Source organism: Triturus cristatus, chromosome 7 (genome assembly GCF_964204655.1).
Source record: "Triturus cristatus chromosome 7, aTriCri1.1, whole genome shotgun sequence".
NCBI lineage: Eukaryota > Metazoa > Chordata > Amphibia > Caudata > Salamandridae > Triturus > Triturus cristatus.
This window is the reverse complement of record NC_140590.1, coordinates 1419237616-1419525973: the sequence shown is the minus strand read 5'-3', so window position 1 is coordinate 1419525973 and position 288358 is coordinate 1419237616. Positions and strand designations below refer to the sequence as shown.

General features: G+C 46.1%; 1 long non-coding RNA gene across 1 annotated transcript; it reads left to right on the top strand.

Annotated features, from left to right (window-relative positions):
- The first annotated feature begins 55218 nt into the window (after positions 1-55218).
- On the top strand, positions 55219-185971 carry LOC146812135 (uncharacterized). The gene is made up of 3 exons (XR_014965871.1): positions 55219-55338; positions 64339-64438; positions 185032-185971. It is a non-coding gene; the product is annotated as an uncharacterized LOC146812135 (long non-coding RNA).
- The last annotated feature ends 102387 nt before the right edge of the window (positions 185972-288358 follow it).

The following is a 288358-nucleotide window of genomic DNA, read 5'->3' as shown; positions in this document are numbered from 1 at the left end:
ATATATTAATATATTCTTAGCAGGAATCTGGGCTAGTCCTATCTATCCTCACTTTATATTGTTGGACAGTTACGGAGGATTTATATGACTCAGACAGTCTAACTTGGTTTAGTTTCTAAATTATAGTTTCCCAGTCCTCCCTACTATTTAATCCATTCTTTATGGTATCAAATTTGATCATATACCATTGTTCTTGATGTTTTCTGCGTTGTACACAGTTACCTATTCTTCTTTGTGCTATAATTCTCTCTAGTATCACCCACCTCATGTCATTCGCATTATGGCCTTTCTCTGTCCAGTGACTTACCAAGGGTGCGTTCTCTTTGTATTTATCGCTGATCTATGTTCACATATTCTTAGTCGCAGCTCCCTCCCGTTTCCCCTATGTATCCCTGCCCACATGGGCAGAGAATAAGGTAAATAATATTCCTACTTCTACAGTTGTTTAACGTCTTGATTTCAAATTTAACTGAATTTAGGGTAATGTTTTTCGTAAGCAGACATAGGTCGCAGATACTACAACTACCACATTTGTGGTTACCAGTAGCTCTACTTCCTGAGATAGTTTTTTGTGTCTCCCCCTATCCTCTCTATATGTGTGCACTAAGGTGTTACGTAAGTTTTTATTTTTTCTGTAGGCAAACATGGGTTTCGGCAGCTTTACTTCCTCACCATCATTGAGAATCTTCCAGTTGTGGTTAATGATGTTCTTCACTTTATTGCTAATGTTGAAGAACTGGCTCACCATTACCATTTTTTCTTCTTTCTTTTTATTTGCTAGGAGACTCTCTCTGTCATAGAATCTCGCCCTCTTTAAGGAATGGGTGATCAGTTTTTTAGGGTATCCTCTCTCCCTGAACTTGCTCTTGGTCTTTTCTGCATGCTTATAAAAGTCTTCAACTGATGTACAGTTTCTTCGAAGTCGAAGAAATTGCCCAAATGGTATGCTAAATGCTGATATTTCTGAGACCAGAGCACTGCGTCAACCAAGAATTAGAATGTCTTTTTGTGTATACTTAGGTTCGGGGTCCACCATTAATCCCAGAGATCATGGACATGTAATCATTTAGCTTTGGTAGAAGGGGAGGGGGTAGGCTACTCTGCCTTATAACAGGACAAGGCTTTTTATGGTATACGGTTTATTGCCCATGCTTACTGTACTTTTAGTATTTATTTGTTTAATAATTGTGGCACGAATACTGCATTTTAGAGCACAATATTTAAAAAACGATATTCTAAACTTTCTTCGTGTCTCTTGTTTAACTTATTGTGGACAAGTCTGAGTTAGAGAACGAAACGGTGTGTCCTATTACCGTGAACCCCACGGGGGTCAAGAGCGTTGTGTTCTGGGGTGCAAAGTTACATGTCTCTCTGGTAAAGATAGGAGGGCAAGTGAAGCACTATAGCTAGTCTGACTCTGGCTCAAATTCTGCAGTGGTATGGTGACTCAGTCCCTATATGCCAAGGTTCTATATTCACAAGCATAGTTCTGTCCCCGAGCAGAATCCCTGCAACACTGTCACAGACTGTGACCTCGTAGCACAAAAAATATACAAGTCAACACTGCACCAACCAAGATGTCATTCGGTCTCTTTCTGGTTACACACAGACCTCTGCAGTGCATTAACTACTGGAAGGTTTCATAATGCACTATAGTGAATTTTCCACCTACAAATTTTAATATTTATTTTTCATTTAAGCTGACAGTTATTTTATATGCAGATACCTGACAGTGAAAGACCTAAAACATTGAAAGAATATTCTGTTTTTACCCACATCTTTGACCCCGCTCCATGTTCAGCCTCAAGGTCATCTAGCCCACAGGCCGAAACAAAAGTCAACAGCAGCTGCAAGATAATATAACAAGGAGTCAGTTTTTGCTAAAATATAAGCATCAGTTTTCATATAAAAAATAAAAACCTTTTTAGAAAAATTGTATGAAAGAAGATTAAGGGACCACTTCCTCAACTTGGAATTAAAGAAAGCATCCTACTTGTACCTTACAGTTCATCATTGATGACTGTAAATGGTATGTTTTAATTACGATGAACAATGTACAGCAACCTCCAGTTCTATGCAGATGTAAAAGCCAAGCCATCAGCATCTCATGAAATATTGTATGATTCTCCTTGGATACCTTGCAGTAAAGTTGCAGCACATGCCCACTTGAAAGATGCAATTGCGTGGTGGTTTTGGCATAAATAAAGATTTGCCGCATTTGCCACATAATCCATCATCTAATGCATAATCTGCAGACTTTTTTTTTTGTGTGTGAAATTTTTTAATGAAACAGAAAAAATAAAGCACAATACAAAATATTTCAATCATAATAAAACATGGACCAATACGAAAATCAACATATACATCTGTTCGTTCTAACAAAAAAGAAATCAATCAAAGATATATAACAAACAAATATTGTGAGACAGAAGGGGGGGTCACATATCTCAGATACATTAAGAGGTTAGGTTGGTTATATTGGTGATAATTCACTATAAGGGTATAGTTAGGGTATGTACCGTGGAGTTAGATCAGAATACAGAGGTGGTGATTCTATAGCAGGTGTTCAAACATCTTCAGGGGTTGGTCTAAGCCCTTCGTTCTCGGGGGCTGCCCGCGGGCTGGGTGAGGGAGCTAGAGAGGCACTGAGGGTCTGTTGTAGGTGCCTACGATAGATGCACCATATCTCTTTTGGTCTTGATGTGGGAGGATGAAGCGTGGTATATATTTCAGATTGTAAACTACAATATGTCCATGCCACTTTTTTGGGCCTTAGTTTTGCTCCCCAGCGCACTTCCACCTCTCTTTTCGCCAGCAGCAGAGCAATGGCTACGAATCTGCGGAAACAGGATTTAACCAGGCCCAGCAATCTTTTACGTGGAGAGGGGAAGAGGGGAGCGTCAATTATTCTCGCTATCGTTTGAAAGATATCTAGCCAGAAAGGCAGCACTTATGGACAAGCTCAAGCCATGTGTGCAAAGTCGGCATCTTGCATATTGCATTTGGGGCAGTTGGAGGATTTTGAAGGGTCAAACTTGGGCAATTGCTGGGGTGTGATGTAGACCCTGTGAATAAATTTAAAAAGTAGGAGCTCCTGCCTATGGTTTGGGGAGATTTTCTGAATTTGGTCAAGGCAGTATGTCCACTCCTTATCTGTCAACGCGTGCCCCAGATCCTCCTTCCAACGTTGCCTTACCCCCTTGTCACGTATCTTTTTGAGCACCGTACAGGCTGTGTACAGTTTTGTAACCATGTGCGTTCCTTCTTTATCCGTGATAAGCAGAGTAAGTGGGGTAAATTCAGCGTGCGGGGATGGAAAAGTAGTGACTGCAGAGCGGAGCGATCCCAGCAGTCGAGTGATTACAAACTTGTCCATGTAAGTTATCCCTGGTATTACTGTGAAGTTCGACAGTGTCCGCGCCCGTCCATCGGGGAATAGAGAGCCAACTGTATCCAGTCCTAACTTGGTAAGTGTAGTCCGTACCACTTTTTCGTGGCGAGTGGGAGGAACGGGTTGTTCAATAGGGGGATGACTGGCGAATACAGTGGGCCGTCTCCTAGCATAATGTTGAGTTTACGCCAAGCAAAACCAAAGGGGATGATAGACGGAGTGTTGAACATTGCAAGCACTCAACCCCAGTCAACTGATCTGGGTTTAATCCATCATCATTCTTTAGCTCACTCCACCACCCCAGTTCAAACATGGCCATATGCAAATCAGTCTGCCCCTGTGCCTCATGGGAACAGTCCAGCCTGAACTGCCAAGCAATGTTTTCCCTGGACCGGAAACAAACATCCTGGGACCACTTTCTGCCAAGCCCAACAAGTGGTAGCAAGGGACTGAATGTCCTGCGGGTCAAGTGGTATGCCCCTAGGGAATGAGGCTTCCAATGGCTTGGGTGCTGCTAATTCCCTATTGGGTTTGGTGTATGGTATACGGACGTCCGGGTGGTACCAGTGATGTGCATATTGTGCTTGTGCCACTAAAAAGTAAAGATGGGGATCCGGAACCGCAAACCCTCCTCGGCCATATGGGAGAGTCAGAGTATCCCATGAGACTCCCGGTCTGCGTCCGCCCCACACTAGTTTGATAAGAAGGCCTCATAGCTGACTAAAAAACGCGTTAGTGAGCGGAATGGGTATAGTGCTGAACAGATAGAGGAATGGAGGCAGTACCTTCATCTTGATTAGTCCCACGCGGCCTGCCATAGATAGAGGAAGTTGTATCCACCTCTCAACCTGCATGGTAAGCTGCTCTACCGCAGCCCCGTAATTTAAGCGTATGACTTGGCCTTTGTCTCTGTGGAGGTAGACCCCAAGGTATTAAGTGGTGTCATCTGCTCTCGGCTGGGAAAGTTCAGTCTTATCATCCAAGGCTGCATCCGTGATGGGGAAAAGGACCGACTTTCCACAGTTTATCTTGAGACCTGACATGGCCCCAAATCGGCCAATCTTCTCTATAAGGGGTTGTAAATTATCTTTGGGATGTCGTACGAAAAGTAGGATATCGTCTGCATAGATGGACATCAGCAAGGGGTCATCAGGAAACTGTAAGCCCCGCAATAAGTGTTTGTCTTGCTATGGCAGACCAACAGGTCTAGAGCTATAATAAATAATGGTGGGGACAGTGGCAGCCCTGTCGCATTCCACATGAAATGGGGGTGACAAAGAACCATTTACTCTAAGTCGAGGTGTGGGATATGAATAGAGTAATGAAATCAAGGCTATAAAATTAAAGGGGGAACCTAGTTTACACAGTGTAGCCACGAGAAAAGGCCACTCGAGTGAATCGAAGGCCTTTTCCGCATCTAGAAGTAGCCATCGCTGCAGAAGTAGTGGGTTCTAAACGGTTTATAACAGGAAATCAGTACGTAAATTGAGAGCTGTAGAACGGTGCAGGATAAAGCCCAATTGGACAGGAGAGATTATCTGTTCTAGTAACAAGGAAAGTCTAGTAGATAGCATTTTGGCCAGGATTTTATTATCCAAATTTTTTAGGGAGATGGGGCGATAAAACGCGCAGTCTGTGGGTACCTTACTGGGTTTAAGTAAAAGAGAGATGGCCGCCTCTCTCATAGAGGGAGGGAGGGTGCCTGTTTCCAGGGCCTATGCGTAGACTTCCAGGAGTTGCGGAGCTAAACTATCCTTGTAGGCCTTATGAACAACGCCCGACAGTCCATCAAGTCCCGGTGCCTTAGAGCCTTGGAGGGCATCTATAGCAATCGTAATTTCTTCCACTGTAAAGGGGTCTGCCAGGAAGTCTGCATGCCCCCTGGTGAGCCAGACCATGCCAACATCCTCTAGATATACAAGATGTTGAGAAAAACCTGAGGGGAGCGGGTAGACCAGAGGGAGCGGTAGTATGCCACCAGCTCCGCTATTATGTCAGTGTCATCTTTCGCTACCGTATCATCTGCACGTATAATTGCCGCTATGTGTCCATTTCCCCTGGGAGGGCGCACAAGCTGTGCCTACGTCCTTTCGGGGCGTTCCCCTTTGCCGCATCTACGGGTCATCTGATATTTCCCAAGTAAGGATGCTTCTCTGTCGGCATGTTCATTAAATTCTATAATGAGGGCACTACATTTGTTCCGAGTGTGTGGGTTTGGCGGAGTTGCATCTAGTAATGTTAATTTCGCTTCTGTTTTAGCAAGTCTCCCGCGCATTGCCCGCAGCACCCCAGCCTGTTTAGATACAACAACACTGTGGATATCATAATCTGCTGATTTTAACAAAAGACAATTTTTTATTACTGAAAAGGATGAACAGTTATTAAAAAGCAGCGGCATGTGTTGCTGCACAGTAGAAGGCCCTTTGCAAAGCTGGACTGGTCACCTTTTTGTAGCTTATTGCTATGTTTGGGTGTTAAACTGGTTCAGTACCAGTTTAACACCCAAGATGCACCACAGATTGACTGTTTATCTGGAGAAAAACAGGCACTCACATAACATTAGTTTAGAAATATGTTATCTGATTAGGTTTTATCAAATTATGTTTTGTTTGTGAAAAAGAAAGTAATATTGTGCATTTTTAGGTAATTCTTTTTCGAGACTATTTATAAGTGTGTGGTAAGCCTCTGACTCCAAACCACAGTCACCCACAAACCTTTGATTTTCTAAACACTATTTAGTATTATTTCCCCACCGTCAAAATTATTTGTCATGGGAATTGGGAGTGATTATGGCTGTCGAGGAGTTCTAGGTTCTAGACATTTTTGTCAGGGGGGGGAGTCGTTAAGCCTAATAAAAATGAGGGTCTCACAATCAAAACGTTTGAAGACCTCTGCTCTATGCCCTTGTGACTAAAATATGTTTTAAAAAAATTATTTTCTTTAATATTTGAAACACATAACAAACTAATGTGTTCAAGATCATAAGCGCCGGCAGGTTTAACTCAGAGACAGGATAGCAGTGAGCTACCAAAAAATAAGCTGCCCAATACCGAGCCACCCAATACTGAGTCTACAAACACTGAGCTAACAAAAACAGCCACCAACAACAAAGCCCCCAAAAATAGAGTTTGCGGCAAAAAGTTAAGGGAGAACCACACCAAAGAGGTAAGGTCTAACAGGAAAATAATGAACCCCCATCATCCCCCTAAAAAACAAGCCATCTCAGCTGGTACTACTAAAGGGGCAACATATCTGACTACCTTGGAATATAAGAATTCAAGAACTATAACAAACCAAAATAAAGAGTAGGTGGAGGCAGGGTCTACTCTTCCCAAGGGCAAACCCCAGCCTCCTTGCAGTTGCTTCTCGTTTAGGTTTTGAGTTTACAATACCAATTCTGACATTGCTGAAGCTTCAAGTACACTAGAGGTATTAAGTCGCGGACAGTTGCTCAAGGCGTCCTACCATTTCTTAACCTCTCTTCCCAGGATACATCTACCTCTCACTGTTGCTCTATCCACTGTCATCATATCAATTTGTTTGGAACCCTTGGCAACAGAGCTTATTATCCATAAGATGATACAAGTACACATGAATCATACCCAAGTCCTTACCCAGGATCCTTATGAATATATGAATTAGAGTGGCCTAAAGATGCCCAACACCTTGTCAGGTGGGATCACAATTCTTTAAGACGATTTGACTGAACAATGTTTTTTAAATAAATATTTTTACAACATTTGTTCAGCACACAAACCAATGTGAACAAGACCATATGCCCTGGCAGGCTTAACTCAGATATGACAGCAGTATTCTGTAAACAAAATGGAGGTATGGTTAGTAGCAATAACTGCATCAACACTCCTATCACAAGAATTGTACAAAAACAAGGCAAGCCGAAAACCTACCTACCAATAGCAAGGCAAGCCAAAAACCGAGCCGCCAAAAGCAAGGCAAGCCAAAAACTGAGCCGCCAAAAATAAGGCAAGCCAAAAACTGAGCCGCAAAAAACAAGGCAAGCCAAAAACTGAGCTGCCAAAAACAAGGCAAGCCAAAAACTGAGCTCTCAAAAACAAGGTAAGCCAAAAACTGGGTCGCCAAGCACTCCAATCCTGACATTGTTAAAGTGTCAAGTACACCAGAAGTAATATGGCATGGGCAGTTGCTCAAGGTGTCCTATCTTCCAGGCTGCCCCCCAGGGAAAGTGATCTTTCAGAAATGTCTTTACCTCTCTTTTCAGGCTACCTGTATCTCTCACTGTCGCGTTACCCGCTGTCTTATAAAATTTTATAGGGCCCTGGGCAAGACTCACACTGATTTTTCAGTGACATTTGCTAAAAATGTAATGTACAATTCAATATGTAGTCTGAATTAGCAGATATGGAGTAATAAAATTCGGATTTCAAAGGGGAAAAAATACCACAGGATGTCACAAGTACACTTGAATCATTGAAAAGTCTTTATTCAAGTTCCTTACGAATATGAGTATTGAAGTGTTTTGAGGACACCCAACACCCTATTAGACGAGATCACCATTTTCTAAGCCCATGTGACTAAACAAAGTTGTTTAAAAATTATTGTTTTATTATATTTTTTCACCACATAAACCACTGAGTACAAGACCATTAGCTCTGTAAGGCTTAACTCTGAGACAGGAAATCAGTAATCTTTTAACATAATAGTGATTCAGCTAGTGGCTATAATAACATTAGATGTACATCAAAAGAAGTGCACCAGAATAGAAAAAATTAGCGGGCCACATATGGAACATGCCACATATGGAGCCAGCCACATACGGAGCCGGCCACATACGGTGCCGGACAATAAACAGAGCCGGCCACATACGGAGCTGGCCAATAAATGGAGCCACCAATAAACGGAGCAGCCAATAAACGGAGCCACCAATAAATGGAGCCGCCAATGCACAGCGCCGCCAATGCACAGCGCCGCTAATGCACAGATCCGCTAATGCACACATCCGCCAATACACAGATCTGCCAATACACAGATCCGCCAATACACAGAGCCACAGCAGTGGTTTGCTGTGTAGCTTTTACATTTTCAGTGCCAATTATGACATTGCTGAAGCTTCAAGTGCGCCAGAGGTATTAAGGCATGGGCAGTTGCTGAAGGCGTCCTATCCATTCTTAACCTCTCTTTTCAGGATACCTCCACCTCTCACTGTCGCTCTCTCTCTACTGTCATCTTATCAATTTTTTGGGAACCCTGGGAAAGAGAGTTTATTATCCCTAAGATGACACAAGTACACAGGAATCATACCCTAGTCTTAATCGAGGATCCTTATGAATATATTTATTAGAGTGGCGTAAAGATGCACAACACCTTGTCAGATGGGATCGCCATTATCTAAGCCGATTTAACTGAACGTTTTTTAAAATCATATTTTCACAACATTTGTTCAGCACATAAACCAATGTGAACAAGGCCATACGCGCTGGTAGGCTTAACTCCGATATGACAGCAGTATTCTGTAAACAAAACAGAAGTACGGGTAGTGGCAATAACAGCATCAACATTCCCATCAAAAGAAATGTACAAAAACAAGGCAAGCCAAAAAACGAGCCGCCAAAAGCAAGGCAAGCCAAAAACTGAGAAACCAAAAGCAAGGCAAGCCAAAAACTGAACAGCCAAAAGCAAGGCAAGCCTAAAAACTGAGCCGCCAAAAGCAAGACAAGCCAAAAACCGAGCCGCCAAAAATAAGGCAAGCCAAAAACTGAGCTGCCAAAAATAAAGCAAGCCAAAAACTGAGCTGCCAAAAGCAAGGTAGGCCAAAAGCTGGGCCGCCAAGCACTGGGCCGCCAATAAAAGGAGCCGCAAATACACAGAGCAGTCGCAGTGGCTTTCTGAGTAGCTTTTAAATTTTCAGTTCCAATTCTGATATTGCTGAAGCTTCAAGTGCGCCAGAGGTATTAGGCATGGGCTGTTGGTCAAGGAGTACTCCCTATCCACTGTCACCTTATCAATTTTTGGAACCCTGGGCAAGACATTACAGTGAATTTTGAGTGGTATTATCTAATAGTCTAATATACAGTTCAATATGTGGGCTTTAATTTATAGACTGAGTCATAAAATTCAGATTTTGAATGTAGACAAAATTGTCTAAGATAACACAAGTAACCATAAATGTTAGCAAAGACTTTACCCAGGATCCTTATGAACATAGGTCCTAAAATGGCTTAAGAAGCCCATCGTATTGTCAGACAGGATCACCAGACGAGGCCTGTTTGACTAAAACAAATATTTAAAATAATATTTTTCTTTCATTTCTAAGCACATAAAGTAAAGGGTGGAACAACATAACCGCTGGCAGGCTTAACTCAGACAGGACGGCAGTATTCTGTAAACAAAATAGAGGTAGAGTTAGAGGCAATAACATGCCGATAAAAAGAAATGCACAATCAAAAGCAGACAAAAACTGAGCCTACAGAAGCAAGGCAAGCCAAAAACAGAGCCGCCAACAGCAAGGCAAGCCAAAAACAGATCCACCAAAAGCAAGGCAAGCCAAAAACTGAGCTGCCAAAAGCAAGGTAGGCCAAAAGCTGGGGCGCCAAGCACTGGGCCGCCAATAAAATGAGCCGCAAATACACAGAGTAGTCGCAGTGGCTTGCTGTGTAGCTTTTACATTTTCAGTTCCAATTCTGATATTGCTGAAGCTTCAAGTGCGCCAGAGGTATTAGCCATGGGCTGTTGGTCAAGGAGTACTCCCTATCCACTGTCACCTTATCAATTTTTGGAACCCTGGGCAAGACATTACAGTGAATTTTGAGTGGTATTATCTAATAGTTTAATATACAGTTCAATATGTGGGATTTCATTTACAGATTGAGTCAGAAAATTCAGATTTCGAATGCAGACAAAATTCTCTAAGGTAACACAAGTAACCATAAATGATAGCAAAGACTTTACCCAGGATCCTTATGAACATAGGTCCTAAAATGGCTTAAGAAGCCCATCGTATTGTCAGACAGGATCACCAGACGAGGCCTGTTTGACTAAAACAAATATTTAAAATAATATTTTTCTTTCATTTCTAAGCACATAAAGTAAAGGGTGGAACAACATAACCGCTGGCAGGCTTAACTCAGACAAGACAGCAGTATTCTGTTAACAAAATAGAGGTACAGTTAGTGGCAATAATATGCCGATAAAAAGAAATGCACAATAAAAAGAAGACAAAAACTGAGCTGCCAAAAGCAAGGCAAGCCAAAAACTGAGAAACCAAAAGCAAGGCAAGCCAAAAACTGAACAGCCAAAAGCAAGGCAAGCCAAAAACTGAGCCGCCAAAAGCAAGGCAAGCCAAAAACCTAGCCGCCAAAAGCAAGTCAAGCCAAAAACTGTGCCGCCAAAAGCAAGATAAGCAAAAAACTGAGCCGCCAAAAGCAAGACAAGACAAAAACTGGGCCACCAAGCACTGGGCCACCAAAAGCAGAGCCACCTACAAAGGGATTGTCGAGGGCCAAAAGTTAGGGGAGAACCATGCCAAAGATGGCAGGTCTAACAAGCCAAGAACCAACTCCTCCCACAACCAACAAAAAAACAAAAAAATCACATCTGGTAGAAGTAATGAAGAGGAAACACATCTGACTACCTTGCAATATAAGAACCCAAGAACCATTATAATATCCCAAAATTAAAAGCCGGTGGCAGCTAGTGTCTATACCTCCCAAAATCTAACACCATCTTCCTTGCAGTAGGTTCTTGTGTAGCTTTTGAATGTACAGTTCCAATCCTTGCATTGCTGAAGCGTCATGTACACCAGAAGTAATTGTCAGGTACAGGGTCAGTGACCAGAATAATATACAGTCACTAACCTTCGTTGCGGAACTCAGCAGGAACGATGGTAGTCGTGTGCTCCCCTTCTCCCAAAGGCGCCCCCCCCTCACAGTGAAAATACACTTGACTGCGTGAGGAGACCCGAGGGGAAAAAGGGAAAAATAAAGGGGAAAAACAACAAGGGTAGTGATGGCAGGTGAGGTGTCCCCCTGGGCTGTTTGTGAGGACCGGACTTCCCGTGAGTGGAGTACTCTGGAGTGGGAACAAAACAACCAGGATTACGAGTTCTCCTAACTGTTCGCTCACTAATGACCCCTTGTGCTCTCTCCCTAAGAGGCTCATCCCACTCACCGGGATTCCCCTGCAACCAGGACACAATTCCTTGTTTCTTATGTCAAGCGCCTAGGAGGCAGAGGTCTGATTTCACCTGTAAGTGTCTCGTAAAAGAAAAATAACGATGTCTGCAATAACCTTACCAAGGGTCAGAAAGCGCCTGCAGAAAGTCTCGTACTTCAACACAAAAAAGGAAGGCTTCCTAATATACAGGTAATGGTCCCTTTAAGGCTCGCAGTGGATGGGAAGGAACCATGCGCCGGGGATCTACGAAGCGGTTTCTGTCACCGCTTCTCTGTTTTCCTTGGAATTGGCCCCGGTAACGGCAAGGGTACCGGAAAGTGTATGTCAGCTTAAAGCTGGTCACAAGAACTGAACTCGGCGTGAGAACGCTGCTCGTAGCGTTCTGAGTTGAGATGGCAGGCACGGCTATCGTGGAGATTAGAAGGGAGACAGAGCAAAGCAGCGCGCGCTCAGCCCGTCCCACGAATACCTATGTCTTGACTTCGCTAGGGCAGCTCCGCGGTTCCTCCGACTCGGCTGGGCTTCGACGACAGGAAAGATGCAGTAAATGCTTCTCGCTGGAATCCGGCGGGGAGCACCTTCCGCCATATCCTCTCGGTCATGGATTGTCAAGCACCTTCCTCTGGAGGAGAAGGTGCTTATATACAGGGTGTTCCCTACTTCCTTTGGAGGCGGCCCATGGCATGCTGGGACATGTAGTATCCCGGGCCTTTTCTCCACCGGCTTCCTGGAGGAGGGTTTTGTGGGTATCTACCTAGTGCCTTTCTAACTGTGGCCCTCCGAGTGATCGCTACAGTACCCCCTCTCAAGGACCGCCGACTCGGCGGGCGTCCTGGTTTGCCCGGATGAGCAGCATGAAACTGTTCCAGCAATTCGGGACAATGGAGGTTGCTTACGGGTTCCCATGTTCTGTCCTCCACCCCGAACCCCTTCCAATCTACCAAGTATTGCACCCTCCCTCTGACCAATCTGGAGTCCAGGAGCTCTCTCACTTCGTACTCCTCCTGCCCATCTATCTCTATGGGGAGTGGCTTTTCGGGGAGTCTCATCGTTAAAGGGCATGGTCGAAGCAGGGACACATGAAATACAGGGTGAATGTGCCATGAAGTGGGCAAAGTCAGTCTCATGGCAACAGGATTGATGATTTCTTCAATGGAATACGGCCCCACGTACTTGGGTTTTAACCTGGTTATTCCTTTCAGATGCAAGTTTTTTGTGGATAACCACACTTTATCCCCCACTTGATACTGGGGTTCAGGCGTTCGTCTTTTGTCTGCGTTACGTTTTTGAGTGGCTTGAGCCGCTTTCAGTTGTACTTTGGCTTCAATCAACACCGCCCGTAGATGGGCATGATGTTCCTGGATACTGGGCAGTCTCGAGGTGGTGGGCCATTCAAAAGGGAGCATGTTCGGATGGTAGCCATAACTACAGAAGAAAGGAGAACATCCCAGTGTTGTATGCGTAGCGTTGTTGTAGGCAAATTCGGCCATCCATAACAAGGTGGACCAGTTCAGGGTGTTCTGTAAGGTAAAACAGCGCAGATACTGCTCCAGGGTCTGATTTAGGCGCTCCGTCTTCCCATCCGTCTGAGGGTGGTAACTGGAGGAAAGCCGGGCCTCGATGGTCAGCGTCTTGCATAGGGCCTTTCAAAAACGGGACGTGAATTGCGTTCCTCTGTCTGTGATTAATGCGCTGGGAATTCCATGAGCCCTCACGACATGTTGGAGGAACACTCTGGCTAAATCAGCTGATGTAGGTAGATGAGCCAGTGCTATAAAATGCCCCATCTTCGTCAGGTGATCTACGATGACTAGCACTACGGTGTTCCCCTCACAGGGGGGCATGTCCACTATGAAATCCATTGAGATGGTATGCCAGGGTCGTGGAGGGATAGGGAGGTTTTGTAGCAGACCTGGGGGTTTGGTGTGACTGGCCTTTCCCTGTGCACACGTTGCACATGTACCTACATAGGTTTTAAAGTCTTTTCTCAGTGAAGGCCACCAAAAGGATCTTTCCACACCGGCTATGGTCTTATAGATTCCTGCATGTCCACCCAGCGTGGAGTCATGCTCCCAGGCTAGTACTCGTTGCTGTAGCTGTGTGTCCGGGATGTACAGGGCATGGTAATGGTACGCCAAATCTCCGACGAGCGATCGGTGTTCGGGTTCCTCATTCACCCAGGCTTGGACGTCTTCCTCGGCTACTGACACGCGCAAGTCTTCAAGAAAATCCTGAGAGGCTATTAGTGCGATGGTTTGTTCCCGGAATATTGCTTCCGACAAGATGAAAGGCGGCTCAGCCCCTTCTTCTGTTGGTTGGTTCTCTGGTTCTTCTCTGCGGGACAAGGCATCAGCCTTTCCGTTTTGTGGTCCTGGTCTGTATTTTACAACGAAATCATAATCGGAGAAGAACAATGTCCAACGTAGTTGCCGGGGCGTCAAGGCCTTGGCCGTCTTTAGAAACAACAAATTCCGATGGTCGGTGTAAATTTCCACTGTATGAAGAGCACCCAATAGGTAATGTCGCCACTCTTCGCATGCTCTCTTTATGGATAACAATTCCTTGTCGGTTATGGTGTAGTTGACTTCACAGGGAGTGAGTTTCTTTGAGTAGTAGGCGATCGGGTGTACTTGCCCTGTCTCTGGGTGTCGTTGAGACAGCACTCCTCCCACTGCATACGACGACGCGTCGGCTTCCAAAATATATGGGAGCTGTGGGTCTGGATGACGCAGAATCGGAGCCTGAGTGAATTTGTTTTTCAAAAGCTGGAAGGCTTGAGACGCCTCTGGACCCCATAAAAAAGGGGTGTTTTTTCGGTGTGGGCTGGAAATGGGATGAATGATCTTCGAGAAGGAGGGAATGAACCGCCGATAGTAATTGACGAAGCCAAGAAAGCTCTCAAATGTGAAACTGTTCCAGCAATTCGAAACACATTTCGCGGGGTTTCCCAATTGGTAATGGCTTCGACTTTACTGGCGTCCATTTGAAACCCCTGGGCGTTGATGACATATCCCAGAAAGGTCACTTCTTGAGCATGAAAGAGACATTCTCCAGCTTGGCGTACAACGAATGATGTGTCAGGCGGTCTAAGATGGCCTTCACATGCCCCACATGTTCCTGGAACGTTGGTGAATAAATTAAAATATCGTCGATGTAGACAATACAAAAGCAGTCCAGGTAGCCCCGCAACACCTCATCCATAAAATATTGGAAGGCAGCAGGGGCGTTGCATAGTCCAAAGGGCATCACCCTGTACTCAAAAGGACCGAACTTAGTCCGGAACGCGGTCTTCCACTTGTCTCCCTTTTTTACCCGTACCAGGTGGTAAGCCCCTCTGAGATCAAGTTTGGTGAAGTACCGAGCCCCTTTCAACTGGTCCAGGAGCACCGGAATGAGGGGCAACGGATACCGATTTTTCACGGTAATTCTGTTCAGAGCACGGTAATCGATGCATGTACGTAGATCGTCACAGTCTTTCTTCGGAATGAAGAAAAGAGGAGACGAGGCAGGGGACGAGGAATGAGTAATGAACCCTGAAGCAAGATTTTCTTCGAGGTAGTTCTTCAGATAACGTGTTTCTGGCTCCGTCAATGCATATACCCTACTACAGGGAACGTTGGCTCCTGGTACTAGTTCAATTCAGCAATCATACACCCTATGGGGTGGTAACTGGGTTGCCTTCTGCTTATTGAACAAGGCGTGATATTCAGTATAAAGCTCCAGTAAGGTGGTGGCTTCGCCTTGCAGAGGTTGGCTGCAAGCTGACGCCAGGAGTACAGCAGCCGTTGGTTCTTGGTTCTTCCGCGGACCCTCCTTCTGCGTACAATACGACCTGCAATAAGACGAACTCAAGGCGACTGTGCGTGCTGCCCAACAAACCACCGGATCATGTAGTGTCAGCCACGGCATGCCTAAAATGAGCCGGAGTTGGGGTGCGTCGATGATATCGAATTGAATATACTCACGGTGATCCTGACCGCACGTCATCAAGAGAGGTATGGTGCGGTACTGCACGGGGCCTGAAGACAGGGCGGTGCCATCAACCGCCATCACGTGTTCGGATGCTGCTTTCTTTTCCCTGTCCACTCCTATCTGGAAAGCAAATTTCTGATCGATGTAGTTGCCTGTCGCCCCGGAGTCTAGTAAAGCGTCTACCTCCACCGCGTCTCTGGTGGAAATCATGAGGGACACCCTTACATTCATGTGAGCCACAGCTGTTTGTAGGGTGTCAGCCAATACTGGTGAGATCGCTAGTTTCTGTTTGCCCAAACCACGGACCTCTTTCTGATTTGGGCTAGTTAGTTTTCCGTCGCTTCTTCTTGCTGCAGTAGGGTATGTATCTGCGGGACGGGGTTGGGGTTTCGTCCTGCGAGCGGCGTCCGGGCTCGACATTCCCGAATGAAATGCCCTCCTTTGCCACAGTATAAGCAGAGCTTCATTCTCCTTCTTTTCTCCTTTTCTTCCATGGTAAGGGGCCCCCGTAGTCCCCCTATCTGCATAGGTTCAGGTTCGTTGGTAGTCTTTGGCCGCTCCTCGGGCGTGCTCCGTGGACGAGCGGGGATGAACCGGGAGTCCCCTTTGCTCCTATCCCCTCTGCGTTCCTGGAGGCGGTGGTCCAGCTGGACCGTTAAATCGATCAGTTCCTCACAGGTTTGGGGAAGCTGAACTACTTGGGCTAGGACATCTTTTAACTCCCCACGAAGTCCTTGGTAGAATAACGTAGTCCTCTTCTCTGGTGGCCACTCCGTCTCCACTACCAGTCGGTTAAAGGCCGTGATGTAGGATAACAAATCAAGGGATCCTTGTCGCAGCGTGAGCAGCTCCCGGTCTAAGGACATCATGTGTGACTTACGGTCGAAGAGCTTCCTCATCTCCGTGCAGAGGTCCACGAACCGATGCAAAACGGGATCATTTCGTTCCATGAGTGGGATGGTCCAGCTGGCTGCGTTACCCCCCATGTAGGACATCATGAAGGCCGTTTTGGCCGTGTCCTCGTGAAACACAGCTGGTTTACAAAGAAAATGGAGCCGGCACTGGTTCAGGAAGGTTTCAAATTTCTTCGGTTCCCCATAAAATCGTTCTGGGGTGCTAGGGGGATGCCGCTGTTCTGTATTACATGGACCGTAGGGATGGTGTCCGTTGGTTGTGAAGGGGGTGTGGTAGTGGCAAAGAACCCTCCCCCTTGCACGCCAAGAGACGGGGAAGGAATGGTACGAACCGGAGGAGGCAGGGTCGCTTCTCTAATACACCCCCCGGTCCCTTACGGGTGAGGCCTGCAACCTCTCTACGCAATGTACCCATTTCCTTTTGTAGATTCTGGTTCTCTAAGCGAGATGTGTGAACCTCCTGCTGCAGAGCGGTAATGCTCTCCAACAGCGAGGTCAGCACCACATTGGTGTCCATCGTCCGGGCTGAGTGACCAACGTGGGCTTGACAATCTGTCAGGTACAGGGTCAGTGACCAGAATGATATACAGTCACTAACCTTCGTTGCGGAACTCAGCAGGAACGATGGTAGTCGTGTGCTCCCCTTCTCCCAAAGGCACCCCCCCCTCACAGTGAAAATACACTCGACTGCGTGAGGAGACCCCCCAGGGGAAAAAGGGAAAAATAAAGGGGAAAAACAACAAGGGTAGTGATGGCAGGTGAGGTGTCCCCCTGGGCTGTTCGTGAGGACCGGACTTCCCGTGAGTGGAGTACTCTGGAGTGGGAACAAAACAACAAGGATTACGAGTTCTCCTAACTGTTCGCTCGCTAATGACCCCTTGTGCTCTCTCCCTAAGAGGCTCGTCCCACTCACCGGGATTCCCCTGCAACCAGGACACAATTCCTTGTTTCTTATGTCAAGCGCCTAGGAGGCAGAGGTCTGATTTCACCTGTAAGTGTCTCGTAAAAGAAAAATAACGATGTCTGCAGTAACCTTACCAAGGGTCAGAAAGCGCCTGCAGAAAGTCTCGTACTTCAACACAAAAAAGGAAGGCTTCCTAATATACGGGTAATGGTCCCTTTAAGGCTCGCAGTGCATGGGAAGGAACCATGCGCCGGGGATCTACGAAGCGGTTTCTGTCACCGCTTCTCTGTTTTCCTTGGAATTGGCCCCGGTAGCGGCAAGGGTACCGGAAAGTGTATGTCAGCTTAAAGCGGGTCACAAGACCTGAACTCGGCGTGAGAACGCTGCTCGTAGCGTTCTGAGTTGAGACGGCAGGCACGGCTATCGTGGAGATTAGAAGGGAGACAGAGCAAAGCAGCGCGCGCTCAGCCCGTCCCACGAATACCTATGTGTTGACTTCGCTAGGGCAGCTCCGCGGTTCCTCCGACTCGGCTGGGCTTCGACGACAGGAAAGACGCAGTAAATGCTTCTCGCTGGAATCCGGCGGGGAGCACCTTCCGCCATATCCTCTCGGTCATGGATTGTCAAGCACCTTCCTCTGGAGGAGGAGGTGCTTATATACAGGGTGTTCCCTACTTCCTTTGGAGGCGGCCCATGGCATGCTGGGACATGTAGTATCCCGGGCCTTTTCTCCACCGGCTTCCTGGAGGAGGGTTTTGTGGGTATCTACCTAGTGCCTTTCTAACTGTGGCCCTCCGAGTGATCGCTACAGTAATAAGGCATGAGCATTTGCTCAAGGTGTCCTATCTTCCAGGCTGCCCCCAAGGGAAAGTGATCTTTCAGAAATGTCTCTACCTCTCTTTTCAGGCTACCTGTATCTCTCATTGTCACCAATAAACGGAGCAACCAATACACGGAACCACCAATACACTGAACCGCCAATACACGGAACCGCCAATACACAGACCCTCCAATACACATAGCCGCCGCAGTGGCTTCCTGTGTAGCTTTCACATTTTCAGTTCCAATTCTGATATTGCTGAAGCTTCAAGTGAGCCAGAGGTATTAAGGCATGGGCTGTTGCTCAAGGTTTTCTACCATTTCTTAACCTTTATTTTCAGGATACCTCTACCTCTCACTGTCGCTCTATCCACTGTCATCTTATCAATTTCTTTGGAACTCTGGGCAAGAGAGTTTATTATGCATAAGATGACACAAGTATTCATGAACCATACCCAAGTCCTTACCCAGGATCCTTATGAATATATGTATTAGGGTGGCTTAAAGATGCCCAACACCTTGTCAGATGGGATCTCCATTCTCTAAGCCGATTTGACTAAACAATGTTTTTTAAATAAATATTTTTACAACATTTGTTCAGTACATAAACCAATGTGAACAAGACCATATGCGCTGGTGGGCTTAACTCAGATATTACAGCAGTATTCTGTAAACAAAATAGAGGTACGTTTAGTGGCAATAACAGCATCAACATTCCCATCAAAAGAAATGTACAAAAACAAGGCGAGCCCCTATTGGTGTAAAGTACTTTGTTTCTGTATGTTTTCTTATCTGAATTAGTTTCCTTCACTCTTGAAACATAAATCAACACATATGGTTGTTTTGTTAAACTACCTCCCTATAACTTAATAATCAGGGATGGACCCCAGTAATTATCAAATGTGTACAGATATGACTTTGGTATTATCCAATGATCATTTTAGGATGTTATGCATATATGTTTTTGTGTTATTAGTGATGATTTGTGTTAAATCTATGATATGTTCTTTTTACCCCATTTTATTTCCCTCTCCTCTGCTTTCGCTCATCCCCCCATACTCACTTCCTATTCACAATTTATATTATTGCTCCTACACTTGTCCTGGTGAATGGCACTCTCAACCCTCACTATACTCCAACTCCCTACACCTTACACACTACCTATATACCCTATTGATAAAAAGCTTTTTAATGCCTAAATGATGGATTTTAGCTGTTTGGACCTGGCTTCTATATACTTTCACCTACTTTCACTTCACAGGCATCCTCACTCTTTTTCTATATACATCCATGTCTCTCCTCATGTGTGTTCCTTATTCCTATCAACCTTGAAGAAGCCCTGGCCAGCAGGCCACTGGGTGAAACACGTGTTGGCTGTCTCTGTTCTTACCCTCACGTTAAGAAAAATATAAATAAAAAGGAATACAATTACAACAACCTTTTGCTTCCTTCCTGCATAACACAACGACATACCATGGCAAATCACTTTAATATCAACTCAATTGTTGGATCACACCAACCTTAAGTTTGAAGTAAATCCAGAAGACACAAAACCCTACCCTTCTGTATACACTTGTTTCACACTAGGTGGTCCTTGGGTGTTACCACCATCTAGGGTTGTGTCACAAGCTACAATTTGCGTCCTATTTGAGCGTGAACCTTGTTGGCACCCATCTGTCTTTTTCATGAACACATGAATCATACCCAAGTCCTTACCCAGGATCCTTATGAATATATGTATTAGAGTGGCTTAAAGATGCCCAACACCTTGTCAAATGGGATCACCATTCTCTAAGCCGATTTGACTGAACAATGTTTTTTAAATAAATATTTTTCCAACATTTGTTCAGCACATAAACCAATGTGAACAAGACCATATGCGCTGGTAGGCTTAACTCCGATATGACATCACTATTCTGTAAAGAAAATAGAGGTACGGTTAGTGGCAGTAACAGCATCAATATTCCCATCAAAAGAAATGTACAAAAAAGTCGCCAAAAACAAGGCAAGGCAAAAACTGAGCTGCCAAAAACAAGCCAAGCCAAAACTGAGCCGCCAAAAGCAGGCAAGCCAAAAACTGAGCCAACAAAAATAAGGCAAGCCAAAAACTGAGCCACCAAAAACAAGGCAAGCCATGAACTGAGCTGCGAAAAACAAGTCAAGCCTAAAACTGAGCTGTCAAAAACAAAGCAAGCCAAAAACTGGGCTGTCAAGCACTGGGCCGCCAATAAAAGGAGCCGCCAATACAGAGAGCTGCCAATACACAGAGCTGCCGCAGTGGCTTGACGCGTAGCTTTTAAATTTTCATTTCCAATTCTGACATTGCTGAAGCTTCAAGTGCGCCAGAGGCATTAAGGCATGGGCACTTGCACAAGGCGTCCTATCTATCCACTGTCACCTTATCAATTTTTGGGAATCCTGGGAAAAACATTGCAGTGAATTTTGAGTGGCATTTTCTGATAGTTTAATATACAGTTCAACATGTGGGCTTTAATTTACAGACTGAGTCATAAAATTCAGATTTCGTATGCAGGCAAAATACTCTCAGATAACACAAGTAACCATAAATGTTACCAAAGTCTTTACCCAGGATCCTTATGAATATAGGTCTTAAAATGGCTTAAGAAGCCACCGTATTGTCAGACAGGATCACCAGACTAAGCGTGTTTGACTAAACAAAGATTTTAAATAAATATTTGTCTTTCATTTTTAAGCACATAAAGTAAAGGGTGGAACAACATAACCGCTGGCAGGCTTAACTCAGACAAGACAGCAGTATTCTGTTAACAAAATAGAGGTACAGTTAGAAGCAATAACAGCAGCAATATGCAGATAAAAAGAAATGCGCAATAAAAAGCAGACAAAAACTAAGCCGCCAAACGCAAGGCAGGCCAAAACTGAGCCATCAAAAGCAAGGCAAGCCAAAAACTGAGCTGCCAAAAACAAGGCAGGCCAAAAACTGAGCTGCCAAAAACAATGCAAGCGAAAAACTGGGCCGTCAATAAAAAGAGCCGCCAATACACAGAGCCGCCGCATGGCTTGTTGTGTAGCTTTTACATTTTCAGTTGCAATTCTGACATTGCTAAAGCTTCAAGTGCGCCTGAGGTATTAAGGCATGGGCAGTTGCTCAAGGCGTCCTAACTATCCACTGTCACCATATCAATTTTTTGGAACCCTGGGCAAGACATTGCAGTGAATTCTGAGTGGCATTTTCTGGTAGTTTAATATACAGTTCAATATGTGGGCTTTAATTTACAGATTGAGTCAGAAAATTCAGATTTTGAATGCAGACAAAATTCTCTAAGATAACACAAGTAACCATAAATGTTAGCAAAGACTTTACCCAGGATCCTTATGAACATAGGTCTTAAAATGGCTTAAGAAGCCCATCGTATTGTCAGACAGGATCACCAGACAACGCCTGTTTGACTAAAACAAAGATTTAAAAAAATATTTTTCTTTCATTTTTAAGCACATAAAGTAAAGGGTGGAACAACATAACCGCTAGCAGGCTTAACTCAGACAAGACAGTGGTATTCTGTTAACAAAATAGAGGTACATTTAGAGGCAATAATATGTAGATAAAAAGAAATGCACAATAAAAAGAAGACAAAAACTGAGCATACAAAAGCAAGGCAAGCCACAAACGGAGCCATCAAAAGCAAGGCAAGTCAAAACTTGATCCGCCAATAGCAAGGCAAGCTACAAACGGAGTCATCAAAAGCAAGGCAAGCCAAAAATTGACCTCCAAAAGCAAGGTAAGCCAAAAACTGAGCCGCCAAAAGCAAGGCAAGCCAAAAACTGAGCTGCCAAAAGCAAAATAGGCAAAAAACTGAGCCGCAAAAATAAGGCAAGCCAAAAACTGAGCCGCCAAAAAAAAAGCAAGCCAAAAACTGAGCCGCAAAAAACAAGGCAAGCCAAAAACTGAGCTGCCAAAACCAAGGCAAGCCAAAAACTGAGCCGCCAAGCACTGGGCCACCAATAAAAGGAGCCGCCAATACCCAGAGCCGCCAATACACAGAGCCGCCGCATGGCTTGTTGTGTAATTTTTAAATTTTCAGTTCCAATTCGGACATTGCTAAAGCTTCAAGTGCGCCTAAAATAAGGCCTGGGCAGTTGCTCAAGGCGCCCTACCTATTCACTGTCACTTTATCAATTTTTTGGAACCTTGGGCAAGACATTGCAGGCAATTTTGAGTGGTATTTTCTGATAGTTTAATATACAGTTCAATATGTGGGCTTTAATTTACAGATTGAGTCATAAAATTCAGATTTCAAATGCAGACAAAATTCTCTAAGATAACACAAGTAGCAGTAAATGTTAGCAAAGACTTTACCCAGGATCCTTATGATGGCTTAAGAAGTCCACCGTATTGTCAGACAGGATCACCAGACAAAGCCTGTTTGACTAAAACAAAGATTTTAAATAATATTTTTCTTTAATTTTTTAAGCACATAACAAAGTAAATGGTGGAACAACATAACCGCTGGCAGGTTTAACTCAGACAGGACAGCAGTATTCTGGTAACAAAATAGAGGTACAGTTAGTGGCAATAACATGCCGATAAAAAGAAATTCAAAATAAAAAGAAGACAACAACTGAGCCTACAAAAGCAAGATAGGCAAAAAACTGAGCCGCCAAAAATAAGGCAAACCAAAAACTAGGCCGCCAAGCACTGGGCCACCAAAAGCAGAGCGCCTAAAGAATGATTGTCGAGGGCCAAAGGTTAGTGGAGAAACATGCCAAAGATGGCAGGTCTAACAGGCCAAGAACTAACTGCCAATGATCATTTTAAGATGTTATGCATATTTTTTGTTGTGTTATCAGTGATTATTTGTGTTAAATCTATGATATGTTCATTTTACCCCTTTTGATTTCCATCTCCTCTGCTTTCGCTCATCCCCCCCATACTCACTTGCTATTCACAATTTATATTATTGCTCCTACACTTGTCCTGGTGAATGGCACTCTCACCCCGCACTATAATCCAACTCCCTACACCTTACACACTACCTATATATCCTATGGATAAAAAATGTTTTAATGCCTATATGATAGATTTTTCACTGTTTAGACATGGCTTCTATACAGTTTCACCTACTTTCGCTTTATGGGCAACCTCACACTTTTTCTATATACTTCCATGACTCTCTTCATGTGGGTTCACTTATTCCTATCATCCTTGAAGAAGCCCTGGCCAGCAGGCCACCGGGTGAAACACATGTCGGCTGTTTCTGTTCTTACCCTCACCTTAAGAAAAATATAAATAAAAAGGAATAAAATTACAACAACATTTTGCTTCCTTCCTGCATACCACAACGACTGACCATGGCAAATCACTTTGATATCAACTCAATAGTTGGATCACGCCAACCTTAAGTTTGAAGTAAATCCAGAAGACACTAAAACCTACCCTTCTGCATACACTTGTTTCACACCAGGTGGTCCTTGGGTGTTACCATCATCTAGGGTTGTTTCACAAGATACAATTAGGGTCCTGTCTGTTTGAGCGCGAACCTTGGTGGCACCCATCTGTCTTTTTCATGAACACATGAATCATACCCAAGTCCTAACCCAGAATCCTTATGAATATATGTATTAGAGTGTCTTAAAGATGCCCAACACCTTATCAAATGGGATCACCATTCTCTAAGCCGATTGACTGAACAATGTTTTTTAAATAAATATTTTTACAACATTTGTTCAGCACATAAACCAATGTGAATAAGACCATATGCACTGGTAGGCTTAACTCCGACATGACAGCAGTATTCTGTAAAGCAAATAGAGGTACGGTTAGTGGCAGTAACAGCATCAATGTTCCCATCAAAAGAAATTTACCAAAGAGTCGCCAAAACAAGGCAAGGCAAAAACTGAGCCGCCAAAAGCAAGGCAAGCCAAAAACTGAACCGCCAATAGCAAGGCAAGCGAAAAACTGAGCCGCCAATAGCAAGGCCATCAAAAAACTAAGTCGCCAAAAGTTAGGCAAGCCAAGAACTGAGCTAACAAAAATTAGGCAAGCCAAAAGCTAAGCTGCCAAAAACAAGGCAAGCCATAAACTGAGCTGCCAAAAACAAGGCAAGCCAATAACTAAGGTGCCAAAAAAAACAAAAAACAAAACCTGAGTTGCCAAAAACAAGGCAAGCCAAAAACTGAGCCGCCAAAAACAAGGCAAGCCAAAAATGAGCCACAAAAAACAAGGCAAGCCAAAAACAAGGCAAGCCAAAACTGAGCCACCAAAAGCAGGCAAGCCAAAAACTGAGCCGCCAAAAGCAAGGCAAGCCAAAAACTGAACTGCCAATAGCAAGGCAAGCCAAAAACTGAGCCAAGATAAATAAGTCAAGCCAAAAACTGAGCCACCAAAACAAGGCAAGCCATAAACTGAGCTGCCAAAAACAAGGTAAGCCAAGATAACACCAGTAACCATAAATGTTAGCAAAGTCTTTACCCAGGATCCTTATGAATTGAGGTCTTAAAATGGCTTAAGAAGCCACCATATTGTTAGACAGGATCACCATACTAAGCCTGTTTGACTAACCAAAGATTTTAAATAAATATTTGTCTTTCATTTTTAAGCACATAAAGTGAAGGGTGGAACAACCTAACCGCTGGCAGGCTGAACTCAGACAAGACAGCAGTATTCTGTTAACAAAATAGAGGTACAGATAGAAGCAATAACAGCATCAATATGCCGATAAAAAGAAATGCACAATAAAAAGCAGACAAAAAGTGAGCCGCCAAAAGCAAGGCAGGCAAAAAGCTGAGCCGCCAAAATCAAGGCAAGCCAAAAACTGAGCCGCCAAAAATAAGGCAAGCCAAAGACTGAGCCGCCAAAAACAAGGCAAGCCAAAAAGTGAGTCGCAAAAAACAAGGCAAGCCAAAAACTGAGCTGCCAAAAACAAGGCAAGCCAAAAACTGGGCCGCCAAGCACTGGCCACCAATAAAAGGAGCCGCCAATACACAGAGCCGCCGCATGGCTTGTTGTGTAGCTTTTAAATTTTTAGTTCCAATTCTGACATTGCTAAAGCTTCAAGTGCGCCTCAGGTATTAAGGCCTGGGCAGTTGCTCAAGGTGTCCTACCTATCCACTGTCACCTTATCAATTTTCTGGAACCCTGGGCAAGACATGCAGGCAATTTTGAGTGGTATTCACTGATAGTTTAATATACAGTTCAATATGTGGGATTTAATTTACAGATTGAGTCATAAAATTCACATTTCAAATGCAGACAAAATTCTCTAAGATAACACAAGTAACCATAAATGTTAGCAAAGAATTTACCCAGGATCCTTATGAATATAGGTCTTAAAATGGCTTAAGAAGCCCACCGTATTGTCAGACAGGATCACCGGACGAAGCCTGTTTGACTAAAACAACGGTTTAAATAATATTTTTCTTTCATTTTTTAAGCACATAAAGTAAATGGTGGAACAATATAACCGCTGGCAGGCTTAACTCAGACAGGACAGAAGTATTCTGTTAACAAAATAGAGGTACAGTTAGTGGCAATAACATGCTGATAAGAAGAAATGCACAATAAAAAGAAGACAAAAACTGAGCCTACAAAAGCAAGGTAAGCCACAAACGGAGCCGTCAAAAGCAAGGCAAGCCAAAAATTGAGCCGCCAAAAGCAAGGCAAGCCAAAAACTGAGCCGCCAAAAGCAAGGCAAGCCAAAACGGAGCCGCCAAAAATAAGTCAAGCCAAAAACTGGGCCGCTAAGCACTGGGCCACCAAAAGCAGAGCCACCTAAAGAAGGATTGTCAAGGGCCAAAAGTTAGGGGAGAACCATGCCAAAGATGGCAGGTCTAACAAGCCAAGAACCAACTCCTCCCACAACCAACAAAAAAACAAAAAAATCACATCTGGTAGAATTAATGAAGGGGGAACACATCTGACTACCTTGCGATATAAGAACCCAAGAACCATTATAATATCCCAAAATTAAAAGCCGGTGGCAGCTACCCTCTGTCTTATCAAATTTGTAGGGCCCTGGGAAAGACATTACACTGATTTTTCAGTGACATTTGCTAAACTTTTAATGTACAATTCAATATGTGGGCTGAATTAGCAGATATGGAGTAATACAATTCAGTTTCAAAGGGGGAAAAAATTCCATAGGATGACACAAGTACACTTCAATCATTGAAAAGTCTTTATTTAAGTTCCCTACCAATATGGGCCTTGAAGTGGTTTGTAGACACCCAACACCCTATTAGACGAGATCACCATTTTTAAGCCCTTGTGACTAAACAAAGTTGTTTAAAAATAATTGTTTTATTATATTTTTTCACCACATAAACCAATGTGTACAAGCCCATAAGCTCTGGCAGGCTTAACTCTGAGACAGAAAAACAGTAATCTTTTAACATAATAGTGATTCAGTTAGTGGCTATAACAGCATTAAGATGTACATCAAAAGAAATGCACCACAATAGAAAAACTTAGCGTGCCACATACAGAGCGTGCCACATATGGACCGTGCCACATAAGGAGCGGGCCACATACCGATCAGGCCAAATACCGAGCCAGCATCACACCGAGCCGGCCACATACCGAGCCGGCCAAATACCGAGCCAGCAACACACTGAGCCGGCCACATACCGAGCCGCCAATAAATGAAGCGGCCAATAAAAAGAGCCGCCAATAAACTGAGCCGCCAATAAACGGAGCCGCCAATACACAGAGCCGCCAATACACAGAGCCGCCAAAACACAGAGCCGCCAAAACACAGAGCCGCCAATACACAGAGCCGCCAATACACAGAGCCGCCAATACACAGAGCCGCCAATACACAGAGCCGCCAATACACAGAGCCGCCAATACACAGAGCCGCCAATACACAGAGCCGCCAATACACAGAGCCGCCAATACACAGAGCTGCCGCGGTGGCTTGCTGTGTAGCTTTTACATTTTCAGTTCCAAATCTGATATTGCTGAAGCTTCAAGTGAGCCGGAGGTATTAAGGCATGGGCTGTTGCTCGAGGTGTTCTACCATTTCTTAACCTTTCTTTTCAGGATACCTCTGCTCTCACTGTCGCTCTATCCACTGTCATCTTATCAATTTCTTTAGAACCCTAGGCAAGAGAGTTTATTATCCATAAGATGACACAAGTACTCATGAATCATACCCAAGTCCTTACCCAGTATACTTATGAACATATACATATTAAAGTGGCTTAAGGATGCCCAACACCTTGCCAGATGGGATCGCCATTCTCTAAGCTGATTTGACTGAACAATGTTTTTTTAATAAACATTTTTACAACATTTGTTCAGCACATCAACCAATGTGAAAAAGACTATATGCACTGGTTGGCTTAACTCCGATATGACAGCAGTATTCTGTAAAGAAAATAGAGGTATGGTTAGTGGCAGTAACAGCATTAATATTACCATCAAAAGAAATGTACAAAAAAGTTGCCAAACACAAGGCAAGCCAAAAATAAGCCGCCAAAAACAAGGCAAGCCAAAAACTGACCCGCCAAAAGCAAGTCCATCCAAAAACTGAGCGGCCAAAAGCTAGGCAAGCCAAAAACTGAGCCCAAAAAAATAAGGCAAGCCAAATACTGAGCTACCAAAAACGGAGTTGCTAAAAACAAGGCAAGCCAAAAACTGAGCCGCCAAAAACAAGACAAGCCAAAAATGAGCCGCCAAAAACAAGGCATGCCAAAAACAAGGCAAGCCAAAAATTGAGCCGCCATTAACAAGGGAAGCCAAAAATGAGCTGCCAAAAGCAAGGCAAGCCAAAAACTGAACTGTCAATAGCAAGGCAAGCCAAAAACGGAGCCGCCAAATGCAAGGCCATCCAAAAACTGAGCCGTCAAAACGTATGCAAGCCAACAACTGAGCCAACAAAAATAAGGCAAGCCAAAAACTGAGCCACCAAAAACAAGGCAAGCCAAAAACTGAGCCGCCAATAGCAAGGCAAGCCAAAAACTGAGCTGCCAAAAGCAAGTCCATCCAAAAACTGAGCGGCCAAAAGCTAGGCAAGCCAAAAACTGAGCCCAAAAAAATAAGGCAAGCCAAATACTGAGCTACCAAAAACGGAGTTGCTAAAAACAAGGCAAGCCAAAAACTGAGCCGCCAAAAACAAGACAAGCCAAAAATGAGCCGCCAAAAACAAGGCATGCCAAAAACTGACCTGCCAAAAACAAGGCAAGCCAAAAATTGAGCCGCCATTAACAAGGGAAGCCAAAAATGAGCTGCCAAAAGCAAGGCAAGCCAAAAACTGAACTGTCAATAGCAAGGCAAGCCAAAAACGGAGCCGCCAAAAGCAAGGCCATCCAAAAACTGAGCCGTCAAAACGTATGCAAGCCAAAAACTGAGCCAACAAAAATAAGGCAAGCCTAAAACTGAGCCACCAAAAACAAAGCAAGCCAAAAACTGAGCTGCCAAAAACAAGGCAAGCCAAAAACTGGGCTGCCAAGCACTGGGTCACCAATAAAAGGAGCCATCGATACAGAGAGCCGCCAATACACAGAGCCGCTGCAGTGGCTTGTTGTGTAGCTTTTAAATTTTCATTTCCAATTGTGAAGCTTCAAATGCGCCAGAGGTATTAAGGCATGGGCAGTTGCTCAAGGTGTCCTACCTATCCACTGTCACCTTATCAATTTTTAGGAATCCTGGGCAAGACATTGCAGTGAATTTTGAGTGGCATTTCCTGGTAGTTTAATATACAGTTCAGAATGTGGGCTTTAATTTACAGATTGAGTCATAAAATTCACATTTCGAATGCAGGCAACATTCTCTAAGATAACACATGTAACCATAAAAGTTACCAAAGTCTTTACCCAGGATCCGTATGAATATAGGTCTTAAAATGGCTTAAGAAGCCACCGTATTGTCAGACAGGATCACCAGACTAAGCCTGTTTGACTAAACAAAGATTTTAAATAATATTTGTCTTTCATTTTTTAGCACATAAAGTAAAGGGTGGAACACCATAACCGCTGCCAGGCTTAACTCAGAAAGGACAGCAGTATTCTGTTAACAAAATAGAGGTACAGTTAGTGGCAATAACATGCCGATAAAAAGAAATGCACAATAAAAAGAAGACAAAAACTGAGCCTACAAAAGCAAGGCAAGCTACAAACGGAGCCATCAAAAGCAAGGCAAGCCAAAAATTGAGCCGTCAAAAACAAGGCAAGCCAAAACTTGATCCGCCAATAGCAAGGCAAGCCAAAAATTGAGCCGCCAAAAGCAAGGCAAGCTGCCTAAAGAAGGATTGTCGAGGGCCAAAAGTTAGGGGAGAACAATGCCAAAGATGGCAGGTCTAACAGGCCAAGAACCAACTCCACCCCCCCCCCCCACCAACCAAAAAAAAATCACAGCTGGTAGAAGTAATGAAGGGGAAACACTTCTGACTACCTTGCAATATAAGAACCCAAGAACCATTATAATATCCCAAAATGAATAGCCGGTGGCAGCTAGTGTCTATACCTCCCAAAATCTAACACCATCTTCCTTGCAGTAGGCTGTTGTGTAGCTTTTGAATGTACAGTTCCAATCCGGACATTGCTGAAGCATCAAGTACATCAGAAGTAATAAGGCATGGGCAGTTGCTCAAGGTGTCTTATCTTCCAGGCTGCCCCCCAGGGAAAGTGACCTTTCAGAAATTTCTTTACCTCTCTTTTCAGGCTACCTGTATCTCTCACTGTTGCTCTACCCTCTGTCTTATCAAATTTGTAGGGCCCTGGGAAAGACATTACACTGATTTTTCAGTGACATTTGCTAAACGTTTAATGTACAATTCAATATGTGGGCTGAATTAGCAGAGATGGAGTGATAAAATTCAGTTTCAAAGGGGAAAAAATTCCATAGGATGACACAAGTACACTTGAATCATTGAAAAGCCTTTATTCAAGTTCCCTACCAATATGGGCCTTGAAGTGGTTTGTAGACACCCAACACCCTATTAGACGAGATCACCATTTTCTAAGCCCTTGTGAGTAAACAAAGTTGTTTAAAAATAATTGTTTTATTATATTTTTCACCATATAAACCAGTGTGTACAAGCCCATAAGCTCTGGCAGGCTTTACTCTGAGACAGAAAAACAGTAATCTTTTAACAAAATAGTGATTCAGTTAGTGGCTATAATAGCATTAAGATGTAAATCAAAAGAGATGCACCACAATAGAAAACCTTAGCAGGCCACATACGGAGCGTGCCACATACGGAGCGTGCCACATACGGAGCGTGCCACATACAGAGCCGCCAATAAATGAAGCCACCAATAAACTGAGCCGCCAATAAACTGAGCTGCCAATAAACTGAGCCGCCAATACAAAGAGCCATCAATACACAGAGCCGCCAATACACAGAGCTGCCACAGTGGCTTGCTGTGTAGCTTTTAAATTTTCAGTTCCAATTCTGATAATCCTGAAGCTTCAAGTGTGCCAGAGGTATTAAGGCATGGGCAGTTGCAAAAGGCGTTCTACCATTTCTTAACCTTTCTTTTCAGGATACCTCTACCTCTCACTGTCGCTCTATCCACTGTCATCTTATCAATTTCTTTTGAACCCTGGGCAAGAGAGTTTATTATCCATAAGATGACCCAAGTACACATGAATCATACCCAAGTCCTTAACCAGGATCCTTATGAATATATGTATTAGAGTGGTGGAAAGATGCCCAACACCTTGTCAGATGGGATCACCATTCTCTAAGCCGATTTGACTGAACAATGTTTTTTGAATAAATATTTGTACAACTTTTGTTCAGCACATAAACCAATGTCAACAGAACCATTTGCGCTGGTAGGCTTAACCAAGGTATTACAGCAGTATTCTGTAAACAAAATAGAGGTACGGTTAGTGGCAATTACAGGATCAACATTCCCAACAAAAAGAAATGTACAGAAACAAGGCAAGCCACTATTGATGTAAAGTACTTTGTTTCTGTATGTTTTCTTTTCTGATTTAGTTTCCTTCCCTCTTGAACAAGAAATTTACACATATGGTTGTTTTGTTAAACTACCTCATTATAACTTAATAATCAGGGATGGACCCCAGTAATTATCAAATGTGTACAGATATGACTTTGGTATTATCCAATGATCATTTTAAAATGTTATGCATATTTTTTGTTGTGGTATTAGTGAGGATTTGTGTTAAATCCCTGATATGTTCTTTATACCCCTTTTGACTTCCCTCTCCTCTGCTTTCGCTAATCCCCCCATACTCACTTGATATTCACAATTTATATTATTGCTCTTACTCTTGTCCTGGTGAATAGCACTCTCACCCCGCACTATACTCCAACTCCCTACACCTTACACGCTACCTATATACCCTATTGATAAAAAACGTTTTTATGCCTACATGATAGATTTTACACTGTTTAGACCTGGCTTCTATACACGTTCACCTACTTTCGCTTTACAGGCATCCTCACTCTTTTTCTATATACTTCCATGACTCTCTTCATGTGTGTTCACTTATTCCTATCATCCTTCAAGAAGCCCTGGCCAGCAGGCCACCGGTTGAAACACGTGTCGGCTGTTTCTGTTCTTACCCTCACCTTAAGAAAAATATAAATAAAAAGGAATAAAATTACAACAACCTTTTGCTTCCTTCCTGCATACCACAACGACAGACCATGGCAAATCACTTTGAGATCAACTCAATCGTTGGATCACACCAACCTTAAGTTTGAAGTAAATCCAGAAGACACTAAACCCTACCCTATGCATACACTGGTGGTCCTTGGGTGTTACCACCATCTAGGGCTGTGTCACAAGCTACAATTTGGGTCCTGTGTATTTGAGCGCGAACCTTGGTGGCACCCATCTGTCTTTTCATGAACACTTGAATCATACCCAAGTCCTTACCCAGGATCTTTATGAACATATGTATTAGAGTGGCTTAAAGATGGCCCACACCTTATCAAATGGGATCACCATTCTCTAAGCCGATTTGACTGAACAATGTTTTTTAAATAAATATTTTTCCAACATTTGTTCAGCACATAAACCAATGAGAACAAGACCATAAGCACTGGTAGGCTTAACTCAGATATGACAGCATTATTCTGTAAAGAAAATAGAGGTATGGTTAGTGGCAGTTACAGCATCAATATTCCCATTAACAAAAAAGTACAAAAAAGTCAACAAAAACAAGGCAAGGCAAAAACTGAGCTGTCAAAAAAAAAGTCAAGCCAAAAGCTGAGCCACCAAAAGCAAGTCAAGCCAAAAACAGAGCCGCCAAAAACAAGGCAAGCCAAAACTGAGACGCCAAACACTGAGCAACCAAAAGCAAGGCAAGACAAAAACTGAGCCAACAAAAACAAGGCAAGCCATAAACTGAGCTGCCAAAAACTAGGCAAGCCAAAAACTGAGTTGACAAAAACAAGGCAAGCCAAAAACTGAGTTGACAAAAACAAGGCAAGCCAAAAACTGAGCCGCCACAAACAAGGCAAGCCAAAAAAGAGCCGCCAAAAACAAGGAAAGCCAAAAACTGAGCCGCCAAAAGCAAGGCAAGCCAAAACTGAGCCGCCAAAAGCTAGCAAGCCAAAAACAGAGCCGCCAAAATTAAGGCAAGCCAAAAACTGAGACGCCAAAAGCAAGGCCATCCAAAAACTGAGCTGCCAAAAGCTTGGCAAGCCAAAAACTGAGAAAACAAAAATAAGGCAAGCCATAAACTTAGCTGCCAAAAACAAGGCAACCCAACAACTGAGCTGCCAAAAACAAGGCAAGCCAAAAACTGGGCTGCAAAGCACTGGGCTGCCAATAAAAGGAGCCGCCAATAAAAGGAGCCGTCAATACAGAGAGCCGCTACAGTGGCTTGCTGTGTAGCTTTTAAATTTTCAGTTCCAATTCTGACATTACTGAAGCTTCAAGTGCGCCAGAGGTATTAAGGTATGGGCAGTTGCTCAAGGCGTCCTACCTATCCACCTTCACAGTATCAATTTTTTGGAATCCTGGGCAAAACATTGCAGTGAATTTTGAGTGGGATTTTCTGATAGTTTAATATACAGTTCAATATGTGGGCTTTAATTTACAGATTGAGTCATAAAATTCAGATTTCTAATGCAGGCAAAATTCTCTAAGATAACACAAGTAACCATAAATGTTACCAAAGTCTTTACCCAGGTTCTTATGAATATAGGTCCTAAAATGGCTTTAGAAGTCACCATATTGTCAGACAGGATCACCAGACTTGGTCTGTTTGACTAAAGAAAGATTTTAATTAAATATTTGTCTTTCATTTTTAAGCACACAAAGTAAAAGGTGGAACAACATAACCACTGGCAGGCTTTACTCAGACAAGACAGCAGTATTCTGTTAACAAAATTGAGGTACAGTTAGAAGCAAAAACAGCATCAACACGCAAATTAAAAGAAATGCACAATAAAAAGCAGACAAACACTGAGCCGTCAAAAGCAAGGGAGGCCAAAAACGGAGCCACCAAAAGCAAGGCAAGCCAAAAACTGAGCCGCCCAAAAAAAGCAAGCCAAAAACTGAGCCGCCAAAAACAAGGCAAGCCAAAAACTGAGCCGCAAAAAACAAGGTAAGCCAAAAACTGAGCTGCCAAAAACAAGGCAATCCAAAAACTGGGCCACCAAGCACTGGGCCGCCAATAAAAGGAGCCACCAATATACAGAGCCGCCAATACACAGAGCCGCTGCATGGCTTGTTGTGTAGCTTTTAAATTTTCTGTTCCAATTCTGACATTGCTAAAGCTTGAAGTGCGTCTGAGGTATTAAGGCATGGGCAGTAGCTTAAGGCATCCCACCTATCCACTGTCACCTTATCAATTTTTTAGAACCGTGGGCAAGACATTGCAGGCAACTTTGAGTGGTATTTTCTGATAGTTTAATACGCAGCTCAGTATGTGGGCATTAATTTACAGATTAAGTCATAAAATTCAGATTTCGAATGCAGACAAAATTCTCCAAGATAACACAAGTAACCATAAATGTTAGCAAATACTTTACCCAGGATCCTTATGAATATAGGTCTTAAAATGGCTTAAGAAGCCCACTTTATTGTCAGACAGGATCACCAGATGAAGCCAGTTTGACTAAAACAAACATTTTAAATAATATTTTTCTTTCATTTTTTAAGCACATAAAGTAAAGGGTGGAACAACATAACCGCTGGCAGTTTTAACTCAGACAGGACAGCAGTATTTTGTTAACAAAATAGAGGTACAGTTAGTGGCAATAACATGCAGATAAAAAGAAATGCACAATAAAAAGAAGACAAAAACTGAGCCTACAAAAGCAAGGCAAGCCAACAACTGAGCCGCCAAAAGCAAGATAGGCAAAAAACTGAGCCGCCAAAAATAAGGCAAGCCGAAAACTGGGCCGCCAAGCAATGGGCCGCCAAGCACTGGGCCACCAAAAGCGGAGCCACCTAAAGAAGGATTGTCGTGGGCCAAAAGTTAGGGGAGAACCATGCCAAAGATGGCAGGTCTAACAGGCCAAGAACTAACCTCCCCCCCCCACCCCACCCACCAAAAAAAAATCACATCTGGCAGAAGTAATGAAGGGGCAACACTTCTGACTACCTTGCAATATAAGAACCCAAGAACCATTATAATATCCCAAAATTAAAAGCCGGTGGCAGCTAGTGTCTATACCTCCCAAAGTCCAACACCATCTTCCTTGCAGTAGGTTGTTGTGTAGCTTTTGAATGTACAGTTCCAATCCTGACATTGCTGAAGCATCAAGTACACCAGAAGTAATAAGGCATGGCCAGTTGCTCTAGGTGGCCTATCTTCCAGGTTGCCCCCCGGGGAAAGTGATCTTTCAGAAATGTCTTTACCTCTCTTTTCAGGCTACCTGTATCTCTCACTGTTGTTCTACCCTCTATCTTATCAAATTTTTAGGGCCCTGGAAAAAACATTACACTGATTTTTCAGTGACATTTGCTAAAAGTTTAATGTACAATTCTATATGTGGGATGAATTAGCAGATATGGAGTAATACAATTCAGATTTCAAAGAGGGGAAAAATTCCATAAGATGACACAAGTACACTTAAATCATTGAAACGTCTTTACTCTAGTTCCTTACCAGTATGGGTTTTGAAGTGGTTTGAAGACACCCAACACCCTATTAGGTGAGATATCCATTTTCTAATCCCATTTGACTAAACAAAGTTGTTTAAAAATAATTTTTTTGTTATATTTTTTCACCACTTAAACTGGTGAGTACAAGACGATAAGCTCTGGCAGGCTTAAATCCGAGACAGGAAAACAGTGTTCAACATAATAGTGATTCCGTTAGTGGCTATAATAGCATTAAGATGTACATCAAATGAAATGAACCACAATAGAAAAACTTAGCTGGCCATATACGGAGTGTGCCACATACAGAGCCTGCCACATACAGAGCCAGCCACAAACGGAGCTGGACACATACGGAGCCGGACACATACGGAGCTGGACACATACGGAGCCGGACACATACGGAGCCGGACACATACAGAGCCGGACACATACAGAGCCGGACACATACGGAGCCGGACACATACGAGGCCGGACACATACGAGGCCGGACACATATGAGCCGCTAATAAACGGAGCCACCAATAAATGGAGCCACCAATAAACTGAGCCACCAATAAACTGAGCCACCAATAAACTGAGCCACCAATACACAGAGCCACCAATACACAGAGCTGCCAATACACAGAGCCGCCAATACACAGAGCCGCCAATACACAGAGCCGCCAATACACAGAGCCGCCAGTACACAGAGCCGCCAATACACAGAGCCGCCAATACACAGAGCCGCCTATACATAGAGCCACTGCAGTGGCTTGCTGTGTGGCTTTTACTTTTCCTGTTCCAATTCTGACATTGCTAAAGCATCAAGTGCACCAGAGGTATTAAGGCATGGGCAGTTGCTCAAGATATTTTACTATTTCTTAACCTCTCTTTTCAGGATACCGCTACCTCTCACTGTTGCTCTATCCACTGTCATCTTATCAATTTCTTTCGAACCCTGGCCAAGAGAGTTTATTATCCATAAGATGACACAAGTACACATGAATCATTCCCAAGTCCTTACCCAGGATCCTTATGAATATATGTATCAGAGTGGCCTAAAGATGCCCAAAACCTTGTCAAATGGGATCACCATTCTCTAAGCAGATTTGCTTGAACAATGTTTTTTAAATAAATATTTTTACAACATTTGTTCAGGACATAAACCAATGTGAACAAGACCATATGCGCTGGTAGGCTTAGCTCAGATATGACAGCAGTATTCTGTAAACAAAATAGAGGTACGGTTAGTGGCAATAACAGCAACTAGATTCCCATCAAAAGAAATGTACAAAAAAGCTGCCAAAATCAAGGCAAGCCAAAAACTGAGCCGCCAAAAGCAAGGCAAGCCAAAAAGTGTGCCGCAAAAAGCAAGGCAAGCCAAAAACTGAGCCATCAAAAGCAAGGCAAGTCAAATACTGAGCCGCCAAAAACAAGGCAAGCCAAAAATTGACCAGCCAAACACAAGGCAAGCCAAAAACTGGTCCGCCAATAAACGGAGCCGCTAATAAACAGAGTCGCCAATAAACGCAGCCGCCAATAAACGCAGCCGCCAATACACAGAGCCGCCAATACACAGAGCCGCCAATACACAGAGCCGCCAATACACAGAGCCACCAATACACAGAGCCACCAATACACAGAGCCACCAATACACAGAGCCACCAATACACAGAGCCACCAATACACAGAGCCGCCAATACACAGAGCCGCCAATACACAGAGCCGCCAATACACAGAGCTGCCAATACACAGTGCTGCCAATACACAGAGCCGCTGATACACAGAGCCGCCAATACACAGTGCTGCCAATACACAGAGCCGCTGATACACAGAGCCGCCAATACATAGAGCCGCCAATACATAGAGCCGCCAATACACAGAGCCGCAGTGGCTTGCTGTGTAGCTTTTACATTTTCAGTTCCAATTCTGATATTTCTGAAGATTCAAGTGCGCCAGAGGTGTTAAGGGATAGGCAGTTGCACAAGGCGTCCTACATATCCACTGTCATCTTATCAATTTTTTGGAACCCTGGGCAAGACATTGCAGTGAATTTTGAGTGGCATTTTGTGATAGTTTAATATACAGTTCAATATGTGGGCTTTAATTTTCATATTGAGTCATAAAATTCAGATTTCAAATGGAGGCAACATTCTCTAAGATAACACAAGTAACCATAATTGTTAGCAAAGTCTTTATCCAGGATCCTTATGAATATAAGTGTTAAAATGGCTTAAGAAACCCACGGTATTTTCAGACAGGATTACCAGACTAAGCCTGTTTGACTAAACAATGATTTTAAATAAATATTTTTCTTTCATTTTTTAAGCACATAACAAAGTAAAGGGTGGAACAACATAACCGCTGGCAGGCTTAGCTCAGACAGGACAGCAGTATTCTGTTAAAAAACAATAGAAGTACAGTTAGTGGCAATAACAGGATCAACATGCCGATTTTATGAAATGAACAACAAAAAGCAGACAAAAACAGGGGAAGCCAAAAACTGAGCCACCAAAATCCGAGATGTCAAAAACCGAGTTGCCAAATATTTAGCTGCCAAATACTTGGCCGACAAATACTGAGTTGCAAAATACTGAGCTCCCAAAAACAGAGCTACCAAAAACAGGAGCATTAAAGGCAAAAAAGTTAAGGGAGAACCTAGCCTATGATGCCAGGACCAACAGGACAAGAACAAGCCCATCAACAAAAAAAACAAGCCATTACTGCTGGTAGTAGTAATTAATGGGCAACATATCTGAATTGCGTGGAATAGAATTGGTTAAGAACAATCATAATATACCCAAATAAAGAGTAGGTGAAGGGAGGTGTCTATGCCTCCCCAAAAAATAACTACAACCACCTTGCAATGGCTTTTTATATAACTTTTGAATTTACAGTTCCAATTCTGACATTGCTGAATCTTCAATGTCCCTCTGGGAATGTAGGGCACCTCTGCAAACCTTTAAGCTTCAAGTACTCCAGAGGTATTAAGGCATAAGCAGCTGGTCAACGTGTCCTACCTTTTCGTCTGAACCCCAGTGAAAGTAATCTTCAATCAGTTTCTGAACCTCTTTTCAGGCTACCTATAGCTCTAACTGTTCCTCTACCCACTTCATCTTAACAATTGTTTGGTACTCTGGGGAAGACATTACATTGATTTTTGTGCAACATTTTGGGACTTTAATGTACAATTCATTATGTGGACTTGAATTTGAAGATATTGAGTAATAAAATTCAGATTTCTATGGGGGGTAAAATTCCATAAGATTACCTGCAAATGAATCATACAATAGTTCTTAATCAGGATCCTTATGAATATATGTCTTAAAGTGGCATAAAAACAGCCACCACCTTCTCAGACGGGATCACCATTCTCTAAGCTTATTTGACTAAACAAAGCTTTTTAAATAAATATCTTTATTACATTTTTTCAACACATAACAAACCAATGTGTACGAGACCATAAGCGCCAGCAGGCTTACCTCAGAAACAGGACAGCAGTATTCAGTTAATATAATAGAGGTACAGTTACTGGGAATGACAGCATTAAGATGTCCATCAAAAGAAAAGCCCTGCCGGCAATGTTTGACTCTCTCCGCCTTTGGCGTAAGGAAGCCAAACAGAAAGAAATTAAACAAGCACAACAAGCTAGGAAAACACAGGGTATGACGATTATACAGCCTGCTCAACAGTTCAAAAATGATGAAATTGACAATGCGACTGAAATCTCAGAAAGACAACATCGTATGGCGATAGATAAATGCTATACGGTGTTGCCTGTTTCTCCTTCTGATAATAAGAAAGATATAGAAGAAGATCCCCTAATGTCTCATTTATTAAGATTGCCTCCGCCTTATGCGCAAAATACTAATGTGCCTCAGCCGTTACAGCCTGCTCAGATGCTGGTAGTACCTCCGCCGGTCCCGGCTCTTCAGCATTTGCCTACTTCAGTACTACCGCCCTTGCCGGTTTCACCATTAGTCTCAGCTTCTCAACCTTCATCTCCTGATCCTAGCTCTGCTTTGCCTTCTGCTTCTCCTGTCATTTCTAGTTCTTCTCTTGATAATTCTCCTAATATTCTGTCTCCAGTTCTAATGTCTCATTCACCATCTATGCGTAAGCGTCTCACAGATTCCGTTACTAGTATTTTATCTCCTTTCTTTGGAGCTCTTAATGCGTCTCCGGCTTTTGCTCGAAGACAATCACGTAGTCAGTTCCCAGATTTCGAGGAACGAGAGAAGCTAGACTCTCTTGCACGAAGATGGATCAAGAAGGGTCCACAATACAGTGTGTCAGATATTATGCCTACCTTTTTGCAGTGGAATGCAAAGGTATGTTTTTAATGTAATGTGCGATATTCTCATTAAAGAATGGGAAGATGTGAGTTCGAGTCCGATCTCACAAGATTTATTAGATGTCCAAGCCGATTTTGAAAAAGGATTTATTGTAGGTTCCAAAGTTGAGGAAGCTGAAAGGACACTCATCTCTTATAGAACCTTATTGTTCTCTCAGATTTTTCTTGACTCTGATCCGTCGGTTAAACTGACATCCAAAAATTACCCTATGAGAGAAGTTCCTCCAGTTTGGAAAGAGGAAGTTGCAGCCGCTGGTGCTAATCCAGCTATTCCAGCCCATTTCTAGCGTATATGGGTACATGTACCATGGAAAAGATCTGAAGTTGTGGCACTTAAACAGACTCTACCAGATCCTCGTAAGAACCCTGCAGGTTATTACAAAGAATTATCGCAGACAATCGATGCTTGTATAATGAATCTGGCAGATATTGATATGCTAATGTAGTTCCACAGAAAATATGGGCTAAGATTCGTAGAGAGGACCATGCACAGGAACTGGGTGCTACTTGGGATGTCATAGCTGATTCAGATAGAGATCAAGTGGGTGGTGCAAAGCCTGATGCCTTGATCTCGGAACTTCCTGGTAGAATCATTACGTTAATGAAAACTATGATGCCTGCTTTGAGAGTGAATTGGGATAAGCGAGCAGCATGTAAACAAAAGAAAGATGAAAGTGTCTCTGATTTCTTTACTCGCTTCGAGGAGACATTTATTGATCATAGTGGTCAAGACATGGCTACCGAAGGTGCACAGCGATTATTCGTGGACAAATTTGTATTCAATTTGCTTCCCGAACTGTCACACAAATTAAAGGATTCAGAAAGTTCTTGGGCTGTTTCTTCTTCTGCCCAAATATTGGCTACTGCACAATATTACGAGAATAGAGACAAAGAAGAAAAAGAAAAGCAAGAAAAGAAAACAAAAGATTTAAAAACGAAGGTTCTCTTGCAGCAAGCTTATCCCCCACGTTATGTTCAGCCTCAAACTCAACAGCCACAGCAGTTTCAGAGATTATATCAGAAACCCGAGCCATACATTCCGCGACCTTTGTTAGGTCCTAATCAATGTGCTTATTGTAGAGAAGAAGGTCATTTTAAGAGCAGTTGTCCGATTTTATTGCAGCGCAATGGAGCATCATTTGTTCCACGAGGTCGTGCTGGCCTCCAGTCAGCAAACAGAGGTAGAGGTCGAGGCATGTTGACTCAAGAACAGCGTGCCCTTCCTTCTCCTAATTCCATGATCTACTTTGATCAGCAGAATGTGAGATCCACTCAATATTATAATGAGGACCATTATGTTGAAGGCGAGAATGAGAGTCTTCATGCCAACTAGGACAGCCATGGACAAAGTCGAGGAGTTGTGCCAATCCCAGTAGATCAAAATGGCCCTTATGTCAACGTCACTACAATGGGTGTATCAGAGCCATTCCTTCTAGATACTGGAGCAATGAGAAGTTCTATCATTCAATCTAAACTCCCTGGCGCACCTTTGTCTGGCATAACGAATGTTTCTGTAGGATTTTCTGGCGCCCCTGTTCGCAATCCGGTTTCTTGTCCTTTGCCTATTTCAGTTGGTCCTTACGATTTGGAAGCTTCACTTTTGTTAACGAATGGTTGTGGTGAGAATCTGTTGGGTCTAGACCTATTGAAAAGAATGCATGCTACAATATATTGTTCTCCTTCAGGCGTACATCTCACCCTAGGACAGAAGTTGATCTCCCCAATGTATCTGTCTAAAGATCAGTTTCCTCCTGAGTTGCTTTCTCTTCCGACAGCACTTTGGGCCACGGGTCCGAACGATGTGGGTTGTCTTGAGATACCGCCTTATGTTGTTACTCTTAAGCCCAATGTTGAATTACCACGCATCCCACAGTATAGAATTTCTGCTGAAGGTGAGAAAGCGCTTTTGGAAATCATTCATGATCTTATTCAGAAGGATGTGGTCGAAGAAACGAGAGGTAACACATGCAATAGTCCTATTCTCCCTGTTCTTAAACGTACTGATCCTTCTCAACCTCCTGTGTACCGATTTGTGATTGATCTGCGAAAAGTAAACAAAATTGTGATTCCACAATTTCCTGTTGTTCCAGATATCACTGCCTTGTTGACTATGATACCTTCCACGGTGACTTGGTTTTCTGTTATTGATCTAAAGAATGCCTTCTTTAGTATTCCAATTGCAGAAGAGAGTAGGGACATTTTTGTTTTTTCTCTTGGAGGCCGAAGCTTCCGATTTAAGCGCGCACCCCAAGGGTACTGTGAAAGTCCCTCCATTTACAGCCAAGCTTTGAAATGTCATCTTGATACTTTTCATTTGCCGACTGGTGCTGCCCTTATCCAATACATGGATGACTTGTTAGTCGCCGCCGATTCAGAAGATATCTGCAAGGATGTCACTGTAGCACTGTTGCATCACTTGTTCAAGCTGAATCACAAGGCTTCACCTTCCAAACTACAGTATGTTTGTCGAGAGGTTACTTACTTGGGTCATCTATCAAAGGAGGGACGACAATTGACACCAGAACGAACTCAGGCAATTGCTCAAATGTCTGTGCCATCCACACAAAGGGAAGTACGTGCTTTTCTGGGAATCACTTCTTATTGTAGACAGTGGATCCCTAACTTCTCTTTGATCGCCAAACCCCTGTTGGCACTCACTTTAAAAGATACACCTCAGCCCCTTCCTTGGACTGATGAGTGCCAAAAGAGTTTCACTGATTTACGCACTGCTCTGTGTTCTGCTCCTGTACTAGGTACCCCAGAATACACTAAGCCTTTTACGCTCTATGTTCACGAGAAAGAAGGTTGTGCATTATCAGTCTTAACACAGCAATTTGGAGATAGACAGCGACCATGTGCTTATTTTTCGGCTACGCTAGATCCCGTAGCTAAAGCATTGCCTAGTTGTCTCAAAGCCACAGCAGCCGCAGCGATTTCTATTCGACAGTCCGCTGGGATAGTGTTAGATAACACTCTCATTGTCATGGTGCCACATGCAGTGGAAACCTTACTGAATAGGACAAAGACACAACATCTCACTAGTGCACGTTTAACTGGTTACGAGCTGACGCTATTGGCTAGTCACGTACACATCAAACGATGCAATACTCTGAATCCAGCTACCTTGTTGCCCCTTCCAAATGAGGAGAGTGTTGAGGATCAACATGACTGTTTCTTCCGTACTGAGGAAGAGACAAAAGGAAGGATTGATTTGAGGGACACACCGTTAGAGAATCCAGATGGGACTCTATGGGTAGATGGTTCTTGTTTTAAGATGCCTAATGGGGATACAGTTTCAGCCAATGCTGTAACTACCTTACATACGATTGTGGAAACTGCGCGTGTTAGACACAACTCAGCGCAAGCAGCAGAGTTGATAGCACTGACGAGAGCTTGTGTACTATCAAAAGGGAAAAAAGTGAACGTGTACACTGACAGTCAGTATGCCTTTGGTGTCGCGTTCAATTTTGGGCGTCTCTGGAAAGAGAGGGGTTACCTAACTTCACATGGCACTAAGATACAGCATGGTCATTTAGTGACTGATCTCCTTGAGTCACTTACTATACCTGTACAAATTGCGATAGTGAAGTGTAGTGCTCACAAGAAGATTACGGATGATGTTGGACGAGGAAATGCATTTGCTGATGAAACAGCAAAGAAAACAGCGAAAGATTCAATGAGTCGAATGTATATGGCAGGTCCTGCGAATTGGGTCAGAGAGAGAGGAATGTGTGAAAATACAGTGGAAAGCGTGAAAACGATTCAGAAAGAGGCTACAGAAAAAGAGATAAGCAAGTGGAGAGAAAGTACGGGAATGTTAGATGAGATGGGTTGTTGGGTAGAATTGTCCGAACATCAACGATGGTTGTTACCAGATGCTTATGTACTTCCAGTGGTTACTATGGCTCATGGTCCAGCTCACCTTAGTGCAAAAGGCATTTGTAAACTTTTAGCTCCAGTTTGGCAAAATGAGAACGTCCCTAAATGTGCAGACAACGTAGTAAAGCATTGTATTGTTTGTCTGATGTATAATCCAGGAAAGGGAACCCCCACTCCAGCAGGACACTTTGCTCCTCCGACATACCCATTTGAAGTGTTGCAAACCGATTACATTCACATGGATCGATGCAACAACCTCAAATATGTTCTGGTGGTAGTATGTGCCTTTTAGAGATGGATAGAAGCATACCCTTTGAAAGACAACACAGCTTTGTCCACAGCCAAAATCCTTCTAAAAGAATTCTTTCCCAGATTTGGATTACCGCGCATTGTCTGGAGTGACAATGGGAGCGAATTTGTTGGCCAAGTCATGCAGAAAGTTTGTGCAGGTCTTGGAATCAAGCAAAAGTTCCATGCGGCACATCATCCCCAATCAGCAGGTTTAGTAGAATGCTACAATGGGACCTTGAAATTAAAGTTAGCGAAAATTCAAGCAAGTACGGGACTTAATTGACCTGATGCTTTGCCGTTAGCTTTGCTATCCACCAGAACTGCAATACACTCTCGTCTGGGACTTAGCCCCTACGAAGTGGTGTTTGGCCGTCCGGCCAACATATGGGGAATACCTCGTCCTAAAAAGTTCTCAGATTTGCCCTACCCAGTGTTGATTGACTATTTGCATGACCTTACAACTAAATTGCATGTCCTTCATCGACAGGTTCGGAGTGCTTTGCCGGAGGCTTCCACAGATCCAGGTCACTCCATCCGTCCAGGTGACTGGGTCTGCATCCGCAATTTTCAGAGGAAGAAGAATTTGGAGCCCAGATGGCGGAAGCCCCAAATGGTTCTTCTCACAACAAGGACAGCAGTTAAAGTTGAAGGAAAGAAAAATTGGATTCACGGTGTGCACTGCAAGAAAGTACCTTTGCCCTTGCCTTTCGATCAGTGGGTTCGTAGAGGGATTCATGCCCTTTAGCGATGCACACCTGAATGAGTCATTGTCTGAGAAAGACGACGATGACATTTTACAGAAAGCGATTCCATTGCACCGTCGCTTGAACACGACTGAACCAAAAACATTGTTTCAAGATCAGAGTGTTCCTGGGAAGGATCACTACAATCTTAGGCCCCGACAAAAGAACATATGAAGACTTTTTTCCCACTTCTCCCTTGTGTAGTGTTAGGTTGCAGGGTCACGGTAGGAGTCTAGGTCACGACCTGAGTAGTGACAATAGGTCTGCAGGATCTTTCAGTGTCATAGGACGGTTGAGTATCGTGACTTTAGTGATTGAGGAAGATTGCCGTGAGCATCCACTAGTGAAAATGGAAACTACACCAAGTATTGAAGAGAGAAGAAATTAAATAAAAACAGCATCTTGTAAAATAATGTACAGTCGTTACAGTATAACCCTATGTATTTTGATATCATTATGTATTGCTCTGGCGATTATTGGTTGGGTTATTTATGTTTTGCAGCCAAGAAACACCTCCCCTTCCTCCTCTTTGCCTTCTTCTACTATCTCTCCACACCTCTTTCATACTTTTCCTTCACATGAACTTGTCAGAAGAACCGAATATTACAACAATTCTTTTGTCCAGCTATTACACCAGCATCAATTAGTGGTTAACACAACTGATTGTTGGATATGTGGTCTTATGCCGCATACTACTGAGAAAGGAATACCATATTTAGTTCTCCCTTTCTCCTATGAGGGTTCTGCTTGGGCATTCTTTGTTATTTTCTCCAATGCGTATCAAAGTAAATTCAGACGGTCTGTCGCTTCACAAATTAATTATCCGGATTTTAGTCATAGTTCTTTAATTAAAGGTATGGTAGCTATGGCTAAAATCATGGAGAATAGCAAGATTTCTATCGATGAGAGAAAGGCTTACACCAATTGGAACGTCACCCAATACATGTTGAGTCTTAATAATAAAATGGGAAAGGAGAAATCCTCACCAATCTGGACTATACCACACCAAGGTAATTTCTGTTTAAAAATAATCGATCGTTCTTCTGACACTGCACCAAAGAGTAACTGCTCCTATACATACATTTATTCCTCTCTGAACTCGCCTCCTCTAGTACCGTCCCAAGGCACCTATTTCATTTGCTATGATAGAGCTTATACCTGGTTGCCAACGGGTTTCTCTGGTACCTGCTACATAGCTTTCCTTCTTCCTCCTACTTACACTGCTTCTGCCAATTATCACCGAACCCGTCTCAGCGGAGGAATTATTGACTCCAAAGACACCACGGGACAAGAAGGAGGTGATTTCCTTAAAGGTTTTCTTCCTTTCTAGGGTCCAATGGCCAACAGCAGAAATATAAGGCAACTGGTCAGTGTTGTAGAGACTACAACAGACATCACTGTAGGAGCCTTGAGTAATATCACGGCAGAACTAAAGGCGGATCGTCTTATGACCTTACAAAATCGAGTTGCCTTAGACTTTATTCTTGCCGATCGTGGTGGAGTGTGTAAATTGATCGGGTCAAGTTGTTGTATTTTCATTCCTAATGACGCTCCGACAGTATACCAAGCGATTTCCAAGTTGCATATAATCTCCGAGTCTATTCATCAGGACGAAGGAGATTGGTCCTTAACGGAATGGTTTTGGGGACTACTGTCCAAGTGGGGTTGGAAAGTATTGACATTCCTTGGAGTAATCTTGACAATCATATTTTCCTGTTGTCTTTGTATGCACTGTGGTCCCGCTATCTGTGATCTTTGTGCCACTATGTGCATTTCAAGACCCAAACCTCAAGTAGCAGAAAACATAAGGATGATGCTACAACAACAGCTTGATGATCTCATGGCCATCGATGTGGACTCAGATTAACGTGAGTCTATCTTGCCTGAGTTCTGGCAAAAGGAGGGTCTGAGCAACTTCGATTTTCGATCACGATCGAATCGATCCGCCATTTTGTAACCCGCCGCCATTTTGTGTTGCCATCACTCAGGCAGCACGGCGAACGAAGTCTATTCTGCCTTTCCCGTAGCTTGGTGTCAAAATACGTCCTCGGCCTTGTTTGCGAGGCTGGTGTTTGGACTAGCCGAGTACACTAATCCGTGTCTGGCTCTACTAATCCCTGTTTCAACTATCTGTAGGCTCACACCATTCTTTCCTGATCATATCTTATCGACTGGCCTTCACTGTCTCCTGCCAGCATTCTCTTGTGTCATGCCCGTCCTCCAATACACACAAACGTATCTCACCACCTGCAAGTCAGTTGTATTCTGTTAATGAATCAGTTCAGGGGTGGGATGACAAACATAGTTGGAGGAGCTGACTCTTCGAGACATCTGAGCTTCTTGTTTTCGAAACTTTCTTACTGGTTCTGCTTTATTTTCCACTTACCCTACTGGCTCTTTTATTCTTTGCTTGGGGTGTGTGTTTCGTTAATAATTCTGTATTGTATAGTATTTATTCTGATGCGCCACAGAGTGAAGTGGCAGTCTCCTGAGAACCTACTTTGTGTACTTCTAGGATAACTGTACTAGCTGCAGCTAATAAATCCAATCTTCTAACGCCGACAGAGTGTCCCGTGTCTCTGTGTAACGAAGCAGGTGAACCCAGAAGACGGAGGGCGTACCCTGCGCCGCCAGGTCCAAAAGGTTCTGGTTCTTCAATGGTCAGGCCTGGGAAGCTTTAATTGGTCAAAGGTAAACTAGGAGTGCCTTCAGGTGTGCTTACCCAAAAGCTGGTCAATCCTACAAAACCAACCTCACGCAGCCTTCCTCAAACACTTTCTCCAAATGCTGACAAGAGGAGTCCTGAAGGAATGGAGGTCCTCCCTCTTGTACCCTGAACAAAGAAGTGAACACCAAGGGTCAGCTGGGTGACCTCCTGTGTGGCTACAGGGAAACAAGCAGAAAGAGTTTTCCCCTGGAAGGGCCCAACTGACTAATGGCACTTGGACTAGATCTTGCCGTCCGCTATCAACACCCTTTGAGTCATACCACCTCCCCAGAAGGGCTTTAGAAGTGTACTCCTGTAGTTAGGGCCGGCTTTAGGGCGGTGTGGCAGCACAGGGGGCTGACCTGGAAGGGGGGGCACTGACCTTAGGTGGGAGAGGACGCAGTGTTTGGCAGTAACTTACGATTGAAGAGCATTTGATACAATGTTCCTTGTGCGTCCAGATTTCAGGCAGCAATAAAAATGTCACAATGACTTTTGTGATTAATGTTCGTGCTAGAAAGACATCGGAGTTTTGTCTAGAGGCAGTTTTGACTCGCCATAAAGTAGCGCAGAAGGTTAATATGCCTGCGGGAAAGTTCAGTTCTGAATTTTATATGCGAGGGAGGGGCTATGGAGAGATGAGGGGCCCTTTCCCAGGTGGTAGTGAGGAGGTCAAGGAAGGGGGGGGCTAAAAAAAACAATAAAAAAATAACAAAAAACAATTGTTGCACCGGTTGTCACCAGCGCTAAAGCCAGCCCTGAACTACAGAGCTGTGTAGCTGTGTATCCCTGGTCACATTAAACGCAAACATGGTCAGAGCAATGACAACAAGGCACATTATCCAGATGTTTGAACAAACTTTGAAACTTGTCAGACATAAAACTCACCCACGGGTCTAGGAGATGAAGGTGAGGACAGTGTCCTCGATGCTGGCTCTGCAGAATGGGCACTGGTTTAATCTGGGGCACACCCCGAACACACTACAAGATACCCACAGGGAACAAAAACGATGGAAACCTCGCTGTCCTGGCATATTTTGCACACTCTCCCTTTCTTTAGCTGACACAACTGCTCCTGTACTGTTGCCGGTGTTCCTAAAATATACAACAAAAACGGTTTACTTCAAACCCCAAATCCCCTGGCTGATTTTTGCTGCTAATGGTTCCTGGGCTAACCAAGTGGTGCACAGTATGAACAAGCATTTTAAGGCTATTAACTCGATTTTTGGTCTCCCCAACCAAAAAGGACAGGGGTAATTTTAGCAATGATGAACATTTTTACATCTCAGTGCATTCTAACTGCAACATATTGTGCAGAGGTCTGGGGTTTAACTAAGAGCAACAGCATTCAGTGTGAAGAAAAGAGATTTTGGCAAAAACTCTTGGGAGCACCGATTTCTGCTTTATAATATGTCTGTCACTGTGAACTGAAATTGCACTATATTGAAGATTATATAAAGGCTCGCCCTGTTCTATTTCGGGTAACAATTTGGAAAAACCCAGCAGCGTCTCTCACTAGTGAGATAATAGGAGACTGCCTCAAGTGTGAGAAGGGAAGGGAAACACCGTGGCTTGCCACAGTGAGTGAGAGTTTAAGTAGTGCCAACTATGAACAGCTATTTTCAAAACCAACTGAACCAGATAGTTTGAATAAAAAAGACCTTCGACCCTATATGCATATTATAGTTAAGTAAGACACGAAAGGGAGGTCAAGAAAACAGCTGTTGTAACCTACATGTCTATTGAGGATGTTTCATATATGCCATCTAGTTATCTTTTAAATCCCATAGGCCGCTGGAAAAGGGAACTCTTCTTTCGTTTAAGGGCAGGCACAGTCAAATTCTTACTCTGATTACCCCTTGGGTATAATGCTAATTTAGTTCAGCTGCCATGCCCATGTGACGGCCAGAGTGGGCAAATGATACTCCATTTTTTATCCTTCTGTAAGTATTTTATAAAATATGCAAAATGGCTTTTGATACCATTTTAATTTAAAAAAATCGCCTGTCCATCCTGAAGCTGCTTATATGAAAATTCTCAAATTGGAAGATGATGAACTAGTTCTGCGTGTAGGCTCCTTTTTTAAAGTGGCAGTACGTGCCCGTTATACAATGTGTCGTCTATGAAGGATGTTCTTATTGAATTAATATTTATACTGTCACTATGATTAACATGAAAGCCTGTAGACTTGCTTTTATTATTTCACAATAATGAATGGTACAAATTAAGAGGGCATTAATTGGAAAACTGCTCTATCCGTTCATAACATGATGCATTTTTATGAAATGTTTTATTGTATTTATTTTTATTTTTTTCATGACCAACAAGATATGTGTATTTTCATGCTGATATGTGATCTCGGCTTTTATGGATACTCTTTAATCCGAATAAAGATTATTGAAGTGAAGTACTTTAAAGTTGGATTGTACATTGGTCCAAAGGTGTGCAGTGTTGAAGGATTAGCTTAGACAACTCTCATGTTTAAATTAAATAGTGTTTAAGATAAAAGCATCAAGCATGTTGCAGTACCCAGCTCCCAGGGTTTTCCATCTGAAGCTGGTAGCTCACTGTTGCGTAGTGGCCATTAGGAACAAGCATTTGAAAATGCAATAGGTCTCGCATTTGCAATAGTTTAAGCTATTGATATTGTAAATTACAATGCCTTTCATGTATCTGTTTTGATAATGAACACATAAATAAAATGCATTGTCATTTACAATGCCAATAGCTCAAACTCTTGCTAATGTGAGACCCATTTAATTTCCAAGAAGCGTCCGCCATTGTCCCGGGCTGCTTGGAAAGTGAAAGCGTGCATAGCGCGCTGAATGTTGCAGGAAAGCATGTTCTGCCTAAGTAGGAGAAACTCATTAAAGAATAGTGCTTACAGACTAAATAAGACATAATGTGTAACAGAAGTAAAAGGGCAAGTCCTCATGGGAAGTTACAAATGAAGACAAGGCGGTACTAAGGAGGGACTAATAAGCCTATTAACAAATCAGAAGCCAGTATTTACAAAGGACAATGACACAAGCCAATGAAATATATGGGTGGAGAGTGGGCGGAGCGTCAAGTCCCTACTCTAATACAGCATGGCTCGCAGAACAGCGCATGCGCTGACCAGGCGTGACCTAAAAAGTACTGCATCCAAGGAAACAATGTTCTACTACACGATTTAGAGGGGTTGGCGAGTGTAGCTACAAAAGCACCCTGTATTTGCGGGGCGGGTAATGTGAGAACCCCATAATGTCCAAGATACCAATTTGAATGCTTCAAGCGTGTTTTGGACTTAGAATAAGTGCTGTATTTGAGAGACATTCTTTGCCATGGTACAAAGGAATATCGCCAATACACATCATACATGTTTTAGAGGTCCAAAGTGAACACCCCGTTAAAAGAATGAATTTCAGATTGTGATGGAGCCACTGCTGACAGATCTAAAAAAAATGCACGTGGCACCTTTGTCACCAGCCAGTTCACGGTATTCCTTTGGAATTAATTGGGTTGTCAAGGAGCATTTTCGTTTGTTTCCAGTTAAGGAACGGTGGTTGTTGTGTTGAGTGGTTTCCATTCGAAATGGGTGCGGGTAGTAGTTAAGAATCTTGGGACCGTCACTATGGTAACATAGGTGTTTTTATCAAGGAAGAAAATAGGAAAGGTATGCCTAATGCCATTAGCACCGATGGATTGCAATTGTTTTTTTGAAATTAGTAAAACATTGGGGAGCATGGGTATACTCCGCAGGGTACTGGTCTGGGGACAGGATGAATCTCATGATCACAGGTAGTAGGCAAAAGAAGGAAAGGAAAGTGAAGCCCGCTTTACAAATTCAGGTGGACTCACCATACAGCTCCTAATGCGGCTGCCGGCAAGTTTGCTTTTTAAGATTGGCTGGGAAGGATGCCTGGTTCAAGATTCTCCAGTGGAGAGAGGGCAGTGAGTGCAGAAGAAAAATAAATATCCCTCGACTCTTTAGAGGTCCAGAGGACGTTGGTGCTGTTGCGTGCAAATAACGTGAGAAATAAAAACGTAGAGTAAGAATGTATCACTTCCCATTCTTGTATTTTTTCTAAAAGTGGTCATCCTGCTATTTTGTAGGAGTGCGTAATTTCATACTCTATATTGCTATGTAGAATATGGTATTTTGTTAGTATAAAGGGTTTTGATCTTTTGTACACGGAGTATTTCTGACTGAAATTTACTTTATCACCAAGTGTTGTGCGTTATCTCCTCCACACCAGTTGGGGGGGGGGGCTGCTGCAGTGCCCAGTGAGTTATCCAAGGAGGCCGATTTATTCTCTATGTCGGTTTCCGACAGTGAGAATATACAAAGGTCCTAAAATAAAAATAAAAAATAAAATAACCCATATATATATATATATATATATATATGGGTTATGTTAAATTCTAGAAGGAGGTTGACAAGTGTTAATAGAGCAATAGGCCCGAAAATCATCAGGACCGCAAAGAACAAGAGGTGGGGTCGGGAGAGAGATACCAAAGTAATTTAATAAAACATCCGACTCCAAATATCAGGACTACACCTCCCAGAATGCATTACCTTAATCGTGCACCCTGTGGAGGAGAAACACCCATGTTACAGTAAGAGAGAGGCGCACAGTAATGCAGGAGGTGCAGGCACATGTCCTCTGCAGCCCAGTAAGAGTTGATGGATTTTACTACCTAGATTTTGGTGTGGGACGAAAGAGGAGGCCGGCACATTTCCTGGTTTGCCTTGGGACCCATGACAGTCCTGCAGCGGTACTGCGTTAGACTAGGCCAGGTAATCGAGTAATGTAGAGCAGATGGAGCATGGGTAGTGGTGTGTTTGGCATCCCTCAGAAACAGAAGCCAAACCCCACAAAACAACGACAAACCAACAAATGCATTTACCTGTTCAGGGGCGACCCCATCTATGGTGCAGCAGATCCCAGAGGTACCCAGCCCACTGAACCCAATGTATGGCTATATTTCACTACAGCCGAGTGGTCGGCGGATGGTTGGGAAGTATTTATATGTATCTGCTTACACAAGGGCCCTAACCACCTCGCTATAACAAAGTCATCTTTAGTACTATTAACATGGGACGTTAATAAAACTGATTTTACCAGGCATTGGAAATTAATCACCAACGTAACGAGTGACCAGCAAACTAAACCAGAAGCTACGTGCCATGCCACAAAAGAGAGAACAGAGTTAAGCAAACATTAGGCACAAAAGAGTGGAAAAACAACTCCACAAAATCAAGCAGGCAGATAAAACGCACGAATGACCTTACTACGTTAAAGAAAGAAAAAAAATCCTCCGCAGCACGGAAACAAAACTAGTTATTTTATCCGCAAACAAAACTCGCCAAAGGAATGATCTCACAAGCCCACATCCACTTCCTTTTACACGAATAGCCAGTTCCAACTGATAACTAACAGTTCCACAGAACCCCCATTAATCCCAGGTGAGGCCTATTCATTGTTCCTTAAAGGACCCAGACGTCTAATATCGAGCTTTAAAGAGATAGCGTCATATCCACGGCACCCAGGCGCTGCGGGTAAAATATGGGGCGGAGCAGGTGGTCACAGCAGGGACAGCCTAGACTAGGTGATAGCGTGAGCTACGTGTTGGTGTTTCTGTGTGGTTTGGTGGACTGCATAGAAGACTTTCTAAGCGCCCACAGCTGAGAAACTGTCAGTCTCGGGAGAACGCATCCCACCTTGTCCCAAGTACGCGGTGTTTACCGTACTGAGAGTTCTTTAAACTTAATGACGCATTGTGGGAGTTGTAGTTTCGGGTCGCTTCGGTTGAGCCATTTGTGCTAGTCCTTCATTTCACAACAGTTTTGCAAAAGCAAATGTCAGGGCAGGATTCACGGTGGATTGGAATTGTCCCCTCTCCAGTCCCGTGTCTTTTAAATCATATATAGGGGCATATTTATAATAACTGACGCATCCCTGCATATCAGCAGGGATGCGCCAGTTATTTTGCGCCCCAGCTCCGCCATCATGGATGCGCCGCATTTATAATGCGCCGCACCATGGGGCAAAAACGGCACAGATGCGTCACGCATCTATGCCGTAAAAGTGGCGCATTGCTGGAGTTGCGTCGCAAGCGTGACGCAGCTCCAGCAATGCTTTTGGGGGCCCTATCTGCACAATGCTGCGTCAATCCTTACGCCTGCTTCAAGCAGGCGCAGGGTTTTGACGCAGCATGGGCTCAAAAGTGACTGAGTGAAATCTTGTAGATTTCACTCACCACTTTTAGGAGGCGTTCCTGCGCCGGAACGCCCCCACCTGCCCTGGAACGCCTACATGTGGCGCAGGGCTTTACAACGTGACGCATCTCCAAGATGCGTCACGTTGTAAATACCCCGCACCATGGCGCAGGATTTGCGCCGCTGCTGCGTCACAAAAGTGATGCAACGGCAGCGTAAATGAGGCGCAAGTCAAACATAAATCTGCCCCTTAGTCTTTACTGCTTTCTAGAGAAGACTAAATCGGCCTCCTTGGATAATTTACATATCACTTCAGCAACCTCGCCATTGGTGGGAAGGAATCCTGTCTGGCACCCTACAACTTGAGGCGCTCCTACTTTCTCGTAGAGTGGATAAGCGGCATGAGTAACCACGTCCACTGTCCACCAGATGCCCCTCGAGGTGCCAGGCGTCACTCCTGCCGCTCAATTGACCTGATGGGGTTGTCTCTCGAATCTGATGGTTTCCTCTCTGTGCTCGAGCAGCTTGGGACAGTGTTGCCAGATTGGGTCCTATTCCCCTTACAAATGGGAGATATTTTTTCCCATTTTTGCGGGAAGTAACCCTCCCCGCGCGAGGCAGAAACTTGGGGCCTCATTTATGAAACGTGACGCATCGCTGCGTGAAAACAGTGATGCGTCACTTTTCATTGCGCCCTCCTTGCGACACCATTGATGCGTCATATTTACAATATGACGCATCATGTCGCAAGGAGTGGCAGATGCGTCAGTATTTCTGACGTATCCGTTGGCCCAAAAGTGACGCATTGCTGGGGTGTGTCATAAAAGTGACGCAACTCCAGCAATGTGTACTTTCACATGGGGCAAGCCCCATGTGAAAGGGCCTGCGTCAGTCTTATGCCTGCAGTAAGGCAGGCTTAAGATATTGACGCATTTGCATCCTAGAAGTGGCGCAGTGAAATCTCGTAGATTTCACTGCGTCACTTCTACGAGGCTTACTGGCGTCGGAACGCCCCCCCAAACATTGGAGCAGATTTACAAGAAAGTGACGCATCTGTATAGATGCGTCACTTTCCCTGCGCCACCCTCAGAAACCCTTGCGCCACCATAGATGCGGCGTATTTACAATACGGCGCACTATGGCGCAAGGATTGACAGATGCGTCAGAAATTCTGACGCATCTGTTGTTGGAAAAGTCACGCATTGCTGGAGTCGTGTCGCAAGCACGATGCAACTCCAGCAATGTGTGTTGAGGCCTATTTCCACTACACTGCGTCACTAGCAGGCGTAAGGTTTGACGCAGTGGCGTCCTAAAAGTGGCGCAGTGAAATCTTGTAGATTTCACTGCGTCACTTTTACGAGGCCTTCCTGAGTGGGAACGCCCACCCTGCATACATTATACCTGACGCAGGTTTAATGTGAATCAGGGCTTCACAAAGTGACGCATCTCCCTAGATGCGTCACGTTGTAAATAGGCCGCATTTTTTGCGCCGCTGTTGCGTCAAACAAAGTGACGCAATTGCAGCGCAGGAAGGAGCAAGGGGCTTGTAAATCTGCTCCATTATACCTGGCGCAGGTATAATGTGGGGCAGGGGTTTAAAAAGTGACGCATCTACCTAGATGCGTCACTTTGTAAATATGATGCAACATTGTGCATCTTTTACGCTGCTGGTGCGTCACAAAAAGTGATGCACCGGCGGCGCAAAAGTGACGCAAGGGCTCATAAATAAGCCCCTTGGGCTTTACTTGGCCGAGTGCACAAAATCTCGGAGGGGGGCAGCGCAGCCAATCAAAATCCTGCAGAGGTCACGGAGCAGCGCAGGGCCGTCATCTTTCGTAGCGCGAAAGCGCTGCCTATGACGTCCCTGCAAAATGCTTCTGGCCTGCCCCCCGAGTGACTGGACCAATGTGCTCTCTAGGGGCAGGCCTTGTTTGTATGGATTTCCGCGTTAGTGGACGCGGCACCAGGCAGGTCTTAACCGTCACTGTGCACATCAAATTTACCCAGGATTAAAGTCAGGTAAAATAACTTGTGATTACATAAAATCTGGTCTTTCAGTGGCGCGGCCGCTTTTTATGCAGGTGCTGAGACGGGTCGCTATCGGGCTCTCTGTTTTTGCTCTCTCCCTCAAGAGCAGAAAAAAAATCTTAACTGCAGCAGTGCCACCCGTCACTGGCGTTGATGTAACTTTAAAGACACTCGTTATAGTTCGTTCACACTTTACAGAACTGAAACATTTTCAATAGTATATACAACGAAGCCATAGTTGTTCCTTCTTTAGCTTATGGAACTAACACCCATATTGCTTGTATTATACATCTGGATGCAGTGACAGAAGCAGCAAATTACCATTTAGGCAGCACACTACGCTAAGCACGGATGTTCAGCTTGCGTGTTTTAAGCCATTCCCCAATTACATCAGCCACGCCATTTTGAGAGACACCCCCCACCCTCCCCCAGTTTTTTTATCCTACTTAAAGCCCTGCATAAATTCCAATGCATTTATTTTTTGGCATGGGGAAAATGTCTGGCTTTTGGCGATTTTGCAATTTTTTCTACCAACTGGGACCAAGGCTGCCAAATTTTCATCCTGCTTTTGTGTAAAATTTACATGTTTGCAGAATACCTATGTGTGACATTTGTATGTGTAATGTGTGACAGCGCGAGTGACACTTCACTGAAAGTTTAATTATTAACTCAAATCAGGTAAACTACCAAAGCAGTGCAACATAGTGCCCTCGGCATTTAATTACTCTATGCAGTACTAGCAGCATGCCCATGAGTGAATAACATGGACATGGTAGATTGCTCAAAAGCTGTCCTTTACTGTTTCTATTTGTGAAAATCTCATCCAGGAAAGAACTTTTCTTTGCTCTCTCGTACCTCGCGTCTTGCATTAATAATAAAATAAAAAAACACTACTGACAAAAAAATAAAATTTAAAATCCTGGACAGGTCTTAGCACTCACATAAAATTTGCGGCTGCCCGTGGCCCAAGCAGGGGGCCACTCAAGAGGGCGGCCCTCTAGTGCCATCTGGGTACCAACCCACCCCCTTCTCTATTGCTGGGACTCAGGGAGGAGTCGCCCCATCCTGGCCTGTGGTGCGCTAGGAGCGTCACTTCCGGCGCACCGAAGATTGGGGGAAGGTATGTAGACCTTCCCCCGCCATCCGGGCATCCTCTTTTGCGCCGGACACGCCTTCTGGCGTGTCTGGAAGCAAATGGGTACAGAAGGTTACCTCTGCGCGGCACAATAGGGGTGCCAGAGCCAAATCCCAGGAGCCTCATGGAAGGTTCCTGGAAAACCGTGTTTGAACCCCGTTATTCCTTCGGGCGGTTGTGGGCCTGAACAACCGGGGACTTACCTTGCTACGCTCCGTCCTGGAAGGGGCGTGAGTTATAAGGGACCAAATGTGTCACATGATTCAGGAAGAGGATCACCAGAAGGGGCAGCACAGATGGTGTTTGCCCCAGTGCTGCTTGGCTCATCAGGCGGCCCAGATGGCTGCCTGCCCTTTGATGGCCCGTTAAGATAACCCACCATATTGCATACCGTTGTATGTAATAAACCTGCAGCAATATTTACCCAAACAAAAGTTGTGTTGTGCATTTATTTATGTAGCATGCATGCTATGTGTTTGTGTGGGTGGGGTGTGTTGCCAATGTTGGCACTAAGAACACTTCAGAACTCCGTCCCGCATTAATTGAGTACAATGCAGTTTGTATCGGCACCAGAAATTTGGTGCTATCATGACTGACATGCATGGCCCATCATTTGCGCACGCTTCATTGGCTCCCGGTAAGGAAGCGCGTGGAGTTCAAGGCTTTGGTGATAGCTTACCGCGCCCTATATGCTGGGGGCCCCCCATTTCTCAGGAAACGTTTTGCTTTTTATGTGCCAACTAGGCATCTAATATCATCTTCCCTGCTGCTTGCAAGAATTCCTCGGGTGCGCCTTCAGAGAATGGGGGGCAGATCCTTCGCCGTTAAGGCAGCGATGGCCTAGAACTTGCTTCCCGTCCCTCTACGGGCCATCAAAGAGATTAATCAGTTTAAAAAGCAGCTTAAAACCTTCCTATTTTAACTCTTCTCCCTTTCTGGATCCTCACAGGCTTGCGCCGGGACACTCCTAGGAGTAGCTGTGCGCGCTACAAAAACCCATTAACATAACATAACTGACCTGATGCCAACGCTGCTTTTGAACAGCTGATGTAGCAGTCTCTCACCCATCCTCCAGATCCCCGCAGCACCCTGTCTTCCCAGGCACCCAAAATCCACTATCCCTCCAGGCAACTGCAGTACTGACTGCTTTAATCTCGGTTCATTCAGTATTCACTTGTCGTACTGCAGACCTCCCTCCCTTTCTGCTCCAGCACAGGGACTCTCTCTAGTGACAATAGGACCCTGCAGGGTTATTCCCTCCAAAACATGCCACTACAGGAGTGTTCTCTCCCTTCTCCATGATCTTGTAGCAGTACCTCCTTTCAGGCTCTTACAACCTGAACTCACTGCCCCCATGTTCCTCTGTGCTTCTGCAGTACCCCCACTCTTATCAGTCTACGCCACACTTCTTTTTTCTCAGGATGCAGCAACACACCCGGCTGGCTTCCTCTAGTATTCCCTCCACCAATAGTCAGCTAACGACTGTGGGGAGCTCTTTGAGCACAGCCATCCTTCTGGCTCTCATGTGTTCTGAATGAGTGCATTTTTTCCCTCCAGGCTATTGCTGAACGTAACTGCCACCCTTGAAATGTGGGTGAGATGCCTTTGTAGCTCTTGGTGCTTTAGTAACTCAGTGAATCAAACAGCACTGTAACTGAACACGATGACAGGATGAACTTAAGTTGCACTTACTTCCCGTACTGCCACGCTTTCTCTTAGTCTGAGACACTCATTCTTTCTACACACACGTAGCATGACACATTTGTAAGCTGTTGTATCTAACTTATGATGACCACCTCGGCTCTCTTCTCCAGGGTTCACTAGTTTATGCCATTTCTAAGAGCTAATCTAGCTGAAGGCAGAGATTATTCGGTTAGTCCGGTGCAGCCTGACAAGATTCCCAAGACACAGTACCTCAGCCCAACACAATTGGGGTGAAGTGGGCACCTCGCAGCCCTGGGCTCTGGTGCCACTGCACCTACTGCATCATTTGTAGCTACACTCCTGGGCAAACCGCATGCTGTGACAAAGTCTGTTCACCCGTGTCTGACCTGCTTGAACATGTAATGCAGCAGCTGCCACTTATCCTGGTAAAATAAGCTGCAAAGTGCACTATTATCTGTCAGACCAGAGTTGGGACTGCAAATAACACATGCTAGTCCTAAGGTGTGGTTCCATCCGTGTGGATGAGGCACTTCAAATACCCACTGCAGATATAGGATCACAACTGGGTGGTTAATACTCACGTTCAACTAATCTAACTGTGTCCTAGGACAGAACAAAGTCCTCTTGGCTCCAGAAGCAGGAAAGGCAGACTGTTAATGAATGTGCTATCATCTCAGATCGATTAATACGCGTGACAAATTGGTGACCCTGTGGTAATACAGGGTGACACTATACTGAGTTGCATTAACCTGTTGTGTGTGGCACTAGGCAGTACTGTGGGACCCTAAAACACTGGTCATGCCGGTACAAATTCTACCAGGCAACAGCCTTACTTTCAACATGCAAATTACGGATTTGTATTGTATATGGAGCACTCAGTGGGTTACTTCGTTTGTTACGAAGATCCTTTAGTTACTGGTAGTTAAAAAGTTAATATTCTTCTAATATAGCCCAGTGAGCAATGAACGGGCATCAAGGAGTTGTATGTAAACTGTAAGGCATAGCTTGTCCCTTTTTTCCCCTCAAGCTATGATTATTCCAAGGTTGCTAAAAAGAGTTTATTTGGGTGGTAATAAAGTCTTTTTACATGCAATCACTGCATTATGTTTTAAAACCAGACTTTGGTTTTCTCCTGAGCACGTACGCAACATATAATTCCTAACAGTGTTGATGATATGTGACTCCTACACCTTGTAACACTGATTACTTTATGTAGAAACCTCATGTACATTGATTTACACACTTGTACGATTCATTGTCTATGTACAGTATGTTTGTCTGTGGTAAAGTAATTTGACACCGTACATTAGATAACAGTTTCACTCAGTCAATTGTGCATGCTTAGTTTCTACAGAGTTACACAGAAATAGCTAGACGGACGTTTCAATAAAAAGGGTTTATTTTACAGTCTTATTTCTCGTGCAAGAGATATGAACTGCAACAATCGTAAGACAGAATGCGAAGTATAATACGCACAGCATTAGCAGTAAGATAAAATAACACTGCAATAGCATGGTTCTTAGCTATGACAGCTATTCATAAAAATACATACATAAATAACACAGGCTAAAATGTTAATATTCATCTGATGCGTCTAGCTAGTTCTACCCCAGTGTACCTAACCTAAGTGTAGTACGAGGTAAGAAGTAGGTGCTGTCTGTCTATAGTCTAGTTTAGCTATAGTTGCCAAGATTTGCCAAAAGTCCCTCTAGGTTCTAGTCTGCTCCATACCTTAGAATGAGTGAGGTTGGAATCTTTTTCCGAGTCTCGATCTCTAACAACCCGCAAGGGGGGTCAGAAACACTGGAGGTGGATTCTCTGCGAGGTGGATGACAGCGTCTGGTCAGTGCATCAGGCGGGGACTTGACTTCCTTCCGAACTAGCCGTGGTGAGCCGCGTCGTGCAAGTAGGCAGCCAAACCGTGGTTTGCCATGGTAAGTGAAGGTATATTTATACCTTGAAGGTGTTTAGGAATGCCAGTATTGACGTAAAAGTCGGGCAGAAGAACGTCATGAATGAACCCCTAAGGAATAGATGTTCATGCATAATAAGTGAGCTCTTGGAGAAATCAATATCCAAGCAAGGGGAAGTCCTAAAGGCTTAAGAGTCTGGTTTTCCAAGAACTCGTTGTGACGTAGATGAACGAATGTAGGTGGCCATGCCTGTATTTGGTTAGCATGGATAATGCCTATATAAGGGTAGGATTTCTATGCCTAAATATGGGCAATGCGAATTGTTCCTATTTAAGGACATAAATTCGGAAACCTATATACGGTATCTAAATCGACACACAACACCATTAGGGTCCTGTCGTGGAATGTTAATGGGCTAAATGATAGAAATAAACAGACTTTGGTACTGCAATACCTACGTAGACATTCTCCTGATCTGGTCTTATTGCAGGGGACACATGTGAAGGGCAAGTGCTACTTGGCACTCAACAGGTTTGGATAAGACCTCCTGGCACACGCAGGATTTACCTCTGGCTCTAGAGGGGTAGCAATACTAGTCAGTAAAGCTGTACCCTTTATACTGGGACATATATGGCATGATTCTCTGGGCAGCTATGTGGTACTGACAGAGACTTGGAAAGGACGCACTCTTAACCTGTGCTCCACCTATGTACCCCCGAAGCTTGACGCGGATACGCTTCCGCTGCTAAACAAACTAATACTGGACCTACCCACGGGATCCTCCTGCTGGGGAGAGATATGGATGGTACGATGTCCTGGGAACTGGATAGAGCCAAGCCATCTTCCAAGGTGGGGGGCCCCAGCCATTGCGGAAAATTCGAGTAAAAATGGGGCTTATAGATCTGTGGAGAGAGCATAACCCATCCACTAGGCAATACACACATATATCAGTAGTACATGTTAGTGGGTCAAGATTAGATCACATTTTGACACAATGTGTGCATGTCGTACAGTTCAGAGACGCGCAGCATAAAGCTAGGGGTATATTGGACCATTCCCTGGTGGAGGTGTCCTTGCGAGGCCCGGCCCGAAACAAAGTTCTTCCACCATGTATGGATCCCTGGCTCTTTCGGGATTATGAATTTCAGGACAAGTTTAGAGAACGCACAGAATAATACTTCATAGAGAACACAGATTCGGTTAATTTAGTGTGTGTTGTGAGAGGCATATAAAGTGTTTTCAAGAGGCTATGTCCAGGCAGAGATATGTTATATAATTCGGCCTCAGCCACAACAGAAGAGGAATGCACTGAATTCCTTAAAGATATATCCCTGCTGACACACGCAGCAGAAGATGTTTAACAGATTTTGCGTGGCGCGGGAGGAGGGACGTCTACCAGAGGACCTTAGGCTAGCCACAATAGTGGTCATTCCTAAACCTGGCAAGCCACCGGAGCTATGTGGCTCATATAGGCCCATCTCCATGCTCAACTTTGAAGCCAAAGTGCTGGCAAAGGTGTTGGCCAATAGATTCCGTCCCATCAGTTCCACAATAATTCACCCGGACCAATCAGGGTTTATGCCACAGAGAAGCAGTAGACTGAACCTCCGTCGCCTATACTGGGTAATGCACGAGTTGGCATCGTGCCCGACAGAGGCTGCAGCAGTGCTGTCGCTAGATACTTGTATGGCATTTGACCGCATCGAGTGGGCATTCTCATTTATAGTTCTGTCTAAGCTCGGCTTTGGACCAAAGTTTTGTGCTTGGGTCCGTCTTCTATACTCCGACCCGTTGGGGAGAGTTCGGGTCAACGGGCGATATCTAGACCATTTGCTGTCCACAGAGGCACATGCCAGGGATGTCAGCTCTCCCCGATGGACTTCGCAATTGCTTTGGAACCGATAGCGGCATGGGTGCGTAGCGATCCTTTGGTGCATGGGATAGATGTTGGGGGTGGTTGGGAGGAACGTATCTCTATATGCGGACAACATCCTGCTTTATGCACATAGGCCACGCCACACAATCCACAGACTCATCCATTTCTTTAGAACCTTCGGTAATTTTTCCGGCTATCCAATAAATTGGGATAAATCATTAGTCTTTCCCTTAGGGTGCGAAACTCTGCACCTTACGTCTGTTTGTGTGGCTCTGGCGCAACAAGAGGAATTTAAATATTTGGGGATTTGGGTCACCAGGTCGGCAGAGAGGTTTCTAGAACTGAACTTGTATCCTCAGTTGGAGCGATTGCACAGAGATGTGGTGAACTGGCGAAAGCTTAAGGGAAGGGCTGTCCTGTTCAAAATGATGGCCCTCCCAAGGTTGTTATATGTACTCCAGAATACCCTGCATCAGGTCTCGAGCGCAGTTTTTCCGTACAAATGATGGACAAATACACACCCTATTGTGGGCTGGGGGCTGCCCCCGAATTGCACTGCATAAGCTGCAATAGGGAGTTCATGAGGGCGGACTGGTGGTACCAGACGTCAGGAGCTATTACTTGGCGTCCCAGCTTGTAAACGTGAATGACTGGGTCTTTGCGCCATACACGGAACCTGCCTAAATGGTGGACCATCACGTAATGGGGCCTGGGGGCTACCCTGTGGTATTGTATAGAGGAGGACGTAAGTCGCATCTCCCGGCACACACGAGAACGGTTATTCAGGTATGGCGGGTGGGCACAAAATTACTGGGGTGGGAATCCAAACTCACGGACCATACCCCCCTAAGGGACACTCGATCAATTGGCTGAGGGGGGTGGCTTGATGGGCTTCCATAGGTGGAGCCTCATCGGGATCGACAAGCTCGGGGGCGTCTGGCGGAATGGAACAATGATTACATTCGAGGACCTCATCATTTGCCTTTCTTTAAGGCTGCTTCTAGACCTATCAGCAGTTCTGCAGACACTTGCATTGCAACATTTATATAGAACTAACTACGTGTGTGGGCAACGATAGAATACAATCTGGCAGACGAGAGAGGTTCCGTTATTTACAGCTCTTTTGGGTTCCCTTGTGGGACGCATGGGAGACGGACTTGGTACTGTTGGAAGATGGCAACTGGGCAGAGGCCATTCAGAGCCCTAGGGAAATTGCAATACGTGCAAGATTTAGACTAGTCTTTGCCCAGGTCATACATTACCCGAACTCTGAAACAAAGGTTGGGCCGCTGCGACTCCAGTCAATGTGCTAGGAGTTGTGGGGAGGTGGGCACCTTTTTCCACATCCTCTAGGCCTGTCGCAAGATTTGACAGTACTGGGAAGGGGCATCCTGGGTAATGGCAGCAGTGGTGGATAAACAGGTTCCAGTCGAGGCACGATGGCACTTACTGGGAGTGACAGGGGAATTAACCCGGCCCAAGCAATTTACACTGGCCTCTGGAGTAGCAAAGAGGAATATAGCAAGCGCATGGGGTGCAGCTGATCCACCAAGGGAGGGGGCCTGGAAATAAGACCTAGACTGGTGTCAGCAAGCCGTAAAAGTGGTCTACGCGAGTAGAGGATGCCCCCCAAAAATGGGGAAAAGTTTGGACCCAATGGGAAAAGTATAGAAGTTAATGAACATCGTACCCGGGGAATATTAAAAATCAATGTGATTAATGCTCAAGATGATTGGCTACGGAATAGTGAGATTTAATTGATTGTAATTGTATTACTCCTTAAACTAATGAAGCCCTATTCCATCCTGTATTGATGATGTATATGGATATGTATCAAGCAACTGGTTAATAAAAAATAATTCAAAAAAAGCAACAACAAATAAAATATGAGAGTTGTCAAAGCTAATCCTTCATCACCGCACACCTTTGGACAAATGTACAATCCTTCTTTAAAGTTCTTTCCACAGGTGCATTTCATTAAATGTGCACAACTTTTTTGATGCAAGTCATTTGGGAAGAGAATACAATTCCTATGAAATTCTTACTCCTGTATGCAATGATAATCAATAGCAGCCGTACGTCTGACAGCTGCTGTATCGAAGGGACCCAGAATTGGTCCTATGTACATTTGTTTCTGTTTTGCTGATTTAGTCAAAAGTATCTACTATAAAATATAGCGACTACTTCTATTTTTGGCAAATATCAAAGGCCCAATCATAAATAGGGTTTCTGGTCATTTGTCAGCCAATACTCCAAATTCTCTTAAGAACTTAGAGTGGGATTATTCTGCTTTAAGACACTGTCACTAAGGAAAACTTAAGTGGTTGGGATTTTGTGGCCTGGGACCGTGGGGTGGTTTATGGCTAAGCAGTTCCCTCTTTCACCAGCTTTGTCTTCTGCAGGTTATGATGACCGTGTAAGGTGTTTCTATTGCAGTACGGGGATTAGTAACTGGAAGAGGCACCATGACCCCTGGAAGTGACATGCCCAACATTTCCGCAGGTAAGTGAGCACAGTTCTGAGAGTGGAATGGCTGATCTTCAGCTCCTGATACTTCACCCCTAGTTCAAAGGACCGAAATATACTAACAAATTGAACTCCTGCCTGTGGTCAAGGTGCAACTTGGCTCCTCTGAGGGGAGCAAACGAGGGCAGCAGGGTCCAAGATACTTGAAATGGAGGTACATTGGGTATCTTAAGTACCTACTTCCCATGGGGAAGCACTTGTAGACTTGGATTGGTAGTAATGTACCGCTGCTGCGATGTGCTGGAGCACTACCTATCAAATGAATGTCTGGTAATCTGAGCGCGACCATATTGGGTCATTTAAAGCATCAGATGGAAGGGAGGCGTGGCAAATAGAACATTGTTCTGCAAATTGTTCAGTGTTTATACGATCATTGAGCTGCTTTATGGCCCTTGTATATCGCCAAGAAGTCATTTTAAACCAGACTTGCTATATCGCATGTTCAATAACTTAGTGGGGTAGGAGAAGGGTGGGCAGGGTGGGGATGAATGTTATCAGGTTGATGGTGACTTTGACAAGGGAGACCCTAACATTTTCAAGCAACTTCATTATACTGCTTCAGTCTTCTTCAGGCCTCTGCAGCATCTGCCCTGCTCACACCCCTTATCCACACGTACTCTCTGGCACTTCTCTGGTCATGAGGAGTTATAGCTCAAAGTCGGCAACTGTCCGGGGCCCCCTGGGAAACGTGAGCTTTCAGTCTAGTTTTCACTCTATCAAAACCTCTCTGCCTACTGCCACCTCCTTACCCTCTCTAAAACAGTGTCCTAAGAATATTTGAGGTTCCAGGCAAGGAATCTCAATTGTGTTTGTGACCTAGTTAAAAGGTACCATTGAATATCGCGAAATGACCAAACTTTAAAATGTGATCCATACAGGGACCCACAAAAATGTTTTGCCCAGTGACACCTGAAATCATTAAAATGGTACTACTCAGGACTTGCAGTTTCTAGATGTGGCAATTCAAAAAGGCAGCTTAGCAAATGAAACACGAGCTGCAGTACTAGTTCTATCTTGTATTAACTTTTTGTGGTTTTTAGAGGCTGTGTATTTGATAGTTCTGAGGCCTTTGCCTAATTGCTTTTCTCAAGCATGTGGGCTACGCAATTGCATAGTGCCCCATGAATTGTTGATATTTACACCATGCACAAAAGCAGTCTGTTGAACTAGGATGCTACTGGTTATAGGTAGGTGCATGATTAACACATTGAGAGTGGGTATGCCAGTAGAAATACTAACATGAGTCTTTAGCTAGGAAGTTGGTGGACTGTCTTGCAGCGTCCGGAAGCAAACCTGTGGTGGCTGGTGACTTTTAAAAGTGGGGGGTGTAATCCTTTGTTCATATTCCAATGAGCCTCTTGAAGGGTTCCCTCACACGTTCTTGCACTAAGGGCCTAATTTACAAAGATTTGGTGTAGTGCAGTGCCGCAAGTCTTTTGTCTCGAAGGGAGGAATGTATGTCTACGAGATACAGTGCATTCCTATCCTTTTAGCCAGCGTACAATTTGGTGCCTAGCACAAACACATTCTTTAGGTCCTTTGAGCGAGCAAATTATTTATTTTTCTTAGCTGGAACACTGACTCTTCCATGTCAAAGTCTGTATTGATGCTGTTTATAAAGAAGTCTGTAACAGCTATTAGCCTGGCCAGAGATACTGCTTTAAGTCAGCCAACGTCGCGTAATGAGGTGGTTTGTGGGAGCCACTGGGCAACAAACCACAGCCCTATTTAACTTGGAACCTACCTCATTGGATTAGAAGGTTGACACTCTTATTGAGACGCCACGTGTTGCCCCTATGAGAAGTTACTGGCATTTGGGATCAAATCCCAAAAGAGGAGAGAATTTGTGAAATGTGCTGTCTACAAGTTCAAGATTTTAATCGTGTGTCCGGAGCTACAAAAGGCTAGGCACATTTTTTTAAGACCATCATTAATCAAATGTAACGTTCATTTTACCCATGAGACCCGTTTATTTGTCTTGTCTCCACCAAATGAAATGGTCTGTCATAGGATTGATCATTTTTTTTTTACTTTCTTGGCTGTTTATTAGGTAATTTAAATTCTATTGCATTTTTGTCCTAATATTTTTCCTCTTGCTTCATAGGAATGCTTTGCCCTATTTTTTCTCTTGTATGCGGCATTTTGCACTTTGCTGTTTTATATGACTGTTTCATTGTCCCTTGCACTCCGCACAGTATGTATGATAATGGATGTTTGGGAGGCAGCCTTGTACAAAGGAAGAATTATTTATTGAATGTGAAGTATTTCTCGTTTAACCTGTAGTGTGTAATTTTGTGGACCTCCGTAGGAGTTCCATATCATAATAAACTTGACTTGACAGACACAGCACCCTGTTCTGCTTTGTTGGCAGGATTGTTTTTGTACAGGAAGGGACATCTGGCTGCACAAAAACAATCCATGGAGGCATTGTCCTTGTTCTGTATAATGCATTCTGCAGCACAGGGAAAGAAGAAACAACTAGAAGAAATAAATATTTCTCCTTGTTAAGCCTGCTCTGGGGAAGTGTAAGGTTCTGGTGCTGCCCCAGGTTTATGTGACGTTGTAAATCTGGGGCAGTGTCAAAATCCATGGGTGTTGCATGGAAACACCCACTGCAATGCTCACGGCACGCCTCCTTGACACAGTAAGGCATGCAGCACTTTGCGCTGCCTTGTCTTACCCTTTCTGAGGCCATGCAGGGTGGCTTTGTGTCTCATAGATGTGATTGAGAGGCCTGCATCACCGGAGTGTCTAAAGGGATGCTCTGGCGGTGCAGGCCTTTTGTAAATAATAACCTAAGTTTACAGACTCACTCAGTCTTTCTAATTCATGCATCTCACTCATTCTACTCTGACCCATTCTGAATTACTCTGTCTTATTGTGCCTCACACACAGTGATACTCAGTTACTTTCTCTCAGTCTCCCTCACTGACATTGATTCTCACACATACTCTTCTTACTGTCACTTATTCTCACTCACTAACTCCTTCACAGAACTTCTCACTTTAACTCACACCTAGTCACACTGACATTCTCAGTGCTGGAATGGCGCAGGCACCTTCATGCACATGTGTCAGCAATCCATGTCAGTTGCTGCCTCTGTTTGTAAATGGACCCAAAGCGGGTCTGTATTTTATTTTGATTGTGCCAGGAGTGAATTAATATTCACTCTCCAAACAATATAAATGGAGAGTGTAGCTGTGGAGCCCATAAAGGAGAGGCACCACTGGTCCAGGGACACCATCCATCAAACCAATCCTTCTACTTATCCACCCATCCTTCCTTTCGCTTATCCATTCACCCTTTTGCTCGATCTATCCATCCTTTCACTAATCTCTTATCCTCTCTCTCAACCATCGTTCCATCCACTCATACATGCCTCTATGTACCCTTTCACTCACCATCTATTCACTCTTCCATCCTGACATCCATCTACCCTGCCTTTCACTCATACATTGTTTTACTTATCCATCTTTACATCCATCCTTTCACTCATCCATATTTTCCATTCATCCAGTCATCCACTCATCCATATTTTCACCATTTACCTCTTCACCCTAGTTCATTAGGAGTCTGTCTGCCAAGCTGCAGACAGACAAGGCCCATCAAGAACCCCACTCCCTCTGTAGCTGCTAAAGCAGGAAGGTTTGTGGGGGGCAGGGTGATGATCCTGATGCAGTGGCTTAACTGCACACTTAACTCTTAGTCTGCTAGTTTAATTGTTGTCAGCAACTGGTTCCTTCCTTTTCTTGGGCCTCCATTGTCGAGATTGGAACATTGCGTGCTCAGCTGCATAATGTTTTCAAAGTGAAACCAAATACAGTGCTCACCATGCGTTGACGCCTGGAGAGCAGCTCCTGTGATAATCAACATTGTTGCCACCCACTCCCTCCTTGTCCTCAAAGGCCTGTTCCACCCCTAGCCATTGAAGTGCATGGAGTTTTGAAACTCCTCCCAGGTCCATTATTCATGCGCCCCAAGACCAAGTAGAGCAATGTCATTCTAATCCAGCACTCCCTCGTGTAATGTCACTGCTGGAGCTTGTGCCTGCAGATTGAATAAAACCTCACACGCCTGGTGCTTGTGTAGAAGGACATCTTCAGTGTTCACCCAGGAGATTCAGGACACTGCCTCAAAGCAGTAATTTATTTTCAATTGCTGTTTTTTTTCCTGTTCTTGCCTCTTCCCAGAGGGTGGCAGGGCAACGCCCCTTTTGCCCATGAACACCAGTCTCCCCTGAAGCAAACTCGTCTGGTAATTCAAATTTCTTGAAGTATCCTAGGCTTTGCATGGACTACTTACTTTTTATTTTTCCTGAACTCTAGGAAAGGCCTGAGCACTCAAGCCATGGTAACTAACAGCTATTGATCTTAGCGAATTTCAGTGAGCACCATAGGTTTCACCCAAATTGTGCCTTAAGTAGTACTAATTCGCTGACCATCCCTTCCTCCCCCCTTCAAGACGCAGGCTCCTATTTGCTTTGTAGGAGCCATCTGAACTCCTCTGAAGCACAGATGGTGACCACCATATCCAGGAGGGTGTGGGGGGGGGAGCGTCATGATATTCCTACCCTGCCCACTTTTCTTTTGTTATTACTTTTTTTGTGGGACTCTGCTTCAAGCAGAATCTCAAGATGGCTGCCAACTTAACCTGGTTAGTGTTGGCAGCCAATCAAATTTTAGTAGGATCCGAGAGTCCACTGCAAGGACTCGCGTTTCCAGATATCTATTTTTTTTTTAAAGTTAAATATCTCAAACAACTCAACGGATTTACACCAAATAACAAAAAGCACGCTTTGTAGACCAACATCTAGCTTTCTGCCAAATTTGGTGTAATTCCGTTCAGCGGTTCGGGCTGCAGTTGTGTTAAAAAAATGAAACTCCCCATAGACATAACATGGGGAAAACTAGTTTTGGGATCCCCTTTTTTTTCTCTATCCCTGCTTGACAGATCGCCCAAAACTTCCAAACACAGCAGCTGAACCAAAAAGTGGAAGTTTTGTGAATAATTCGTGAAGATTCATCAAGCGCCACAAAGTTATTGGCGAAACAAAAATAGCTTTTCCTATGGAAACTATGGTCCAAACAATAACTACCTACTGTTCTGTTTTAGTAATGAGAGCACTATTCACGGGGGGCGTGGCCAGCCAGCCAGCCAAGCATGGCGGACGTGCATCGCTAGAGCTCCGTAGTTCTGCCCCTAATTTTCCTGTCAAACTCTAGTATCCCCAGCCATCCGAGTGCACCCAGCTAGCACTCGTGCGCCTCTTCAGTGGCAGCCCAAGACCGGGAACGGGCGAAGGCGTAGAACGCAAGAAACAGTGCGAATACGATTTTGTGAGACCTGGCGCCGAGGGGCGCGCTGCCGAGCACCTCCGGGGACGCGGTCGGCAGTTGCAAGACGCCCGGCCTCCCCCGATCGGCGAGTATATCGCAGTGGTCATCGCTGGGGAGGACTGCGGATGGCCACCGTCTGCGCTGCCCCTCCAACGAAACTTACGGACCGCTGGATGCGACGATGTGCCCTGTGGAGGCCCAGCAGTGAGGCACACGTGAAGTGGTGAAGTGCCACGGCCTGCAGTAACGGCCCACGAGGCGTGGACCTGCACACGTGGGGCTGTCGACATAGCTGAGGGGAGGAGGCAAGCTGCTGGGGCCCCCCCCCTCCCTGGGGATTGCCACCCTACTGGAGTGAACTGGTGGGTGTAGGTGCGAGCCGCCGCTCAGGCGAAAGAAGACAACAGTGAGAACAGCCTGGTGATCCCTGCAGCCGACGACGAGCACGCGGTGGCTGGATCGCTGAGCTGCGGGACAGGCCTGCTGCGAGTACAGGAAGTTAAGCGGCCTGCTCCCCGGACTCGCCACCCACCCGCCAGAACACCTGCCACTAGCGATGGGCAGGGGAAGACTATAAGGATGCCCTAAACCGCACTGGGACCGCTTGCTGATGCGGTGAGACATCGGGCATATAAGCCCTGCGGAGGCCTTGCGGGGGAGCGTATAGCGCTAACGAGGAGCGACGGCCTGGGAGGCGGCAAGCTGCTGGGTCCTCCCCGCCCTGGGAACCTGACTGCCTGCCTGCTGCAGTGAAACAGCGGATGCCTGCGTGAGCCGCTGCTCAGACGAAAGAAGACAACCGCTGAAACAGCCTGGCGATCCCCCGCGTCCGACAACGAGCGCCAGGTGGCTGGGTAGCTGAGCTGCGGGACAGGCCAGCTGAGAGTCCATGGAGGTAAGCGGCCTGCTCCCCTGACTTGCCCCTACCCGCCAGAACAGCTGCCGCAAGCGAAGTGCTGGGGGAGACCACTAACATGCCCTAAGCCTCATTAAGACCACGTGTTGATGCGGTACATCATAGGACATATGAGCCCTGCAGAGGCCTCGCGGGGGCTCGCGTAGCGCTAAGAAGGAACGAAGGCCTTCAGAAGCGGCCCGCGCAGTGCGGGTGGCGCATGCGTAGCTGTGTCATTACTCCCCTCCATCTCTGACTCTGAAGTGCCCCCTGTATTGCTGCGGGGGGGGGGTGGATCCCCCCTGCGACTGTGCGTTTGGACCTCCCATGTGCCGCTATGGCGGTGTGAAGGGGAGGCGGTGCGAAGGGGAGGCGGTGCGGATGACCAAGCGACCTCTGAGGAACACAGCCACTGCTTTGGGCCTGAACTGCGGAGCCACAGGGAGAGGCTGTTCCACGAGTTCTGAAATGGACAGCTTGCCCCTGACTTACCCCCTCCCCTTGCCTGGACTGGTGCTGCGCTGGGGTACCCACCTCACCCACACACCTTGAATTGCTCCGTGACGACTACACAGGATATAGTGGGGGCAGCCAGCCACCTCCTGGACTGAGTCGTGGGGCTGACCTTGACCTCCTCTGTGTGGACAGGGCGAGGAGAGCAGCGGCGCGGAACCTGCCCAGATGCAGATTTGCCCGGAGGTCGGATCAGGCCTAGGCTGTCTTCCTAAGAATCCAAGAGGAGCATTTGCCCCACGAAGCCCGAACACGAGGAGACACTGTGCGCCTGCAATGCGCTGGTCTGCGCCGTGGGGACGGAGACACAGAAGGAACGTGCACGGTGGGGCCATCCTCTCCCTGTACTGCACCATAAGCCGTCAATCAGTGCCCAGAGACACCTAAGTCTGGAGTCCTAAACAGTGAAACCCTTGGCTCTGACTGTTTGGTCTGAAGAGTCGGCAGTGGAGAACTGGTTCGTTTGTACTACTGATATCAGGCGAGTTTGTTTTGGTTCTTTGTGAATATGGTACCGTTTGGGTTTGAGTTTGGTACGGTCTGAGGACTGTCTTGATAGAAATTATTTGCAAATAGTTTGCCAGGTAAAAATATCGACTGTGTTTTTCTTTTGAAAATGCCTGGCTTTAGCAAGTTTTGGAATTTGTGCTGTAGTTGATGTTCTGCAGATGCTCGGTTGGAAGAAGCTCAACCTGCGCCTCCTAAGGGCAGCCCTAATAGTGTACTTGAAGCTTCAGCAATGTCAGAACTTGTACTGTAAATTAAAAGCTACACAATAATCCACTGAATGACACCGGTGTTAACTTTTTGGAGGCATAGACACTTGCCCCACCTACTCTTTATTTGGGTTTATTATGGTATTTCTAAACTTATATTCCGAGGTAGTTAGACGTGTTGTCCCTTCATTACTACTACCAGCTGTGATGGCTTGTTTTATTGTTGGGTGTGGAAGGGTTGGTGCTTTGCCTGTTAGACCTGGCATCTTTAGTTTGGTTCTCCCCTAACTTTTGGGCTTCAACTCTCCTATTTTTGGTGGTTCTGTTTTTGGAAGATCTTTTTGTTATCTCCGTCTGTGTCGGCTCTGTGTTTGTGTCGGCTCTGTGTTTGTGTCGGCTCTGTGTTTGTGTCGGCTCTGTGTTTGTGTCGGCTCTGTGTTTGTGTCGGCTCTGTGTTTGTGTCGGCTCTGTGTTTGTGTCGGCTCTGTGTTTGTGTCGGCTCTGTGTTTGTGTCGGCTCCGTCTTTGTGTCGGCTCCGTCTTTGTGTCGGCTCCGTCTTTGTGTCGGCTCCGTCTTTGTGTCGGCTCCGTCTTTGTGTCGGCTCCGTCTTTGTGTCGGCTCCGTCTTTGTGTCGGCTCTGTCTTTGTGTCGGCTCTGTCTTTGTGTCGGCTCTGTATTTGTGTCGACTCGCGATTTGGTTCCACCCTAAAGTTTTGCCTTTCACTCTCCAATTTAAAAAAAAAAATATATATATTTTTATTTTCAAGAAAATAACAACAATCAGGAGGCACACGGTCAAAGCATATAGACATCCAGGTATTCCATCTTATATTCAGCTTGTTTTTTTAAGACATCTATCGAGTGGGTTGTGAACTACAGTCATCATTGTGTCGTCCACCCCATAAGCAAATCACAGTATTCTGTTACAAATGTCCACTTCACATCATTTCGGCAGGGTCTTGTGTTATAATCGGTAATGTACATAGCTCCCCCTGTATATGTTCCACCCTTTCCATAGCCGTATCCATTTTTTCGGGCACCCCTACGTACGTATACCGTTTTTTCAGCTACCATAGCTATTTCCATGTCTTTACACCATTCTGCGAGTGTGGGGGCGGCCGCTGTACCCCAGTGTCTTGCGATATTCTTTTTTGCCATCATCTTTCCCAAGGTTGCCGATGTTTGTCGTGTGATATTAAGGTCTGTGGGTTCCCATATATTTAAAAGGCAACGCTTGGGTTCGGGCGGGACTGGGTAACCGCTGAATCGTGTGATTTTCCCCATTACCAATCTCCAATATTTCACTATCACAGGGCATTCCCAGATAGTGTGGAAAAAAGTGCCAGATGCCCCACACCCCCTCAAGCTAAGTGGAGTGTCTGCTCTCCCCATGTGGTGAAGTGTCAGTCGTGTGTAGTACACTCTGTGGGGGATCTTAAGTTATCAGACGAAGTCGGAATGGGATTGCCGCTTCCCTGGGTGAGGCTAATGCGTCCTGCCAGTCTGAGTCGTCCAGCTGTCCCAGGTCAGCGACCCATTTATCACGGAGCTTTTGCATGGGGTCAGGTGCGTTATTAATGATTTTCCGGTACGTCATGGAAATTGCCCTTTTGCCCATATGCTCTGTGAGTAGCCTGTCTTCTAGTGGGGATGCCTCGGGTAAGTTGGTGGTGGGCGGGATTGCGGCCTCTAATGTGTGCTTTATTTGATAATATCGGAAAAGCTCCGTTGGTGCCATCCCATATTTGGATTGGAGTTGCTCGAATGTAATCATCTTCCCCCGTATCCAGAGGTCCCCGACCCTGGAGATGCCGATAGCATCCCATTTGTGGAATCCCTTGCCCAGTCTGTTCGTGACCCAAAATGGAGTGGCCTGTGTGATTTTGTTCTGCCATCCCAGTTTTCTATGTACTGTTTGCCATATTTGGAGGGTGTGCTTCGTCGGATCTAGCAGGGCCTGCGGTTTACCGTAGATTGCGCGATACAGACCTTCGTCTCCCATTCCTACCCTGTCAAGCCCATAAGCCGGGTCCGTGTGAGGGACATGGAGCCAATTATTTATTACGGTTAGTTGGGAAGCCCACTAATAGGTCTGGATATGAGGGAGTGCAATTTCACCATGGTACCATGTTCGACACAGCTTAACCATTGCTATTCGAGCCGGCTTGTTGTCCCAGAGGAGCTTAGTGACCTCTGCTTCCATAGCCCGGAAGTATGATTGGGGAAGCAGGAAAGGGGTATTTTGGAGGGCGTACAGAAAACGTGTCAGAGCCATCATTTTAAAGAGCACTGCCCTACCTAGGAGTGTTAACGGTAGCGATTTCCAGTACTTAGTGTCTCGCTGCAACCTCTGCAGTGGGGCGTGGAGATTGAGGGCTGTGAATATCTCAGGGCTGTGCGTTATATGTATCCCTAGGTATTCGAAGTGGTCTGTCACTATTTTAACGTTACAGCCAACTGGTAGTCGAGGTGGGGGGCCGTGTAAAACATAGAGCACTGACTTCGCCCAATTGATAGTGTATCCTGAGAATCTCCCATAGGACTCACAGAGGCAGGACAAGGATCTGCTCGGAGAGGCCAGGTATAGGAGGATATCGTCTGAGTACAGCGATATACGCTCTTCATAGTCGGCAGTCCATCGGAGCCCACGTATGAGCGGGTCCTGCCGTACCCATCCCGCCAGGGGCTCCAGTATGAGGGCAAAGAGCAGTGGCGATAGTGGGCAACCCTGTCGTGTGCCGCGATGCAGTGCAAATTCCCTGGAGATGTGGCCATTCGCCACCACGTGCGCCAGGGGATTAGTGTAGAGGAGTTGTATCCACGAGCAGAACCTGGGGCCAAATCCTAGCTTTTTGAGGACAGCAAATAGGAAAGGCCACTCGACCGTGTCGAAGGCCATTCTTACATCTAATGAGAGTATAATGGCGTCCTCTTGAATCGTGTGCCTGCGTCCCATAACACCATGTAAGCGCCGTAGGTTTAGAGCAGTATTTCTCCCTGGCATGAAGCCCGATTGGTCGGGGTGTAATAATTTGGGTAGATACGGCGTGAGTCGGTTGGCCAAGGTTTTGGCCAAAATGTTTGCTTCCGCATTTATCAGGGATATAGGCCTGTAGGAGGTGCAGTCTGTCCGGGGCTTCCCAGGTTTGCAGATGGCCACTATAGTCGCCAAGCGCTGATCTCGTGGTAATTCACCCACCTCCAGGCCCGCCTCAAACATCGTTAAGAGATGGAGTGCCAAGGTCGCAGCGTTACGCTTAAACCATTCCACGGGGATTCCGTTGGGGCCGAGGGCCTTCCCAGACTGAAGTTTATGAATTGCTAAGGCCAGTTCGTCTGCCGTCAGCTTTGCTTCTAGAAGTTGAGACTCCGCCTCCGCTAGTTTAGGGAGTCTGATGTCACGGAGGAAGTAATCTAGCTCCTCCTGCGTGTGTGAATGTGCGGAGGCATAGACTTGTTCGTAATGTTGTGCTAGGAGATCTACCACCTCCTGTGGGCTCTGCGTGGTATCTACCGTGGGCAGGCTGAGTTCTGCAACCCATCTGTCCGTGGTCTCGCGCTTATCAAGCCAGACTAGCAGTTTTCCAGCTTTGTCGCCCATTTCGTATATCGTATGTTGTGTTGCCGATAGCCGTGACTTAGTATCTTCCCACAGATGGCCTTTGTATTCTTGCTGTTTGACCAATAGCCTATGTGCGAGATCGTCAGAGGGCTCTGAGCCCAGATCCCTCTCCAGATTGGCGATCTCTCCCTCAAGTGTCTCCATTTGCTTGGATTTTTCTCCCTTATGTCGTGTTATGAGGGAGATTGCCTGCCCCCGGAATACGGTTTTGTATGCCTCCCATAGGGTAAGCGGTGAGGGGACTGAGGTTTCGTTTTCGGTAAAATAATACGTGGTAGCTTCTAATAGACCCTTCGCTATTGCTGGATTTTTCAAATATCCAGGATAGATCGGGTATGTCCTACGTGTATTTAGTGTGTGCCAAGTGTAAATAGTGCTAAGTGGGGAATGGTCGGAGATACCTCTCGCCAGGTGGGAAACCTCCGAGAAGTGTGCTATCTCACCCGCCGGTGCCAATATGTGATCTATTCGTGAGAAGCTGTTATGGGCGCCCGAGTGGTATGTGTATTGTCGCTCCTGCGGGTGACTGTGCCTCCAGACATCCGCGAGGCCCAGTGTCTCCATGAAGTCCGTGAGTGCTGAGTGTGCCCTATGCTGATGTCGTGGAGGTGTGCGGTCGATGGTGTCATCCAACGTAGCGTTGAGATCGCCATCGATAATTAAATTGCCCTGGGGGAGCTGTAGTAGGAACGCTCCCAGCGCCGGGTATGTTATAGAGTGGAGTGCTTGGGGGGAGATAGACTGAGACTATGTTAAGTAGACGGCCCTCCCATTGACATGTCAGTGCCGCGAACCGGCCCTGGTCATCTGTATATGTCTTTTTGACTACGATTGGGCACTGTTTTCTGATGAGAATCCCCATCCCGCGAGAGCCGGTCGTAAACTCAGAGTGGACCGCTAGTTTGAAACCCCATCTGTCAAGTGCTTTACATGTAGCCCTCGTCCGTCAGATGGGTCTCTTGCAACAGTGTTATCGCTGGCGCCTTACGCTTTAGATATTGGAGGACTAATCCGCGCTTTAGCTTGTCGCGGAGGCCATTCACATTCCAGGAAATTATAGGCAGGACTTGCATGCGCCTTTGGTCTTGCTGGGCTGCGTCACGAGTAGTGATCATGTGGTGTGGTGCCGGTGTGGAAGGAACGGTCTAGATGACTGTGGAATTCCAGTGAAGTTGTCTACACAAACTGATAGTGCGCCTGAAAACCAATGAACCAAAATAAAACGCCCCTTATTAACCCTGGATCCCTCCCCCCTCCCTGCTTCCCTGCAAGACGGTATAGAAACTGCCCGCCACCCCAACTTTGCAGAGGGCCTAAATCCCGTTGCCCAACACATCTGTAGGGGGAGAAGAGCGTCCACCAGATGTCCCCGTTTATTGGCCTCAGCACAGGATTGATGATCCATAATGCCTGGTATGAAGAGATCATAGGTAGCCGGAGAGTGTCATTGATTCTCCATTTTTGTCTCGCCGAGCGAGGCTCGACTTCAGGCAGTGTCAACTAGGTTCGGTCTTTGCTGACCAAGTGTTCACTTACTACATAGTTGTCCGGTTCGCCGCCTCTTGGAGTTCACCATTAAGTCCGTATTTGGCCATTGCCTTCGACTTGTGACCCCTGCTTTCTCCGTGAATGTCCAGACGTCAGGGCGGGGTCCGCTGCTCGACGGCCTGGCTGTTCACCGCCACTGCCCGCTCCAGTTAGTCGTGGGATTGCGACCCCGGTGGTGTGCGGCTATCACCGCTCTTACCTCGCCCGGTCCCACCACGGTCGGAGACTTGTCACCCTCCAATTTTTGATGGTTCTGTTTTTGGATTCTGTTTTTTCCAGCTCAGTATTTGGTGACTCCATATTTGTCGGCTGACTTTTTGTCAGCTCAATATGTAGTAGTTCAGTCTGTGGCGGCTCAGTTGTTGGCGCTTCTTTCTATTATTGTGTATTTTTTATGTACATCTTAATGCTGTTATAGCTACTAACTGAACCACTGTTATGTTAACAGAATACTGTTATGCTGTCTAAGTTAGGTCTTCCAGGGCTTATGGTCTTGTACACATTGGTTTGTTATGTTCTGAAAATATTTAAGAAATATTTATTTAAAATCTTTGTTTAGTCAAACAGGCTTAAAGAATGGTGTTACCATTTGACAAGCTGTTGGGTGTCTTTATGCAACTTTAAGACATGTAAACATAAGGATCCTGGGTAATGACTGGTATGATTCATGTGTACTTGTGGCATTTTACCCCTTATTCAAAATATTAATTTTGTTACTCAATATCTGCAAATGTAAGGCCTCATATTAATCTGGATATTAATATTTCAGAAAATGCCTCTCAAAAATCAATATAATGCCTTGCCCAGGGTTCCAAAAAATGTATAAGATGACAGTGGCTAGAGCGATATTGAGAGGTTGACGTAGCCTGATTGCGAGGTTTAGAAACTAATGAAAGATCACATTCCCTGTGGGTAGCCAAAAAGGTAGGATTACTTGAGCAACTGCCCATGCCTAAATACCTCTAGTGTACTCAAAGCTTCAGCAGTGTCAGAATTGGTACTGAACATTTAATAAAGCTACATGATGAGCCATTGCAAGGAGGCTGGTGTTAACCTTTTGGAGGCATAGACACCTGCTGCCACCTGCTCTTCATTTGAGTTTATTATGATAGTTCTAGGCTTTTTATATTCCAAGGTAGTCAGATGTGTTGTCCCTTCATTACTACCAGCTGTGATGTCTTGTTTTGTTTGGGGAAGCGGGGTGGTTATTTGCTTGTTAGACCTGGCCCTTTGGCATGGTTCCCGCCTAACTTTTGGGCTTCAACACTCCTATTTTTGGCGGCTCAGTATATTTGGCGGCTCAGTATAAGCTGTGTTTCCTGAATGGCTGTGTTTCTTGGGTGTATTTCTATTGCGTTGCCTTTCTATAGTGGGGCCTTTCTTTTGATAGACATCTTAATGCACCGCACTCGGCTAGGAGGCATTGATTTATGTGGTTCCGTCGACACTCCGCTTTCGAAAACGCGATACGTCTTATGAGATACTGCACGGCATCCTGACCCTTTTGGACACCGTTTGGCAATTTTTTGTTGATTTTTCCCCCGTGGGACGGAATTAGAACCACGAGATATAAGCATGTTACTCTAGAGACAGAGCCTTGAAAAAGTCGCGGGGTACTACCCATGTTGCGACGAAACACGTGTCGGCTGCCTTTGTTTTAAGAGATCTTTCAGCCTGGAGACATACAGGAATAAAGGACAAGAAACATCACCTGCATTGTTGATATTTGTACTTATTGTTGTACCTTGATCCATCATTTGTGAAGTTACTGTTTGGACGAGTGCTGGGGATTTGCATATAAATTTTGGAAGTTTTTGTTGACCTTGGTCACGAAGATTTAATTTTGGGGAGGTCAGTGGTTCTCCCTACACTGCGAGCACCGTCACCCAGATGTAGATATCTTTATTACTTATTAGTCAATTTCTTCTTAGTGGCGCCCATATACCTACAAATATACCACTGTAACTAGCTCAGACATCTTAATGCTGTCATTACCAGTAACTGTACCTCAATAATATTAACTGAATACTGCTGTCCTGTCTCTGAGCTAAGGCTGCCGGCGCTTATGGTCTCGTACACATTGGTTTGTATGTGTTGAAAAAATGTAATAAAGATTGTGATTTAAAAAGCTTTGTTTAGTCAAATAAGCTTAGAGAATGGCGATTCTGTCTGAAAAAGGTGTGGCTGTTTTTATGCCACTTTAAGACATATATTCATAAGGATCCTGATTAAGGACTACTGTATGATTCATTTGTACGTGTCTTCTTATGGAATTTTACCCCCATTAGAATTCTGAATTTTATTACTCAATATCTGCAAATTCAAGTCCACATATTGAATTGTACCTTAAAGTCTTAAAATGTGGCACAAAAATCAATGTAATGTCTTCCCCATAGTACCAAACAATTGTTAAGATGAAGTGGGGAGAGGAACAGTGAGAGCTCTAGGTAGCCTGAAAAGAGGTTAAGAAACTGATGGAAGATTACTTTCACTGGAGTTCAGACGAAAAGGTAGGACACTTATGCCTTTATACCTCTGGTGTACTTGAAGCTTCAAGGTTTGCAGAGGTGCCCTACTTTCCCAAAGGGACATTGAAGCTTCAGCAATGTCAGAATTGGAACTGTAAATTCAAAAGCTACATAAAAAGCCATTGCAAGAAGGTTGTCGTTTTGTTTTGTGAGGCATAGACACCTCCCGGCACCTATTCTTTATTTGGGTATATTATTATTGTTCTTGACTAATTATATTCCAAGCAATTCAGATATGTTGCCCTTTAATTACTACTACCAGCTGTAATGGCTTTTTTTTTTTATGGGTTTGTTCTAGTCCTGGCATCATTGGCAATGTTCTCCCTTAACTTTTTGCCTTCAATGCTCCTGTTTTTGGCAGCTCTGTTTTTGGGAGCTCAGTATTTTGCGGCTCAGTATTTGTCGGCCCAGTGATTGTCATGACTTGCTCTCTGCGTTCTCATGTCCACCACCAGGGGGATGAACTGTGGGACTCTCCAGTGTTCTAATAAGCTTTCAGACCCTCCCCTTCATGTATATACTGACTTCCAGCCATTTGGACACTATTTGGTAATTGACATCCATTCCCAATCCATGCCAGGTTTTGTGGAATCCAGTCTGCTCATGCTGGAAACTCTATTACCTATAATCCCCTGCTCACTGCTTTGTCTCCACCCCTGCAGGCCAAGGATGGGTGGAGGAATTCAGCTTACCTGTGGCTGGCTGCGGCTAGCCTGCTCACACCTGATGCGCATGAATACTGTGAGCTCTTTTAAGCCCCAGCTCCCTTCAGCCCAGTGTTGATCATTGTAGCTGTTTTCCGGTTAGACCAGTCCTTGTTCCTGAGCTTTTGCTATTCCTTGATTCCTGAGCTATAGTTAATCCGTGTTCCTTGATTCCTGAGCTATAACTATTCCTTGTACTTGAATTAGCACTGCCTGCAGTGCTACCTTGTTTCCTGAGTTCCTGAGCTATAGCTATTCCTTGTACCTGAATTATCACTGCTACCTTGTTTCCTGCAAAAACAACAGTTGATGGACAGAATGCAGAACAGTGTCATACATTCACCCCAGTACAGAGATCTGGGCCTAAATCCATTGTTTTTTTGCTCACCATGCCATTCCAGTTTGAACCCAGCCATATTCAAATCAGTCTTGACCCTGTGCCTCATGGGAACAGTCCAGCCCGAACTGCCAAGCCAGGTCCTCCCTGGCCTGGAAACAAGCATCCTAGGACCGGTTTCAGGGGTTTTCCCTCTTCAGCCAGGATAGCTTGATTCCAGTGGCATGGAGAGCACGGCAGCCACATCTGGGCATACCCGTCACACTCGGGGTGACAAATGCAAAAACAACAGTTGATGGACAGAATGCAGCACAATGTCATACATTCACCCCAGTACAGAGATCTGGGCCTACATCCATAGTTTTTTTGCTCACCATGCCATTCCAGTTTGAACCCAGCCATATGCAAATCAGTCTTGACCCTGTGCCTCATGGGAACAGTCCAGCCCGAACTGCCAAGCCAGGTACTTCCTGGACTGGAAACAAGTATATATTGGTGGCTCTGTGTATTGGTGGCTCTGTGTATTGGCGGCTCTGTGTATTGGCGGCTCTGTGTATTGGCGGCTCTGTGTATTGGCGGCTCTGTGTATTGGCGGCTCTGTGTATTGGCGGCTCTGTGTATTGGCGGCTCTGTGTATTGGCGGCTCTGTGTATTGGTGGCTCTGTGTATTGGTGGCTCTTTGTATTTGTAGCTCGGTGTATCGGCAGTTCGGTGTATTGGTGTTTTTGGCTTGCCTTGTTTTTTACGGCTCATTTTTTGGCTTGCCTTGCTATTACTGGCTCAGTTTTTGGCTTGCCTTGCTTTCGACGGCTCACTTTTTTGCTTGCCTTGTTTTCGGCAGCTCCGTTTTTGGCTTGGCTTGCTTTTGGCGGCTCAGTTTTTGGCTTGGCTTGCTTTTGGCTGCTCAGTTTTTGTCTTGCCTTGCTTTTGGCGGCTTTTTTGTACATGATCCCCTCAAAATTCACTGCAATGTCTTGCCCAGGTTTAAAAAAATTGATACGGTGACAGTGGATAGGTAGGATACCTTGAGCAACTGCTAATGCGTTAATACCTCTGAAGCTTCAGCAATGTCAGAATTGGAACTGAAAATGTAAAAGCTATACAGCAAGCCACTGCGGAAGCTCTGTGTATTGGCCCCTCTGTGAATTGGCGGCTCTGTGAATTGGCGGCTCTGTGAATTGGCGGCTCTGTGAATTGGCGGCGCTGTGAATTGGCGGCTCTGTGAATTGGCGGCTCTGTGTATTGGCGGCTCTGTGTATTGGTAGCTCTGTGTATTGGCAGCTCGGTGTATTGGCGGGCCAGTGCTTGGCGGGCCAGTGCTTGACGGCCCAATGTATGTCGACCCAGTGCATGGCGACCCAATGCTTGGCGGCCCAGTGTTTGGTGGCTCAGATTTTTGGCAACTCTGTTTTTAGCTTGCCTTGTTTTTGGTGCCTCAGTTTTTGGCTTGCCTTGTTTTTGGTGGCCCCGTTTTTGGCTTGCCTTGTTTTTGGCGGCTCAGTTTTTGGCTTGCCTTACAATTGGTGGCTCAATTTTTGGCTTGCCTTGCTTTTGGCGGCTAAGTTTGTGGCTTGCCTTGTTTTTGGGAGCTCTGTTTTTGGCTTGCCTTACTATTAGCGGCTCAGTTTTTGGCTTACCTTGCTATTGATGGCTCAGTTTTTGGCTTGTCTTGTTTTGGCTGCTCAGTTTTTGGCTTGCCTTCTTTTTGGCTGCTCAGTTTTTGGCTTGCCTTGCTATAAGCGGCTCAGTTTTTGGCTTGCCTTGTTTTTGGCGGCTCTGTTTTTGGCTTACCTTGCTATTACTGGCTCAGTTTTTGGCTTGCCTTGCTTTTGGCGGCACAGTTTTTGGCTTGCCTTGCTTTTGGCGGCACAGTTTTTGGCTTGCCTTGTTTTTGGCGGCTCAGTTTTTGGCTTGTCTTGCTTTTGGCGGCTCAGTTTTTGGCTTGCCTTGCTATTAGCGGCTCTGTTTTTGGCTTGCCTTCCTTTTGGCGGCACAGTTTTTGGCTTGCCTTGTTTTTGGAGGCACAGTTTTTGGCTTGCCTTGTTTTTGGACGCTCAGTTTTTGGCTTGTCTGGCTTTTGACAGCTCAGATTTTGGCTAGTCTTGCTTTTGGCTGCTCAGTTTTTGGCTTGCCTTGTTTTTGGCGGCCCAGTTTTTGGCTTGCCTTGTTTTTGACCGCTCAGTTTTTGAATTGCCTTCCTTTTGGCGGCACAGTTTTGGCTTGCCTTGTTTTTGGCCGCTCAGTTTTTGGCTTGCCTTGTTTTTGGCCGCTCAGATTTTGGTTTGCCTTGCTTTTGACGGCTCAGTTTTTGGCTTGCCTTGTTTTTGGCGGCTTCGTTTTTGGCTTGCCTTGTTTTTGGCGGCTCAGTTTTTGGCCTGCCTTGCTTTTGGCCGCTCAGTTTTTGGCCTGCCTTGCTTTTGGCCGCTCAGTTTTTGGCTAGCCTTGCTTTTGGTGGCTCAGTTTTTGGCATGCATTGTTTTTGGCGGCTGTTTTTTCTTGCCTTGTTTTTGACGGTTCGGTGTTTTTCTTCCCTTTTTTTGGGCGGCTTTTTTGTGCATTTCTTTTGATGGGAATGTTGATGCTGTTATTGCCACTAACCATACCTCCTATTTTGTTTACAGAATACTGCTTTTAAGCCTACCAGCGCATATGGTCTTTTCACATTGGTTTATGTGCTGAACAAATATTGTAAAAATATTTTTTTAAAACACATTGTTCTGTCAAATTGGCTTAGAGAATGGTGATCCCTTCTGACAAGGTGTTGGGCATCTTTAAGCCACTCTAATACATATATTCATAAGGATCCTAGGTAAGGAGTTGGGTATGATTCATGTGTACTTGTGTCATCTAATAGATAATAAACTCTCTTGCCCAGGATTCCCAAAAAATTGATAAGATGACAGTGGATAGAGCGACAGTGAGACGTAGTGTTATCCTGAATAGAGAGGTTAAGAAATGGTAGGACGCCTTGAGCAACTGCCCATGCCTTAATACCTCTGGGGCACTTGAAGCTTGAGCAATGTCAGAATTGAAACTGAAAATTTAAAAGCGACACAGCAAGCCCCTGCGGCGGCTCTGTGTATTGGTGGCTCTGTGTATTTGCGGCTCTGTTTTATTGACGGCTCTGTGTATTGGCGGCTCTGTGTATTGGTGGTTCGGTGTATTGGCAGCTCGATGTGTTGGCGGCCAGTGCTTGGCGGCCAGTGCTTGGCGGGCCAGTGCTTGGCAGCCCAGTGCTTGGCGGCTCAGTTTTTGGCTTGCCTTGGTTTTGGCGGCTCAGTTTTTGGCTTGACGTGTTTTGGGTGGCTCAGTTTTTGGCTTGGCTTGCGTTTGGCGGCTCCGTTTTGGGCTTCCCTTGTTTTGGTCGGTTCAGTTTTTGGCAGCTCAGTTTTTGGCTTGCCTTGTTTTTGGCAGCTCAGTTTTTGGCTCGCTTTGTTTTTGGCTGCTCAGTTTTTGGCTTGCCTTGTTTTTGGCGGGTCCGTTTTTGGCTTACCTCACTATTAGTGGCTCAGTTTTTGGGTTGCCTTGCATTTGGCGGCTCAGTTTTTGGCTTGCCTTGTTTTTGGCAGCTCAGTTTGAGGCTTGCCTTGGTTTTGGTGGCTCAGTTTTTGGCTTGCCTTGTTTTTGGCGGCTCAGTTTTTGGCTTGCCTTGTTTTTGGCGGCACAGTTTTTGGCTTGCTTTCTTTTTGGCCGCTCAGTTATTGGTTTGCCTTGTTTTTGGCCGCTTAGTTTTTGGCTTGCCTTGCTATTGGGGGCACAGTTTTTGGCATGCCTTGTTTTTGGCCGCTCAGTTTTTGGCTTGCCTTGTTTGTGGCCGCTTAGTTTTTGGCTTGCCTTGTTTTTGACGGCTCATTTTTTGGCTTGCCTTGCTATTACTGGCTCAGTTTTTGGCTTGGCTTGCCTTGCTTTTGGCGGCCCAGTTTTGGGCTTGCCTTGTTTTTGGTCGCTCAGTTTTTGGCTTGCCTTGTTTTTGGACGCTCAGTTTTTGGCTTGCCTTGTTTTTGGCTGCTCAGTTTTTGGCTTGCCTTGCTTTTGGCGGCTCAGTTTTTGGCTTGCCTTGTTTTTGGCGGCCCAGTTTTTGGCTTGCCTTGCTATTGGTGGCACAGTTTTTGCTTGCCTTGCTTTTAGCCGCTCAGTTTTTGGCTTGCCTTGTTTTTGGCGGCTCATTTTTTGGCTTGCCTTGCTATTACTGGCTCAGTTTTTGGCTTGCCTTGTTTTTGGCGGCTCAGTTTTTGGCTTGTCTTGCTTTTGGCGGCTCAGTTTTTGGCTTGCCTACCTTTTGGCGGCACAGTTTTGGGCTTGCCTTGTTTTTGGACGCTCAGTTTTTGGCTTGCCTTGTTTTTGGCTGCTCAGTTTTTGGCTTGCCTTGTTTTTGGGGGCCCAGTTTTTGGCTTGCCTTGCTATTGGTGGCACAGTTTTTGGCTAGCCTTGTTTTTGGCCGCTCAGTTTTTGGCTTGCCTTGTTTTCTCAGTTTTTGGCTTGCCTTGTTTTTGGCGGCTCAGTTTTTGGCCTGCCTTGCTTTTGGCCGCTCAGTTTTTGGCTAGCCTTACTTTTGGTGGCTCAGTTTTTGGCATGCATTGTTTTTGGCGGCTCAGTTTTTTCTTGCCTTGTTTTTGACGGTTCAGTGTTTTTCTTCCCTTTTTTTGGGCGGCTTTTTTGTGCATTTCTTTTGATGGGAATGTTGATGCTGTTATTGCCACTAACCATACCTCTATTTTGTTTACAGAATACTGCTGTTATATCTGAGATAAGCCTTCCAGCGCATATGGTCTTTTCACATTGGTTTATGTGCTGAACAAATATTGTAAAAATATTTATTTAAAACACATTGTTCAGTCAAATTGGCTTAGAGAATAGTGATCCCTTCTGACAAGGTGTTGGGCATCTTTAAGCCACTCTAATACATATATTCATAAGGATCCTAGGTAAGGAGTTGGGTATGATTCATGTGTACTTGTGTCATCTAATGGATAATAAACTCTCTTGCCCAGGATTCCCAAAAAATTGATAAGATGACAGCGGATAGAGCGACAGTGAGAGGTAGTGTTATCCTGAATAGAGAGGTTAAGAAATGGTAGGAGGCCTTGAGCAACTGCCCATGCCTTAATACCTCTGGGGCACTTGAAGCTTCAGCAATGTCAGAATTGGAACTGAAAACTTAAACCTACACAGCAAGCCCCTGCGGCGGCTCTGTGTATTGGCGGCTCTGTGTATTGGCGGCTCTGTGTATTGGCGGCTCTGTGTATTGGCGGCTCTGTGTATTGGCGGCTCTGTGTATTGGCGGCTCTGTGTATTGGCGGCTCTGTGTATTAGCGGCTCTGTGTATTAGCGGCTCTGTTTAATTGAGGGCTCTGTGTATTGGCGGCTCTGTGTATTGGTGGCTATGTGTATTGGCAGCTCGGTGTGTTGGCGGGTAGTGCTTGGCGGCCACTGCTTGGCGGCCCACTGCTTGGCAGCCCAGTGCTTGGCGGCTCAGTTTTTGGCTTGCCTTGTTTTTGGCTACTCCGTTTTTGGCTTGCCTTGCTTTTGACGGCTCCGTTTTTGGCTTGCCTTGCTTTTGGTGGCTCAGTTCTTGGCTTGCCTTGTTTTTGGCGGCCCAATTTTTGGCTTGCCTTGCCATTGGCGGCCCAGTTTTTGGCTTGCCTTGTTTTTGGTGGCTTCGTTTTTTGCTTGTCTTGTTTTGGGCGGCTCTGTTTTTTGCTTGCCTTGTTTTGGGCGGCTCCTTTTTTGGCTTGTCTTGCTATTCGCTGCTCAGTTTTTGGCTTGCCTGGCTATTGGCGGCCCAGTTTTTGGCTTGCCTTGTTTTTGGTGGCTCCGTTTTTGGCTTGCCTTGTTTTTGGCGGCTCATGTTTTTGGCTTGTCTTGCTTTTGGCGGCTCAGTTTTTGGCTTGCCTTTGCTATTAGTGGCTCAGTTTTTGGCTTGCCTTCCTTTTGGCGGCACAGTTTTTGGCTTGCCTTGTTTTTGGACGCTCAGTTTTTGGCTTGCCTTGTCTTTGGCTGCTCAGTTTTTGGCTTGCCTTGTTCTTGGCGGCCCAGTTTTTGGCTTGCCTTGTTTTTGGCGGCTCAGTTTTTGGCCTGCCTTGCTTTTGGCCGCTCAGTTTTTGGCTAGCCTTGCTTTTTGTGGCTCAGTTTTTGGCATGCATTGTTTTTGGCGGCTCAGTTTTTTCTTGCCTTGTTTTTGACGGTTCAGTGTTTTTCTTCCCTTTTTTTGGGCGGCTTTTTTGTGCATTTCTTTTGATGGGAATGTTGATGCTGTTATTGCCACTAACCATACCTCTATTTTGTTTACAGAATACTGCTGTTATATCTGAGTTAAGCCTACCAGCACATATGGTCTTTTCACATTGGTTTATGTGCTGAACAAATGTTGTAAAAATATTTATTTAAAACACATTGTTCAGCCACATTGGCTTAGAGAATGGTGATCCCTTCTGACAAGGTGTTGGGCATCTTTAAGCCACTCTAATACATATATTTATAAGGATCCTAGGTAATGAGTTGGGTATGATTCATGTGTACTTGTGTCATCTAATGGATAATAAACTCTCTCGCCCAGGATTCCCAAAAAATTGATAAGATGACAGTGGATAGAGCGACAGTGAGAGGTAGTGTTATCCTGAATAGAGAGGTTAAGAAATGGTAGGACGCCTTGAGCAACTGCCCATGCCTTAATACCTCTGGGGCGCTTGAAGTATCAACAATGTCAGAATTGGAACTGAAAATTGAAAAGCTACACCACAAGCCCCTGTGGAGGCTCTGTGTATTGGCGGCTCTGTGTATTGGCGGCTCTGTGTATTAGCGGCTCTGTTTTATTGACGGCTCTGTGTATCGGCGGCTCTGTGTATCGGCGGCTCTGTGTATCGGCGGCTCTGTGTATCGGCGGCTCTGTGTATCGGTGGCTCTGTGTATCGGTGGCTCTGTGTATTGGTGGCTCTGTGTATTGGCAGCTCGGTGTGTTGGCGGGTAGTGCTTGGCGGCCAGTGCTTGGCGGCCCAGTGCTTGGCAGCCCAGTGCTTGGCGGTTCAATTTTTGGCTTGCCTTGTTTTTGGCTTGCCTTGCTTATGGCTACTCCGTTCTTGGCTTGCCTTGCTTTTGACGGCTCCGTTTTTGGCTAGCCTTGCTTTTGGTGGCTCAGTTCTTGGCTTGCCTTGTTTTTGGCGGCCCAATTTTTGGCTTGCCTTGCTATTGGCGGCCCAGTTTTTGGCTTGCCTTGTTTTTGGTTGCTCCTTTTTTTGCTTGCCTTGTTTTGGGCTGCTCTGTATTTTGCTTGCCTTGTTTTGGGCGGCTCCTTTTTTGGCTTGTCTTGCTATTCGCTGCTCAGTTTTTGGCTTGCCTTGCGTTTGGCGGCTCAGTTTTTGGCTTGCCTTGCTTTTGGGCACTTAGTTTTTGGCTTGCCTTGTTTTGGGCGGTTCAGTTTTTGGCAGCTCAGTTTTTGGCTTGCCTTGTTTTTGGCAGCTCAGTTTTTTGGCTCGCTTTGTTTTTGGCTGCTCAGTTTGTGGCTTGCCTTGTTTTTGGCGGCTCCGTTTTTGGCTTGCCTTGTTTTTGGCGGCTCCGTTTTTGGCTTGCCTTGCTATTGGCGGCTCCGTTTTTGGCTTGCCTTGTTTTTGGCGGCTCAGTTTTTGGCTTGCCTTGTTTTTGGCGGCTCAGTTTTTGGCTTGCTTTGTTTTTGCCGGCTCAATTTTTGGTTTGCCTTGTTTTTGGCGGCTCAGGTTTTTGGCTTGCCTCGCTATTCCCGGCTCAGGTTTTTGGCTTGCCTTGCTTTTGGCGGCTCCGTTTTTGGCTTAGCTTGCTTTTGGCCGCTTAGTTTTTGGCTTGCCTTGTTTTGGGCGGTTCAGTTTTTGGCAGCTCAGTTTTTGGCTTGCCTTGTTTTTGGCAGCTCAGTTTTTTGGCTCGCTTTGTTTTTGGCTGCTCAGTTTGTGGCTTGCCTTGTTTTTGGCGGGTCCGTTTTTGGCTTGCCTCGCTATTAGTGGCTCAGTTTTTGGGTTGCCTTGCATTTGGTGGCTCAGTTTTTAGCTTGCCTTTTTTTTGGCGGCCCAGTTTTTGGCTTGCCTTGCTATTGGCGGCTCCGTTTTTGGCTTGCCTTGTTTTTGGCTTGCTTTGTTTTTGCCGGCTCAGTTTTTGGATTGCCTTGTTTTTGGTGGCTCAGGTTTTTGGCTTGCCTTGCTTTTGGCGGCTCCGTTTTTGGCTTAGCTTGCTTTTGGCGGCTCAGTTTTCGTCTTGCCTTTTTTTTGGCGGCTCAGTTTTTAGCTTGCCTAGTTTTTGGTGGCTCAGTTTTAGGCTTGCCTTGTTTTTGGCGGCTTTTTTGTACATTTCTTTGATGGGAATGTTGATGCTGTTATTGGCACTAACCATACCTCTATTTTGTTTACAGAATACTGCTGTCATATCTTTCTCCTCAGAACTGAGTTCTCTAGATCCGGTCATATTTGACAGCTCAATGCTGTAATTCCTCCTACTATATTTGATCTCATTATGGTTTTATATGATTGTTCACTGCATATTTCTGTTTTGTTCTTCTTACAGCCAGTGTTATGTAAAGCGCTCTGATATCCGCAAGGATCTTGTTCGCGCTCTATAAAACTTTCTAAATAAAATAAATAAAAAAATATCTGAGTTAAGCCTACCAGCGCATATGGTCTTTTTCACATTGGTTTATGTGCTGAACAAATGTAAAAATATTTACTTAAAAAACATTTTTCTGTCAAATCGGCTTAGAGAATGGTGATCCCATCTGACAAGGTGTTGGGCATCTTTAAGCCACTCTAATACATATATTCATAAGGATCCTGAAAAAAGGACTGGGGTATGATTCATGTGTACTTGTGTCATCTTATATATAATAAACTCTCTCGCCCAGGGTTCCAAAACAATTGATAACATGACAGTGGATAGAGCGACAGTGAGAAGTAGAGATTTCCTGAAAAGTGAGGTTAAGAAATGGTAGGACGCCTTGAGCAACTGCCCGTCACCTAATACCTATAGTGTACTTGAAGCTTCAGCAATGTCAGCATTGGTATTGTAAACTCAAAAGCTACACGACAAGAAACTGCAAGGAGGCTGGTGTTGACTTTTGGGAAGCGTAGGCCCTGCCTCCACCTACTCTTTATTTGGGTTTATTATAGTTCTTGAATTCTTATATTACAAGGTTGTCAGATGTGTTGCCCCTTCATCAGTACCAGCTGAGATTGCTTGTTTTTTGGGGGGATGTTGGGGATTTGTTAGAAAAGAGGTCTTCAAATTTTTTGATTGCTAGACCCCCTGTCATATTTTTTTTTAGGTGTTAAGACTCCCTCCTTTCAAAAATGTCTAGAACCTAGAACTCCTCAACAACCATAATCGTCCCCAATTTCCATGCCAAATCATATTTACGGTGGGGAAATAATACTAAATAATATTTAGCAAACCAAACGTCAGGGGGTAACTGGTGCTGTGTCAGAGGCTTACCATAAACATTTTTTAAAAAAAATTAAAGTCCCGAAAAAGAATTACCTAAAAATGCACAATGTTACTTTCTTTTTCACAAACGAAACATAATTTGATAAAACGTATTCAGATAACACCTTTCTAAACTAATTTGATGTGTGTGCCTGTTTTTCTCCAGAGAAACAGTCAACCTGTGGTTGCATCTTGGTTGTTAAACTGGTACTGAACCACTTTAACATCCAAAAATAGCAATAAGCAACAAAAAGGTGACCAGTCCAGGTTTGCAAAGGGCCTTCTACTGTGCAGCAACACATGTCGCTGCCTTTTAATAACTGTTCAACCTTTTCAGTAATAAACAATTGTTTTGTGTTAAAATCATCAGATTTTGCATTAGATGATGGATTATGTCAGTGGTTCCCAAACTGTGCACCGTGGCTCCCTGGGGAGCCGTCAACCCTAGCCAGGGGAGCCGCACACCAAGCACTTTAATGCATTTAATATTGAAGGGTCTGTTGGCTTCAGTTAAACTAATTAGACTTAAACGCATGATGGCGATGATTTGTAAGTGACATGCCTAAAGCTGTAAATGTAGTGCTTAATTGATGGCATGTCGAGTAAGATGACCTCCATATTTCACTGGATCCCCATGTTCCAACACTCTCAAAGTAAACGGAAGATGCCTGATTTATTTTGTTAGATTCGTTCATAGTTTAGTTTTTTTCCAAATGCATTTTACACCAATGCAAGTTATCAGGAAAGTACAGTTGTCCCATTTATTAAACACACTAAATATTTTTAAGTATTGACATTTATACTTGAATCATAGGTACTTCCAGTATACATTCCTTTAAGTACACACACATTTCCAGACAGGCCTGCTCCCTCCTTGCGCACAGGGAAGTAAAACACCATATAAGGCATAATGTCAACATTTGGAAGCAAGAAAGAGGGACGTTTAAAAAAAAAAAAAAAGAATTCGGGGAATTGTTTTCACTTGCATTAATTTGGAGGCAATTTTAGTGAGGACACAGCAAAAATAAAACTTTGTGATTTAAATAATCGTGAGTCACCCTGCTGAGACAGGTGTGTTGGCACGTTGGACATGGGTAGAAATGGACATGTATGTAAATATTCTTCAAGTACAGGAACACTTTGGCAATGGGGCCTACATGCATAGGGGTGCTATCTAGCACTGTAAGTAGGATATAAAAGTTGGAGAGGGTACTCTAAAAAAGGCATGGGCAAAGAAGTGTATCTAGGAATATTTTATTAGAGGCGCCACCTTAGTAATTCGAAACACCCTGTGTATATGATTATAATACCTTCATCAGCTTGAGGAAATATGAATTTTGTGATCAGTTATGTCCCCTATCGTAGACCCCAACGGCTCCATGTGCATGCTATAAGTACATGTATGTTCCCTCCAGTTCCAGTTTTGAAGACGCAAATACATGTGCGTCCACCGTCAACATGTCCTCTTTCAGATCCGCCATGAATGGGTCAGATATTCCATTCCTAAGTATGAAAGGCCACCGACTTTATGTGGTTCACTTTCCACATTTTACAGATTCAGGCGAGTAGGCCCTGAATTCTGCCATCAAGCCTTTTCCTGCCTTCTGCCTCTGAAAGCTCCAGTCCGAGCCTGCATCTGTATCCATGAACTTTGTCCTACTCCCTGCGCGGCTAACGGTGCCTGATCCAGCCTGTTGCCTGCCAAAAACTGTATTTCACCTTCAAGATTATCTGCTCCGCTCCTCATCCGATGCATTCCTGTCTAGTAGTTTAGGTAAACATTCTTCCAGCTACCGTGCTAAGGGCCAGGCCTCGCTGTCCTCGTGCAAGTAATTCATAGCCCCTGTTACCATGGAAGATTCCTGCCCCCTCGCATCTCATGTAGACACTTAGACGCTTGTACACGCACTAACAGTCAGTATAGAATAGATTCTGTCCGAGAGACCTTTCCTTTTGGATAATACAGTTCTTTAAACATAAGATATTAGATATGATTTGGGATTAGGTTGACATGACCCCCCAGACTTCTGTCTCCACATGTAGAGCTAAATGTCAAGTCCCCTTCACCCTCTAGTTGCACGTCAATCACACGTCATGCGGCTGCGCGCGCATCTCTGCCAAATATTTCTGCTGACATTGCAGGATTCTCTTATGGATCCACCCACTTGTGACATCATGTATAATGACGTTTTCTAAGTTACGCCTATATGTCCGCCTTTTTTAGTTACGTATGCATATTTTATCTATCTTATCAACTGTTACGCCTCCTGCATCTGTTTCACTGTAATGCATTTCTTATAAAACTGATTATCTGTCAATAATGTATCGCCTTCCTTCCTGAACCCCCATGGTGATGGAATTGGAAGCCTGCAGTTCGAATTGTAATTCCTTTGTAGAGGAATAAAGCCTTTTAGAACCTCTAATACCACGGATTCTGCCTCTTATATTTACTGAGTTATTCTTACTAGACTTTACCGCATAAAAAAATAGTACCGGTAATGAAATATTTACCACAAGCTTCATCCCAATTATTTTCAGGGAGAGAAATGTAAGTATTCCCGAGGCCAGGCTTACATCCACCCCACCCTCCAAACAAACTAACAGTGGGGAGCCACAGGCAATGGCCAATGGGTCAAGGGAGCCGTGGGTTGAAAAAGTTTGGGAACCACTGGATTATGTGGTAAATGCTGCAAATCTATAATGGTGCCAAAATCACCACGCAATCGCATATTTCAAGTGGCCATGGGCTGCAACTTTACTGCAAAGTATCCAAAGAGAATCATACAATATTTCATGAGATACTGATTGTTTGGCTTTTACAGCTGCATAGAACTGGAGGTTGCTGAACATCGTTCATCGTAAACATACCATTTACAATCATCAATGATGAACTGTAAGGTCCAAGTAGGATGCTTTCTTTAACTCCAGGGGAGCAAGTGGTCCCTTAATCTTCTTTCATACTGGTTTTCTAATTTTTTTATTTTTTTTATATGAAAACTGATGCTTATATTCTAGCAAAAACGGACTCCTGTTTATATTATCTTGCATCTGCTGTTGACTTTAGTCATGTTTCGGCCGGTGGGGTAGTTGGCCTTGTGTCTAAACATTATTATTATTATGGAATTTTGTAAAGCGCATGGTTACGCGCCCCGGCGTGTCCCCGCGCTGAGTGAGAAGTATGAAGTGGCCAGAACAGGGAGGTTACATCAGTACTGAGCCAAAGAGGTGAGTTTTTAGAGCTCTGCGGAACTTGGCCTCAGAAGGTTCGAGCCGCAGCTCCATCGGAAGCATATTCCAGCTCTTGGCTGCAAGAAGCCTGAAAGATCTGCCCCCCATTCGAGCTTTATGAATTTTGGGGACGACTACCAGTCCGATGCCAGAGGATCTGAGCATCCGCTCCGGTCTGTAGGGGGTGATGAGGCTGTGTAGGGGAACGGGCGCCCTGCCCCCGATAATGCGGTGACACATGCATAGTGCTTTGAAGGTAATCCTTTCTCTGATCGGAAGCTAGTGTAGGGACTTCAAAGCAGCTTTAGAGGCCGTTCTCCTAGGAAGCCTCAGCACCAGCCGGGCTGTGGCATTTTGAGGTACCTGGAGACGATTGAGGCTTCTAGCTGTTATTCCCAGATAGAGGAGGTTAGAGTAATCGAGTCTAGATGTGACCAAGGCATGCACCAGAGTCTGCCTGGCACTAACTGGATCTTCCTTAGACTCTTGAGTATACCAAAGCACATTCCGACAACCCGATTAATCTGGGGAGCAAATGACAGGTCGGAGTCAAACATCACCCCAAGATTTTTGGCCTGTTGACAAGGCACTGGCGTGGAGCCCAGGCATGCTGGCCACCATGCTGAGGACCACACATTCGGACCACCTCCCACCACGAGCACTTCAGTTTTGGACCCATTCAGCTTCAGGCAGTTGTTAGACATCCAGGATGCAAGCTCCTGCATGCAAGCACTGAAGCTGGATGCCGCAACATCAGGTGCCCGTGACAGCGAGATGACCAGCTCTGTGTCATCGGCATATGACACTAGTTGGATGCCATGACTTTCCACAAAGGTGGCTACAGGGAAAGCATATAGGTTAAACAGGGTGGGGCTCAGGGCGGAGCCCTGGGGAACCCCTTGATCAAGATTGAACACACTAGAGTAGTGTTCTCCCTGTCTGACCTGAAAACCCCTATCGGTCAGGAAAGATTGGATCCACCTCAGCGCTGACCCAGTGACTCCACCTTTGTTGAGACACTGTAGCAAGGTGAAATGTGCTACAGTGTCAAAGGCTGCACTTAGGTCAAGTAGAATGAGGGCCATAGTATGCCCCTCATCTACCCCTTGCCTGATGGTCTTAGTGGCCATGAGCAGCGCAGACTCCGTGGAGTGGCGTGCATGAAAGTCAAACTGAGTTGGATGGAGCAGGTTGGCTTTCTCCACAAATGCCATAAGTTGAAGATTTGCCACCTTTTCTGCTACTTTGGCCAGGTAGGGGAGGAGTGAGATAGGACGGAGATTGTCCAGCCTGTCCCAGCTAAGATTCGTTTTGTTTTTTAAGCGGGAGTACTACATCCTGCTTCCAACTTTTGGGTACGGTGCTGGATCTGAAGGAAAGATCCAGAACATACCTAATATAGGGTTCAAGGATCTCGATACTCTCTCCAAGAAGTTTCGGTGATGCCGGATCACGGGGGGATCCTGACTTAATGGAGCGGCATATCTGCTGGAGCCCGTCAGGGGATGGGGTGAGAAAGTTGTCCAGGCTATTAACACCCACATCCACCAATATACTCTCACTGAACTCTGTTCCCTTTTTCTTTCCCCCTGAAAAAGTGGAGTAGATGGTGGCCACTTTATCAGAAAAGAAAGCAGCGATGAGGTTACAGGATTCCTCTGAGACCAAGGACGGGTCAACAGATGAGCCACAGAGAGAGATTTCCTTATAAATTTTGAATAGTTCCTTGGTAGAGTTTTTAGCTTCTCCTATCCTACCTGAAAAGTAAGTTGTTTTGGCACGCCTGATCAAGCAATGATATTCTCTGCGTTTGTCTATATACCTCTGTTTTGCTTGATCGAGGTAAGCCACCCTCCACTGTCTTTCTAGTTGTTTGCATTCCGCTTTAGCTAGGCGAAGTTCATCGCTGTACCAGGGGGCGGATCGTTGGGGTCTACTACAGGGATTTTTATGATCGAGAGGGGATATGTCATCTAAAGCATTATTAATGCGGCCTTCTAGTCTATCCGATGCAGTATGAGCATCCTCACCTCCTTGGCTGCCGCCTTTAGTCAGAGCAGTATCGAACTTGGCTTTGGAAAAAGCAGTCCATTTACGGCTCATATATTTAGAGTTGGTACGCTTTTGGAAATTGCTAGCAGGGATATTTATTGTAAAAGGCACTAAGAAGTGGTCGGACCAAGGGACTGGGACGGGGGCCTTAACTTCAATGTCTTCCCAGTTGGCAAAGATAGGGTCCAATAAGTGGCCCTTTTGGTGGGTAGGGGCCTTAGATCTGATGTGTAATTGGAGGGAATGTAGTTGCTGACAGAAGTCAGTGGCTCCTTTGTCCTGTTGGTCATCCAAATGGATGTTAAGGTCACCTAAAAGCATAAACTTGTCCCTACGCAAAGCGGCTTCCGTTATCCCTTCGGTTAGGCTGGTAGTAAAGTGGGTAAAAGGACCAGGAGCGCGATAGACCAAGAAGCCCTTCACCGTGTTACCAGTGTTAACCTTAATGGAAAAGGCTCCTGTCTCACTGTCCGCGATAGCGAGAGGTTCAAGTTGACAACATAGTGGCTGCTTAGATATTATAGCTATCCCACCACCTCTGCCCACAGTGCTGTCCAGTCGTACCATGGTATAGCCAGCTGGGAGAGAAGCAACTATATCCGGTTCTGAGTTGGAGTCAAGCCAAGTCTCAGTAAGGAATAGGAGGACGAGTTTCATATCTGTGAGCAGATCGTATATATCAAGATTATGCTTCCGCATAGATCTGGTATTAAGTAGTCCGCATGTAAGCCTAATGTTCTCAGCCTTAAGCGTAGATCTATTGTGCCAGTTATACTGACACTCTTTACAGTTGTTAGTGTCTTCCGCATTAAGACTATGGAGACAGGCTTTAGCAAATGCAGGACAGAGGGCGCGAAGTTGTTGCGCGCTCCAGCATATTACTGACCTATTTCGGCCAGGGGTCGTGGCCCCTGTCCCCGGCCGGCTGCGGACGGGCGCAGACGGGCTTGCCTTAGGCACGCCCGCTGCGCTCGCCCGCTGCGCGGGCGAGTGGTCATTACCAAATCTAGGAGGGTAGAGGAAGTGACGCAGCAAGGGGGAGGAGTCGCGTCCCTCCGTTCAATCGGCACAAAATCGCCGTGACGGACCGGGGACCGAATCAGGTGGGTGCCAAGTGCAGACCAGAATGACAATATCAGCACACAAATTCACCCCCCATTAGAAGTATTAGTTTTGAAAAATAGAGTTGCACCGAGGCGCTACACAAAGTAAAAGAAATTGCGCTGGACGGTTTTTCAATCAACCGCACCAGTGCCAGACTTTCAGTTAAAATGCTCCATACGCTGTCAGCGCCGGCTCACACTGCTCTCACCAGCGCGGCAGAAGTTACAGGCACCTATGTAGGCAGCAAGGGGGAGGAGTCGCGTCCCTCCGTTCAATCGGCACAAAATCGCCGTGACGGACCGGGGACCGAATCAGGTGAAACATGGAGCGGGATCAAAGATGTGGCTAAAAACAGAATATTCTTTAAATGTTTTAGGTCTTTCACTGTTGGGTATCCGCATGTAAAATAACTGTCAGCTTAAATAAAAAATAAATATTAAAATTTGTAGTTGGGAAATTCACTATAGTGCATTATGAAACCTCTAGTACTTAATTCACTGCAGCGGTCTGTGTGTAACCAGAGAGAGAACTAATTACATCTTGGTTGGTGCAGTGGGAAATAGAGACTTGTAAATTTTTAGTGCTACGAGGTCACAGTCTGTGACAGAGTGTTGACGGGATTCTGCTCTGGAACAGAACTATGCTTGTGATTACAGAACCATGGCATAAAGGGACTGATTCACCATAACACTGCGTTATCTGAGCCAGAGTCAGACTAGCTATAGTGCTTAACTTGCCCTCTTATCCTTACCAGAGAGACTTTGCACTCCAGAACACAACACTCTCGACCCTCTCGGGTATCACGGTAACAGGGCACACCTTTTAGTTCTCTAACTCGCACTTGTCCACAATAAGTTAAACAAGAGTCATAAAGTTTAGAATATATTTTTGAAATATTGTGCTCTAAAAAGCAGTATTTGTGCCACAATTAGAAAACAAAAACATACTAAAAGTGCAGTAAGCATGGTCAATAAACTGTATACCATAAAAAGCCTTGTCCTGTTATAAGACATCGTAGCCCAACCCCCTCCCCTTCTTCCGAAGCTAAATGATTACATGTCTAAGCTCTCTGGGATAAATGGTGGACCCCGAACCTTAGTATACAAAAAGACATTCTAAATCTTGGTTGACGCAGTGCTCTGGTCTCAGAAATATCACTATGTGTGTGTTATTTGGACCTCTGTGTTCATGTATATGAAAAGACGTGTGCTCATAAACAGCTGCATTCTTGTGTTATGTCTAGGTGCTAGTGCCTGACAAGAGTAAATAACAAGGGACATTGTTGTTTGACCTTGTCTATGGTGTGCAGACTTAATCTCAGGAAAAGAACAGAACAAGAAAACATATGCAGGTTCTGCCTGAAAATAAAATATGGCACAAAAGCAAGCATGTTTATTATAGTAAGTTGTTCAAAGGAAAATGCAGACTAAAGCAAGCAGAATTAGGCTAAACTAGGGAAAACTACAATAGGCCATGTAGGAAACACACAGCACCCTCCCTTTGGTTACAATAAAAGCACAAATGCGAATACCAAATGGAGTGAGTGTGTTTGTGTGTGTATGTGTGTGTAGATATATATAGCGCCGATTGACGAATCCTCGCGAAATTTTCAAAATAGGTGGGGCGCTCCGCTCCTTCCCTGAAAGTCTCGGGGGGATTCGTCAAGCGGTGGCTGAGAAAAAGGGGGGGTCCCAAAACGCGTTTTCCCCATGCATTTTTCCATAGGACCTTTAGTCCAAGCTACAGCCCGAACGGCTGAAAAGAATTTCTTGAAATTTGGCAGAGAGGTAGTCCTCAGGTCAGGGATGTGCCTTTTGCAGGTCTGGTGTAAATCTGTTCGGTATTTCCTGAGAAAATAGGATTTAAAAGCATATATATATCTATAGGCGCGCTCCGTGCGCGTACGGTAAAACTTACCGTACGCTGCCGTGCGCGAGCGCGATTCTGATTGGTTGTTAGATCTTAGTAAACATTCAAATCGGTCGAAACCAGGAAGTGTCGGCCGCCATTTTGTCTCTCGCAGTCTGAGGGGGTGAAAAACAAAGGTGAAGAACGTGAAAAGGGGGCAGGGTGGACAGTTCCTGACCCCCCTATCCCTTGTCAGGGGGTCCCAGAAGGACCCCCAAGGGCCAAAATTTCCTTTAATTTTTTTGTGAAAAATCGCGGAGTACGCGTAGCGTGCGCGTACGGTAGAAACGGAAAAATTCCGCGAACTGCGTAACGTGGGCACGCGGTGCGTGTACGGTACGCGAAGCGCACCGTGCGCGTACGGTACGCGCACGGTGAAAAACCTTAAAATAAATAAATAAATACATAACTTAGCATTTAAAAAAACGTACAAATTCACTGAAAAAACCATAGGTTTCACACACGTTATAGTTAGGAATTAGCATTAAAAAACCTTGCAATTTCACCTAAAAAACCGTAGGTTTCACACATGTTATAGTTAGCTGGACATTTCACTCGTGAAAGCCATTGAAATTCCCCCGTTATAGTTAGTGCAGGCAACTATAACTCACGCGACTGCAATCCTCTGCTGATGACGTCAGATATTACATCACTGATGACATATGTGTCTTTCTGAAAAAAAAATATTTGTAATATATGTATAGCTAAAAATTAATGGAAGAAGACATGGGTAAATAAGTGTCTAAATACAGTGATGTAATATCTGACGTCATCAGCAGAGGATTGCGGTCGCGTGAGTTATAGTTGCCTGCACTAACTATAACGGGGGAATTTCAATGGTTTTTCACGAGTGAAATGTCCAGCTAACTATAACATGTGTGAAACCTATGGTTTTTTAAGTGAATATATATATATATATATATATTCATATATGCTACTGGCGGTCGCCAGTAGATAGTTATAGTTAGGACCGTGTTTCCATAGGAAATCCGCAACATTCTATTTGGAATAACTTTGGCGCCGGTTGACGAATCCTCGCGAAATTTTCAAAATAGGTGGGGCGCTCCGCTCCTACCCTGAACGTCTTGGGGGGGGGGGGGGGGGTGGATTCGTCAAGCGGGGGCTGAGAAAAAAGAGGGGTCCCAAAACGCGTTTTCCCCATGCAATTTTCCATAGGGACCTTTAGTCCAAGGTACAGCCCGAACGGCTGAACAGAATTACTTGAAATTTGGCAGAGAGGTAGTCCTCAGCTCAGGGATGTGCCTTTTGCATATATGGAGTCAATCTGTTCAGTAGTTCCTGAGAAAATTGCAGTTATAAGCACATACATATCTATAGCCGCGCACCGTGCGAGCACCGTGCGCGCACCCCAATGTGCGCGAGCGTAATTCTGATTGGTGGTTACATGTTAGTCAACGTTCGAATCGGTCGAAATCAGGAAGTGTCGGCCGCCATTTTGTTTGTTTTCAGTGCGAGTGTGAAAAAGGAAGGTGGCGAACGTGAAAAGGGGGCAGGGTAGAGAGTTCCTGACCCCCTAGCCTTTGTCAGGGGGTCCCTGAAGGACCCTGAAGGCAGAAAAAAACATTTAATTTTTTTTTTTTTAAATCGCGGGGGTGCGCGCACCGTCATTTGAGATGTCATCAGTGATGTCATGAGTGATGTCACTGACCATGTCATGAGTTATGTAATATGTGACGTCATCAGCAATGCATTGCGGGCGCGCGAGTTATAGTTAGCTGAACTAACTATAACGGGGGAATTTCAATGGTTTTGTACAAGTGAAAAGTCCAGCTAACTATAACACCCCTGAAACCTATGGTTTATTCAATGAATTTCTGAGGTTTTTTAAATGCTAATTCCTAACTATAACGTGCCTGAAACCTATGGTTTTTTCTGTGAATTTCAAAGGTTTTTTAAATGCTAATTTCTAACTATGCCTACAGAGATAGGACATGTGAAGAAAGAAGAAAAAATGCACAGAAAGAAAAAAAAGAAGTGCAGAAAGAAGCAACAGAAGTCCTCAAAGACGAAGAAAAGTGCAGGAAGGAGGTTAACGTGCAGAAAGAGCAGAAAGAAGCTTTGTTGCAAAATCATCCTGTACCCTCAACTTTTTCAGACGGATACTGGTGGTAACTGAGTCTGACTAACCAGTCCTAGAGCCAGTGCTATGTTGAAAGACACTTAGAATACAGTGAAAACACCTACATACACTAGGGAACATTATGCGTTGGGGTCACCCTGTGATTAGCATGACCTCCTCTGTAAGCCCCTAGTATATAATAGGGCAGGGGGATTAAAACTACCTCTTAAAACAGGCCACAGGGCGTTTTTGCACACGTTAACTCAGGCCCCGTCCCCTCCCTTCACCACTGTGTAAACACGCCCTGTGTCCGTTTTTAGTTGGGAGATTAAGTTCATTTGAATCCTGAGGGTCCCTAGGGTCCAACTAGCCCACTGGGTACCTCCAGTAAGTGCCACAGAGCTGCGTTGCAGAGAGGTGTAAAAAGTGGCACGGCCTGGACCACCTCTCTGCAATGCAGCTCAGTGGCGCTTACTGGAAGCACTTGGTGGGCTAGTTAGCCCCCAGGGGCCCTCAGTATTGAAGGGAAATTATATCCCCCATTTAAAACGTGCTATAGTGCGTGTTTGCACACGTCACCTCAGGCCCCGTCCCCTCCCTTCACCACTGTGTAAACGCGCCCTGTGGCTGTTCTGAGAGATTAAGTCCCCTTGAATCCTAAGGGTCCCTAGGGTCAAACTAGACCACTAGGTACCTCCAGTAAGCGCCACAGAGCTGCGTTGCAAAGAGGTGTAAAAAGGGGCTTGGCCTCAGAACACCTGTCTGCAGCGCAGCTCCCTGGCGCATACTGGAGATGCCTGTTGGGCTAGTTGGCCCTCAGGGACCCTCAGTATTGAAGAGGAATTAATTCCCCAACTTACAACTCGCCAGGGGGCGCGTTTGCAGAGTGCTGCAAGGAGGGGGCGTCGCCTCCGGCACGATACCAGTCTTTTATTTATTTAAATTTTTTAAGAAGGGGAGCTGTGTGGTTCCCCTTCTTATTCTAATTTATTGGCCCTGATGACCCCATCCCCCAGGGCCTGTCTCCTAATTATATTTTTTTGACCCCAATCCCAAGGGCCGGCCACTGTTTTTTATTATTTCAAAAAAATATATATTTATAGACACACCTAGGACATGCTGGACAAACCGTACGTACCTATCACCATGACGATTTGCGTGATATTCATTAAAAGGCGACTATGCATACAATGAATCCACGTGGAATGTATTTACACCACTAGTGAAGCTCTGACATGTCTGATGCCCTACCTTGCCTAATCCCGGTAGACACCCTTGTCGATTATTTATACAAACATGGGTAGCTATTGACGGGCACATTTAATACACATGCACACCAAGCCATTCAAAGGGGATTCGACAAAAATTCGACCAAAACTATGCAAGAAACCCCCCTCACGATTAATAAAACACACATCCACTGCCGGATGTGTAATACTTTTTATTTTACTCTCTGGAAAGGGGACGAACATCACTTGAGAGTCACAGCGCGCTCCTGGCAGAGCCCAATGCTGTGTTACACCCACCATTGCCTGCTGAGTGCCACACACCTCTGTGTTGTATTCCACTAGCTAGTGCATATGCTATGACACTCTCTAGCCCATGTGCACTGTAACACCACCCCGTGAATATGTCATGCCACACTTGTCTTCGCACGGGTTATATTGCCCCATCTAACGTGCCTTCCTCGATGCTTATGTTATAACGCACAGTGCTATGCCATACATATTACAATCTGGGATCCATATCTTTGTCACAGTGCATATGCAACGTTACACTCCCCAGCACATATTTTATATTACAACTTTAGAGACTAGTTAGGTTACACAACACTGCCCTGTGCATATTACACTCCAAGGCGCATATCGCATAGCACGCACTAGTGCCTGTGCTATCTCGCGCTCTCCAATGAATCTGTCATTGCGCACAATGTATTGCATATTATATTTCACGCCCGGTTCATCTTATATCACACTTTTTGGTGCATAGTTTATACCATACACTATATCTAGTTTTCATTTTCAATCGTGCTCTCAGGACTATGTTCTATATAACACTGTGTTCACCTACCCTTTTCACGGGCATTACATTTTGCGATAGGGGGTGGAGGGTCAGGGGTTGTTTCTGCCAAGTGAGACCGGAGTCACAGTCACAAACGTCCTCTTCTTCCTGAATAAAAGTGAGATTATGCTGCATACTTGTTCATATTTTCAGTAGTTCGCACAGACACACGTTTTAAAAACAATAAAGTTCCTAATACCCGCCTTCTCTGAACAGTTAGCTTGCTGCCCCATCCCCCTCCTCCCTATCCTCTGTTGTGTGAATCCATGGACTAGCCTGCTACCTCCTGCCATGCATGGTCTGATGTGCTGCCACTGCCCTCAATTTAGTATGATGTACCAGTCCACTCCTCCTGCCCTCCATTGCCCAATTCTATGTCCCATCATTGACCTCCTGCTTAAACTCTGTGCTTAGCTTGCTGCCCCTATTCTCCTTCCCCCTGCCCTCCGATGTCTTTGTGCATGCCCCTGCTCCATCCTTTTTGCCCACCATGTTCCATGGACCTGCCACTCCTATCTACTCTGAGTGTTCTGTTGAGCTGTCACTCCCCTCCCACCTGCCTAGCATTGTCAGATGACTGTAACCTGTCCCTGCTACCTCCACCCTGCCTGTCCACATGCCATGCCCCTATCCTCTTCCTCCTGTCCACATGGTCCATTGTACTGCCACACCCTTCTGCCCTCCCTGGTCTGTGGTGCTGCAACTGCTCCTCCTGCCTGCCCCGTGCGGTCTGTTGTGAGGCCCCTTCCCCTGAACTTTCTTGTCTGTGCACAGGTCCTGACCCTCCCTTCTATCCTCCATCGTCCTTTGTGCATGCCCCTGCACCCTCCTTCTTGCCCATCATAGCCATTGTGCTGCCACTAACCCTCCCACTTGCCATGCATGGTCTTCTGTGCTGCCATGGCCCCTCCCACCTTCCCTGTGTGGTCAGTTAGCTGCCCCTGACCCCCTCCCACCTTCCCTCCATGGTCTGTGTGTATGCCATCACAGTCTCACTGTTGCTCTTCATGGTGTGTCTTGCTTCTAGTGCCCATCCTGCTTGACCTCCATGGCTATCTTGCTGCTCCTGCCCTGCCCCCTTGCCCCCAGCCCTCTGTTTACATGTGCAGACCCCTACTCCCTCCCTCCTGGCTTGTCTGTTCCATTGTAATGCCCCTGATCCGTCCCTCCTGCCCTTTATGGTCTGTTATGCTGCAGCTTTCTCTCCTGTCTGTCCATTATGGTCAGCTAGCTACCATTGCCTCTTGCCCCTCTGTTCTCTGTTGTCCATGTGCATGGTCCTGTCCCCTCCCTCTTGCTTTCTATGGATTGTTGTGCTGCACTCCCGTCCCGCATGTCCTGTGTGGTGTATTGTGCTGCTGCAAATCCTGATGCCTGCCCTGCAGGGTCAGTTTGGTGCACCTCTCCATGTCCCTCCTGTCCTCTGTTATCCAAGTCCATGTCCCTACCCCATTTCCTTCCATGATCCAATGTACCATACTTGCGAACATTTTGAACTTGGTAAGAGGGAGATTTTGAAAAAAAGCTGGGGTATTGATTTTCCCCTTTGAGTTACATTGAAAAAGAGGAGATTGTAGACAGGAGACAGAGCAAATAAAGCCCATTTGAGCTTAAAAACATTGGACGTTTCCTGGCTGAATCGGGTCTGTTGGCATGTATGGTTGTACTACCATTGCCTCTTCCTTCTGCCCACAATGGTCTATTACATTGCCACAGCCTCTCTTGCAAGTCCTGTATTGTTGGTTTGTTGCCCCTGCCCCCCTTTCCACTGCCCTCCATAGTCTGTTGTGCTGCCAAGGCCCTTCCTGCCTGCTCAGTGTGGTTAAATTGTTGCCTTTGCACCCTCCTACCTGCCTTCAATTTTCAGAGTCCGTGGCCCTGGCCTCTGCCTCTCAACAGTATCCTAATGAACAACTAGATTGCTAACATTCTATATTTATTACAAAAGTGTGGAACGCCTGACGTCATCTTGATGTAATCAAAACTGTAATACCTAGAGCATTTCCTTTAGAAATTACATATATGAGAGGGTGTTATTGGCATCAAAATTATGGTTAGTGCTCTAAAAGACTAAAATAAGGACATATTTTCTGAGTTTTCAAATAGCGACAAAGCACTTTTAAATTATTTGTTATCTTTGTTTTTTTATCCAGTTGACCACTTGATTAAATGTTGCACTTAGGGGAGAGGATGTGGTGTTACTTCCAGAACTGCAGACTTTGCAACTTGGGACCAGGTTGGAGTTTCTGCTTCAGCTCGACATTCTGTGATTCTGGTCAAATCACTTAGTCTCCCCATGTCTACAACCAAAATGAATTTGTTCTTGTGTGATGTAACCAATGCTCATGTAAAGCACTCCAATACCTGACAAGTCTGCACTATATAACACTGCAAAAACACAAAATAACAAGTGTTTTGCACACTTCCGTCATTGGGCTATTTGGGCTACATCTGGGTGATTTTGGGCTACATTTGGGCTCTTTTGTCTCTGGTGGCCATCTTGGGAGACTTATTTGTTATGATGTTTCCTAATTTCCTCATTTACTGCAGTCTCCTCAGTAGGAAATACTTTCAGTTTTTTACTTTGATTCCATCAAGAAGGCATTCAGATGTGTCACACATTTGCCATAAATTCAGAATGTTAACACTCTTTTTGCTCATTAGATCACTGTAGTAAAGCTACTGCTCACCAGGGATAACTGCTGCTGGTATTGAAAGTCCATGTTTCAGTCTGCATGTCAGAATTGTTTAATGAAATAGAAGAGGATTTGAGAAGTCACTCAAAATGTGCCCTAATGTTTCTTTCTGCAGCACTAATCATACTTTTTATGGAAAAATGAACCCCCTCTTTTTGTTCCTTTTTAAATTAAATGTTTTAAGAGTTACCACTTTAATCCAAGCAAGATGGCTTCAGGTGTGCCATACGTTTATCATAAGTAGGACTGTTAGCGCTCTAGTTGTTCTTTGGAACACTCTGGGAAGCTGCAGTAGAACACAAAGGAATCAACTGCCAGTCCCTGCCCTTGTTGGATGTACATGTTTTACTGAGAATGTCAGACTTCATTCTCACATGACTGAGAAAGATAATGTGAATTTACAGAAAATATGCTTTCAGTTTAGCTTATAGATCACCTTCCAAACCTCTGTGGGAAAAGCATGAGAAAATATTTTTCTCTCAATCATGATATCCCAGCAGAAGGCTTTTTCACATGGTGAAATCACCTTAGAACATACCACAATTCCTAAAATGAGTACGGTACCCTCAACAAATGATTTATAATGTAACTAAAGTCTTAAAACCTTCTATTAACTGCAATGATTTTTAATGAGGTGCTATCATGTATAATGGTCCCAAGATGGCTGCCAACACTTCTTGGATGAAGTGCTGACAGCCAATCAGATCTCAGGATGAGATGTGTGGTTAGGCTCCGCCCACATATATATATGATTTTACTTTTGATTTTCTCAGGAACTACTGAACAGATTGACACCAGACCTGCAAAAGGCACTTCCCTGACCTGAGGACTACCTCTCTGCCAAATTTCAAGTAATTCTGTTCAGCCGTCCGGGCTGTACCTTGGACTAAAGGTCCCTATGGAAAAATGCATGGGGAAAACGTGTTTTGGGACCCCCCTTTTTTCTCGGCCCCCGCTTGACGAATCACCCCGAGACTTTCAGGGTAGGAGCGGAGCGGAGCGCCCCACCTATTTTGAAAATTTTGCGAGGATTCGTCAACCGGCGCCAAAGTTATTCCAAATAGAATGTTGCGGATTTCCTATGGAAACACGGTCCTAACTATAACTATCTACTGGCGACCGCCAGTAGATAATATATATATATATATATATATATATATATATATATATATATATATATATATATATATATATTGTTAGAAGGTAAACATACTCAAAGCATAGGTATAAAAATGGCATGGAATTAAAGTTATTTGAAGAAAGTGTCAATTTGGAAGAATAGCAAAATTATGGTGTTTTGAATGAATACATTGTGGTACTCGCCAATTCGAAGTCCAAGGAATCAATAAAGGAGTCTGATTCTGCATGCCAGGATTGGTCTATTGCTCAAGCCATGAGCTCCAAGGAACAGATATGATCACCGGTCTCAGCCGATGCTTATACACTTGCCAGGCAAACTGCATCTGTGTTAGTGGAGCCTAATTCCTGTTGTCCATGTGCTAATGCAAATGTTTCTCCATAGGTTGATGGCTCCAACCTTGCATTATAAAGAAGTTGCAAGCCCAGGTAACAGTTCTGAAAATGGGTCACTAAGGGACTCATCAACAGCCCAAATTCTTGGTACCCGGAATTTGCGAAGCCAGGCAAATGTCTAGTGTCCATTCAAAAGGGCACCAGATACAACATGGGTTGCACACAGGTTAACCAGGCTGGTCGAAACGTTTGGGACCAATCCATATCCAATTCTTGTAGTAGTAACATTCCAAAGATCTGTAGCATGCATTCACTGTAGTGTTGGACCGGTGCCAATTCCCAAGTGCTTGCAAAAGGAACATCCTTTGCGGGGAAACAGGATGAGGATGCCACAAATGAGGAATAACAGCAACAGGAATCCTCCGAATACACTAGATAAAATGGAGTGGATAAAAGCCAGAATTACTCCAAAAATGCTCTGAAAAAAAGTAACGAGGCCAGAGCCTAAACTTTAAAAAGGTTTGCAAATTGGTCGTACTAGACACACTAACGATTTAATGCACTAATTCGCCGACATGCAAGTGAAGGTTTGAATTTAAAAATGGCTGCATTTCACTGGAAGTTCTACCACCTGCAATTTGCAGGTCTCGTGGGCAGATGTGAGAGCTACTTCTTGTTGGAACAATAATGCTTTGAGTCTGCTCAGCATGTTGAAATCTGCCTTCGAAGATTGAATCGAAGGTCACAATGAGCTGTTTAATATTCCATGTGGAAGGGAAACAAGACGTTATTGCAAGAAGTGAATAATTGGAAAACGGACAAAATATACGGGACTCCAGCCTCCATACCACAACAGTCTTGATCGCTCAGTATGATGTAACTACCATTCAAAAGTACTGTTAAGTAAAGTAGAATTACAGGAACTGGGATTCCCTTCAAATAAGCCGAATTAGGCACCAAAGTGTTACAGATGATATTGGATTTTTACTTGTTTACAAACAAGTGAATAATGTCCTACAGTAGAGTCACAGTCTTCTCTATTTATAAAAAAGCTTAATTGTTGGAATGTTCACAATGATAAGTAAAGAGTAATGATCATAATTCATGTGAGAAGCTGCTCCCAAGGGGTTCATTTCTACCTATGGCGAAATGTTTCATGGAAGTGGTGAATTAAAATGTCCAGAAGTGTAGTGAAATACCACTGTGTAGTACCCACACCGCCGGAGGCATCTCGGATATAGTAAATTAGAGTTGTTTAAATTTTTCTAAATGCAGCATTGTGTATGTCGCGTCTTTCATGTCCATCAGTTTTTTGTGTGTTAAGTTAAAAGGTGAAAACAAATCTGTACAATCAAGTAATGCCATGGAACTCGCCCATTCTTAAGTGTTTGGAGCGTCTACCTAAACTGCATAATAGATCAAAGCTGACTTTGCACATGATATAAGGTTGACATGTCACTCTGCCAACATCAATAACGGATGACACAATGTTGTTCAAACTGTAAAAACTAGATGAAGTTTTCCAAATTATCCTGGTCAATTTGTCCTAAACATTCAGCAACTTCCATTTATGATGGTTTCCATATTTAATTATAATTAGCATAAATAAATCTTTTAGAACATGGGGATTTAGGAACTAAAAAAAGCTGAACAATTCATGTCCTCAGAAAGGAGAGAAAGATGTTTCACTGCAGACAGTGTGGAATGTTCCAACCTTTGCTGACACAATTTACCCACCGATTAGGTGGTAACAATACTACAATGTTCTGACTGGGGATATCGGGGATCAGGTCTGCTGGATTTAAACCCAGGTGTGGAATTTAGAAAACAAGCATGACACCCACTCGTATCCGTTGCCCTTTACAACCACACGTCCGTACTCGGAACTGAGGAATTAAAGGTACCATTCTGAACCATGCTATTCAATTGTTCTTCGGTATAATTTGCTAAACTCTGCCAATTATCAAAAAGGGCATTGAACGAATAGTCGGGGTGTTTCTTTAATTTCTGCCAACCTCAGACAAGTAGACTGTTGGATTGTTTCATTCAGGACAATCATTTGTGTGGGAATTAAACAGGATCAACATAAGGTTTCCATGCCCTGAACCTATCAGGATTTCATAACCCAAATAGACTTCAAATTAATTGTGTCCTTCCATTAATCATAACCTTTCAGGGCCAACTGATTAACAAATGTAGTTATATATATATATTTGTTTATTTTGAGTAGGCATATATTTCCTTCATTGTGTTGGGGTTAATTTAAAATAATATGACTTGGGGACTAAAATGTCATATCCTGTGAAATATGTATGCTTATCTTTCTGCTTTTTGCAACTCCGTTGAGGGAGAGTTGGACAATGGTCCCATTGTGTATAAATAAAATGAGAATGCTGTCCAGTATCTCTGTGCAGAAAGTGATGTCCATAATGATGGTAGCAGAACATCTCAGCTTACTTGGCAGAAATATGGTAGAAGTCTTCTGATTCAAAAACCATATAATACTCTAATTCAGAAACTATAGAATTTACATTATCAACATTCAAATCATCTGAATGCAACCGCAATACTGTTGCATCATCCATAGAAACTTTGAACACATATGGTATCTGCAGGATCACCGTAGGACCAAATATATCGCACTTTTTCCCAAACAATTCCATCAGTCACTGGAATGGCTAAATTGTTAACTAGGAAGAAGTCCCTTTTCATTTTATGCAATGATGAATGGGGGTGGCCAGCACCCGGTCGACCAGTTTTGTAGCAGAACGTTATGGGAGATAATGGCCATTATTAAATATGAAAAAAATAGTCACAAATGCAATTCACAGAAACTAGATAACCAAGGTAAGTATGTTCCTGATCTATATCCGAGTGGGGACTAGATAAGTGCGTTTTAACCAAGAAATAAAAACACAAATCTGTGCCGGTGGCATGTACAAACTGGAAGAAATGTCCGAAGAATAATACCCAGAGGTATTTAACTGGAACACAGGAGGCTGTGAATCCACATTAGGGCTAGAATAATCCAACTCAGAAGGGTTTGACAATGGTGGATCATCATAAATTACATCCATTGTAGAAGATTGGATAGAAGAAACGGGCAGCGCATTAGGAAAATGGTCAGCGGAGGACTCCGCCTCCCCTTCCAGCCGGGGAGTATCAGTATCAGAGGTGCTCACGGGCCGCAGTTGAAAGTCTTGTGTAAAAGAACGACTACTCTGTGTCATACTATGAAGAATCGGCCACAGGGTGTCATTTGACATGTTCACTAGAGACAAAGCGTTTGTTTTTGTATTGCAGAAGTGGTGGCGGTATCACCGAGTGCATGCCTTGGACACCAAGAACTGGATCAGGAGCATGGTACATTGGCCCAAATCCCTTTATGATCGTCACTGTCTCTCGAACTAGATATCTAATATTTGGAAGCCAAACGGAAACAAGAATTTGATCTGCAGCACTGGAAGAGTGAGACTCAAGCAATGTTTGCGAGATTGAGTGTCACAAAACATTTGTAGGTCCTGTAAGACAGCACAATGGTTATCCAAGTCAAATGCTGCGTTAGCCACCACAACGTCTGGACCATCAAGGTCTGAAACATACATCTTAATGCCAAAAAATACTACATACGGGGTCCGCTCACCCAGAGATCTTTTAGGGAGTTTATTTAACGCTCGTTGAACCCCATAAAGATGGTTCAGCTAACTACACCATGTACATAATACTCTAGCTATTATGGACTACTTTAAGGCACGTTTTTTTCACTCCACAATAGAATTACTCTCAGGTCTTTAGGGAGAAAAAAAGTGCACTTGTACACCCATGGACTTTATCGAATCACGGTACACTTTTTAATTTGTTTTTAAAGTATTTTTATTGTGCAGCTTGTAACAGCAAGATACAGAGCTCCATCTGGGCTTGCAAGTCAGTGATAAGAAATAGGCAATACAATCATTTTTGCATAAAAAACAATACCCAACTATAAGGCGAACCCCCCACCTCCCCCACCCCAGAACCGGGCACTAAGTAAGTTTCATGAACCTGACTTTGTATGTGTACTGTAGACCCAGCTCTACCTACAGAAAGGCCTCCCAATCCCACCCTTGTGAATAGGCAGTCCGTTGTTACGCCCGTCTATGACAGATCAGGGTTACTGAGCAGATACGCTGCTCGAGGCCTCAGGCAGTTCCTCCGCATAAATCCCCAGTCGGTCCCTGCAATACAGCAAGTCCTGAATCCATTTGCTCACTGTAGGGAGAGTTTTAGCCCCCCAACATTGTGCAATGGCCTGCTTGGCGAAGAGAGTGGAGATAGCCACCAGTCTCCTATTGCACGGCCTTAGGCCCTGTACCCACCCCAATAGGCAAACATCTGACGCACATGCCACATTTTCAAGCACCACATCTGTAAGCACACCTGTGAACCGAGTCCAAAAGCCATATATGCCAGCACAGTTTCATGCATGGTGCATAGAATCTGCATCTTCATGCCCACGCCGCACACAGCAAGCATTCTCCCTGAGTCCGAAATGACACAATTGAAAAGGGGTGTAGTAGAGCTGATGGAGGTACTTGAAATGTTTGGTGCGAAGGTTACAGGTTGCCATCAGGCGTCCTGTTGGTGTATAGCAGAACTTCCAAGCATCCCTGGACAGAGGGGCCCCCAACACTGCGGTCCATTTTATGTAGGAAGGGTCGTCAAGGGGATCTTGCTCCGTCAAGGAGGCATTATATAATTTCGTTATCAGTCCCCTACGTGAGTTGCTGACCAGCACCGTCTGCAGCGCCAGTAGCGGTTTCGTCTCGGCAGGGTAGTCTGGATATATATCACGAGTAGCCTGTCTCACTCGCACATACGTGGACCCCAGCATCAGGTCTTGATCCCGCCCTTCCTGTATGTCTGACAGCGGTTGGAACTGACCCTGCTTTTAGAGATCCTCCATCCGAGCAGTCCCCGCTTTTCCCGATGTGTGTATCACGGCCCACTCTTGTGTTGCGCAAATGTCCGGATGGGCACCGAGCGGTAGTGCCGGGGCTTAGAGGTAATCTAGATGCGCCCTTTTTGCCAGGGACTTCCCTGCCCACACAGTGCAATGGACCGGATTGATTTCAGCTCACAGTCCACCGTGCCCTCCCAATAGTGCGGCTGCCACTAATGGCACAGGTAGCACTGAATCTGTTTCCACTGCAAGGTGTGGCTGGAATCGCTGCATGTGATACCAAAAATGCGCAAACTGCGCCTGTGAATCGGGATGTTGATGAAGAGGTAGAGAAATATCGCATGATCGTCATTTTGACGACTGCTATCCTATCTGCAAGGGTGAGCGGCAGCTTGGCCCATCTTACTGCTTGCTCAGTGACTTTGGTGATGACGCGGCCATAGTTCGTAGAGATCACCACATCGGGGGCCGTGTGCAGCCACACGCCCAGGTAACGGACCAGGGCAGTGGACCACGTTAAGGGAAAGTCCAATTCCACTTCGCGTGTGTTTGTCGTTAGCAGGAACACCGTTGACTTTGCCCAGTTTATGCTGAGGCCTGAGTAGCTTTCAAATTTCACGTACTTGCGAAGCAATTCTGATAGGTACGTAGCCGGCTCGTGGACATAGAGCAACATGTCGTCCGCATATAGCGAAACCACCAGGTGCCGCTGACGAAATTGCAGTGCCGCTTTGGCATGTCACTGGCGCAGTTTACAAGCCAACGGTTCCAGGACGAGCGCCAAGTGGATTGGCAACAAGGAGCAGCCCTGCCGTGTGCCTCTGTTTACTGGGAATGCCTCTGATATCCAGCCGTTCACGCGTATCCGTGCCACTGGCGCCTCATATAATAGATGGATCCTTTTTAAGAAAAAGGGTGGCATGCCCATACGTAGCAGTACCGTAAAAATGTACTGCCACTGCAGAGAATCTAATGCCTTTGCGGCGTCAAGCAGCACCGCAACCGCTTGAAAATCCGCCTCAAAATAATGTAGGGTGGCGAAAACAGTGCGCAGGTTGTGCATGGTTGATCTAGCAGACACAAATTCCGCTGATCCAGGAGTACCAGGTTGGGGACTAAGGGCAAGAGCCTACTGGCAATCATTTTAGCTAGGATTTTGGCGTCAATATTAATCATAGATAATGGCCTGTAGGAGTCACACCGATTGGCTGCTTTGTCCGGTTTCAAAAGCATAACAATGAGTGCCTCCTTGAGTGTGGGGGGGAGCGTTCCGGTGTCATTCGCCTCTGCAAAAACATCCAGGATTCTAGGGGCTAGGGCTTCGGCATTGGCCTGATAGAACTCACTCAGGAGTCCATCGGGACTGGCCGCCTTGCAATTCGGGAAGAACGTAATGGCGAGTTTGACGTCTTCACCGTCAAATGGCTTGGTGAGATATTCTCGATGGTCTGACGATAGCAATCCGAGTGCAACGTCCTCCAGGTAGGAATCCACCTCCGCAGCTGGGGTGGAAGGCTGCTTCTCATAAAGGGCAGAGAAGAAATCTAGTACCACTTTGCTTATTTCCGGCATGGTGAATTGCACCTCCCCCGCCTCATCCAGCATTTCAGTAATGGACTCCTGGCTCCAGGGCACCACCAACTTTTGCGCAAGGGAGCAGCTGGGCCTTCCCCATAATAGTGCGCCGTAGTTCGGCGTGATCTATGGGCCAGTTCCTGATCCACAGTTGCATTGTGCTCTGAGACCAGGTCCCGGATCGTGGCCAGAGTACCTGGATTGCGGTTCTGTTCGTAGTCACGTTCCAAGGTGGGTATCTCTGCGGCTAATTTGTGAATTCTGCGTTGCAGATCTTTTAAGACCCCAGCTTGCATGCCTATACACCCCCCCTAAATTGTGACCTTGAAAGCTTCCCATAAGACGCCTGCGCTGTCCTGCATGCCCTCGTTTTCCTTAAAAAAGTTTTGAATGGCGGGCTCAGACTCAGGGGCACACATTTCAAGTAGCACCAGGGAGTGATCTGATAGCGTCTTCGCCAAATGGCAGACGTCCGCCACGCAAGTGCATGCGGCTTCAGAGAGGAGCCAGTATTCCAAACGGGACCACGTGCCATGCACTGTGCATATAAAGGTGCTCTCCCTTGCCCCAGGGTGCTACATCAACCAGATGTCATGTATGTTTCCGGCCTCTAAGAGTGCGAGTAAAGCATCTGTCGCCAACCTGTGTCTTGGGACCCCGCTTTCCGATCTGTCTGTAGTTACATCTAGACAAGTGTTGAAGTCGCCCCCCCCATAGAATTTCGAAAGGAGGAAACTTAGATATACGATGCCACACATCAGCGAAAAAGAAGTGATCATCCACATTCGGCCCATACACATTGACCAGCAGCACTCTCGCACCTCTAAGCTTTCCATGCACAAGAGCCAGTCTACCCTGGTCGTCCGTCTCTGAACTGAGAACCGTAAAGGGGACTCCTTTTTTTCTACAAGTGTTAGCACCCCACGGGAGTAGGAGGAGGCAATCCTAACACCGGCCCACCGTGTGCCCACAGTTTTCTCAGAGAGTTGGATAAGATGCGATTCCTGAAGGAATGCCACTTGTACTTGAAGCCTGTCCAGATAGGCCAGTATGGATCAAATTTTCTTGGGAGTGTTTAGGCCTCGCACGTTCAATGTAAGGAACTTTATATTACCACCGGTATCTTGTAGTCATGGAGACATGCACCACAGCGTTATGACGGCCTACAGTATTATGTTGCCTGGGATTGAAGTCAGCTTGAGGTCTAAGTGCCATCCAGTGCCCCAACTTATCCCCCCCCACCCACTTCAGCGGCCCCCAGCGTGCCAAAGCCATCCCTACCCTGAATAAACAATTCCCAACACACAAAACAAAAATACCATCACATGTGGGGAACTCCCATGCGGGGAACATCAGAGAGCTACTAGCCTCCCACAAAGTAGGAGGTGGCTGATCAGTACCAATTGCTTATGCAGAATAAAGAAACATTTAGATTAATACTTTGCATCACAATCATTTGACTCAGAAGTGCCAGTACCACTGCAATAAATCTGCTGTGAAGGGTCAGAAAGTACTGTGTGTGAGTTCGGGACTCCACCCGCGTGTGGTTTATTGGACCAGGAGACACAGTTTGTCACCACCTCGCCAGCAGGTGCCTGCCTGAGGGGTAGAATAGCACACATTGGGTTCTGGTGCATCATAAGCATCTGTTCCAGAACAATCAGCTCCATCGCAGCACCCCGCTGGATAAAGTCATATGCCTCCGAGTACGAGTCCGGTGCAGAGTGTGCAGATGGGGCGAGAGACAATGATACCATATAATGCCAAGGCATGTGCCACATTGCAGAGAATCAACAGCAACATAGTTCTTCTCCACTTGTTCAGCTACTGTTCCTCCTCATCCATCTCAGCCGGATTCTCACGGCGCCGCCTCCTTTTCTTTTTCGCGTAATGATTTCGGGGCGGTAAATATTTTGAAATTTCCCTCTTGACCAATCCGTAAGTGGGCGGGGTACAGCATGGCGTAGGGGACACCCTCGGTTTTTTTACAGCGCCGAATTCCGGACGTGCCGCCTGGACTGAAACGGTAAAGTCCGGGAAGAAGGACAGCGTGTTCCCCTGATGCGTGATAGCACCCTTTTCCCTGGCGAGTCTCAGTATGGCAATTCAATATTCTAGCTATTATAGGGCGAGATGGAGCACCCGGTACCGGCCTCGCCGCCAGGGAGCGGTGGGTCCGTTTGAAAATAAACATTGTGGACAGGTTCTTGGGTTCGAAGGTGTCCTTGATCAGAGTTTCGATGAAGGTCTCCATCCTTACAATATTGGTGGACTCCGTAATTCTGATATTATTGCGACGGGACCGAGCCTCTAAGACTGCATTTTTTTGCTTGAATAAGCACCAGGATATTTTCCATGTCATGTGCCTTGCCCGTAACCTCGCTGAGACCGTCCTCATTTGTGGAGACCCTCTGCCTCCCCAATTCAGCCGTTTTGCTTTTCCAGCTGGGAGGACATATGTTCAAGTCTATGGTTCATGGCCGACATGTTCCCCTCAATGACCTGAAGACTTTTCTGCATGGCGATCAGCGTCCTTTCCAACGTGGAGGAACCCTCGCCTTAAGTGTCCGCCTCCGAGTCAGAGGCCGCCTTTTGATGCGTTTGTTAGTTTTGCGCTCCTCAAACGTGAGGCGAGGCTGCGATCTGTCAGTTTTCCCCATGTTGCTGCCTGGCCAAGGCAGATATTTCGCAAGCAGTCAGTGATGAGGTACAGCACAGATATTGGTTTAGTTAGGCTCTACACTATCAGTGAGTCCCGGAAATCAAGCAGCGTCATGCTAGTGGGGACCAATGCGGCAGCCTCCCAGGGTTCAAGGGACTAAAGAGCGCTACACATGCCGGTCATCAGCAACATCAACTCCTTCACCGCAATACTGTCTGATGCCGACGGCAACTCTTCACAGCCAGCTGCTGTGCGCTGAAGTCCGTTGCCAAAGGGCACCCAGTGCTGGGGCTGGTCGCCGCAGTTGAAGGTCTCACACAGCCCAGCAACATCGGCGAGCGCCCGTTCAAACGCTGCATGTCACCATGTCGCCAGGTCAAGTTCCCGTGCGGACCTCACGACCCCCCAGGCCGTGGCGCAAGGGGGAATGAAACTTATGTGGGCCAACTGTACCCTCAGCCGGACGCAGACCCACCACACGCAGACATTGTGAGCTGCGGTGCGGATGTGTCCCAGGCCCAATCCATCCCCCACCATGGCACACACTGCATGCAGGCCGCAGCTCGCAGAGCATGGCCCAGCACCCAGGCCCACACCCGCAGCTGCAGGCCAAAGCAAGGCCGTGCCCCACTCACCACATCCCGCTGCAGGCACCGCAGTCTCTCGGGCAGTGAGCCGGTATCTCCGGTGGTCCAGCGGCGGCAGAGCTGTGTCCTGTCTATTCCCTGTCGTTAGGGCATCCCTGGCATGGAGTCGGGAGGCGCCAACCAGCTAGACAGTCGGTCCCCGGGGCCCGCCGATCAGGAGATGCTGCCGGCACAGTCCGTCCGGTGTTGTTCCCTACAGGCAAATTCCGCTATAGGTTCCGCCTGCTGCTCGCTAGTGCAGCAGAGGAGCAAGTTGGGCAGTGCAGTAGATGTAGGCTTCAATACCAGCAGCGGCACCGCGGGGGCCCGCAGCTAGGTCTCTGGTATCGTGGCAGCCTACCTCTGGTCTCCAAGCAGCCGCTTGCTTTCCGCCCCCAGTGCGCAGGCCAACGGGCCGCTTCAGCTTCCAATTTCGGCATTGCCATCTTGTTTCCCGCCGGTGGAATTCCACTGCTGCATAGAGCGGCCGCCTCAGAGGCCCCCAGCAATCCGCGAGGCCCCCACCAGGAGCAGTGATGTTGTATCTTGCAGGGCGATCGTTTTGTTGCAGGTGATGCATTATTTTAATGCAGATAATGGTCGGATGGAGGATCAGCCGGGCAGAGCTACACTAACGTGCAGCCATCTTGCCTGGGGTCCTCTAGTGCCCCCGAATCACGGTAAACTTTAAAAAGCGAATGCCGGACCTTGGTCCGAATGTAATGCACAAAAGGCATATGTACCGATAAAGACTTGCAAGTCTTTAATAACAGTTTGAATCTCAGCTGAGCAATGTGGCCAAACCCAAAGGAATCTATAGCGAGAATATACTGCAAGAAATGAGAATTAAAAATACAAAGATGTCTGTGGTGGACGAGACACAGTGGAACTTTTGATTTGTTGACAAATGCCACAAGTTAAAACATATTTTCTGGTCTGTTGGTATAAACCTTGCCACCAGTAATGTTGCTGTAAGAGTGAAATAGTGGCAGCCACTCCAACATGAGTGGAAGCTACACCTTTGTGTGCTGCTATTATTAAATCCTGTCTGCGGTCTGCTTTGGGAATAACACAATAGCAAACACCAGCAATAGTTTCAAAAGGAATACTTTGATCATTTAAGGGAAAGGAATATTTTGAAGGTAAGCCCTTTGGTAAAGCTGTGACATTTTTATAAGCATTTACAGCATCCATTATATCATTATCAATACGAGTTTTAGAGCGTGTTACTGCTGCTATTTTAATTTGTATTTCTTTATTTGACATTTATAATTTTCAAACACATAAAGCAATTGGTCAATTGATCGCAGATGCAGCTGCACTTCGAAAGTTTTACATTGAATGAGGATTCCATAAAGTAGGGGAGAAATAGGGCATCTAGTGCCTTTTTCAATCTTGATGGGGTTTGAAGTCATATTATTGATCCTCAATCACACTGCTGGTAAAGTGTACAGGACCGAGACCAATCTGTAGAACAAGTCTCAAACACCTACATGCCGTAGCACTTTAAACATAAAGTTCCGTTCTACTGAATCATACGCTTTCTCAGCATCTAGTAACAGGGCCGCCACATGTACCTCAGGGTTCAGCCTCTGGATTGCACCAAACAATGTGCGGGTATTTGTTGCGAAGTGATGCCCCAGGATGAAACCAGCTTGTCCAACTCCCACCAGACCCGGAAGCAATGGTGGCAGGTGATTACCTAGAATTTTGGTGTCTATTTTGGAGTCTACGTTTAGTAGGGACAATGGCCTATAGGAAGAGCAGTCAGTCTCGGACTTCCCAGGCTTCAGGATCGTCTTTAATATAGTATATAAATCCAGAAGGTCTTCCCTCTGTATTATTTCCGAAAGCGGCCGCAGCCGCAGGCCGCCTAGCCATGCCCCTAGATCTATCTAACTCTGGGTTCAGTATACAATTGAAATCCCACCCATATCCTGGGTAGATCCCCCAAGAGGAGAAGATGTTCATTGAGTGAGTTGTTGAAATGGGGGTCATCAAACTTCGTACCATTGACCCCTACCAGCAGGACAGTTATGTCATTGCACAATGTAACAAGGTAGGCCAATCTTACCGCTGCGTCAACATACAAGCCCTGTAATTTCACATTTCAACCCCTGCGTGCCCACACAGACACACCCATGGCATGGGAGGTGTAGCTCAGCACTATACATTGGCCCCGCATTCTATGCTGTATGAGAGCTTTGCTGTTCAGGGTGAGGTGTGTTTCTTGCAATATTGCCACATCCACACCATGTCTCTGCAAATGGGCTACAATTACTGCTGCTTATTTTAGATGAGGCAACGGCAGATTTGGCTGCTTCATCAGCCAGAGTGTTCCCTACGGCATGTGTTCCAACAAGTTGATGACTCAATGTATGTATCATACGTGTCTGTGGCAACCTATGCTTTATATCTGCCACTTTAAACCAAAGCAATTTGCGCTTTGTGCTACCCTTGGAATCCTTGAAATCATTTTATCTCCAAAAATGTAAGTTATCAATATCTCAACATATCAATATGAAGCTTTATTGGATTTCTTAATCAAGTAAATCATAAACGCAAAAAGAAAATTACATCATGAGTATCAGATCGTAAAACATTTTTAAAATAATAAAATATACAAAATTCAAGGATAAATTATGTATATAATTGTTAGTCTCTTCTCCTAATCGCACTCAAAGCGGGCTTACATCAACATAGTTTTCCTATATTTAAAAATGTGTTTTAAAAACAAAATTATAGAGGTAATAAAAAATTCATTTTCTAAACGTTGTAAAACCAATAGTGCAGGACGACATTGTCTAAGACCGAGAGTTTTTAAAATCGGGAGAATCCACCTCCTTCTCTGCACAGCATAAAATTTGCAAAAAAAGCATACATGTGGTGTCGACTGTTGAGATAAATCATCACAAGGACATTTGCACATCGGTCTAGACCAATCATTCAGATCAGGAAAACTAATTGTTCTGTGTATATTGCCTAATCTAAAACGAATTAACAAGAACCAATCATAACCACCTTCAATAATCCTTGAATATGGCTGAATACTGTATGTGGTCAGCATAAGTTGGTGCACTTGTACAGTTGATTTTGCCATTTCGGCTGTATTTCTATTTAATTCCAATATGTAAGTTATCATTAAAAAAAGACATTAAACAGTAATATGAATCACACAATATTGGTGTGGAATTCAAGATCCGTATTTTCAAGAGCATGAAATAAAGCTTTCATGTCAGCCAACTGTGCAGTACAGTCCACAAGGAACTGGGTGGAAGTAGTTTGTTGGTTAAAAGCGGCATCTGACATAGTGCCAATACCGCACATGCTGCAGAATACTGCTGCTGAGAGCCTATAGCAGGGTGAGCAGAACCATCAGTGTAAATGAAGTTTGTGCATTGATCAAGAGTCAAAACTGAAAAAGGCAGTGGATAAATGTATAAATATTGCAAAAATTCTTGAGGTTGCAAAGAAGGGTTGCAGACAAAGTCTACATTTATGGCTATTAAGTATGTAGCCCATTGAATCCATCGGGGATGGAGGGCCTTTGCATTAGGGACAAATGGTTTTGTGATGGCCTCAACGGCTGGCATATGAAAAACAACAATAATGCGTTTACGTTGAGCAAGTGGGTGTTCCTTCAGGATGGTCATATGTACAGCAGTTAGATTTTTTCAGGAGAAGCAAAACACCTTGCAGGAGAATATATATGTGCTTTATATATTCTATGGGTTCTGTATTACCTTTGTTAAAGGTTACATATGTAAATCCAGTTCCACCCTGCAATACCCGGATGACCAAGTTAGTGGTGCTATCATGTGTATGTAGGCTGCGTGTTTCAAGCAAATCAGATTGGAAAGACCTGAGTGTTGCAATGTGATCCCATGTTCAACAGGAAGTGGAAAAATCAGGACATATTAAGGCATAAAGCGCTTTAGTGCGTTGTGCATGATTATGTATGTATGTCCTGCCAAATCTCAAAATTTCCATAAGAGACTTAATATTTTTTTTTAAGTGTGCATGGAGGCTGCAAATGAGCACACTTTTTCAGAAAATGAGGGTTAAAACTATTCCCCTCATTTTTATTTAAATATCCTCAGAAAGGGACACTGAGAAAAGCTATGCAAGATTTTTTAAAGTTAAATTTGTAACCAAGTTCAACAAATCGTGAAATTGTGATCCACTCTTGCTAATTGGGGGTTCAATTCATCATCTGTGATATAGATATCAGCATAGGAAAGTGCATCAGGGTCAATCTCATGTAGAATCAACACCATGTGTGCCGCAAAGACTCCCGGGCCGTTCTTATAGCCCTTATAGAAGTTGGGCGTAGCGCCTGTGAAAACCAAGGGCGCCAAATGCTGACTAGTGATGGCTGTCAGGAGCCAAATTGTGATTGAAAAGAACATTGGAAATGTCCAATGTGGTTTTGTATTTCTTACGGACGATATTATTCAGAATCGCACCGCGAGTGTGCGAGTATTACTATTCAAATGTTTATAATCTAAGACTATACGATAAGAGCGATCAGGTTTCAGGACGGGAAAAAGAGGATCATTCAGTTGAGAGACACAGGGTCCTATTACTCCCTGGTTCTCAAGCTCAGAAAGGATTTCTTTAACGGGAGCTTTAGCATCCCGTTTAATAGGGTACTGTGGCGGAATTTGAGGTGTAGACTGTATAGGATTAGCATGGTAAGGGTAATCCTTATCCCCAACCTGTTCGATTACGATAAAGAGCTGGGGCTAAGGCAAGGGCCCATTCAGATACTTATGCATGTTTGACCTTGTCTGGGATGAGGTGTGAGAAAGAAGGTAGAATAACATTCTCACTTTGGGGACACGCAAGAACAAAAGGTGGGACCTAATCGGCATGCGCCAATAGAATATCATAAGAAGTAGTCAAGTTGTGCCCAAAAATTGCTTTAATGGTGCATTTAACTTCACCTTCAATTTGGATTTTCAAATGATAAAGTCTGTCTGGAGGTGCGACGCGGGTGTCTGCAATTTCAACTGTAATGAAGGCATCAGTTGCTTTTGTTACCAGAAATTGGTGGAGATTTTGGCGTACTGTGGTTACCTTTGCCGCACTGTCGAGGAGAGTCACCGCCCAACTCCTGTTCAGAAGGAGGGTTCTCACAGTCTGTGCCATATCTAGCTGTCAATGCTGTAACTTTATTTTTCTGGAAAGGTGATGTATTAGGAAGGAGCATATCCTCCTTAATCTTCACGTCAGATGAGCATTTTCTCTTCAGTTGTACGTACTCTCCTTGTCTGATATCATATCGCCCTCCTCTGTCTTACTGCTGGTCAGATAATTCCTAAAAGGAACAAGAACAGATATCAGGAATCTGATAACTAGCAGGATTCTTGATTTTAATGTGTTCACGAAAACCGTAAGGTCTCTCTGTGGACTCCATGATGTCTTGTTTTGTTGTTGCTTAGGTTTATCCCATGATTTATTAGAGAAGTCAAGGGTTGGCCTAGTGTCCTTATCAGAACTAGCCTTGCCAAGTGGTGGTACGGTACATCTGGTTCCCAAACTAGAAAACTACAATTGCAGCGCAGGCATTACAGTGTAATAATTTTGCAGCACATTTTTTACAACGCATAAGACATTACAACGCATGCCATTTCAAAGCCTGCCATTACAACGCAGATGCCATTACAATACATGCCATTACAAGGCATTTTATAGTAAGCCCAATATATACTTTTTTATATTGGAATAATGTTAAAGATTGGTGTTTTATTTGTTTTTGGTTAAGTTTTGTATTTTTTAAAATTAATTTTCAATATATTAAATGGATGCGAGAGAAATATGGGTTTTGGGTCCCTGTTAACGTTTTTAATTTTAATACCTGGGAATTCATTTATATTTTTTATTTTTGTTTAGTTTGTCCTCAATTGCCCAGCCCTTATGTGTGAAGAAAGAAAACCGCCAACCACCATTTTGTGCTATCTTGTCCCACCCACCTAGAAACCATTTGTGTGATTTTGACAATTGCACAAGGAAAAGCGGACAACAAATTGGCGGAAGAAGGAGAGAGCAACACACAAAAAAGGCGGCCTTTAGAAACTCCATCTAGGCATGTTTCAGCCTATTTGGACCAGAAAATCGGAGAAGACCCTTGTTGTAGGTCCATGGAGTAGGGAGACTGGCATAATCATAGGACCGGGGAAAAAAAAAAAAAACCCCGGTAAACCTACTTCCACTGTATCAGATAATCCCAAAAAGCAGTTTTCTTATTTTTTATACTGCAGGGTCTAGCCAGGTCTGTTTTAGAAACTTCATATAGGGACGATAACCATCCCGTATATGTTGGAGGAGCTGTATCCACCCAGAATCTGCAGATCTGTCTCCTAGCCATTAAAATTGCAAAAAACAAGAAGGATCTAGCAGGCCCTAGAATATTTTCATCAATCCCAAAGATGATCAAGGGAAGAGTGCTGCTAAGAGTGATATTTAGGATAGAGGATATTGCTTCCATCACCTCTTCCCAAAAGAGACCGATAACTGGGCACTCTTTAAACATGTGCACATCCGAGGCCTCTACTAGGTCGCATTTATTGAATTTTTTCCCATGTTGGAATTTGGCTAGCTTTTGAGGGGATAGATATGCTGGTGTAGTGTAAAAAGGTGGTTTCGCCTTAGCCAGGCTGGCTTCACAATTTTATACAGGAGACTAAATGAGTTTAGCCACAGCTGCTGGCACTGTTCGCCAACATTACTACCCCATAACACCTCAGGGAGATTGGAGTCATCGTCTATCTCTTCCAAGATCGCCCAATACCAACAAGCGACTTCCTTTCCCCCCCCCCCCCCCCCCTGGCCTTGTAACCAAAAGATTTTCTAAAATGCTGTAAATCCCCAGGGGGGCTCCCTTTTTTTATCAAAGCCTGCACCCAGCTATTCAACTGCATATACTTGAAGGCAGATAATCCTGGTCCGACTTTCTCCCGCAAAGTCTCCCAAGGTATCATTGACCCACCTACCGTCAGCTCTCCCCAGTTTATAATTCCGGCTTCTTTAATTGAACCTGCCAACCTGTCTTTAAGGCACAAGGGAGTGCCTGGCGAATCCCACATGGGTGCTAAGTTAGAATAATAGCACATCCCTATTCTATTTCTGATTGTGGACCAACTTCTAGCCAAAGATTGAAGAATTTTAAGTTTTTTTTTTTTTTAAATTTCTGGTCTCCAAACTTAAAAAGAAAGCCGTCAGATGGAAGACCGGACCCCTCCAACATAGCTTGGAACATCCTTCCTCTAAGATTATCCACTGGTGTTTTTAGGAGCATTCTCGAGTAAGATAATTGGAATGCCCAAGCATAATATTGAATATCTGGAGACGTTAAGCCTCCTTTCTCTCTCCTTCTCCTCAACTTTTTCCAAGCCAATCTTGTAGCTCCGTTCTTCCAAATAAAAGAATTAAGTCCTTGTTGACATTTAAATAGTTGTTTGGTGTCAAAAGCCATAGGGATAGAATTAAACAAAAAGGTATATTTAAGTAGGATAGACATTTTTAAAAGATTTGTCCTCCCAAAGATGGATAGCGGGAGATTATTCCATGCCTTTAGTTGTTTCTGGCATTCTTTATGTACTCGCTCGAGATTATGAGTGGTGATATTACTTATATCTTGAGTTATTCTTATACCAAGATACCGCATGGAGGACACAACCTCAACCTGAGTATTGGGGGAATTCCAGGCCATGATATCTGTTTTCTCTGAATTTATGTTCTATCCAGAGATTTTTCCGAACTCCTCAGCCTTCCTAATCACAGAGGGAAGAGCCAGATCTAAATTTGAAGTCATTATGAGGATATCATCGGCATACAGGGCAACCCGTCTTTCCAACCCTCCAAAGCTAAATGATGGTATGGTAGCCTCCCCTCTAAGAATCTGTGCAAAGAGTTCAATGTAGAGGTTAAAAAGGAGGGGGGATAGCGGGCAACCCTGCCTTGTGCCTCTCGCAATTACAAAAGGCTCTGTTAGGAAACTGTTTACATTGAGCCTTGCCATAGGGGCCTTGTATATTAATGAAATCATACGGCAAAAATTTTCAGGGACATTAAATTTCTTCATTACTGCAGCCAGATAGGGCCAATTTACCCTGTCAAAGGCCTTGGTCGCATCTAGCGTAAAAGCAGCCAGAGGCAGAGAAAAAGTGGTCGCGATATCGATCGCCCCCACCAAATCTTGTGTAAGATCAGCTAAGTGTCTGCCCTTTATGAAGCCCTTTTGATCTTCATGAACCAAATGGCTTATCACTTTCCCCAACCTAGATGTCATAATAGCGGTAAAGATTTTATAGTCGCTGTTGAGGTGCGAAATCGGGCGATATGACCCACATTCCTTTGGATCTTTCCCAGGTTTAAGTATTAAGACCACTGTGGCATCATTCCAAGACTTTGGGGGATCTCGGCCCTCCAAAAGAATGTTATTAAAAACAGAGGCCAGAACCGGGGTGGTCTCTTCTGTAAGGGCCCTATAGAGTTCCCCTGGTAACCCATCAGGGCCTGCTGCCTTCCCCCGCTTTACGTCCCCCAAAGCCTTCCTAATCTCTTCAAAGGAAATCTCTTTCTCCAACAACCTACTATGCTCTGGGGATAACTTTGGCAAGGAAATTTGGTCCAACCAGGCCTCCCTCCCTGCCTTGTCTTCCCGAATATCTTCCCTATAGATTTCCTGAAAAAAATCTCGGAAAGCCCCACCTATTTCGTATTTTGTGGTTCGGGGAGCAGGTTCCCCCTCTACCTTGATCTCTCTGATGTAGTTTCGGGCTTGGTCAGATTTAATTTTCCAGGCGAGAATTTTTCCAGCCGCCTCACCAAACTCAAAATGAGAGATTTTACTCGCCTCCCACCTCCTAGCGACCCTAGCTTGTAATAGATTTTCTAATTGCGATTTTAGCTCTCTACACCTTTCGAAGTCTGCACCTGATCTAGTTTGGGGGTCCAGGGTTCCTTCGATAGTCTTCATTTCCCCCTCCAAGTTATCAATGCACTCCCTATATTTCTTTCTTCTATTAGAGGCTCTGTTTGTAATAATTCCTCTCCAAAAAGCTTTTAAAGCATCCCACATAATGTGTATATCAGTAGAGTCTATATTTGCCTCCAAGAAGTGATGGGACTCTGATCGTAGAAAGTTAACCTCCTCGTTTTCTAAGAGGATGGAACGATCAAACGACCAAGAAGTATACCTATGTATAAACTCAAGTATTAATACAAACAAAATAGCCGAATGGTCGGAAAGGTGTGAGGGGAGATAGTAGATGTCTATCAATAGATCTTTTAAGCTATATCTAAATAGAGCATAGTCTATCCTGGACACATGTTTGTACTTAAAGTTTCGAAAAGAAACCCCCAGTTGATCCCCCACCCTTTCCCTCCAAAAGTCTGCAAGCCCCAGTTGTGACATGGCTATCAAGAGATCCTGTCTAGATTTTGATAAGACACAGGCTCTAGAATTAGCAGACTTATCTAGATTCGGGTTTAAGACAATATTGAAATCGCCCATCCAAATAACTGGGTCGTGGAAAGCCAATAGATTATCTCGGATGCTGTTTAAATGGGAGGGATCGTCCTGGTTAGGACCGTAATACCCGACCAAAATAAGAGAAAAGCCATCCAACAATACCCTTACAATAAGCCACCTACCACTCCCATCCTCCCTATACTCCATGATTTGTGCCTTTGCTTGTTTTTTAAAAATGAAGAGCACCCCCCTGATGTTAGCTGATTGATCTGTGCAAATAAATTTGTCTACCCATTTTTCTTTTTTCAAGAACTCTGTTATTTCACCCTTAAGGAGGTGTGACTCCTGGATGACTATGACCTGTGCTGGGGAGTCCCTCAAATATTGGAAAATCTTTGCTCTCCTACTCCCAGTACGCAGGCCATTGACATTCCAAGATAGAAATTTTAGCTGTGTCATTTCGTCAAGCAGTTGTCCCCGCCCCTTACCTTTTTCAAATTCCCTGCAGCCATATTGTCATAGCTTTCTTGACCATTTTTAAGGCATAAAACAAAAGATGATACTAGGCCATTGACAATAGAATTTCTTTTAGGCTTGAACATATGAGGTTTATTTTTCTTTTCACCCTTCCCACCCTGTGCAAAACCCTTCCCCCCGGAAAACCCTACCCAACCTACACTGGACAGATGTATTGCCAGTTTTGCGTCCTCTTCCTCCTCCACCCTCCTTTTCCCTCCCCTCCTCTCCCACCACACCAAAAAACTGCAAAATAAGTCATGTACCAGTACATCCTCTTAATTTTCCTTTTCTGTTCGTTCTTAATCGTGACCCTACTAACCCTTAAATTTATCTTCCCCTGTTACAATACATTTAGTACTGGTTAAATTTATAACCTATTAGGGGTTTTTCTACCGGGGAAAGCCCAATTTTCTCTTTTTTTTTTTTTTTTTTCATATACTTTCTCACTTTTTTTTTTTCCTTTTAATTTAATTTCCCCTTCTCCTCTTTTTTTTTTCCCACCCCTCTCTCCCACCTTTTCCCTTCCCCTTTTCCTCCTTTCCTCTTCATTCCTTTCATGGAGAAATCTTTAATGTCTCCAGCATTTCGTCTGCCTCAAGAGGGGATCTAGGAGGCGTCGAGGACAACCAGGAGCTGGATTCGAGCTGCCCAGAAAGGATGTCGAGTGCTGCAGCGTTGGTGCCTGGATTGGACACAACAAGCCTAGGCAACAGCAACCCATGCAGAAACGAGAAATATGCTTCGGTGCAGACCAGCAAGGTATGTGGGACTCACCACTTGGTTGGGAGTCAGGGCACGTCTGGAGCAACCAGAAAATCCCAAGGAAATGCAAAGCTACCCCCTCAGGGACCCACCAGTCAACGGACCAGGAATCGCAATGGGACCTAGAGACGAAAAACAAAATGGCGGCCCACGGGTCACTCGGAATGACCAGGCTGGCAATCTTCGGTGGATTCAGTGCTCGAGGTGGGGGCTACAAGTCAGCCCAAGCACCACTTCAAGAGACGTCGAGAAGTCAATGCACTTGCAGAAATGCACAGTGACCAGGAGTTGCGGTTCCACACTACTCACGAGGGCTGCGGGTCTCAGCTTTGCTGGGGACTCGGGTCAACCTCTGAGATGTCTGGAAATCCTCTTCCTGGGCTGCAAATACTTCAGAGTCCGGCAGGAGCTTCGATGATGCAGACCGGCAAATTGCTTCGTTGGTGCCTGCCAAGCAGGGGAGTCACTCCTTGACCCCAAGGGAGATTTCTTCAGTCCTCTTTTCTTGAGCAGAGCGTCGAAGGTCCAGGATTCAGCGTCAGAGTTTTGTCCAGGGTAATCTAAAGTCCTAAGGACAGGGGTCCCATACGTATACTAAGGTAGGGGGTTGGACATACTCTGGGGACCAACCAATGGGAGAGTTTGGAAAGAGGGGTGGCTACACCCATTTCCTTTGTCCAGTTTCGCGCCAGAGCAGGGGCTGGAAGCCCCTGAACCAGTTTGAGCTGGACTATGCACAGGGACACCAAATGTGCCCCCAGTGCAGGACTTCAAAGTACTCAGAGAGTGCTCCCACCCAGCCCCAATACACATAATCCTGCCTGGGAGGTGGTTACACCTCCCTGTGACAGGAAACCTATTGTCCAGGCCTCCCCTGCCGGAGTTTCGGTAAGCAGCAGGAGGCCAGACCCGTGTCTGTGGCTGCAGCATCCATTTTGTGATGCCAGGGCTCTATTAAGTTTCTACTAGGTATACCAGTGCCTCTAGAAGGGTGGGATCATACTCCCACACTAGTTACTGGTGTGGGGGTATGATTCCAAGGTGTTTGACACCAAACACAACATGTTTCCTTGCAGCCATCCCAAAGTTAGCATTTACCGTTTGGTTATTGTTAGAAATAGGATCTCTGGTTGGCTAGGGCATGCGCGTATGCCAGGCAGAAACCACCACTCTAGTCAGGGCAAGGAAGTTACACACCAACGATAACCCTCTGCTCACCCCCTTGGTAGCTTGGCACGAGCAGTCAGGCTTATCCCGGAGGCAATGTGTAAAGCGTTTGCGCGCGCACACAGCAATAACACCCCAGGCACACCACAAAAGGAACTCCACACAAGGTTATATATAAAAATAGCCTTTGTATTATAATAAACACATTAGATCCTAATCACACAATGTATACTGTGCCAACTGGCACTAGGCATTATTTACAGGGGATTATATACACATGGCAGGACCACATCGACCACTGTCAGGATCATCACTTAGTATAAATAGTAACAGTAAGATTTATCATAGACGTAGAACACAACCAGTAATTGTAGCACAAATAGTAAATGTATAGCACAACCAGTAACTACTGGTGAAATACTGAACTGAGGCCTAGATCCTGCAACGTAAATCACACTATGCAATAATCATCACATTAGGCATAAAATACATGATGCGCCAGCCTCATAAACACTAAATCACATTAGGCATAGGTATCACCAGTATAGACACATTACGCAGTAATCAGGGCCTCACACACTGAAATGGACCCCCGGCCAACTGGCTTCTCAAAGGGGGTTCAAACACCCAACGTCCAGAATGTCAGGGCTGGCTGCAAATAAGCAGCGAAAATAAGTGGGCGCAATGAACTTGCCTAAACGTAGCAGCTGCCCACTAATTGCTGGGCAGCTGGGTAATCGAAAGATGGGCACGGGCATTCACTGTGCCCCATGTAGCAGATCTGTGCAACGTTGCAGCTGCCCTCTATCAGGTGGGGCAGCTGGGGGAAATGCATTGGCACTACGGTGCCCTGGGAACCCTCACGTGGTTACTACAATTGCGCCCAACCGTTGCAGCTGCCCACTGCCAAAACGGGGCAGCTGGAGAAAAATGCAAATAGGCCTGGGCACCACTGGGCCCTCCGGGCCTTGCTGGGGCTCCTCAGTTCACTTTTCCCCCCTCATTGGAGCCCCACGAGCTCTGAGAACAATTCGGGCACCGTTGGAGCGGCCCGCTGTCGGGTGCAGGGTCGCTCAGTCAGCAGGAGGCAGAGCCCTCCTCAAACAGCTAGCACAGGCACCACTGGCCCCAGGGACAACTAGGCACACCACGGGGTGCCCTGTTAGAATCCGGGTTCTCTGGTTGACATAGGTAGGTACTTGTGTCAAGCAAGGAACCGTTCCTCTAGTCAGGGTAGGGGGGTACACTCCAACAATAACCCCTGCTCACCCTCTAGGTAGCTTGGCGCGAGCAGACCAGGCCTATCTCAGATCGTTCAGGTTAAGCATTTGTGAACACACACACAGTAACTCAGTGACAACCCCACAAATGGACTCCACACTGGGATATAGAAAAATAATACTTTATATATATATATATATTATATATATATAGTTTAGGCTTAGCACAAGACCAGATAACATTTAAACGGCCCACAATACTTATTAAACAAAGAGTTCTTGTTTTTAGCGTAGTTTTGAAGTTCTGTGCGCTTCGTTCCTGTCCGTGCGCTTCGTACGCGGTAAAAACTGCTTGGGAACGGGTCTCACACGCACTGTAGGTGCTTCGGGATGAAGCGTACACCCTACGGTGCGAACAGGCACAGTACCTTTACTTGGTGAGTTTGTCACGATGTGCGCTGGCATCAAGCGTGATGTACGGTGTGTTGTCCTCCTGGTGCGATGCGTACTACGGTACGTTAGACCTTGGGTGTGCAGGGCTTCAGGGGACGGTGCGTAGGTACGGTGCGTTCAAAGTTCGTCGCGGCGTTCCTGCCGTACCATGAGATCGGCAATCTTGATTCAAAGCGCTGGATACAAGCGAACAGTACGCTCCGCACAGGGGAGACGTACGCAACTACCGTACGCACAGCAGCCTTTCCAAAGCAGGGGAAAAGAGCGTACGCTGGCAGTACGGTTCGTAGGGGATAGTAGCAAGTACGGTTCGCAGTCCTTCCGTTACGGTGCAAGCTACGGCTCGTAGGGGCCTGTTAGTCGCGTTGCTCAGGCCGGACGATACCTTCCTTTGCGGTGCGAGCTACGGCTCGTAGAGGGGCCTTAGTCACGTTGTTCGGGCCGGACAGCGGGATACCAGCTTTCAGTGGGTACGCTGCGATTAGCGAGACGTACGCAGCAGTTCGAGTCGAAGATGCGGGGAAAATGGTCCGTTTTCCAAGGCGATCTCACGGCGGTGAAGTCCACTGGTCCTGGGACATCGTTCAGGGGGCAAGCTCACTCACAAGCCCTTGGAGATCTCTCAGCACAAGTCAAATAAAAGTTCCTTGAGTCTTTTCTTCCTCTTCTACAGCAGCAAGGCAACCACTGCAGGCCAATCCCCCAGGTCAGGGACAGTACTCCTCCATGCAGCTTTTCCAGTTCCTTCAGGTCGGACAGAGGTTTCTTCTTGGCAGGACAGGATCTAGTTTCTTAGGAGCAGGGCTCCTACATTTATACCACAAATCCTTTGTTATCTCAGGCCAGTGGGGCCCTTGCCTAGTTCAGTCCAGTTCTGGAGCACTTTGTTGATGCCTTGCAGGCTTCTTCTTTCAGGGTGCAGGGCAGAGCCATCAGATGCTCCACAGGGGGCGGAGCCAGCATTGTGGTGGCAGAGCACAACCCTATTCAGAGTCCAGGTGTACTCTTCCCACCCATCTACAGGTCAATCTTTCTATTCACCACCAGGCTACCTAGCCCTGCCCATTTGGGTTTCCCCAGCCTTGTCACTCACACAAGCCAGACAGCAGATACACATCACGCAGAGGCGGGCTGAAATGGTTAGGCAAGCAAAGGCCAACTTGTTAAAAGTGGCATTTGCAAACGCAGAATATTAAAATAAACCTTACTAAAAGATGTACCTTATGATTCTGAGTTCAGGCATACTAAACTCGATTTTCTACCATGTTCCCTGGGTCTGTTAGGCTCATAGGATGTAACAATCTTAACAGCCCATTCTGGCCTATGAGAACAGGGTAGCCTTACAATAATTAAAAATTGCTGTAATTCACTATTAGGACATGCCACACACAGCTTGTCCTACCTTATGCTACAATGCACCCTGCCCTTGGGCCTACCATAGGGGTGACTAACATGAAGTTAAGGGAAGGTTTAGGGACTGGCAAGTGGGTGCACTTGCCAGTCAGCATGTCAGTACCAGACTGCACGCAGGTTCTGCAATGGCAGACCTAGACACATTTTACCAGGCCGCTTCTGTGGGTGGCACAACCAGTGCTGCAAGCCCACCAGCGGCATTTGTATTTACACGCCCTGGCACTCCTGGTGCACTTTACTGGGGTCTAATAGTAAACCAAATAAACCAATTATGGAATCCAACCAACATATACATTTTACAATGGGGAGAGCATATGCACTTTGGCAGTGGTAAAGTGCCCAGAGTCATACAACAGCCAACAACAGGTCAGAAAAAATGCAGGAGGAAGGCAAAAAGTTTAGAGATGACCCTGCAAAAAGGGCCAAGTCCAACAGGCCCGCTCATAGAAAGCAGCTGCCGGCCAGAGTATCCCGCCCAGACCTCACTCACCGGGCCTCATCATGCAGTAACATCTCCGCTTTCTCCCCTGCCGGCAGAATTTCGGTTGCGGGGCTCGGACGGACACAGCGCTGCTGCCTCCTCTCCTGGTCGCGCTGAGACTGCCCCGGCCAGACTCCGCTTCCGTCTTGCGGCCCGCCCCCTGAGGGTTGCCTGATTTCCGGTTTAGCCCAGGTCGCGGCAGTGAATTCCGCGGCAGAGATGCAGGGTGGGCACCCGCTTTCCTTAAGTAAGGAGGGAGTGGGGTGGGCACCCGCTCTCTATTTCTCCAAAACCGCGGGGTGGGCACCCGCTAATTAGCACAAATGCGTGGTGGGCACCCGCTATTTAGGACTGCATAAACGCGGGGTAGGCTCCCACTCGTTGGCCAATGTGGGGTGGGCACCCGATTCGCTCTCCTCCCTCGGGGGAATCCCCACATCGGGATTTCCTTGGGGAAACCTGCAGCTTCGCGCTGCGGAGCCCTCGTGCTCCTGTTCCTCTGGGTCAAGTTGAAAGGAAGCACTCACAAGATGCTAGAAACAGCACAAGCTCCAGCAGTGGCCCCAAAAAGGCCAGAATAAGGAGTCCTTGGTGTGGAGGGGGACCACAGCAGAGCGCAACCAGGCAGGCCAGCACGCAGGGACCCCCAGGAAACAGCAGCTGGGTCCTGCGGCGGTTCCTCCTGGCAGAGTGTCCCTCCCCCCCAAATGAAGAACAAGCACAGCAGAACACCTTCATGGGGCCACAGCCCCTTCATTTATACCACTTTTCCCCTTTGTGTCACAGCACAGGGTTTAGGAATACCAGTTAGAACTTGTATAGGGGAGCTTTGGAGCACTTTTTTTTTGCTCAGCTCCTCTCTCCTTTGTCAGGTGGGGGCTCAGGAATCTGACGCACCACAGGGGGCGGAGCCAGCATTGTGGAGGGAAGGCACAGCCCTATTCGGGTCCCAGATGCAACTCCTCCCTCCCATCTAGATGCAGATCTCTCTATTCACCACTGGTCTGACTCACCCTGGCTCCTGGAATTCTCCACACCATCCAGCACCTGTCAATCACAAGCCAGGCATGCACTCCACATCAGGCAGGCGGACACACAGCACACAGAAATGCCAACTTCTAAAAGTGGCACTTCTCCACCAGTCACAATAAATCTGCGCACACCATCGCGCAGCATTTATTCTCACGAGTTCGCACATACTAAACTCGGCCCTGCACTCCTCTGACACTAGGAATTTCCATGGACACACATATCCCCATGCATTCCTATGGGATGGCAGGCCAATCTGACCACACGCACTCAGAGAGCGCACGCACTTTACACTGGACCACCAATACCAGGTCACAGGAAAGGCAAAAGGTTTAGGGGTGAACCTGCCAAAAGGGCCAAGTCCAACAGTTATACTGCACTTAAGAGTATATGGTCAGGCTGCACTACCAACAGCATCAGAGAAGGGTCTCCGAACGCTGCAGAGGGGCTCTACTCATGCAGGGGTACCCTCTCACATAGGAACCAAGCACCCTGCCTTCAGGATTGATAAGGCCTGCCATAGGAGTGACTTATAGGTTTTTATATGGGTATATGGTGAGATATAGTGAACCTATATCTCAGTAAGGCGTGCATGCACCACCTTACCCAGGCTGCAGCAGCAGACCTCTGGTGTCATTTTGGGTGGCTTTCCAGAGGTGGCATAATACACGCGTCAGCCCCTGGTAGGCCTCGAGGGTACCTATGCCCTGAGTACATAGTATACCATATACTAGGGGCTTACAAGGCCACCTCAGTTCCAATCTGAATTGTACCTGGAATCATTTTAGAAAGGAAGCAGCTAGGCTGGGGCCCTGAGTAGCAGGGTCCCAGCCAGACTAAAGTTGAAAAACAGTGAAACACCAGCAAAAGTGGGGGTTAACATGTGAAGCAGATCCTACTCTCCTACACAACCCCCCACCCCCCAAACGCAGGGACATTAAACTAACCTTGACCAGTTGAGTCTTCATGTTCTAAGTGGAAATATCTGGAAAGTCCATCTGCATTGGCATGGTTACTCCCAGGTCTCTGTTCCCCTGTATAGTCCATCCTCTGTAGGGAAATGGACCACCTGAGCAATTTGGGATTTTCACCCTTCATCTGTTTTAGCCAGAACAGGGGCTTATGGTCTGTCTGAACAATGAAGTGAGTACCAAATAAATATGGCCTCAACTTCTTCAGAGCTCAAACCACAGCAAAGGCCTCCCGCTCAATGGCTGACCAACGTTTCTCTCTGGGGGTCAACCTTCTGCTTATGAAAGCTACTGGTTGATCCTGACCTTCATCATTCAACTGTGACAGTACAGCCCCTACCCCCAACTCAGATGCATCTGTTTGGACAATGAACTTTTTGGGGTAGTCAGGACTTTGCAGAATGGGAGCAGTGCACATGGCCTGCTTCAGGTCATCAAATGCCTTTTGACAGCTAGCTGTCCACTGAATTTTGTGGGCATTTTCTTAGAGGTTAAGTCATTCAGGGGTGTCACTATTGATCCATACCCCTTGACAACTCTTCTATAGTACAAAGTCAGGCCTAAGAAGGCTCTCACCTGAGTCTGTGTAGTTGGAGCAATCCAGTCCATTATGGTCTGGATTTTGCTCTGCAGTGGTTGAACCTGGCCTCCACCTACAAGCTGGCCCAGGTACACAACCGGACTCTGCCCTATCTGCCACTTAGTAGCCTTGATAGTTAGGCCTGCTTTTTGCAGGGCTTCCAAAACATTCCTCAGGTGGACCAGGTGATCCTCCGAGGTGGAGCTAAAGACAGCAATATCATCTAGATATGCTGCACTATAGTCTTCCAGGCCTGTAAGGACTTGATTCACCAACCTTTGGAAAGTGGCAGGTGCATTCCTCAAACCAAAGAGCATTATCACAAATTGATAGTGCCCACTAGGGGTAGAAAATGCTGTATTTGGCTTTGCATCTTCAGCTAGTCTGATCTGCCAGTAGCCAGCTGTCAGGTCAAATGTGCTTCAACCTTGGCTGAGGCCAAAGTGTCTATTAGCTCATCTGCCCTGGGGATGGGATGGGCATCAGTCCTAGTGACTGCATAGAGACCCCTGTAGTCTACACAAAACCTCATCTCTCTCTTGCCATCTGTGGTGTGAGGTTTAGGTACCAGGACCACTGGACTAGCCCAAGGGCAAACTGAGGGTTCAATCACTCCCAAATCCAACATCTTTTGGACGTCTGTCCTTATACAGTCCCTGATATGGTCAGGTTGCCTGTAGATCTTATTCTTAACAGGCAGACTGTCCCCAGTATCCACTTCATGAGTGCACCAGGTGGTCTGACTTGGAGTCAGAGAAAACATATGTCTGAACTGACTGAGAAGCATTCTGCAGTCACTTTTCTGCTGTGCAGTGAGGCTGCCTGCCAAGGCTACACCATCAACTGACCCATCATCTGGGTTCTGAGAAAGCAGTTCATGGAGTGGGTCACTGTCTTCCTCCTGTCTGCCCTGTCAACATATGGTTTTATTCTGTTGACATAAAGTACCCTGTGGGGACTCCTAGGGGTTCCAAGGTCTACCAAGTAGGTAACCTCCCCTTTCTGTTCAACAATTGTATGGGGGCCACTCCATTTGTCCTGGAGGGCTGCTGGGGCCACAGGCTCCAACACCCACACTTTCTGTCCTCGCTGGTAGACAGTCAGTACAGCCTTTTGGTCATGGCAATCTTTTTGTAGTTCCTGGCTAGCCTCAAGTTTTTTGGTTGCCTTTTTCATATACTCAGCCATCCTGGAGCGGAGACCAAGTACATAGTCGACTATGTCCTGTTTAGGGGGTTGAGAGGTAACTCCCATCCTTCCTTATTTAGACACAATGGACCCCTGACAGGGTGACCAAACAAAAGTGTATGCAAATAAAAGGCAGGGCAAGAGTATGTCCCATCTTCGCCTAAGCTTTATTGGGAGTCCTTTACTCATGCCCTTTAAGGTTTTGTTGAACCTTTCAACTAAACCATTGCATTGTGGGTGATAGGGTGTGGTGAACTTGTAATTCACTCCACACTCCTTCCACATAGCAGTCAAGTAGCTAGACATGAAGTTTGCATCCCTGTCAGATACTACCTCCTTAGGAAAGCCTACTCTTGAGAATACACCCAAGAGAGCTCTTGCCACCACAGGTGCTGTAATGGTCCTTAGGGGAATTGCTTCTGGGTACCTGGTGGCATGATCCACCACCACCACCAGTATAAATCTGTGCCCAGATACTGTCTGAGGATCCATGGGACCAACAATGTCAATCCCAACCCTCTCAAAGTTAACCCCCACCACAGGTAGTGGTATCAGGGGGGCCTTTGTGGTTCCACCTGCTTTGCCACTGGCTTAGCAGGTTACACAGGAGCGACAAAACTCCTTAGTGTCTTCATACATGTGGGGCCAGTGAAAGTGAGGAACAATTCTGTCCCAAGTCTTGTTCTAGCCCAGGTGTCCTGCTAGGGGAATATCATGGGCTAGTGAAAATAGGAAGCCCCTAAACTTCAGAGGTATAACCAACCTCCTGGATGCACCAGGCTTGGGGTCTCTACACTCTGAATAAAGGAGTCCATCATCCCAATAAACATTATGGGTGCCACTAGCATTCCCAGCAGCCTCATCAGCAGCTTGCTTCCTGAGGGGTTCAATAGAGGGGCAGGTTTTCTGCTCCTGGGTCAGATCAGACCTGGAAGGGCCTCCTGTCCCCAAGAACTCAACCTGGTCAGGTTCAAGCTCCTCTGGGACAGTTCCTTCTTCAGGCTCAAGATCATCTCTCTGAGGAGACTGATCAGTATTCTGAGTCAGGTGGGAAGGCACTGCCTTAACCCACCTTCTCCTCCTCTTGAGAGGCACCTGGTCCATTATTCCGGAATCCAGGGCCTGTCCAGCTTTAGACATTTTGGCCTGTGACCTAGTCACAGCAAAGATATGAGCAGGGATCCCTAACATTTCTGCAGGTGTCCTGAGCTCCATTTCAGCCAAAGATGAAGACTCTAGATCATTACCAAGCAAGCACTGTACTGGTAGGTTTGCACTTATCACAGCCTTCTTAAGGCCAGTTACCCCTCCCCAGGTGAAGTTAACAACTGCCAGAGAATGGTCTGTTCTGACTTTGCTAGCATTGGTCACTTGGTACATTTCACCAAGTATCATCTGCCCAGGACCCACAAGATCTTTTGTCACCATGGTGACACTTGCTCCTGTGTCCCTGAATGCCCAAGCCTCTACTCCATTTATTAAAGGCTATTGTCTGTATTTGCCCAGATTACTGGGAGTCACAAAGGGGGCATATCCATGCCCCCATCACAGACTAATACAGCCTGAGTTGGGACTGTGATTAGGCCAGAGTCCATCTCAGAACCCAGGGTCAACCCTACTACACCCTTATTTTGAACATTGCCACCACCTACAGTAGCTGTACTAGGGGGAACAGTTGCCTTAAGGGCAATGGTGGCAGGAGTAGATTCTTTGGACTTGGTGCAGTCACTGGTCCAGTGAGTTGTCTGTTTACAGATTTTGCACCAAGGTTTCTTTTGGCCTTTTCCCTTGTTAGACTGTGAATCCCCACCTGAAGAAGATTTTTAGGGGCCTTGTGAAGACTTCTGGTCTTTACCCTTCTCCCTACCCTTATCAAAGTTTTTAGGATCTTGCTTCTTGGGTTCACCACTTTGGATCTTAACTTCCGCCTCACCCTGGTTCTGACCCACTTGTCTGCCTTCTTTCCCAATTCTTGGGGAGAGGTAAGATCTGAGTCTACCAGGTACTGGTGCAACAGCTGATTCTGACAATTATTAAGGATCTGCTCCCTCATAATCAAATTGTACAATCCTTGATAGTCATGCTCTTTACTGCCAAGTAACCAACCTTCCAGAGCCGTAGTAGCTCAATCTACAAAGTCTATCCAGTCCCGAGTCTGTGCCTTTTGGGTATCCCTGAACTTTAACCTGTATTGCTCATTGGTTAAGCCAAACCCATCAATTAAGGCACTGTTCAGACTGTTGTAATCATCTGACTCCTCTTCTCTAACAGTGAGAAGTTTATCTCTACCTTTGTCTGCAAAGGAGAGCCAAAAGATTGCTGCCAACTGCTCCTGGGGGACCCTTTGTACTTTACAGGCCCTTTCCAGTGCAGTTATCCATTTGTGGATGTCATCCCCACTCTGGTAGGGAGGGACAATCTTATTCAGGTTTCTATGATCATGAGACCTCTCCCTATCTCTAGGGATGTTTCTGCCACCATGGGAAGCTAGTCCCAACTTTTTTCTAGCTCTGTAGAGCTCTAGGGCCTCCTTATCTAGGGCTACCTGCTTTCTTCTGATTTCAAGCTGAGCTTCCTCATACTTGAGCAGTCTCTCCCTTCTCTCCTGAGAGGTTTCCCTCCTATGAGAGGAGATTGAGGTCCCTATAGATGAGTTAGAATGGTTAGACTCCACTGAGGGAGATCTTAACCTTCTTGGCCCACCACCAACTCTCCCAGGCGGGACAAAGTGGGGTCCATTTTGGTCCCCTCCATCACTGTCTAGGGGAACTGGATTTTCCAGGTCCAGATCATTGTTATCTGCCTGGCCAGCCTCAGAGGTCAGATCATGGGGAATTTCACCGCTAGGCCTTTCCTCATGTGCTGTCCCACCCACTCTGCCCAGCCCTTCAGATTCTAAAGATCTGCTAAGGTTATCCAGCCTGAGTACCTCTATGAGATTCTGGGTGGTTGGACTTTTGCCTGTCTTCAGTTTCCTAGTTGTACATAATGCTCTCAGTTCCATGAATGGGAGTCTCATCATACTGGGAATCTTGAAGCCCATTGGCTTCTGCCAAGGACCTACTGGTTTCTGGCCTTGAAGACATTACTAGTGTGGTGTGGTGTATTTCACTACCTACTCTAGTGTGGCCTACTAAACTCTCTTGAGTTTTAGAAAGGGTGTGCTATCCCTTAACACACAACTCTAAGTTCAGTAGAACTTACTGTATTCTAACATTGCGCAATAGTATTTGGATTAAACAGGTTAGCTCTTATCTGTTAGAGACTTCTAGCTGCAGGGTTCCTTACCTTAGAATTATCCCCAGGCATCACACTGGATCTGGATCTTTTTCATGAGTAGTATTCCTGTGCGCCGGAAGGGATTTTCGCGTTGCCTAAAAAGGTGCCACCCAGGTGCCCTGACGTCAGTTCTTTTCTTTCCACACCAGCACAGATTCAGAAAGTGCTACCCCTAAGTCATTTTTTGACTAGGCTTTCGTTGTTTTGTCAAAGTCTTTTTTGAGGTTTGCCTCGTAGTGTGGTGGGGATGTCATCAAGAAGGACGGCTTCAAGCCTTGCAGCGCCTGCCATCAACAGATGTCGGTGATTGACCAACACCTTGTATGCCTCTGGTGCCTCCAGCAGGATCACAACCTGAAGGCGTGCATTGACTGATACGACATGTATCCGAGGGCCTTGAGGGAGCAATCCCTCAAGCTTATGGCAGCTCAATCTACAGTGCGGTGACAAGAGAGGTCCTGGTCGAGAGGAAGATCCCATGAGGGATCATGGAGCCCGAGGTTGTCCCCACACTCTAAGCCATTGAGTCATTCGGGTAAGTCCAAATCCTCCAAGTAGAAAAATAAGTTAAAGCATGCTTCGACTTCACCTCTTCCGTCTGACGATGACACTCGAGTACTGGCTCCGTGGTTGAGCCAGCACCTGCGGTGGCTCGGCTCTTCCCCGATTTTCCAGGGCAACCCCCACTCTTTTGAAAGAGTTTTGTTAGAACTGGGGGTCTCTAGTTGGCAGAGGTAGGTACCTTTGACCAAATAGGGGCCCTTGCTTCTAGTCAGGGTAAGGGGGTACACTTCTAAAATAACCCCTGCTCACCACCTTGGTAGCTTGGCACGAGCAGACAGGCTTATCTCAGAGGCAGTGTGTAAAGCATTTGTGAACACATACAGTAATATAGTGAAAACACTACAAATGGACACCACACCAATTTAGAAAAATAAGTAATCTTTACTAGACTTAACACAAGACCAAACAACAAAAATCCACAATACTATACTCAAAAATAGACTTTAAAATGGTAGAAAATAGCTTAGTTCAATGTTGATGGTAATTGCGACACTTTAGTCTCAAAGTACCTTGGATGCGTCACGCAATACAAACATAAGGGTCGCAGGGAAGGTGATGCGTCGGTTCCTTGCTTCAGGGGAGGTGATGCGTCGGTTCCTTACCGCAGAGGAGGTGATGCGTCGGTTTCTTACCGTGATCCGGTGCGATGCGACAAGATGGCACCTCGATACGATGTGACGATCCGGTGCGATGCGAGAAAATGGCGTCTTGATGCGATGCGACAACGTTGGATGCGATGTGTTCACACCTGACGGCCGTGCGGCGAACTCTGTAACTTCTGAACTGCGACAGCCCCTGCGACACGCTTCTACGGTGATGCGCTGGCAATCTCTGCAGCGACGACACGCTTCTCCAGTGATGCGATGCGCTTCGTCAATGATGCGACTGCGAGCAGCGGCGGCACACTTCTTTGGTGATGCGATGGTAACTTCTGTGGCGGCACGCTTCACCTCGTTGTGTCGCGCTTTCAGCTCCCAGCGACTCGCAGTTTTCTCAGAGAGCCCAAACAACAGTAGGCACCTCTCTGCAGGCAGAATTCCACAGCAAGGGTATTCAGGGGAGCTGGTGGTGAAGTCTTGTATCCCTGATACAAGACTTTGCCACCAGGAGGCAAGCTCAGTTCAATCCCTTGGAGATTCTTCTTCAAGATTGCAAAGTACAGACAAAGTTCCTTTTCTCCTTTCCATGGCAAATAAAGTAACCACTGCAGGCCAACCCCAGCAGCACAGCACAGGGGCAGTCTCCTCCTTCAGCTTCCTTGGTTCTTCTCCTTGGCAAAGGGTCGTCTTGATTCCCAGAAGTGATCTAAAGTTCTGGAGTCTGGGTACCCCCTTTTATACACCAAAATCCTTTGTCTCTGAAGGCAGAGAGTATGTGTACCTAGTCCAAACCAGTTCTGTGCAGTCCTGGAGCACTTTGTTTACAGGACTCCTTCTTTCCTTTGACCGTGTGGGCCAGGGACATCAGATACACTACAGGAGGTGGAGCCGGCATTGTGGAAGGCAGGCACAGCCCTATTCAGGCCCAGGTGTAACTCCTCCCACCACTCTACATGTAGATAGGTCTATTCAGCCCTGTGCTGACTCACCCTGTCTCCTAGAATCCCCCAGCCCCTGTCACTCTCAAACCAGACATGGAATATACAACCTAGCAGAGGCAGGCTTGGACAGTTAGGCAAGAAAATACCTACTTTCTAAAAGTGGTATTTTCAAACACAGAATGTTAAAACCAACTTCACTAAAAGATGTATTTTATCATTCTGAGTTCAGGCATACTAAACTTGAATTTCTACCTAGTTCCCTGAGTCAGTTAGGAATATAAGATGTTATAATCAAACTGCCCATTCTGGCCTATGGGGCACAGGTAGCCTTGCAATAGTGAAAAACGAAAATGGCTGTAATTTACTATTAGGACATGCCAAACACACCAGGGCATGTCCTACCTTTTACATACAATGCACCCTGCCCCAGGGCCTACTTTAGGGGTGACTAAAGTGTAGAAAAGGGAAGGGTTAGGGACTGGCAAGTGGGTGCACTTGCCAAGTCGACATGGCAGTCACAGACTGCACAGAGGCTCTGCAATGGCAGGCCTGAGATACACTTTACAAGCGGCTTCTGTGGGTGGCACAACCAGTGCTGCAAGCCCTGGGCACACATGGTGTACTGTACTAGGGTCTGACAGGTAAATCACTTGAACCAATCATGGAGTCACTAATCCAATCCAATACTTTACAATTGGGAGCGCTTGCACTGCGGCACTGAATAGCAGTGGCACAGTGCCCAAAGCATCTAGACCAGCAAAACATACAGCAAAAATACAGGAGGCAACAGCAAAAATTGAAGGGAGACCCACACCAATGGTGCCAGGTCTTCTACTTGTCCCCTCCAGCTGAAATGTGGGAAGAACTACCCACCCCTTGGGAGTTCTCTTCACTAAGGCGGAAAAATCTGGACAGACCATCAGCATTGGCATGTTCTGTACCAGGGCGGTGTTCTACCGTGAAATCCATCCCCTGTAGGGAAATGGACCCCCACAACAGCTTTGGATTCTCACCCCTCATCTGCATCAACCATCTGAGGGGCCTGTGGGCTGTCTGAACCCGGAAGTGAGTCCCAAACAAGTATGGTCTCAACTTCTTCAGTGCCCAGACCTCAGCAAATGCCTCACGCTCAATTGCACTCCACCTCTTTTCCAGTGGAAGTAACCTTGTACTAATAAAGGCTACAGGTTGGTCTAGGCCCTCCTCATTCATCTGTGAAAGAACAGCCCCTACACCATGCTCTGAAGCGTCTGTTTGAACAATAAACTCTTTTGAGAAGTTGGGTGCCAGGAGCACGGGTGCAGTGCACATGGCAGTCTTCAGGGCATCAAACCTTTTGACTTGTCAGTCCAGTTCGTCTTGGGCTGCTTCCTGGAAGTCAGCTCTGTCAAGGGTGCAACAATGTTGCCATACCCCTTGACAAACCTCCTGTAATACCCAGTGAGTCCTAAAAAGGCTCTCACCTCTGTCTGGGTTTTGGGGGGTTCCCAAGCCAGGGTGGTCTCAATCTTGGGCTGTAGGGGTGCCACCTGGATGCTCCCAACCTGGCGTACCAAGTACACCACAGAATGTTAAAAAACAACTTCACTAAAAGATGTATTTTATCAATTTGAGTTCAGGCATACTAAACTACCTTTTACATACAATGCACCCTGCCCTGGGACCTACTTTAGGGATGATTAAAATGTAGAAAGGGGAAGGTTTAGGGACTGGCAAGTGGGTGCACTTGCCAAGTCGACATGGCAGTCACAGAATGCACACAGGTTCTGCAATGGCAGGCCTGAGACGCACTTTACAAGCTGCTTCTGTGGGTGGCACAACCAGTGCTGAAAGCCCACCAGCAGCATTTGAGTTACAAGCCCTGGGCACACATGGTGCACTGTACTAGGGTCTGACAGGTCACTAATCCAATACAATACTTTACAATAGGGAGTACTTGCACTGTGGCACTGAATAGCAGTGCCCAAAGCATCCAGCAAAACATACAGCAAAAATACAGGAGGCTACAGCAAAAAAAGGAAGGGAGACCCACGCCAATGGTGCCAGGTCTAACAAGTTTTATGAGGCCATGCACCACCTCTTTGGGATGCCCATTTCTTTCGGTGGGCGAGAAGGCCCCCTACTGGATCTACAGCTGCATCACCAGTCAAGCCCAAAGGATCCACAGATGGATCTGAATCGGCTCCGGTTGTACCTCCTCAACCTTCTCCGATGCCAATCCAGAGGCCGACATTACCGGTGCCGCCATCCGTGTCCCGGACATGGAGTCAGAGGGGCACTGTCTGTCGTCTACTCCGGCACTGACTGAAGCCATGCCTTCCAGGCCAGAGCCTAAGCCCTATTCTTATGGGTTTGGACTCCAGCAGGAATGGGAGGGGCCGTTGAACCCTAAGGATGCTACCTTTATGAGGAACAAATGAACCGGTGTGAGGATCTGGGTGAAGCCAGTGGACTGGATATTTCTCCAGAGACTGGTATGCTTTCTCCCCATACCTTAGCTATGAAGGAGGGAACATCCTTCGCAATGGTGGTGTAAAGGCCGGCTGAGATCCTGGACCTTTGCTTTCCCTCAGTTACTCTCAAGACTAATGTCCTGACGGAAGTGCTTCAACCAGGAATGTCGCTATCAGACCCACCTTTCCCTTTCAATGAGGCATTTATTGATGTCCTACTTGGGACTTGGACCAAGCCCAACACAGGGGCTCCTGTGAACAAGACGATTGGCCACCACCACTGCCCCTCTCCGGGGACCCAAATTTCCTCACCCAATACCCTACATCGGAGGGCTTTGTGGTCCAAATCTCAAAGTTCCTTGTAAATCCTGGTAAATTCCCTACCGCACCACCGGACGGGGAATGCAAGAGACTGGACAGTCTTGGCAAGGAGATGTTTTCTTCTGCCAACCTGGTGCTGCACTCTGTGACACCACGTGCCTTTTGGGCCACAATTCCCACACCCTGTGGGATATGGTTGCACAGGTGCTGCCAACGGTTTTCCATGGCTGTTGCCAATGGAAGGGATGAAGCTAAGTTCAGCATCCGCTGTGAACTCGGCATCACCGACTTCCTAGGCAGAGTGGTTTTGTTGATTGTGGCCCTGTGACACCATGCCTGGTTGAGGACTACTGGCTTTTCTGGGGATGGTCAGTCCTCACTCATGGACATACCCATTGATGGCTCCTGTCTCTTTGGAGACCAGGATAATTCGACGCTGGAGCACTTTAAGGACAGCAGGGTACGGCCAGGTCCTTGGGATTTTCCATGTCCCCTTGTAACCCTCAATCCGCTATTGTGGCCATGGAGGTGGTGCGCAACCGCATCTTTACCCACACAGCCACTGTGGCGTGCAAGCTCTCCTGCCTCTGTGTGGCCGCAGTTCCTACCGGTCTCATGGGTTGAGTGACCAACGGTCGCATCAGTCCACCAACCCCCCTGCGACTGCAGCCTCTAAACCCTTCTAGTCTGCCAGCTTACCATCATAGGCACATAGTGGGCAGCAGGATTTGCCTCCACCTGCCCCGCTGGCAGTCTATAGCATTGGACAGGTGGGTTTTGTAGATGGTCCGAAATGGCTACTCTCTCTTTTGGCCAAAGGAGCCATAGAGAGAGTGCCGACACCAGACGTAAATCTTGGTTGCTATTCCTGCTACTTTCTGGTGCCCAAGAAGGATGGAGCCCTTAGTCTTATCCTCGACCTGTGCTCTCTCAGCTTCTTCTTCAAGAAGTAGAAATTCAAGATGCTCACTCTTGCTCAGGTTCTGTCTTACTGGAAGATAGCCTTGGACTTGCAGGTCGCATACTTCCACATTCCTGTCCTGCCTGCTCAAGGGCATTACCTGCAGTTAAGTGTGCCATGAGCATTTCCAGCTAGCTGGGCTCACTTTTGGCCTCACCAGCGCTCTGCGAGTGTTCACCAAGGTGATGGCAGTGGGTGCAGCTCATCTGCCGAGATCACGGGTGCAGTCTTGCCCTATCTCGACCAATGGTTGTTGAAGGCAGGCTCACTCCAGGCTGTCTTCTTCCACCTCCAGACTACAGCGGACCTCATGCATTCACTGGGGTTCACTATCAACGTGCCGAAATCTCTTAAAAGCTCCCTTTCATCTGAGCTGTTCTGGACATGGTGCAGTTTTGGGTCTATCCTCCCAAACAGTAAGTCCAGGATATTCAGGTTATGATACTGATGTTTCAGCCTGTAACCTGGATTTAATTGAGACTGACTCTGAGGCTTCTGGGCCTCATGGCCTCCTGCATCCTGCTTGTGACACATGCCCGTTTGCATATGCGGGCTCTTCAGTGGGACTGAAGTTCCAGTGGGCACAGTATCAGGGGAATATCTCCCACATGGTCCAGATATCAGAGGGAACTGCAAGGGGCCTGCAATGGTGGCCTTACAAACCGCGAGTGGGCCAGTGGCAGACCCCTCTCCCTTACCCAACCCCAGACAGTAGTGACAGATGGGTCACTCCTGGAATGGGGCGGCCATCTAGGAGAGATGGAGATAAGAGGCCTCTGGTCTCCGGTGGAATCCTCGCTCCACATCAATCTGTTGGAGATTTGAGCAATCCTATTGGCATTGACAGCCTTTCTACCCTCCATCCAGGAACAGCTAGTGCAAGTGATCTGAAAGAGACACGTTAGTGATAGATTCCTTGCCTTAGAATATCCCTAGGCGTCAGACTGGATCCGGAAAGTTTTGCTAGCAGTGCCCCTGTGCATCAGTAGGTGGCGTCTTGCGGCTCCGCGTCCGTCGCTGGCATCGTAAGCGCCGAGATGACATCACGGAAACTACTAAGGTGCCACCCATGCGCGCTGACGTCAGTTCTTTCTTTTTCCGCGCCAGCAAGTGCAGATCCGGTTAGAGCACATACCTTAGTTACTTTTTGACTACCCTTTTTGAGACTTTTGTCACCTGTACTCCTTGGTGCACCTAGGGATGCCTGGATTTAAGTCTTGTGGGGCCTGCCGTCGCAATATGTCGGTGGCGGACCCCCACAATGTCTGCCTCTACTGCCTGGAGACCGACCAGGACTGTCGGACCATGGCCCGAAGGCCTTGAGGGAGCGGTGCCGGAAGCTGCTGGAGGTTCGGCTCTCGTCCCAGCGCCGTTCCAGGTCCAGGGACCGTTTTCGGGATCGCTCGCGGGGCCGCAGTCGTCGTTCCTCGGGCTCCAAGTCTTCACCCTCGGATTCAGGTAAAAGACGACACAAAAAGAAGTAGAAGAAGCGAATTCGCTCTCCGATGTCCCCCTGTCAGTCCTCGGATGCGGACGAGGGGGACAGGGGTTCTGCCCCTGCGGCTCCTTTGGAGCCTGGGAGTCCCGCAGCCTACATACCTTACCCGGGTCCGTCGGCGACTCCCGAACAGGTGCAAGAATTTCTTGCTACCATGGACCGCCTTTTTAGGCCTCGGGCTCCCTCCGGCGTGCCTTCGGGCCAAGCGGTCCCGTGTCCGGATCCTGTTAGGTCGCCGGCGGATCCAGCTTTGGCGCCACAGGATCCTGCGCCGTTGGCTCTGGCCCCGGTTCCACAAGGTCCAGCGCTACCGGACCCAGCGCCACCCTCGGCTCCACCCCCAGCGCCGCAGTTGGTGCCATTTGTCCTACCGTTGCCCAGGTTCCAGCACCATTTTGTTCCGGCTTGGGATCTGCATTGGGACGCGGCGCCGTTCCCGGCACCGTTTGTTTCTTCTCCTACCGCAGCTCTGCTGCCGCGGTCTGTTCCCCATGCGACAGAGGTGGAGGACCACTGGGAGGGGTCCGAGGACCCTCTTGCCCGTCAGTGTGACTCCGAGCAGGACTAGGTGGACGACCTGGAGGATGCCGGCGACCTCGACGTCTCCTCTGACCCGGGGTTTGCCTCTCCCCCGCCTACTATTGAGGAGGGCGCCTCCTACACGATCATGATCTGTCGGGCAGCTGAGGTCCTCAACCTTGATCTCCCTACGGTGGGCCTCAAAACTAATCTCCTCACTGAGGTGCTCCAAACTGCGTCCAATTCGTCTGAGCCCCTGCTCCCCTTTAACAACACCCTCACTGACGTCTTGTTGGGCACTTGGCCGCGGCCAGCCACAGGGGCCCCTGTGGATAAGAATGTCACCAGGCGTCACCGCCTGGCACCTGGTGGTCCCGCTTTTCTGACCACTCATCCTACGCCTGAGAGCCTGGTTATCCAGGCCTCGACGTCCTAGAGTGCCTTTCCCATAGCTCCGCCGGATAAGGACTCTAAGAAGCTGGAACAGTTCGGTAAGCGGTTGTTTTCTTCAGCCAGCTTAGGGCTGAGGTCAGTGAATACCGCCTACTTATTGGACCGCTATTCCCACGCGTGTGGGATATAGTTGCATAGGTGTTGCCTCAGTGTCCTGAGGAGACCCACGCTGTGCTGTCCCAAGCTGTTGCCGAGGGTAAGGATGCGGCTAAGTTCGCCATTCGGTGTGGTTTGGACACCGCGGACTCACTGGGTAGGGGGATTTCTACAACTGTGGCGCTTCGTCGCCACGCCTGGTTGAGATCTACCGGGTTCTCGCCTGATGTCCAAAGCTCGCTCATGGACATGCCCTTTGATGGCACTCGCCTGTTGGCACTGGAGCGTTTTAAGGACTCGCGAGCCAAGTCCTTGGGTCGCGCCCAGGCATGTTCCTTCAGCAAGCCTGTAGACCCAGCCTCAGTGCGGACACGGCTTCCGCAGGGGCGGGTCTGGGAATCAGCGTGGAGGTCAGTCCACCTCCGCCCCCACTGCTTCTACCTCCAAACCTTCCTAATCCGAGTTTTGTGGAGCACCCCACGCCGGTGGGTGGCAGGATCCACCACCACCTCCCTCACTGGCGGGATATCACATTGGACAAGTGGGTGTTGCAGATCATCCGCAGAGGTTACTCTCTTCCCTTTCAGTCCTCCCCTCCAGCCATGCCACCTCGGTGTCACTGCATGTCGGGGGGTCACTTGGTACTTCTTCAGCAGGAAGTCATGGCCCTCTTGGCCAAGGGGGCCATTGAGTGCGTTCCTGGGCCGGAAGTAGGGAGTGGTTGTTATTCCCACTACTTTCTGGTCCCCAAGAAGGACAAAGGGGGCCTGCGCCCCATCATGGACCTCCGGAACGTAAATCGCTTCCTCCGGAAGGAGAAGTTCAAAATGCTGACTCAGGTCCTGGCTGCCCTCGACCCTGGAGACTGGATGGTAGTGTTGGACTTGCAGGACGCATATTTTCACATCCCCGTCCTACCGGCCCACCGGCGTTACCTGCGGTTCACGGTAGGCCAGGAGCATTTTCAGTTTTGCCGTGCTCCCCTTCGGCCTTACCAGCGCCCCTCAGGTGTTCTCGAAGGTGATGGTGGTCGTCGCAGGTCGAGGGTGTCAGTCTTCCCTTAACTCCACGACTGGTTGTTGAAGGCGGGCTCGCCCCAGGCAGTCATCGACCACCTTCAGACTACGGCCGACCTCCTGCATTTGCTGGGGTTCTCCATCAACGTGCCGAAATCGCACCTGAGTCCCTCTCAGAAGCTCCCCTTCATCGGAGCGGTTCTGCTGTTTCGGGTTTATACTGCCGAGCAGCGAGTCCGGGATATTCAGGCTATGATTCCGATCTTTCAGCCTCTGTCCCGGGTTTCCGTCAGGATGACCCTCCGGCTCCTGGGCCTGATGGCCTCCTGCATCCTGCCAGTGCAAAATGCCAGATGGCATATGAGGGCTCTGCAGTGGGACCTGAAGTTCCAGTGGGCACAGCATCAGGGCAACTTGTCCGATCATGTCCAGATCTCGGAGGGCACTGCAAGACAATTGCAGTGGTGGCTCACGAATCACGATTTGGTCAATGGCAGATCCCTCTCCCTTTCCCAACTGGAGCACACAGTGGTGACGGATGCGTCCCTCCTGGGATGGGGAGGCCACTTGGGAGAGGCGGAGATCAGAGGACTCTGGTCTCCGGCGGAGTCCCGGCTTCATATCAACCTTTTGGAGCTTCGGCCGATCCGACTTGCACTGAAGGCATTCCTTCCCTCTGTCCGGGAAAGTGTGGTGCAGTTGTTCACGGACAACACCACAGCCATGTGGTATTGCAACAAACAGGGCGGGGTGGGGTCCTGGACCCTATGTTAGGAGGCTCTGCGCCTCTGTACATAGCTGGAACATCAAGGCATTACCTTGGTGGTTCAACGCCTGGCAGGTTCTCTGAATGCCAGGGCGGACGAACTCAGCCGCTGGTGCTTGATGGATCACGAATGGCGTCTGAACTCGGACGTGGCGCAAGGTCTCTTTCAGCAGTGGGGAGAGCCTTGGTAAGATCTATTCGCCACCGAAGAGAACGCGCAATGTCATCAGTTCTGCGCGTTGGAATTTCCAAGGCGGCACTCGCTAGGCGACGCTTTTCATCGCGAGTGGAGTTGCGGTCTGTTGTGCGCCTTTCCGCCTATACCACTTCTGCCTAGAGTGCTGAAGAAGATTCGGCGCAACTGGGCCCAAGTCATCCTTGTGGCTCTGGATTGGGCACGAACATACTGGTATCCCGAGCTACTCAGCATGGCGATCGATCCCCCGATCTGACTGCCTCTTCGGGAGGACCTTCTGTCGCAGCAACAGTGGACGGTCCTCCACCCGAACCTATCCAGCCTCCACCTCCATGCGTGGCGATTGAGCGGCGACAGTTGACAGCTTTTGAACTTCCTCCCGAAGTCTGTGATGTCATTCTGGCAGCCAGGCGTCCCTCCACTAAAACGGTATACGCCTGCAGATGGAACAAGTTTGTAGCATGGTGCACAGCTAAGGCTGTGGATCCCCTTCCTGCCCCTCTTTCCGAAGTCCTTCTGTTCCTTCTTTCTTTGTTCCAGCAGGGCTCTGCTCTGGGCACTATCAAAGGTTTTGGCCATCTCCACCTGTTTACGGCTTCCCGATCAGCCTTCTCTTTTTAATTCCCCGTTTGTTAACCGTTTCCTAAAAGGCATTATGCACACGTTTCCTCCCGTGCCATTCATAATGCCTCAATGGGGCTTAAACCTTGTCTTGACATATCTGATGTGCGCTCCCTTCGAGCCCCTTCATACCTATTCTTTGCATCTTCTCACTCTCAAGACGGCTTTCGTGGTAGCTATCACCTCTGCCAGAAGAGTGAGTGAGCTCCAGGCTCTTTCTAATAAACCTCCTTTCCTTTCTGTTCATCCGGACAAGGTGGTTTTAAGGATCCGTCCTTCTTTCTTGCCAAAGGTTGTCACGCCCTTCCACATCGGGCAGACCATCACTTTGCCTTCCTTCTTTCCACCTCCACATCCTTCAAAAGAGGAAGAGAGGCTCCACCTTCTGGACCCAAAACGTGCGCTCTCGTTTTACCTGAAGCGCACACAATAGTTCCGGGTGGATGACCAGCTCTTTGTTGGCTACGTGGGCACCAAAAGAGGTCGGGCTTTGCACAAACGGACCATCTCTCAGTGGGTTGTTCTCTGCATCAAGGCCTGTTACTCGTTGGCTAAGAAGGAGCTTCATGTGGGGCTGCGTGTCCATTCTACCAGGGCGACGGCAGCCACTACTGCCTTGGGACGCGACGTCCCCTTGCAGGACATTTGTCAGGCAGCTACGTGGGCCTCGCTGCACACGTTTACCAAGCATTACTACCTTAACATTCAGGTCCGGAGGGACAGCTTCTTTGGCCGTTCTGTTCTCCGTGACTTTCTGGTGTAATCTATTCGCAGACCCTCCACTGGGGTTGGTAAAGCTGGGGTATCTATTCTATGGTAGGGAATCTATCACTAATGTGTCTCTTTCAGATGCACAAGTTACTACTTGTGTAACAAAATATCTGTAAGAGACATTAGTTGGTGATAGATCCCTTACCGCCCCACCCATTCTCCCCGTTTTGTGAACTGATTCTAGGGTTAGGGTCATCTCTTTCAGGGCCCTAGTTTCTTGGCACCATTGGTCAGTTTCTTGCATGGCTCTGCGTTCCTGGCGCGGAAAGTTGTGTACAGAACTGACAGCGCGCATGGATGGCGCCTAAGTAGTCTCCGTGACGTCATCTCAGCGCTTATGACACCAGCGATGGACGCAGAGCCACACAACGCCACCTACTGACGCGCAGGGGTACTGCTAGCAAAACCTTCCGGATCCAGTCTGATGCCTGGGGATATTCGAAGGTAAGGACTCTATCACTAACTAATGTCTCTTACAGATATATTGTTACACAAGTAGTAACTTGTGCTTCACAGGCAACACAACTGCCATGTGGTACTGCAACAAGCATGGCGGAGTGGGGTCGGGAATCCTTTGTCAAGAGGCCCGGCATCACTGGACATGGCTGGAACAGTGGGGCATATCCCTTGTGGTTCAACATCTGACGAGTTCTCTATACGCCACGATGGACGAATTTAGCCAAAGATGCCTAGCAGATCACAAACGGTATCTCCATCCAGAGGTGGTGCAAGATCTCTTTCAGAAGTGTGAAGAGCCTTGGTTAGATTGGTTTGCCACTGATGAGAACACGCAATGTCAGCAGTTCTGAGCCCTGGAGTTTCCAAGGCAGCTGTCGCTTGGAGAAACTTTTCATCTCAAATGGAGCTCAGGACTCCTGTACCCCCTTTCTGCCCATACCACTCCTGCCCTGAGCTCTCAAAAAGATCAGGAACGACTGTGCCAAGTCATCCTAGTGGCTCTGTATTGGGCATGGAAAGTCTTGTATCCCGAGGTGTTTAGCATGGCCATCGGTCTTCTTATCAGGCTCCCTCTTCTTGAGTATGTTCTGCCCCAGCAGCAGGAAAGGGTTCTCCACCTGAACCTATCAACGCTCCGCCTTCTCGCGTGGTGATTGAGCTGCGACAGTTGACCGCTTTTGACCTTCTGAAGGAAGTCTGTAACATTATCTTGGCAGCCAGGCGTCCCTCTTCCAAGACAGTTTACGCCTGTCGTTGTGCAAACTTTTTGGCATGGTGTACAGAAAGAAACACTGATTCCCCTTTGCCCCCCTTTCTCAGGTTCTCCTATTAATTCTTTCCCTTGCCCAGCAGGGCCCAGCTCTGGGCAATGTTAAGGGATACCTGTCTGCAATCTCTGTTTTTCATCGGTTGACTGACCTACCTTCCCTTTACCCATCCCCTATTGTATATAGTTTTTGAAAGGTTTGCAACATATGTCTCCTCTTCCTGCCTTTGTCATGCCCCAGGGGACCTCATTCTCGTCCTCACTTTCCTTCTGTGCGCTCCCTTTGAGCCTTGGCAAAATTGTTCACTGAGGCTCCTTACCATGAAGACGGCCTTTCTGGTGGTGATAACATTTGCCCGAAGGGTCAGTGAGCTTCAGTCCATATCATGCGAACCTCCTTATCTGAACATCTGCCCAGACAAAGTGGTGCTTCGCATGAGAGCATCCTTTCTTCCGAAGTGGTCACTCCATTTGACATAGGCAAAACTATCTTCTTCCTACTTTTTATACTCCGCCTCATACCTCCGAGGAAGAGGAGCAACTTCACCATCTGCACCCACAAAAGTGTTGTCGTTCTACCTTGACCGCACAAAAGAGTTCCGGGTGGACTACAAACTCATCGTGGGGTATGCCAGAGCAAAGAAGGGCAAGGCTGTGCAGAAGCAGACCATCTCCAGATGGATCGTACTCTGCATCAAAATCTGCTGCACATTGGCTAAGAACCAACCCCATGAGGGTTTGCGTGCTCATTCCACCAGAGCTATAGTTGCTACTAGTGCTTTAACCTGCGGAGTTCTGGTCCTGGAGATTTGTCAGGCAGCCGTGTGGATCTCCTTGCTCATGTTTACCAAAAATTGATGCCTGGACAGTCGGGTCCATAGGGATGGGCATTTGCCTGTTCAGTCCTGCAGGAATTATTTGTGTGAAATTGGCCCGCAGACCTTCCTCCGGGGAGGTATTGCTTGAGCATCTATTCTAAGGTACGGAATCTGCAGCTAGAAGTCTCCATCAGATGATCAAGTTACTTACCTTCTGTAGTACCTTATCTGGTAGAGACTCTGTCTAGCTGCAGATTCCTTACTGACCCATCCATCCTCCCAGCTTTGCGAAAAGATTTCCAGGGACAGGTTTTTCGTCTTTTCAGGGCTCTAGTGTTCCATACCAGTGGTCAGAGTACTTCATGGCTCTGTGCTTCTAGCATGGAAAGTTGTGAAAAGTAACTGATGGCGGCGTGCCTGAGTCACTCCTAAATAGGCGCCGCGAACATCCCTTTTGGCACCGACGACTCTACGCGGAGCTGGACGTCCCCAACTACCGGCGCACAGGAGCACTGCTCACAAGTAATTTCCAGATCCAGCCTGACCCCTGGGGATAATTCTAAGGTAAGACATGTGTTGCTAGATAGTCTCCTCCAGATAAGGCGCTACCGAAAGTAAGTAACTTGTTCTTTAAGTCTATTCACATTACCACCTTCTGTAACAGACTTTCCTTTTGTGAAATCTCTCTCTCCTCTCCCCTTCTCATGTCGAGGAACTGCCCCTCTGGACACACCGCTCTCCCCGCCTCCAAACGAGTAACTGCACTTCTGGACACACCCTTTTTCTGAATTCTGATTGTACATCTGTCCCAGATTTCCTCTAATTAGCCTGTGCTGTTGGGCGAACGCATCATTATGGAATAATATATTATGAGCTATCTGTAGGCTGATCTTTTTTTTTTATTGGCTGACCCGGGTCTTTCTTGGATTTTTATTAAATTATACCCACTTTACATATGGCTGCCTTTTCCAGAAGAGTTTGCGTTTGCATTATTACTTACTGTCCAACTGGCTACTGCACACCTTCGTTTAAAGTTACGGTAAGCCCAATTAACAGTAAATGTCATCTGGTGAGGAGACTGGCACCCTTTATGCTGGCACGATATGGATTCATCAGGTTTATCCACAGCTTGGATAGGGTCGGGGTGTCTTCTTTTTTTAGGTTCCTTTTTATTGTTTTGACAGAGCACTTTATATAGCATCGAGGCATTTTCAGATTCACATGCTTTTAAAAATATTCACTGAAATTAACCTGGAAATTTTCATTGCACTACTCAGTTTTTATGAAGGTCAATAAATACCGTTCAGCCCTCTTGTTTGGACTTCAGATAATTTCCTTAAATACATGTTTATTATTTTTGTAAAGTAATTTTATTTTGATCCTCCATCAGTTGCTGTCAGTATCGTTTGACAGGTTGCTGAGGAGTTGTCTGGTGAGCAGAATTTTGCTCTTCCAGGACCACAATTGTGATGCCCCTGTAACACAGATAATCTTGTCATGGCTGAAAATCCTCCCAATCACACTTGTTTTGAAAGTGACCCAGAAACGCAACCTGGAAAAGCCTTATCTGGAAGCTCCACACGCAGAATGCATTTCCTGCCTCCATCATGATGTGAAAAACTTCGGTATATCAACCTCTTTTTTCCAAACCGTTATGCACCCCCTCATTATACACCTCCAGTCAAGCACGATTGGTCTCTCTTTATTACGGTTGGGAACAGGTGCTGGTCTTGTTGGCGAGTGCGCTGATGACGAAGGCTGCAGCAACATCGGAATTTTGATGAAAAGAAAGCACCTCTTCAACATACATATGCTTTCACCCTTACGATATTCTGAAACTTTAACTACGTTTGGCCTAGCTGAGGCGAAAGAGAAAAGCAGTTTTTACATTACTGATTAGGATCGTTTGCCAAAAAAGAAGACTGCTAGCATGATGAAGAAGATTTTTTTTTTAAGTGGCTCCATAAGTTACAGATCATTTAAGGTATGCAAGTTGCTTTTCACCATATTTTTACTACTCTACCACTTCCTGGGTCGTAATCCTTTAAGACCGGCAATTCCACTTTCACCGATGTACTAATACTAATGTACAACTTAACATCCATTGGGGTATCCACCAACCTCAGTATTACAGGATTGGCATTGTGATAGGCTACTTTGTGTCTTTACGTCATTTGTGTTCAGCATTTTAAGTGTGATATGGTTTGAAGGGATTCTGGAATGTTGAGGTACTAGAGCAGTTTGCTCGTGGCTTAGGCACTTGGATTTTTAACTTGAAGGAATAAACTTTGATTTTATCGGTCGTTTGGAGCGTCTCTTCCTTTCAATTGGTGACCTGGAAAGAGTGAAACAAAAGGGGCTGGGAAGACAACTTCCCTGGTTACCAAAATGGCATTGCAGATTGCAAGAATTTTATTGCCAAACAGAATACATCCTGGGAATAAGAAACATCACAGCGGATTGTATATCAAAGTTGCCATTATACAGTACTCATGAAGGTGTTATTGAGCCGTCCGAAGATATTGTAGTTACTGTCATTTTGAGTGCCACCCATGGACAGTGGAGTTGGCTCATGAGGGCCATATTGGTATGAGCAATTCTGGTTGCCTGATTTAGATAAAAAGCATAGATGTCAGACAATTCTTACACCTTGTGCTGTTAGTGACAAGTCCAAAGTTACCATACTGAGTCCTATTGAAAATGTTCCAATGCCAAAGTTTTTGTGGTCCAAGTTGGGTTTGATTAATATTGGTCTGCTTGGGATGAAGAAAGACACCACAGAATATGGTATTGTAGTTATTGACTACTATTTATGTTGGCTGGAGATCAAATTTGTGTCGTAACATTAAGATTTTCTTGGAATCTGTGCGGTGCCAGAGAAGGTATTCCTTATGAAATATTAACAGACAATGGTTCTCAATTAATTTCTGCTGCATTTGAGAGGTTTTTAACTAGTGTGGAAATATGGATTTTTATGATCAGTTATGTCCCCTATCTTGGACCCCAACGGTTTCATGTATAAATCATAAGTACATGTATGTTTCCTCCAGTTCCAGTTATGAAGACGCAAACACATGTGCGTCCACCGTCAACATGTCCTCTTTCAGATCCGCCATGAATGGGCCGGATATTCTATTCCTAAGTATGAAAGGCCACCGGCTTTATATGGTTCATTTATCCCATTTTACAGTCCAGGCGAGTAGGCCCGAATTCTGCCACCAAGCCTTTTCTGCCTTCTGCCTCTGAAAGCTCCAGTCTGAGCTCGCATCTGTATCCATGAACTTTGTCCTACTCCCTGTGCGGCTAACGGTGCCTGACTCGATCTGTCTGCCTGCCAAAAACTGTATTTCACCTTCAAGATTATCTGCTCTGCTCCGCTCTTCACCCAATGCATTCCTGTCTAGTAGTTTAAGTAAACATTCTTTCAGCTACCGAGCAAAAGGCCCGGCTTCTCTGTCTTTATGCAAGTAATTCATAGCCCTGTTACTATGGAAGATTTCTGCCCTCGCATCTAGTGTAGACACTTAGACGCTTGTACACGCACTAACAGTCAGTATAGTCAGTATAGAATAAGATTCTACTCTAAGAGACCTCTCTTCTGGATAACATAGTTCTTTAAACATAGGATGTTAGATATGATTTGGGATTAGGTTGACTTGACCCTCCAGACTTCTGTCTCCACATGTAGAGCTAAATGTCAAGTCCCCTTCACCCCCTAGTTACACGTCAATCACACGTCATGCTGCTGCGCGCACATCTCTGCCAAGTATTTCTGCTGACATTGCGAAATTCTTCCGTGGAACCACCCATTTATGACATCATATCCAATGACGTTCTTTAAGTTACACCCATTTTAGTTACGCATGTATGTTCTTATCTTTGTAATCAACTGTTACGCCTCCTGCATCTGCTTCACTGTAATACCTATTGTATAAAAATGATTACTTGTCAATAAAGTTTGTTCTTCACTTCCTGAACCTTCGTGGTGATGGAATATGGAGTCCATCAATTCGAATTGATTTTGGAATAAAGCCCGTTCCGAACCTCTAATACCACGGATTCTGCCTCTTATTTTACTGAGCTATTATTATAGATTTTCCACATCAAATTAAGTCCCGGTAATTAAATTATTTACCACACTAGCTTTGGACAGATCATATTACTACTTCCTGTATCACCCTTGAGATATATATATTCAGTTGTTCCTTGCAATTGGTTCGGACTGGTCTTAGGAACATAACTGCTATGGGCTGTACACACGAATATAACTCATTCAACGCATGCGGTTACAACACATGCCATTACAACCCAAGTCGTTCCAACGAAGCATTATTACATTGCATGCCATTATAACACAAGTCGTTACAACGACTTGCTGGGGGGGGGGGGGACACACAGTAGTTTGGAATAGTATGAGTTACTATTCCAACTCCAGTGTGTGCAACAGAAGGGAAGGTGTTCGATTGAAAATCCAACACCTTCTGCCCCCTACAGCAAGTCGTTGTAAAAACTTGCATTGTAATGGCATGCGATGTAACAACGCGTTGTTGTAACGACTTGCGTTATGAAGGCATCCACACTATTGCAATTCTATGCCTTGCCAGCACCAACAGCAACTGCTGTAGTCTAGATCCCATTTTGTTTTGCTTTTCTGCATCAGACCCAAGAGGCAGTGCTTTGGCGTCAACTGGATTTTGCTATTCATCTTTCCCCTCAGTAGCTCCACTACTTCCGCCCAAAAGCTACCTACTTCCGGACATTCCCAGACCAAGTGTAAAAAGTTCACTCCGGTCTTATGACATCTGGGTCATGAATTAGTTCTACCGGGTGACATGCGATGTATCCTCACCGGGGTCATATATATACGGTGAACATAATTGTAATGGACCGGTTGAAACCGAGCATTACAGGAGATCATGTGTGTGAGCGCTCCAACCACCTTCCAGTCCTGTTCCTCCAATAGTTCCCCCAAATCTGTGTTCCAAGCCGCAAATGCAGCCGGAGCGGAGACACCCTCGTCGGCCCTCACTGACCCATAAAGCAGAGATGGAATGCACTTAGATATCTAATGTTTGTGTGATTTGTGGTATCAGCGGGTACTTGGGCCATATTTCTTTGAATATATTGGCCAAGGCCGCATGCTGTAAGTATTGTCCTTGTCCTAGCCCAAAGTCCCTTCAAGCCTGCTCGAACGTAATAAAGCATTCGCTCTGGTACAAGTCCGCAAGCGAATTACAACCCCCCTCCTGCCGTGCCCTGAATGACATATTAACCATCCCTTTTTGAACTGGTGCCAACTCCCACACATTCAATTCCCAATGAAACGGTGCATGCCGAAGGATTCGCTCCGCAAATAACTGCCAGACAGGAGCAGTCTGTTTAACCACATACGGTGCTGTCTCTGGGGCACCTGCACCCTCCTAAATAAGATCGGCAGGTCAGACCCTGGCACGCTGTCACATATGAGCCTCTTCTCCCAGTTGTCCCCCTCGGCAAATTAGTCGTGTGTTGCAGCTGAGCTGCATAGTAATATAATTCCATTCTTGGGGCCTCAAGCCCACCCCCCTCATATGTGCGGTTCAGCGTTGCAAGCATTACTCTGCTTCATCACCCTGCCCTGTAGAGGTCTATCAGAAGGTAGTCCAGGGATCTAAAGATCCGTCTCGGTATTGGACACATCATATTCTGCAACATATACAGGCAGCGGGGTAACACCACCATTTTGGCTATTGACAATTTTCCCATTAGTGATAATGGTAAAGTATTCCAGAATCCAATTAAACCCCTTAGGTCCTCAAGCAATTTGTATATATTCAGTTGCAACATTCGGGGATCATCCCCAGCCACCTGTATGCCCAAGTAACTAAAGTGCCCAGTCTCCCACTGCAGTCTTAGCTGAGGGAGCGACTCTGGCCACCTAGCCAGCAGAGCCAATGGAAAGAGCAAAGACTTGTTCTTATTAAGTCTCAATCCAGAGAAATTACCAAACTCCTCTAATATCCACAGCAGTTTTGGCACTGCTTGTCGAGCAGTAGAGACATAGAATAAGGTATCTTCTGCATATAATGAGATTACCCGGGGCACTCCACCCACCTGAATACTCTACTCGGCCAGGTCCCTCTGCACCCAGCTCGCCAGCGGCTCTATTGCCAGTGTGAACAGGAGCAGCGAGAGCGGGCAGCCCTGCCGTGTCCCCCTCTCCAATTTCCACTCACCTGATCTGCTCCCTCCCACCCTTAATCTAGCGCAAGGAGCCGTATACAGGATTTGCACCCATCTTCTGAACTTTGGCCTGAAACCAGGCACCCGGAGCATCTCCAACAAATATCCCCAATCTACCGAGTCGAATGCCTTTTCCAGGTCGATTGACACTATGGCCAATACCTCGTCCCTGAATCTTGTTTCGTGCATGATATGGGAAAATCTTCGAATATTCATGCCCGTTTTGAGAGCTGGAATAAAGCCACATTGATCCTCATGGACCAAATGACCCATGAGAGGGGCCAATCTAGTAGCTGAGTTGATCATTGTGATTGGACGATATGCTGATGGGTCTTGTGCATTTCCCCCAGCTTAAGGAGCATGACAATTTCACCCTCATGCATTGAGGGAGGCAACTCCCCTAACTCAAAGGCCTCCTCATACACATGCAACAGCAGCTTCAGCAACTGTGCTGCGTATGTCTGCAAAAAAGCTACAGGGAACCCATCCGCACCCAGTGCCTTTTATCCCGGCATGGCTTGCAGAGCCTTCTGCATTTCTTGGGCTGTGATGGGGGCATCTAAATTCACCACGCCCTCCGGCGGAAGCTGTGGGAGCGCGATTTCCTCGATGACTGGAACATACCTGTCGGCTGTTACTCTGAGGTCTGCAGTGTAAACTATTTGTAGAGGCTGTTGGAACACTTCTAAGACGCCAGCTCTTGTGTGAACTAGGCTGCCTCCCTGTGTAATTAGAGCTGTTGTAATCGTGGGGGCCTGCTCCCGACGTAAAATCCAGGCCAACAGGCACCCCGATTTATCGCCCTCTGCGTATAACTGTTGGCGATAACGCATTAGAGTACATTTATTCAGCCTGTTCCAGATATCAGCTAAATACTCACGCCGATCTCGTTCTCACTTACTCTTATCTGGGCCTGCCGAGTTTTCTACCTGCATGATCGCCAGAGCCTACTGCTCTCTGTCAAGCTCCCCAGGTAGTTGTCTCCTCACTCCCCCTACAAGCCCCATGCCTACACCTCTGGTGACTGCTTTTAGAGCCTCCCAATCAGTCGCTCTCCCAGTATCTTCGCCCCCCCCCCACCAAGTTCATGTCTAGATATTCTGTAATTGATTGTACTAAGGTTGCCCTCCCCACCTGATCTTCCAAAATATCTGGCAGGAGTCTCCAGCGCCCGGGGCCCCGTGCCGGCATCCCCCACTTTACCATGCACCACACCGGCGAGTGATCAGACAAAAACGCTCCAAATGAGTCACCTCTGCCTCAGGCAACTCCGGCTCCCTCGTCACCAGCACTCTGTCCAATCGGCTCTGGGTTCCATGCGTCGGTGATTGACAGATAAACAGAGGGAGTGTGGGATACGTCTCTGCAAAAATCATGGGCTCCTAGGTCATGATAACCTTGCTAAGCATCTGTGTCATTTGTGGTTTCATGCCAACCTTTGAGGGGGTTCTATCAAGTGCTGGATCCAGCACGCAATTAAAGTGTCCAATCCAAATAAATGGAGCATCTACTTCATTGGTGAGTAATTCCTGCATGACCGGAAAAAAGGAGGGGTCATCGATGTTGGGGGCATACGAATTTAGAATGACAATGTCCTTGCCATCTAGGGACCCTCGCAGCAATACGTATCTGCCGCACATTTGATTCACTATATGTCACCATAAAGAGGGTGCCCAAAGCCACCCAAACCATAGTGCCCCTAGCATAGGTAGAATAGGAAGGATAATGCATCTGACCTCGCCATTTCTTGACTACTCTTTCCGCTCTGCACTCATACAGGTGTGTTTCCTGGAGGCAAGCAATCGAGATATGGTGCTGCTTAAGGAAGGTTAACACCCTGTGCCTTTTAGCTGTATGCGCCTCTTTTAACTAACATGCCCAGCAGGGATACAGAACAGCTATAATGGTTCACAAGAGATTCTATAAATCTCGGGACCCAATCCACCAAACAGAAATAACTCTCCAGGGCCATTTTGCTCCAGGGTGGGCATTAGGCTTTAGCAGTGTCCACCTCAGCAAGCAGAAAGGAATAAAAGATTGCACAACATTATTTGAAAGGGCCACATCCTTTTCCAAGTGGCCTCCTGCATTCCTCCATCAAAGAAGAGCTTATTATATCTGCATATCTGTACAAAATATGCTCATTAACTGGAGCAGAACATTGCAACAGGGAAAGTTCCCAAAAAGGAACTAAGTGGGGGAGTTTGGGAGGAAGGTGTGATTATGCTCAAATGTCTGCATCAAAACTGTTTTTTATTTTTTACATTTTAAAGTTATAATCCCATTGCACATATCAGCAAGTTTCTTAATATATATGGTGGATTTTACAGGGCCTCCGTGGATCGCCACAGTAGTTCATCTACCTTAAATGCTTTAAGTGTAACACTGTTAAATACTTTCATTCAGAAGCAATGTGTATTCCCTTGGCAGCAAACCATAACACCCTGGACACTCACAGGAAATGTGTTGAGAAGATGAGATTGCTGTCAGACAAGAGGGCTTCGGCATTTATACTTTTCAGGCACTGGTCTCCAGCAGCATTCAGGCACTTGCAGTCTTTCACTACAGCCAGGCTTTTTTCCTCCAAATAAAATCAGAATCACATTTTTTGCAGACATTCTCCTTATGAGCGCTTCACTGTTTTTACCAGTCAGAGAAGCTCAAGAGTAAGTAAATACAGTCTCTCACCTGGCCTGGAAGGAATTCTAACCCAGGTACCTATACAAAACTGCTTAGGTTCAGTGACTTTTTTGAGGTTATTTGTTTATGCACATTCCTTTAGGTCCTGTCACATTTCAATGAAATGGCAATCTTAATTCTGATTTGGCTATCCCCAAACTGCTGTTTCTTTTCATTTGTGTGTTCTGGATCATTTTCCTGTTGCATGATCCACTTTCGACTAAGCTTTAGTTGTTTGACAGATGATCTCACATTGAGTCCAGGATGCACTGGTATATTGAGGAATTTACAGTGGACTTGTCAATTGTGAGGCTGTTGCAAAGCAGGCCCAAATTATCTGCACTCTACTACCATGATTGACTAGATGGAATGAGGTTTTTGTAGTGATACAGTGTTTAGTATTCACCAAACATGTTGTGGTGCATTACAGCCAGACAGTTCCACTTTCATCTCGTCTGTTCAGAAATCATTGTTCCAGAAGTCTTTTTTTTTTATTCTTATTTAATACAACAAACTGATCCATTCAGATACAGAAAAGTCGTCAGGCAGTTATGAATCACAAGGCCTCCATTACATGAGATCAACAATATGCATATGTGGTAGAGGACCGTTAAAACAAGCAGGGTGTTGCATTGCAATTATTTACATCCATATTTTTCCCAGATCTGGAACTTCCTTCACTCACCATATGTTAAGCTCTATACTTCTTCCATGAGCTTCCTATTTTTTCCCATTTCTTTGGGCAGCCCCTGCTCTCATAGATTACTTTTTGGCCAATCGGCACCAGTCCATGTCCGATATCCAGTTAGATAGTTTTAGCGTTTCCCATCCCCCCACAACCGTGCAATGTTACGTTTTGCCTCCCAGAAGCCAGCAGAAGCTAGTTCTGTACGTGTGAGGGCCATCTGTCTTAACCCATGATCCTGAGTAGGAGCCAGCCTCCCTCGGGTTGAATGCATATCCCCAGAACCTCGGACATCACCCCAGCAACCCTAAACCAGTAGGGTTGAATTCTGGGGCAGCCCCAGATGATGTGGAAGAAAGTGCCGGCTTCTCCGCAACCCCTAGCACAGAGGTCAGTCAGCCCTCCGGATCTTGTGTTGAAATGTACAGGGAAAATATGCTCTATGCAGAACTCTGAGTTGGAATAGTCGGAATCGTGCCCATATGGAGATTTCCAGGGGGCTCTGGACCGCCTTCTCCCAGTCATCATCTTTGTCAGTCCCAAGTCCGTTTCCCAGGCAGCCCTAAGTGGCCCCAGAGGATCCGGGTGAATATTCATTAACTTCCTATTTGTATGAGAGATCGCCCTGTCAGGTATAGGGTCTAGTAACAGTCGGTCTTCTAGGGGGAGTACTCAGAAAGTGATTCCCTGTCTAATTTTTGGCACCTCAAGGCATGTCTCAACTGTAGGTACTTGTACTGTTCCTTGTCCGTCAGTTGGAATTCTGTTTGTAGTTCCTTAAAGGTAGTCACCCTATTCTTACGCCATATATCCCTAAGGGTATCTCTATGCCTATGAGACTCCAGCTGCGGAATCCCTGCATGCGCCTCACCTCTCTCAACGCGCCACAGTGGGGTTTGCTCTGTCAGTCTATCCTTCCATTCCAGTGCTTTGGTGGCAGCGTGCCAAGCTTGTACCACCACTTGTGTGTGCATAGGGAGCGGGATCCCCTCTCTTCCTCGGTACAATGCCGATAGGTGCCCACTGGGTCCTAAAGCCTGATGATCCGCTCGGTATGCAGGTTCAGAGTGGGGTGCAAAGACCCAGCCATTTATATTAATGAGGTGGACTGCCAAGTAATAGTTCAGGAAATCCGGGATAGCTAGCAGGCCCTCATATACCCACCTGCGGGAGTTTACATAATGCAATTAGCGTTGTCTCACTGCCCCAGAGTAGGCTACACTGCTCCCCTTCAATGGCCAGAAAGAAGGTGTCCGGGATCTTATGTGGCGTATTTTGTAATGAGTTGAGTAGTCGTGGGAGGGCCATCATCTTAAAAAGCACTGCCCTACCCATCAGGGAAATTGGTAATTGGTGCCAGTGGGCAGTGTCTTCGCGAAGTCTAGTCAACTGTGTATAAACGTTCACTTGGAGGAACTCCTCAGCTTAGTGTGTAAATTTGTCATGTTGCGTTAGAGCCGCACATTCTAAACTGAGTGGGGGTAATGTTCCAGAGAGATTAAAATGAGGGACTTGTTCCAATTTATCTTGTACCCTGAGTATGTGCCAAACACCCGGATTATGTTGATTAATCTGTGGATCGTTTATCTAGGTTTGCTTGCGTGAAGTAATATGTCATCTGCGTATAACGATATACGCTCCTCCCATTTTCCCCCCATATATATGCCAGTAACTATGGGGTCTCCTCTGATCCATGCCCCGAGTGGCTCAAGCGTCAGCACGAAGAGCATGGGGGAGAGTGGACAACCCTGGCGTGTGTCTCTGTGGAGTGCAATGGATCTAGAAAGCGACCCATTCATGTGGGCTCTTGGGTTCCAGTATAAGAGACGAACCCAAGCGATGAAACTCGGACCCAGGCCAAGCCTAGACAGGACCATCTAGGGATACGACCGACCAATCAATACTGTTGAAAGCCATGCGGGCATCCAGTGACTAATGCTATAGGCTCGGTGGGATTAGCTTCACAGCCTGCATCACCACATAGAGGCGTCTAAGATTTGGTCTGGTGCTGCGTTGAGGCATAAACCCAGTTTGGTCCGGGTGAACCATGGTGGAAATGATGGGGGCAAGCCGGTTCACCAGTACCTTTGCCAGCACTTTTGATTCGAAATTCAACAAGGAGATGGGCTGGTAGGAGCCACAACACTGGGGGGGCTTGTTCTTTTTCGGGATGACCACAATTGTGGCAATTCTTAAATCACTAGGTTGGCAACCCTCTTGTGATGCAGTGATGAACATGTCTAACATGGACTTTGCCACATCGGTTGTTGCACATTTAGAAAAACCCCGCGGAGAGCCCGTTCGGGCCTGCCGCCTTCCCAGATTGTAGATCCCTGATGGCCCTGTCAACTTCCTCCACTGTCAAGTTCCGGTCTGTTGCTTCCCTGTCCTCCTGTGTCAAAGTCGGTACAGAGAACCCTGCATGTAGTTCAGCACATTCATCAAATGATCTAGTAGATGCAGACTGATAAACTGTCTCGCAGTAGGATGCGAATGCCTCTGCAATGTCTGCCCCCGAACTAAGTGTCTTCTTACCATTTGTCTTAATTTTGGCAACCCAGTCTCAATCTCAATCTCCTCTCATCTCTCTAACCACGCAATTAACTTCTTGGCCTTGTCCCCTACATCATATAGTCGTCTCTGCGTGGCCAGTGCGTGTTGTCGTGCCGCGTTGTCCCTTAGGTCCCTGGGCTCCTTTTGCTTAAGACACAGTCTTGTGAGCAAATCAGAGGCCTCAAGTCCTCCTGATGTAATTCCTGCTCTAGTGCGTCGATTTCCCTCTCGAGTTCCTCACACCTGGCGCGTCTCTGCTTCTTTATTCCACCCACCGTTGCCTGAATGTGACCCCTGACCACCACTTTAAACGCTTCCTAGAGTGTGCAGTTCGAGTCAACTGACCACGCATTTTAGGCAAAATAATGTTGGGTAAGTTCTCTGAGCTTGCCCTGGAAGTCTGTCTTTAAGGTGCAACTGGGCTATGTGAGGGGGTAGAGTGTAGTCCTTAGTTGGGCCGTGTAGTAGGATCTCCACCGGTGTATGGTCGGATATACCCCTGGCCTTGTGGTGCGCCCCACGGAAATGCCTGTTTGCATGCACTGTGTGAAGATGTAGTCTAGCCGGGACCTGCTGCCATGTGCTGCAGATATATGTAAATATTGCCTACAGGAAGGGTTATGTAATCGCCATAAGTCCGACAGATCCATCGCGATTGTGAAGGCCTGCAAAAGATCCGCCTTCCTATCCTAGTGTGTTGTGTTCTGTCCAGTTCTGAGGACATCACCGCATTCGTGTCCCCACCCATTATGAGCACACCTGGGGGCATGTCTAGCAGTGTGTTACTCAGTTCAGGGAAAGTTTTGGCATGCAGCTGTAGCGGAATGTATGTGGAGCATAGGTTTAGGCTTCGGCCCTCCCACATCCCTGCCATGGCCACAAACCTGCCCAGTGGGTCCTGCCAGATGCCGCTCAGAATAAAAGACACTGTGTTTTTAACAAGAATTACAAACCCCCTGGAGTCTGATGTAAAGCCAGCATGTGCCCTGAGAGTGTATCCAAACCTGTTCAGCGCCAGGTAGTGGTGGCCTCATAAGTGCGTTTCCTGTAGGAGGACGAGGTCAGGGGAGTGCCTGTGGAAGTATTGCAGAACCGTAGTCCTTTTAATCTTGTCACCCAACCTGTTTACATTCCATGGGAGGATTTTCAATGTTGTGGGTTGTGTAGCCATAGTTGTGTTCGGGTGCTTAACAATTGTACTCTTTCCTTCTGTGCCCTCCCTAGCCCACCCTCTCTCGAAAGCGGCCTTCTATTCCATGCCTGGTGTTGCGACTCTTTGGTTGGGTCGAAAAAAATATCAAAAATTATGTAGAATATTAAACAAAAACCCCTTATAAAGTGCCCCCTCCCTGCTGCCCTGTACTGTAGGTTTGTAACTACCCACCTCCCCAATTTGCAGAGTGCTTGTCGCCCAGTTTGACCCATTAAACTATAACTTGGGGTTGGCCGGCGCCGCTGTACGTGTTCCAGCAGCGACCCTCCCTGGTTTCATGTAATGTCTGTGTCAATGTGTGTATTTGTTAACATGTAGGCATGCATCACATGCTCTTGTTGTTCCATACCTGCTGAAGAAGTCACATTTGGTCGTAGAGTCCTGCATTGGCAATGCCAGGTAAAGGGTTCTGACACTGCGAGCCTGGTCAGGGGGAATCAGCCCCAGTCTCCGAGCCACCAGTTTCGTGGTCCACGTGCGAGGCCCGAGGGAGGCCTCCCTCTGTTCCTCCGCCGCTGGTTGTGTCCCCGCTGTGCTGGTCAGGTCGCCCCTCGCTCTCTCTCCAGCCAGTTCCACACTTCATCCAGGGATGTAAAGTACCATGCTTTTCCATTGTCCAGCAATCTTACTTTGACTGGTAACAATATTGTGTATTTGAGATCCTCGGCCCTTAGTGTCCGCTTAACCTCATCGAAAGTGCACCGCTGTTGTTGGACCATGAGGGTGAAGTCTTGGAAGAAGCGTAAGGACGCGTTTTCAAAGGGTAGATCACTTTTTGCACGGGCGGCCTGTAAGATGCTGTCTCGGAGTTGAGGATCCTTTCATGATGGTTCTGGGGGGGGGCTGGTTTCAGTTGGAGGATAGGAGCCCTGTTCGCCCTTTCCACCGAGAAGTAGCTTGACAAGCGTTTGGGCTAGAGGTGCTTCAGTATAAGATCTTTCAGGAACAGATCCATGCAGGGGCCCTCCGCCCCTCGGGTAACCCCGCAATGCGGATATTGTTCCTCCGGGCCCGCCCCTCCTGGTCATCTAGCTTAGCCGCTATGTTCTTGCATTGGTGTGTGAGTTGATGTATTTGGTCGTCCATTCTCTTGGCAGTGGCTTGTAGTTCTTTTACGTTCGCTTCCGATGTGGCTACCTTTTCAGAGTTTTTGTTCATATCAGCCCTCAGTAGGTTGACTTCGATCGTAACGTTGTCAAATTTGGGTTGTAGAGTAGTGCCCAGTGTCTGAATGGCCGCCGTGATCGCACCCAACGAGAGTTCTGCCAATTCCCCTGCGGCATCGCGCCGTCCCCCATTGCTGTCTGGGGCACAGCGTATTTGTACAGCTTATTGGACTGAGGTGGGGGGCCCCCTTGGGTCGCATTGTAGGGATCTTCACCTTTGACTATGAGAGGGCGGTCGACCGTGTTCCAATGCAGCGACTGGGTAACGCACCACCAGTTGTGGATTCAGTGGGGGGCGGGCAGGAATCCCCCCTTGTTGGCCCCGGAGGCACTGGTTCTAGTGCGGCACTCCCAGTGAGCCCAGTACCCCCATGTGTCAGACCTTTTGCGGGCCTCTAGCTCTGTCCTAAAACAGATCATCCGGGTCAAAGCTCGCCGTGCTTACCCCCCTGCCCCCGCTCTGTCCTAACACTTATCATCAGGTTCAAAGCTCGCCTTGCTTACCCCCTCTGCCTGCCGCTCTGTCCTAACACTTATCATCAGGTTCAAAGCTGACCGTGCTTACCCCCCTGCCCCATGCACTGTCCTAACACTTATCAGGTTCACAGCTCGCCGTAATGCAGCACAATATCCTTGGTGCAACAACAACTGTTGCATGGCTAAACACTTATAAGGTCCCAAAAGCGAGACCTATTGGCTATGCCAATGCTTGTTTATGTTGGTGGCAGACAGGGAGGCCCTGTCAGGCACTCAGGAGGAACGGTACCACTGCACAGCACACACCAGCTGCTCAGGGGCTCCCACCCGTGGCACTCAACGCATGAATCATAGGTCCCGCAACACTCCGGGTCGACAGCGGCCCAGTCACGTCTCAATCTCGGGGGCCCAGCTCTTCACACTGGGGATTCAGCTGTGGCTGCTGCAATGAGAGCATCCGCAGAGCGGCCACCACAAGGCCCGTCGTCGTGCTCCGCCGGCGTGCCAACTAGGGAGGCACAACCTCTGGGGCTTAAGCTCGATGACCCCTCAAGTCCGGCGGGGCCTACACCTCGATCCTCCTGCGGCTTGGACAATGGAGATCCAGCATGTCACCGGATTATTTTTCCCTGCTCTGTGTTTTGGCCGTCGCTCGGTTCTGCCGCTCTCCGAGATCTTCACACATGGGGGGTTGCCCACAGAGTTGGACTCGGGTGGCATGCAGGCCCAGCTGATCCCGTCTCAGTGCCTTGCCGGGAGCTGCGCGCAACACTCCAAGACACCTCGATATTCCCAGATTACAGGGATCGGGCGGATGGCTGCCGGAGCAGGTCCGGATTGGGAAGGCCGCTGCAGAGCTTCTCTACCGCGCAGCCATCTTAGCTGGCTCGAGGCCACGCCACCGTTCCAGAAGTCTTGTGGTAAATTCATGTCTTGTTTTGCAAACCTGAGTTAATGTATCAATGTTTTTTGAGTGAATGGGGTTTTCTCCGGGCTACTCTTCCACAAAAGCTGCTGTTTTTCAATCTTTTCCCATTTCAGTTGTGTGTTATATAATAGATTGCTTTTTTTGTGTTTAAGAGTGCATAGGATTTGGAACTGATTGACTATTCTTGTTCAGATTGTGAATGAGCTGACAAATAGAGGTATTCTTGTCAACATTAGGAAGTTTAGTCAGACAGTAAGATTTTCAAGGCTTGCGGAAATAGGGCTGGAAATAGTGGGCAGCCTTATCTGGTACCTAAAGTTTGAAATAATTCCTTCTTTTATCTCCTTCCCAGTATAGAAGGATATCACCATTTTAATCAAATTTCACCACATCTGATTGAGACGTCTAGCCGCAGATTCCATAACTTGGAATATCCACAGGCATCAGACTGGTCTGGAAACTTTTGCGCAGCAGCACCTCTGCGTGCTGGGGGGGCGGCGCCATAGGGCGCCGCCCTGACGTCGTCCATGGACGTGACGTCAGCGGAGCCATATATGCCCTGCCCCGGCATGCAGATATCAGTTTTCTTCTTTTCCGCGTCACGATGTGGACCCTGGAGTTCCTGGCCTTGTTTTGGGCCTTCTTGGCACCGTTGGTGTCGTACCGGAACAGTGTGCAATGCCCTCCGGGTTCAAAGCCTGTAAGGCCTGTGCGCATCAGATGTCTGGCACTGACCCGCAACTTATTTGCATGTGGTGCCTTGGTGTGCACCACGATTCCAAACAATGCGGCGACTGTCAACAGATGAAGCCGAAGTCCCTACGGGAACGCCGTATGAAGTTGTTGGCCGACGGCTGTCCGGCCCAGCCTTTTCTCGTCTCTGCTCTCCCTCTCCAGAGGTAGCTCGTTCCCGAGGCCGCTCCCGCGACCGGCACCCTAAAAAAGGTAAGCGGAGCCACAAGCGTCCACTGAGATCCACCTCTCGTAGGTTTGCCGCTGGCGCCCATTCCTCTCATAAGGGGTCAGCTACGGGCGCCTGGAGGTCACCTCCTCCATACCCTCGTTTTCCAGGAGTTGGAGCGATGCACGCCCAAATGGAGGCCTACTCCTGGGCTCTTAAGGCATACTTGGAGTCCCCCCCTCTCCCTGGCGCACCTTCGGGCCCCACAGAGGCGGAGGGTACTCAGGCCGGGCCCTCGTCGGCAGAACCTTCCCCCGACCAGGGTTGTGTGCACCGCCTCTGACTCCGGAGCCGAGGCGACCACGTTGGGCCGTGGCCCAGACCGTCCTTGTCGCACTCTCCGCCAGTCAGCACATAGCCCTGGGTGGGTTCGTGCACGGACGGCGGAAGCAGCGTCTGCGACGCCGGGCTCAGAGCCGAGCACCATGTCGGACCCAATGACGGCTGGACGTCCGAACCAACACCCAGCTCTCAGCCTGATCCCACGTCTGGGGCTACGCATCATCCGACGTCGGTCGACTTCGAGGTAGCGTCCCTCGTGGAGGCTGTTGATGTCTAGTCGACTCCGACATGGCGCCCGCTGACGCCGCTCTCGACGCATCCATTGCCACCAGTGTCCATCCGTTCATCGACACCGGCGTCAATGCCTGGGGTTGACCTCCCTCTGGATTACTCGTTTCTGTCCCCTCAGCCGGGTGGGCCGTCTCTGGTATCCGCTATGGCCTTTTCGGAGGCTGCTGCTGCTTTCCCTGGTTGGGGGCCACTGGTGCAGGTCCCTAGTGTGGCTTGGCCTTCGGGTCGTTCCCCAGCCCCACTCTTTATGGCAACTGTGTGAATAAGCCTCCAACCGTCTCCTACAGATGAACTCTTGTCTCCTCCTAGGGTGACTACTGAGCTAGGGGCCGCCTATGCGCGGACTATCAACCAGGCAGCTGCTATCCTCGGCTTTCAGCCTCCTGTGGTACCCCTCATCCCCGATTCCTTAATGGATCTGCTCCATCTCAAGCTCATTACCTTGGAGCCCTTGCTACCCCTTGGGGTGCTTTATTAGAAGCCCTGCATGGCGCATGGGCACGGCCCTCTTCCGGAGCACCGGTTGATCGGGCCATTGCTGGTACGCACTGTCCCGGGAGATCCACTTTGCCTGTCCCTCCACCCTACCGCTCAGGGTCTAGTAATTCAGGCAACTTTTGGGTTGCAGGACTCTTCCACTTTGCCCTTGTTTCCTCCCACCCAGGAATCCAGGTGGCTGGATGCATGTGGAAGACAGCTTTTTGCTTCTTCTAGCGCGGCCGTCCGTGCTTTAAACACTACATGCGTGTTTGCACGTGCGTCCTCTGCACTCTGGGACTCCGTGGCTAACCTTCTTCCCTCCCTTCCGGAGGAATTGCACCCTCAGTTACTCTGTCTTGTCCTTCCTGCAAGAAAATGGCTCATTTTACAATACACTCTGTAGTATTCAGGTCCAGGCCAGTTGTGATGATTTAAGAAGATTTATTCAGTTGATTACAATATCAGTAAAACAGTAGTATTCAGCCCCACCAGGAGCAGCCAGCAAGGCGCTCAGCCCTTCTCCAACTGTGCATTTCATACACTAACATTCTATGTTACATCATTCTCTAGAGGATTCCACTGGTGGAGCAGTAGATGACCAGAACAGAATAATAACCAAGATACTACATATCCTCCTTTCTTCCATAAAAAAAATAGAAAGGAGAAATATGAAATCAGATGTAGAAGCTAGAAGAACAAAATAGAGAGAAGAGTACTAGAGAGAAATCAAGCAGAGGTAGAGAGAAATAAATAAAGAAAAGAAAAAGAAACCATCAATGAGTACTCTCTGTACATCAATTGGCAAGGTGAGTAAGCGAGAGTTGTCCACATCAGGAGAGAAGCAGAAGATGACAGAGAAGAAAATAAATACATTATACAACACATTCTTCTCCATAATGTAATAAACATTTGAGTTAAATAAAATAGAAGAGTACTGGGCTACAGTGTTGAGAATGAAAAAGAAACAGAGATGAGACAAAAAAGCCCAGTGTAATGTGAACCAATGCACTATAGCTACTGTGTAAGACCAAAACTACACACCCATGAGGGTAACAGTAATAACGTGCATAGGTAACAAGAGAAAATCAAACTATTGTGCACTGTAGAATAAAGCAAACAACCCACACTAGACACCTTAAGAAATGTAAGAACGTGCACTGTAGTGAAGGTATAAATAATGTAATGACATATGTAATGTCATGTCTGTGTAAGGACGCACCTCGAAAGGGGGTACAGTGTTATGCACTAGATGAAGGGAAGACCCAACAAACATACCTCCGGAGAGGTCCAAAGTTTGTGCATTGTAGATGCGAGACAGAAACCACGCAAGGTGTGAACCTAGATAGGTGTGCACTAAAACAAAAGAGACAAATACCTCGTGGAGAGGTCAACGTTGTGCACTAGAGTAGCAGGACAAAAGCCCTTGCGAGACACCTCGTATAGAGGTAAGAACAATGTGCACTGTAAAGACGGGATGAAAACCCCTGCGAGACACCTCGTGTCGAGGTAAAAATTGTGCACTCTGTGAAGGTAAAAACCTTAGACACCCTATGTAGGGTAAAAATAAACAGAACACCTACCCCGCGTGGAGTAAGTGACATTGTGCATAGTGTGAGGACACTGCAAATTTAGAGTATAACATCCTCGATAGATGCAACAACATTGTGTACTCTAGCAATGCGACAGGAACCCTCACGACACCCTATGTAGGGTAAAGCTAAGACATACGTGTGGCATAAGTCACTTTCTTTGAGGCAAAAACAAATCTGAGCAAGTTAATCACATGAAGATTTTAGTAAAACAAAATTGACTGGTGAGTGAATCTGTTGCCAGACTCTGTCAGAGGTATGAAGAAACAGTACCTTTAATATGCCCCACAGTCCAGTTCAGCAGAGAAACACAAACCCAGGTATAAAAATAAGGTGGAGAGTCCACCCACGTCGTAAGTTTAAGCTTCATCATTCCTACCGATGTGTCGGTAGACACGGCGAATTACTTGCGTTGTCGCTAGATGTAATTCAATATCGCCGTAACTTTATTACTCAAGCACAACAAGGTTGTCAACATAATGCAGGCAAAGAAAAAAAGTGTTCTAAATTGTCCTGCGAGGGGACTGTTCTCTCTCTTCCGGACTGGCGGCAGACGTTGCTTATAGCCTGGACTAGTTCCACTTTCTGTATAACTGCAGGTACTCTTGAGCGTACCCATGTGCCTCAGTTTGGCCGGGTTTCAGCATCTTCTTGAGGTTGTTTCTGCGCCATGTTCTTCCTCATGGCTTGTGCAGCCCGTTGCCTTCTTGCTATTGGGCGCATCTCAGCTGTTCCTGCTGTCTTGCTTCCTAGTGTTCCTCCTGGCTGCGTATAAGCATCTTTCGGGCTGTGTAGGGGCATCCTTTCAATGCTCTCCACATGTCTGACTGGCAAGGGTCTCCACAGTACTCTTCCTCTGTGGTACATGTGAGGGCGCTACGCGTTCTCTCCACCATACCACTTAACCAGTCCTTTAGGTTGGCTTTTCGACTGCCGCATCCTGCAGTTCTTTCACGCCATAAGGTTCAGTTCTAATTCCTGCAATGGGCACAGTTTCACCTTCATTAAAAGTTAGGTAAATGTTCCCGGATTGACCCACGATTAAACGGATCATCAAATTTGTAGTATTTACACATGTATGTAAATGCTTAGAAGCTGTCATGTCAGCTTGTAGGGAGCCTAGAATTTATGTATGTTCCTGTGTTCAATGTCAAACTGAGAAAGCAGGCCTAATTAAGTCGTAGAAAGGTTTTACTTTTTCTGCGTAATCTAAAATGCATGTTCTCCCAAAATTGAGGAATCCTAAAATGGATCAGAAGTTTCTCAGGGTCTTAGATTATTAAAACTTGAATTTGGAGTCCTCAGAGGCAAACCCCAAAATTATGTTGTTCACTCTAGTCAAATGATCCAATAATTCATCGTCCGTCAGATAAATATCATCTACATAGGACAATGTCTCCTCATCAAATTTTGAAGTAACTCTGATACTCTTGCTGAGAATACCTCAGGGCTATTCTTGTACCCAGAATCGGCGTTGAGAGCCAAGGGCTGAAAATGCTGTCAAATATCTGCTCTCAGGCGCTATATTTTGGCAAAAGAATCCATTTGGCATATCTAGTTTTGTATTTCTTCCTCGCAATGTTAATCACTAATGCGGCACTGTGTGCATTTTGCAGTGCACATGTTTTCATGCATGTGTTCAAATGCCTGTAGTCTAAAACTAGACGGTATGAATTGTCAACTTTCATTATGTGAAACAAAGGATTATTCATGGAAAAGGTGCAATTCTTGATTATACCCTGGTATTCAAGTTAACCTAAGATTCCTGACTTGTTTTTTTGCATCATTTTTTATTGGGTACTGTCTTTGTGGGGTTGGAGTAGTTTTGACTGGGATTACATGGTGAGGTGACTCAGCATACCAACCTACATGATTGCGATAGAATGCAGGAGCTAGTGCTACCACCCACTCCTGCGTGTATGAACGTTTTAATGGTTCTGGAACGAGGTGGGAGAAAGCTGGTATAATTACAGTCTCTCCTTTTGGGCAGTCCATAATAAACTCAGGTGGTCAATCTTTTTCAGCCAGAAGGATATCGTATCCAAAAGTCAGGTTTTCCCAAAAGAAACCTTTCATTTTTCTTGGCATATCCCCCTCCATAGGGAGTGTTATTTCATGCAACTGATGTGGGACACTTATCCTAATATCAAGTGTCTCCACTGTGAAATGTGCATTCAACAATGCTGTCAAAAGAAATTACATCAGGTTCTGGCGAGCTATTGTCACTTTTGAAATAATGTAATCTGAAGTGCGATGTGCTTCTCTTGGCTTGACTCGCTCTTTTGATCTGTGTTCTGACCGTCCTTCCCTCTGAGATTTTTGCTGAACCCTGAAAGTAACAAGAGGAGCTTGTATCAGTATACTGATTCCTGGCAGATTTCTTAATGTTATCATGGTTCCTAAGGATATACCTCCTGCCAGAGGGTTCCTGTTGAGGAGACCCACCCTGTGCTTGTGATATATTCTGACTATTTTGTTGTTGTTTATTATCCCATTTCTTTTTAGAAGAATCGGGTGCTTGCTTGGGGTTATCCTTTTCAGGATTACCCATTCATTGTGGTTTCGTAGATCTAGCTCCCAAATTATCTCTACCCAATGAAGCCTAGGTTTCTTTGATACTTTTAGGTAATTCTCACTCCTGTTGTGCAGGAGTGCATTCACTCAGGTGTTGGCATATAGCCACCTCTGCTGCCTCCCTTTTTTTTTAATGTTCGCTAACATAATTGTCAATACCTGGGAAAAATTGGCTATTATTAATTTCATCCATGAGTTCAGGGCAGGTTCTGGCCTGTACTCATTCTGTATTTGTCTTAATACTTCTGGTATCACTGCTATTGAAGGGGTGCCATGAGTCCTGGGATACATGGCAGCGAAAACTGTACCCTAAGTGGTACAATCCTCTATCTGGGATGCTATCCCCATTGGCAAGCAAATTGTTAGTATTCTGTGTTTTTCTTGTGTGCCTGTGTGGGAAGCACAACCTCTAGCTGTGCTAGTTTCTGTGCTATCCAGAATGGCATTTGCTTGTGTTGAGTGTGCATTCTTCCCATAACCGTGTTCAGTGTTTGTGGGGTGATTTTAGTTGAGGTCCCTTGTAGTTGACCTGCTGGAATAACCCTTGAAGGTTGAAGTGTTCTCATAACAAATTGTGCCAGGTTTCTGTAAAGTATTATTATTTCTTTGTGAAGTGGACATAAGTCTGCTATTTGGTAATGTGTCAAATTCTGGATGCAGTGTGTGAGCAGCTAGGACCAGCCAAGTTGCTCCGTCCCTGCTGAGTGGACAGTCTCTCACTTTTTCTGTGGTGTGTGGGACAGCACCTTTAAACCAGTTTATATGTTCCTGGTACGTTAACGGGAACCTATGTCCTCGTATGGATTGTATTCTTCTGGTATTTCATCCGCTATATAAGAATGAAATGTATGTGTATGTGCATCTGCAGGTGGGAATTTGACACAAGAACAGAACACCTCTGTCCTGTATGCCTTGTGTAATGTGTCCCTTCCCACTCCAGGTGTCTATGGATAAATGTGAGTAGGGGTCTCTGAGAAAGCACTACTGAACTACTCAAATGTGACCATTAAATAAAAACCAAACAAACGCTGGTGGTGCCATGTCATGTAGTTCCTACAAATCTATATAGGATCTGCATGTTTAGACAACATAAACCAAGGGATTGGTGTCCAGACCAATTACAGACAACCCCTAAGGATATGATAGTCTGTAGACCAGCTAGCTCACAGTGCCACTATAAGCCCCCCCCCAACCTCACCAGAGAGCGAATACTTTCTGGCGACTATCGAACATGACAACCCTGACCCCTTCAGGATGGTGGAAACAGTCCAGCATTTTTCGCTCAGTCTATTGATCACTTTGTCTCAGAGAGATACACAGAATAAATGGTGGGGACGTTTTCCATAAGCATTTATTGAACCAGCATAATTCTAGTATAAAATACATGTGCTGCAACACTCACAAGACAGAAACAGATATATAGGGTTATAAGCACCAACAGAGTAATTAAAAGGTAGAATTCTACCATGGTGCTAAAACAGTGAATATATGCAGGCATATAGATGAATGAAAGTAATAATGCGTACTCCTACGATGAAAACCCTAACTAGATGTATGTATGTGTACCTAGAATGTATGTAGGTGTATAGCCAAGAATCCCCCTAGGAAAGAGCCAACCCCATTACCTGATGAAAAAAAGAGTGAAGGATCGTCTTGGTCTCGAGTTGGACACCATGCGATGGATGTAAGACCTCTGCGTGCTGGACTGTCTGTGTGCAGGGACTTCAGCTTCTCATGTCAGCATGGAAGTCCTTTTCTCCTCTGGGTTGCTCAGCTAAGATGTGGTAATTATATACCCGAAAGGTCCCCCTAGGGTTTCTACCTAGATGTGCCATAGTACTGTGGGCATGTTGGCCAAAGATGACGATAGTGGTGACCCTCATACAGAGTTATTATGCAGAAGATGGTAATCCTGCTGTGATACTGAGAATCCTCATGCATAATTACAAAGGCTAGTTTTCAGAGAAAACCACACGACATTTATGCGGAACCTAACTAGGTAAAAGGTCAGCCCAGAACCGTTCTGTAGAGCAAGGTAGGACAAATGTAGATAAAAGGTTGTGCAACTACCTAGGTCTATATTGGGGTACATTGGGGTTCATAACAGTGGAACTGTGCGGCGTTGAGTGAAATTGTGCTGATAGGAATTATGTGGCATAGTGTGGAGCGTATTTATGTGGATTGTTGCTATGTGGCACAGAGTGGTTTAATGTGGGGTGTATTTATGTGGTACTGAGTAAAGTTTAATTATGTGGAGCTGAATCGGGTTGCATTGAGTGGTATTATGTGGAGTGTAATTATGTTGGGCGGTGTTGAATTGTGTGGCGGTGAATTGTGTGGATCAGAATTGTGCGGTGTTGTATGCACCTACATGGTCATGGAGAGGCTACCATTTTGGCATATTATTTGAAACCTTTTACTTACATTTCCAAGATGGCAGATTGGTACTTAAGAATGATAAATAAAAAGGTTTGCACAATGACATATAATGAGTGGCCTGGCAGTACTGCTGCGCCCTCACTGAAATAAAACAAGAGGCCTGAGCACAAGGAAGCATTAATTTGCAGAAGTACCAGAGAGTGACACTCATAAGAGGGACTGCACCGAGAGGTTGACTGCTCATACGTATGAACCTGCTATAAATAATGCAGCTGGTTTTAAAGCATAGACAAAGCCAATAGGTCTTGGCAATGCCCAAGGTATTGACCTTGTCAATGTGAATGCCTTTGAGCCATATTATTTAGCAGCACATCTGCTGTTCTGCATGGCTCAAAGTTATTAGAAGTTTCACTATGATGCTGCCAGCGCAGGCCATGTTATAGTGCTTTATTCGTAAGAGGTGGCTCCATGTCAAAAGTACGGAATTGGACGAGGACGAAGAGATAATATGTAGCTGGGAAGAAAATGGACTGTAATAAAGCTGTTATCGCATAAGGACCTGGTTGTAATGCCAAATATGTGTGGAGTATATTTATTTTTAAGGAACAAAACATTCCTCTTTGTGAGCATGAAAACATGTACGCTGTATCACGCAATAAGTGGCAATATAATCTATGGTTACTTGGGGGGGAAAAAAAACCCCTGAGCAATACTGTATAGTTGGCAATATGACGTACTGTTCTAGTGTTAAAACATTTGTGACAAAGTCCTGCATTAGCAAGACTGATGACTATTTCACACTAAAAATATTACTGCTATCCGTACTTAAGATTTACACCAAAACATATATTTTCAGACACTGTTTCACTGGATTTATAATGAAATATTCATGGGAGCACACCTACTCATGCAAGGCTTTCATCAGCCCTTTCTTCTCTTGCCGACCCTTGCTACAACACAGTACCTTTGGAGGATCCATATAAAGGACTATTCTCTTACTTGTCCCTGGGGTACTCATCACCATGGAGTTGAAAAAATGCTCCTTTATCTAGCCCTGGTACTGGGAAGACCACCAGTATGGTATGGGAAGGTTTCAAAATAAGCAGCCTGCCTTCTTCCACCCTCCCTGACTTGCCCGGCACTGTGGAATATACAAATGTATCCTAACCTGTTCTATTGTCCGAGAACTAATGTTAAATTCCTCTTGTATCCAATTAAGAGAGGGGGACCCCTAAAGACTGATAAGGAACCGGTCTAGGCGGGGTAAATGACAAATACTAAGGAGAGAGACACAATGCCGGTCAATATGGTTATATTAGGGCCTGAAAAGTAGGTCCCTGATGACATACAAAACTAAACAGGAAAAAAATAGACAGATTTGAATAACAAAAGGCTCCAAGCAAAAATTGTGGATAAAAATATATCTCTCATATTTATTTATTTTTTGATTAAGTAATTATTTTCAATTTTTACACAGGACAATAAAGATAATGCAAACATAAATATTATACAGATAATCAAAAACAGGCCTACAAACATATATATGAATATATATAAATCAGGAACCTGGTTCAGTACCCCACACAAGAATCTAATTCATGCACACATTCATTCATTCCAGACAAAATTCAATACAGACAATTCAAATCAAAAATGGGACACACAATCCGTTAGTGCTCAGATGGATGTTATAACTAGTGTATCATCCAAGGCAATCAAGGAGATACTCAAGAGAAAAAGCAGTCGACAATTCAGGCGCCAACGCGCGTTTCGGTATAGGACCCACTAGGGGCCCCACCTTCATCAGGGCGTAGACCAAAGGGTAGAAGGGGCAAGAACGGAACCTAGAAACAATCAAATAAGCATAGGTAAGCAATCAAACAAAGATTAATTGGACGAACAATAACATAAATTCTAATGCATTTTAATACATTCTTCTTCGAAGAGACATCTACACAAATCTGTCAAATTCAGTTCCAGTTAGCAATGATAAAAAGGCAATCAAATTTTACTAGGTCCAAAAGGTACCAAGGTAGCTAAAACCAAAAAATCACCCTTGGTGTAAGAATATCAAATGTGTGAAAGAAAAAAATATATAACACAGAATACAGCAAGAAAGAAGGAATGCATCTCACATCATATAATAAATCACATAGAGAATGATGGGATAGAAACCACCACCGCAGTTCCAGGTCCCCGTGCATTTACAGCAGCAAGGGTGCCAGAGTATAAGAGAGGAAGTAGACCGTTGGTTATACATACTTAAAATTAGGTCACCAGAGCAGTAAATGGCAACAGCGTATCAATACCAAGGTGGATAAGAATAAACGCTGTAGTGCGTCATGGATAGTTGCCAGACGTATTCATGGGACGGAGGTAAGCTCAGTAAAATCAGCGTGTGGGCGTTCAGCGTATGCAGTAATCAGATGCTCCACACATCTAGAGAAAACCGTATACGGAGTCAATAAAGCTCATGGTGCAGGCAGGGGTCAGCAAATAAACCCTACGAAGCCGTGACAACAGTTATAATCTACACAGGAGAATCAAAAACATATATGAAGGCGAACGTCAACATACTTGTCCATAAACGATGGCGCCGTACATAAAGGAGCGCAGGGGCTTCAGAATAGGCCTCATAGAGCTCAGGAACATGAAGCACCCGATTGCCAGTGGCGTAGATGCTTCGGGGGCGTATCAGCAAAAATCTAAGGATAAAACGTAAATAAAGAAATATGAAGTAACAGGTTGTACATGCCCAGTAGAGAACCGCAAGGGGCTACTCCTGTCATACTAAGTAAGGGGTGCTGGGTATACTAACTGCACATGTGCTAGGGACTGTGTGGGTCAATGGAACGTAACTACGGCGTCAAACGCCTAGTTATGAATAGGACTAAAACAGCCTCAGGTCATAAAGATATGCGGGAGAAAAGTGATCTATGCCCAAATCCAATGGCGATCTGAGCGGGGAGTCTAAGGAGTTCAACCCTGCCCGTGGGAACTTACTGGCTGGTTCAATAATCGAGTACCCTCAAATCCTCAGTCCTGTGGCAACGGCGGAGACGGCGTTGGGGATACCTTCGCTAACGTAGATGCCGCAAGTCGTCTTAATATAGGCGTCTAGGATTCCCCACGCTCCAAAGAGGCAATCACGTGGGGCGGGGAGAGCCAAGCATAGAAAGGGGACTAATGATCTAAGAGCTAGGTAGAGTGATCGAAACACGGGGGCCATGTTAACAGGGGAATACGCGGTAAAAGGTACGTGCGCCTATTGGATAGATCGACAAATAATGATATTAAACCAGGAAATGTAACAAGTATCAGTCACAGAGAGTGACTGGGAATTCCTCACATGCCGGAAAAAATGAATGAAAGGTCAAATTGTATGCGAAGGAACTGCATGCCATTGTTGTCATCTAATTAGACGAGTAAAAGAGCCACAAGGCAATATGGGAAGTCCCGTGTACTCCCCTTATTGCATCTCTGCAGCTTTACTTTCTCAATGATAGGGACCAACATCGACACCAAAATATACTTAATTCTACATAGACACATATGGAAAGGCATATACCAAACATGCACCAAAACATATACCAACACATTTGCACAAAAACCCAAACACGTGGATGAGTATACAGATGCACTCTGAAACCTGTATGCTTATTTTATCACCTTTGGATAGAGGATTCAGTGTGAAAGTGAATCTGGGAGAGAGTTTGTGAATAGGTGGGAGTAAGAGAAGGTAAGAGGAAGTGAGCAAAAGTCAGATGAGTAATTAGAGGAAGGGGCGGCGGGGAGCAGAGAGCAGGGGTCCAATATTAGCCAATGGGGGTCTTTGGTTGCGGACAGCTCACGAGCAGGCCAATCGGGTTTGGGAGCAAAGCTCCTTAGGTTAAGGTCAGCATTGCAAGGGCCAACAATCAGCACAGGAGCTGCACCACCAGTGGCATTGGGGTGTCCGGGTGCCAAAAAGACATTGTGGACCCTGTGCTTTTCAAGGGAAACATTTGGTTCAGTGAAAGTGCTGCAGGCTCGGGAAGGGAAGCTTCATGAAGGCGACCACTGGCTGGAGCGGTAAGTTGGGGATTTTGTTTAGAAAACCACCGAGCATAACCATTCTGCACTGAAGATCGAGGTTAGAGAGAACATCCAACAAATCAAAACTTTGCAATCCACCATCAATGAATCCTGTGTCTCAGTTTTAAGGGAGGTATCCTGGCACATTACTATGCCCACAATTCCTAATCTCGGCAGAATTATACAAAGAAAAAAACTGGCAAATCACCCTCAACGATTAAAATCCCAGATGTACTCAGACATGAACATTCCCATTGAACTTACTGTAACCTTTACTAATGAAACTTTTCTTTTGTATGACAACAAAAACCCTCAGAAAAGGTTACTAATCTTAAAAACACCATAACCTTGTACCTTTGGAGAATAGTGATATTTGGATGATGGATGGTATCTTTAAATACACACCCAATTCATTCACCCAAATATCTACTATTCATGCCAATATCAATACCACTACAGTCCATTTAGAGTACAGTTTACTCCCTGATAAGCAAACCTCAACATGCACTGAATTTTTAACAGTGGTAAAATCTAAAACACTCAATAAAAGTCCTAAAAATTGATAATTGATTTTGAAATACCATCACTACATTATATCCAGATACTCAATTTCAAGGATGTTTTTTTTCACTTTTCTCAGGCTTAGTGGAGAATATACAAAATACATCCTTAGTTGAGGATTACATTTCAGACAGTAAACTGCAAAATGTATTGAAGAAACTAACCGCATTATGCTTTCTACTTCCTGACAGTGTAGATGAATTCTACACATCAATTACTGAATCTGAGTATTTTACAAAAAACAATGACAAATTGGCTCCCTTACTAAATGACTTTGAGGATACATGGGTTGGCAATCTAAACAGATCGGGTGGCATGAGGAAGCCAAGGTTCCCTGTTGAGTGGGGGACTGTTACACAACCTATTTAGAAGGAGGTGCAAAAACTAATAAAGTAATAGAGGGATGACAAATCCTTCAACAAATCAACTGGAAAACCTTACTCAAACTTTAATCATTTGTTAGGAATTTTGAGGAAGGAGCAAAGTTTCAAAGAATTGAGAATAGCGCAATCATTGACAGGTAGTCTGAACCCATGTGTTTCAAAAAGAACAAAAGAAAAGTCCGAGTGACTATTGGGTCAATTTCAACAATTTTTGTTGATGGTGGCTTCAGACTACCTAGACAACATTGCACGCATACTACATTTCTAACAAAGACTAACACCTATTTTATCTTACTTGCCTGTTTATAATTTTTTTAAAGAAATTAGTTCAGCATTTTATAAATTATTTTTCCTAATTAAAGGAATGTCAGGCTTCTTACCTGAAGTTGTCTTTTCTTCAACTGTTGGTGATTTATAAATAACCACACCTCACCAAGAGTCTTGAGAGCTTCAATAATCCAAAGTAACAAATCCATATTCCATGTAGGTATCCCAATCCCGTTGTAAAATAACAAAGAAAACAGATTGACATAGTCATATTTTCCAACAAAACTGTTGGAAAATTACTGTGTAGTCTAAAAATACACAACCCCTCCCAAACAAAATCACAAAAAATATATATTTAAAAAAACAAACAAAAGCGCAACAACAAATCCGTTTATCCAGTGCACTGGCCAGACAATAGTATTCGATTCATATCCTTTGAAGCAATGTCCCAAAATCCAGTGGTGCACAGTCAAAATGTTTTAATTGAACAAAACAGCCAGGAAAATAATTAAAAATGTCACCAAATTCCAATAGTCGATCCATGGCATACATGTTGTTCTTAATCTCACATTTTTTAGTGCCATGCATACCATATAGAAAGATTTAAATAACATGTTGCAAAAAATGTTTTAAAAAATGTTTTTTTTTCTCATTTGGTTTAAAATAAATTTGATTCTTTCTCAAAAAGAGTTTTTACGCAAAAAATGAAAGAAAAAACAATCAGCCCAATGTGGGCCTACAACCCCTAGCTGCAGAGGAACGAAAAAGTGGTTAAAACATTCAAAAATACATTTTACTACTAACATGCCTTTAACTACTTCCCTCATCTCTCCTTACAATAAAGTATGCCCCCTGTAATCAGTTTAATAAATGTAATTTGACTTACTCTTCCTTGCTTCTGATCTTGATCGCAATGATCCACTGACTGTAGAAACCTACACACAACCGCCTATGTGAAATGAAATCAAAAAGGAAAATTTCTTCCATTGAGCTAAATGGAAAAGCATGGGAAAGTACTTTAAACATTTTTTTACAATATTTTAATAATTGTTTTTGAAGGAATTTCTTTAAAAAAATAATTGAAGAAATGCAATATTTTTAGAATTTTCCCAAGATTTTATTGCACTATGAAATATTTTTTTAAACAATGTTATATGCATTTTTATTCTGTTTTTTAAAATTATTTCTATATTTTTCCCACATCTAAAAGTGTGTTTTTTATTTACAGTTTATTTAAATATTAAATAGGTATAACATCTCACCAAGCTAAACATCTTTTTTTAAATGTATAATTTATAGATTTAAAATTGATACTCATTTATTAAAATGAATACCAGAGTATTAATACACTCCCCCACCCAAACAATATTCCAGAGGGTGGGTGGTACACACCCAAGAGTATTTTTGCGGAAAAAAAATAGAAATATTATTAGAAATATTTAAAATAAATGATTACCCAAATATTTCAATTAATACCTGTACATTTATACACTCTGCTACCCAAAACGATTTCCTCACATACCGCACCTGAGGGTCGGTGTTACACATCCAAGAGTAATTTGTTTAAAGTAATAGCATTATTATTTAAAATAAATGAATACCCAAGTATTTTAATTAATACCAGTGTATTAATACACTCCCCCACCCAAAGCCCCTATTTCCCTCACATCCAGTCTCAGAGGGTGGGTGTTATACACACAAAAATAAATTCAAATCTTTTAAAAATGTATAACAAAATATTAAAAATTATAATACAATAATACACAGGGATTAAAATGTGTACATGATTATTCATTCACTACCCCACCTAATAACCCAATTTTCCCACATCAGAGTTTAGGTTTTTAAACCATTAAAAGTTATTTTTTTTTAAACTAAACAAAAATAAAAAATACAAATGAATTCCCAGGTATTAAAATTAAATACGTTAATAGGGACCCAAAACTCCTATTTCTCACGCATCCATTTACTATATTGAAAATGAATTTGAAAAAATACAAAACTTAACCAAAAACAAATAAAACATTAACATAATTCCAATATAAAAACCTATCTATTAAACTTACTATAAAATGCCTTTTAATGGAATGCATTGTAATGGCATCAGGCTTTGAAATGGCATGCGTTGTAATGTCTTATGAATTGTAAAAATGTGTTGTAAAATTATTACGCTGTAATGCCTGCATTGTAATTGTAGTTTCCTAGTTTGGGAACCAGATGTACCGTACCACCTCTTGGCAAGGATACTTCTGATAAGGACACTATACCAACCCTTGACTTCTCAAATAAATCATGGGATAAACCTAAGCAACAACAAAACAAGACCTCAGAGAGACCTTACGGTTTTCGTGAACGCATTAAAATCAGGTATCCTGTTAGATTCCTGATATCTGTTCTTGTTCCTTTTAGGAATCATCTGACCAACAGTACGACAGAGGAGGGCGATCTGATATCAGACAAGGAGAGTACGTGCAACTGAAGAGAGAATGCTCATCTGACGTGAAGATAAAGGAGGATATGCTCCTTCCTTACAAATCACCTTTCCAGAAAAATAAAGTTACAGCATTGACAGCTAGATACTGCACAGACAGTGAGAACCCTCCTCCAGAACAGGAGTTGGGTGGTGACTCTCCTCGACAGTGCGGCAGAGGTAACCACAGTACGCCAGAATCTCCACCAATTTCTGGTAACAAAAGCAACTGATGCCTTCATTACAGTTGAAATTGTGGACACCCGCGTCGCACCTCCAGACAGACTTTATCACTTGGAAATCCAAATTGAAGGTGACGTTAAATGCACCATTGAAGCCATTTTTTGGGACAACTTGACTACTTCTTATGATATTCTATTGGCGGATGCCGATTAAGTCCCACCTTTGTTTCTTGCGTGTCCCCAAAGTGAGAATGTTATTCTCCCTTCTTTCTCACACCTCATCCCAGACAAGGTCAAGCATGCATACGTATCTGAATGGGCCCTTGCCTTAGCCCAAGCTCTTTACCGTAATCAAATAGGTTGGGGATGAGGATTACCCTTACCATGCTATTCCTATACAATCTACACCTCAAATTCAGCCGAGTGGCCTATTAAACAGGATGCTAAAGCTCCCGTTAAAGAAATCCTTTCTGAGCTTGTGTACCAGGGAGTAATAGAAGCCTGTGTCTCCCAAATGAATGATCCTCTTTTTCCCGTTCTGAAACCTGATCACTCCTATCGTATAGTCTTAGATTATAAACATTTGAATAGTAACACTCGCACACTCGCCGTGCAAAATACCCATAGTACAAAACTTTGGACATTTCCAATGTTTTTTTCAATAACAATTTGGCTCCTGACAGCCGTCATTGGTCAACATTTAGCGCCCTCGGTTTTCAGAGGCACTACGCCCGACTGCCTAAGGTCTATAAGAACAGCCCGTGAGTCTTTGCAGCGCACATTGTGTTGATTCTACATGAGATTGACCCTGATGCAATTTTTCTATGTTGATATCTATCTCACAGATGATGAATTGAACCCCCAATTAGCAAGAGTGGATCACAATTTCGCGATTTGCTGAACTTGGTTACAAATTTAACTTAAAAAAATCTTGCATAGTTTTCTCAATGTCCCTTTCTTAGGATATGAAAATAAAAATGAGGGGAAAAGTTTTAACCCTCATTTGCTGAAAAGTGTGCTCATTTGCAGCCTCCATGCACACTTAAAAAATGTAAGTCTTTTCTGAGATTTTTGAATTTTGGCAGGACATACATACCTGATCATTCACAATGCATTAAAGCGCTTATGCCTTAATATGTCCTGAGTTTTCCACTTCCTGTTGGACATCGGAACAAATTGCAACACTCAAGTCTTTACAATCTGATTTGCTTGAAACACGCAGCCTAAAAACACATGATAACACCACAAACTTGGTCATCCCAGTGCTACAGGGTGGAATTGGATTTACATATGTAACCTTTAACAAAGGTGATACAGTACCCATAGCATATAAATCACATCTTTATACTCCTGCAGAAAGGCGTTTTGCTTCTCCTGAAAAAATCTAACTGCTGTACATATGACCATCCCGAAGGAACAGCCACTTGCTCAAAAAAAGCATTATTGTTGTTTTTCCTATGCCAGCCTTCGAGGCCATCAAAAAAGCATTTGTACCTAATGCAAAGGCCCTCGATCCCCAATGGATACAATGGGCTACTTCCTTAACAGCCATGGATGTAGACTTCGTCTTCAATCCTTCTTTATAAACTCAAGAATGTTTGCAATATGTAGACATTTATCCACTGCCTTCTTCAGTTTTGCCTCTTGATCAATGCACAAACATCATTTACACTGATGGTTCTGCTCACTCTGCTATAGGTTCTAAGCAACAGTATTCTGCAGCATGTGCTATTGGTATTGGCACTATGTCAGATGGCGCTTTTAACCCACAAACTACTCGCACCCAGTTCCTTGTGGACTGTACAGAACAGTTGGCTGAAATGAAAGCTTTATTCCATGATCTTGAAAATACGGATCCTGAATTTCCCACCATTATTGTTTGACTCGTATTATTGTGTACTGTCTTTTAATGATAACTTACATTTTTGGAGATAAAATGATTTTAAGGATTCCAAGGGTAGCACAAAGCGCAAATTGCTTTGGGTTAAAGTGGCAGATATAAAGGATAGGTTACCACAAACTCATATTATACATACATTGAGTAATCAACTTGTTGGAACACACGCCATAGGGAACACTCTGGCTGATGAAGCAGCCAAATCTGCAGTTGCCCCATCTCAAATAAGCAGCAGTAATTGTAGCCCATTTGCAGAGACACGGTGTGGGTGTGTCAATATTGCAAGAAACACACCTCAAACCGAACAGCAGAGCTCTCATACAGCATAGAATGTGGGGCCAATGTATAGTGGTGAGCTACACCTCCCATGCCAGGGGTGTCAGTGTGGCCATGCAGGGGTTCAAATGTGAAATTACAGGACCTGTATGTTGACCCAGTGGGTAGATAGGTCTCCCTTGTTACATCATGCAATGATATAACAGTCCTGCTGGTAGGGGTCTATGGTCCAAATTTTGATAACCCCCATTTCTACAACTCACTCATTGAACGTCTTCTCCTCTTGGGGTATCTACCCAGGATATGGGGGGGGGGGGGGGGGATTTTAATTGTATAGTGAAGCCAAAGTTAGATAGATCTAGGGGCATGGCCAGGCCCCCTGCGACTGTGGCCCGGGCGCTTGCGGAAATAATGCAGGGTGAAGGCCTTCTAGATTTATATAGTATATTACTGGTGATCCTGAAGCCTGGGAAGTCCAAGGCTGACTGCTCTTCCTATAGGCCATTGTCCCTACTAAACCTAGACAGTAAAATAGACACCAAAATTCTAGCTAATCACCTGGCACCATTGCTTCCGGGCTGGTCGGTGTAGAACAATCTGGTTTCATCCTGGGGCATCAATACCCGCACATTGTTTGGTGCAATCCAGAGACTAGACCCTGAGGTACGTGCAGCAGCCCTATTCCTAGATGGCGAGTAAGCGTAAGATTCAGTAGAATGGAACTTTGTTTTAAGTGCAACAGCGTGTAGGTTTGGAGACTTGTTCTACAGATTGGTCTCGGTCCTGCACACTTTACCAGCAGTGTGATTGAGGATCAATAATATGAATTCATACCCTATCAAGATTGAAAGAAGCACCAGACAGGTATGCTCTATTTCTCACCCAATTTATGGAATCCTCATGCAATGCAAAACGTTCGAAGTGCAGCTGAGTCTGCGACCAATAAACCTATTGCTTTAGGAGTTTGAAAATCAGAAGAAGTAAAATAGCAGCAGTAACACACACTAAAACTCATATTGATATAATGGATGCTGTTTTTTTTTTTGTTTAAATTTCTTTATTGGGAGTTTCTCTTTTCATAGTACAGAATTACACATTTTTATTCAAACATGAAGATAGGTGCGTGCAGACCGTTGAATGATTTCATTGTGACCCGAAACAACTATCCCTACACCTATGTTGCATCAGATATAAGAAACAGTAAAATAAAACGGAGAGTACATTTCAACTGAACTATTACGGGCAGTGGTAGGTTGTCTGGTGTCTGCCTATGTAGAGTTCCGCGGGATGTGGGTTGATGTTCAGTCCCCAGCTTTATCCCCGTGCACCTTCTTTGGAATTGTCCATGAATGTGTTTCCGACTTGGCGAAGTCGCCTAATTAGGCGTCGGGGTGTAAACTAATAACTGTTAACAAAGGAGGGAAGTGGAGGGGAAGGGGGGGTCAGGGAGCTTGCAGATTGTATAGTGGTATTTACTTAGTGTGTGGCTGATTCTGGTTCTGGTTTGCTCGTTACTGAGCCGTGGTGTCAGTGGCGAGGGGGGGGAGTGAGCTCTGGGGAGGTTGTGTCTCCTATCATGAAATGAGGGTGGTATTCCGATGGGGCCTTAGCACACAGTCGGCCCTGCAGATCGTATGCTCGTTACGTGTTGGTGATCGCTGGTGCCACGGGGAACAGGGGTGGCGTTTGGGATTGTGAGGCTGCGGGTGAGTCCTTGAGCAAATTGGACCCTGTGTTGAGCCCATTCCATGGAAATGGGATGCTTAAGAATCTCTTTCACCTCCTCATCTCTCAGTGCATCTTCCTCTGCTGCCCCCCATTTTTTAACAGCACCTATCCAGGCTGTTTCTGGGGGTCTCGCCGGGGCCCTCCAATGCATGGCTATTCCTCGTTTCGCTAAGAGCATAGCTAGGGAAGCGAACCTGCATTGCACCTTTTCTGTCTTCCGCCTGCGGAAGACGCCCAGGGCACTGGCCTTCCACGTGGAAATATACATGAGGTTGACCGTCACCCTTAGGGTCTGATGTAACCTATTCCAATACTGTAGGAGTGCGGGACAGTCCCAAAACATGTGTTTAAAAGTTGCCTCAGGTGTTCGGCATCTGGAGCATGCGAAATGTGTGTCGGGGTAAAACCGGTGGAGCCGGTGAGGTGTTAAGATGTTAAGTATGCGCGATGTAAAATGTTGAATTGGATGTTTTTGAAACGTGCATTTCAAGAAACCTTTTTTGGGTACTCTAGTGCCTTTTCCCATTCTTTGTTGTGGAGCTCCGGTCCTATTTTGTACTCCCATTTCTGGCGCAGAGCTTGTAGTGAGGTTGTGAGCAGTTCCCGTATCACTTTGTAATGCCAGGTGACTAAGTGCCTCCCCGTGCCCATACGCAGAATTGTGTGCAGCACCAGGTGCGTCGGTGGTTCTCTCCCAGTGAGATCCCAGCATTGTCGGGCGCTATATATTAATCGTCTATGGACCAGAAACTGTCCCGGGGGGAGATCGTAGCTTTCCCTTATTTGGGCATATGTTTTCAGCTGTCCATCCTCGAACAGGGACTCAACTTCTGTCACCTCATGCTCAGTCCATATCCGGAGGGCGCTGGAGGTGTAATATTTCTCCCACTGAGGGAATCCCACTAATGGGAGCAATGGGGAGTAGAGGGGCTGGCCCCTTGACATGCGTTGTATGCGCATCATGCATTTACAGGCTATCACTACCTGCAGGGGATGAGTACGTGTAGGTTTGGTGCCCAACATCAGTAATCTCCGCATGGCCGGGAGAGGTATCTGGCCATTGTTGGAGAATGTCTCCTCCATGTGGCGCTCTGCTGTCCAATTGGACAGCCACTGTAGTTGGGCCGCTAGGAAGTAAGCTTCAAAGGAGGGGGTTCTCTGACCCCCCTGTGTCATGGGCAAATGAGGAGTTTGTAGAGCAACCCTGTGTCTACCCCCCCCCATATTAAAGTTGTGAGTAGCGTGTCTAGTTCTTGAAAAAAGGAGCGAGGTGGTATCACTGGGAGATTAGTAAAAGAGTAGAGTAGCCTGGGTACCATAATCATCTTCGCTAGAGCTACCCTTCCTATGGGGGCCAAAGGCAGAGTCTTCCAGAAGGCGACTGCCGTACGCAGTCCCGACAAAGTCCTGCAGTGATTTCCCTCATAGAGACTCTTGGGCGAGTGATACAGCCGCACTCCCAGGTATCGGGGTGCCGCGGCATTCCAACCGAGTACCTGGGGCCCAATCACTATGTCCGAGGGAGTTAGGTGGGGGCTTAGCGGAAAGATCGTCGATTTTCCCTTATTAACTTTGGGGTCTGAGACCTCTGCAAAGTCCTGTAGTATTGTCCATATCGGCGCAAGGTCGCTGGTGATATCTCGTACATAGATCAGGAGATCATCGGCGTACAGTGATACACTATGCACTGTGTCTGCAATTGACTGGAGTGGGAGGCTGAGTCCTCCACTGACCCTTTTCCTAACGCTCTGCCTGTTTCTTCAATGCATTCTTCTACTATGGATGTCATTTATAATGATCCACCATTGGCGAACCCTTCTGAGTTGCATTTTTCTAGCCCTACTGCGGATTCACAGCCTCCTGTTTTCCAGTTAAATACCTCCGGGTATTATATGGACCAAGATAATTCTTCTTCGGACAGTTCTTCTATTTTGTACATGCCTCCAGCACAGATTTGTGTTTTTATTTCTTGGTTCAAACGCACTTATCTAGTCCCCACACGAGTGAGGCACCGTTTTTATCGGGAGACCCGGGGGAACGCTGGGTGGTAGGAAATTTGTGTCAGCCCGGTGATGCCACAACTTTCCCACACAAAAATGTGTGAAAAAGGTGATTTTTTCAGCTAAAATTGAGGTTTGCAGGGCATTCTGGGTAAGGAAATGTTGGGGGATCCACGCAAGCCATACCTCCCTGGAATCCCCAGGGTGTCTAGTTTTCAGAAATGTGTGGGTTTAGTAGGTTTCCCTAGGTGCCGGCAGAGCTAGGGTTAAAAAACTACAGCTAGGCACTTTGCCAAAAAAAGTTCATTTTTCACTGCGAAATTGAGGTGTGTCCACGATGCGTTTTGCGCCGTTACCTGTCGCGGGCACTAGGCCGACCCACACAAGTGAGGTACCATTTTTCTCGGAAGACTTTGGGGAACACTGGGTGGGTGGAAATTTGGGGACCCAAGTAGATTCCAGAAGTTTCCACCACAGAAATATGGGGAATATGTGTTTTTTTTGGCAATTTTTGAGGTTTGCAAGGGATTCTGGGTAACAGAACCTGGTGGGACGCAGTCAAGTCACACCATCCTGGATTCCCCTGGGTGTCTAGTTTTCAAAAATTTATAGGTTTGCTAGGTTTCCCTAGGTGCCGGCAGAGCTATGGTTCAAAAACTACAGCTAGGCACTTTGCTAAAAAAGGGTAATCTTGCATTGTGAAAATGTGGTGTGTTCACGTTGGGTTTTGAGCCATTTCCTGTCGTGGGCACTATGCCTACCCGTACAAGTGAGGTACCATTTTTATCGGGAGACTTAGGGTAATTCAGATTTGTAAAGGAACTGTTATTACCTATTGACTTTCGATGCATTTCTGCCTTCCAAATGAAAGACATTGTGTAAAAAAGAAGTCATTCTAAAAAGTTACTGATAATTCTCATGCTAGCATGCGTATTCCCAAATTCGGAAATGTGCAAATATCTACTGTTTCTAAACTCTATATTTTGTTCCCATTTCAGAAATACATAGGTGTCTTTCATACCGATTTTTCTATGTACACATTTTTACAGAATAATTACTATATACCTGGTACATAATAAAAAACCATTGCAAGTTGCTGCTCAGTTTTTGGCTCTTGGTTCATCGGGTTCTTGGTGAACCTACAAGTCCTATATATCCCCACAACCAGTAATGTCCAGCGGATGTAACGGTATATTGCTTTCAAAGAGCTGTCATAATTAGAAGAAGTTACAGGTGAAAACGTTGACACAAAAGGCGCTTTTTTTCAACAAATGTTCAATTTATCCTATATTTAACTGTTAGTTTCTATAAAGAAACCTTGATGGATCTACACAAATGACCCCTTGCTGAATTCAGAATTTTGTCTACTTCTCTGAAATGTATAGCTTTCCAGGATCCATTATTGCTTTTGTACCCATTTCTACCATTAACTGGAAGGAGGTCGAAAGCACAAAAAATAGCAAAAATAGGCTATGTCCCAGAAAAATGCCAAAACTGTGTAAAAAATGTTGGGTATCTGACAAAAGTCTGGTATCCCCTAAAAGCTGGGAATATGGTGATTTCGGCCCCACAACCCCTTTTTTGATAACACTTGCAGGGAAAAACCCAGATGCTTTCATTTGCAGCCCGTTTTTCCCATTTTCCCCAAAAAAACTAAATTTTGCTGTATTTTGGCTCATTTCTTTGACCCCTCCAGGGGAATCCACAAACCCTGAGTACCTTCACAATCCCCATGATGTTGGAAGAAAAGGACGCAAATTTGGCGTGGATACCTTATGTGGTCAAAAAGTTACAGGGGCATCAGCGCGCACTACCCCAAATAGCCAAAAAAGGGCGTGGCACAGGAGGGGGAAAAGGCCTGGCAGCGAAGGGGTTAAATAGACTCTGTTCATTATCCTGCTATGTGTATTGATATTTTCGGTCTTCATTTGTTTTCTTTGTTTCGCATGTTTTTACTGTACTTCAGATGGGCTTCGATTCACAGGAAGGTGCAAATTTAGGGGCATATTTACAAGCAATTGAAGGATCGCAGCGCTGTGGCAAATTTCACAGCGCCGCCCTACACCATTTCCAAAAAACAGGGATGCGCCATTTACAACAATACAGCACACTCGTCAGGTCAATGGCTCAAGGGAACCTTTTCAAACAGAAGGGGGATGGAAGCACACTGCTTCACCTCCTAGCACAGTTCACCCCTTAGAATTATGGTAAATGCAGTTAATTTTTTTTAATCTCTACTGATGAAGGATAATATCCAGACACATGTGTCTAGAGATTGACAGCACTAACCTGCACCAACTTTGGTGAAACACTTCAGCAAAAACTCAAGTAAACATTTAAAATTAACTTCATTTACCATAATGCTAAGGGGTGAACTGTGCTGGGAGATGGAGTGTGCTCTCATCCCCATTCAGAGTTATAAAATGCAGTTTTTTTTTATCCCTTACGAAAAGCTAAGAGAGATGCTGAATCTTTCAAGGCAACAGGCAGGGTATTCCATAGTGTTGACCCTATGTAAGAAAAGGAACTACCTTTTGCACACGCCAGTCAATTTTCGGTACAGTGAACCGAGTCTGTGAAGCGGATCTCAGGGGTCGGGAAGGATGGTGAAGATGGTCTAAGTCCCGGAGGTACTTAGGAGCATATCGAGCTTTAATTACGAACGTATAGCAGAGGGCTTTGAACTTAATACGGTTAGAAACTGTCAGCCAGTGTAGGCCACGGAGAATGCTGGAGACCATGGTATATTTCGGAAGGAGATAGAGGAGCCTAGCAGCAGCATTTTGCACAAGTTGCAGTCTGTGAATAGTGGCTTTATTGGCTCCCAATTAGGAGACATTGCCATAGTCTAGGCGAGATATGACAAGGGGCTTGGATCACCGACCTCTGAGCTGAAAAAGGGATCAACCATAAGATCGTTTTAAGCCTGTTAAGCACAGCAAAGCAGGTGGAGGACACCTTGTCCACTCGTTTCATGAATAATGCTTCATCTAGGATGAAACCCATGTTTTAACACTGTTAGAAAGAGCGGGAGGGATGCCCAGTTCAGCGGGCCAGTGCTGCGGCCCCCAGAGATTAGGTCTTTTGCCTAAAATTGATTACGGTTTCGGCCCCATTTAGTTTAAGCAAATTGTGCTGCTTCCAGTAAAAGATCTTGCTCAAGCCTGCGCTACAGTCAGAGGGACCGTGACCCTTCAGCGCCGAAAGGGAGAACAGGATCTGGGTGTCATCTGCATGAGAAAAAAGAGACAACCCAGCATCTTCAGCCACCTCTGTTAGAGGATGGATATATATGTTGAACAACAGAGGGCTCAATACTGAGCCCTGTGGAACTCCACAGGGTGAAACATGAGAATTAGACCTACCGAGGAGGAGGGGACCTGGGAGGTTGGGCTCTTGGGAAAGGACTGGAACCACTTAAGGGCCACTCCCTTAAGACCCAGTGTCCACAATTCCCCCAAGAGAATCTGGTGGGACACTGTGTCAAATGCAGCGCTGAGAAATAAGAGGATGAGAGCCACAGTATCACCCTCGTCTAAGCGGTGCCTTAGTGTCGCTGTCATCCCCAGAAGGTTGGATTCAGTAGAATAACCCGCCCTGAACCCACACTGGGAGGGATGGAGAAAAGTCTGGGTTTCCATGAAGGAAGACAGTTGGGCGTTGACCTGCTTCTCCAGAATTTTAGAAAAGATAGGAAGCAGAGAGATAGTACACAAACAATTCAAGTTTCCCTTTTCCTGTTCCCTTTTCCTGTTTATTGTGGGTGGGAAAGATCGATATCTTCCAAACCACTTATCTATACCACATTTATTGTCTGTGAAAAGAAGACTTAATACAGGATATAGTCTAACCAGGTTACTAAATTTACAAAGCTATTTTGGTGTAGTACTTTTTAAATAAAAAACCAAAACAAATGTAGAGGACTGTGCTATATTGCCTATTTTATTTGTCAGTAGGATATTCACACATTATCATTTTTAACGAACAACCCAGGTTAATTTTTGAAACAATGGTATTTGATTTAAGCAAGTGAAGGAATGTAACTACAACACTGCCAGGTTTTTTAATATTATAATATTTATATTTTGTTTAGATGTTTTTAAACCCTTGAAATTGTTGTCCTGAAGAAGGTGACGATTATTTAGATCACCGAAACGCCGCGTCGACAGTCTTTTTCAAATAATTTTTTAAGTATATTATGTAGTGATTTTTTTTTTTTTAATAAATGTGATGATGAATTGTTTTTAACGTATTGTGTAAATAACGACTACAAAATATCCTACTGACAACTAAAATAGGCAATATAGCACATTCCTTTATACTTGTTTATTTAAAAAGTACTACAACAAAATAGCTTTGTAAATTTGGTAACCTGGTTAGTCTATATCCTGTATTAAGTCTTCTTTTCACAGATAATAAATGTGGTATAGATAAGTGGTTTTAAAGATATCGATCTTTCCCACCCACAGCAATCAGGGAAAGGGAAGCTTGAATAGTTTGTGTACTTTTATACCCATCCCTTTTCCAAAAGAAGGGTACCTCCCATTTTAATTTTAGATTAAGCAGAGAGATAGGACAGAAATTAGAGAGGTTGGAAGGATCCAGATTTGCTTTCTTCAGGAGGGGAAGGACTATAGCGTGTTTCCATCTTTGTGGGACTATCCCTTTCTTCAGAGTGGTTTTAAAGAGATCCATTAGCATGGATAGGAAGGAGGGGTCTAGCTGACGCAGCCGATGGGGAGGGAAGGGGTCAAGAGGAGAGTCTAATTTGATGGTATGAAGGCTGCAGTTGAAAGATATGGTGTGCAGAGGAACCCAAGTGTCCAGATGTGGTGAACGGGCGACTGCAGAGATGAAACCAGGGTTCTGCCTGGTAATGGATGGGTCAATCATGTCCAGTTTAGCTCCCTGTGAGCCGTTACTCAACAACTTGGAGTGCATATTAGCAATTTTGTTGGTAAAAAAGAGAGAGCAAGTTCCTCGCGTTGATTATGGGAGAGAACTGGAGAGGGTGTCAACTGTCCAGGGTCAGAGAGTTGCTTTACCACCTTAAAGAGAGGTTTAGCACAGTTTTGGTCCTTCAAAATCTTTTGAGTAGAACTCGACCTGGCACGATCTACAGAGACTGTGGTAGGCTTTTAAAGCATTTTTATAAGAGGTTTTGGCATCCTCGGTTTAGGATTTTCTACAATGCCTTTCTAAGACTTCGCATAGCTTGTTCTCACGTCTTAGCGTATTGTTAAACCAAGGACTGCGATAGCACGTGCCTCGAGTGTTTAGCTGAGAGCCACTTTTCCTCTGCTCCCATAAGCCAGTTATGGACAAGTTCCTCATCAGTGATAACAATCGGAACAAGGCCAGGTCGAGAATCGCAGAGTAATTTATTAAGAGTTGGAACGTTCATTTTAGACCAGTTCCTGGTTGTGCGTTCTGAGGCCAAGTCGGTCCGACAAAGGGGGGAGGCAGTTTCAAGGGTAGAATGCACTGCAAAATGGTCAAGGGGCGGTACTTTTTAGGTCAGGTAGATTAGAGAAGATTGGATCTAGCAGGTGCCCGGCCACATGTGTGGGGCAATGATTGCACAATCTCAAGTTGATTGCCCCCAGGTCGGCAGTAAGCGGGTTGCCGATAGGGCATTAGGGGTCTTCCAAATGAAGATTAAAATCTCCCAGAGTAGTGAAATTTGTGGCTTTCATGATATATGGGCTTACTAGATCAGGGAGGGAAAGTTCCAATATCCTCCCGGGCCTGGAGGTCGGTACATCACGATACCTGAGAAAGTGAAATTAGGCGTGTGAGACTGAAAATTATAGAGTTTCGCAGTCAGGAAATACGAAGCCCTCAGTTTTGCAATTGAAGGAGTCATTAGAAATGATAGCCAAGCAGCCACCTGACTTATTTTGCCTGTCCTTCCTAACTGTAGCATAGTTGGATGGAGGAGCACCTATCACATCAGGAGCTAGCTCTCATGGAGCCAGGTCTCTGTAAAAAAAAAACAGCATCTGGCTGCCTGTCCACTAGAAAGTCTAGAATATGCAGCTGGTGTTTGAGAAAGGACTGACAGTTGATGTTATAAAAGAAGATTTTGGGGGCCACCTTAGGACTCCGAAGGGTGGGCATGGTAGGGCCCATCTTATAATGTGGATTAACAACCTTAGCTACACTCCAGGGACCTACGATATACTTGTTTTGTTTGATAAAAGAAGTGCATTAGTACTCACAGCTCACACAGGCAAGAGTTCCATCCTCAGTAGCGATAGGACTGCACTTGGGGAAAGGCTCCTGACGCAGCACCAGCAGTTCGTATGCAGAAAAGTCGGACCTAACTATTTTAAAAGAGCCAGAGGTTGTGGCCCGTGTCCGCAGACGGATTCGGACGGGTGCAGACGGGCTTGCCTTTGGTGCGCTCTCTGCGAACGTCCTTTCCCCGGCTGTCTTATGAAGGGGCCGTAGCGTGGGAGCTGGACTGGGAACTGCCAAGAAGAGGCAGCGCCATCAATATTGCTGCTAAGTACCCAAAAGATGTTAGGAAAGTGCACATCGTTACAACAAACAAATGATGGACGGAATGCTGACAATGCATACATTCTCCCCCAGTCAAGAGATCTGGGTTAAATCCATCGTTCTTTTGCCCACTACACCACCCCAGTTTAGACATGGCCATATGCAAATCAGTCTTGACCCTGTGCCTCATGGGAACAGTCCAGCCCGAACTGCCAAGCCATGTCTTCCCTGGACTGGAATCAAGCATCCTAGGACCGGTTTCTGGCTATCAGCCGTCATCAGCCAGGATAGCTTGACTCCAGTGGCGTAGTGAGCACGGGTCCCACGTCTGGGAATACCCATCCCACTTTGGGCGAAAAGCGTTACAACAAACAAATGATGGACGGAATGCTGACAATGCATACATTCTCCCCCAGTCAAGAGATCTGGGTTAAATCCATCGTTCTTTTGCCCACTACACCACCCCTGTTTAGACATGGCCATATGCAAATCAGTCTTGACCCTGTGCCTCATGGGAACAGTCCAGCCCGAACTGCCAAGCCATGTCTTCCCTGGACTGGAATCAAGCATCCTAGGACCGGTTTCTGGCTATCAGCCGTCATCAGCCAGGATAGCTTGACTCCAGTGGCGTAGTGAGCACGGGTCCCACGTCTGGGAATACCCATCCCACTTTGGGCGAAAAGCGTTACAACAAACAAATGATGGACGGAATGCTGACAATGCATACATTCTCCCCCAGTCAAGAGATCTGGGTTAAATCCATCGTTCTTTTGCCCACTACACCACCCCAGTTTAGACATGGCCATATGCAAATCAGTCTTGACCATGTGCCTCATGGGAACAGTCCAGCCCGAACTGCCAAGCCATGTCTTCCCTGGACTGGAATCAAGCATCCTAGGACCGGTTTCTGGCTATCAGCCGTCATCAGCCAGGATAGCTTGACTCCAGTGGCGTAGTGAGCACGGGTCCCACGTCTGGGAATACCCATCCCACTTTGGGCGAAAAGCGTTACAACAAACAAATGATGGACGGAATGCTGACAATGCATACATTCTCCCCCAGTCAAGAGATCTGGGTTAAATCCATCGTTCTTTTGCCCACTACACCACCCCAGTTTAGACATGGCCATATGCAAATCAGTCTTGACCCTGTGCCTCATGGGAACAGTCCAGCCCGAACTGCCAAGCCATGTCTTCCCTGGACTGGAATCAAGCATCCTAGGACCGGTTTCTGGCTATCAGCCGTCATCAGCCAGGATAGCTTGACTCCAGTGGCGTAGTGAGCACGGGTCCCACGTCTGGGAATACCCATCCCACTTTGGGCGAAAAGCGTTACAACAAACAAATGATGGACGGAATGCTGACAATGCATACATTCTCCCCCAGTCAAGAGATCTGGGTTAAATCCATCGTTCTTTTGCCCACTACACCACCCCAGTTTAGACATGGCCATATGCAAATCAGTCTTGACCCTGTGCCTCATGGGAACAGTCAAGCCCGAACTGCCAAGCCATGTCTTCCCTGGACTGGAATCAAGCATCCTAGGACCCGTTTCTGGCTATCAGCCGTCATCAGCCAGGATAGCTTGACTCCAGTGGCGTAGTGAGCACGGGTCCCACGTCTGGGAATACCCATCCCACTTTGGGCGAAAAGCGTTACAACAAACAAATGATGGACAGCCCCCCCTCCCCCCACGTATGGCTGCACGTACCCCGTATGTCTGCACCGTACCCCCCGTATGTCAGCACCATACCCCTCCATTACCGCACCGGACCCCAGCCATGTACCCCAACCCCTACTTTTACGCACCGTACCCCAGCCCCGTACTCATACGCACCCTACCCCAGCCCCGTACTTGGACGCGCCGTACCCCAGCCCCGTACCTGGACGCGCCGTACCCCAGCCCCGTACTCATACTCGCCGTACCACAGCCCCGTACCCCAGCCCTGTACTTGGATGCGCCGTACCCCAGCCCCGTATACCAGCGCCCTACTTGGACGCGCCTTACCACAGCCCCGTACTCGTACGTGCCCTACCCCAGCCCCGTACTTGGACACGCCGTACCCCAGCCCCGTACTTGTACGCGCCCTCCCCCAGCCCCGTACACCAGCCCCGTACTTGGACGCGCCCTACCCCAGCCCCGTACTTGGACACGCCGTACCTCAGCCCCGTACCCCAGCCCCGTACACCAACATCGCGTCTTTACGCACCGTACATACGCTAAAATGATTCATACTGAACCAGGACACTGTAAAAACAGCACAAGGAGGGTCAATTCGACTCGCACAACATCACAAAACAAGTCTACAGGAGAAAATACATCAAAATGACTGACCTGGCACATGCAAACAGAGGCCCAAACTCACAACCACCTCTTATAACACACCCACCCAAATTTCAAACTCAGGCACACCCACAAATGGACCAATAAAAAGGGCCCTCACATATAAACCATGAGCCTTACCAACAGACTCACTGCAGATACAGACCACACCACAACAACTGCACCCATACACCTTTACATATACACCTTCAAACACACTCCTTCACACATACCCCCTCTACACATTCACACACACACACCTTCACATTCACACCCACACACCCACAACCATCCACACTCTCACCCCACACCATGCCCACAGACAAGAATCCAAAGTTCACAAGGGAGGAGCTGGACATCCTTGTCAACTAAGTCATCAGAGTCGAGCCACAGCTCTTTGGAACATTGGTCAGACAGACCAGCATAGTCGAAAAAACACGCATGTGGCAGAGGATCGTCAATCAGGTGAATGCTGTTGCGCCCATCAGAAGGACCAGGAATGAATGCCAAGCCAGGTGGTACGATCTGCGGAAGGCAGTCAAGTGCAAAATGAACAAGGACTATGCCCAGAGCAACATCACTGGAGGTGGGCTGCCCTGCAGACCGGTACATTACCATCCCTGGGAGGAGAAGGTGATGGCCCTGCTTCCGCCGGTGGGAGTACACGGAGTCCAAGGAGTTGCCGAGCCTGGTGAGTACACAAACAACTTACGTAACATGGGGGTAATGGCATCCACACCCCAACTACAACAAATGCACTTACCTACCCCCAAGCCCTCACCGGACACAACCACACTCAAAAACAACGCTCATGCCACTAACATGTGTATGCCCCATTCACAAAGCAAGGCCATGCCTTGTCCCAGGCTACACAAACCACAAACCCAAGACTGGATGTCCAGGATGCTGGGAGGGTGGGGATCACAAAACACATTGTACAACTCAGAAACAGACACCATTGCCCTCAGCCCATATGGCCCAGGTACATACCCATGCATCATGCACCATGCTCAATGCACAGAGACTGGCAAAGTACTGACAAGGTAGCTGACACTTGGCCCTGCTGTAGGCAGCACTAGGCCCTCCTGTGACCACTGCAAACTCCAACACAAACACAACAAGCTTGGATATCTAGGACAGGAACTCACACTCACTGACATGGAAGCATGCTACATGGGGGGACAGATACATCATCTGGGAGACCCACTGCCAAATCACACTACACCCACCAGCAGGCACCGTCAATAAATCAATCAATTGATCAGGGTACTTGTAAGGCGCACTACTTACCCGTGAGGGTCTCAAGGTGCTGAGGGTGGGGGGGTGCCACTACTGCTCGAAGAGCCAGGTCTTGAGGAGTCTTCTGAAGGCAAGTAGGTCTTGGGTCAGTCGTAGGTGGGTTGGGAGGGTGTTCCAGGTCTTGGCGGCGAGGTAGGAGAAGGATCTGCCGCAGGCGGTCGTACGTTGGATGCGGGGGACAGCTGCGAGGGCGAGACTGCCGGAGCGGAACTGGCGGGTGGGGGTGTAGAAGCTGAGTCTGATGTTCAGGTAGGCTGGTCCGGCATCGTGGAGTGCCTTGTGTGCGTGGGTGAGGAGCTTGAAGGTGATCCTCTTGTCGATGGGGAGCCAGTGCAGGTCTCTCAGGAGGGGGGTGATGTGGCTGTGGCAGGGGGCGTTGACAATCAGTCATGCGGAGGCGTTTTGGATGCGTTGTAGCCGCTGTTGGTGTTTGGCTGGGAGTCCTGCGTAGAGTGCGTTGCCGTAGTCCAGTCTGCTGCTGACGAGGGCCTGTGTCACTGTTCTTCTTGTTTCGGTCGAGATCCACTTGTAGATCCGGCGGAGCGTGCGTAGGGTGTTGTAGCAGGAGGAGGAGACGGCGTTGACCTGCTTGGACATGGAGAGGGAGGATGCAAGGATCAATCCTAGGTTGCGTGCGCGGTCGGTGGGTGTCGGTGCTGTCCCCAGAGCGGTCGGCCACCAGGAGTCATCCCAGGCTGAGGGTGTGGGTCCGAGGATGAGGACCTCCGTCTTGTCCGAGTTCAGTTTCAGACGGCTGCTCCTCATCCAGTCGGCGATGGCCTTCTTGGTGAGGGAGAGGATGAGCTGGGTGTCGTCGGCGTAGGAGATGATGTTGAGGTTGTGGTGGTGGGCCACTTGTGTGAGGGGGGCCATGTAAATGTTGAACTGCGTCGGGCTGAGGGATGATCACACACCCCTTACACAAGCACACACCCCCGGGGCAGCCAATGGAGTTACCCACTCTCACAATGGACATGTGACACAACAAGATCAAGCCACAGCCAAAGAAGCATCCAAGCCCAAATTCGACATGTCAAACACTCTGGAGAACATTTCAATCTGTCCCCTGCAACATACCCATCCACAAGTGAACATTGATGTGAATGCTAGGCACATACAACTACCTGGAGGAACTGTGCCATCTTGAATATGTATGAAACATGGATGTTGCATTAAACAGCATTAACATTGTCTCTCTCACACACAGGGCAACGTCATGGATCTCTCCCCAACAATGGGGGGGAAGAACCACAGTCCCAGGCTCGGGAGGAACCTGATCCCACCGGCAGCGACACCTCACAATACTCCGCGGATGACCCCAACCCACCTGGCCCCTCTGGTGTCCAAGCCCCTGCAGCACCTGCTTCAGGTACATCTGTGCCAACCACCACCCCCATTCCTGCCACATCCCAGGAGACACCCAGGAGCCCTGCCCACACTGAACAACTGAGCCAGTCTGACCTGGAGGGACAGGGTTCGCCGGGCACCCAGGAGGAGGAAGACAACACCGCAACTGCCATCCCTCAGGGGTCCCGTAGACCCGATGTGCCCATAATGGCAGGCCAGGCTCGTGTGGGCAGGGGTGGGGGGAGTGGAGGCAGGCGGAGGGGAGAACCTGACCAGCCAGCTGAAGGGACCGGTATGTCACACGTACGCAACATCATGGAGGCATACCGGCGTGACACCAGGGCCATCAGTCAGGTAGTGGCGACCCTCACAGACATTAAGAATCAGCAGGCCGAGCAACACGCCAGTCAACAACAACACCAAGGACCGATGGAGGCAAGACTGGCTGAGCTCCTGGCGGTGCAAACGGACATAAGCCGTTCACTCCGTCGGATCTCAGACAACATGGGCAACCCTCCCTGTGCCACCAGGCGAAGACCACCACCAGCCACAGGGAGGGAGGAGAAGGAGGAGGATTCGTCCGACGAAGCATCCCAAGCATCGTCAAGGCCTGCATCTGAGGGTCCCCCGAGGAAGGTGGGTCATCCACGGAAAAGACCGTGAGAGGCAGCAGACCATCCACATCTCCCAGGTCACCTGGCCTGGCACCTGGCCTTCATGTGCAACAACATCACCTCATTCACTGACATTCTCTGCCACATGGACTTGCTGGTCACAGTCTGACCAATGATGACCAACACTGTGGTCTGGACTTTGATGACTTCAAATGCCAAGGATCCCATCTCCCCCTGTGAACTTTGGATTCTATGCATCCGGCAGAGCACCTTATTAATTTAAAAAAAAACACGCACCCCACGAGAATAAAACTAAATATTCATTATTAGATGTTGCAGTCATTTTGCATTAGTCCACAATATACGTGTGAGGAAATGTCAAACTATGCCTGAGTGTTGAACTAACTCCAGCCATCCATACCCTGGGATCTGAGTCCGGTACAGGACACACATGGGTCACAATGTATCATCCGATACAGATTGGGAGCCCAATACTCACCCGTGATGGCCTCAAGCTGCTGAGGGGGGGCTTGCAATACTGTGCGGACAGACCAATCAGGAAGAGGATGATGAAGGCCTAGAGGTCATGGCTCATGTGGAGGTTCCCGGGGAGGGAGTCCCAGGTATGTTTGGCCAGGTGAGAGAACCATCTCCTTCATGCTGGAGTTTTGTGGATGTGAAGAATGGTGGCCAGGGCAAGTTTGGATGCATAGAGTTGGCCCAACGGGGTCTTGGATGACAGACGTACAAGGTTGATTTTTGCGTCTGGGGTTGTTGACTGCCTCCTGAGTGTGTGTGAGAAGTGTGAAGGTCATCCTGCAGCACACAGTGATCCCTTGCAGCTATCTCAGGTGGACGTTGATGTGGCTGGTGAACGGGATGTTGAAGCTGAGGTGTGCAGATGCACCCTGGATGTGGAGAAGTTTGCCGGGAGTTTGGCTGTACTTGCTCTGTAGGGTGCGGGGCTGTAGTTGACACAGCTGGTGTCGTGGACCTGGGGGATGGTCTGTCTTGCCTTGGAGTGGATCTGTCTGTGGATCATGTGCATCATGCGGAGGGTGTTGCAGCCTGAGGTACGATGTTGGTGAGTAGAATGGCAATTGTGAGCGTCGAGTACAGGATGCACACCATCTTGTGTGCGTGGCCACTGGGTGCTGGTGCAGTGCCCTCGCGGGTGGGACCCAAGGAGTTGACCCAGCTGTAAGGGGACAATCCTTAGATTATAACCTCAGTCCTGGCCAAGTCCAGCCCCATGTGGCTGATGCTCACCAATTCATCAATGGACCTCATGCCTCCTTGAAGGTTGGACCCGGCAATGGCTGTGTCTTTGGTGAGGGTGAGGAGCAGCTGGCTGTCAATGGCATACAAGATGATGATGAGGTTGTGTGCGCATGTGATGGTGGAGAGGGGGGTCATGGACACATTGAAGATTGACACGCTGAGAGATGATCCCTTGGCCATGTTCCAGATGAGGCCACTGCACTATATGCCTAAGGCTTGAGTCCCACTCCCATGGCATTGCTGGTAACCTACTAGGTGATTTCATCAGGGTCCATACCCGGGATACTAGTGTTGGAGATGTGCTCACACACTGTCAGCTCACACATCATGTCTAATGCTGTGGAGAGGTCAAGGGGGGTGACCTCACCATTGTGGAGCAGGGCAAAGTTGTCGTTGTTGGTGGTAATGATGACGTTTGCAGTGGGGTGATTACAGTGGAAGATGGACTTGTGCAGGTTGCCTGGAGCTCTTTGCGTGGAGGAAGTTTGTCAGTTGCTCGTTGCCTGTCTTCCTGATGACATTTGCTGGCTAGGGAAGCACGGTGATGTTCCTTGAGAGCCTGCGTTCCGGCCGGCCGTTGTCTAAGAAGGGCCTGGGTCACTGCATGCATCTATTTACCATGGAATGTGGCTAACTCCAAAGATACATACATGACGTGCTGGACGGGGGCTACAAGGATGGGGAATGATGTGGTTGAGCTGTTGTGTGGGAAGGGGCCTGATGGAGATCCCCAGTGGATGTTGCACATGAGCCGGGTGTTGTATCTCCTGATGATGGAAGTGCTAAACCTGAGGGGGGTTGGTCGTATAATAGTGCGTTCTGCCTCTGTGTGCCAAGGCTTGCATGTATGTCCATTTGCTTGCAGTGGTAGAAAGTAGAAAGGGATTGGCTCAGCCTTGCAAGGGTCGGCTGTCTTGTGGATGGAGAGCTGATGTCAGTGCACTCACAATGCAGAAGAGCTCCTTGATGTTGTGCGCTGTGTTTGCCTCTGCACCTTCTGAAGGATCTCCAATTGTCCTTGATGATGACATGGTGATGGCTGTGTGTGCCGTTTGCCCTGCTTGTAAGGCCACTGATGGTTATTTGTGTTGCAAGCTGTGCACAATAGTCCTGCTAGACGTGTATGAGTCAACTAGCTGTGCCTGGTCACAGGTGGCGTAATTCTTGATGTGCGTCACAGGAAAGTCCGTCAACGTGGCTAGATTGTTGGATCAGTTGCTGATCCAGTGTGTGAGGTTGCAGGGTGTGGCGGTGGTGTTGGTTCCAGTGTCCCACACAGCATGTCTGTGTGGACTTACATCAAGCATCTGTGGGGGTTTGGTAGCGGGGTGTGTGGCAGTGTGTTGCTTGTCAGAAACGTGGATGCCAATGTGGATGGACCAATGATGGATGCTGGTTCTCATCCAGCCAGAGTTCCGGGCCCACGGCCACATGTATCCTGTGGATGTGAGTGCGTGCGTGAAGATGGACGTGTTGATGGCTTTGTGGAATTGTGGATGTAGGCCTGGAGATCTGTAGATGAGTGTTACTCTGAGGGTTTGCAGGGGGTTTGTGCCAAACCCGATTAGTGACCCTGAGTGCGTACTTGGGAATAGATATCAATTCATCCCCTGGGATTGTTAGTGTTGTCCCTGCGGCTGCTCTTGTAGCCGTCTGAGATGGCAATTAAGAAGTTGTGTGCTGCGGATGCTTTTATCCACGTCACTGTCATGAAGGTGATGTGTGGTCCTGTTGTGTTGAGGAGGTAACAGAGTCCAATGGCATGCTGTTGGACGGAGCCGGTGTGGAGTAGGAGGGACATGACCTGGTTGGTGTGGCCGGACCTGGAAGGCGGGGCAGCGCTGTGTAGGCAGTTGGAGTTGCACACTCAGCATGCAAAGGGGTCGTGTGCGCGCTTCGGGTATGGCTGCGAGCATGTGGTTGAATTTTGGTTGCACATTGCTTGGGGGGTGGCTGCAACATGAGACTGTTGTGTGATGTGGGTCATGCAAGGACATGAGTGTCGTGCAATGTGCACGTTGCATGCGCTGACGGTCCTGTCTTTGGCACCGCGTGGTGGCAACAGTGGCACAGACAAGCTGATGCCAGCCCAATGAATGGGTGGAGGTAGGAAGGAAGGAGCATCCTGGAGGCGTGTGGGTTGCAGAATCCGGGAACTTGGTGGGCCCTTGCTGCAGGGGCCGCAGCAGCAGGCGGCATGTACTGGAAACTAGGCCGAAAGTAGCACACAAAGACAAGGAGGTCAGAAAGGACAACAACTGCAACAGGCGTACGTAACGGAAGGAGTGTCAGGTTAGTCATGGCTCACCCAGATGAAATGGCTGAACAATCACCAAAGATGACTGACACAGGATCAGGGAACAGAATGCCGATCTGCGCACAGGAGACACACCCTCAGCAGGCGTGGCCGGCCCGTTGGGGTGAGCAACCTGGACAAAAACATACACACCCATGGACCTCATGCACAATAGAGATCATTATCCATGAAGAAATGCATGCATGTTGACGAAATACACATACACTCCTAGGCACAATCTTTGACAACTATGCCAGAGATGACGCATGCAAAGTGGCAAGAGACCTGCATTGACAGAGATGAGTCACTTATGAGTGTGAGGAACACCTTTATCACTCAAACTCACACTAAGGGAAATGCATCTATGTGAACAGACTCACAGGTCAATTGACTGAACATGTGGGACCTACGCTGGACACCCCCTTCACAACACGGATGTTGTAAATCCAAATGAACTGGCACACAAGTTAAGGGGATGAGCCAAACCCCTCCTGCTGCACACGGAGAGGCTGCATTTCCCCATTGAGCCTGTCATGGGGATGTCCCACACTATGTCCACCCGTAACATCCCATAGGTTTCAGAGGGAATTTTTATACACATTGATGCCTTTAACTGAATCCTACACCCATCACAGATGACTGTCAGGATGGGTGACTATCAATTCATGGGAGTCATGCTACATGTAATGTGCCCCATGGTGAGTCGACATGTATGCATGGGAACACAACATGCACAGGAGCAGTACCCACACATTCCAAACACGTACCACCCCAAAAAAGCCTTACTTCAATGCTTACCCAAAATGACCTTTCCCCGTGTCCGTGCATTGAACGCTGATTCACCACACGTTGCAATACACATGAGGAATAGCAGAAGGACAACGATGACACAAGCAGAAAACATGCGCAAGTACCTGGGAATGACAGACACACAAGAAGTCAGCGCAAAGAGTTTTCTACGCATACATGGTCATTTACTAAACCTGAACAATGTTGTCCCCATGCTAATTTAAAAGACAGTGTCTCTGGGAAAATGTGTGGAATGACATCCTCACTCGAGTGACACATCAGAACACACATCTAAGTCACTTAGCATACAGTCAGCTGGACACACAGATTGCAACACATGCCACCCAAGGATACAAGCGTGCACCCTCAGACCCAAGTTGCGTATGAGCTGACTCCGGATATCCTCCTCCTCCTCCTCGTCACTTGCCTCGTGACCAAGCCTTTCATCCTCCACGGGTGGATGTTCCTGCTCATCCAGATCCAGGATGAGTGGCACTCCCTTCTCCACTGCCATGTTGTGCAGCATGCAGCACACGATGAAGATATTGCAGACCTTCACCGGTGCATATGGGAGGGACCCGCGGGTCATGTGAAGGCACCGGAATCGGCTCTTCATGGGGGGCCAAAAGTTCTCTCAATCACTCGCCTGGTCTGCCCGTGTGCATTGTTGTAGCGGTGATCTGCAGCTGATCTTGGGTTGTGGAGAGGTGTCATCAGCCATGGCATGTTGGGATATCCAGAGTCACCTACATGGAAACATCATGTAAAAAAGTGGGTCAGGAGATGCCGTAAGCGCCAAAGATACCGCAACACACAGGTCAAACAGAGTATACCCACCAACAAGACATGCTTGTTCGTTGTGCAGCCGCAGCATCATTTGTGGCACCCTGCTATGCCTCATGATGTAGGCATCGTGTGCTGACCCTGGAAACCGTGCACAGACATGGGAAATCAGCATGTTAGCAAGACACACCACAAGGGCATTAATAGAGTGGTAATGTTTACGGTTGCGATAGGCTACCTCCTGTGCCTGTGGTGGTACCAAAGCTACATGTGTCCCATCAATGGACCCAATGACATGGGGCATCCCTCCCAGGGCATAGAAATCACCCTTGACACCTGTCAACTCCTCAGGAGTAGGGAAATGGATGAATTCATCAAGGTGCACCAACATGGCTGCCAATACATTACGCAGGACACGGCTGAACATTGTCTGGGACATGCCACCAACATCAGCTATCGTGAATTGAAACGTACCGGTGGAAAAAAAATGTAGGGCTGCCATCACCTTCATCTTGGGGGTCAGCGCAGTAGGATACCTGTGTTGCGGTTGGAGGTGTGGTTCCAGCTTGACGGTCAAGTCCTCAATCAACTGTGGTGTGAATCTGTACCGTCGGATGCAGTCATGTTCCCTCATGGCACCCAAGTCTGGCATTGGTCGGGGGACAGGCGGTGCCCTGCAGAAAATGGAATTCAATACCGAAGATTTTGAGCATGACATCATCAATGTCAATGAACTGAGCACATGCTAAACTGCTACTACACATCAGATGAAAACAGAGTCTGGTCTGTGCAATACATCCAGGACACGTATGGCAGCTTGGTGAGACTCCTACAAAAACCAAGATACATCCCTTGATTGGCAAGTCGACATGACATGCCCTGAAACGAGCTGGGGGCCAGTCTGAGTGAACAGCCAGAGAAATCACAGGAGTGACATACATCAACATAGCTGCATTTCAAGGATGTCATCTCATACAGACAGCTGACGGCAAGCTCGACGCACAGGTCACATGGAATGTCAAATGTACAGATCCAACACATTGCAATGAAGGGGTACACGTGAAAACAGAAACCACAGACATTGATACGATGCAGATATGTCCTCATGTGAAAATGTCATGTCCACTGCATACAGACCATGCTTACGTGGGAATCCACATGTGGCATGGTGTGCGCAGATGTGTGCCATGCCCATCTCCACACAGACACATGTTGGATGCAGCAACAGCAGATGTAGTTGATGGAACACTAACAGCAAGCTCATGGGAACACATGACACACACAGGACATAGTCACATCAGGGCACGCTGATCATGAAATGTCAGTTGGTAGTGTCCCTGTCCATGGCATCAGGGGACATTTGCGGGTGGTGGTGACTGTGCCATGCCAGTGATGCTGTGCTTGACAGGTTTGAACTACAGGCACACATGTGCAAAGTGTGAAGGGGAAGTGTGCAACATAGTGCCCCATCACACATGACATGTGTACACAGGTCATCACACATCAATTGTGCAACTATATGAGGAGACATGTGCAATTTCACTGCCTGACACACCTAGGCCCTGCACACGAAAGTCTGCAATGACAATGGCTTGATGTACAGCCTTGTGCGAGTCTGATACCTCCATTCCTTTCGTGTGCGCATCCTATCACCAGTGTAAGTGTGTGAAACGCACTGTACACACGCTCTGAGAGCTTGTGTACGGTCCGTATCACTATAGGAGTAGTGCCGTAGGAGTACGCGTGGTACGGACCGTACACACGTCATGGGTACGGTCCGTATCACTATAGGAGTAGTGCCGTAGGAGTACGCGTGTGTGTACGCTCCGTACACACACGCGTACTCCTACGGCACCACTCCTATAGTGATACGGACCGTACACATGCTCTGAGAGCGCGTGTACGGTCCGTATCACTATAGGAGTAGTGCCGTAGGAGTACGCGTGGTACGGACCGTACACACGTCGTGGGTACGGTCTGTATCACTATAGGAGTGGTGCCGTAGGAGTACGCGTGTGTGTACAGAGCGTACACACACGCGTATTCCTACGGCACCACTCCTATAGTGATACGGACCGTACACACACTCTGAGAGCGTGTGTATGGTCCGTATCACTATGGGAGTAGTGCCGTAGGAGTACGCGTGGTACGGACCGTACTCACGTCGTGGGTATGGTCCGTATCACCATAGGAGTAGTGCCGTAGGAGTACGTGTGTGTGTACGCTCCGTACACACACGCGTACTCCTATGGCACCACTCCTATAGTGATACGGACCGTACACATGCTCTCAGAGCGTGTGTATGGTCCGTATCACTATTGTAGTGGTGCCGTACGTGTACGGGTATGTGTGAAACGCACCGTACTTGTGTTTTTGACTCAAAAACTACATAGTGGAGAAGTATTTGGCCCAAAACGCATGCAGGTTGTCATGGATACCGAGATTTCAGTTGCAATGTGCACATCATGTGGGCTGGAAAAGTCAGTTGGGCCAAAAATTACAATGTTGCAAAGTGGGGTTTGCCTTGCTATGATGCTCAAATTTCAAACCATGCAAAATCCTGTCATTGGTGTATGTTTAAAGGGATTGGAGGAAACGTAGGATGCAAATGAGTCTGACCAATCACTCTGTACTCCTGTAAATGAAAGCCACCAGCAAGACAGATATAAGTCAGGCAGAACCCATGAGAGGGCACATGCCTGCACAACTTTCCTGTCTACCACTGCTGCTGTCTGTGTTTGCTCTGGCACCATGTCAAGGACTGTGGAGAGGGCACAGCCATTCACCCTGGAGGAGAATGAGGCCCTGCTGGATGTGCTTCTCCCACAGTACCCCAGCCTGTATGGGAGACCACGGCAACAGGTGAGTGCTGACTCCACTACCTTTGACTGTGCACCTTTTTTGTGACTGTCACTTCTGCCATTGTGTCCAGGTGTGACAGACATGCAATGTTGTTTACAGTGGGTCCCAGGGGGTGGAAGGGCTTATGTCTCTCATGCTGAGCATGATGTAGTTCAGGTGTGCACTCCTCACTTGCATTGTGCTTACTGTGACATTCACTGCATAGTGCATGACACATTCAGCCTGGCAAATCCTTTGTTCCCTATTTTGTCTATTGTCCTGAGGTGATTCAGTGGTCCCCCCGGTGTGACAGGTGACTGTACCCACAGATGTGTGTGAGTTGAGTGGAGCTGTGGTGAGAGTGTCCAAGTGATGTGTACGCCCCATGGACATTGATGTGTGTGAATGTTCCTTGTCATGTGGGTGAGTGTGTATGTGAAGTGTTGCACCACAGCTGCATGGAGGAGGCAACAGCTCTAACCATCTGATGTGAGAAGTAAGCCGTGCTGTGTGTCTGACTTGATGAGGTAGCCCGACACCTGTGACACCCCACAGGCAAGTGGCACATGTGCAGAGTGATGTTTGTCTCCGCTGTTGCCAATGGCAGGTGGTTGTTCTGTGCCTGTGTGTGTATGTGTACTCTGCTGAGGTTGCGTCAGTGGCCTAGGGCACGTAACAGCTTAGAGGTGCTGTCCATCATCCTGGTGTTGCATGTGATGCACAGTGTGTGCCATGATCAGGGAGTGTGTCGCACCCCTCCTGCCACCTGTGTACTTTCAATGGCATGTAGTGCATTTGGGATTCCACAGAGGCCAATGGACATATGAGAAAGAATTAATTCATTGGCAGCATCCGATGCCCTGTCCAACATGTCAAAGATGTTCAAATGTGTGTCTCTGTGACATGGAGCATGTGTAGTGATGTTGTCTCACTTTGTCATCCTCACAGGTAACTGCCTACGAGAAGTGGGTCATCTGGAAGAGGATCGTCAGGGCCGTGAGAACGGCAGGGGTTTGCAGGCGGCGCCTGGCCCAAGTCTGGAAACGCTGGCAGGACATCCGGTGCGGGACCCGGCGGATCGCCCGGGTCCAGCTGAAACTATCACCTCCACGCAAACACGGCGGGCGCCGACGCATGACCCCCCACATGCAGCGTGTACTGGCGGTGGTCTTCCCTGACCTGGACAGGCAGTTCCAGGAGATACAGTAGCAAGGAGGGGGTAGGTACATGTGTGTTTGTTGTGTTGTGTGTCACCAGCCTTTCGAAGTGCTCTGTTGCCTGGATACACTGCCAGGGTTTATATGTGCAGTGCATATTCTGTTCCCCAAAGTCAAACGGTGCTCTTATTCATCCCTTCCCCTCCTTGACATGTGTCCCCTGGTCTGTGTGTAATCACTATTGCACATGGTCATCTGAGCTGGCAGTTAATCCAAGTGCACATTGCTTTATGCATCATGTGTGAGGGTGGTCTGTTACATGTGTTGGTATCTTGCCTGTGCCCTGTCCTCTTCACTCAGTTGGTGGTCCATATTGGTTTGCACTGATGATGAGTCTCACCATAAGAGTGTGAGGATTCCAGTGAACACACTTGCAGCATGCATGACCAATGTTGTGGCCTCCGACATGATGTGCATGAGTGGGAGATATGCATGGTGCCAGGACGGTTGCTCATGTTACAGTCAGATCATTCCAGGAACAAGGAGCCGTGTGCCCACTACAGTCCCCTGAGACACCCTTGCCTTGTAATCAGGTGTGTCATCCAACACTGTGCCCATTCTCTGTGTGTTCAGCATTGGTTTGCCTCTGTGGCATTGTTCCCTGGCCTTATTATTATTTATCCGAAGTGTGCTACATGTGTTCACTGGACAGGGAGACCCCATTTGGCTTGTGCATACTCACACTGGGCAGTGTCCGTGTGGCTATTCACAACTATCTGTTGATGGTTGTTTGTCACATATATGTGTTGGCAGCCTCACGAGGTGATGTGGAGTAAATTTGAGAAAATATTTGAGCAAAGTTTAGAAAACACTGATTAAGAGGTGTCAGTTCTTGATCTGTCTCAATCACATTGTCTCAGGTATGGGGGGTTTGTGCGGGCGAGGCCTATATGGCCAAACCGTATGTCTCCTTGCCAGGTCTGACCTGTGTGCAATAATTGTCTTGACAGAGACTCAACGTGCAGTGACCTAGGCATGTTGTGCAGGGTTTAATGTTTGTGCATTGCAGCATGTGTCAATAGTTTATTAATGATTCCTGGTCATACATTTTTGGCACCAGTGTGTGGTCCAGATGCTACGTAGTTTTGTCTTTGTGTGCTGACATCTGTGTGGACATTCTGGCTTGCCATGAGGGTGTCTCCTCAGTGCAGGCGTGCCTTTTTACGACCCAATTGCAGGCCCCGCAGATTTTGCATTGTCCTGTGTTTGGACATGTGTGCCGCTCCACATGACAGGCAGTGGGTCAGATGTGTTGCCAACTGTGTCATCAGGGAACAGATGGCCATGTGACAACTGGCATAATTAAAGTTGTTAGTCAAAAGAGTCTTGTACCTTGGCACTCACTACACTTGTCAACATGTCTTCTAGTTTTAAATGCTTTAGTTTGATGTTTTTGTGTGAAGAACAATAATGTGCATGCATGACAGATGTCTCCCAAGGAAGTGCACAACAAACCACCTTTACACTTTCATGGAACACGCTGGCACTTTTTACAAGAAGCCACTGTTCTCATCAGACTGTTTAGCAGATTATACATATACTTGTTCCTAGAGTGTTGTGGAATTTGGGTAAGTGCTTGGTTGTTGGTGATACCAACTTACGAGTGTCAAGTCATCAGGACCTCTGTGGGCCCATGTATATGTACTTTCTGCAACACCATTTCTTTTGGACAGTGGGTCCTGTGGATAAGGCTGCCAGCTTCTTCAATGACTGGGTAAATGTAGTTTGGTGTGCACCTCCTTTGGAGACATCTGTTATACAGGCACATGTGTGTTCTGTTCACAAAATGGAACATTCCCACATTATTGACATGTCGATTGTGTAAAGTATTGTTATTCCCAAGGGACTAAAGTTTTTGGGGTTACTGTTCGAAATTACTTACAAGGCTCTGAGTGTGGGGACACCTTTAGTATTGAGGTGTGTTTAGTTTGCCTTGGGTGCACCACTCGTGTTTCTTTCAGGGTAAACAAGAGGTGGCATGACTTCATTGTATTGCTGTGCTCACCTGTTCTCAATCACTAGCTTCTCAGTATATTTCTCAGTCTAGTTTTGGGATGGTGTGTCCTATTTTTCCTTGTGTCCTAGTGGCATGGTGGGTCTACCAACTAGGGAGTACAGTGCTTACATATGTGCGGAGTAATCTAGCTGTTACTCATTAAGCATTGCCTGATATGCATTGTGACCTATTGTTTTGGTTCTCATGTGTCAGATGTATACAGGTGACTGATGTTTTTCTGTATGTTCACCTTGCCCACAGCATCATCAACGGTAACCAAGGGAGACACAAGCACGGACCTTGAGGAGGGACCCAGCACCAGTGGCACCAGTGCTGGCGAGTCATCGGGAGCCAGTGGCACGGAGGGCGAGGGAAGTCAGTCAGAGGACCTGTCTGGTGGCGACACCAACTATGACGCAGACGGTCCGAGGCTGACCTCATCGAGGGGGCAGAGGCTGCCACTACACCTTGCAGCAGCCCAACATCTGGTCCCGCCTCCTCCATTCCCATCACCGCCCTCCCAGTTGCTCCGGTCCCTTCTGTCCGTGCTGACCGCCACCATGTCTCCTTCGGTCCAGGCCCCGCACCCCCTGCCCCTGTCACCCCTGCTGCCCTCAGTGCTGAGTCTGTGGACATACAGCGGCAGTTGCAGGTTGGCCAGGCATCGATGCTGAATGTCCTCCATGGCCACACCAAACTGCTGACACAGATGGTGTCGTTCATGGAGGGCATGTCTTCAGCGATGTCTGAGCAACGCCGGTTTCTGCAGTCCATGGACTCTTCACTGACGGTAGCAGTGTCTCTCCTGCAGCGCTTTGTCCCCCCCTACCCCAGCCCCATCTACACTTCCCTCTCCCATACCTGTCCCATGCACACACAGACCTTTCCACGCACGCACCACACCAGACACATCCAGCACACCACCAAGAAAGGGCAAGCGCACAAATCCTGACACGCACACTCAGGGGGAGATAGCCACACCCACTGGGTCTGGGGCACAAAGCCATACATGCAGCCACAGTCTGAGTACGCATGCCTCACAACCCAGTCCCTCCACCAGCACTCCCCTTGGCTCCCCTGCCCCCACTGTGTCACCACCCCGCAAGTGGTCAAGGAAGTCCCCGGGCAGGGGAGTTGAGTCCACCCCCATGTCTACCTCCTCCCCCAGGAGTGCTGAAATCCATCCCTGCGCCCCCCCTCTGTTGTCCCTGGGGTTTCTTCCGGGGCAGGGGTTACTCTGTCCGCCCTTGCAGAAGTGTGCAGCGCCGAGCTCACCACCACCTTTGGCGCTGCCCCACCCCCTGTGGTGGACACGTCCACCCCTGCAACCAACCCACCTACCCTTTCCCCTCCTGTCCCTGCGGTACCTGGTCCTTCCCTCTTCCCCACATGATGCCCCCCCCCCCCCCCCCCCCCGGTCGATGAACCTGAGGGTTCCAGTGTGCAGGCAAGCTAGGGGAGACATGTGCCCCAGTGTCCCCCCAAGGACTTATATGATGGACTGGCCATTGGCCTTTGTATATAGTGTTATTGTTCTGAGAAATGTTCGAGTCCGATGGTGATGAGGTTGACCATGGTATCTGCGTGCCATCACAAGTATCATTTGTATTGTGTGTTATTATGGTTTTGAGACATTGTCCCAAGGAGTGTTCCTTCCTCTGTGGCACCTGACATCTTCCCTGTAAAGAGTTGCCCAATTGTTGTGCTGACCTGTGTCTACATTTCCTTTGTTGGTGACGGATCCCTTCAACTATGGCCATGCCTGCTCAGCAATGTCTCCAGCTGCATCGTCTGTGCCATCCTTGCTAGTCACTGTACTTGTGGATTGAGTATGCTGACATGCCTTCATGGAGAAATCCTCCCTTATCAGCACTATGCATGTGTGTAATCCAGGCCTAGCACACATCTGGTACCTGTTCTGCAGGGTATTTGGGCACTTGACTCCCAATTGTGGGCGTTGTATCTGTGGAAACTCCACCCTATTCCTTCCATGAGGGACTACATCTTGGTGGCTGGCCCAGCACCTGTACATTCCTATCATTCCTGGGATGTGCGTGACAATGTGAGTTCCCTTTGGCTCTCTTACTTTAGTAGGCAGTGACATGACTATACAGTCTTGTGGCATGATCTCAGTGTGTGTATTGTGCTGCATCTGCCAGGGGTGGGTATGCATGTGTCATTTGTCCTCACACCCACATGTGGTGTGTCATGCAGTGGGGGAAAGACAGCCATCCTCCTGGGAGTGGGACACTGCTGTCAGTGATGTGTTGTTATGGCACTATCATCATAGTCAAAACTCAGGGATGCGTACATACACCCATGGAGTCGTGGGCATATGCTAATGATGTACACACCCCCATGTCTATGTCCACTGCTGGGAGTCCTCTGCACCCACCCCTCATATTGCAGCCCACTGCTGGGAGTCATATACACCCACCCATATATGTCTGTCCACTGCTGGGAGTCCTCTGCACCCACCCATATATGTCTGTCCACTGCTGGGAGTGAGGTGCACCCACCCATATATGTCTGTCCACTGCTGGTAGTGATGTGCACCCACCCACGTCTCTGTCCACTGCTGGGAATCCTATGCAGCCACACACACACACATACCCACTCACCCCCTTGGTACTGTACACTGTTCTCCTTGACCTCCACACACACCAATATAATGGTGATATGCTGCACCAGGCCATACAACACCATTTGTGGCGTGTGTACGCCTTGTATCCCAAGTGTACTGGTGCCGTAGGGGTACGTGTGATACGGACCGTACCCCCGCATTCAGAGGGTGTGTACGGACCGTACCACGCGTACCCCTAAGGCCCCAATCCAATAGTGGTACGGGCCGTACACCCGCTCTGAGAGCGTGTGTAAGGCCCGTACCACGCGTACTCCTACGTCACCACTACAATAGTGATACGGACCGTACTCACGCTATGGATGTGTGGGTACGGTGCATATCACTATTGTAGTGGTGCCGTAGGGGTACGTGTGATACGGACCGTACACCCGCTCTGAGAGCATGTGTACGGCCCGTACCACGCGTACTCCTACGTCACCACTACAATAGTGATACGGACCGTACCCACGCTATGGATGTGTGGGTACGGTGCGTATCAATAATCTAGTGTTGCCGTAGGGGTACGCGTCCACGTCCACTTCCGTTGTTTTGGGACGCAGGGATTGTTGGACACACCCTCCCGAAGTGACCAGACCCTGGAGGTAATGTATGTACAGAATATAGTAGTTTTTAAATTGGGTAGTGGTTATGTTTCCTGCCCCTTGCCCCCCCTTTGCCCCTGGGTGTTGTTCTGACCTTCTGCGGCGTGCGCGGCGGTTTCAGTGTACCAGGTCCTAGACTAAGAGGGCCGGGATGACATGTAGGATGGGGTCCATGGCTGTCCGTGGGGTACTGGGGCTCCGTTTTCGCGTCGTACTCAATTTCCCGGGAGTTTTTGGCTGCCGTAAAAAATTAAGCCGTGCGGAGTGACGTAGGCACGAATCGTACTTGCCGGTCCGTAAAACGCTGCCTGACTCCGTACGGACGTCACGTACGCGCTGTCCCGGATCAGAATCTAAGGTATTTTTTAGCCGTACGTAGTTTTGTACGATTCGTACGGAAATTGTATTTCTGTACGAATCGTACTTGCTGGATTGTAAGGTGGATTGCCCGGGTACGAGTCGTACGGATAATATGCTCTGTACAACGATTCGTACACGGGTTTTACAGGATCGGAATCGGCACCTATATATAACAATAACAATTAAATTCTTACCTGTGATAAATTATCACATGATGTAAATGACATAATGAATTTATTTAATGACTAACAATATTTTGGACATAATATTCAAGTTGTGTACCAATAGAATGCTCTAGGCAAATTATAGGGCTTGCTCTTTAGTCCTTTCTGAACAATGTGCAGGAATTTTTGTATTTAACATGAGAACAGTGTCACATATCAGCTGTACCTAGACAAAAGGCTGCACCACTGAGAGATGCTCCTCAGTTTTAGAATGGTTTCTGAGTAACACAGGTGTTCGTAAAGCGCTTTTTCATTTATGGGTACCTGGGCACTGAATAGCAAATGATAATTGTTACCCAACTCAAATTAACTCTTTTATTGACTAATGAGAAATGAACAGTTTAATACATTCCTTAGGATTTGAACCCATGACTTCAAAGACACACACAGCACCTAGGGAGATGCATTAGCCCACTGAGCCAACAGTCTCTTAAAGGGGTGACTTTAGGAGAAGAGGGTGTATATTTCCCTTCCAGATGTTTAATATTTTATTTTGGGGATTAAACATTGCATGGGGGAGGGGCTCAAGAAAAGGTATGGGTTATCAGGAAAGAGGCTTTGAAGTATCCTTGGTTCTCCAAACGTAACCACACTTGGGAAAGTGTTTGACCTTGAGGGCAGGAGTTAAATGCATTATTCCCACTGCTACCTTAACTACATTGGGGAAAGTGTTGCATGTTGGTGGGGGCTATTCACACTACAATCTATCCAGTCAAAAATTTAGAAAAAGTAGTTACACTAAAAATGCTCCTAATTTCGTGCACATTCATTTTCAAACAATTACCATTACAAAAAGATTATTGTAAATGTAATTACAAATTAAAATTAAAAAACAAATACAATAGTTTAAAAATTTCTAATACAAAAATTAATAGTAAAAAATTGGGAAAAACTTATTCAAAATACTGTATTTAAAAGAAACAAATGGGTACACTTTCTAAAAAATAATATTCAATAATTATTGCAAAACAATTAAAGTAAAACAAACTAAAATCTCATAGACAATTAAGCAGTAACAAATATAAATTATTTAAAAATAATGTATAAAAATAATGTTTATTGGATATAAATGTAAAAATGTTTATAAGCATGATATAAAAAAAACAAATAACATTAGAACCAAAAAAACATTAAAACCCTTCTCACTCAATTCCTCTAATATCCTTACAGACCACTTTAAAAACATTTTAGATGAAAATCAAAAACATCACAAAAAATGTACAAAACAATTACGGAAAATGAATTACTTAAAAATAACTATAATATACAACACTATATGTAACAATAAAAATTATATTCTTGCCTCTGATAAATTATCCCACAATATAAATGACATCAATGAAATTAACAACTGACAATATTTTGTACATAATATTCAGGTTGTGCACCATTAAAATGCTCTAAGCAAATGGTATGGCTTACAATAGAAGATTCCTCTTTAGACCTTTCTGAACAAAGTGCAGGAATAGGCGTACCTTACATGAGAACAGTGTCACATACCAGCTGTTCCTAGACAAAAGGCTGCACCACTGAGAGATGCTCCTCAGATTTAGAACGGTTTCTGAGTAACACAGGTATTCGTAAAGCACATTTTCATTCATGGGTAACTGGGCGCTGAATAGCAAATGGTTTTTGTTACCCAACTCAAATGAACTCTTTATTAACTAATAAGGAATTACCAGTTTAATAAGATTAACTAGGATTTGAACCCATGACTTCAAAAACAAACACAGAACCTGGGGGAGATGCATTAGCCCACTGAGCCATTAATCTCAGATTTGTCTCTTAATAGGATAGCTTTAGAAGAAGATGCTCCATATTTCCCTTTCAGATGTTTCATAGATTATTTTGAATTGCGTGGGCAGGGTGGGCTCAAAAAAAGGCCTGGGTGGTCAGGAAATGAGAGGCCTGGGTGGTCAGGAAATGAGCTGTGAAGTCTCCTTGGTTCATGTGTGGTGAATGGTCAAACGATCACAAGGATAACATGACATGTTCTTTGGTATGATCTGTCGAAAGACACATTATTTACTGAATGCCATTGATGGGACTCCTATGGTTTTCATCCTGGACATTCTCTAGTAAAATATCTTATCCTCTAACTGATTATGCGTTGGCATAGTGTGTGCCTCACAACAATTCTTATCATGCTTGAGAAAAGCTGTGCTTAAAATAATTGTTGATAAAAAAGTATTAATTGTCTATGACGATGCTTATAAGCTTACTAAAACAAGTTAGTGCAGGAATACATTTTAGTTACCCTAGACTCCATAATTATATTAATTGGAATGAACATTTTTACCACTATTTCATTTTACCTATTTGTAAAATTTCACCTAATTCCAATACTTTCTTGTTTAGGCGCACTTTTACAAACAGATTTGAAGCTGTGGTATGTCAAAAATCAAATATCAAATATGGATTTGTAACAATATTGAAGCTAGATGCTGACTTGTACAATATTGGCAAGGTAAGCATACATAGGTATTGTAGATTTAGGCCCATATTTTAAAAATAAATCGGGGTTCGGAGCAAGCCACCTTGCTGCGCTACATGAAAGGATATGGGAAAGGGCAAGAATGCGCTGTATTGACCATTATACTAACTCTAAAAGATGATGGATGGAATACTGAACATGTCAACCATTCCCACCCAGTCACAGATCTGGGTTAAATCCATTATTTCTTTGCTGACAATGCAAGCCCTGTTTATACCCAGCCATATGCAAATAAGTCTCGACTCTGCTCCCCATGGGAACAGTTCAACACGAACTGCCAAGCCAGGTCCTTCCTGGACTTGAAACAAGCTTCCTATGACTGGTTTTGGGGTATCACCACTTATCAGCCAAGATAGCTAGAATCCAGTGGCATGGTGAGCATGTGACCTAGGTATGGGCATACCCTTCCCACTTAGGGTGAATATAGCAATACAAAAATATGATGGACTGAATGCTGACCATATCAACCATTCGCCCCCCAGTCACAGATCTGGGTTAAGTCCATCATTTTTTTCCTCACAGTGCCACCCCAGTTTGGACCCAGCCATATGCAAATCAGTCTTGACCCTGCTCCCTATGGGAACAGTCCAGCCTGAACAGCAATAGCAGCACAAAACGATGATGGACAGCATGCTGAACATATCAATCATATACCATTCACCATACCGTTATACAGTGCTTTCCTGTCCTTTCCTAGCACTTTTGGCTGCCTAGCACCAAGTCAGGTATCCTTGCATCATGGTGCAAGGCTGCCTGCATTGTAGGCAGGATAGTTTTGTGCAGGAAACAAACCTCAGAGGCATTTTTGCCTTTCTTTGTGCGCTGCAAAATGCCATATTTCTCCTTGTTACGCTTCCCTATAGTATTTAGAGGCACTCCCAGGTCTGCTACTTATTATAAATCTTGGAAAGTGCCAAAATCCATGGGTGGATGCATGGGAACACCCATGCTTAAGTGATGGAGCGCCTCTCTGGGGCAGAGTAACACAAGACAGCGATTTGCGCTGCTTTGCGTTACTCAGATTTATCAAGCCATGCAGGTCCACGCATGGTGGACTTGTGTAGCTTAATCATTCATTCATTTGATCTTTATTTCAACGTTATTTCAGCCATAAAAGATTTACAAGTTAAAACAGACATTGCAACACATAATATTAAATTGTCAATTCATAATATACAATAAAATCCCATAAAAACAAAAATATACAGTCACCCCTGGCTACTATTCGCAATTATGAACCATCTCTTGGACCACATAGCTATCAGAAACTTCGATAATGCAAAGACGATATGCCCTGAGGTGTCGGTCTTAAGAATTCTCATAGCAGGGGGGCGTGGCCGAGCCGAGCCGCAAGATGGCCGCCGTTTAACGGGGCTCTGCCGGCCGAACACATTATCCGTCGGCCCATCCGAGTTTGCCTCATTGCCCGGGCAGCCAGAGAGGTTGGAAAGTGGTGTCGACGACCCGGTGACCTGAGGGCAGGTTTCGCGGAGGAAATCGGTGAAGTCTTGCAGGCGCGCTGGCCCTGCGTTGTGCTGCCGGATAACCCGCGAGCCGCGGGTCGGCTATCGCTGCAACGCGAGTCCCCGGCTGGGGCCCTCGCTCAGACACGTGGGGCGGCCCGGCGGAGAGGACCTGCGGCGCTGCTGAGATCGGGGCCCGTGGGGCCGGCGAGCTACATCGTGGACCTGTGGAGATAACGTGCGGACCACTCCTGGAAGTATTTCGCGACCCGAGGATACTCCGGTGAGGCCTGAGCGCTGCGGAGCCGCCTGATAGTGCTGCCACGGCTGGTGCTGCTGCCACGGTGTGGACCGCGATCGGGGGAGCCTGAGAGGTCGGCGCTGGCCTGGCTGCTGGGGGCGGTCGCCTGCCCTTCGCTCTCCCGGCCCTGAGTGAGATTGGGGCTGTTGCCTACTGCTGCCGGAGGGACTATTGTGACAGGCCTGGTGGCGCCGCAGTCGGAGATCAGTGCACCACCAAGGGCGGCAATTCCTTGCACCTCACGCCCAATTGGAACTTGCGGACGCTACTGGGCAGGGAGCCTTGTCTATTCGGCTGAAAACGCTGGGCGAGGGTGATGGGCCGCTCCCTCCATCTCATGCCTTGAGTCGCCACATCTGCCTGTCCGCGCAGCGGCCTGGAGCCGCGCTATCCGAGTGGTGAGGCTGACATAGTCCTTCTCTGTCAGCGCGGTGTGCCGGTCGTCGCGGCCGCTGTGCTGGGAATTGAGTGGGGAGACCTGTGGCCCGTGGGACCTCCCGAGGGAGCGGTGCCTGACTGCGCGGAGCGCTTGCCTGTGATCGCCCCCCACCTCGATCCCGCTGGCTGATCTCCCCTGCAGGATCATGGGCAAGCCGGACAATAAACAGCCGCAGCTCCAGTTCGAGCGGAAATCCGCCCGTAATGTGGAAGTGGGGCCGGCTTCGCAGACGGTGGTCCCTGAGACGCAGATGGAGCCCTCACAAGACGAAGACATAAAGGGTATGTTTCGTGAACTAAAGGGATGCCTGAGGGAGATTGACTCCAAGCTTGACACAATGGCACAGCGAATGGAGGGCCTGTCGCGCACAGTAGATCAACATGGGGAAAGGCTAGCGGCGGCTGAGGCGCGTATTGCGGACTGCGAGAAAGGCCTAGGGGACACCCGGGAACGTTTGCTGCGCATGGACAAAGTCTTGGATGTAATACGAGGGCGCAATGAGGATTTGGAAGCCCGCTCTCGCAGAAACAACGTGCGCATTCTCGGAATTGCGGAGTCCACAAATATCGGCAACATGGAGCAATTTGTGGAAGGCATGTTCCGCGATTTATTTGGGACAGAACTGTCGGCAATGTTCTTGATAGAGCGTGCACATCGAACGCTTGGTCCTCGCCCGGTGCCTGGGGCACCACCGAGACCGATCCTGGCTCGCGTTCTCAATTACCGTGACCGAGACACCATACTACGGTTATCCCGGGAAAAGGGAGACCTCACTTTTCAGAACATGGCCATTTCCCTATATCCAGATTTCACACAGGCGGTGCAATCCGCGAGGCGCGAATTCATACCTGCCAAAAAAATCTTTCAAAAAGTGGGGACCAGATATGCCATGTTGTACCCTGCCAAGTTAAAAATTCACCACAAAGGGAAGCCGCTGATATTCACGGAGGCGAAGGAGGCGCTGAAATTTGCCAGGAAAGCAGAGCGCACGAATGGGGAGCAGCGCGCAAGCCGTGCGGCCTCCCCGGTGGACAAGCTGAGTGATGTGGAATGATCTGTCGGACGTTTCTGTGACCCCTGTTATACTTCTGTGCAGCATGGCGTCATGTCACTCTGCGGATGAGTACCCATAACTTTCTTGAATGTTTATGTCTTGCTGCCTGTGGTGGGTGGGAGATGTAGAACAGGCTCACTGCATCTGGGATCCCACAGACTCCTGTTTATACATGGTCTCTACGGGTGACACCGTTAATACTGAGGGTGATGCATAAGTCGTTGCCTGTTGTGTATGGTCTGCTTGGGGCTTTGGTAGGTAGAATGTTCGGCCACCCTATTGTTCACCGATGGGGGGAGTGTGCAGGTAACCCCACGCCCTCGAAGGGATGATTCCCGTGAAACTGACTTCTTTTTGGGTTAAATTTGGGAGGGGTACAGCATCTCAACCTAATTGGGGGGTTGGAGTGGGAGGTTGGGAGGGGGGGACTGTTTTGTTTGTTGTTATTAACCTGCAGAAATGTCATACACTTTTGAAGGACGACACAGTATTGCCTCTACACATCCACACTTTCGTGCTAGGTGCCGGGACTGGTACACTGGATATCTTGCTGCTCGCCCTGCCCCTAACCCCGCGGATTGTCACACTGCTGCGTAGGGAATATTACCCACTGCTTCATTGACCGAGTTACGCTGTCTGACTTGGAACATACGAGGTCTTAATGACCATCGCAAGATTCGGTTGACACACGCGCACTTGGCCAGACACCACATCGACATATGTCTCCTACAGGAGACCCACCTGTTACAGAAAGCGGGAGAACGATTGCGACATGCTAGGTGGGGTGAGGTACACACGTCTGGATGCTCCAGCTACTCTCGTGGGGTGGCCATCTTAATACGCAAAGGATTACCTTGGCAAACATTTAAAGTAAATGCCGACTCGGAGGGCAGTTATTTAATCATACTGGGGAAACTGTTCCATAAACAGATAATCCTAATTAACACTTACGGTCCCAACACAGATGACCCGGGTTTTTTCCGGACAGTCTGGCTAAAGGCACAATCCCTTGGCGCGGGGGAGTACATATGGGGAGGGGATTTCAATGCTGTACTCTCGCTGGAAAACGACAGGGAGGGTGCGGCGCGCACGCATCATCCGCACACAGCGAACCTTCTTCGAGGTCTAATGGAAGAATATAACCTGTTGGACTCGTGGAGAATCCTGCACCCCGGCGAGCGAGAGGGCACATGCTTCACCCCACACAGAAAGGCGTGGTCTAGATTGGATTTTTGGCTAATAACCCCACATATTCAAGCCTGGACGTCTGACGTGCAGCACAGAGCGCGCACTCTATCAGACCACTGTCCGGTTGAACTGGTGCTAAGGGTCCCCAAACCATACATCGCCCCATTCACGTGGCAGCTGCCTGCGCAGGCCCTGCTGGATCCGGTGTTCCGCGAGGAGGTACACCAACATATACTCGATTACTTTGAACTCAACACAAACTCAGTGGCGTCGGTGGGCACCCTCTGGGATGCATTCAAGGTGGTCATCCGGGGCCATTGCATTGCGGGACAGGCTAGAGTGCTGAAGAACATTAGAAATACACTCCAGAGACTGGAGGACCGCCTACATAATCTAGAAGTACAATATAGCTCAGACCCCTCAACGACCACTCTAGCGGAAACACGCGCCGCCCTAACGGAATACCAAGCAGAGGCGGACAGGGAGCTTAAATTTTTACATAAACACGCAACGGCGCGCAGATATGGCGAGGGGGATCGCCCGGGCAGAACACTGGCCCGGCTGCTGTGCTCACAAAGGGGCTCCTCTTACATTCCTTCTATAGAAACAACGCAGGGCGACACCGTGTACTCCCCTCCAGAGATACTGGATACGTTTAGGTCCTTCTATAAAAAGCTATACCGCTCCCGGGGTGGGCCTGACGCGGCAGACGTTTCTGATTACCTAGACACGGTTCAGTTGATCTGGTTTAATGCGCACCAAAAAGGTTATTTCGATCGCCCCTTTGAAATTGACGATGTGAAGGAGGCGTTGGGGTCCTTGGCCCCTGGCAAGGCGCCTGGGCCGGACGGTCTTCCGGCACAGTTTTACAAGGAATACGCTGACATCCTCGCCCCCCGGCTGCTGTCTGTATACGCTGAGGCGGTTGAAGCTGGGGTACTCCCCGCGTCGATGAGAGAGGCCCTCATTATTGCTCTCTTAAAACCTGAGAAGGCTGCCCAGAGCTGTGACTCGTATCGACCGTTGTCCCTTATAAATACAGACGCAAAGATATTTGCGAAAATGCTCGCTTTGCGATTACAACCGGTGTTGCCACTAATGATCCGCCCAGATCAATCGGGGTTCGTGCCGGGCCGTTCCACGACCCACAACTTACGGACCCTGTTTGGAGTGCTACACTATTTGGCCCCTCACGTCAAGGCCGCAGTGGTGCTATTGGACGCCACGAAAGCGTTCGATTCCCTGGAATGGGCTTTTCTGTTCTCACTGCTGCAGCGCATGGGAGTAAGCGAAGCGTTTATCCGATATATTCGCCTGCTCTATACCAACATCACTGCCCGTGTGAGGGTGAACGGGCTTGTCTCCGAGCCCTTTAACATCGGTAGAGGCACGAGACAAGGTTGCCCTCTGTCACCCCTACTATTCGCGATTGCAACCGAGCCCTTGGCAGCCCGGATCAGGCAGCATCATGCGAACAGGGGCATTGGATTTTCATCCCGTGCGTTGACCATTTCACTGTACGTGGATGATATTACCCTTTATGTGACTGACCCACAAGATAACCTCTCCCCTATGACGAGTGAACTGATGCGGTATGGTCTGCTTTCAGGAGTGACTATTAATTGGAAGAAGTCGGTCCTCCTGCCCTTAACGGAGGCGACACCCCGCTTCACGCCTGATTGCCCGCTGAAGTGGGCAACCGGGCCGGTGCGATACCTGGGGGTATGGGTTAGCACAGACATGCAGGAATTGTGGACGGAGAATTACGGGAGGGCCGTGCAGTGGATAGAGGAAAGGGTAGGCCGGTGGAAACACCTGCCCCTGTCCCTGGCGGGTAAGATAGCTGTGATCAAAATGGTCATACTGCCCAAGCTCCTCTACCTCTTTGTTAATATCCCCCTCCCCTTGCCTAAACACTTCTTGAATAAGATACGATCGCTCATGATCGAACTGGCGTGGGGGGGTAGACAGCCGAGGGTAGCCTGGGAGACGCTCACCCTCCCACAAAGACAGGGAGGTATGGCGGCGCCAGACTTCGCGCTGTATGCGTATTGTGCGCAGGCGCAGTTCCTGCACTACTGGGTACACCCCACGCCTTATCAGCCGCATGTGGCGATAGAGGCGGACATGGTTGGCCCGCTACCGCTCCGCACTGCCCTATATGCGCCACACAAGAGCAGGCGGAATGAAATCGATACGGTGCGTGCGCTTCAGTGGGCCTGGGACGGACTGCGCCGCCGGGCCAAGCTAGATCTTCTTTATACGTCGGCAATCCCTCTGCGCGGGAACCCCATGTGGCCCCCGTTACAGAGCATGAAAACGGGAGAACGCGCAGCGTCCCGGGGTCTCCATACTGCGGGAGACGTCTTTCCTGATGGTGTCTTCATCACGTTGCCGCAGATGTGCGCTGCGGAGGCCCCGACGGCGCTTGACGCCCTGCTTCATCACCAGCTTCGCCACACATGTCGGGCACTGTTCCCTACATTCCCGGAGCCGCCGCCAAGTCTGATGGCTCTGGAGAATGTCCTGAAGGTGGAATCGGGGCGCAAGCTAATTTCCCGTCTATATAGCCGCATGCAAAGCGATCATCCAGTGGTGACCCCGGTGGCGCGCGATCTGTGGAGCGCTGCATTGGGAATTGACATTCTCGATGCCCACTGGGACCTATGCTGCAGAATGCTTGAGACACTATCCCCTAACTACAGACTCCGGCTTATCCATTTCAAGTACATACATATGATATATCGCACCCCACGCAGACTTCATCGTATAGGCTTAAGAGACACGGACAATTGTTGGAAATGCACTGCGCGTGGCGCTGACTTCTTGCATATGGCGTGGGAGTGTCCCATGATCGCCTCCTTTTGGGAAGAGGTGCTGCGTCTAGTGTGCCTCATTACGGAGCTTCCGATCCCATGTACCCCTCAGACGGCGCTGCTGGGGATCCTACATATGGTCAAGCCTAAACATCGCCGACTGCCGGCCATGCTCCTCCTACTTGCTAAGCGCCAGGTGGCGATACACTGGGGGGCTACCACAACACCTACTATTAGGGAGTGGCTTAAGAGTGCCGTATACTGCCAGACGCAGCTCACCCTATTCTGGGAGCTCCTGCCACCACGCACGCGCCCGCGGGACATATGGGACCCTTTCTCACAGTGGTTAACTCACACACCGCTCAATCCGTTGTAGTGCGCTGACCCTCGCGCCGGATGATTGGGGGGAGACAGATGTCGAGATTGATGGTGGGTTGCAGTGGCTGACACTGAAGATGTGGGAGATGTTGGGGGTGTATTGGGGGCTGGGACGAGGGGAGATTCTGCTCTTGATTCTCGCTCTGGCACTAGTGTGTGGATACCTATCGGCAATATGGACATCGTTGTATATGGAGGTAACTGTCTCGTCTATACTGGATTCTATACCTTCTGCAGTGTATTGTGTTTGTACTGTTGTTGAAATGCAAATAAAAAGAAATTTAAAAAAAAAAAAAAAAAAAAAAAAGGAATTCTCATAGCAACCGAGCATTTGTCAAAGCCCAGGTTCTTACATAAAGGTACTAGCCAATACTTCCTGGCTTTACTATAAGCAGGACAAAAAAAGAGTATGTTGAGTTCATCCTCTTGATCGGCACCGCATCCTGGGCAAGATTCATTCAAAGAGGAGGGCCATTTCCTTGTAAAAGCCCTTAATGGTAGTGTACCATACCTCCATTGAATAAAGAGCTTCCTTGCTGCTACTGGATAGATAACATTCAGAAATTCCTCGAACACATAGGCAGTCTTTTTATTTACAAATAGTTTTGTCATGGTGCCGACTCGAGAATCATGCAGCCATATGTTGCGTTTATAAACCCTGAAGGACTTCGTAAGGGATTTACCTGTAACCTCCCTGCATGCCTGTTCTGGTTCATACTACAGGGCAGGTAGTCCCATATTCTCCAGTTCCTGTTTCACAAATACAAGCCAGGGAATTTTTGCTGCTTTACTATGGCTCAGTACGTCCTTCAATGCAAGCCTCTAATTTAAAAGTTCTGGCGTTATCCAGAGCCTCCGCCAGAACCTGAGAGGTTTTAGGGCTAATTCATCCTGGATAGGACTTAGTCCTAGATCTAACCTTAATGGTAGGAGGGGTGTACTTTGGGGGAGGGCCAATAGCTGTCTCATAAATTTATTCTCCATGTTTAGGATTTCGAGCCTGCAGGAGTGCCCTCAGAGTTCTCCCCCATAGAGGGCCACTGCCCTTGCCTTTATAAATCTCAAGCGCGGGGCTCACTGGCTTGAATGTCGATGCATTAGACATCTTAAGGATGCCCCCCGTTAGTTGAGACCGTTTGAGTTGGGACTTAACCTGTTGGGGGCCCCACGAAAGATTTTCATTTATCGTGACCCCTAAGTATTGAAAGGTCTGTACCCTCTACAGTCTAACCGAGCCCAGGACCGGTGTTGGGCAGGTGGATGCCGGGGGATTAAAAATCATAAATTTAGTTTTTTCTGCATTGATTTCCAAGCCACGGCATTGGTAAAAATCTATAAACCCATTCAGTACGCGTTGTATCCCCATAGGGGACTTGGAAAGCAGGCGGATGTCATCGGCGAACATTATCGCTGGCACCCTCCTGCCTGCCAATCTGGGTGCGTCATTATTAGGGACTGCGTCCAGGTGAGATATTACACTGTTCACATAGAGGCAGAACAGGGTTGGTGCCAAGACACACCCCTGCCTAACCCCCCTGCAAACTGGAAACCTGGAAGACAGTACCCCATTTCTCCCACATCTGACCTGTGCAAAGTTCTGTACATGCAACCTCATCAATACCCCCAATATTGCATGTGGGACTCCCATGTCCAAAAGCACCGCCCACAATTTTTCCTTGGACCCATATCAAACGCGGACCGGAGGTCTACAAACACCATGTAGAGGCTGCCACCCTCTATTGTGACCGTCCTCCAGTATAACAGAATTAAATGGAAGATCTGGTCCATGGTGGATGTATTCCTCCTAAATCCGGCCTGAAATGGGCTAAGAATATCGTGCTCGTCCATCCACTCCTGTAAACGATCTAGGATTAGTCGAGAGAAGATTTTTTGGGGGACGTTGATGAGGCTGATGGGCCTGTAGTTAGCTGGGAGCAGAGGAGAGCCCTTCTTGAAAATCGGGATGATCTCTGCTCCCAGCCAAGTACCCGGCACCTCCATGCCTCCCAGGATTGCATTAAATAGGGTACAGAGGTAAGGAGCCCAAATCCTTGGCTGATCCCTAAAAAGGTCACCAGGGAGTTTATCTAAACCGGGAGCTTTTCCCGTAGCCAATTTCCCTATGGCAATATAGACCTCCTCTGGTGTAAATTCCAGTTCACCAAACTCAGCAACTGGCAGTGTGTATAACTGAATGCTGTCTAGGCCAGTAGCTGCTGCATATAAGGTCTTAAAATGAAGTTCCCAAACCCCTGCCTCAATATTGGGTTCAATCGCAGATCTGGGATCACCTGACCCCGTACTGACTATTGCCCAGAATCTGCGCGCATCATTCATGTCTAGGGAGGAGGAGAGATTTAACCATCTTTCCATGTCCCACTCTTTCTTCGCATTATTCATTGTTTCTTTATATAATAACCTTAAAGAGCGGATTTTTGGTTTGTCTCTCCCATCTTTTACAGCCTCCATGAGCTTCGTTTTTACCTTCCTGCAAGAAACATTATACCAGGAAGATACAGGCACCCTACTCCTCCTGCTAAGGCTAAGCGGGTTAAAGAATTCGAAAAGACAGTCCACCAAATCCTGATGCACGATCAACATGTTTCCAAGGGAATCTAGTGCCAAGGGCTGAGCCACTGTATCACTGGCCTTCGTGAGGAATGGTAAAATTGCGCTATATAATTTAGGTAGTGCATCTTGGGAAGCCACCAATTTCCCCCACTTGACCCTACGTCTATTATTGGTGGTTATCAATCCATCTACCATATCTGGGGTAACTTCATTCTCATTCACCCTTGGGCGTGGGAAGTCCATCCTCAGACTCAATGCATTATGGTCGCTGTCTGGCCTTGATATCACCTCAAAGTCAACAACCTTCGACCATAGGCGTGTCTCCACCATAATGTAATCCAATCGTGATTCTTGATCTCTCTTGTTAAAGGTGCACTTTGAGGGGATATCAGAGGGCATCCGACCATTGCAAGCCCTGATTGAGTTGCTTAGTGTTAGGGTCGTAATCTGCATGGCCAGTGGGGACCAAGACTTTACATAGGGAGACTGGCATGACGGGATTTCCCAATATTCGTCCTCCCCCGTCAATGCTCCCTCATTCAGCCCTCGCAGCGGCTCAAAGTGACAGTTTAAGTCACCAGCCACCATATAGTGTATATCATTACTGAGGGAGTTAAGAAAAATTGACAGTTCCCCAATGGTACTAGACTCTTTGGCCACACTTATCGGGCGAGAGTAAACGTTCACGATTGCGAATTTATATGAGGTTGGCCATGTCAGGAGGTCACACAGGATGTCATCGGAGTTGGTCGGGATAGACTCACCCTTGCAGCCTAGATGTAACCCAACCCAGGTTGTAAGGCCCCCAGATGGTCGCCCCTTACCTCCCCAGCGGGCAGAAATGTTAAAGGCCGCAAAGCCTACTCTGCATTGGTCCTCCCTAGCCCAAGTCTCCTGGAATAAGCATAAATCGTTACTATCCACAAAAGAGCCCCACTCCGGACAAGCTAGTTTATTTGGGAGACCCGCCACATTCCATGACAAAATACGCATATGCTTCGTATTAGCAAGATTTTGACGTGCTATAACTACAGGAGTGTTGTCACTCCCCATAGGGATATCGGCACCGGTGATTTCTAATGGTAGTGATGGTTTCTGATCCTGTGGTGTCCTCCCTATATCAAGCATACTACTACTCATACTGCTCCTTTGTGGGGGATGATGGGCTCTTTGTAATACTGTCACTGAGTGGCTTCCCATTAGAACCTTAGTAGCCTCAGTATTATCGTCCCGACTTGAGGTTTTACCTAAAGAATCCAGCCTGGTTACGTTCAGTTAATCGACCTGTTCCAGGCCACTATACCTATTGTGGCATGGGATATGGCTCTTAGCTAACAAATTCTGTCCGTACCTATCCTTCCCGCCCCTCCCCCCTCGCTGGTATGATACAAGAGACCAGCCATCATCCAGATTTCTCAAGTGTTCACTGGGGTAGAAAAACGAAAGGGGGCGAGCTACGATTTTTGTACCTGGGCTGGATACACTCCAGTTACAGATATATGCTGCAGTCTGTGAGTCCCTAAAGTTGACCAGTACACAATCGCCAGTTGAAGTTTTTGGAGTGCGACCCACCTATCCCACCCTTCTAACCATTGATATTTCACTAGTGATATGAGGGGGGAGTGTCCTATACATATTGAGCCAATGGATGGTTTTATTTTTTAAAGAACTATATGTCTCAGCGTTCAATGCACTTAATTCAGGAACCCCGGTTAGAACAGCCAAGTATGGACTTACCTCTGGTGGTAGGTCAATTCTAGGCCTATTTCTAGGTTCCTCTGTCCTATTTCTAGGTTCCTCTGTCGTGCCCCCATCCGTCAGGACCCACCCATCATGTCTAACCGTATCAGTGTGAGCCACCCCTGTATTGTTGGGGACTAAATACTGATCTACCCTGGTTCCCACTCCCGAATTGATTTGCAAAGGATTTGAGGCTGCGACATCACACTCCCGGGATATGCTAAAATTGCCATCTATCGGGTAATTCGCAGAAATAACTGGTTTGACATGCGTCTCAACCCCTCTAGTTATATTAATTGAGTTTCGATCACTCCGGTCTGGTGTTTTATTAGCAATACTATTTAAAATACCCAATGTAACATGCTCAAACTTAATGAGTTGACTCTCAATCCGGGCAAGTCTCTCTTCCAGCGGACGGAGTGAAACACACAGAAGTGCAGTGATTTTCATACATATAGAATCCTCCCCTGGTGATGATAGTACGTCCGTAGATGCAACCGGACCTTGCGCAGTGCCGCCCCCAGAACTTACTCGTTGTAGGGGTAAATCAGGTATGGCACCCCCCCCCCCCCCCCCCCCCGGATCCCTCATCATCCTTGGAGCTAATTAGCTGTGTGTTATTACTGCAGCATTTAGATGGTTTGGCTTTCCTGGCTCCTGCAGTGGGGTGCTTCTTTTTTGATATCGCACCCGTACCTTTCCCCCGGAGCTGGCGGGTGATAGGTCTCTCCATAGTCTTGGGCGGCGTGGAATCACCCTATGTCACAGGGAAACCATCCAAGCGCTATACTGGCGAATGGTTATGTGTAAACAATTCGGAATTCTCTGGATTCTCGGTGTTCGAGCCCCTAATGGCTTTTGGTGTACGGGCATTTGCATAATGGCCCATTGAAGACATTTTGGCCATAGCAAGATCCTGAGAAACTCTGCGTTCCATCAGGACAATGCCCTGGTCAATCACGGAATTAGCTCTCAGTATGAAGTTGTCCAGGGTACCCGTTAGATTACCATTACTAGCTTTATTCCTACTCTCCTTCGCAGCCATAATTCAGAAAAAACAAACAGAAAAAAAAAAAAAGAGTTTCTAAGATGAGAACTGGAAGGAGTTCTGGATCAGTTTAAACAAAGTACTTACGGGACATTTTTGAGGAAGGAGCAATTTCCAAAGATGGCAGTCCGGCCCCCCTCCGGGCTCAAACGGGCTACAGGGGACCTTGGCCACACAGTAAACCTTCACAATTGAAAATGTACGGGCAGGGGGCGGGAAGAGGTACACAGCTGCACAAAGTTACGGGGCTGCTGGTCCTCGCAGTCCCGTCCCGTCCCAACACTCCTCCCTTAGTGCAAGGTACAAGGTCCAAGGTCCAGAGCCGTAAGTTCCTCGCATATATCCGGGGCGCCACTCACTCCACTCACTATGTACAGAATTCCTTTGGTCACTCACTACAGTGCTTCGATGAGAGCCGCCCCGTCTGCGACCCACACGGTCCACACAAACCTAGGTCGCAGCGTCAAACAGCCCCCACATCGATCGCCCTCAGCCGGCTGGCCCTCCACTCGCTCTTCACGCTACTCGGCGCCGGTGCAGTGCTCAGTGCAGTGCGGAGAGGGTTTCCTGGGCGTTTTCCTGGCGTCTCCTGTGGAGGAAAGTTCGGTTCTGCTCAAGTGCAGGGCGCGGGTACTGCGACGCTCCCTCTACAAGTCACGTCAGCCGTGTGTGGATCACTTCACTGCGGCACCCTCATTTACATTTTGCCTTCATTTGCTTGGATCTGTATCTGTATCTTGGATCTGTATCTTTACAGCTTCACTGTGTATATCATCCAGACAGTTTATTATCTGGACGCACAAGACTCAGTAGCCGACCCCAGGTGACGACAGGGCCTCGCGGGACAGTAATGTCAGGGTGAGCCCAGTCGGAGAAGCTAGGAGTCCAAGCCCCACACAGAGGGCATCCAATTCTGGCAGCACCACACGTAAACCCGGTCTATGGGGCCCCGCACACCACCAGTGTTTACTGGGTAGCAAGCTCTCCCCCGGCGCTCCACTTCATGTCACCGCCGGGGGCACAACAAGTACTTTCAGCAGACCGCAAGGCGTCCAGAGACAGTGGCAGGCAGAGCCAGAGATGTCACAACCCCGCTGCACACTTCCCAAATTTGCCGCAGCTCCTCACCTCCGAGTTCCCGATGTGTCCGGGCGGCGCCTCCATGCCCGCGATCAACAGCGCGGCCCGCTTCAGCATTCCACGGGGCCTCGCTCTCCAGTGCCCGGCCGCAGTTCTCAGGCCCGCAAACCGCCAGTCAAGGGCCACCGCCTCACAACACAGCCATGCCAAACTGCATAGCTTAATCATTTCTCAGGCGCAAGGGTGAGGCAAAATCTTGATAAATCTCACGCTTAATTTACAAATTCATATCTACTTGCCTTGACAATATTGCCTAAGGGCCTGATTTACAGTATGGCAGACAGAATACTCCATAACAAACATGTCTGCTGTATTGCAAATTATATCGTATGGAACTAGTGAAGGAGTATCCTGTCCATTGATCTCTAAATCTGGCACCCGGTCCATGTTTTGTAGTTAATATTGTTGCCGGTCAAAATTGTAAATCTATTCAAAATTGTAAGTCTATTTTGTGATAATACACCTTTGAATCTATGCACTGATAAGAAATGATATCATAATTCCGCTCGTAAGGTAGGTAGGTAACACATGGGCTCTCATTACGAGTGGATCGGAATCAAATGAGATAGTCATTTCACCAGATAAAATCTGACAGCGTATTTGGAATTTATCGAGCCTAATAATTATCACCAGTCACAAACGTTGTCTACAAAAAAGGGTCATAATGTGCAAATTGTGTTGCTTATTGCACAACAATTATCATGTCCTGGAATTTACCAGAAATTGTTCCACAAGTAAAACTCGACAGGTTTGGACAGTGGTGGTGGAACAAATTTCCGAGTAGGGGTGTTGGTCATTCAAGTTAGACAACTAAAGTCTTAGGGCCTGATTAGCGGTTTTACGAATATGGTGATGGGACCGCCACAGGACCGGGGTGGTGGTGAGGTGGTTAGAGGCCCTAATATGCTGGTGGAGCTGCTGTGGCACTCCCGAGCATATTAGATGTTTCATCACCGCTACAGTTTTCATGGTGGCCTCACCGCCATGAAAACTGTTGCCTCAGGGCCATTGGGTGCTTACAGAGGGTAACATGTTGTGCAGTCACCCCCTTTATTCCACTGCATGGACTTTACAGTTCATGCCGTGCAGAAACGGGCTTTGGCATTCTCACTGTGATGCCCTTTTAATATGCACCATTGTGGGAATGCCAAAGAACCGCCCGCCAGAAAACGAGATTGTTCGTAATCTGGCTGCCGGCTGGCAGATGAGTCTGGTGGTTTTGGAGCAGGGAGCTGGTGTGGCGGCCAACTCCAAGACAGACAAACTCTTAATCAGGCTCTTAGATATGATGAAAAATCTAAATGTGACTTACAGTTTGAGTGAACCAAAAGAGTCCACTGTGCTCAGCAGGAAAAGTGAGTGTATCTGCCATGTATTTTCAGGATGTTTTTACAAAAATGGATGGATGAAATAAGGAAAGCAGTTTTCTTTTGTAGAAAACCCATTATAACATCAAAATTACTGCTTTTTGCACCAAACCACCAGAAAGAATACTGAAGAAACATCTCATTTTCGATTGTGGAAGAGCAAAACCTATCAAATATCTGAAAGGAGGCTGTAGCCTGTCTCCTGCTTGGTGTTTGTTGCGCCATCACATAAACATCCTCAACTGAATGCCATAACCGGAAATTGAATAGACAGGTACTGAGATGTGTCTAGAGAATATTGGAGCTGGCAAAGGAGCCTACCACATGTTTACATGGATATCTTTGTGTTTTTACATTTTTAAAGCAAAGACGGTGTATGTTGGAAATAGAGTCTCTGGTTGGCTAAGATAGACACCCAATCCAGGCAAAACCCACCACTCTAGTTAGGATAAGCTAGATACACAACAAAGATAACCTTTACTCACCCTCTGTTAGCTTGGTGCAGAGCAAGCAAGCTTATCAACAGAGGCAATGTGAAAAGTCATAAGCATTTAAAGAACATGTGCAATCAAAGTGCTGGGAACACATTAACTTATATGTGATTCCTTATGATAGTCCTAGTGAGCTCACAATGATCAGAATCGTGGATCAGGAAGTAGACTTTCTCACAAATGTTATACCTTAAGCAGGGCTCAACAGTTACTGTTAATCAATATTTCAGGTAGGTCGTTCGAGGTCGAGGTGACTGCTATGCTCCGGCCGCCCGTGATAGAGTGTGAGTCGGTTATGGGGACTTTACAGCTCCAATGGGGCACAGTACCTTTCAATAAGGATTGTGGTGATGAGCTTCTCTGGAGTCAGTGCAGCTGTTTTAAAGAGGGCGACGGCAGATGTGACGGTCTACCTCCTCAATGAATGGCGGTTGCACTGAGATGCCCTGACTACCTTCGACGATGAAGCTGGTTAAAGCAGGCAGTTACGATGCTGCTGTCTCCCTCGGTCAGGGCCCACGTGGCGATTGGCTCCTTACTGTGTTTGGTTCTTTTTCCTCTGATGGTTTGCATGGTGCTCCAAGTCATGCTGAGCTGTTCTCAGTGCTGTGGATTCGGGGAAACAGGCCACGGCAGCAGTATATGATCGGCAATGCAGACATGGGTCCTTGGAGGGGGCACATGGAGTTCTTCTCAGTGCAAGATTAGAGCACTGACCGTCCACATATGGAGTTCTGTTTTTGTGTAGCGCGGAGCACTGGCATCACACTAGCTCTCACAGAACAGGGCACTTGCAGCGATTTAAACACAAAAACAAACAGACAAAGTGGTTGATGGCCCTGGGACTTTAGGGAAACAAGGGGCAAGCCAACAAGCCCTTGAGAACACTGAAAGGTAGGCACAAGGTAGAGGTAGCAGACAGCAGGCCAGCACAATAATGCAGGTAGCACAGTGGCAGTCCCTCCTGCAGTTCAACAAGCAGCAGGCCAACACAGCAGAGCAGGTAGAAAACTGGCAGTCCCTTCTGGCAGCACAGCAGTCCTCCTGGCAATGTGCAAGCATAGAGCCAGCATTGTCTAGTTACAGGTCTAAAAGCGTCTGATTTGTGGGGTCAGAGACCCACTACTTATACCCAAAAGTACCTTGATGTAGGGGGTGACATCAAAGGATCTCTGAAGTGCACAAAGATTCCGTTCAACCTAGTCCTGTCTGCCAGGCTACTGGTGGGGGTAATCCGCCCTTTGTGTGGACAGGACACTACCTATTTAATTTTAAGTGTCAGCCCATCTCAGTATTTTCTGCCCAGGAAGCCCCATCAGAATGCAGATGAGACTCACCATCCTGTGTTTGTGGCTGTCTAGAGGCTGCACAAAGTGTAGCTGTCACCCAACCCAGATGTGTATTGGAGGCAGGCTCTCAGGCACACAGAGCAGTAAGTGCAGAGAAATGTCCACTTTCTAAAAGTGGCATTTCTTAACTAGTTATGTTAAATCCAAGGTTATCCGTAAGTAGCATTTATCATTACTAATACAAACATATCCAACATGAAAACGCTACTTCTTTCTGATCAGGGATTACCACTTAGGACTATATAAGGGAATTCCCAATGCTAACCTATGAGAGGAGTGGGCCTCATAGTAGTGAAAAATGAAATAGGCTATCTGTCACTACCAGGACGTGCAAAACATAAAATTTCATGTCCTACCTTTAACTTACACAGGCCTACCTAAGGTGACCTAGGTGTAATAAAAGGGGCGTTTAAGGCTTGGCAAGTAGCTTTATATTGCAAGCCAAAGTGGAAGGCCTGAGACAGGTATGAAAGGCTTCTTAGGTTGGTGACCCAACCAGTGCTACAGGCGCACTAGTAGCATATAGGTTACAGGCCCTAGGTATGTGTTATCCCACTATAAAAGGGACTTACTTAATATGCCAAACAGGTGTACACCAATTATACCATGTTTAGATGAGAGAGCACATGCACTATAGCACTGATCAGCAGTGGTAAAGTGCTCAGAGCCCTAAAGTAAAAAACAAGTACCGAAAAAGAGTAGGAGGAAGGCAAACGGTAACCCTGCAAAAAGGGTCTTTCCAATAGTGTTGCAAACATTTGTTGTTCTTTTGTTACTGAGAGTGTGGACATGATCTGCTTTTCAAAGCAAAGAAGGTGAAGCAAAAGACTAAGCACAGCGAGTCATTTTACTTTGCCCCCTGGGAGTGTGGAAATGATTTACAAAGTTCTGTTAGGGGAGGTGTAATACTTCTCAGGGCCCACTATCCAGTCCCTCCCTATTTCAAAGCAGCCTCAAGAAACAATTTTATATTTTACAATTCCCACAGTGTCCTTGATGCTGTAGTACTAACACTTTTATGTCCAGTGTAAACTTTTTGTGTGCAGTTTTTGCAATTTCATTGGTACATCCTGGAAAACTTGTCATGGCTGAAGTAATGCCCTCCATAAATACTGTGACAGGAGAAGTAATCGCTATGAAGAAAACTGTGTTACAGTAAAATAAAAAAGCTGAAGCAGGCCTAATGTGTCTGGCATACTTTGATTTCAGAACTAAAGTACACCAGTAGAAATAATTTCCTCGTTTGCTACTCTGCAATAGAATAATGCCTCTTATAATTTTGACCGACCATTATTCCATGACCGACCAATATTCCAAACCTAGTTTTATGATCAAACAGCAAATGTTATGACAGAGACCAGTGCCGACCAAGTTACATTTTATGACCTATGTCATTTCAGCACCCTATCAATGATTCCTGGTTTATTATGGCACCATTTTGTCATTATTTTTGTTTCACAAATCTAGGTTGTCAAGTGTTTTTGTCTAACTGGTTCCTTTGAAAGAAAATTAATGCACCTCAAAGAATACAATAATTTTATAAATGAAAGTGTAGGGCTGAAAAAAGTTGTCATTTTAACGTGGAGCAAATGAGTAGCCATATTGCGAGCATTTCAAAATGCTGGCCAAGCTGTCATAGCATAGATAACTTGGGGCCTCATTTAAGAGGCCCCTTGTGGTACTTTTGCACCTCCGGAATGTCACTTTTATGATGTTCCGGTGGTGCAATGTGCCGGGGCATATTTACACGGCCATGTAAAGCCACTTTACATGGCTTTTCATTGCCTTGTAAATATGTGCCCCTTTCACGCAGAACACTGCTTGAAAAAGGTGTTCCATGGGTGTTACTTTGGGTGTTCCCATGCAGCATCCTTGAAATCTGAAGCATTCCCAGATATACGAGAAATTGTAAACCTGGGAATGCGTCAGATTCTAATTCAACCACTGGTGTGGTGTTAGGGAGGTGCAAAGAGGATTAATGTTTTCACTGCCCATCATTTTTTCCTTTTTCTATGTGTGCTGCATTCTGCATTCTGCAGCACAATGTAGCACACATAGAAAAAGGAAATTGCTGGAATTGATAGATTTTGTGCAGGAAGGTGTCCCTTCCTGTAAAAAATCATTCAGTCCAGCAACGCAGACACCCTTGCATCATGGTGCAAGGGTGACTGCGTTGGTGCATGGCAGCCCATGGTGTGCCAGCGCAGGGGAAATGGGCAGGAAGACACCAGATCTTATAGATACAGCACATTCCTGCCCTTTTCATGTGATGCAGGGCAGCGCAGCAAGATTTCTTATGGCGCTGCCCTGCGCCAAAACCTTATAAATGAGTCATTTAAAGTATATTATCGTGCAGAGCAGCACCGTTGCCTAATTGCCTCCATTGCTTCCAGACCAAGGCTGGTATCTGTAAATATTGAGGTGGTTATATAAACCATGTTGTTTGAAGATGAGCTGAAGCCAGGCTGCTATTTACCAACCCACATGCATTTTCATGGAGATTCTCGGTTGTTATAAATGTACGCTAATGGACTGCCCTACATGTAACATAACCGTCATGGTAACCTAATCATGGGATTGAAACTCCGGCGCCCCTTGAAAACAGCAGTCAAGTGAAAATGAATTGCACAATAGGTCAGTGGGTTAATGTGACTGGTCTGTCAACTGCAGAATATCTTTTGGAGAAAAGAGAAAAAACGTCAGGAATCTGGGAATCGCAAGCAGTAATGAGTGCAGTAATTCCTGGACACGTATATTATTCCCTATGCTGAGCCAACAACTTGAAACCGCTGATAACTAGGTGCTGATTTCAGCTGGAATTTGTAAAACCAAGTCAAATATTATCACCTCTTGTTACCCACCTGGTCAGAATAAGGGCATAATGTACTCTAACAGTGATATGTGTAGAAATTGAGGGCCAGATTTACCCCTTACTCACGCAGTGCAGCAGCAGCAAAGGCTCCACTGCATGAAAAGGAGAGAGGAGGAGAGCGCCATATTTACAGAGATATGGCACTCTCCTCCCCTTTTCCTTGGATTGGCGCTGAAATCAGCTGCAGTGTGCCATGGAGATACCTCTGCACTATAGTGCAAGGGTGGTTCCATGAGTCTAGAATAGGTTTTGTACTGGAAGAGTACCTTTCCAGTACAAAATACTGTGCATAGACTGACTTTGTATGTGTGCTGTAAAGTGCAGCACACGGACCAAGTTGGAAAAGGAAGGGGAAATTAAAGCACTTATCCTTTGTTGTGCCTCTTTCGAAAGAGCACAGTTTCCTGATGCTAAACCCTGTCAACTTTATTTAGTAAATAGGGTTTAACATCAGAAATCTTGGGTGGTTGTGACAGAGCCCAAACCTGTGCTTTCTTTACTAATGCAAAACCTGCCTTTGCTTCAGAAATGAAACAATGCGTTTGAAAAGTGACACGCAGATTCTGTGCCACAAAGTAAAAACATGAGCTCTGAAATTCACAGACTTTAGCCAGACACTTTCATTTAGAAATTTATGTAACCCATGTGCAAGTAATTCATAGCTTGATTTAAATGTGTTTAGTTAGATTTTGTTCTCACTATGAAAATGTCATTCTAACTTGTGAAAGTGTTAAACTGTGCATTAGTAGAAATAACTTGTATTTGAATTAGCACGACATTTTAAAATGTAGAAACAGAACCAGCTCGACCTTCGAGATAAGCAAGGGAATCTTTTCCTTCGTGTGAAGAGAACAGTGGCATAACTATGGATGAACTATGTGATGCAGGATTTCAACTGTATAAGCCACTCTGATTTCAAGCTTGAGACAAAAAAAAAGAATTGAGAAAAACTGAAACAATGACTGAGAACTGTCAAAAGCTGAAAAGAAAACAATTATTGATCAATGAAAAAAAAACTGTTCTGTTAGACTTTATTATTTTAGTTAATTAGTTTACAGAAGACTAACCTAGGTCAGAATAAAGCTTCAAGAAGAGTGAGAGATAACATTCTTAGAAGAACACGGAGTAGGTTTATGGATTGTCTGTTTAGAAATTTGAACTGCTGAAAACTAACCGTTCTAAGAAGCTACTTACGGAACTCTGCACTGAACTTTTGAGCTTGGCTATATATGATCTGATTGATCTCACATGTGAAATGAACTTGGCGTGATGATTATAAATCCTCAGAGGTGTGATGATTTGAAATCATCAGAGTGGGGGCTGAAAGAGCCTAAACCTGTGCTTTATTTACTAATGCAAAACCTGCCTTTGCTTCGGAAATGAAAAACTGCATTTGAAAAGTGACACGCAGATCCTGTTCCACAAAGTGAAAACATGAGCTCTTAAATTCACAGACTTTAGCCAGACACTTTCATGTAAAAATGTATCTAACCCATGTGCAAGTAATTCATAGCTTGATTTAAATGTGCTTAGAGTTTCTTCTCACTATGAAATTGTGATTCTAACTTGTAAAAGTGTTAAATTGTGCATTAGTAGAAATAACTTGTATTTGAATTACCACGACATTTTAAAATGTAGAAACAGAACCAGGTCGTAATTCAGCTCTTGCTCTCAGGGAATATTTTTCTCAGTGTGAAGAGAACAGTGGCATAATTTACAGCTGTGACCTCGGTCTGAGCTTTATCTCTGTAGTTGCTGGAAATGTTGAACAAAGCCTCATTTAATTCTTTGCTTTATTGAGAACATTTTACCTACACGTTTTATTTTTGGAGTGAATGTATGTAGTGTGCACAATCCCTTGGAAAGGTCCTGCACTTCGTAATAAATATATTGAAAAAGACGCAAAGTGTGGATTGTGTCAACAATTGCTTGGCATGTACCTCATGGGTGAAGTGTTGCCACACATGCACACCGTGGTGCTTTACTAATGCAAAACTCATTAATAAAAGTAGTGCTTACAGACTAACCAACGCGATCTGGATCGGAGCATGGGACCGAATCCCAGTTTCTCTTTCATTTTCTAGACAATTTGACTCACTCTCCTGCGTCTTGGTTATCCCCCAAACACTGGGAGGCAAGGAAGTTTCAAAACGCAAAGAGCCTGAGGATAGGGTCCCAGGGAGACAGTTTAAAGACCTGCGAGAAGTAATTCTCCTTTTACTATAATCATAGCACAAGACTTCTCGGTCTATGTTAGCATGTGACCAGTATTTTAACAAATAAAAGGTGAATTTGTGTCTCTCTATAAAGCCCCAAAGGGGAGCAATCCCTTTTAGGATGAATGCCCTCACCCACCATAGGTGGCATGCTTCATCATATGGGCTTCTCCTCCCAATGAGAAAACCGAGTCCCACTGAGGGCTACAACTCCCTCACTGTGAGGTAGGAGCTCTGGGATGTTTTCAGGATGTCCTAAGCTGATAAGGATGCTAAAATCCCATATGTGAGCGAAAGGTGTCTTGAGGATGCAGCGCAAAATGTAAGTGAGAAGATAAAAGTGAGTCTAAAACTACCTAGTGGGGACAAAAAACTCTTTATTGACTTGTCTGGACTGGCAGGGTTAAAAAGCAGTGCAAAGCAGTATAAATTCATACTGCTAAGATGTAAAAAACGGTCGACATGTTTCAGCCTATATGATCTATAAAAGTATCCAGGCTTTCATCAGGACCACAATAAATAAACAAAGCTGCTGCTTATGTGAAAGAAATAGTAAATGAATTAGGTGCTACAAAACCAGTAATCCTATGTAAAGTTCGGTATTACTGGAACGTATCTGTAAACGTGAGACACAAAGACAAAATGCAACAAGTCAAAACAACATCGCAATACATTGTTTCCACACCGTCAAAGCTAGCGTTCATGGATTATTATCATATCCAATTAAGTACATAGTACTCTTTTTCAATCTACTCACCCAAACTGAAGGATAAGTAGACCCAGCTGAACCTGGTAACAACTCAGGGAAGGGTGCACCGCTCTCTCCGTTGGTACCCTGTCATGGTACATGAGCTGCAACTGGAGGCAATGAAGTTTGCCAAGGGGGCGGGGGCAGGGGGACTTCGGGGGTACATGAACATTTATTCATTGCCTAGTTGTCAAAGGTCGCCCGGTGCTATTAGTTAAAAGTGTGCAGATTTCATAAAGATATTAAGAGTACTTTACTCGCATCTATGAGAAAATCAACATTAACTAAACAAAATGGCAAAATGCGTGTCAGTTTTCACAGTGTTTTAGACAGTACTGGTTGCTTAGTTTCATTGCATTCATTGTTGTATTTACTCTTTTACACAGCATCCAAAGTAGGTTACCTAACCACAAAGCCCCGAGTTGTTAAATGACCCATAGTAGGGGGCGTTTTACAGTTGAGCAAATGTGTCCAAATGTAATTTTGGTGGTGCCAAGGAATGATCAGCCAATGAGGTACTCGATGAGCAGGTATTTAACTACACGTTCAAAATGTACGGTATTGTGGCTGTTTGTTTGTTTGTACACGACCACCTCTCTGAATGTGTTTATTAATACAGAGCTCCATCTGCCAGACAGTGCTCACAGAGGGGTGACTAAAGCACAGAACAGAATGCATTCATCTATCCTGAGTGTGAAGGCACCCAGAAGGCTTAGGTGCCCACCCGGAGAGGCTAGGAATCCCAGCGGTTCTACAGACTCTGCTGTGCTCCTCTGCACCAGCAGGGCACATCTCAGAATCTGCTGCTTCTGCTAAGAATAGGTGAGGGGGATTTACATTGGGGCATGCAGGAGTTGACGGCAGATTTCTAGGTTATTGAAAGTGATGATTCTGACGTGAGGCAATGGAGACTGACTTTGTCTGTTTGTCTGCACCAGTCTATTTCTCTACCATCTACCGGCCTCACTGTCATGTATCCATTCATCTCTCTTTGTTAAAGGTGCGCAAGACAATATATTAATTAGCAGGTAGAGCCAGCCGGAGATGAGTTAAGCATATACGAGCCAGTGGGCGAGCAGTGAAAATGATCGGCATGTTAATCATACAGTAAACATGATGGAAATGTGCGATAATGTCTCTTCAGAATTCAAAAAAGTGCATTTCTTTAGCGCATCACCTCAGTACACAAGATTATAGCACTGAATTGAGAGGAAGTTAATAAAAGTGCTTGTTTTAAGCTTGAATTAAAACACTGCCGCTCCTCCTGCCCGACAACAATGCCATTTGTGAACTAAGAGGCATCAGTTGCCATGCATACCCCGAATGTTGCCTAGAGTCTTATTATATTTAGAGTAACATTAAAATCTAGTTCATAAAACACGAGACATTTTTGTACAGCACGCATCTTGAACTCGCATATTTCAAGGTGGCAACAATAAAGATGAAAACGGAAGTGCAGGCAGGCAAGAAAACACGAACGGGAGTGGGGGGGCGGAGAAGGATGAGAAGTCGCAGAGGAAGGGGGCAGTGGGGTGGGGAGACAGGAAAGAAAATAGTGTTAGGAGTAAAGGGGCCAATAGCCGTGGAAGGATACAAATGATGAATGAGGAGGGACTAATAAACCTCAAACCAATTGGAGGGCAGCATATAAGACAAAAAACAATGGGCAGAGAGTGGGCAGAGCTTCCACACTACAGTATATACTGCATGCCTTGCAAAGTGATGGTAACGCATTTGCACTGCAACGCTAGGCGAGACCTAAAAGAAAATAGTGTTTTGGAGTATAGGGGCCAATAGCTGTGGAAGGATACAAATGATGAATGAGGAGGGACTAACAACCCTCAAACCAATCAGAAGGCAGCATTTAAGACAAAAGCCAATGGGCAGAGAGTGGGCGGAGCTTCCACACTACCGTATATACTGCATGCCTCGCAAAGCGATGGCAGCGCTTTCGCACTGCAATGCTAGGCGAGACCTAAAAATGTTTTTTTGCAGCTCATGTTATGTGTGTAGTTAGAAATAAAATGTCTCTTTTAAAAGGAAGGTTAGGAGATGAAATTGTATTAAATAAGATGCAGAGTATGATGTGGGAAGGATCTTTGCCTGTCTGAGAGATGACATATGGAAGCTGCAGATGGGCAGAGGCATCTTTTTGGAGAATGCTGGATTCCAGTTGGAGGAAGAGAAAGTCACGCTACATGCTTTGTAACATTATTATTTGATAAATGCGTTCCTAGTTAGGAGTTTCAAAGAGAGGCGAGAGGACACTTTCCAGAACTCGGGCAGGAAGACTTTAGGAGCCCTTTGAGAGAGACAGACAGAGAGAGATTTAGAGACGTGAGGCTGCAGAGGAGTTTCAGACTCCGATGCAAACATGAAGGTAGGAGAGCAGAAGTGATTTGCAGATGCAGTGAAGGAGAGGGCAGACCTTTGATTGAGAGTAGAACGTAGGTGGACGTAGGAAGATTAGATATAGGTTTAGTTCCATTCTGATTTGTGCTTTGACTAACTGGCTTTGCCAAGGCTTATTTGCTCTATGCTTTGTTTCCCTTCATGGGAGGTTCTGCAATTATTAATTATTGATTTGACTTTATGCTAACTCACTCTTGTTTCTAGAACTTTTCAGGAGTTCTGACTGACATCATTTGAGCCCCATTGTCTTAGAATAAAGATTGTTTCTTTATGGAACGCGCTTTTTGCAAATTATGATGCTTTGTGCTAACTTAATTTTTCTGTTATCAATTCTGTAACCTGATGGATACCTGACTACTGAATGAAGAGTCAGTGATTCTTAAATTTTGCTTGTAAAATAAATCCCTTTAAAACTACTCACAACTCTCATTATTAGCTAAAATGTTTTTTTGGCATTTTATGAATTGCTCATGTTTATGTAGGAGCTCTCTGGTCATAAACGGTGGCAAAGATCCATCGACCCTAAGGGAAAATCAGGGTAACGGTAATCAGAGGAAATGGTGTCACAGTTCCTAGATTTTCCAAAGCAAGATTACTGTGTGATTTCCGCTGCAACATTTGCATGGGAATGCCCATGCTCCACCCATGGTACGCCCCCTTGCCGCTAAGTAATGCAAAGCAGCGCTATGTGCTGCTTTGTGTTACTGTCACATTATTTCCAGTGCTTAACAAGTTATGCGCCGGAATATAAATTGTAAAAAACCCATTTTGCCGATTTTGTCACTTTTGTGATGCAACACGGCGTAAAATCTTAGTAAATCTCCCCCTCCCCCCAGTTTCTATCAATAGGTGCTTTTCCGTGACACTGTACGAGTACAAATATGTTGCAAGGAAACCAAACAGAACTCTATGCCGAATGTACTTTGACTTTAGTTAAAGTAGCAGGTTTGAAATTCATTTGGTTTTACATGCAATTGGGGCACATTTCAAGTATAGAAATACTGACAGCAGAGTTTAACATGTCCATCAACCAAGTTAAAATAATATCTTGATATTTCCACATTCTTTTTTTCCTACCAAACTTAAGGTTAAGGGAGAATGGCCTTTGCTTAAATGTTGCCTGTGGCTGATATATTTTGAATTAACTGTACATTTTTTTGCTTTTTAAAGTAAGCAGTTTTTTACAAGTGTCTTGCAGACAATTTAATATAATTTAGCTTTTAGACACTGGCTTCAGTTTGGGTCATAGAAAGGAAAGGTCAGCAGCGATCATTGCGTTAAAAGTATAAGCAACAACTTCCTAGAAGTTGTTTGGTATGTCTGTATGTAAACATACAGCAAGTGCTGCTCGAAATCTAAAAACAGGTCTCTTTATTTCCCATTTTTGCATATTAACTTCAAGGTTATTAGGGGGCTCTGCAGTATGTACTGCACCCCTTGTTCCAGAAACCCTGGATTTGACCTGCTGAATTTTATTGGGGAAAAACTGCGGAGCTGCAGTGTCTGATACAACTCATGGAATTTCTCTGAGTGATTTCTGAGTTACCGCACATACCAGAATTTAAACAGCCACTTGTAATAAGACCCTCAATATGTTTTTACTTTAATTTTATAGCAAATACCACCTTCTGCGCGGTCTTAGTCATTTTGAAGCAGGTCGTTTTTAATGTTACTTGCAGCTACTTCTTTTGCAAACCTCAGAACGATAAGTGGCTGAGTGGACCCACAAGCTGTTTCTTATACCCCTCTGTCTGATGCACACCGATCTCTGCACTGAGTGCATTAAATCGTATTAGAACATTGGAATGTGGAGCACTCCATTGTAGACAATGGAGTGCTCCGTGCTTCTACCGGCCGGTAAAGGCCCGCAGAGCAACATTCCAATGTTTTACAAATGCCTCTCGAAGCTCGAGGGGATTTAAATCCCCTCGAGCTTCGAGAAGCCTTTGTTTAATTTGTTGGAACTTTCTGCCCTCTAGTGGCAGAATGTTCTAATAGCCTTATAGCCCTTCGTAGCAGGGCTATACCGCTATTAATGTCCCGCTGCTTTTGTTAAAGTCCCTCGCCTTCGGCTCAAGCCTTTAACGCTGCAACGGGCCTTTAATAGCCGGTATAGCCCGCTACGGCGGGCTATAAGGCTATATTAAAACATTGGACTGTTGGGAGCTCTACTGAACACAATTAAGTGACTTAGGGCTTTTAATGGCTGTTATAAGCCTTCTGCTCCAACATTCCAATGTTTGTCTTTCTGTTTCTCCCTCTTTTATTTAGAACAATCTACCGAGTGGGTGGAATGCTCTAAAAGCCTCATAGCCCATCTTGGGTATACCTGGTGTTAAAGGCCCTCTTCCTCGTTGTAGGCCCTCGTCTGTGGCTCAGTCCTATAAATCGTTTTCAGGGCCGTTAACAACCGATATAGCCCTTAGCAGTTTACTATAAGATGTGATACCCTAACAACTTGATAGTGGAAGAGGTACGGGCTTTAAATATTTGTAGGGTAGGAAGTTGAGGTTTGCAAAGTTGTGAATTTTTTCCTGCTTTGTAAATTTTTACGCTTTCCCACATTTGTGTGAAAATCGGTCCACATGTGGTAGTTATCAGGTGTGTTAAATATTTCACCCTTCGTTACATTTTAACAGGTCAAAAGTGCCAGAATTTAAAAGGGGAAAAGTATAACTTATTTCCCACATGATGCAGCTTATGATATGGTACGCACTTTTAATATTGCAAATGTTGTATCTATAGTTATTAGATTCTTGAGGAAATGAATGTACAATCATACTATGTATGACCTCTTTTAAACGTTTTTAAAATGGAATTGTTTTTAAATGTTGTACTAGCTGTTTTTATAGGTTTTTAGGAGCTATTGATTATTCAAAATGATTCTTGTACCTTCAACTGTTTTTATCTATTGTTATGTAGTATGCTTTTATGGTTTGCACTTAAACCGAATAAAGACGTTTTGACTGACTGATATGGTACGCACCAAAATCTGCATGTCGTTCCCCTAAAATCTCGTAATAGGTGCTATTTATTGCACCCAATAATTAACATATAACATGGTATCGTTTTTTATCAAGAGCAATAACTAACACCTTCGTTCCAACAAATTTGGACTCAGGATCAACGTTTCAGTGAAAGGATTTCATTGAGAAGAATTCTCAGCGACATTCTTTATGTGTTCCTATTCAGTAGGCAGCCCCTGATTTTATAGTCAAACCATGCACACAGGCCAGGCCGCGCTGACAGGCTGTGAAGATTTGCCGCAGTGCTAGGCCATCTCTTCAATCTCCTGTTACTTCTGCAACAACAGCCATCCATGCAGCACATATCAGCTGAAAAGATGTTGTAAGTAATTGCGGCGCACAAAGAACACGATATTGAGCACTTTCAATATGTTTTACAGGCTCTGCACATTTCTTTCCAGCCGGAAGGGCACAAGAGAGAGGCGCAGCGTGCTGCTCAGCTGCTTTCATTACCCTGGCTCTGGCATTTTATGTCAGACCCTGGAAATTTATTCCATTTGGTTGAGATAAAACTGTATCTGGTGAGTGCCTCTGAAACAAGGGGGACTAGGAATTACATCTAAAGTTAGCTGGTGAATTGCCAAACCGCTGACTGCCCACTAAGGTCGTATCTTTAAGGTGTCAGAGCGCGAGGACAGCTGGTGAATATAAATGACCGAGGCTACGCTGTCAACATGCCTGATTCACCTAAAGACGTGTGGTAGTTCAAGGGACATTGCACACTGTTTGGTCCAGCGACATCATACTTGGGCCAAATGTTGAAGTGAACCAGGCCAAGTGAGAGTAAAAGGCGCTCTGTTACAGGTATGCAGTTCTGAAACTCATTAAAACAATTTTACAATTTTGAAATTCATCACCTCATTGATACAATAAGCAAATCTTGACCCCCAACACTAAAAACCCGTGAACTATTCTTAAAACTTTCACTCTTCACCATCCCCTTCCGTTCATCCACTGACCTTCACACGTGACTCAATCATCACTACCCAGTGTTCCTCTGCCAAATCCTACTCTGCTATGGCCCCAACCCTTCCGGCCTGTCACGAGCTCCTCAATTTCTACCAGCTGTCCGAAGCAAAAACCTAAAGTCTCAAAACTGCAGACCCCCCCCCCCCCAAGCAAAAATTGGAAATAACTAAGAGTATTGGAAGGGACAGACAAGAATAAAATTACCCTAGCCTGACAGGACCACAGCATCAGAATGATGCAATTAACCCAGGGCACCATAACAGTTTTCTGAACCCCGCACAAACGATGACCAATGCCAGAACCCCCATCAGGCAAAATGGTGAAGTAACCCAGGGCAAGTGAGATTAAAAGTTTGCTTTGTTAGGACAGGTATTAATTTCTGAAACTCATTAAAACATTTTGCAGTTATGAAATTCATTGCCTCACTAATGCAATAAGCACATCTTAGCCCCTCACCCTTAAAACCTCCCCAGCAATAAAAATCCCCAAACCATTCCATCCCCTTTCTTTTATCCACTGACCTTCACACGTGACTCAACCATCACTCCCCTGTGTTCCCTCTGTCAAAGCCTACTCTGCAATGCCCCCAACCCTTCCGGCCTGTTGCAAACATCTCAATGTCAGCCACCAGGAAAAAAGCCTGCTGAGGCGCTTTTCCTTTCTCCCCAATTTTCCTGCACAAAAGAGAAAAAAAACTCATCTCCTGAAAACTTTTGTCGCCACAACAGCTAACACAGATAAAATGCATACAGAGCTAGAAAGAACTGGCTGGCGCCAGAACAGCCTAATCATTGTTAACACCATCTTCTAATGGCCATTGTCAAGGCAAATTTTTCCCTTATTTCAAGTAGATAAAATTCATTGCCCACAAGCGAGAAGTGAAAGCCATCTTATCTAAAAAACTGGAAATCTTCTTTTTTGATGTCAGAGTGTTCCAACAAACCTATACCCCCACTTATACAAAAACACTACATTTCCAGGTTAACCCTGCACCTCGCTCTTTCAACTGCTGTAAATTTGACTGCACCTCCCCAAACTCTTATGGGCACCAGAGCTGTCAACAAGATTTTTGTCCATTACTAAGACTTCCCAATCATATCACGTAAATGTAAAAGTAAAACATCTGGGCACATTCTAACTGACACCAGATTAGATAAGCAAGGTAACAGTTGACCCCATTTCATACCCATCCTCCCCCACCGATCAATCATGATTTCACCACTGCGAAAACCCAGATTCTTTCTAAAAGGATGTCTTTCAGCTTGCTTCATGGCCCACTAAATGAAAGAGTATCCTACAATCCAAATGGAAAAGAAAGCCACTGACGGTCTAGCCACACAGTCTGAAATGAGAAAGAAGAGTTAACAACCACTCACAAGCTAAGCATCCTTAATCTCCATGATTCTTTTTAACACATTTTTTTAGGTTTTTGCAGAACATACAGCACATTTGCAGTAATATATTGTCCATAGCAGGATGTCTTCAACCGAATATTGATGCATTTTCATGCCTAGTCCCATGTGGCAATAAACATCCCCCTCTACATGAGTCAGTACATAGTCATGTGCACTAACGAAGAATATGAGATAGTAGGTGATCAGCACTAATCTTTGTGGATGAGCCTTTGTGAACAACAGGGGGCCTATGAAGTGTTAATAGGGGCACAATAAGCCTTAATGTGGAGCTAGGTTCGGTGATCCCGCATGTGAGGCTATGGGATATCAGACTCTGATAAAACTATTGACTAGTGTTTCCCAAGCCCAGGCTGCATCTAACGTACCCATCCTGCACCTGGCTTCCCACAGGAGTAATCCCCCTCACTACTTGCCCATTTCTCTTCTCCAGGTAGTTTCTCGGGGTCCTCCATGTGACTTCCAGTTCCTCGTAATTTCACGCTTGGCCAGGATGTACACCAAGTCCTGAAATGTACTTATGATTTTAGCTTTAGATGTGTGTGGGAACCACTCCAGGAGACAGTGGCCAGGGGAGCAAGGAACTTCCCTCTCAGTGACGGCCTCAATCGTAGTTGTAACCTCCTCCCAAGAAATGAACAGCTAGGGGCATGTCCAGAACATGTGCAGGATATGAGATCCCTTTTCCTTATATCTTCGGCAGGCTGCATCAGCCAGGTGGAAATATCTACCAATCCTCTCTGGAGTAAGGTACAATCTATTGAGGACATATTAATTAATCAATTTAAATCATGCATTCTTGGATATTTTTGGTGTTCTTTCTGGGAAAATGTCCCAGTTTCTTGCAGTGACAGGGATTCTCAGATCCTCCCATTGTGATTGCAGGTGTTCTAGCGGTCGCTAGAAGTCTGATCGTATTGCTTTATATAGACATGAGACCTTCTTAATGGTACCTGCAGAGAGGACCACATATTTGCAACTCCTGAGCATGCACGGTTCGGAGTAGCCAGTGCCTCAACTTTTTCTCAGTGCCATTATGAGTGTCCACCCTCCAACTCCCTCATGTATCGAAGCCAGTTATCAGATGACCAATGTCCTAATCTTTTTACCTCATTGAGAGAGAACCCCAACCTGGCCGCTTCAGAACAGCCTCAATTCTGAATGAATGAGTGCCGAAATCGAAAAGGATCTTCACCAGCATGACATAAAAAGTTTCTCAAGACCCCCAGATCCTGTGATTCTAGCAGCCAAGATCAATCTTGGTGAGAAAAATCTAGACCTGATACAGCCCCCCCTGCTGCTTTGAAATCTTGCCATGTGACCACTGGACACACCAACCCGCCTATTTTGTTTAGTAACACCTTTGCACCCTTACCTCTCTGGTCAGTTTTGGACACTCCAGTAACGTTTGTATTGCTTCACCTGTCATGGCTATATTTTCTGCTCTAATACCCCCTGAGTGGCCACTCCCTAATCGCTCAGATATCCCAGATGCACCAAAAATAACCAAGACATGCATAACCTGAATGACAACTGTTCAAAAGCCATGAAGAAATGCCTTTTTCCATACGCAACAACAATTTCATGGAAATAGGATCCCTGATAAAACAACCTCTCTGATTTTGTTTAGCCCAACCTTGCAACATTATCCTACCCATATCACCAGCTGAAGGCTCATAGCCCCAGAAAAACTTGCAATAAAAACTCAAACCAGCTAACTTGCCAGCAGTTGTTGTAGCTGACATTTTCTTATCTGTATTAATCATGATAAATCCTAATACGTAATCTCTGCGAAGCAAGTAACCTTGCTCGTCTTGAGTTCAATGAGACGCCCCCATCTTCAAAAATTCTCCTATGATCTCCTGTAAGAATTTCTAGTACTCACTGCCAGAGATTTTTCAACAAGTTCAAACATTCTCAGTCCCCCAGTTCCCATACCTCCTGTGGCACCTGTGTTTTCTGCAAATCTGCTCCGTGCCCCAAAGCACAGAATCTCTGCCACTGTGAACGATACAATGCATCTGCGATGTTATTGTCCACACCTGGCACACTCTCGGCTCTAAAAACAATGTTAAGCATCAAGCAACCTAGTATAAATTGTCTCAGTAGCTTTAAAATATGCTTATCTTTTACTTTCTGACCATTGACCATATTCAAACTGTTTTGTTGTCCACATTAAAAGTGACAGTTGTAGTCTCCAGTTTCTTTCCGCACACTGACAAAGGCACCAGCAAAGGAAAGAATTCAAAGAAGGCAATGCCCCTACCTTCTCCCACCCACTTCATTGGCCACTTTTCCACACACCACCTACCCTTCCAGAATAAACCAAAAATGCTGGCGCCATCTGCATCTGAAAATATCTGAACCATCTAAACCAAATCCAGGGACCACAGGGTGATGCTTTTGAAACCTTTCAAGAACATTAACCAAACTTCAAAATCTGCCCACATTGTTGTAGAGATCCTAATCCTGTGGTGTGGTAACTTAGCGCCTGACGTAGCAAAACCAAGCCACTGACAAAATGTCCTGCCTGCTCTTACAACACGACAAGCAAAACTGAGACGACCTAACAGTCATTGAATTTGATTCAGATGTAGCTTAGGTGCTGCCATTGCTTCTTCTTCTTTACAGGTAACCTCATCTCCATTTTAACTGTGTCCAATTCAAGACCAAGAAAAACTAGACATGTACTAAGACCCTCCACACTTTTCGGGAGAGAGAGGTATACCCAAATCTTCTGCCATATTCTGAAAAAGTGTTACGGCTGCATCACAATCCTGTGTGCCTCCTGCACCTAGCACCTACAAACAAAAAAAATAATCCAATTAATGGGTAATCAATTCATAACCTGTTCTGTATGTAAAGCACCACTTTAAAAAGGTAGTAAATTGCTCAAACAAACTACAAGAGATGGCACATCCCATTGGTAAAAACTTTATCAACATACAACTGATTTTCAAAATGAATACCTAGAAGAGAAAAGTCCACAGAATGAACTGGGAGTAGTCGAAAAGCTGACTTGATGTCGCATTTTGCTAACTCATCTCCTGGGCCCACTTGTCTGACTAGAGCTATGGCTACATCCACTGAAGCAAACTGCACTGCAGCATCCTTCCTTGCTATATAATCGTTGACTGACAAACCCTGGGTCCAGGAAAGGTGGTGAATCATGTAACATTTGCCTGTAGTTTTCTTAGGTGCCACCCCTAGGGGAGAAACTATTAAATCAGGCAAAGGCCAAGATGTAAAAGGACCTGCCATCCTTCCTTCTGTTACTTCTTTATTCAGTTTTTGTCTAACTATATGATCATGCTCTTTTGCTGACTTTAAATTCTCTGCAAACCTGTGGGACCTAGGGCCCTGATAACCAAGTCTGAAACCTTCTCTGATGCCCCATTCCAACCTTGTTGCCTCATCTCTGTTATGGTAAAATGATAACCAATAATTCAAACAATCCACCTTAATTGGCATAAAAGCATTTGTAACCAGGCTGGGAGGATCCCCCTGCATTGCCCGCTGCCCCCGAAATTCGCTTGCTTCCCAAAACACAGGGGGGACTGCGTGCGTACCCTTGCATTTAGAACACTTGTGTTTTTACTTAGATGGGTTTCTTTGGCAAGAACCCCTTTTAAAACTCCAGCAGGCACCTGAATTGGGACTTTGGCCTGTACCCCATGTCCCCCCAATGTGGGTTTCCTGAGAAAAGGCTGGTGTTGAACCGCTAAGCCACTTGAAGTATGCATTGCCGGAGGAGGTCGCTGTGGGTGCATTTATTGCACCCATAGCTCGTTGTCCACTTCCCCCCATGGTTAATCTGGTATAAGCACCATACAGGCCCTAAACCCCTCCTCGTCGTAGTACAGCCATGCATAACCCCAAAACTCCATATGGGCCTTACGAATGATATCTATATACTTAAATATGGACACAGACCTCTTTGAAAAAATGTCACAGTAGACACTAGCAAATATTAAAAACACTGATGTTCATGTGTCTATTGTGGTGGGTACTCTAGGTCTCTTTGCCAGTTCCCAAGCTTCTTCTCTGGAACACCCCTTGTATTGTATCTCTCTATATAATAGTTTGCACACATCAATAAATTTACCCATGTACACCAACAAATTCTCCCCTCTAAATCTATTCTTTTATCGCAAAAGCCCTATGTAAGGCAATCTTTTCAAGATTTTCCAAGATTTTGAGGTGGGCTTGCCTCACAAAAGTGCCAAAATCCTGGTGCAAAGCATTGTGGTGGGATTACTTTCTAATGAAAATCATGATTTGTGTTTGAAATTTGACTTGGGTACACAATGTAATGCTATGTGCTTCTTTCTACTATTTCGCATCAAGGGTACGTCCATGAGCATTCTCATGGTACCACTCATGGGTTTTGATACAAAGCCATATCTACTAACAATGTTAGCCAGATCTTTGAGCCAAAAAATAACGCCCAGTGGCATAACGGAAAATGACGGGGCCCCCCTGCAGAACTTGATGAGGGAACCCTGAGTCTCCCATATCTCTTAGATATTCATTGAAATTGATCTGAATGGAGCCTCCACTTGAAGGTTTGGGGACCCCTGAAGGATTAAGGACCCCCCTGCACCGCAGGGGCTTGTGCTACGCCCCTGATAATGCCTCCTCCAAGTAGGTGCTAAGTTGGAGAAATCTTTTAATATATCAAAAATGTTCCCACATTACATGTGTGCTGCACTATACAACACACATTTTATGTGGAAAAAGTCTTAAAATAATACATTTTTTGTACTTGATGGGTTCATTTCCAGTACTAAATCTATGTATCTGAGAACACACAAATTCTCTCCTTATGGTACAAGGGATTTTGCTTGGTACCTGGCAGCTGTAAGTATGCCAGCGGGGGGGGGGAAGAGAGAGATAGCGTCATATATTTATAGATATGTTTTTTCTCTCTCTCCCTTTGATGCAAAGTGGCACAGTAACTGTGGGTGCTGAACTGCATTGCACAAAGAAATAATTTCCCACTTAGTTTCTTAATTTTTTTTAAATGACACTTAACCCAAAAATGCACACCATCCAGTCTTACCAATGTGGCAAATACCCCTTGCTGTATATAAAACAAAGAGATATACATATTATCAACATGAAAAGATTAATTTTTACAAATGAGTCAGAAACCTAATAGCTTATTATAATGTTACTTACCTTCCATATATATGTTACACAGGTCACGCACACATACAAATATTAAAAAAGGCACGTGGGTATTATCATTATGATCTAAGTTATCGAGTATCAGTTCCACTTTACATCATTGATCCAGTATTGTATAAATGGCATAAAGGAAGTAGTTTTTTTAACATAAAACAATTAAAATGTAGGTACAAAGTGTACAACCACAACTAATGTACATGCTAAGTATTTTAATGTAATGAAAACATGACAAAGGAGAGTGGGCTTGTTAGACACCATCTGGCTTTTGACAATTGATAAACAAAACACACATCAATGATCTTAATAAGACTTTTCACAAACAGTAGATTAGCATGACATTCAGGCAAACATTACAAACTAATTTCTTATGTATTTGATGTTGATGCAGGACAAGGACATTAAATGACAAAATTGGATTTGAGGTGACAACATCGATTAACATGAACATTATGGAGGTTGCCATTATGAAAGCTCTCAAATAAAAAATGTGAACATAGTTTGTATTTTTTTTTAGAAATATTAAAGGCTGTTATGAAAAAAAGACAGAGCAAAGGATAAGATGATAACGTGTATATTTTACCAAGCTCAGAGACATTTTAAGGCATGAGCAAAGTGGGCTCTGGCCCAGGGCCCCAGACTTTAAGGGGAACCCCTGATACATCCAGGCCTGTTCTGCGAGTCATTTTGCTGAGAAATGTTGTTTTCATGTGTCATGTGATATTCACAAAAAAGTTTGCTTTAGACCAAAACAGAACCTTACATATGTGAAATGAGAGGGTGTCACAGAGATTTTGCAGTAGTATTAGTGCGCTCCTCCTGTGTTACAATATTGAAAATACACATCACTATCCCTGAATATTAAATGTAAACACATTTAGGATTTGGATGAGTGTTCCTGTGCACTGCCAGTGACCTGGCCAAAGAGGGCATGAAAGAGCAGTAATTCGGCGATAGCTCCTTGTGAATATGCCCCTCTGTGTAGCTTTGCAAACTTACAGCGACATGACACTCATCATCAGCCTGTTTTTGGCCATTTCCAAGTTCACTAGCTAAGGGACTCCCACAAATCAAAAGGAATATACTTGAGAAAAATCAGCTGCTATGGTCAAGCAGAATACTTTTGACTTTAACTCAAGCCTTCTGGTTCCTCCATAGCAACCTGACCTTGTGACGCATTCTCTCTATAGTTTCACTCTCTATACTTTTCATGCTGATTTTTGGTGGGTCAAGAAAGAATAAGCAATAAATAAAGATGTGTTTATATTCTGTATTTATCTTATCACACTTTCTGCACTTCAAACACAGAGGTCAAATGTCAGACTATTCTGACAAATTGCTGCTTATTTTTTAACATGTGGACTGGTGTTTACAAACTCCTCTTAGTTTGCAATATGGGAAAGAAAAGTAACCCGAATTATGTGACATTCTTGCTGGTGTACAGGGAGTGTGAAAGGAAAGGCTGTAGGATGTAATTTTTTGAAACACGCAACAAAATGTAAATACCTGTAAATGAACTGTACTCATTCAGCAGTTGGGAAGCAAAAAGGAGGTCCGTTGTTATGTAATTCTGAAGTGTGATGAGAACAAATATTTTACTGGGATCAAAGCAATTCAAGACACTTTAATTGGTGATGCACAAATGATAAACATTCAGTGAAACCCGATTTTTTCCACATTATAATTTGTGTGCAATAAAGTTTTATCAGTAAAACTGCATGCTTGTGCAAATTTAGAGGCCAATTCAATGGAAAATGCGCTGTCTGCAAATGATAGTGAGCTACCACACACTGCTTAAGTTACATTAAAAAATCACCCCCCTCATGCCCGTTAAAACTAGATAGGTCACAAAAGTTTGCCATTCTAAAAATTGGGTCATAGATCTCAAACGTTTGGGAAGAACAGCTATTGCAGATAGATGGGAATGGACAGCATAAACAATGAAACATCATTTACATTTCCTTCCTTCCAGGATTATGACCCTCATTGCCCTCCCTTCCTCCAATCTCTTACCCAGCTAGATTACCCACCCCGTCTACCCCATAGCTCCTCCCCTCTATTGCTGAGACCATCTTCTGAAACATGTTTCACATTACCTTGATACCAATGTCCCCTCTTTCAAGAATAATAGCAAAGAGCAACTACAGGCACGGCCTTCAATATTAATTAAAAAAACAGCAAATACAGGCAAGGCAATCAAAAGAATAAAATATCTTCATCCTTCTGTTGTTGAGTAGGGCAGTTTATTTTGATGTACAGCCAACACTTGTTCTGGTGGCACATAAGATGGGGCTTTTTCAAGGCTCCAATAAGTACATGGTCAACAGAAAAGTATTACATTATAGTATTATGAAATAAATATATTAATTATAGGACAGTTTTAAAGTGTGAGCATTCTGTGTGATAAACAGGAAGAGGAAACCAAGTGAATGTTGTAGGAAGGTGGAATCGACTACATGGTTGCTCCCACTTTTTTTTCCTGGTGTGTTGTTGGTTTTTGACTTAGTTTGGCTGGGAACCTGCTAAACAGGTCCCCAGCCTATCTGCTTTCTCTTACAAATGGATTCCTAGTACCTTAGGTACAAAATAGATTGGATTCTGGGGTGCCCTTATAAGTTCCTAGTATATGGTATACTATGTACCCAGGGCATAGGTACCCCAGAGGCCTACCAGGGGCTGAAGCATGTATTATGCCACCCCAGGGAAGCCCTCCAAAATGACACCACAGGCCTGCTACTGCAGCCTGGGTAAGGTGGTGCATGCACCCCTTACTGAGATATAGGTTCACTATATCTCACCTATCACTGCACATAGAAAAATATCAGTCACCCCTATTGCAGGCCTTCTCAATCCTGAAGGCAGGGTGCTTGGTTATATGTGAGAGGGTGCCCAGGCATGAGCTGAGCCCCTCTGCAGCCTTCGGAATCTATCCTCCGGGGTTGTCAGTGGTGCAGCCTGACCATATACTCTTAAGTGCATTATAACTCAACAGTAAATTCTAAGTTTGGACTGGCTGCACGGAAATATGTTGTGTTTGGTGTCAAACACCTTGGAATCATACCCCCACACCAGTAACTGGTGTGGGAGTATGATCCCACCCTTCAAAAGGGAGAAACATGACAGCAACGGTATACCCGGTACCAACTTAAAAGAGCCCTGACATCACAAAATGGATGCTGCAGCCACAGACACGGGTCTGGCCTCCTGCTGTTGACTAAATCTCTGGCAGGGGAGGCCTGGACAATAGGTTTCCTGTCCCGGGGAGGTGTAGCCACCTCCCAGACAGGCTGATGTGTATTGGGGCTAGGTGGGAGCACTCTCAGAGTGCTTTGAAGTCCTGCACTGGGGGCACATTTGGTGTCCCTGTGCATAGTCCAGCTCAAACCGGTTCAGGGGTTTCCAGCCCCTGCTCTGGAATGAAACTGGACAAAGGAAATGGGTGTAGCCACCCCTCTTTCCAAACCCTCCCATAGGTGGATCCCTAGAGTTAGTCCAACCCCTTTCTTAAGTATAAGTAAGGAACCCCTGGCAACAGGACTTTTAGATATCCCTGGACGAAACTCTGAAACTGAGTCCTGGAACTTCGACGCTCTAGTAACAACTAAAGGACTGAAGAAATCTCCCTTGGGGTCAAGGAGTGACTCCCTTGCTTGGCAGGCACCAACAAAAGCAATTGCTGGTCTGCATCTCTGAAGCTCTCGTCAGACTCCGAAGTATCTGCAGCCCAGAAAGAGGATTTCCAGACTTCTCAGAGGTCGACCCGAGCCCCCAGCAAAGCTGAGACCCGCAGCCCTCGTGAGTAATGTGGAACCGGAACTCCTGGTCAACGTGCACATTTGCAAGTGCATTGACTTCCCGACGTCTCTTGAAGTCGTGCTTTGGGTTACTTGTAGCTCAAGCCCCGAGCACCATCTGCATCAAAAATTGTGGGCCTACACTCCATGAGTGTTCCCTGAGCTTGCTTCTTGCATTTCCGCTTGAGGCTCTTTCGCGATCCCTGGTCCGTCAACTGATGGGTCCCTGTGAAGGCAACTTTGATTTTCCTTGGGCTTCCCTGGTTGCTCAATACGTGCCCTGACTTCCCACCATGTGGTGAGTCCCTCAGACCTTGCTGGTCTGCACCGAAGCATCTTTCTCCTTTCTGCGTGGGTTGCTGTTGCCAAGGCTTGTTGTGTCCAATCCGGGCACCGACACTGCAGCACTCGGTATCCTTTGTGGGACAGCTCGAATCCAGCTCCTGGTTGTCCTCGACGCCTCCTGGTCCTCGTGGCTGAAGTGTCAAGCTTCACCTTCTTCACCTGAAATCACCCGACATCGATGGGCATTCGCCTATCGTGTCCCTGGTCACTGGCTAGTGACCCAGACTCTGTCCCTTCTGCTTTCAGGTTCTTCTCGACTTTGATCCAGGCTTGGATCTCTTCGGACACTTCACATCTTCCCGGCAGCAGCACTTCTTCCCCAGCTCCCATTGAAAACGACAACGCGACCCGATACTATTTGACACCTATGCACCCGGCTTCCCTAGGTGTGGTAACTCGAGTACTCTGGTGCTCCCGTGGGTGTTGACCCTAGAACTTTCTAAGTCCAAAAGGGTTTGGTCCTAGCTCATCTCTAAGTGTCCCTAATCTTTAAAAATCTAACCGCGACTTTCCCCATAGAAGCTAACGGGAGCTCACGGCTGTGTCACTACCTTGGGTGGTTCCTTAGGGTCCCAGCAATTCTACAGGCTCTAGGCCTTGTGTCTAGTTAAGTCGTGGTTCTTGTACCACTATTTTAGTATATGGTTTGGCTCGCCCCTAGGGCCTACGTGTATTTGTGATATTTTACTGTAATATTTGAAGTGTAACTTATGTGTTTGGACCTCTAGCCTCATACAGAGACTAGTAGGGTGTGTTTAGAAATAAATACATATATTTTATATATATACCTGGTGTGGTTGCCTTTCATTTAGCCATTCGAGAGACTATAGACTGGTAAAACAAGCTGCTTTACATTCGTTCAAGACTTAGCCTGAAGGCTGCTCTCCATAGCTACCACTAGGATAGCTTTCAATGTAGAAGCAAACAAGCAATCAAAAATATTTAATTAGAACATCAGTCCAATAAGATAGCTACAGGCTACAACTTGGTTATAACATCTACGCCAACCTGTTATCATGAATCGATGTGCAATACACCTATGGTTATGATCAAGATGAGAATATTTGAGAAATGAGAAAATAAAGAAGAATATTATTTGATAATACATTGGACTGACATCTTATTGGACTGATGCTCTAATGATATATTTTTGATTGCTTATTTGCTTCTTGCTCTGGAACGATATTCTGTTTTGTGTTTATCCTCTGTGTATCTTCAGTAACGGAGGATTATTGGAACGTAGGTGGCCGTTTCCTTTCTGTTCCCTGGAGCACTTTTTAAGATACTGTCTGTACCTTAACTAAATTATTGGTTTTGCGCAAGGTTTAACCTAGCCACGCTTCAAAGTCACACAGCTTTCAATAAAGGTTGTATTTAACCTTTCATCAATAAGGGGTTGTTTGGACTGGTGCAAGGTGCCCACTATAACTAGTAGACAGCATATACCAGGCCAACTTCTCACAAATGTGACCATCAAATAGATACAGAATTGTTAACCTTTGTCACAAGCTTATCTGAAATTTCTTCCTTTAAGTGCCAAGAATGGAAACAAGGCTTTACCCATCGTAGAGGGGCACAACTTGAAGGCACCATGACTGTCTTTCAATGCATTCTGAGATTTATAGTTGGGCTGTACGCCCTACTGCCTCAGTGATGAATGTTTGGATGGTAGGGCGCTGAGCAAGAACAAGCTCTAGAGGTGGACTGCGATGTTGTGGAGTCAGGCTCCTTTCGTAAGGATGGCACACTTTCATCTCATGCTTCACTGCTTGTCGCACTGCTGATTGCTTTGCTTGTGATGCCTGCATGCACATTACTTGCTGATACAGCTTCTATTAGATAATTGATAGTGCTGCTCTGTTTCTGGGTATCACCACTGATGCACCCCTGGCATCGTCCAACGACATGGGGAAACTCAAACATCTAGTTTGTACTTCTCCTTTCTTCTGCGTTGGTTTTCGGGGCATCAGTTTGGGAAATAAATAATTAAGAGGTGGAGCAGCAGAAGGTACAAGTCCTAACCTTCAAGTGCCTCTTGCTGCTCATTTCAGACCTTTATTCTGCCTCTTTCTACAAGTTTTAGACCTTTATTCTGCCTCTTTCTGCTGATTTCTCACGTTCATGTTGCCTCTTTCTGCTCATTGCTGACCTTTATTTTACCTCTTTCTGCAAGTTTCTTACACTTATTTGACCTTTTTCTGCTCGTGGCTGACCTTTATTTTGGCTTTTTCGCCTCGTTTTAATACCTTTATTTTTCCTCTTTCTGCTCGTTTCTGACCTTTATTCAGCCTCATTCTGCTTGTTTCTTGCCTTTATCCTGCCTCTTTCGTCTTGTTTCTGACCTAAATTCTGCCTCTTCCTGCTAATTTTGACCTTTATTCTGCCTCCTTCTGCTCGAATCTCACCATTATTTTGCCTATTTCAGCTCGTTGCTGACCTTTATTCTGCCTCTTTCTGCTTGTTGCTAACCTTTATTCTGCCTCTTTCTGCTAGTTTCTGACCTCTATCTAGCCTCTTTCTGCTAGTTACTCGCCTTTATCCTGCTTCTTTTTGCTTTTTTCTATCTCTTTCTGCTCGTTTTGACTTTTTTTCTGCCTCTTTTTGTTCGTTTCTCACCATTATTTTGCCTCTTTCAGCAAGTTTCTGACCTCTATTCTGCCTGTTTCTGCTTATTTCTTACCTTTAATTTATCTGTTTCTGTTCATTGCTGACCTTTATTCTGCCAGTTTCTGGTTGTTTCTGACCTTAGATGCAAAATAAAGGTCAGAAAGAGGCAAAACTTTCTGATCGCCATGGGACCACGGGGCTCTGTGGTCCCAGCCAGCTCCCCACCGCCTGTGGGAGCTGGCATTGCTGATGCACAGAGGAAGCTGCATGAAAGGTAGCCCCCTCTGTACAGGAGCAATAGTTTCATCTCGTTCCCCACCAGCATGTCTGGCAGCAGGGAAAGAGATGAAACCTCTGCTTCCAGTGAGCAGGAGCACTTTGACAGCTTCCGCCGAGTAACCAGAAAATTTGCTTTAGCTTGGTAGGAGCTGTCACAGCTCACGCCAAACAAAAGCAAACAATTATGGGTCAGAAGTGGGCATCCCGGGACATAGCAGGGGCCATTATTGGCTCCAGGAGGGAGACCATGTGCCCACTCCTGTTAAAAATGAATACATCTTTATTTATGACATTTTATAACATCCAGAACAAAAGCGGATAAAACAATTAGAGATACAGAGGCAGTAAAATCACATGTATAGAAAGAAAGCCATGACATCGCGAACCGCACATTATAACTGTATAGAAAAGAGACCACTAAAATATGAAAAAAACGACGATGTGAGGAAATGGCAATAGGTTTTACGACATCTGAGGGAAATTTAGAAATGTACAATAATACAGTAAATTATAGACATCCATAACAGAAGTATATGTTATATGCCATCCAATCTCTAATCACTGAGTTACATGATTGGCTTCCACATACTCCTTAGTGTCAGGGGTTGAGAGTAATAAATAGACTCTGAGCAGGTGCTATATGTCCGTTCGGGAAGAGGGAGGCTGTAAAGAGGCATTCACCCCACTTGTAATATCACAATTTGTCAAGTCACGTATCCATGCTGCTTCAGTAGGGCAGGAAGCACCACACCAATGTAGAGCAACTTGTTGCTTGACTAACAGTAATTCAATTGCAGTAAAGCATTGAGCACTTGCCGGTATTGACTTAACGTAACCCAACAGGGCCAATAGTGGGGTTGGGGTGAGAGTCTGCCCCATCATGCGTGACAGTGTGAAGTGGACTGTCTCCCAAAATGCAAGTATAGGGATGCAATTCCAAGCCAAGTGGGCAAAATCAGCGTATTCTGCTGCACATCGGGACCTAGTCGGGTCACGCCTAGCCAGGACCTGGGGGTAGCATAGGCCAGGTGCAAGTATTTAAAATGTAATAACTTATGGCAAAGGTTATTGGAGATCAGCCCAGTTTGCTCACAACAATAATACCACATCTTATCAGGTAAAGGGCACCCAAAATCCCTCTCCCATGCAGCCCTCGTTCTCTCGGCCCCAATAGGTTTAATCAGTATGGAAGGGTGAGATGGGCAAGACGCTATATGAGTGTTATCTGAAGCTGTGATAATCATAGTTAGGGGTGGGAAGTCATTAGGTTCCTTAGGGAATACAGGAAAAGTAGTGCATAGACTGCCATGCAGCTGATGTAAAAAAAAAAACTATCCATGTAGAGCGCGTCAGTCAGCAAGGAGATAGGCTGCAAGGCAGCGTCAGTAAATAAGTCACCCATTGAGTGTATCCATACGTGGTCAGTGGGCGCTGGGTCAGTGCCTCCTTCATCAGCGGGAGCAAGGCATTATTAAGAAGGTTAATATGAGGGGAATATAACCTATCAAAGCCCAACAAGTGCATAAAGTTGGTCCAAGCCCAGTATATTGTGGGGAGTGTAAGTATCTCAGCAGGGGCCCTAGTCAAACCATGTGACAGTATAGCAGAGATGGATAACAGGAGGTTTTCGTCCATTTCGTTTTAAGAAATTGCAGTCTGGCATCCGGATGTTACCAGAAGTATGCAAAATGTGCATGAGGTACGAGATAGTAGAGATAAAAATCAGGGACTCCGAAACTGCCACAATCATAGGGCAGAGTCAATGTATGGCAACTAATCCTAGGGTATTTGCACTCCCAGACCAGGTGCATAAGCATACTGTGCAAGGTGTCGAAAAAACTTTTTCTTATTACTATCAGAATTTGAAGAAATAAATATAAAAAATGGGGCAGAACCATTATTTTGATTATGGCTATTTTCCCTGCTATGGACAAAGGGAGCAGACCCAGTGCTCGATCTAGGTAGAAAGCTTATCAATTGCTGGGCCATAATTAAGATGAATGACCTCCAAACTATCTTTATGTAGATAGATGCCAATGTATTTAGGAGAGTCCGTACACCATTGCAGGGGAAATTTGATAGTGCAAAGGACTGTAGCATCCATCAGTGGGAAAACCTCAAATTTACTGCAATTGATGGAGAGGCCGGAAAAAGACTCCAGAGCAGATCACTTCCCAAATGAATGGGGGGAGATTAGTTTCAGGGTCCCTGACCAACAGTATTCTGTCATCAGCATATAAAGAAGCTAGCAAAGGTCCTCGGTGAAAGCACAACCCGTGAACCAAATGGCATTCCTGAAAATGCCAAACTAGAGGATCCATGGGAATAATGAATAATAAGGGTGAAAATGGACACCCCTGTCGGGTGCCGCAAGTCAATGTGAGTTGGTCCATTAAAGTGCCATTTAGTTTGAGGGTAATTAACAAGGCTGTATAGAGTAATTTGGCTAAGTCTCTAAAACCCTTGGGGATGCCAAGTTTCAGCAGGGTAGCATGCAAGAAGGTCCACTCAAGAGAGTCTTCTCAGCGTCCGGCAGCATAGGAGCCACTGGGATGCCTGGGGGAATCTGATTAAAAATGGCAAACACTGTACGAAGATTCACAAAAGTGGAATGATTTAGGATGAATCCTGACTACAAGGGAGAAAGTATGCTTTCCATTAACAAAGAAAGGCGTGTAGCAATGATTTTTGCTAATATTTTATTATCGTGATTAAGTAATGATAGAGGTCTGTATGAGCTGCAGTTTGGCAGGGGTTTACCTGGTTTAAGCAGGAGTGTTATTATTGCCTCACACAATGTGGGTGAAGAATGCCCTGTTCAAGAGATTCAGCATAGACTTCAAGTAAGGGTGGGACCAATGCAGGTTTGTAAGCCTTATTAAAGTCACCTGTTAAGCCATTCGACCAAGGGGCGCGAGTACCACCCAGGGAAACCATAGCTTGTGAAATTTGCTCACAGGAAATGCGGGATTCCAAGAACTGCTGGTGAGTCTCCTCTAGCCACATCATTGCCACCTCTGACAGATATTTTGCTAATGCATCGTCTGTCGCAGTACCTCGAGATGTATATATACATTTGTAATATGAGGTAAATTCAATGAGAATAGCAGCGTTGTCAGTGACCATCTTCCTCTCTATAAATGCACGTCCTAGCATATTTACCCAAATACGTCACCCGCTGGTTGCTAAATCCCAAATTTCTTGCAGGGGAATGGATCGTGTATGTAGAGGCATGGGGGATATGGTCAACATACCTTGCAGATTGATATCCCACAGTTTCTTATCAACATCCGCCTACTCCCATCTAATGGAACGAAGGACACCTGCATGTTTAGCTAGACAGACTCATGTGATATATGCCTTAAAAGCCTACCATAAACATGAGTGTTCGGGAACGGTCCCCATATTCAACTCAAAATATTCAATATTTGCACCATGGATCTCTGCATGAAATACTTCATCATGTAATGCGTTAATTGGAAACTGCCACATAGTCTTAGATGGGACAGAGCAGGGTATCTGCAGAGAAACCATCACTGGGGGAGTGATCAATTAGCGTATGGAGTAATGGGTGGTATCTGTGAGCCATAGAAGGCCTCATGGGAATGGTGCCAGTGGCCTATGCATGTCCAGACACCGTGGGGGGCAGAATAAAAGGTATTGTCTCTACTGTGTTGGTGTCTAGATCTCCAGGCATTTGCAAGGTGGAAAGAGTCAAATAGGTTGGAAAAAACATGGATGGCCTGTGGCTTGGGGACATGAGAGAATCCAGTTGAGTCAAGGGGTTACCACCCATGAGGACATAATCAGCATGTAGACGGGTTATGTGAGTTTAGCGCTCATGAAAGAAATCTGGAGAGTCCACATTTGGGGGATAGACATTGACTACAAAAAAGATCTAGTTGCAAGCATACTGGAAACTAAAATATAGCAGTCCTCAGGATCAGCAATCCTCTCCCGGGCAATGAAGGGAATACTTTTACGGTCTAAAATCCAAACCCCCCTGGAATAGGAGCTATACCTAGCAAAGAAACAGGTAGCACCCCAGGATGATGCATAGGGATTGGTGGGATTTGGTGTACAGTGTGTCTCTTGGTGAAAGGCTAGCTGAACACCATGCCTGATCAAAAATGAGAGAATTTGCCTTCCTTTCCGAGGCTTATTCAGTACCCTAATATTCCATGCCATACATATAAGGGACATAGTCCCAGCACATTTAATCAGTGACCCTATACATGTTACAGTGGGTACATGACTGTGTATATGTGCAGAAGATGATCCATGTCATGGCATACATGATAGCGCAACCTCTGTGAGAGAGGATACAGAAAACACATCACAATGGTGAAACAATATCCCACCCTCTCTCACCCACGGTGAAGGAAGAAATAAAAAACCCTGGTGAAACCCATTAATACCCAGAAAAAAAACAACAGAAAAAGTTAGGCCCAGTACACCGTGGGGTATGGCAACGCTCATAAGGAGGAATACCGTGATGAAACAGTGTTGGGAAACAAAGATTATATCTGCCTGTCAAGAAACAAATTACATGAACAGAATGTATTGTGTAGTGCTTCGTTACTGCATAATGAATAGCATTTGAGGAGAGGGAGGAGAATTTGCAGACAGCAATTTTACAGAGTATGCATGCCTTCAGGGTGGTGGAATAGTCTGCAAGTCCCTGGGCAGTGGGCTGGGCGAACCAGCAGAGGGGCAGCCATGAGTCGCCTTAGCCCCAAGTCCCCGCTGCTTGCACAAAAGAGCGCCATCCACCGGCAAATCAAAGATGTGTTGTCGACCATTGAACTGAATCTGCAAGCAAGCAGGGTATAACATTGCATAGCGCACATTGCATTTATGAAGCATGCGTTTGGCATCAATGTATTTGCACCATGCCACCTGCACAAGTGATGTAAAGTTGGGGTATGGCGATACAGTCATGCCTGATAGTGCAGTGGCCCTTTCTCATGGGCAAGTCTAAGGGTGGAATCACGGTCCCGATAGTGGAGTAGCCTGGCAATGATGAGTCAAGGCATCACCAGGGTATCGGTCGCAAGACTGGGAGTACTGTGTGCCCTCTCAGCTGCGAATGTAGCCGTGAGAGTACCTACGTAAGAGTTCCACTAATAGGTTCTCAACAAATGTATTCATGAATCTGGTGTTGATGGTCTTGGCCAACTCTGCAATGGAAATGGTGGTCTGGTGGGAATGCATCTCCAAATCCTCAGTCTTCGTAACTATCACTTTGAGGGTCCACTCCATCTTCTCAAGTAGTTTATTCACCACAGTGCTATCATCTTCTATGTCAGAGAATCGTTGCTCAGCAGCATCCAATCTAGCTTCATGCCCCTCCATACGCTCATGCATACATCTAGCTGCATAGAGAGAGAGTCAAACCATGAGACTATGGACTTTAAACCAGATTTCATCTCAGCCATTATTGCAGCTGCTCCCTCGAGGGGGGGGAGCGCCGGACAGGGAAGTGGGGTTCTCCGAGTTCTGGTGCCAAGGAGTCCTGGTCGAGTCGAAATTAAGCTGCCGCTGCTTAGGATTGCTTTGCCCCATAGCGCTGCTGTGAATATAAATTAGGAATTGCCAAAAAATGGTGCAATCAAGACAGCGCCCAGTGGTATAGCTCGAGGGCAAAAATGGTAAGAACAGACCAACCAGGCGAGTGAAACGCAAGTATGATAGGCAAGGCAGGCTACACACGAGCCCCCCTGTGTTGGAAGACGCTAACCAACAGCTCCAGACAGCAGTCATACCCACCGGGTGCGGATATCAGGATCAGATTGCAGTGGAGAGTAAAAAATGAACAGCCAGGAAACAAAAATAATCCTCCTTTTCAAACGGTATCCAGATCTATATGGCAAAAGTGGGATCTGGAGGCACCCGCACTGAGAGGATCAATATTGCTGTATATTAGGCCCACGAAGTAATGAATGGAGATGAGGCACTCCAACATGCAGCATCAGCCAAGCCAGCAGCATCAGCCAAGCCAGCAGTACCCGCCTCGCAATTCAGTGTCCAAAGTAGGGCAGAGGGCCCATCGGCACCTACAGGGGGAAAGTGGGAGGGACCAAGAAGGCCTGCAGCAAGGCAGCATCCAGAAGCCCCAGGCAGCCGCGAGGTTGAGGCACAAGACCATGCACACTCACACAAGGGTGCAACTATCAAAGCCCCAGCTCACTTCTCGCAGCGGCTGTCGCACTCTGCTCCCAGGCTGGAGAAGCACACGGTATAGGCAGTGAGTTACAGTGGAGTCAGTCCCACAACAGCACAGGCCAGCAGCATCCAACAGGGCTCCCAGAGACCAGAAACTGGCAGGCCAGGCAGAAGTATCTGCCTGCCATCAGGCTCACACGCGGCCCCTATGGCTGCCGGTCTCCAAGGCATCATCCGGCCAGCACATAAGAATACCCCACTTAAAACACTAATGTCACATACAGTGGGGACAGGGAGGCACTGATTCATGTCAACAGGCAACCATACCTCGGCAGGTCCTCCGGAGCTTCAGAGCAGAGCAGCCATCTTGGTCCTTAGCCTGGCCACATTCTCACCCCCACCTCTTTTGATTTTCTGGGGCATGCCCCAGGTAGGTGGTGGCCCCCAGGGGCTGAGAACGGCCTGGGAGAGAGGCTGGGTGACCCCTCTTATTATTTTTAAAGTATTTGGCCCCAAGGATGTGGTGGTCCCTTGGCTTCGGGAGGTCCATGTGGCCCCCCCCATTAATGTTCATATTAAGCACCAAGTATGTGGTGGTCCCTGGGGCTCTAAGTGCCCATGGTGGGGGGTCTGTATCCAATATGTAAATAAAACTTTGGGAAGTGGTGGTCCCTGGTGCTCAAAGAGCGTTAGGGAGGGAGTCCCATTTGCCCCCTCTTTTTTCAATAAATGCCCCAGGACATGGCCCACCCAGGGGCTTCATAAAAAATAAGTACAGGAATCTGCACTCGCTTTTCTTAAAACATTTTTGCTGTGGATTTGCGGCTCCATCATGTTCCTGCAGCAAAAAGTTTAAAAAATAGTATTTTATTGGCCCATTTGAGGTCAAAGTGGGACCCCAGGGCCACAATTAGGGGATCAGGGTATATCTACCCTTCCCCCTTTTCTTTTTTTAAAATGTTTTATTGTGGGACATGGGTGAAAAAAAGTCCCAAGGTGGCTGCCAACACTTCCCGGTTGAAGTGTTGGCCGCCATTCAGATTTGAGCACAAAGACAGTTGGCTCCGTGGAGGATGGGAGTCCCAATGTATCAAAATTTGGATTTCTTTTAATATCTCTGAAACTACTGAATGGATTTGCAAACATTTACAAAATGGTCACTTCCTGGACCAACAGCTACCTTTCTCCCAAATTTGTTGCAATTCTGTTCAGCGGTTCGGGCTGTAGACGTGTCTAAAATTCCTGGGGGAATTAACATGCGAAATACACTTTTATTTACCTCCCTTTTTCTCAGCCCCCGCTTGACGGATCACTCTGAAACTTTCCATGCACAACAAAAATGACTGGTATACAATTTTTGGGGAATTTCGTGAAGATTTGTCAAACGGCGCCAAAGATATGGGAAGTCAAAAAACAATTTTCGTATGGAAACTAGGTCCTAACTGTAACTACCTACTGGCGACTATGTTTCCATAGGAAATTCATTTTTGTGTAGCTAATAACTTTGAACTCGTTGGTAAAATCTCCACAAAACCTACCCAAAAAGTGCTCGTTTTTGACTAGCTATTACAGGAAAAGTTTCAGGGTGATGCGTCATGTGGTGGCAATGAAAAAGGGGGGGGTCTGAAAACCGGTTTTCCCCATCCCTTTTTCCATAGCAACTTTGGACACTGCTACAACCCAAACAAACCGCTGAACAGATTTACACCAAATTCGGCAGAAAACTAGATCTCGTTCAAAAAGAGTGCTTACTGTTTTCTGGTGTAAATTTGTTCAGTAGTTTTGGAGAAATTAATGTTAAAAAGCTATTTTAAATAACACACCGTGGAGCCAACAGATCTGATTGCCTGCCACTACCTCAACCAGGAAGTGGTGGTAGCCATCTTAGGATGCGTAACTCAGCTCTGAGACGTAGACAAAACATTTTTTAAAACATATGGGGGCAGGGTAGGGATACCCTGACCCTTTAAGTCTGGTGGTGGTCCCCGGAGGGACCACGCCTAGGGCCCAAAACAATTTTTTTAAATTTTGCCAAATGATCCGAAGGGGATCACATAATCCACAGCATTTATTTTTTAAAGAAGCATGAGCTCTAGTGCATCTCTATAAACCCCCAGGTCCAGGGGCGGGTGTGTTTATTTTAATTGGGGTGGAGGCGTATAGCCCCACCACCCCAGGCTGTTTTCGGCACCAGGGACGCCATTTCCCAGGGCCCAAAGTATTTTGTAAGTGGAGAGGGGTAAGCAGCCCCCTCCCAAGACGTTTTTGATCCCAGGGACCACATTCCCCATGGTCAGACTATTCTGGTAGGGGAAAAACCAAAGGAAATGGATGGACGGAGTGTTGAGCAATGCAAGCACTCACCCCCAGTCAACTGATCTGGGTTTAATCCATCACCGTTCTTTAGCCCACTCTGCCACCCCAGTTCAGACATGGCCATATGCAAATCAGTCTGACCCTGTGCCTCATGGGAACAGTCCAACACTCCGTCCATCATTTCCTTTGGTTTTGCTTTGTTCGCCATAAGTTGGCAGGGTATGCTCAGACGTGAGTCCCTTGCTCACTTTGCCACTGGATTCAAGCAAGCCTGGCTGAAGACGTCTGAAATGCCAGAAACCGGTCCTAGGAAGCTTGTTTCCGGTCCAGGGAAGACATGGCTTGGAAGTTCGGGCTGAACTGTTCCCATGAGGCACAGGGTCAGACTGATGTGCATATGGCCATGTCTGAACTGGGGTGGCAGAGTGGGCTAAAGAACGGTGGTGGATTAAACCCAGATCAGTTGACTGGGGGTGAGTGCTTGCAATGTTCAACACTCCGTCCATCATTTCCTTTGGTTTTATTCTGGTAGGGGACCAGGGGCACGCAGGCCCCCTCCCCAGGACTTTTTCAGCCCCAGGGACCCCATCCTGAGGCCAGATGTGTTCTGGTAGGGGAAAGGGCGCATGCAGCCCCCCTCCCCAGTTTGTTTTTAGCCCCAAGGACTCCATCCCCCAGGGCCTGAAGTATTTTTAAGGGGAGGTGGCATGCGGTCCCCCTCCCCAAGTCACTCTCAGTCAGGGGACCACATCCCACTGTATTTTTTAGGGGAAAGGGGTCACAGGGGATCCCTCCCTGAGCCTTTAAAGGGCCCGGGGGAACCCATCCCCAAAGGCCAGCTTACATACTGTCTCTAAGATAGCCCAGCCCGGGACACAGTAGCACAAGAATGCTCCCACTGGCTTGGAGCAGACTTGAGATCTATTTCTTTGCCTGCACTGATGCTGACAGGAAAACTGATTAAGATATTGCTTCCACCCGGAGGGAGCAGCATAAATAGCTGCTCCCTGCAGGTGGGAGTAATGCCGCTGCCTCCAACATGTGTATGGTGGTCGCTCTAGGTGCCACAGGGGATGGGGTCCCCGGAGCTATAAAAGGCTCCAGGAGGTGACCGCATGGCCCCCCTCCCCTTTAAAAGACATACAGCCCTGGGGGATGGCATCCCTAGGGCCTGATGAGGCTCAGGGAGCGTGGCCACATGGTCATCCTCCCCCTTTAAAATACATATGTCCCTCGAGGATGGGATCCCCAGGGCCTAATGAGGTTCAGGGAGGGGTACAAGTGGCCCCTTTAAAAAAATAGGTCATGTGGGATCTGGTCCCTAGAGCTCAATGAGGTTTGGGAGGGCGGCCACTTGGACTGCCTTCCCTTCAAAATAGATTTGGTCCTGGGGATGGGTCACCAGGGCCTGATGAGGCTTGGGGAGGGGGGCATCATAGCTTCCAGCCAGCCATCAGAGAAAAGGAATCACCCCCCTCTCTGCAAGTAGCCCTAAGCCGTTGGCGCCGTCTGTTTAGCAAAGGAGCCACCTGCGACCTCTCGGACCCTACTGCTATTATGTCTTTCCTGCTGGTGGAGATTGGTGCTGGTGGCCGACTGAAACTGGGAGGTGCAGACGCCAAGAGGGCTGTGCTGCTGATTGGTCAGCTGTGCCGCTGACTAGGGAATGCCCTGAGTGACATTGAAGGCCTGATTGAAACCCTGCTGCATTCGGCACAGGACCTACCCTACTGAGACCAGTGGGCCCACCGACCTTTCTTGGGGCGCAAAGGCTACGGCTTCCTACAGGTTAACAGGGTGCCTTGTGCTGCCGCAGCCTGGACTTTGGCATGCCTTGGCTTTGGCGGAGCCTTGGGGCTGTCCACAGGCCTGAAAGACATGCGGGAACCCGTCTTCAACTGGACCGCTGATTGCGCCACTCCCCCACTGAGCCCATTTCATCACCGGCCCTAGGAGGTGTTCAGAGAATTACATGATGGTGAGGCCTACTGTCCCTGACTATTGCTGATAGGAGCATAAACAATTCTCAGATGTGGCCCCCGATTAGCAGGGCCCGTTGAACAGTTGTGTCTTCTTTGTTGGGCATGGTCGATGAGGGAACTGGAAGCGCATTGCTGCAGCCTACCCTATGAGGCATGGAGAGCTGCAGGTGCTCTGCTACTGTGAAAAGACCTAAAAGGTGCTGGAGCGTGGTGCGTAACAGATCAAGGCATTGATTTCTCAGGTGAGCGGTTGTCTCTCCTGCCCCTGCTGACCTGCCCTGCCCCCTAGGAGCTGAATGGACCTGGGACCCTGAAAGTGTACTGATAAGTCCACACTATTGGGGACATGGATCACTCAACTCTTCTTCTTATCCCCCCTCGTAGCGGGGGGGCCACTGTCACACGTGGGGAGCTGTCTGAAGGGGAATCTGTGGCTCTTTTAATGTCAGTGACACTCCTTGGGTCACACCCAGACATCTGTGTCTCTGGAATTCGCCATTCAGGGACACAGAGGTGGTGTGGTAGGGAGCCTGAGCTGCCTGGGGACCTGATGCACGATGCCCTACTCTACTGCATCACTGTGGACTGCCCCATCTCTGTTGCTGCTGCCTGTCCTTGTGTATCTAGCATGTCTGGGCTGCTTGTGCTGTGGCACTTAGTTTGGCCCTCATGTGCTGGCAAGCAGGCCCAGTCTACAGACTGATTTCAATCTGCGTTCGCACTGCGCCTACCCGGGTGGCGCCTCATGATGGACCGACTCCTTTCGAGAGCCCCAACCACGTCCATGAAAACACCTCTTGAGGGCGCAGCAGAGACTGGTCATTCTACAGCCATGGTCACACAGGGCCATTCCTTGTCCCTTGAGGACAAACTTGATGTTGTTTTGGAGGCCATGGAGAAGACTCGCATGCCTGTGGAGAACACCCGAGTCTCTTTGGAGAACAAATTTGACAACATTGCAACTGACCTCAATCAGCTACATGCGCAGTTGTAAAAGGGAATATGCAAGATGGAGTTTTCCATCCTGTAAAGACCTACACACAGTCACTAGGTGATTGTACAGCGCAGCTGGCAGAACTGAAGGCTCCAGTACTGGCACTACAGAATACAGATGCAGGATTCCCCACACATACAGTGTATGACTCGTATTATTGTGTGCAGTCATACAATGAGTACCTACATTATTGGATCTAGAATTGATTCAGGGATTTAAAAGGCTGCACAATAAACTACAGATTTCTTTGGGAATAAGAGGCAAAGCTGAAAGAATTCTTGCCACCGGCTCATGTCACTCCCACACTAGCCATCAATGTGTTGGGGTTCACATTGCAGGGAATTCAGTGGCTGTTGAAGCCGCAAAGGCGACAGTTCACGCTTCCGTGATTGCTGCAATCACTCGTTCTAGAATGAGGATCGATAGAGACATCATGGTGGCCATCAATGCTGCTCGCAGTGACACACACCTGCCGAAGGCTTTCCACTCAGGTACTCCTACAAGTTAGATGCACAAAACACACTGTATGCTCAGAATCCAGGAGTGGAGGACAGAATAATACTTAACTGTGATGTCAGACTGGGGTTAATTCTAGCTGCACATGAGGATCAGATTTCTGCACATGCAGAGGTGGCTGCTACAATTTCACTACTGCAGCAACGCTATTGATGGCCAGGTCTTTACAAACAGACCAAGGACTTTGTCCTCAGGTGCGTCATTGGCCAACAGATGAAGGGTTCTACTGTTACACGTCCACCTCAGACACCTCTGCTAATTTCAAACAAGCCAATGGTTTGTGCTTATTTGGATCACTGCGATATATCTTTGTCAAGTTGCAAAGCGCTACTTATATCTTGTCCCATACCAGACAAAAACCCCACTGACCTTGGCTTGTACTGGCCACTAGCACTGCTCAACATGGAATACAAAGTGTTTGCAAAGATCTTGGCTATCCAGCTGACACCTCTAATGCCAACCCTGGTCCACCTGGACCAGAAAGGGTTTGTGCCGGGGTGCAGTATGCCACTAAACCTGCAGCGCTTCTTCCATGTCTTAAAGTATGTGCCAGGCTTGTGGCTTCAGGTGGACTGTCTGTTGCTGTACTTGGTCAAGACATTCTACTCATTGGAATGGGTCTTCCCATTTGACACTTTATTGTGGTGTGGTATAGGGGCATGCTCTCTGAGGCTGATTAAGTTACTCTACACTTTCCCACTGGTCAGGGTCAAGACGGGCCCCCTGAATTCGGAGACCTTCCAGATTTATGGTGCACTCACCAGGGCTGTCCACTCTTGCCCCTTATTTTTTGTCACTGGCCATTGAACCGCTTGCGTTTGTCCTCCGTGCAGGGAGCACAGACTGCGGTATACCACTGGGAGATGGTCTGCACTCCGTCTCTCTCAATGCAGTTAACCTGCTTATTTACCTTACGGACCCACACGCCATCTCAGATGCATTTGCCCTGACCCTCGACCTCTTCTCCCACTTTTCTAGTATCATGGTTAGTTGGGCTGAATCCTGCTTGTTCCCTTTTGCTTGTGTGCCACCAGAACCCCATCTTGTACTCAATTTGATCCAAGTGGCCTGGCAAGCTTCCACATTTCACTATTTGGGAATAAGGGTGTACCATACGATTGAGGACTTTTATGTTGGTAATCTTCAGAAGGCCATTGCTTCCTTGCGCGCACAGATGACTTTCTGGCGGACATTGCCATTGTCACTGGTGGGGCGCATAGCATCCCCAAAGTGGTCGCCCTTCCCCATCTCCTTTACTACTTCACCAATCTCCCCCTCTATAATCCTGCCCCCTTCTTTCATTCCCTGAAGAGGGCAATGATGGAATTCACATGGAACAACTCTCGCAGCAGGGTAGCGCTGTTGAAACTATACCCCACTCACAGATCACGACGGGTTTGCAGTGCCTAATTTTGAGCACTACTATATTGCATCACAACCCCAGTGGGTAGGCAAATGGATGACAGGCCTGCAGTTTCCAGGACACGGCGTCGACCACCACAGCATGTAGTCTGCTGTACTCCCCTGCATATGTTTAACCCTTGCACGTGAGCACCAGCACCTGACTCCTTGTTGTTAGGGGTAGCATTCCACTAACACGGCCGAGCTCTCTATCTAACGTGCCCAGTAACTCCTTACACCCTAGCGATACACCTACGTGGAATGTCCAGAAGGCACACCATTACATTGTTTGTGGAACTGACTTGCTAGCGTACGGCAGGCCTTCAGACAATAGGAGGACTCTGGCAGGATAGGAGCCTCCTGCCTTATGAGTCTTGGATGGAGGAGGACGGCCTCCCACTGGGCCACTTCCTCTTGAATAATTCTCTAGTGGCCGCCATAGGGAACAGGTGGAGAGACATGGCTCTGGAATGCCCGACCACCTCACTTTGCAGTACCTGCACATGATGGGACCAGGCAGACGACTGATCTGTTGGTATGCAGAATCTCTGCGCTGTCATGCCAGGCTGCAACTTACACCCCTCCGGCTCAGGTGGGAAGAAGACTTGACTCACCCCTGCACCAACAAGGAATAGGAGGCACTGCTGGCGGGTCTGGTGTATGTACCCCATAATGCTCAGTTTTGTGTCGCTCACAGGGTGAGCCTCACCCCAGCCAAGACAAACTGCTATTTAAGGAGAACTGGTACTGCTTGCCCCCTCTGTTGCCTGGTGGACGCTGACTTCCTACATATGCTGTGGGGGTGTCTGTGCATGCAGCACTACGGTCGGTGTCTCACCGCCCAGTTGTCCGGCTGTACAAGACACCTGGCACTGCATACATGGGAGATATACCCTCTAGGTTTATATCGCGGGACCAAGAAAAATAAGAACTTATCTTGCTTCCTTGAACTATGACTCCTAACGGCCAAATGCCTCATTACCTAGCTACGGCATTTCCTGGAACCCCCAGCGCTTGCAGCTTGGGTACAATCCCTCAAGACGTGGGCCCAGGCGGAGAGTGTCACCTTGCAGCAGGTAGACAGTTTAGGGCTATGTAAATACCCCATAGCAACCAACTGGGACACTATCCTGGTTGATCTGCAAGCCGCCACTCAGCAAGCTCCAGGCACCCACATAGCCTGACTGCCACAACAGGGGAAGGACGCAGCTTACTGACTGGTCGGATGACCACTGGATGTATTTGGGGAGTGTATTGCTTGCCACACACAGAGATACGGGACATTATCTGGCTGTCGTGCATCGGTGCGTGCAGTTTTCAATGGTCTAACACATGAAACATGGCTGTTGGCAGGGAGGGCGGAGGGACTTTGTAGTAAGGCGAGGAGATGGAGAGTACATAAGGAATTTATTAAATAAGTAAAATTACATAAGGGGAACAAGCGAGTGCCAGGGAACCTGACTTGCCATCTCAACATCCAGTACAAAATGAAGTAGCGATCTAGAACCTTAACAAGAAAGAGCTAAGTACTATGACATATTGCAATGCTCTATGTCTCGCGCAAGCACGAGTAATTAAGGGGAGATGCAAAAGGAGTATAAATAAAGAATACGCTACACATCCCCCTCTCTTATAAAATAATAAAAAGGAAACTAAGGTAAGGGAAAAAGGAATGAAGGAAACCAGGAACAAGGAATAAGGTAAAAGGGAAGAATACATCACATCACCTACTCTTTGAACCAAGCAGGAAGAACTCTCTTCCTTTTGGAAAGATTGATGTTATCAGCATTAGAATAATGCGAGTTGTGAACAAGTTCAGAAGAAGCAGAAGACTCTTCCCCTCCTGTTGTAGCAGAAGCAGAATTATCAGAAGAATCATCACTTGTGGAACATGTAGAGTCCAGATTCTCTTGTGTAGGGTTGACTTGTCCATTAACGTAATCTTCTGAAGCCAAATGAGATTGTAGACTGCTGTTACTAAAATAGTCCTCTACCCAATCAGAATGGGATAAACCTGCAGATTGTTGAGTATCTTGTACATCTTGATGATTAACATCCAGGGTGACATTTTTAAGATTCCACATTTTTCCATCAGCAGGTCTGATGGAATTGCGTAGAACCTCTATGACTTGCTGTGGTGAGTCAAATCTACTCTCCCCTTTAGAGACTTTAATAGGTTTTCTGACACAAACCCAGTCACCCACATTAATAGGAACAAATTTGGTACCATGATGAGTATCACAATATACCTTGCTCTTCATATGAGTGGACTCTGAATCATTTTTGACTTGCACTGGGGACCATTGTTGTACCTTCCCCTGAAAAGACCAACAGGAGTTAAATTTACACCTAGGGGTCCTGTCTCTCATCATAACAAAAGGAGACAATTCAGTAGTGGTTTGAGTGGTAATCCTATAAGCCAAAATAGCTTTCTGTATTTGTAGCTTCCAATCCAACTGTTTATTCATGGCAGCTTGAATCACTTCCTTGATTACTCTATTAAAGCGCTCCACAGTGCCATTACCACTTGGATTGTACAGTGAAGTTGTTTTGTGTTTCCACCCACACCTGTCAAAATTATCTTTAGCCAACTTCGACATAAACTACACACCAGTGTCACTAAGGACACAAATATGAAGTCCTTCCAAGACAAAAATATTATCCAAAAATTCTAAAACAACTTGGGTGTCAACTCTATCTACAATTTTGACGTAAGGCCATTTAGAGAAAAGGTCAATTAACACCAACCCATACTCCTTCAGATCACCGACTGGTCCAAAAATGTCAATAGCAACAGTGTCCCATGGAAGACAAGGAATTAAACCCTCACACATTGGAGGTCTCGAGGTCTTTAAAGATTTATCAGCTGATGAACAAACAGAACAGGTCTTGACAACATTTTCAATTTCACTGTTAATTCCAGGCCACCAAAAGACACTCTTGACAATCAACTTGGTTCTGACAATTCCAAAATGACCTTCATGGCATAATTGTAGGACCCTTTTGCGTAACGATTCAGGGGGGATAATACGGTCGCCTCTCATTAATAAATCTTTGTCACAAGATAACTCCATGCGCACATCCCAAAAGGGTTTCAAATCAGCAGTAACCTTGTCTTTCCTAGGCCACCCTTTACAGAAATCAGTCTTAAATTATTATCTTTGTGTAACTCTTCCATCCATTCTGTTTTAGTGATGGCCGGTGTACCAGTATCATGAATAAGAGCTATGCTGTAATTACCCCAAGGATCATCAACACACTCTTCCAAAGGAACCAGTAGTCTAGACTGGCATTCCGCTACCACATTATCCCTGCCGGGTACATAACAGATCTTATAAATGTATTCCTTCATGCGCATTGAAATCCTAGCTAACCTAGCAGAGGCTCCCACACTACCTTCAGTGGTTAAAATGCGTGCTAAGGGTCGATGATCCGTGAGAATAACTACAGGTTTTCCCCAGAGAAAAGCGTGGAAATGTTCTAAACCCCATGCACAGGCCAAGGCTTCTCTTTCAATAATGGGGAACTTGCTTTCTGCAGGGGACAAGGCTCTACAAGCAAATAAAATGATTCTCTCCTTACCATCTCCCCCTCTCTGTGAAAGAACTGCCCCCAGTCCTTTATCACTCACATCGGTGGTTAGTAAACATTCTAAACTGGGGTCAAAACTACCTACGGCATTAACACGTTGTAAATCATCTTTGATCAGAGAAAATTCCCTCTCACAGTCAACCGACCACTCAAAATTAACATTTGTTTTCAAAAGAGCACGAATGTTAAGGACCTTGGATGTGAAATTAGGTATGAATTTCGCGCAATACTCTGCCATACCTACAAAGGATTTGACTTCCTCTTTAGAAGTGGGAGCGGGTGCCCCAACAATGGTAATAATCAGTGAAGGCTTCGGTTTCACTCCCTCCTCACTTATGACATGCCCCAAATATGAAACACTCCTTTCTGTAAATTTGCACTTAGACAATTCAACAGACAAACCAGCCTCTTGTAAGGTGTGCAAAACTTCATGTAAAATAGAGTCATGTTCATCCCTTCCTTTAGCAGCAATTAGGATACCATCCTGAAAGAAAGAAACCCCTTTCAATTTAGCAAAACGTCTGTGCATTATTAGCTGAAAAACAGTCGCGGCTGATGCAAGACCAAAAGGCATGCGTCTAAACTGGTAGCAACCGAAAGGGGTGATAAAAGCAGTAAGCCCTCTTGATTGAGGTTCCAGCACAACTTGGTGGTAGACTGTGGAAAGATCTATGGTAGAAAACGATGTTGCCCCCTTCAAGGAAGACACCATCTCATTGATTTTCAGAAGAGGAAACCTCTCAACCATGATATTGTTGTTCAAGTGGCGTAAATCAATGCATAAACAGATTTTTCCATTCGATTTTCGTGCAACGACGACTGGAGAAATCCATTCTGAGTTATCAACTTCTTCAATGACTCCCCTTGACAACAAATCTTGTAGTTCCTTATTAACTTCATCCCTTATTATCATAGGAATAGGTCTGACTTTATGTACCTTAGGTTCTGCATTATCTTTAAGCACAATACGGTGCTCAAACCCTTTCAGTGCCCCAACTCCTTGCCAAAGACCTTTAGAAAACTTTTTCAGAGAACATCACCTAATTTGCTAGTTTCGTCCATTAGTAGTACTTTCTCTTGACTATTAGGATCTAAAATAATGTGTAGACTCTTCTGATCATGCCAGCCTAAAACAGACGGACCAAGCTTGGCAATGTATAATTTACCTCTGGCTGACCTTCCTTTAAAAAGGAACGTAACCCAGCATATCTATTTACTCTCCCGTGAAACTTACTGGGTTGACATCAGAAACATTGAGATGATTACCAATCTTACCCACAAGTTTTGTCCTTCATACTTCTTCATTTACGATAGTATAAGGTGACCCTGAGTCAGCATATACTTTTGTTATAACCCCTCCTAAGGATAATTCACAAATTGGTTTATTTCTCAATGAATCCTCATCAATATTCAGAATAAAATTTCCCTGCAGATTTTTAACGCAAATATCTTCAACTTCTATATCAGCATCAGCATTTTGTTCATCACCATATGTAGGAGAGTAGGATCTGCACTTGTGTTGCCCCCACTTTTTTCTGATGTATACACTGGTTTCTGGCTATAGTCTGGCTGGGTCCCTGCTAATCAGGGTCCCAGTCTAACTGATCTCTCTAAACAACTTGGTGTGCATATTAGATGCACTAGTGATTGGATACTGTGGTACCTTATGAGCCCCTAGTATATGGTACCTTAGGTACCTAGGGCATTGGTACTTCACGGGCCTACCAGGGGCTGCAGCATGTATTATGCCACCCCTGGGAAGCATTCACAATCTGACACCACAGGCCTGCTACTGCAGCCTGTGTGAGGTAGTGTTAGCACTCCTCACTGAGGTATAGGTTCCTATATCTCACCATACACACACATATAAACCTATCAGTCACCCCTATGGTAGGCCCTATCAATCCCAAGGGCAGGGTGCTTGGTTTACTATGTGAGGGGGTACTTCTGCCTGAGCAGGACCCCTCTGCAGCTGGCAGAGTCTATTCTCTGCTGCTGTTTGTGGATGCGGTTAAACCATATACTCTTAAGTGCATTATAACCTAGCGGTAAATGCTAACTTTGGAATGACTGCATCAAAACATGTTGTGTTTGGTGTCAAACAACTTGGAATCCTACCCCCACACCAGTAACTGGTGTGGGAGTAGGATCCCACCCTTCTAGAGGGGACGACATGTACCCACTGTACTACACGGTAGAAATCTTTCAGAGCCCTTGCATCACAAAATGGATGCCATCAGCACAGACACCGGGCTGCCCTCCTGCTGCTGACCGAAACTCGCAGTGGAGGGAGCCCAACAAAGGGTTTCCTGTCACAGGGAGGTGTGACCACCTCCCAGACAGGATTTAGTGTATTTGAGCTGGGTGAGGGCACTCTTAGAGTGCTTTGATGTCCTGCACTGGGGAGCAGTAGGCTCCTCTGTGCATATGCCAGCTCAAACCGGTTCAGGGGCTACCTGCCCCTGCTCTGGCGCGAAACTAGACAAAGGGAAGTGGGGGTAACCACCCACTACCCTGACCCTCCTAGAGGAGTGGTCATAGAGCTAGTCCCTCCCATCTTTTCACTATAAGATACCAAAGCTTGCCAATGCAACTTAGATTACACCTGGACGACGCTCTACAAAGAAGAATCCTGGCACTTCGACGTTCCACTATCTCTGGAAGACTGAAGAATCTCCCTTGGAGTCAAGGAGTGACTCCCCTGCTTGGCAGGCACCAAAACTCTTCGACAACGGTTGCAAACTTTACCGCTCCCGCCGGAGCCCGAAGTCCCTGCGTCCCCTGAAGCGGATTTCCTGACCTCTCGACGGCCATTTTGAGTCCCCAGCGAAGCTGTGGCATCTGGACCCCACGAGTGACGAGGAACAGCACTACCAAGGAACCGTACACTGATTTCGAGTGCAAGCCCTAATCTACGTCCAACGAAGTTGTGCTTTGGACCACTTGTTGTCCAAGTCCCGAGCAGGTCTAGTACCGAAAATCAGCGGCCTACCCCGTCCCGAGTGACCGTGGGCTGTTGGTAAACTTTTCCTGCAAAGGTGTCTTCACGGTTGCTTGCCCGTTGGCTAGTAACCCACCTGAAGACTTCCACATCAACTTCAAGGGCTCGCCTAGTTGCTCTGGGCCTGCCCTCACTTACCCTCGCTGGGTAAGTCCATCAGACCTTGCTGGTCTGCACCATTGCCAATCTTCACTCTATACGAGACTTGCAGTTGTTAAGGCTTGTTGGCTCCAATCCGGGTGCCGACACCGTCATCAGCTGCAGACGTTGTGGGAACCTCCGAAGCCAGCTGCTGGTCATCTTCGATCCCTCCTGGTCCTCGTGAGCGAAGAGACAAAACACCATCATTGACCTGAAGAGACGCGACAGCTGTGGTCATCCATCTTGCTGGCCACCGGTCACTGGCAAGTGACTTTGAACTCTGTCCCCTCAATTTCTAGGTCTTCTGCAACTCCAATCCATCGTCGGATTCCAGCGGTCACCTCTCCAGTCGTCACAAGCAGCATGTCTTCAAGGATCTCCATTGAAAACAGCATTGCGACCCGACACCAAAGGACACCTATGCACCCGGCTTCCCTGGGTGAGGTAACTCGTGCACTCCAGTGCCCAAGTTTGTGTTGGCCCTCGAAATACTTACCCTGTAAGTTGCTTGCTTGTTGACTTTTGCGAAGTGCCCTAGAACTGTAAAATACAAACCGCGACATTTGCCGTTGAAACGTATTGAAAACCCGCGTGTGTGTTTAGACACTACACGCGCCTCCTGTGGGCTGATTACTTACCTGCTAACACTGCAGAAGTGAAGCCCCAGCAATTCCCAAGGCCCTAGGCCTCTCCATTTTGCAAGTCGCGTTTGTTACACCATTTTTTTAGTATATGGTCTGGTACGCCCCTAGGGCTACAGCCATATTTGTGCTTAATTTATTGAGAACTGTTGATCTTTTGAATGTTTACCTGACTCTAATCTCATAAAGAGATTAGTAGAGTATATTTAGAAATAAATACATATATAGCCTGAAGGCTGCTCTCCACAGCTACTACTAGGATAGCTTTCTTTAAAAGGTTGTCTTTAAACCTATCTACCAAGAGTGGAATTGGACTGGTGCAAGGTGGCCACTATAATTAGTGACCAGCATATGCCAGGCCAACTTCTCACACCATATACATGCTTAAAATTACTACGCCTACGGCACATTTTGCTAAAATGGCCTACTAACCCACAAATATCACTTTTTTTTTTTTAAAGCAGGGCAATTTTTGCTAAAGGCTAAATGTTCACTGCTGTTGCAGCGGTAACACCTTCTTTCTTCCATTCTCTTGTCATTTTTAAAGCTTTTTTGTAACTGGTTAGGCCAACGTCCAAATGTTCGTTGAGTTTGGCCTTTAGTGTGAGCCTGTAATTTGAAAACACCGGCAGAGTCTTTTGTTAAGTCTTTGTCAGATTATTTTAAAACAGAGGCACATCTCCCCAACATCTCTGATTTCCTCATAATGGCTAAAATGTCTTCAAAAGGAGCATCTCCATTCACCCATAACCGAGTAGCTTGACCCCGCGTGGTGATGTCATCTGGTGTAATCTCCGCGGTCTCAGCTTGAACTGAGTGCCAGCCGCGTTCCAGATTAGAACCCCTCCGCTGCCCGAAAGATGCAACCGATGGCGGTTGACAACTGTCTCCAAGCCAGTTCGTTAAACAAGGTAATCTTACCTTGTATATATTCTTTTTATGTTTTTCTCCTTATTCCGGTGAAATCTTGAAAGCACAAATGTCCGCAATGTCTGCCCGTGCGATGCGTGAAATTGATCATCCACCACACTTTTCCAAAAATTAAACGGGGACAAGTTATTTCCAGCGCGGTGTCGAAATCCTCAGTAGAAAGATGGTATTTTCGTATCCCGATCCTCACCAATTGTAGTAAGGCGAGGAGATGGAGAATACATAAGGAATTTATTAAATAAGTAAAATTAAATAAGGGGAACAAGCGAGTGACAGGGAACCCGACTTGTCATCTCAACATCCAGTACAAAATGAAGTAGCGATCTAGAACCTTAACAAGAAAGAGCTAAGTACTATGACATATTGCAATGCTCTATGTCTCGCGCAAGCACGAGTAATTAAAGGGAGATGCAAAAGGAGTATAAATAAAGAATACACTACACATCCCCCTCCCTTATAAAATAATAAAAAGGAAACTAAGGTAAGGGGAAAAGGAATGGAGGAAACCAGGAACAAGGAATAAGGTAAAAGGGCAGAATACATCACATAACCTACTCTTTTAACCAAGCAGGAAGAACTCTCTTCCTTTTGGAAAGATTGATGTTATCAGCATTAGAATAATGCGAGTCGTGAACAAGTTCAGAAGAAGCAGAAGACTCTTCCCCTCCTGTTGTAGCAGAAGCAGAATTATCAGAAGCATCATCACTCGTGGAACATGTAGAGTCCAGATTCTCTTGTGTAGGGTTGACTTGTTCATTAACGTAATCTTCTGAAGCCAAATGAGATTGTAGACTGCTGTTACTAAAATAGTCCTCTACCCAATCAGAATGGGATGAACCTGCAGATTGTTGAGTATCTTGTACATCTTGTATCTTGTACATCTTGATGATTAACATCCAGGGAAATGCAAAAGGAATATAAATAATGAATACACTACAGACTTTTGATGTTTTGTTATAGTTTCTGTTCGGTTTTAACTGTTTATCACTCGATACACAAATGGCCTCATCACTGAGGCGCCTTGGTTGCAGAACACCAATTATCTTGATTAGGAGAACTCAATTTGGTATCTCTGTGCAGACCTGTCCATTTCCTTTTTACGCAGCCACCGCGTGCTATGCATCTCTAATTTTTGTAGGCAACATACTAATGGCCATTATGTAAACCAACAACTCAGTTGTGCAAACTGCATATATTTGGTAAAAGTAAAACTCAGTAAACAGATTCGAACAAAAAATGTAAGGGTTTCAACCAGAATCTTCAATTTCCGGTGCATGGCTCAGTGAATTAAAGCTTGACAATCTTAAGGTTATCACTTCCTATCAGGCAAGAAGGCTCAAGCAATATTTATCATTAACATCCTATTTTGTAAATATTTGAACAAGGGATTATTATAGGCTTTGGCGATGAAGCGCCTAGAATCTGGGAAGACCTTACTCCTTCATCAAAACTCTTGACCTTAAAATCATCAAAACAAGTAATCCAGGGTGGGACATAGGCATCCTGTCAACAATGTTCAAACCAGACCTGCTCTCTTCATTTACTCGCTCTGTTTCTCTCTTCCCATCTATCCAGTCTCCCTTTTTGTCTACCCTCTCACCTCTATGCCCGCTCTGAACTCTCTTTCCTATTCTCTCTCCTGAAGCCCTGTGCCTGCCGCAATTAATCCTAAAGGCACGGGGCTGGCGGGGGTTGGGGGTGACAACAAGAGCATCCCTGGAATTTCAAAACCGGCCTCTTATGGCTCCAACCCACCGGGTAAAATACCCGATGGAATGGAAGGCCAGTCCGGACCTGAATGAATCTCTTTAGGTCAATAAGAGAGCAGTGGGTTGTGTTACAGTTAGCGCTCTAGCGTTTCCGCTAGAGCGCTGCAGAACGCGCGTAGGTTGCGCTCACGTCCCCGACGTGAGCGCGTATATAAATAATAAACGGGCGGGCGAGCCGGCAGTTCGCGCCCAACCGAGCAACTGTATGTGGTCTGTTTATTACGCTGCCCTAGCGATAGGCCTCCCCTGGGGCCCCTGCTGGAGCAGAGTTTTCTTTTAGAAAATTCATGGGCTTTTGAAGCTCTGGCATGTCTATGCGTTTTATTAATTTATTAATAATTAACAATTAATTATTTGTCTTGTGCAAGTGTGATTCTATTAATCAATTCGTTTGTTCTAACATAAGAGAGAGTTATACGAGGGTTAGCTTATTTGTGCTGTTCCTGTTTTATAATAACGTGCAAGTTTTCATGTTTAAACGTTGCTGTGTGCTATTTATTTTAAGCACAAAACGCTGTTTGGCTGTGTTGAGAAATTTACGGGAAAAGATGGTACGTCTGGACCCGAAGCCGAGACCTACACAGTTCGAGGCTTTAGTGGAATGGGAAGAGGAAGTTCATGAGCGAGAAAAGCAAAGATCTGGAGGGTATTACAGGAACATGTTTGGGAGGAGACATGATCGTGAAACACATCATGATCGGATGAAAAGATGGCGAGATGTTAATATGACGGAGGGATTATATGCAATGAGAACAGTTGAAGTTTCTGCTCCTTCTGTAGAAAGGGTTCCTGAGTCAGATATGAGAAGATATGGAGAGTATGAGGATGAGGTCTTAAATGACATGATTTACAAGAGACCACCTCCATATAGACCAGAACCAGATGAGAGTACACTAGTTGTTTCTCCGATAAGAGATACAGTCTGTATTATT